At 51.9% G+C, this 216,335-nt stretch overlaps 9 protein-coding genes and 2 non-coding genes across 27 annotated transcripts; 6 read left to right on the top strand and 5 right to left on the bottom strand.

The window, feature by feature from the left end:
- The first annotated feature begins 9,950 nt into the window (after positions 1 to 9,950).
- STXBP1 (syntaxin binding protein 1) lies at positions 9,951 to 82,832 on the top strand. Of its 2 annotated transcripts, XM_066256132.1 has the most exons (20): positions 9,951 to 10,156; positions 44,057 to 44,106; positions 45,493 to 45,574; positions 51,309 to 51,385; positions 52,213 to 52,291; positions 53,577 to 53,680; positions 55,638 to 55,786; positions 57,472 to 57,556; positions 58,757 to 58,887; positions 60,286 to 60,393; positions 61,413 to 61,473; positions 63,335 to 63,400; positions 64,094 to 64,174; positions 66,207 to 66,345; positions 67,006 to 67,115; positions 68,374 to 68,475; positions 69,957 to 70,042; positions 74,103 to 74,257; positions 75,777 to 75,902; positions 80,958 to 81,043. In XM_066256132.1, the coding sequence occupies exons 1-19, from the start codon at positions 10,120 to 10,122 to the stop codon at positions 75,884 to 75,886; spliced, it is 1,812 nt and encodes a 603-aa protein (XP_066112229.1). In that variant the 5' UTR covers positions 9,951 to 10,119; the 3' UTR covers positions 75,887 to 75,902; positions 80,958 to 81,043. The 2 variants fall into 2 exon arrangements, with proteins under 2 accessions (XP_066112229.1, XP_066112230.1); XM_066256133.1 differs by lacking the exon at positions 75,777 to 75,902 and having other exon boundaries at positions 9,952 to 10,156; positions 80,958 to 82,832.
- TRNAG-ACC (transfer RNA glycine (anticodon ACC)) lies at positions 62,669 to 62,744 on the bottom strand. The gene has a single exon. It is a non-coding gene; the product is annotated as a tRNA-Gly (tRNA).
- Positions 82,833 to 82,967: 135 nt separating the features above from the next.
- On the top strand, positions 82,968 to 90,629 carry CFAP157 (cilia and flagella associated protein 157). 5 transcript variants are annotated; one of them, XM_066256138.1, is made up of 9 exons: positions 82,968 to 84,082; positions 85,516 to 85,787; positions 87,379 to 87,532; positions 87,934 to 88,201; positions 88,549 to 88,679; positions 88,893 to 89,043; positions 89,747 to 89,907; positions 90,026 to 90,208; positions 90,494 to 90,568. In XM_066256138.1, exons 1-8 carry the CDS (start codon positions 83,922 to 83,924, stop codon positions 90,177 to 90,179), a joined length of 1,452 nt encoding a protein of 483 aa, XP_066112235.1. In that variant the 5' UTR covers positions 82,968 to 83,921; the 3' UTR covers positions 90,180 to 90,208; positions 90,494 to 90,568. The 5 variants fall into 5 exon arrangements, with proteins under 5 accessions (XP_066112235.1, XP_066112232.1, XP_066112236.1 ...); XM_066256135.1 differs by having other exon boundaries at positions 90,022 to 90,208; positions 90,494 to 90,565; XM_066256139.1 differs by lacking the exon at positions 90,026 to 90,208 and having other exon boundaries at positions 90,494 to 90,629.
- Positions 90,586 to 92,610, bottom strand: PTRH1 (peptidyl-tRNA hydrolase 1 homolog). 4 transcript variants are annotated; one of them, XM_066256142.1, is made up of 5 exons: positions 92,226 to 92,599; positions 91,640 to 91,859; positions 91,285 to 91,474; positions 91,042 to 91,087; positions 90,586 to 90,944 (listed from the first exon to the last, which is right to left on the bottom strand). In XM_066256142.1, the coding sequence occupies exons 1-5, from the start codon at positions 92,319 to 92,321 to the stop codon at positions 90,762 to 90,764; spliced, it is 735 nt and encodes a 244-aa protein (XP_066112239.1). In that variant the 5' UTR covers positions 92,322 to 92,599; the 3' UTR covers positions 90,586 to 90,761. The 4 variants fall into 4 exon arrangements, with proteins under 4 accessions (XP_066112239.1, XP_066112240.1, XP_066112242.1 ...); XM_066256143.1 differs by having other exon boundaries at positions 91,285 to 91,384; positions 92,226 to 92,584; XM_066256145.1 differs by lacking the exon at positions 91,285 to 91,474 and having other exon boundaries at positions 92,226 to 92,610.
- A 159-nt stretch (positions 92,611 to 92,769) lies between these two features.
- On the top strand, positions 92,770 to 109,157 carry TTC16 (tetratricopeptide repeat domain 16). Its single transcript, XM_066256131.1, has 14 exons — positions 92,770 to 92,820; positions 93,500 to 93,672; positions 93,953 to 94,043; positions 94,225 to 94,368; positions 98,082 to 98,182; positions 98,277 to 98,406; positions 100,346 to 100,560; positions 101,532 to 101,776; positions 102,117 to 102,258; positions 104,698 to 104,863; positions 105,736 to 105,878; positions 106,035 to 106,176; positions 107,550 to 107,634; positions 108,590 to 109,157. Exons 1-14 carry the CDS (start codon positions 92,803 to 92,805, stop codon positions 109,144 to 109,146), a joined length of 2,352 nt encoding a protein of 783 aa, XP_066112228.1. The 5' UTR covers positions 92,770 to 92,802; the 3' UTR covers positions 109,147 to 109,157.
- A 116-nt stretch (positions 109,158 to 109,273) lies between these two features.
- Positions 109,274 to 112,965, bottom strand: TOR2A (torsin family 2 member A). Of its 2 annotated transcripts, XM_066256140.1 has the most exons (5): positions 112,730 to 112,959; positions 111,866 to 112,131; positions 111,036 to 111,211; positions 110,242 to 110,369; positions 109,281 to 110,018 (listed from the first exon to the last, which is right to left on the bottom strand). In XM_066256140.1, the coding sequence occupies exons 1-5, from the start codon at positions 112,881 to 112,883 to the stop codon at positions 109,774 to 109,776; spliced, it is 969 nt and encodes a 322-aa protein (XP_066112237.1). In that variant the 5' UTR covers positions 112,884 to 112,959; the 3' UTR covers positions 109,281 to 109,773. The 2 variants fall into 2 exon arrangements, with proteins under 2 accessions (XP_066112238.1, XP_066112237.1); XM_066256141.1 differs by lacking the exon at positions 110,242 to 110,369 and having other exon boundaries at positions 109,274 to 110,018; positions 112,730 to 112,965.
- Positions 112,966 to 114,674: 1,709 nt separating this feature from the next.
- Positions 114,675 to 155,352, bottom strand: SH2D3C (SH2 domain containing 3C). 5 transcript variants are annotated; one of them, XM_066256126.1, is made up of 12 exons: positions 154,733 to 155,352; positions 146,685 to 147,162; positions 135,985 to 136,024; positions 127,249 to 127,377; positions 125,342 to 125,796; positions 123,908 to 124,032; positions 121,362 to 121,897; positions 119,902 to 120,017; positions 119,372 to 119,543; positions 118,458 to 118,569; positions 117,880 to 118,086; positions 114,675 to 115,314 (listed from the first exon to the last, which is right to left on the bottom strand). In XM_066256126.1, the coding sequence occupies exons 2-12, from the start codon at positions 147,029 to 147,031 to the stop codon at positions 115,139 to 115,141; spliced, it is 2,415 nt and encodes an 804-aa protein (XP_066112223.1). In that variant the 5' UTR covers positions 147,032 to 147,162; positions 154,733 to 155,352; the 3' UTR covers positions 114,675 to 115,138. The 5 variants fall into 5 exon arrangements, with proteins under 5 accessions (XP_066112223.1, XP_066112222.1, XP_066112225.1 ...); XM_066256125.1 differs by lacking the exon at positions 154,733 to 155,352 and adding an exon at positions 149,159 to 149,314; XM_066256128.1 differs by lacking the exons at positions 146,685 to 147,162; positions 154,733 to 155,352 and adding exons at positions 136,373 to 136,484; positions 144,944 to 145,054 and having other exon boundaries at positions 114,676 to 115,314.
- A 70-nt stretch (positions 155,353 to 155,422) lies between these two features.
- CDK9 (cyclin dependent kinase 9) lies at positions 155,423 to 159,844 on the top strand. The gene is made up of 7 exons (XM_066256124.1): positions 155,423 to 156,128; positions 156,586 to 156,667; positions 157,412 to 157,502; positions 157,838 to 158,004; positions 158,117 to 158,288; positions 158,446 to 158,594; positions 159,067 to 159,844. The coding sequence occupies exons 1-7, from the start codon at positions 155,680 to 155,682 to the stop codon at positions 159,430 to 159,432; spliced, it is 1,476 nt and encodes a 491-aa protein (XP_066112221.1). The 5' UTR covers positions 155,423 to 155,679; the 3' UTR covers positions 159,433 to 159,844.
- Positions 159,845 to 160,472: 628 nt separating this feature from the next.
- On the top strand, positions 160,473 to 160,548 carry TRNAT-AGU (transfer RNA threonine (anticodon AGU)). Its single transcript has one exon. It is a non-coding gene; the product is annotated as a tRNA-Thr (tRNA).
- Positions 160,549 to 162,180: 1,632 nt separating this feature from the next.
- FPGS (folylpolyglutamate synthase) lies at positions 162,181 to 178,805 on the top strand. 3 transcript variants are annotated; one of them, XM_066256123.1, is made up of 15 exons: positions 162,181 to 162,252; positions 171,014 to 171,142; positions 171,232 to 171,285; positions 171,370 to 171,434; positions 173,325 to 173,439; positions 173,586 to 173,666; positions 173,797 to 173,858; positions 173,947 to 174,049; positions 174,370 to 174,447; positions 174,664 to 174,811; positions 174,907 to 174,996; positions 175,696 to 175,846; positions 176,009 to 176,084; positions 176,513 to 176,579; positions 177,699 to 178,805. In XM_066256123.1, the coding sequence occupies exons 2-15, from the start codon at positions 171,026 to 171,028 to the stop codon at positions 178,106 to 178,108; spliced, it is 1,617 nt and encodes a 538-aa protein (XP_066112220.1). In that variant the 5' UTR covers positions 162,181 to 162,252; positions 171,014 to 171,025; the 3' UTR covers positions 178,109 to 178,805. The 3 variants fall into 3 exon arrangements, with proteins under 3 accessions (XP_066112220.1, XP_066112218.1, XP_066112217.1); XM_066256121.1 differs by lacking the exon at positions 162,181 to 162,252 and adding an exon at positions 162,284 to 162,563; XM_066256120.1 differs by lacking the exon at positions 162,181 to 162,252 and adding an exon at positions 169,764 to 169,956.
- Positions 178,806 to 178,933: 128 nt separating this feature from the next.
- On the bottom strand, positions 178,934 to 214,324 carry ENG (endoglin). Of its 2 annotated transcripts, none has more exons than XM_066256118.1 (15): positions 213,919 to 214,324; positions 203,610 to 203,752; positions 195,150 to 195,290; positions 191,491 to 191,653; positions 190,670 to 190,835; positions 190,261 to 190,387; positions 189,632 to 189,806; positions 189,250 to 189,389; positions 183,678 to 183,815; positions 183,393 to 183,431; positions 182,777 to 182,893; positions 182,194 to 182,445; positions 180,929 to 180,983; positions 179,846 to 179,947; positions 178,934 to 179,719 (listed from the first exon to the last, which is right to left on the bottom strand). In XM_066256118.1, exons 1-15 carry the CDS (start codon positions 213,983 to 213,985, stop codon positions 179,595 to 179,597), a joined length of 1,950 nt encoding a protein of 649 aa, XP_066112215.1. In that variant the 5' UTR covers positions 213,986 to 214,324; the 3' UTR covers positions 178,934 to 179,594. The 2 variants fall into 2 exon arrangements, with proteins under 2 accessions (XP_066112215.1, XP_066112216.1); XM_066256119.1 differs by having other exon boundaries at positions 180,938 to 180,983.
- Between the last annotated feature and the right edge of the window lie 2,011 nt (positions 214,325 to 216,335).

The following is a 216,335-nucleotide window of genomic DNA, read 5'->3' as shown; positions in this document are numbered from 1 at the left end:
CACATTTCATTTCTAGCTTGAATGTCTCAGCCCTGAGTTCTCATTCATCCTTATTTTTCATGCCATACCATTTGGAATGTAATCGTTTTCAACTTAGCACCCAGTCTCTGTTTCTCTTACACCATTATCTGATTGACCACTCAATGACAAGAAACCCCTGAGTTTCTGAAGGGCAGGAGCTCCATTGTACAAACTAGTAGCCTTTCTGATACGTATAGCATGTTACGGTCACTCACTCAATGCTTAACTATTTCTCCTGGCCAAAAAAGTTATTCATGTTTTATTTTCTTTATTTATGTAATGACTTAAGTTGACTGCGTTCCTAGTGATAAAGTCTCTTATTAATGGGGTGAGGGAGGGGACCCCCAAAAAGCCCAAAATAAAGCAAAACACAAAGCAACAGGCCTGACCAGGTGGTGGCGCAGTGAATAGAGTGTCAGACTGGGATGCAGAGGACCCAGGTTCGAAACCCCGAGGTTGCTAGCTTGAGCGCAGGCTCACCCAGTTTGAGCAAGGCTCACCAGCTTGAGCCCAAGGTCGCTGGCTTGAGCAAGGGGTCACTTGCTCTGCTATACCCCCTGGTCAAGACACATATGAGAAAGCAATCAATGAACAATTAAGGTGCCGCAATAAAGAACTGATGCTTCTCATCTCTCTCCCTTCCTGTCTGTCTGTCCCTATCTGTCCCTCTCTCTGTCTCTCTCACAAAAAAACAAACAAACAAACACAAAAAACACAAATGTGTATGTGTGTATGTGTGTGTGTGTGTGTATGCTTTGGAACTAAAGTAGTCTTAGTAAAATGGATCAGGAACTTTTTATATTTTTCTGTAATTTAGCATAGTCTGATCTTTAAATACTAGATAAAACTCAACAGTAAAACCATCTAGGCCTGGTGCCTTTTTCCTTCTCCAACTTTTTATTAAAAATTTCAAATCTACAGAAAAGTTGAACCTCTTCAGCTAGATTCACCAATTAACATTTTGTCACATTTGTGCTTTCTCTCTCTCTCTCTCTCTCTCAAATACACACCACTTCATACTGTATCAACTTAACTGAACCAAGTTTTCTAGAATTCTCTTCCTTGTGTGGTTACAAGCGAGGTTGGCCACAAAATAAATTTGCTCAGGATTTGGAAGGAGCAGTTAGTTTTTATGCTCTGTACTTTGGTGGAAGGCCTCAGGCACTCCTGTAGCTGGCACATGGTTGTCACTGAGCTGCTAACTTGCCTTATTCTTGGTTTTGGGTGACACTTGGGCATATGTCTTCTCTGGCCACTGCTACATCTCCTCCTTTGGATTCTCTGAGTCCTGGACCAGGTATGTGTACAGATTTGTGGTAAAGGATTCCAGTTCTCCTGCAAGTCACCTGTGTTATTGGGGTTGGACATGGTGAGAGACAGATGTGTCCTTGCTCTCCCCAACATGTCCATCTCCCCTTTCCAACTACTGGCAGGTGTAGAGAACTTACACGGTCTGTTCCACCAGCACCCACAATTGTATGAGGTCAAGTCCCTGTTACCAATCCCTTATTTTATATCACTCATAGTGGCCTTTCTTCTCTGAATCAAACACATGCACACACATACACACCACATTTAAATTTCTTTGCTCAGCTACTTGAAAGGTGAAATGCCAACATCAAATACTTCATTCCTAACTACATTTTTAAAAATGTTACCTCCTGAGATTTAGGACTTTGTTTTACATAAACAAAATCCCATTATCCCAACCAAGAAAATTGTATTATCCCAACCAGAAGGAACTAGATATACTGTAATAATATTATTTTAGCACACAGTCTATATTCAGATTTCTTTGGTTGTCCCAATAATGTCCTTTCACTGTTTTTTTTTAACCTTCGGAATCTAATCAATATCCTCTAGTGCAGGGGTCGGGAAACTTTTTGGCTGAGAGAGCCATGAACGCCACATATTTTAAAATGTAATTCCATGAGAGCCATACAACCACCCATGTACGTTACACATTATCCAATAAAAACTTAGTATTGTCCTGGAGGACAGCTGTGATTGGCTCCAGCCACCCGCAACCATGAACATGAGCGGTAGGAAATGAATGGATTGTAATACATGAGAATGTTTTATATTTTTAACATTATTATTTTTATTAAAGATTTGTCTGCAAGCCAGATGCAGCCATCAAAAGAGCCACATCTGGCCCACGAGCCATAGGTTCCCAACCCCTGCTCTAGTGCATCTTTGTTGTTATCTCTCTTTAATCTTTTAATCTAGAACAGCTCTACCTTTTTTTCCTCCCTTTTCATGACTTTGATTTTTTTTTGAGTCAATTTTTTTAAGGTCCATTGTCTTATATAATGTCCCACTATTTTTTGTTTCTTTAGTTTGTTCTTGTATTTCATTAATTTGTTTTGATCTGTCTGTTTGCTACCTTCGTAATTAGATTCAGGTTGGCCATTTCTGGCTACAATACTACATAGGTGATGTTGTATGTTCTTATTGCATCATCTTAGGGGCACTTCATGTTAGATTGTTCCTTTATTGACCTGAGTCTTTTGGAATGTACTATCTAATTTTCTACTTCTTGGGTCAATTTTGATAGTTTATATTTTACTAGAAGAGCATGTGCTTCCTTTTGTTATTCTAATTTATTACCATAATAGTTGTTAATAGTTACTTTAATAACATTCACATGTGTGTTTCCATTGCCATTCTCATTCCTAATGTTGCATAGTTTTGCTTTTCCCCTTTGCTTTCTTTTCTCAGACTTGCCTTTAGTTAAGATTTACTCATTGCCTGACCTGTGGTGGCACAGTGGATAAAGCATTGACCTGGAAATGCTGAGGTCGCCGGTTCAAAACCCTGGGCTTGCCTGGTCAAGGCACATATGGGAGTTGATGCTTCCAGCTCCTCCCCCTTGTCTCTCTTTCCTCTCTCTCTCTCTCTCTCCCTCTCTCTCTGTGCGTCTCTCTCTCCTCTCTAAAGTGAATAAATAAAATTAAAAAATATTAAAAAAAAAGATTTACTCATTTTATCTTTTTAAACATTTTTTTACCCTTCTAGTGTTTTTATTTCATTAATGACAACTTTCATCTTCTTTTTCCTGCCTTTTTCTTTTAGTGTATTGCTAATTTTCTAATTTCTTAGGTTGGATACTTATTTCACTTATTTTTGGTCTTTTATTAATAACAAAAGGATTTATGGCCTTCGTCGGTGGCTCAGTGGATAGAGCCACCTACCAGGTGGCCCAGCATATAAATGTCCCAGGTTAGATTCCTGGTCAGGGCATACAGAAGTGACCATCTCCTTCTCTCCTCCTCCCTCTCCCCTTCCCTTCCTCTTCCTTTTGCATAGCCAGTGGCTTGATTGGTTCGAGTGTGTCCCTGAGCACTAAGAATAGCTCCCTTGGAGCACAACAGCCTCAGGTTCTAAACATAGTTTGACAGGAGAGCATTGGCCCTAGATGGGTTTTCCTGGTGGGTCCTAGTCAGGGCACATGTGGGAGTCTGCCTCGCTATCTCCCCTCCTCTCACTTACAAAAAAAAGTATTTAAGGCTGTCGATGCTCATCTGAGTACAATTTTAATGGTGTCCCATAGGGTTTTGGTGGAAAGGGGGGATCCCATAGGGTTTTAGTATGAAGAATTTTTTTTCATTTCCTTTTTGAGATGCTTTTAACAATAAAGGTATATTGTATCTCTTAGGTAATGAAAAGTGAAGGAAAAATACACAAAACTCAACCCCATTATAGTCCAATTACATCATCCAGGATTTCCCTGCTGTCAGAGGAAAAAACGGGAATTAGGAATGGTGATGGCGTAGCAACAGCAGAGGATTTGACATTTCTCAAACAAGGAGAAAGGCATTCTTTTAGCATAAGGCTCATTTAAAATTTGAACCAGCAGTAGGGGTAGTGAGGTGGTGAGATATGGATCTCATAGAAGTGTGCAAATAACAGAAGATTTCATTTTCAGAGTAAAAGAGGACTTTTTTCCTAAGCAATCGAAGAAAACACCAAGGTGATAAAAGCAAGCTGTAACCCGAATGCAGAATGCAAAGCTCTGTCTCCTCTCTTTCTCTAAGAGGCCTCAACAGTGAGAAGGCTGGGGGTGTGGGGTGTGTGTGCTTGTAGCTTTCAGTGAAACCAAGCCAAGAACTACTTATAAATATGCTTGGATCACTCTTGGGTGGCCATACTTTTGCCACAGAAGGCAGCAGGCATTTTCAGTCCCCGGGCTGGAACATTTCAAAAGGTGTCTTCAGATTGTTGGCGATCCATTAAAGAAAATACCTACTATTGTTGTTTTGTATATTAGACATCTGCTCAAACAGCTCCTCTGTTTGCACGGGGTGTGGCTCTGATGTATTTGGCAGGGACTTATCAACAGCTGGAGGAAGGATCACACCTTGAAAGGCAGGGAGGGATAGTGCTTGGGGGTTAAGAGGGCCCCCTGCATCAGAGGGGGATCAGGAGTTCCAGTGTAGAGAGGGCAGTAAGCCCCAAGCTTGTGGACATTCAGACCCCACCCAAATCCTGCCTCCTCTGCTTGCCAAATGGCAGGAACCTCAGATACCTCCAGGGTGGGCAGGTGGTGAGAAGGGGAGTCAGGTCTCCAAGATGGATCCCCTTGCCTGTTTCCTGACACTAGTGTGATTGAAGACAAGGAGCCCGCCCTGGCTGGTTGGCTCAGCGGTAGAGCGTCAGCCTGGCGTGTGGGGGACCCGGGTTCGATTCCCGGCCAGGGCATAGGAGAAGCGCCCATTTGCTTCTCCACCCCCCCCCTCCTTCCTCTCCGTCTCTCTCTTCCCCTCCCGCAACAAGGGCTCCATTGGAGCAAAGGTGGCCCCGGGCGCTGGGGATGGCTCCTTGGCCTCTGCCCCAGGCGCTGGAGTGGCTCTGGTCTCGCAGAACGAGGCCCTGGAGGGGCAGAGCATCGCCCCCTGGTGGGCAGAGCGTTGTCCCTGGTGGGCGTGCCGGGTGGATCCCGGTGGGGCGCATGCGGGAGTCTGTCTGTCTCTCCCCATTTCCAGCTTCAGAAAAAAAAAAAAAAAAAAAGACAAGGAGCCCCTGACCAGGATATGCATAAATGGGAAATGGGAAAACTGATGTCCACAGGGGAGAAGTGACTGGCTGTGGTCACCAAACAAGGCAGGACTAGAGCCTGAGCATGGATTCTTGGTTCCCCCAAAGCTAAGAGTCACACTTGGTTTGCAATGGGGAATACTCTGGGTCCTGACTGTGTGTAAGGTAGGTGGGAGAGAGGGTGCTATCAGGGAGGGGTGAGTGGAGAAAAGCAGAGGTGTAAAGACAGTAGACAAAGGAAGAAGGAGGGAGGAGGGCATGGAGGGGAGGCAGAAAACTGGAGGGACCAGAGAGACAGCCAGGGTTTAATCTGAGTTTGGAGGGGCTGGCATCCCTGCTTTTCCCAGGCTATAGAGCTTTCCTGCATCTGCTTTTCATGACAATGGTGGTGGCTGCGTCTGTGATGAGGAACCCTGAATGCCCTGCCCCATGAGCTGGGATGGGGGCTAAGGCACTGCTAAGTATCACTCTACCTTAGATCTAATGATGGAACAAACCTCCTCCCAGCCACCTCCGAGTCTCAGGTTCTGTAGGGCCTGAAGCTTCCACAACATGGGATGCTCTCTTTAAAAAGAAAGAAGAAAGGAAGGAAGGAAGGACAGAAGGAAGGAAGAGAGAGAGAGAGAGAGAGAGAGAAAGAAAACAATTACAAAACCAAACTTAGGTGCAGGGCTTTGGAAAGGGTCATGCTCCACAGTACCCCCACCTCCCTCATCCTCTGTCACCTAAGTCCCATCACTCCCAAGGGGGATGGGAATTTTTACATAATGATGCATCTATGTTACCACCACCCAGATCAAGACAGAACATTTCCAGAGTCTCAGGGCACTCCCTCCCTCCTCTCTCTTCTCAGTAACTCTGCTTCCCCTCTACCCTCATGAGATAATCATTGTCCTGATTTCTATAGTTATAGATTAGTTTAGTGTTCTTGAAATTTCATATACATGGAATCATGGTGCATACCTTCACATCTGGCTCAAAAAGGCTCCGAAATCTGGAGTTGCTACAGAGGTCTGTGACAAGAGCTGGCTTTGGGCGCAGACATACTCAGTTCAAACCCTGGTTTGGCCAGGAATTTGCTATGTGTCCTCACTAGGTTCCCAGTATTAGAGACCTTTATAAATGTTATCTTGTGAAATTCTTTAGAGACTGATCCTAAAAGAATAAAGGAGACTCTCCAAGGCTCGACGGCCAAGAGGAGGGGGTGAAGGTGAACACGAAAAAATACAGCTGATGCTGATGCTTTTTCAAAAAAAGTGTAATTGAATGTATTGGGGGTGACACTGGTTAATAAAACTATACAGGTTTCAGGCGCACAATTCTACATCATCCATATATTGCATTGTGTGTTCACCAGCCCAAGTCAAGTCTCCCTCCATCACCACCTATTCCTCCTCTACCTTCCTCCACCTCCTGCTACCCCCTTTCCCTCCTGCAATCCCCACACGGTGATCTGTGTCTATATGATGCTGATGCTTAAGAATAGAAGGGAGGCAGGTGCAAGCCCGAGACTGTCAGAGAGGAGGCCTAGACTCTGGACCCAGGGCTGTCCAACAGGCCCTGGGTGTGTGGGGGACCAAAGCCAGTGAGACCGCTGTATCAGTAGGTCTGGTGGAGGCAACTGCACCCGGTTACTTCTGTCTCACCCTGGTCTACCCCATTTCCTATTCTGGTTAGCTTGTTCCTCTGTTCTGTGTCTTCAGGCTGCTCCCTGAGTCTTTGGCCAGTCTCTGCTCCTCTCTGCACTCATCTTCCCACCTGCGTGGCTCCTGGCGCAGTGTCCAAGTCCTCACGTGACTCGTGAGAGACTCACAGGACTACGTCTACCTCCAGCAACTGGCCCGCGCCCGAGCTCTGCAGGGGCTGCAGGCCGCGCATGCGCAGCAGCAGACGCACCTGCGCGCCGGGCGGGCGGGGCAGTGGACCAGCCCAGAGCATCTCTGGTACATAGTCCGGTCTTGTCTTCAGACTGTTTAAGGCTCTGGGATGGTAGACTCCGCGTGAGTCTGGACTCCCGAGGGATTCTGGCTCTTGTTGCTGATGCGTTCCCAGCAAGCTGTTCACAGAGCCAAACCTCTCCACTAGGGAGGGCACTGGGGCAGCGCCTGGGTTCTGGGCGTTCACCCCTGAGCATCGGAGGTCAGATCGTGAAACCCGGTTCTGCACTTAGAGCCTTAGGCAAGTGACTTAACTTTCCTGCGCCTCAGGAAGAGAGAATAATAATAGCACCGACCTCATGGGGCCATAGTGAGAATTCAATGAAAATCAATGAGTATGTGGCATCTCAACTGCATCTTAAGTTCCCTCACATTTGCAAACTATTTCTTCCTTCTGTAACTGCACTGAGACTATCAATATCTTTGTTGGGTAAAAGGCTGAGCCCAGACATAAAGAGATAACAGATGAATACTTTCTCACTCTGAGAAGTCATATGAAGGTTCTGTTTGGATATATTGGGGTGGAGATAAGAAGATGGTCAAACCTTCATACCCTAGGGTTGGTGGCTGAACTAGGACATGTAGCCTGGTGTCCTCATTGTTTACTGCCTGACCTTAGGCAAGTCGTCCTTCAGGTTTCAGATTCTTTATTTGTGGCCTAAAATAAGTGTTTAGAATTCAGAGTCTTTCCTTTCCTTTATCATTTACTAGCAAAGTAGTTATCTTCCCTAAATTTCAACTTCCTCATCTATATTATTATACTTTTTTTAAAAATTTTTTTATTATTATTATTATTTTTTTTATTTATTCATTTTAGAGAGGAGAGGGAGAGACAGACAGAGAGAGAGAGAGAGGAGAGACAGAGAGAAGGGGGGAGGAGCTGGAAGCATCAACTCCCATATGTGCCTTGACCAGGCAAGCCCAGGGTTTCGAACCGGCAACCTCAGCGTTTCCAGGTCGACACTTTATCCACTGCGCCACCACAGGTCAGGCTATTATTATACTTCTTAACATTCTTAAGAAAAAGACCGCCTGACCAGGCGGTGGCGCAGTGGATAGAGCGTCGGACTGGGATGCTGAAGACCCAGGTTCGAGACCCTGAGGTCGCCAGCTTGAGTGCGGCTCATGTGGTCTGAGCAAAAGCTCACCAGCTAGAGCTCAAGGTCGCTGGCTCAAGCAAGAGGTTACTCGGTCTGCTGAAGGCCCGCGGTCAAGGCACATATGAGAAAGCAATCAATGAACAACTAAGTTGTTGCAATGCGCAACGAAAAACTAATGATTGATGCTTCTCATCTCTCCGTTCCTGTCTGTCTGTCCCTGTCTATCCCTCTCGCTGTCTCTGTAAAGAAAAAAAAAACAACAACAACAACAAGAAAAAGACCTAGCTCACAGAGATGTTTCAAAAACCTAAGAAGCATTTATTGGCTTTACAACTATTAGCTCTCCTGTCCCTTTTTATTTTTAAAATACTTTATTTGTTTATTTTAGAGCCGTGGTCAGCAAACTCATTAGTCAACAGAGCCAAATATCAACAATACAACGATTGACATTTTTTTTGAGAGTCAAATTTTTAAAATTTAAACTATATAGGTAGGTACATTTCTTATCGAGGTAGTGCCCGCACGTGGTATTTTGTAGAAGAGCCACACTCAAGGGGCCAAAGAGCCACATGTGGCTCATGAGCCACAGTGTGCCAACCAGAGTTTTAGAAAGAAGAGAGAAAGAAGTAGGAAACATCAACTCGTAGTAGTTGCTTTTCACATGTGCCTTGACTAGGCAAGCCCAGGGTTTTGAAATGGCGACTTCAGCATTCCAGGTTGATGCTTTATTCACTGTGCCACCACAAGTCAGGTGCATTTTGATTTTTAATGGACTCTAGTAATTTCTTTTTTTGAAGCCAGAGGTGAGCCCTGTCCCATATTTTAAAAGTAAACTCCCCCTTCAACAAATAAATTCAAGCAAAATCTAGGACCACTTTGATAAATGTGAGCTCCAGGAAGGAGATACTGAAATCAAGAGTAGTCCCATAGCATATATATTTTTAAGATTTTATTTATTCATTTTAGAGAGGGTAGGAGAGAAAGAGAGAGAAGGGGGGAGGAGCAGGAAACATCAACCCCCATATGTGTCTTGATCAGGCAAGCCCTCCTGGGTTTTCAACCAGCGACCTCAGCATTCTAGGTCGACACTTTATCCATTGCACCACCACAGGTCAGGCACTTAGCGATTCTTACCAGATTTGGGACTTAAACATTTCTAGACTTTGAGTGCTCTAGAATAGCGTTCTACATACAGTGGTGAGATAACAATAAATATTTGCTAATGAATGATACACAGTTTGAGGTCTAGTCTAGTGCTCAGTTCTTTGAGCCTGTTCTTTTCATCTGAAAAATGGGGATTAAAAACAACGCCCAATTATTGTGAGAATTTAATGAGATGATGTATGTAAGGGGTTTAGCATGGAGCTTGACATCTACCAGTTCAGTGAATGGTGGATCTATGAATAGGTGCCCAGAGAGATAGAGATGGTGTCGGTAAGCTAACCGCACGTTATGTTGTGGTTGGGAGTGGATACTACTAATAAGAGATCTAGCCTCCGAATTCCTTTTATGGGAAGAGGGTAATGAAAGGCTACCAAAAAGAGGAAAGACAGGAACACAGATGGATTTCAGCAAGATGGAGAGTGTTACTAGCCTGTGCCCAGGGACTCAGGTGCGCAGGGGACTTTAGGACCTCGCTATCCCGGAGCGCGCGGTTGCCGGGGGCGCGCAGCGCGTGAGGTGAGGGGGGAAGGCGCGGCTCTGGCTCCAGCCAGAGGCCGCCTCGCGCCTAGCCGCATCTCAGGGGGCGGGGCCGAGGCCTCGGGCCGCAGTGCGATTGGCGTAGGCGCGCGGGTGACGCTAACGGCTAGCGCGAGGCCCCGCCCCCGCGCGCGCTCGCCTGCGGGTCGGCAGCCTGGCTGTGGCTCGCGCGGCGCCCCCGCGCGGAGTCCGCGCGTCAGTCGGTCCCTGGAGCGGCTTTGGGGCGGCGGGCTGCAGCCAGCAGAGCGCGCCCATCCGGGGAGGCGGCGGTGTCCCCGGGCGTCGCGTGAGGAGGCTCGGATCCCGAAGACTCGCACGGCGCGATGGCACCCATTGGCCTCAAAGCCGTGGTCGGAGAGAGTAAGTGGAGTCGCGGTCCGCTCCGCAGGCCGGGGCTGCGGCTGCCCGGGAGGAGCTTGGCGCTGTACCTGCCCGCAGCGCCCGGGCCTCCGGGCTGGCCGCTCGCCCCGCCCGGCCGGGGGCTTATGGCTGGGAGGGCTCCGTTATTCCGGCGCCGCCCTCCGAGGGAAGTCCCTCCGGCCTCCTGCGGCCCGCGTCCGCTTCCCTTCTTCCCCAGCAATTCCCTTCCCGAATTCCACACCCTTCCCCCTCCTTCTCCCATCCCTCCTCCTTCTCCCATCTCTCCTCCTTCTCCCGTCCTCCCCTTTACATCCATCCCCTCGCCTTATCCCCCGTCCCTTCCCTTCATCCCCATCCCTCTCTTGCCTGCACCCCCCTCTCCCCCTCTTCACAAACCCATTTCTCTCTTCACTCCATTCATTTTTCCTCCCCCTTCACCCCCGGCACCCCATCCTTTTCCCTTCTCTTCGCCTTGACCCTCTGCTGTTTATTACCCTTGCCTTCTGCACCCTATCACCGTCCCGTGCACTCCGTTCTTCTTCACTCCATCACCTTCCCACCATTTCCCTTGTCCCCCCCTTCCTTGCTTTCTTTATTCCCTAAGCCCCTTGATCCCACTGCTTTTTCTTTCTTCAGTCCCTCCCTCTTTCCCACCCTCCTTCGTGAATCGTGACGAGCGAAATCCCGGCCTGCGTCCTCCTCCCCCTTCCTCCTCCCTCCCGGGAAGCCGGAGCCGCGGTCCCCGGCTGCAGAGAGACCCACCTGGGAGCGGCTTCGCGCGCCCAGCCTGGGCCACTCCTGGCAGCTGGAGAGAAGCCAGTCTTCCCTCGGCTCGGCTCGGCTCGGCTCTGCTGTGCTGAGGCTGCCTCTCTCCTCCTCCGGTTACCGGGTCTTGGTTTCAAGGGCGGGATCTTATCAGGGTCCTGAACCCTCCTAAATCACACCGGGGATGAGCAAAACTGTAGCGTGCGGCGCGAGGAGTGGCCCTGCCCAGCACCGCAGTCTGCAGTCTCTCTGTTTGCACGACTCAGCCCTTGCTTGGCTGAACGTTCTGGGCTTTTCAGACCACTGTTGCAGGGAGGAAATGGTTGTTTATGGGTTTGGATGAAACGCTCGACGTAAATGGATTTTTAAAAATGGACGGCGGTGAGTGCCAGCCGCAGGGGAGGGTTGATGTGGGTGGGTAATATTTGGAAAACGGCGTCCTCGGTGCTAAGATTAGGGATGTGTAAACAAACGATGCCTCTTCAGTATTTTGGCTATTTCTTTAACAAAAATGTGTCAGGATTGGCTGTGGTTTTTGTTACCTCTTTTGGAATTAGAAGACAATTAAGACTGGCCTTTTCTCTGGAGGAGAGGATAAGAGGAAATAAAATAAAAACGATGGAAATTCGTTTCCTTTCCGATGATTCTCTCCTGTTATAGTACACACTCTCCTCTCTCCTTTTGCTACCAAATGTTTTTGGCTTTGTAGTGTTCTTTTTGAACATCATTACTGTTTTCCCCCCAGTCTTTTTGATGATGTACAGAAAATATCCCAATACAGGAGAAGAAAATTGTTACAAAAATTGAACCCTAAATGAGCAGGTTTTTTTTTTTTTTAAGTGCCCGCTATAGCACTTGCCCTCCCCATGAAGGTATGTGAATCACATACCTTCTCTTTTCTAAGGAGAATCAAGGGTGTTTAGGGCTGGAAGGACCCGTGGAGATCCTGTAATGTTGGCCCTGGCCAGTTGGCTCAGCGGTAGAGCGTCGGCCTGGCTTGCGGGGGACCTGGGTTCGATTACCGGCCAGGGCACATAGGAGAGGCGCCCATTTGCTTCTCCACACCCCCCCCCCCCTTCCTCTCTGTCTCTCTCTTCCCCTCCCGCAGCCAAGGCTCCATTGGAGCAAAGATGGCCCGGGCGCTGGGGATGGCTCCTTGGCCTCTGCCCCAGGCGCTAGAGTGGCTCTGGTCGCAGCGACGCCCCGGAGGGGCAGAGAATTGCCCCTGGTGGGCAGAGCTTCGCCCCTGGTGGGCGTGCCGGGTGGATCCCGGTCGGGCGCATGTGGGAGTCTGTCTGACTGTCTCTCCCCGTTTCCAGCTTCAGAAAAAAAAAAAAAAGTAAATGAACGAATGAAGGATAAAAAGCAAAATAAAGGTAGTTCTGGCTTGTCACATCTTTCTGAGTTGAATTTTAGAATGGCAGTCGGTACAGAAACAATAAAAGTAGAGGAGATGGGTCAACTTTAGTTGTTCATTCAACAAATGTTTGTTAAGGAGCCTGTTAGGAGTTATAGAATACAGAGTGACTAAAATACAGGACACTTTTTTTTTTTTTTTTTTTTTTTTTTTACAGAGACCGAGAAAGAGTCAGAGAGAGGGATAGATTGGGACAGACAGACAGGAACAGAGAGATGAGAAGCATCAATCATCAGTTTGGTTTTTTTGTTGCGACACCTTAGTTCATTGATTTGCTTTCTCATATGTGACTTGATCATGGGCCTTCAGCAGACCGAGTGACCCCTTGCTCGAGCCAGCGACCTTGGGTCCAAGCTGGTGAGTTTTGCTTAAGCCAGGTGAGCCTGTGCTCAAGCTGGCGACCTTGGGGTCTCGAACCTGGGTCCTCCGCATCCTAGTTCGACGCTCTATCCACGGCGCCACTGTCTAGTCAGGCCAGGACACTTTCATATTGTGTGACAGACGTAGACAATCCTGTATTCTGAGATACCATCTGTGTCCCAAGTTTTCCCTGTCACTTCCTAGCACACTTCAGGTATACTCAGAGTATTGTACTTCTTTGTGTTGGCCTTGTACAGTTAGAGCAGAAGTTCCTTCAGGGGAGAGTAGGACCTTGTTTTGTTCTTATGTCTATCTTTAGTGTTGTGAATTAGTGCTTGGTACTCAGGAAATACTGAATAAATGACTAATCTTATATATAGCGGTTCAGAGAATGGGCTTTGGAAATGGACTACCTGGGATAAAATTCTTATCTATCACGTAATAATTGTATGACTTTTGCAAACAATGGGACATTTTTGTGCCTCAATTTCTTCATCTGTAAAGTGGGTAGTAATTGCACCTACATTTTTGGGTTCTATATTACTAAATGATGTAATGCAGGTATAGCATTTAGCATAGTTATTAGCATACTGTAAACTCAGTAAATGTTGTTATGCAAAGATCCACCAAGTGGGTCAATGAAAGTGTTAGAAGATTTTGAGAAGAAACAAACTACTATCCTGTGGGGCCAGAGTTTTGAGGGAGAAAGCAGAGTCTCAGATAAACTTTTTTTTTTTAAATTTAGACAATTAAATTTAACTGAGTGGCATTGGCCAACAAGAGTACATAGATTTAGAGAAAACATCTCCATATCACTTGGACAGTCTACTATGTTGTATACCCATCACCCTCAGATAAACTTTTTGAAGGAGGTGCAAATGAACTGGAAAATGGAGAATGGACCTGAAACATATGAACAATTTGTAATCTGACCCAATTTCTGTTCCCAGTCCTAATTTATTTACCTTTCCCCCCCATAACTGTTGTTTTTTGCTCTCTACAAAGAGATTGTAAGAGAAGGACAATTTCATTTTTATGGCATATTAGTATCTATTTTATGTTAATAGATGATGTTTCAATTATGTAAATCCATGTTGTATAATCCAGAGTTTATTCCTGTTCCCTGAAATTTTGTCAGTGTGTTACAAAGATGCAAGGACTACAAAAGGGAGGGTGTGTTTTTCTAATTTCCTAGCTGTTAGTTTCTCCTCGTGATCTCTTATAAGAATCACATTCTTTTGGAAAAGAATGTACTTTCTGTTTGTGTGTTAAATACGTACCTTTTTCAGATGGGGCCATGATTCATGGGATGTGTCACAAATTGAGAGGACATCATGATAGAAGCAGTCTTTATTCATTTCTTACACTTTTTTTTTTTCTTACACTTTTTTAAAAAAAGAAACAAGTATATCTTGAAATATTAAATACATATTCCGTTTTTAAATTAAGATAGAATTTGTGCACAGTAAAATTCACCCCTTTTAGTGAACAGTTTTTCAGATTTCACCCATCACATACAGTCACGCCACCAGCAGTGTAATGAGAATACAGAGTGGTGCCATCACCCCCTCAAAATTCTGTGTGCTGCCCCTTTCTAGTGAGCCTCTCCCACCCTCATCCCCAGCCCCTGGCAAGTGCTGAACTGTTTACAGTCCCTATAATTTTGCTTTTGCCAGAATGTCATATTAATAGACTCGTATAGCTTCTTAAATGTGACCTCTTATCATAGTGCATGTGAGAATCATCCATGTTGCCTGTATCTGTAGTGGGTCCCTTCTTGTTACTGACTGTTATTCTGTTGTATGGATGTACTTTCGTTTGTTTATCTATTTCCCAGCTGAAGGACATTTGAGTTATTTACACTTTGGGGCAATTGCTGATGCTTCTATAATGTTTATATGAGTATTCAGTCACACATAGGTTTTGGTGGGAACATATCACTTGGTTATGTAAATACAGAGGGTCCTTGGGTTACCACACGGTTCTGTTCCTACAACAGTGACATAGCCTGACTTTTGGTGTTAAGTCGAAACACTCCCTAGCCTAAGTCACTTACCTATCCTAACCCAGTTGTAAAATCATGATCTAGAACATAAAAGCACAACTAAACCACAGAAAAAGAATACTGCATATTCTTCCCCCACGCGCAGCCAAACTAGTTCGCCCACATAGTTTGTAAGTATGACGCTAACGGCGTAAGCCTAAACACTATGTCTCAGTTTTTAAAAGTTTTTATGGGAGTGTCGTAAACTCAAAACGTCATATGTTGAGACTGTCGCAACCTGAGGACCCCGAGGACCCCCTGTACCTAGGAGTGGGATGAATGGGTCATATGACAAGTGTATTTAACTTTATAAGAAACTGTCAAATTGTTTTCCAAAGTAGCTCTGCCATTTTACATTCCTACCAGCATCGTTGTTATTTCAGCCGAGACTTGAACAATGCAGGGGTTAGGGGTGCCCAACCTGCATAGTGAAAATCCGTATGGAACTTTTGACTCCCTAGAAACTTCAGTCATCCATGGATATCCACTGGAGATTGGTTCCAGGACCTCCACGATGCCAAAAACCACAATGCTTAAGTCTCTTACATAAAATGGTTTAGGACAATGCATACAGTTGGCCTTCTGCATCTGGGGATTCCCAACTGCAGGTGGAAAATACATTTTTAAAACCTTAAATATGGAGGTCTTTATATATTCTAGGAACAAGGCTTTCATCAGATAATATGACTTACAAATATAATATTTTCTGTTTGTGACTTGTCTTTTTATTCTATTGAAAGTTTTTCTTTTGAATCAGTGATGTGGTGTTCTTGGGATATATTCCTAAAAGTGGGATAGCTGGGTTAAAAGGCAGTTCTATTTTTAATTTTTTGAGGAATCTCCATACTGTTTTCCACAGTGGCTGCACCAGTCTTCATTCCCACCAGCAGTGCAGGAGGGTTCCCTTTTCTCCACATCCTCGCCAGCACTTATGCTGTGTTGTTTTGTTAATGAGCCCCATTCTGGCTGGTGTGAGGTGGTATCTCATTGTGGTTTTAATTTGCATTTCTCTAATTAGTGATGTTGAATATTTTTTCATCTCCCTATGGCAGCATTGTTAACAATAGCCAGGATCTGGAAACAGCCCAAGTGTCCGTCAGTGGACGAGTGGATTAAAAAGCCATGGTACATATACACAATGGAATACTATGGGGCCATGAAAAAGAAGGAAATCTTACCTTTTGCGACAACATGGATGAACCTGGAAACTATTATGTTGAGTGAAATAAGCCAGGTAGAGAAAGAAAAATATCATATGACCTCACTCATTTGAAGAATCCAATGAACAATGTGAACTGAGGAACGGAATAGAGGCAGAGGCAGGATCAAAGGGACCAGAGGGAAAGTGGACAGAGGGAAAGGGATGAGAGGATGGGATCTGAGAAGGGAAAGAAATTGGTGAAATTACACACAATACAGCGTTATAGAGAGCAGAAAAGGAAATCCTGCTCTCTATAACAGGAATGGGGGAGGACATTGGGGGAAGGGGGCAAGGGGGACATTGAGGGGAACACCGGGGAGGGGGGATGCATTTGGGGGGACAGTAGAATCTATGTAAACACAATAAATTTAAATCAATTAAAAAAGTATTTTCAAGGCCCTGGCTGGTTGGCTCAGTGGTAGAGCGTCGGCCTGGTGTGCAGGAGTCCGGGGTTTGATTCCTGGCTAGGGGACACAGGAGAAGCGCCCATCTGCTTCTCCATTCCTCCCCCTCTCTTTCCTCTCTGTCTCTCTCTTCCCCTCCCACAGCCAAGGCTCCATTGGAGCAAAGATGGCCCGGGCGCTGAGGATGGCTCCATGGCCTCTTCCTCAGGCGCTAGAATGGCTCTGGTTGCAACAGAGCGACACCCCCTGATGGGCGTGCCCGGTGGGTCCCCGTGGGGCGCATGCGGGAGTTATCTGACTGCCTCCCCGTTTCCAACTTCAGAAAAATAAATTAAAAAAAAAAGTATTTTTCAAAAAAAGCAAAAGTTCTATATTTTGATGAAGTTCATTTTATCAATTTTTTTTTCTTTTATAGATTGTGCTTTTGGTATTCTATTTAAGAAATCTGCCTGCCCTGGCTGGGTAGCTCAGTTGATTAGAGCAGTGTTTTTTAACTACTAGTCCTCTGACTGGTCCGCCAGAAATTTCATGCTGGCCTGTGAAAGAGTTAACCACCCTGATGTTGTATGAAGATTATAGACCCAGTGGTCTTGATAGAATTTGCTTATGTTTAGGATGATTTCTGTCTTAGTGGTCCCCCAAATAATTCTACTATTTTCATAGGTAGGTCCTGAAGTGTAAACAGGTTGAAAATCACTGGGTTAGAAGATTATCCTGAGATATACCAAGTTTGTGGGTTCAATCCCCTGTTGGGGATAAAAGAATCAACCAATGAATGTATAAGTGGAACAACAAATCAGTGTTTCTCTCTTTCTCTCCCATCCTTTCTCTCTAAAATCAATAATAAATTTTTTTTGTCTAGCCCAAGTTCACGAAGATTTTCTATGTTTTACATTATTTTTTTTGTGTTTTTTTTTTTTTCAGAGACAGAGAGAGAGGTATAGACAGGGACAGACAAGAACGGAGAGAGAGATGAGAAGTATCATCAATCATTAGTTTTTTGTTGTGACACCTTAGTTTATTGATTGCTTTCTCAATATGTGCCTTGATTGTGGGCCTACAGCAAACCAAGTAACTCCTTGCTCGAGCCAGCAACCTTGGGTCCAAGTTGATGAGCTTTTGCTCCAACCAGATGAGCCCGCACTCAAGCTGGCGACCTCGAGGTCCTGAACCTGGATCCTCAGCATCCCAGTCTGACGCTCTATCCACTGCGCCACCGCCTGGTCAGGCGTGTTTTTTTTTTAAAAAAAGATTTTATTTATTGATTTTAGAGAGAGGAGAGTAAGAGAGAGAATGGGGGGCAGGAAGAAGTGGAAAACATCAACTCATAATAGTTGCTTCTCATATGTGCCTTGATCAGGCAAGCCTAGGATTCCAACCCACAATCTCAGCAGTCCCAGCTGACATTATCCACACAGGTCAGGCTATATTTTCTGTGTTTTCTTCTTGAAGTTTTATAGTTTTAGGCCTTACATAGTCTTTGATCCATTTAATTTCTTTGTATTGTGTGAGTTAGGGTCAAGATTCAAGTTTGTGTGAATATGACTTTTTTTTCTTTCCGGTATGTGAATGCCCAGTAGTTCCAGCACCATTTGTTGAAAAGACTATTATTTATTCCATTGAACTATCTTTGTTTTTTGTTGAAAACCAGTTGACCATATATGAGCAGGTCTATTTCTAGACTCCCTATTCTGTTTTGTTGACCTGTATGTATGCTTTCACCAATATCCAGTCTGTCTCAATTACTATAGCTGTCAAGTAAGACTGAAAACCAGGTACTGTGAGTTCTTTAACTTTATTTCCTTTTCAAAATTGTTTTGGTTGTTTGGGTTCATTTGCTTTTCCATATAAATTATAGAATCAGCTCACCAGTTTCTATTTCTGAATCTTTCTGGGATTTTGATTTGAATTGTGTTGAATCTGTAGATCAATTTGGGGAAAATTGGCATTTTAACAAATTCACTTTTAATATTTTAGTTTCTTTGTTGTTTTGCTATGTGAAAATAGTGATTCTTAGCTTCACAAAGAAGGGAGCAAGCTGTGAAAACAAGAATTGTATGAGTTTAGCAAAGTCACAAGGTACAAAGACATTTTACAGAAATTGTATTTTTATATAGAAGCAATGAACAATTAGAAATTGAAATTTAGCCTGATCTGTGGTGGCGCAGTGGATAAAGCGTCGACCTGGAAATGCTGAGGTCGCCGGTTCGAAACCCTGGGCTTGCCTGGTCAAGGCACATATGGGAGTTGATGCTTCCAGCTCCTCCCCACCTTCTCTTCTCTGTCTCTCTCTCTTCTCTTTCTCCCTCTTTGTCTCTCTCTCTCTCCCTTTCTCTCTCTTCTCTAAAATGAATAAATAAGTAAATAAATAAAAAAGAAATTGAAATTTAGAAGTGCCATTTACAATAGAATAAAAAACCATGAAATACTGTATGTTCCAGATCTGTATGCTGAAAGCTACAGAACACTGATGAAAGAAATCAAAGAAGGCTGAAATGAATGGAGAGATGTACCATATTCATGTATTAAAAGAATTTATGTTATATTTCTTTATATTTTATTTTTTTAAAATTTTTTTCTGAGAGAGAGACAGGAAGGGAGGTAGAGGATAAGAAGCATCAACTTGTTGCTTTTACTTCACTGTTTCATTTAATTGTATACTTATTGATTGCTTCTCATTTGTGCCCTGACTGGGGATTGAACCCAAGACCTTGGCACACGGGGATGATGATGCTTTATCCACTTAGCCGTCTGGCCAGGGCGCAATGAATACTTTTTAAATAAACTTTACTTGATAGTTATGTTTGTTCTTTTTTCTGTATTATTAAATTTTGCTCATTATCTTTGCATCTATATTCATTAATATTAGAGCCTTCTTGCTCTTCTTTGATCATTCCAAGGATGACCCCATATCAGGGCTTTCTCTTTGCTATTCCCTGTGTCTGAAATGTTCTTTCTTCAGATATCCGCATTCATGTTCCCTTAATTCCTTTAGGTCTCATATCAAATGCCACCTCACCAATGGCATCTTCTTTGAGTACTTTATATAAGATGGACACTATCCTGATTTCCCTACAATTTCCTCTCCCCCTTATCATGCTGAATTGTCAAACCTGACATTTTGTTCTTACTAGTTTGTCCTTGCCTCCACCAACCTAATGTAAGCTCCATGAGTGCTTAGACTGTTTTGTTCACTGCTGTATCCCCTGCACCTTGAAGAACAATGCTGGTGTATAGTGGGCATTCACTAAATGTTTGGAATGAACAGTTGAACTCTATATTATATATATTTCTTTCTCTCTTTTAAATTAGTTTTAGATCTTAAGCATCAGAATTTCTCTTTAAATGGATTGGAAAGTGTCCGATCTTTTTATATGTTCCAGAATACATCAGATAACATGGAGATTCCTTTTGAATGTTAGAAATAATTTATCCAGCCTGACCTGTGGTGGCGCAGTGGATAAAGCGTCGACCTGGAAATGCTGAGGTCGCCGGTTTGAAACCCTGGGCTTGCCTGGTCAAGGCACATATGGGAGTTGATGCTTCCAGGTCCTCTCTCTCCTCTCTAAAATGAATAAATAGCCCTGGCCGGTTGGCTCAGCGGTAGAGCGTCGGCCTAGCGTGCGGAGGACCCGGGTTCGATTCCCGGCCAGGGCACACAGGAGAAGCGCCCATTTGCTTCTCCACCCCTCCGCCGCGCTTTCCTCTTTGTCTCTCTCTTCCCCTCCCGCAGCCAAGGCTCCATTGGAGCAAAGATGGCCCCGGGCGCTGGGGATGGCTCTGTGGCCTCTGCCTCAGGCGCTAGAGTGGCTCTGGTCGCAACATGGCGACGCCCAGGATGGGCAGAGCATCGCCCCCTGGTGGGCAGAGCGTTGCCCCTGGTGGGCGTGCCGGGTGGATCCCGGTCGGGCGCATGCGGGAGTCTGTCTGACTGTCTCTCCCTGTTTCCAGCTTCAGAAAAATGAAAAAATAAATAAATAAATAAATAAAATAAAATGAATAAATAAAATTAAAGATTAAAAAAAATGATTTATCCATAAAACTCTGAATTTGTTGCTTTTGGGTCGGGGGGAAGAAGATAAATATTTGACAGCCTTTTAGATTTATTTGATTACTGTTTGTTTACTTAGGAGTTCTACTTCTTTAGTCAGTTTTGGCAATTTATATTTCCTTATAAAGCAAGCCTTTTAACTTAAAAATTAAATTATATTAACTAAATTAAATTTGTAGAATTTTTGTTTATATTTTTTTAAAGATTTTATTTATTGATTTTAGAGACAGGAGATGGAGAGAGAGAAAGGGGGATAGGAGCGAGAAGCAGTAGTTGTTTCTTGTGTGTGCCTTGGCCAGGCAAGCCTGGGATTTCAAACCTGCAACCTCAGCATTACAGGTTGACCACTGCGCCACCACAGGTCAGGCTAAATTCATAGAGCTTTTAAAAGATATTCTGCATCCTTTCTTATTCTACTCTGTTTGTGTTGTTTTTATGAAAATACTTGCTAGAGACTTGTCTATTTTAACTATCTTTTTCCCCCTTTTTTTTTTACAGAGAGTCAGAGAGAGGGATATTTAGGGACAGACAGACAGGAATGGAGAGAGATGAGAAGCATCAATCTTCAGTTTTTCGTTGCAACACCTTAGTTGTTCATTGATTGCTTTCTCACATGTGCCTTGACTGCGGGCCTTCAGCAGACCGAGTAACCCCTTGCTCAAGCCAGTGATCTTGGGTCCAAGCTGGTGAGCTTTGCTCAAACCAGATTAGCCCACGCTCAAGCTGGCGACCTCGGGGTCTTGAACCTGGGTCCTCTGCATCCCAGTCCGACGCTCTATCCACTGCGCCACCGCCTGGTCAGGCTTTAACTGTCTTAAAAAAAAAATCAGTTTCTTCCGTCTATGTTGTGATGTGTGTCCTTAATTTCGAGTGCTTAATTAATTTTTTTTTTTTTTTTTTTTTTTTTTACAGAGGCAGAGATAGACAGGGACAGACAGACAGGAACGGAGAGAGATGAGAAGCATCAATCATCAGTTTCTCGTTGCGCGTTGCGACTTCTTAGTTGTTCATTGATTGCTTTCTCACATGTGCCTTGACCGTGGGCCTTCAGCAGACCGAGTAACCCCTTGCTTGAGCCAGCGACCTTGGGTCCAAGCTGGTGAGCTCTTTGCTCAAGCCAGATGAGCCCGCGCTCAAGCTGGCGACCTCGGGGTCTCGAACCTGGGTCCTTCCGCATCCCAGTCCGACGCTCTATCCACTGCGCCACCACCTGGTCAGGCAATTTTTTTTTTTCTAATAAAAGTATCTAAGGGCCCTGGCCAGTTGGCTCAGCGGTAGAGCGTCGGCCTGGCGTGCGGGGGACCCAGGTTCGATTCCCGGCCAGGGCACATAGGAGAAGCACCCATTTGCTTCTCCACCCCCCCTTCCTTCCTCTGTCTCTCTCTTCCCCTCCCACAGCCAAGGCTCCATTGGAGCAAAGATGGCCGGGCGCTGGGGATGGCTCCTTGGCCTCTGACCCAGGCGCTAGAGTGGCTCTGATTGCGGCAGAGTGACGCCCTGGAGGGGCAGAGCATCGCCCCCTGGTGGGCAGAGCATCGCCCCTGGTGGGCGTCCCGGGTGGATCCTGGTCGGGCGCATGTGGGAGTCTGTCTGACTGTCTCTCCCCATTTCCAGCTTCAGAAAAATACAAAAAAAAATTAAAAAAAAAAAGTATCTAAGACTGAGTCCAGCCTTGGTTGAATCCCATAGTTTCCCCCTGCCCCCCAGATTTAATATGCAGTATTCTTGCCATTTATTTCTGAATGTAGTCTTCCTTTTTTAAAATTTTAATTTTTCCACTGATTTGAGAGACAGAGAGAGAAGCATCAACTGATTTTACTTAGTTGTTCCATTTTTAGTTGTGCACTCATTGATTACTTCTGGCACATGCCTGACTAGGGATCAAACCCACAACCTCAGGATAATGGGATGATGTTTTATCCACTGAGCCACCCGGTCAGGGCCTCTTCCTTTGTTTGAACTAGATGTTACTCTTATGGAGTGATAAGTAGTTTAAATTGGGGCAAAGTTTCTATGAGTGGTTTGGGACTCAGGTATTATTTACGTGTTAACTGTTAAATGCAAGAAAGCATATATTCAACACGGGCTCCAAAAATGGCTTATTGAATGTACCCTGAAAGATTTCCCCTCTGGCTTCTTTCTTTCTTTTCTTTTTTTTTTTTTTTTGCCACACAGCACCTCTTAGACAAACAGGTATTTGGCAACTAATGAAGTATCTTTTCTTCAGTGGAGTAGGCAGGCCAAATTTTATAGTTACCACTAGGAACTCAGCAGCCATAAATTTTGGACCCTAGTCCTATGGCTGCCTATAAGGGAAGGGCTTGGAGAGCTCCCAGCTGAATCCTCTTACTTGATTGCCTCAGTCAGTTACTTCCGTGCAGGGCTGCTGCTGGAGCTGGAGTTAGAGTGAGGTATCTAAGACTTCACTGTATTTTACTTACTTATTCTTATTTTTAACCTTTCTGTAATCTAAAAAATGTTCAGTTGCAGTTTACATTAAAGATTTTGTATTAGTTTCAGGTGTACTTTACAAAGTGTCCCCCCTGATATTTCCAGTACCCACCTGCACCATATATAGTTATTACGGTATTACTGACGCCAGGGGTTCCTCAGGTTATGACAGTCTTGACATACGACGTTTCGAGTTGACGATGCTCACTCCCATAAAACTTGAAGAAATTGAGTGTTTTGGCTTATGCCATTAGCGTCAGTCATACCTAGAGACTACGTGGGCAAACTAGTTTGGTTGTGCGGCAGAAGAATACACAGTACAGTGCATTTATGTCCTTTTTCTGTGGCTTAGTTATGTTTTTATATTCTAGGTTATGATTTTACAACTGTGTTAGGATAGGTAAGTGACTTAGGCTAAGATATGTTTCAACTTACACCGAAATTCGGGTTATGTCACTGTCATAGGAATGAAACTGTGTTGTAACCCAAGGACCCCCTATCTATTTCCTATGCTATACTTTACTTGCCCATGACTATTCGTAACTAGCAATCTGTACTTCTCAACCCCTTCTTCTTTTTCACCCAGTTCCCAACACCCCCCCACCAATCATCTGTTCCCTGTATCTATGAGTCTGTTTGTTTTGTTTGTTTATATTGTTCTTTAGATTCCACATATAAGTGAAAACATATGGTATTTGTCTTCTCTGATTGACTTGTTTCACTTAGCATGATACTCTCCAGGTACATCCATTGCTGTTGCAAAGGGTAAGATTTCTTTCTTTTTTCTTTTCTTTTTTTTTGACAGAGAGAATCAGAGAGAGGGACAGATAGGGGCAGACAGACAGGAAGGGAGAGAGATGAGAAGCATCAATTCTTCATTGCGGCATCTTAGTTGTTCGTTGATCGCTTGTTCATTGATTACTTTCTCATATGTGCCTTGACCCAGGGCTACAGCAGAGAGAGTGACCCCTTGCTCAAGTCAGTGACCTTTGGGCTCATGCCAGCAACCATGGGGGTCATGTCTAGAATCCCACACTCAAGCCAGCGACCCTGTGCTCGAGCTGGTGAGCCTGCGCTCAAGCCGGCGACCTTGGGGTTTTGACCCTGGGTCCTCTGCATCCCAGTCCAACGCTCTATCCACTGCACCACCACCTGGTCAGGCTTTTTTTTTTTAATGGCTGTTTATTTTTCATATTTTTTTAATAATTTTTTTTCTTCTTCTTAAAGAAGACCCGTTAACATTTCTTGTAATACTGGTTTGATGGTGATGAACAATTCCTTTAGCTTTTTCTTGTCTGAGAAGTTCTTTATCTGTCCTTCAGTTCTAAATGATAGCTTTGCTGGGTAGAGTAATCTTGGTTGTAGGTCCTTGCTTTTCATCACTTTGAATATTTCTTGTCAGTCCCTTCTGGCCTGCAAAGTTTCTGTTCACAAATCAGCTGAAAGTTTTATGGTAGTTCCCTTGCGGGTAACTAACAGCTTTTTTCTTGCTGTTTTTAAGATTCTCTTTTTGTCTTTAACATTTGACATTTTAATTATGATGTATTTTGGTGTGGACCTCTTTGGGTTCATCTTATTTGGGACATTCTGCACTTTGTGGACTTAATGTTTATTTCCTTCACCAGTTTAGGGAAGTTTTCCATCATTATTTTTTCAAATCAGTTTTCAATTTCTTGCTCTCTCTCTCCTTCCAGCACTCCATGATGCAAATGTTGGTACACTTGAAGTTGTCCCAGAGGCTCCTTACACTATCCTCGTTTCTTTTGGAGTCTTTTCTTTTTGCTGTTCCGATTGGGTGTTTTCTGCTTCCTTATATTTCAAATTGCTGATTTGATTCTCTGCTTCCTCTACTCTACTGGTGATTCCCTGTAATGTATTCTTCATTTCAGTTAGTGTATCCTTCATTTCTGACTCGTTGTTTTTTATGGTTTCTATGTCCTTTTTCATGCTGTTGGAGTTCTAACTAAATGGCTTCTAAAGGGCTTTTTTATATCCCTAGTTATAGGACTGCTGTGCAGCCAGATCTCAGGCAGTTCTGAATGACAGTTGTTGTATAGTTTAGTTGTAATTTTGATTTAGTAGTGGGAGGTTCTGAGTACCACATTTGCCTATCATGTCATCTTGATTGGAACTCCCTATGACTTCATTTTCATTCAAGCAAGTATGAGTTTTACTTGCATTTTCCCCATCATGCTTATTTAAAAAAAATTTTTTTTTAATCAGCAAGAATCAGTGTTGGGTATTGGAAAAAATTCTGGACTAGATGTCAGACATACAACTGACAGTTCCAGTTTTAATGCTTAGTGGCTGGGTGACCTGGATGTGTTATTTAGCTGCTTTTTAAATTGGGGAATCTAATCCCAGCATCACAGAATTCTTTTAAGGCTCACATTAAATAATATACAAAAACATTGCTTGGAAAACAAGAAAGACTACCACAAGGTGTTAATATTATCTCAAAGATACAATTACAGAGATTAGTGTACCTGCTTAAGGTCACCGAACTAATCGTTGGAAGAATCAAGGAAATGAACCACTCATACTTTTGGTAGACACATAATCTAATAATCGCTAGCTAACAGCCAGCGATTGTCTACTCTGATGCCCTTTGGGAAGGTTTGCATTGGTTAAAACAAAATAATTTATTCTGATGTACACTGATCTGATCTTAATGGACATTTCTGGGGCTCTGAAGCAAGAAGAACTACTGATAGCTCAAATTGCAAGCTCTCAGGGCAGACTTCCAGTATGCCTTCCTTTCTTTCTTTCTTTTTTGTAAGCCACTGTTGTTTCACTTTAATGTATACTAATTATTCGGTCTAAGAGCTGACCTTGTAGGAAGTGAGTGAGATATTAAGAAAGCCTATTTTATTCTTAGAGGAGAAAAAACAGATGGAGAAAAGTAGAGAGAACAAACAAAAGGACTTCTGAGATGTCAGAGAAACCCGGGCTCCTGCATCATGACTTGTTTCCATTTAGCATGCTTCAGAGGCCTCTGGGGCCAGGTTTTCATTCATTTGACCAGTATGTATGCAGTCTCTCCCGGGTGCCAGATGCTGTGCTAAGGGCAGCAGATACAATGGTACATAAGTAGACCTGGTCCCAGGGGGATTTCGACAAGCAGTGGTCATACATTGGGGTAACTGCCCTGAGAGGGGTCAATGGTGTGATGATGCTGGAGGATGTGGGGGACCCTCAGCAGGGCCTGGAGGATGAGGGGGTCTGGGGGAGACCTAGAGGATAAGGAGGTAGCCAGGAGGAGGCTCGTGTTGGTGGGGCGTGGGGGAGAGAACGTCATGTAGACCCATGTCCAGGTTTGGCAAGAAAAAGAAAGCTTCAGTATGGCTGGGCTGGGGGGCAAGGGAATGTGGAAAGGGAAGTTGGGGAGGTCCTTGGGGCTCTCCGCTCCTTGTGGGGGACGTTTCTCTTTATTCTAGGAGCAGTGGGACATGACTGAAGTTTTAAGTCAGGGAGACCGCGGTTAGAATCTAGCTTAGAAAGTTCGCTGCTTGCTGTGTGGAGAATGGGTGGGAGGGGTTGAGACCGATGGCAGAGGGTTTAATTAGGAAGCTTGTGCTGATCCAGGCTGGAGAGAGGGGTGGCAAGGATGTGGGTCTCTGCCAGTGAGGAGAAATCACGGCTGCTGGACAGAAGATTGACGTGAAGAAGTCTTGAGAGGGAGAAATGTCACGTCATGGAGTTTTTTTTTTCTTTTTTTTTTTTTTTAGAGATAGAGAGTCAGAAGGATAGATAGGGACAGACAGACAGGAACAGGGAGAGATGAGAAGCATCAATCATCAGTTTTTCATTGCGACACCTTAGTTGTTCATTGATTGCTTTCTCATATGTGCCTTGACTGTGGGCCTTCAGCAGACTAACCCTTGCTCAAGCCAGCGACCTTGGGTTCAAGCTAGTGGACTTTTTGCTCAAACCAGATGAGTCCGCGCTCAAGCTGGCGACCTCAGGGCCTTGAACCTGGGTTCTCTGCATCCCAGTCCTATGCTGTATCCACTGCGCCACTGCCTGGTCAGGCTCACGGAGATTGATTGGATGTGAGGGAGAAGAAGGAGTTGGGAAAGACCCCCAGTGTTTCGGCTTGAGCAGCCTCATGGAAGGTCCTACCACTCACAGAGATATGAACAGGTTTGCCAGGGAAGATTCGTTTTTGTCGGCAGCGTATTTCAGGTGCTGTGAACTCTCTAGGGGGAGCTAGGAAGTGCAGCCAGCAGCCTTGAAGAAGGCAAATCTGTCAGAACAGTGTCTATGATTTTATGACTTCCTTGGCCCACCGACAAATCGTCCATAGCAAGTTTGAGCCGGCCACCAGGAGTCTTCGTGTAGGAACAAGCCACCACTCTCCAGGTTGGGAGGCTTGGCAAGTGGAAACTTTTCAGGAGTCTTTCTCTCTATGCTGTTTCTCCTATGTCTTAACATCAACCCTGGTCTGTGTGAACTTCATTTTTCAGGGTTGTTCTGAGGAGAAAACAGCTGTAGTCAGTCAGAGTGCCGAGGTGCCATCACACGGGCTCCTGGCTCTGGGAAGGATCTTAGAAGCATCTAGTGCAGACTCTCTCCCACAGCAAAAAGTCAGATCATACTAGTCCGTTGGGTGAACCGTGTTGGCAGATTTTTCTTCTTCTCTGTGGCTATTGGGGCCAGAGTGCTGTTTTCAGCTCCCTGTCAATGTAGACTCACAGTGACAAGTGTAAGCTGGGAGGGGTGTTACAACTGTGAGGGCGGAGAGGCTGCTTACACTTGGCTTAGATGTAATTCGGGACTTTCCAGTGGACGATTCTCATGAACTTTCCTAATGGCAGCAGGAACAAAGCTACTTCTGTGTGGCAGCTGAGGGGGAGGAAAGAAGGACTTCTAGGTGTAGATGGTTTCAGAGCCCCCACGTTAGGGGTCGGGGGGGGCAGCAGCCCAGGGATCTGCTCTCATAGTTTCTCTCCACCCATCTTCCTGAGCATTGGTGTGGCTGGGGAGGGCGTGGGGGCCTTTCCTGGTCTCTGGACACACCGATACTGTTGCTGCTGGTTGCTAGGGATTGGAGGGAAATAGACTGTTGGAACTGAGCAAGAGTCTCCTTCCACTCTATGTTCATTTCACACTGTAGGCTTTCTTTTTCCTCTTAATTTTATTTTATTTATATTTTATTGATTGATTTTAGTAAGGGAGAAAGGGAGGGGGAGAGAGAGAAGGGGGAGGGGTGGAGAAGCAGATGGACCTTCTCCTGTGTGCCCTGACCGGGAATCGAACTCAGGACTTCCACACGCTGGGCTGACGCTCTACCACTGAGCCAGCTGGCCAGGGCTTGTAGGCTTTCAATGATAGATTACTGTGAGGCAGACCCCTTAAAACTTACTCAGTCTACAGACTTCATATGTTTTGGGTAAAAGTGCCTCTCTGGAAATTTTTTTTTTTTTCATTTTTCATTTTTCTGAAGCTGGAAACAGGGAGAGACAGTCAGACAGACTCCGCATGCGCCCGACCGGGATCCACCCGGCACGCCCACCAGGGGCAACGCTCTGCCCACCAGGGGGCGATGCTCTGCCCATCCTGGGCGTCGCCATGTTGCGACCAGAGCCACTCTAGCACCTGAGGCAGAGGCCACAGAGCCATCCCCAGCGCCCGGGCCATCTTTGCTCCAATGGAGCCTTGGCTGCGGGAGGGGAAAAGAGAGACAGAGAGGAAAGCGCGGCGGAGGGGTGGAGAAGCAAATGGGCGCTTCTCCTGTGTGCCCTGGCCGGGAATTGAACCCGGGTCCTCCGCACGCTAGGCCGACGCTCTACCGCTGAGCCATCCGGCCAGGGCCTGGAAAATTTTTTTTTAATTTGTTAATTTATTTTAGAGAGAGGAAGATGGAGAGCGAGCTACAGAAACAACAGTCTGTTCGAGCATGTGCCCTGCCCAGGGGTCGAACCTATAACCTTCTGTGTGTTGGGATGATTCTGTAACCAACTGAAATATCTGGCCAGGGCTGCTTCTCTGGGCTTTTAAGATGAGGCAGTCTGTGGCCACTGAGAGTCTTCTAGTTCACGTCCCCTCAGATAGTCTGCGGCTGGTTCCCTTGGCCTTGACTGTTTCAGTTGCATGGTGCGCTAGTCTCTCTCCTCCTCCCTCTTTCTTCTTCTTCCTCTTCCTTCCTTCCTCCTCTTCTTTCTCCTCTTCCTCCTTGTTTTCTTTTTCTTTTCATTTTTTTTTTAGATTTTTAAATTAATTGATTTACAGAGGGAGTAGAGAGAGGCGGAGGGAGTGAGAAGTATCAACTCATAGTTGCTTCATTTCAGTTCATTGCTTGCTTGTCGTATGTGCCTTGACCCGGTAAGCCCAGGGTTTTGAACCTACGACCTCCCCTCAGTGTTCCAGGTCCGCGCTCTAACCACTGCAGCACCACAGGCTAGGCCCTCCTTGTTTTCTTTCTCTCCTTCTCCCCGCTCCTATTTATCCTTTAAGGGACTTTAAAATTAGAGTAGTAAGCTTTTCTAGGCTTTACCTGAGGCTGAGTGATCTGGTCAGTCTCTAGAATGGCAGTACTCATTCTTTCCCCACCTCCAATCTCTTATTACGAAAAGTTTCCAATATACTGAAAAGTCGAAAGCGTAGTGTAATGATCACCGATCTACCTTCTGCCTAGATTTAACAATTTTCAACCTCTTATCACATCTGTTCTTATCTCTTTATATAAATACCTTTTATTAAAGGATTAGGGGTTAGACAGCACAGAAGAACAAATGAGTGAATTTGAAGACATAGCAATAGGAACTGTCCAAAGTGAAACATAGAATAGAGGCTGGGGAAAAAGCAGGAGAGCAGCAGTGAGCTGTGGGACAACCTCAAGGAGCCCAATATATATGATTGGAGTCAGTCTGTTCTCCGTCTGTTTCCATTTTGTTTGTTAGTTTATTGTTTTCATTAGCTTCCTCATGTAAGTGAAATCATATGGTACTTGTCTTTCTCTGACTGGCTTTCACTCAGCATAATACTCCAGGTTCATCCATGCTGTCGCAAAAGGTAAGATTTCTTTCTTTTTTATGTCTCTCTCTTTAAAAAAACATTTTGCCCTGGCCAGGTAGCATCATCCCAAAGTTGTGAGTTTGATTCCCAGTCAGGGGATGTATGGGAATTAACCAATGAATGCATGGATGGGAGGAACAGCAGGTTGATGTTTCTCTCCCTCTCTCTCCCTCCCTTCCTCTCTCTAAAATCAGTAAAAACAAAATTTTTTTAAACATTTAAAGTAAATCTCTGCATAGTCTGTTTCCTCCAAGTTTTTTTTTTTAATTTTAATTTTATCAACGTAGTAAATACCTAGTTCATAATGAATCCTTTTTTTTTTTTCAGGGACAGAGAGAGAGTCAGAGAGAGGGATAGATAGGGACAGACAGACAGGAACAGAAAGAGATGAGAAGCATCAATCATCAGTTTTTTGTTGCGACACCTTAGTTGTTCATTGACCGCTTTCTCATATGTGCCTTGACTGCGGGCCTTCAGCAGACTGAGTAACCTCTTGCTCAAGCCAGTGACCTTGGGTCCAAACTGGTGAGCTTTTTACTCAGGCCAGATGAGCCCGCACTCAAGCTGGCGACCTCAGGGTCTCGAACCTGGGTCCTCCACATCCCAGTCCGATGCTCTATCCACTGCGCCACCACCTGGTCAAGCTGTTTCCTCCAAGTTTTTTTGTTGTTTTTTTTTAGAGACAGAGAGAGAGTCAGAAAGAGGGATAGACAGGGACAGACAGACAAGAACGGAGAGAGATGAGAAGCATCAATCATTAGTTTTTTGTTGTGCATTGCAACACCTTAGTTGTTCATTGATTGCTTTCTCATATATGCCTTGACCGTGGGCCTTCAGCAGACCGAGTAACCCCTTGCTTGAGGCAGCGACCCTGGGTCCATGCTGGTGAGCTTTTTACTCAAACCAGATGAGCCCACGCTCAAGCTGGCGACCTCGGGGTCTCGAACCTGGGTCCTCGGCATCCCAGTTAGACGCTCTATTCACTGCGCCACTGCCGGGTCAGACTGTTTCCTCCAAGTTTTATTGTTGTTGTTGCTTTGTTTGCTTTGATCTCTACCTTCCCCGTAGGAACTTCCTCAGATGTAAGGCACACCGTGCTGGCTGCTGCTGATTAAGAATGAGGGGTGATGACGCTGATTGGAGCGCTGACCTTGTGGATGGCTCTGATCTGGTTGGACTGCTCGTTGGGGAAACCCCAATGTTAGTACCTTTAGGTTTTTCCTGGGCGTGATTCCCCAGAGAAGCATCTTTCTGTCCCCCGCCTGGGAGGTAAAGGCTCGGCTGCCAGAATTCTGAGAGCGGAAGGGTGTAGAGGGCTGGTATGGAGGATAGTTCTCAGCTATGCCTCGGTCCTCCAGTCCAGAGACCCTCTACACTCTGTGAGGAGGGACATTTCAGAGTTCTGCTACGTCGGGAGGAACATCACTCAGTGAAGGCAAGTGGCAGAGTGAATGGATCTAGTCTGTAACTGCTTCTCGAATACCTCTCTCCCGGCATGCCTGTGCCCTCTACCATTCTGTTAAGTTCCAGAGGTGCCAGCTGAAGCTGGTGAGGACTTTTGTTTTTTATGTACATTTGGTTGGTTTCAATGTTCCCTGCTTCTGGCTTAGGACTCCATCCACTTCAGCTGGATTCTGCTTTCCTAGGGCTGCTAAGTCAGTTACCGGATCTGTTAGAGGAGAGAAGACCACAGACTCAGAATTTACAGTAAGGCTTTATCTTTTAGGAGAACTGTGTTTCAGGAAGGAAGGAGGGGAGTGGCTGCCAGCCAGAGGCTGGGGACCACCACACCCTCCTATCTTAACGAAGCGAAATGACTGGCTCTTTTGGCCACATTTTCCCTTTCCTGCTGAGAGGAGAATAGAAACAGTCTGCTGGAGTTCTAGGGCTAATTGTCTGGCAGCAAACAAAAGTCTGACTAAACAGAGACAGGTTAAAAAAATATTGGGGATACCCCAAATCCAGCAATTTCATTTAGATGGGCTCATTAGCTCACTGCGAAGCCGGAAATCGAATGAAGCGTAAGGTCATTTCTTCTGCTGCTGAGTACCCCTCCTGGACCCCAATATACATCCTCAGTGGAGTGGTCTTTGGCATGGAACTTTTTACTAAACTATGTATTTGGAGAGATGGACTTCACCAGTCAGTTCTACTCTGCATCCCCTATAGCTGAAGTCTAAGCAAAAATCATTATCCTGCCTGGCCAGTGGTGGTGCAGTAGATAGAACATTGACCTGGGAGGTCCCAGGTTCAAAACCCCGAGGCCTCTGGCTTGAGCACAAAGATTGCTGGCTTAAAGCCCAAGGTCGCTGGCTTGAGCAAGGGGTCACTGGTAATCAATGAACGACTAAAGTGATGCAACTATGAGTTGATACTTCTCATCTGTCTTCCTTCCTATCTCTCTATCACAAAAAAGAAAAAAGAAAGGAGCCTGACCACGTGGTGGTGCAGTGGATAGAGCATTGGACTGTGATGCGGAGGACCCAGGTTTGAGACCACGAGGTCGCCAGCTTGAGCGCGGGCTCATCTGGTTTGAGCAAAGCTCACCAGCTTGAACCCAAGGTCACTGGCTCCAGCAAGGGGTCACTCGGTCTGCTGTAGCCCCACGATCAAGGCACATATGAGAAAGCAATCAATGAACAACTAAGGTGTCGCAATGAAAAACTGATGATTGATGCTTCTCATCTCTCCGTTCCTGTCTGTCCCTATCTATCCCTCTCTCTGACTCTCTCTCTGTCTCTGTAAAAAAAGAAAGAAAGAAAGAAAGAAAGAAATCATCCCAACATGTGTTCTGAGGACAATGTACAAATAAATAATGCCCAGGTCTAGATGATTTAAGCAGAAAAGAAAAAGAAACGCACACGATCACATTGTAAAAGTTTGGTGAGGAAAAATGACAGAAATATGGCAGAAAGGCTCAGGTAAAGAATTTACTTTTTTAAGTCACTCTCAAACCAAACTGACAAACCAAGAGCTGCAGTGTGAGGGGGTGTGGCGTCAGAATGAGGCAGACGTGAGCCCGCCAGGCCGAGGACACAGGGAACGACCGGTGGCGGCGTGGCAGGACGACCGAGCCCACTGGACAGTTTCTGTGGAGTGTGGAGGGCTGAGGAGGAGGACCCCCCGTCCGCACACTCAGCGAAGGTTCCTGCAAGCTCAGCTTTTCTTTCGGATTTTCAGCGTTTCGCCTCTTGTCAGAGCACCACCTTCTTCCCTTCCTGTGCTTGGTCCTGAGGCCAGCCCCCAAACAGAAAACAGGATGTTTTCTTTTCCTGGTATCTCATTGTAACCAGTGACATGGACTTGGGGAAAGGAAGCCCCTCCTGAAGTTGTATCTGTGTGTGTATGCTGGGATATGTGGGTGAGGGGAACATGTCTGCTCTGTGGAAGTTGCCCTGAGGCTCTGTCGTGTCAGTTTGACACGTCTAGAATGGCTGCATTGAAGGTTCCAGAGGGCTTGTCATGCTGTGTGAGACTGGACGCTATTTATTTATTTATTTATTTTATTGTGAGAGAAAGAGAGGAAGGGAGAGAGATGAGAAGCATCAACTCATAGTTGTGTCAGTTTAGTTGTTCACTGATGGCTTCTCATATGTGCCCTGATGGAGGAGTGGGGCTCCATCTGAGCCAGTGACCCTTTGCTCAAGCCATCAACCTTGGACTTAAGCCAGTGACCCCGGGATTATGTTATGATCCCACTGTCAAGCCAGCAACCCCACACTCACGCCGGCTTTCTCGGAGTTTTGAACCTGGGTCCTCAGTATCCCAGGTGGATACTCTATCCACTGAACCACCACCTGTCAGACCAGACTACACATTTTTTAATATCTCAGACCTGAATCAGGTGAAATCTTAGAACAGACCAGATTGAGCTGATCAGAATCTTGGATTCTATGCCTGACCTGTAGTCCTTGCTCTGCTCCTGTCTAACTGCCTACCATAGGTCAGACCTGTAGTCCTTGCTCTGCTCCTGTCTAACTGCCTACCATAGGTCAGGGTTTCTCAACCTCGGCACTATTGACAGTCTGAACCTGTGCGTTGTAGGATGTGTAGCATCATCCCTGGTCTCTGCCCAGTGCATGCCCATAGTACACCTTCCAGTTGTGACAATCAAAAATTCCAGACATTGCTGAATGTGCTCTGGGCCCCGGGGGGGTTGTTTAAAATCACTCCCTATTGAGAGCCACTGGACTAGATGGTCTCATGTCCCAGGTCTGTACTTCGTTTCTGGGATTGTATAAAACATGACATTCCTTTCCTCTCTTTCCAAGGTGTAGTTTTCCTAATGCTTTCGTCCTTAGGGAAACTCACACTTAACTCAAGAAATGTGATTTGGAGCCATAAAATGCCACATCTGCCAATTTAAGATATTGGCCACATCTTGGGTTCCTGCCAAGATCAAGATAGATACTGATTTTTGTTTGCTCCAGTTCAAGGCGGAATTACTGTAGTCATCACAGTCTGTATTAGGATGATGGCCAGCTTTTTGCTGAGAAACAGGTCCAGGCTGACTGACCAAATGGGCCGTTAAGACATAGGCTCTGCTGCTGAGGGGAACGTGTAAGGGCAGTGTGTCTTGTTTTGGTTTGTTTCTTTAGTAAATGTAAAATGCTTCCCAGATGCTTGCATGATAATATCACTATTTTGTATAAAAGTGAGTCCATTTAAAAAAAAAGAAGTCTTATTTGCAATAGTAGTGCTTTCTGTCCTAAGATTAAGGCCCTGGCCGGTTGGCTCAGCGGTAGAGCGTCGGCCTGGCGTGCGGGGGACCCAGGTTCGATTCCCGGCCAGGGCACACAGGAGAAGCGCCCATTTACTTCTCCACCCCCCCCTTCCTCTCTGTCTCTCTCTTCCCCTCCCGCAGCCAAGGCTCCATTGGAGCAAGGATGACCCGGGCGCTGGGGATGGCTCCTTGGCCTCTGCCCCAGGCGCTACAGTGGCTCTGGTCTAGGCAGAGCGATGCCCCGGAGGGGCAGAGCATCGCCCCCTGGTGGGCAGAGCGTCGCCCCTGGTGGGCGTGCCGGGTGGATCCCTGTCGGGCGCATGCGGGAGTCTGTCTGACTGTCTCTCCCCGTTTCCAGCTTCAGAAAAATACAAAAAAAAACAAAAAAGAAAAAAAAAAAAAAGAAAAAAAAAAAGATTAATTGCCATTTCAGCATTGTTTGTCTTTGGTTTCTTTGTTTTAAACTATTAATATAACTCAACACTATTTATTACTATGAGCTGTTGATTTATTTATATATTTATTTATTTATTTTTATTTTTGTATTTTTCCAAAGTTGGAAACGGGGAGGCAGTCAGACAGACTCCCGCATGCGCCCGACCGGGATCCACCTGGCATGCCCACCAGGGGGCAATGCTCTGCCCATCCGGGGCATTGCTCTGTTGCAACCAGAGCCATTCTAGCACCCGGGCCAACTTTGCTCCAATGGAGCCTTGGCTGTGGGAGGGGAAGAGAGAGACAGAGAGGAAGGAGAAGGGGAGGGGTGGAAAAGCAGATGGGCACCACTCCTGTGTGCCCTGGCCAGGAATTGAACCTGGGACTTTTGCACGCCAGGCCGACACTACCACTGAGCCAACCGGCCAGGGCCTATGAGCTGTTGATTTTAAGAAGATATAAATTGTTTTAGTTTTTTGATTGATGTTTTTATTTGCATCTATCTAGTAACTTCAATAGCTCCTTTTCTCCAAGGAACATTTTGTTGTAGGCAGTGTTAGAAGAAAAGCACTCTTTTGGAGCTATTGCATCTAAAGTGAGACTGGGAACTCCTGTGTCTAATATCTTTTTGTCCCCAGTTTGAGATTTCCTTTCTAATCAAACTTCCAAGGCCTTGCTTCAGACTTTCTAGCTCCTTAACCTCTGGCTCTGAACCTTCTGAAGTAGAATGGGGAAAATGAGATAGGAAATGAGGATTTCCTGTGAAAGAGAAAGTGAACAGTCATTTCTGTAACTCCGTCGGCACCGTTACGGGTCTGAGGTTAGGATTTGGTTTCTGGGATATCAGGCATTTCTCGTCACACACTCCTCTCAGCCTGGCAGCAGCCCAAGCTTGGGTGTCATAACATTGGACACTTGAGTCTTATGCCATCTCTGGGAGTGCTTGCAAGGGCAGTGGAATCAAGTCCTCGCTCACCGCCTCTGCACAGCCTGACGCTGGTGACCTCTCCGAGCAGTGGGCCTCCTCGCTTCCCCCCACTCCCCACCACCCGACAGGTACACTAAATAAGGACGTTCTCAGGTCTGCCGAGTGTCCTGCAGCAGTTACAGGGAGTAGTACCCTGTTCTTGCCCGGTGGCTGACCATTGGTAGTTTCTATTTTGGTTTCTTTTCACTTCCACAAAATATAATTTATTTATTATTTTTAAAAAATTTATCCACTTTAGAGAGAGGACACACACACACACACACACACACACGAACATCCATCTGTTCCTTCTGTGCCCTAACTGGGGATCAAACTGGCAACCTCTGTGTGCTTTAGGACGATGCTCCAGCCAACCAAGCTGTCCAGCCAGGGCCACAAAGTACTATTTAGATATAAGAAGTGATGATTTTTGATAACTGATACTTTATAGGGCTAAGTGAGGGTACCTATCTCCAGATGAAGGCACTATAGAACAGTTCCATATTAAGCAAAACAGTATTTGTTTTCTGAGTTTGAAGTTTTCGTCTGAAATTCTCTGATGACTTTAAAAAGAAATGGCTTTCTTGAGATGTGGATCACACACCATACTATTTACCCATTAAAGTATAATATATAGTTTGATGGTGTTTAGTATATTCACAGAATTGTGCATCCATTGTTATAATTTTAGAATACTTTTACTGTCCCCAGAAGAAGCTCTGTACTCTAGACATCACCCTCAACTCCCCTATCCCTCAGGCCATCCAATGACTAATCTACTCTCTTCTAAAAATTTGCCTGTTCTTGATATTTCATATGAATAGAATCACAGGACGTGCATAATATGTGGTGCTTTGTGATTGGCTTCTTCGGTTTAGCATGTTTTAAAGGCTCATTCACATTGTAGCATGTCTAAGTATAGCATGTCTAAGTACTTCGTTCCTTCTTCTGGCTGAATAATGTTTCATTTTATGGATATACTTCGTTTATTTATTCGTTCATCAGTTGATGGCCATTTGGGGTTTCCACTTTCTGGCTATTATGAATAGTGCTGCTATGAACATGCATGTGTACATTTTTGTGTGGATAGGTGTTTTTTTCTCCTAGGTATACACTTAGGAGTGGAGTTTCTGAATCTTACAGGAACTCTCCGTTTAGCCATTTGAGAACTGGCAGGTTGTCTTCCAGAGCGGCTGTGCATTTTACATTCCCACCAGCAGTGCGTGTGGGCCTCACTTTCCGCCTTTTGCTGCCGCTATCATGTCTTGTTTCCTCACTGGACTTACAAGTTCCTTGAGGTCAAGAAAATTGCTTTATACTTTTTTCTTGTATTCTCCATATGTTTCATGTATTTATGTGCATTTTATTTTGCAATTGCTAGATACTTCACTTCTTAGGGCCTCAGTTTCCTCCTTTGTAAAAGAGGGTGATTATAATACTTAATTTTGGCCCTGGCTGGTTGGCTCAGTGGTAGAGCGTCAGCCCAGCGTGTGGATGTCCCAGGTTTGATTCCTGGTCAGGACACGCAGAAGTACCCATCTGCTTCTCCACCCTTCCCCCTCTCATTTCTCTCTCTCTCTCTCTCTCTCCCTATCTCTCTCTCTCTCTCTCTCTCCCCCTCCTGCAGCCATGGTTCAATTGGAGCAGGTTGGCCACAGGCACTGAGGGTGGCTCCATGGCCTCAACCTGTGGAGCTAAAAAGAGTTTGGTTGCTGAGCAACGGAGCAACACCCCAGATGGGCAGAGCACTGGCCCGTAGTGGGCTTTCTGGGTGGATCCTGGTTGGGGTACATGCAGGAGTCTGTCTCTTTGCCTCCCCTTCTCTCACTGAATTAAATAATAATAATAATCTCAGAGGGTTGCTGTGAGCTTTAAGTGATATGATAACATGTAAAAAAATATCAATATATAACAATGTTTTCCATTTGGCAAGTCTTCAGAAAATGTTAGATACTACTGTTGTTAGCAATTTTTTCCTATTGCAACTGAACTATTGACTGTTGGTAACCTAAGGATTTTTTTCATATGAACTTTAAAAAGAATTTTGGCTAAGGTGGTTATATCTCAATTAGACGCTAGTTAAACAATCAGTATGTAGAAAACTGCTCAGATGGCAGAAACTTTGGACCTGAACATTTATATCTATACAGTCACATAATACCACACTTGTCACTCAGTTTGAATGAGGAGAGTTAAAGAAAAAACATTTCTAGGTCCTTCTGGCTTGCAAACATGTAGTGGCTAGGATAGTCATTGTTTGCCTGTCATGTTCCTCAGTAAAGAGATCTCTCGCAGCGTGACCTGTGGTGGTACAGTAGATAAAGTGTCGACCTGGAATGCTGAGGTCTTCGGTTCAAAACCCTGGGCTTGCCTGGTCAAGGCACATATGAGAAGCAACTACTACCAGTTGATGCTTCCCACTCCTCCCTTTCTCTCTATCCTCTCTCTAAAATCAATAAATAAAATCTTTGAAAAATGAATAAATAAAATAAAATGTTTATTAAAAAAAAAAGAGCTCTCTCTCTCCACAGTGGTCCCTGTGAAAGTCACTGCAGCTTTTTCCAAGCAGTGATCTTTGAACAGTGAGCTCTGAATCCAGGGGTGTTGGGGGAAAGGCAGCCAGAAGGGGGTGTGGAGGTGGTTGCCGAGAGCCACTGGGTGGAATCACCTTACTCGGCCGGCCGTGAGGTGCACCGTGAACAGAACTGCTCGTTGCACTCCCAGCAAGCCCTACTCAGTTACGTCACTCACAGGATTCATTCATTCTGCAGGCACTTGCTAAGTCATTATTTTATGCCAGATGCCAAAGATGGGAGGAGTGAGGGTGCGGGAGGAGGGGGAGCTGTCATGTTTGGAGGGGAATGAATGGAGCTTCCTGTGCAAGGGGCAGAGACAGTGAGTGACGCATGGAGTCCTTTCTCAGCAAGCAGTTACTGCTTTAAAGTCCAAGTGAAACTCCTGGTGACTGCTCCGTGCAGTCCTGAGCCATTCTCTCCCTCACTGAGCTGTGTCCTAGCCTGTCCCATGGTTGACCCCAACCCGGGCACTCTGCAGCTGCTCTTGTACCTGGAAAACGTCCCCCAGGTCCTCGTAGGGTTGTTTCCTCCTCGCCACCCCCTCAGCCATTCACCTTTCCAATTTCCTTTGAGCACGTGCTCTCTAGAGCGACCTTGTTCGTTTCCTTGTGTTTGCTGGCTCCCTCCCTTCCACATTAGGTGTCAGCACTGCGAGCAGGAGTCTTGTTCAGCTTGTTCAGTGTGGACTTTCCAGTGCCTGGAATCCTGTCTGGCCCAAAGCAGGTGTTCGATAAGTCATCATTGTTGAACGGATGGATGAATTTGTATGCAGAGAAACACACTGGAAAACAGGAGACATCTCGTAAACTCCATGGAGGGGCAGTAGGAAACCAACTGTAAACCACTGGATTCTTCCTTTTTAGGAAAGTCAAATACCATTTTAAATAGATGATGATGGTGCTAGCGATAGCCCACTGGGTAGCACCATGCCAGGCATGCGTGTTGTGGGTCAGAGAAGCTTTTCTGTGTCTGTGAGAGTTTTAACCCTCTTGACGTTGCATTTAATTGAATTAATTGTATTTATTGGGGTGACGCTAGTTAACATAACTATACAGTTTCAGGTGCCCCGTTCTACAACACATCTCTGTGCACCATATGGTGTGTTCACCCCCCCATCCCCCTCCAAATGGGTCAAAGAAGTTTTAAAGTTTGCGGTGAAAGACCCAGAGTTAGTTGTCTAAATATTTTTGTCATTATTTTAAAGCTGTATTATTAATATGTATTTTCTTTTAATAGGGTTTTTACATTATATAAAAAATTTTGATTGGTAGAAGTGATATATCATAATTTTCTTGTCCGTCTGAATAACATTTTTATAGTGATATTTCAATCAGTGCCTTTCACTGAATGCCTCACGTGTGTCAGGCACTGTGCTAGGCATCTTATCTCATTAATCTTTACAACAGTTTGTTAAGAGTATTATAATTTTAATGAGATGAGAAAACAGGTTGAAAACACTTTAAACTTGCCTAAGGTCACTTAGCCAGCCAGTGCCTGGACTTTCCCTAGTCTGTCTAACTGGAGTGCCTCCCTTGGCATTTTTTCTTAAGCATGAGGGGTGGGGGTGACCTCTGCCTGAAGAACTAGCGTGTGCCCTCACACCACGGGGGTTTATTTAGGAGGGCGCCTTGTAGAAGAACTGCCACTGGCGAGCTATAGTAGCTTTGGGAATGCTCTGGGCTTTAGGTTGGTAAGAGGAAAGCCGTTGTGACCTGAGTTCAGCAGAACAGAGGCAGTGCTCCCTCCAGCCGGGACACCAGAGTCCTCGTGCACCTGTTCAGGCAGCGTGGAGCTCGGGCTGCAGAGCAAGCACAGAATACTTGAGTCCCCCTTGGTTCAAGACTGTGATGGTACTCACATTTCTCCCAAGCTTCCGGTTCATCTGATATTAGTTGTGCCACTTCAGATGTTTCAGCATGCCCTGGCCTCAAGTGTCCTGATACAGGTCACTGCAGAGGGCAGTCATGGGGGGGGCCGAGGCTGCCAGAAAGGGCTTCATGAGGTGAGGGGTGGGTTTGCAGCTATCCCTCGAGTCCATGCTTCAGGGCTCCAGCTGGTATATCGGGTGCCCCTGAAGGTGTCCCAGGTCATCTTAGATCACCTGCAGTTTCTCTCAGGACTTGGGAGGGATTAGTTGAGTTTGGGAGTCACCTTGGGGACTTAGAGGGTGTGTTAGAGAAGGAACCTACTTTCTTACTCCTTTGGCCATGAGAGAAGCAGAATCCACCAGGGCCATGGCCCTCACAATTACAGAGAAGTTCCTTGTTCTTTTCTGTCCCATCTACCTAGACAAGGTGGGTGGGGGAGTGATGTTTGGCTGTCGTTACATATGATTTGGCCCGCAGAAATAAGACCAGCGACCTGGACCAGCGTCAGAAGCTTGCTTTCCACACGAAGAGAACTGACAAGGGAGATGGGATGTGACGGCCAGGGGATTATTTGTGAGGAAATAGCTCAAGCGACTTGACTCTCAATGCTCAAATGGGCTCTAATCCTTGTTTCCTTTTTGGTATTGGATTAGAAAAATGTAGGGCAGGATTAGAATTGGCTGTTAACAATACGACAAATATACACCCCAAGAAGTTCAGAACCGGCATAGCAAGGTAGGAAGGGTTGAAGTTGCAGCCATTATTCCCATTCTTTACTAGTTGTGATACTTGTTTTGATTTTTTTAATTCTACTTCTGTCTTCCCCTATCAAAAGCTGACTTGAGCCTGACCAGGCGGTGGCACAGTGGATAGAGCGTTGGACTGGGATGTCAAGGACCCAGGTTTGAGACCCCGAGGTCGCCAGCTTGAGTGCGGGCTCATCTGGTTTGAGCAAAAATTCACCAGCTTGGACCCAAGGTCGCTGGCTTGAGCAAGGGGTTACTTGATCTGCTGAAGGCCCATGTTCAAGGCATGTATGAGAACGCAATCAATGAACAACTAAGGTGTCTCAACGAAAAACTAATGATTGATGCTTCTCATCATCTCTCTCTCTCTATCTCTGTAAAAACAACAACAACAAAAAAAACTGACTTGAATTTTTTTAAGACTTTATTCATTTTAGAGAGGAGAAAGAAAGAGAAGGGGGAGGAGCAAGAAACATCAACTCCCATATGTGCCTTGACTGGTCAAGTTCAGGTTTTCGAACCAGCGACCTCAGCAATCCAGATTGATGCTTTATCCACTGTGCCACCATAGGTCAGGCCGTGACTTGAAATTAAAGTATGTGAATTTGCCCTGGCTGGACAGCTCAGCTGGTTAGAGCATCGTCCCGAAGTGCAGAGGTTGTCAGTTCGAGTCTCGTTAGAGCACATACAGGAACAGATCTGTGCTCCTCTCTCCCTCTCTGTCTTCTCTCTCTCTCTCCCCCTTCCTTCCTCTCTCACTAAAATCAATAAATAAAAATTAAAGTCAGTGAATTTAAATTAATTTTGTGTAGTAGTAAGAAAGAAAATATTAATCCCCAGTAATAAAATAAACTCAAAGACAATGAAATATACCATTTTCTGCTGGCATATTACCAAAAATTAAAAAAACACAGCTTGCCTGGCCTGTGATGGTGCAGTGGATAAAATGTCAACCTGGAACACTGAGGTCACTGGTTCAAAACCCTGAGCTTGCCTGGTCAAGGCACTTACAACAAGCAATCAACAAACAACAAAGTGAAGCAACTATGAGTTGATATTTTTCCCTCCCCACCTCTCTCTTTTGTCCCTCTGTAAAATCAATAAATAAAATCAGAAGAAAGGGAGGGAGGGAGGGAAGGAAAGGAAAGGGAGGGAGGGTGGCACCTGTAATGACAACTGTTAGCCTTTGAGGCCTTGCAGGCTTGTTTACTACCAGGACTTAGAAAGGTGGCAAGGGTGGCGTTTCCTCTGAAGCCAGCATGGCTGGTACCCTTGCATGTAGAGGGGCATGGTGGAGACTGGGGTTTACCTAATGGTGATTTGGGGTGAGAGCATCTCACAGATGTGCTTTGGGTTGGAAGGTTTTCACAACTGCTCTTCACGTCTGCTTCTTAAGCTTGAGAGGAACTCATGTGGTACTGTCACACAGCCTTTTACTCAATTTAAGGCTGTAGTTCTCAAACCCAAGACCCTTTTGGGAGCCCATGAGGTCAAAACTATATATATATATTTACCTTTTTGTGAGAGAGACAGAGACAGGAAGCTAGAGAGATGAGAAGCATCAACTCGTAGTTGTGTCACTTTAGTGGTTCACTGATTGCTTCTCATACGTGCCTTGACCAGGGGATTCCAGCTGAGCCAGTGACCCCCTTGCTCAAGCTAGCAACCTTGGGCTCAACCTAGACTTTGGGCTCAAGCCAGTGACCATAGGATCATGTTGGTTATCCCACGCTCAAGCCAGCAAGCCTGCACCCAAGCCGGCAACCTCAGGGTTTCTAATCTAGGACCTCAGCGTCCCACGTTGATGCTCTATCCACTGCACCACTACCAGTCAGGCGAACTATCTTCTTAACAAGACTCATAAGGTCTTACTTGCCTCTTTCACTCTTAGCCTTTTACAAGTGCACAGTGGAGTTTTGCAGGTGCTGTCTGGTTTACAAGTTGTAGAAGCAGATAGGAGAGTCCAGCTGTCTCCTGTGGAGCCAGATAGGAAAGAGATGTAAAGGAAATGCCAGTATTCTCACTAAAATCTTTTTCTTGCAGAAAATATAGTTACATTTCATCAAAACACTACTTATGTTAATGTAAAGGGTTTATTGTTGTTGTTGTTGTTATTATTATTATTTTGTATTTTTCTGAAGCTGGAAACGGGGAGAGACAGTCAGACAGACTCCCGCATGCGCCCGACCAGGATCCACCCGGCATGCCCACCAGGGGGCGACGCTCTGCCCACCAGGGGGCGATGCTCTGCCCCTCCGGGGCGTCGCTCTGTTGCGACCAGAGCCACTCTAGCGCCTGGGGCAGAGGCCAAGGAGCCATCCCCAGCGCCCAGGCCATCTTTGCTCCAATGGAGCCTTGGCTGCGGGAGGGGAAGAGAGAGACAGAGAGGAAGGAGAGGGGAGAGGGGGAGGGGTGGAGAAGCAGATGGGCACCTCTCCTGTGTGCCCTGGCCGGGAATTGAACCCGGGACTCCTGCACGCCAGGCCGATGCTCTACCACTGAGCCAACCGGCCAGGGCTGGTTTATTGTTATTTTAATGGATTCTTAAAAATTTCTCGGGTTTACTGTTTCTAATATGGTAAACATCAATAGATATTTACTCACATAAGCAAACCCTCTTTGAGAACCTCTATTTTTAAAAGTGTAAGTAGGCCTGCGACCAGCAAGTTTGGGAACCACTGAATTAAGGAAGCAGGAAGAGGATGCACTCCATGGTGGATTGATTTTGGCTCCGTGAACGGACGGGTTGCACAAAGAGAGCAAAGCCTGTGGGAAGAAAAAGGACCTAGTCTAGCAGGGGTTGGAAGTCCTTGGAATTACATTAACTTTTCCATTTTCTCTTCTCTTCTTCCTTCCCTGTCTGCTCCTTTCCCAGAGATCATGCATGACGTAATCAAGAAGGTGAAGAAGAAGGGGGAATGGAAGGTAAGTCAGACTGTGGAGGGACCAGTCTAAGGGGTGAGTTCACATGGGGCGGAGTCGAGGGACAGGTGCAGAGGCAGAGCAGGGCCTTTGTTGTGTCCAGAGAACTAAAAAAAAAAAGTTATCTGCTTATGCCTGTCATTTTATACGATCCTGGTTATGCAATTTCTCGGTCACAAAGCCTGATCTGAAAGATCCCCTGTGGGGGGCGTTTAGCAGTAGAACTCTTTCATCCAAGCAAAATCGTACCTGGAACCCACGTATAAACAGAGGAAGGTGGAGTTCTGCCGGCTGTGGAGGGAAAGATGAGGCCCTCTGCCCCTCTGGCAGCAGCCCTGAAGCATCTGCAGTGGAGCCCGCACAACCGGGAGCCCTCTTCTGGTCTGTCCCTGTCTGTCAGTGACTACGGGTTCCTCGTGTAACTCTGAGAGCAGTGCTGGGTGTTTCAGGTAGAATGTACATGAAGCAGATATTTAAGCCGATCAGATTGATTATGGCCTCAGGTCCTGGAGTGGGTGATGTAAGGAGAGGGACACCGTGCCATTCTGCCTTCAGGAAGTCGGCGTTTGCAGGGTCACACTGGTTGTCTGGGGCCAGACCTTACAATGGCCAGGGGAGCATGCAGTTTCACCTGAACTTCCTTGTGTGTCACTAAAGAGTTGATTCCAATTGTTCTTGCTCCCAAGTTTTCCTGCCGTCAAGAGCCGACGTGTTTTCAAGTCCATTGGGCTGGACCGGCAGAGGCGATTAGCACAGGGGGGTTCGAAAGCCTGGCCCCTGCCCTGTGAGACTGTCCTGCCAGCACATCCTCCTCACAGCCCGGGTGGGAGGCCAGCGGTGGGAACTCTCTATGCCCGTCTTTGTGGACGTAAGAATTTTAGAAGGACCTTGAGGAAGCTGCCTCATAAAGTGAAAACTGGCCCTTCTGTGCAGCAGAACGCTTCTGGGCCACATCACGTCTAGCCGCTGTTGCCTCGGCTTATACATTAAAGAAGGGGGATAGAACGAGCATTCCTCTCTCCACTGTGAGCTGAATGGAGTTAGGAAAGGTTTGCTGAAGAATGGCAGGCATGAAACAATTAGAGCTGACAGCACGTTCTTGTTCCTCTCAGTGTGGGCGCTATAGATTATTTTTGTCCTTTTTTTTTTTTTTTTTTTTTGCATTTTAATCAAGTCAGTGAGAGTCAACTCTTAACTCTCAAGTTAGGTTTGCATGCAGGAGTAAAAGCTAACATGCGTTTCAGCAAACTTCTGGCCCAAAGTAAGTATCGAAACAGTGTTCTGCACTTCTGGGGCTCCTGTTGAAGTCTGACGCGGTAAGCCGCCGAGCACCGAGCATCGGGGAGGGAGGGCGCCGCACAGGCCGTCAGCTGGTCTCTCTGCTTCCAGGTGCTGGTGGTCGATCAGCTGAGCATGCGGATGCTCTCCTCCTGCTGTAAGATGACGGACATCATGACCGAGGGGATAACAAGTGAGCACACCACGCTCTCTGCCCTTCTGTGACGTGCAGCCCTCCCCTTGGTGCTGGCTCTCCTCCTCTCTAGTCAGCATATCTCACTTGACTATATTCTTCCAATGCCCTGGGTGGGACCCAGGCTTCTTGTTCATCACTGAGTCCCTAATCCACTGCTAGAAGCTCCTTAAATATCTGTAAAAGGATGCCAAATGGAAGGTTAAATAAAGAAAAAAGGTGTGCCATCCAGTAGAAAAAAAAAAAGGGCAGAACACCTGAACAGGCACTTAAAAAAAGAAGAAATCCAAAATGGCCAATAACTACATGAAAAATTGCTCACTCGTGTTAGTGGTCAGGGAAATAGGATGAAAACCACAATGAGATAGGGCTGTACACTCACCAGACTGGAATATTTAAACTCTGATCATGCAAGTGGCAGAGAGGATGTAAGAAAATGGGAGCTCCTGTATGACGGGGTGTCAGTTGGTACAGCTCCTTTAAGGAACACTTGGCAGTGTCTGGAAGAGTTGAAGGTATGTGTGTCCTGTGAGCTCACAGGTCTATGGTTAGGTGTTGTCCTAGACAACCTCAGGCACGTGTGCCCAAGATGCACGTGCCGGAATGCTCACGGAGCGTTGTTCTTAGTAGCCCCAAATTGGAAACAACCAAAACGTCCATCAAGAGTAGAATGGTAAGGCCCTGGCCAGTTGGCTCATGGTAGAGCGTCGGCCTGGCGTGCAGGAGTCCCAGGTTCGATCCCCAGCCAGGGCACACAGGAGAAGCGCCCATCTGCTTCTCCACCCCTCCCCCTCTCCTTCCTCTCTGTCTCTCTCTTCCCCTCCCGCAGCCAAGGCTCCATTGGAGCAAAGATGGCCCGGGTGCTGAGGATGGCTCTGTGGCCTCTGCCTCAGGCGCTAGAATGGCTCTGGTTGCAACAGAGTGACACCCCAGATGGGCAGAGCATCGCCCCCTGGTGGGCGTGCTGGCACATGCGGAAGTCTGTCTGTCTCTCCCCGTTTCCAACTTCAGAAAAATACAAAAAAAAAAAAAAAAGAAAGAAAGAGTAGAATGGTAAACCAAATTTAGCAGAAATATAGCAATGAAAATGAGTGACCTCTGACTACTCACAATAAACATGAATGAATCTGATAAATGTGTTGGTGCGCAAAAGAAGCAAGACACAAAAACATACTTACTGTATGCTTTAGTTTGTATAAAGTTCAAATCCAGGAAAAAGAGCTATACTGTTTTGAAATGCAGGCCTAAGTGGTAAAACTATAAGGAGAAGTGATTACCCTTCATGTCAGGATGGTGGTTCTCTTTGGAGGGAAGGGAGGAAATTGATGAGGGAGGAGGATGGGGGCACTTCTGCTGTGCTGGTGGGTTCTGCTTTCTAACCTGGGTGGTGCTTCTACCGACTACTGCTTTATAATTATTTGTATGTTTATGTTTATACATTATTTCTTTATACAATTATTTGTATGTCTATGTTTTATTCACTCTTTACAATGTGTGTTATAATTTCATAATAAGTAGACTCCCCCCCACCCCCCAAAGTTAAAAGCGGGGAGACAGTCAGACAGACTCCCGCATGCACCTGACCAGGATCCACTCGGCATGCCCACCAGGGGGCGATGCTCTGCCCGACTGGGGCGTTGCTCTGTTGTGGCCGGAGCCATTCTAGCGCCTGAGGTGGAAGCCATGGAGCCATCCTCAGTGCCCCAGCCAACTTTGCTCCAATGGAGCATCGGCTGCGGGAGGAGAAGAGAGAGACAGAGAGAAAGGAGAAGGGGGAAGGGTGGAGAAGCAGATGGGCACTTCTCCTGTGTGCCCTGGCCGGGAATCGAACCTGGGACTTCCACACTCCAGGCCAATGCTCTACTGCTAAGCCAACCTACCAGGGCTAAGTAGACATTTAAAAAAAGTTAAATCACCTGCGCAAGGTCCCTAGCCAGTGCCACACCCAACTAGGACTCAGCTGGCTAGGTCCCAGAGCTCTTATTCAGTTTGTGTGCAGCTCTCCCGTCTTACTCAGGGGCTCCTTTAAGAGGGATCATGTATGTTCACCTTTGAAACAGCATTGATTGAAAACCAATCTCTTTTGAGGTGTTATTGCAAACAAGGAAGTTAACCTTTGTTTTTTCTCTAAAAAATGTCGGGTGGGATGCAGTTCCCAATGTTTTCCTCTAGAGACAACTTGATAGGATAAGTGGCTCACAGGCTGTGGCTGGTCTTGTCCAGATCACTACTGTACCGCAGTTACAGGCGGAAAGCCATGGAGGGTGGAAGTTCTCAGTAAGCTAGATGAACTTAAAGGTTTGTTCTCTATTCCAAGATTATGTCTTTCCCATTATTTGAGGTTAAAAATGTGTTTAAATTATAAAATTTTGGTAACTTTGAATGTCTGTTGATTAAATTCTGTGTGAAATATATATAATTTGGAAGGTACAATCACAGCTCAATTCCCCAATTTTTAAAAGCACATTTCCAAATTCAGTTTATCTATCACCAGAAACTTAGTCCTGTAAATAGGAGTGCATACTTTTTTTTTTTTTTCTGTATTTTTCTGAAGCCGGAAACGGGGAGAGACAGTCAGACAGACTCCCGCATGCGCCCAACTGGGATCCACCCGGCACGCCCACCAGGGGGCGATGCTCTGCCCCTCGGGGGGGGGGTCACTCTGTTGCAACCAGAGCTACACTAGCGCCCGGGGCAGAGGCCAAGGAGCCATCCCCAGCGCCCGGGCCATCTTTGCTCCAGTGGAGCCTCGGCTGCGGGAGGGGAAGAGATAGACAGAGAGGAAGGAGAGGGGGAGGGGTAGAGAAGCAGATGGGCGCTTCTCCTGTGTGCCCTGGCCGGGAATCGAACCTGGGACTTCTGCACGCCAGGCCGACACTCTACCACTGAGCCAACCGGCCGGGGCTTTTTTTTTTTTTTTTTTACAGGGACAGAGAGTCAGAGAGAGAGAGAGAGATAGGGACAGACAGACAGGAACGGAGAGAGATGAGAAGCATCAATCATCAGTTTTTTATTGTGACACCTTAGTTGTTCATTGATTGCTTTCTCATATGTGCCTTGACCGTGGCCCTTCAGCATACCGAGCAACCCCTTGTTGGAGCCAGCGACCTTGGGTCCAAGCTGGTGAGCTTTTTGCTCAAACCAGATGAGCCCACGCTCAAGCTGGCAACCTCAGGGTCTCGAACCTGGGTCCTCTGCATCCCAGTCCGACACTCTATCCACTGCACCATCGCCTGGTCAGGCCGGAGTGCATACTTTTTGGTGTGGCTTTTTGTTATGCAGCTATCCAAGACCAGGCTTGCCTCTGTTTAAGCTTACATTAATTTTGTTTTTTTGAATTTGACTTTTTTTTTTTAACAGAGACAGAGTCAGAGAGAGGGATAGACAGAGACAGACAGACAGGAACGGAGAGATGAGAAGCATCAATCATTAGTTTCTTGTTGCACGTTGCGACACCTTAGTTCATTGATTGCTTTCTCATATGTGCCTTGACTGTGGGCCTTCAGCAAACCAAGTAACCCCTTGCTCGAGCCATCAACCTTGGGTCCAAGCTGGTGAGCTTTTGCTCAAACCAGATGAACCCGCGCTCAAGCTGGCGACCTTGGGGTCTCAAACCTGGGTCCTTCTGCATCCCAGTTCGACGCTCTATCCACTGTGCCACCACCTGATCAGGCGCTTACATTAATTTTTAAAAACTATATATTTCTTCTATCAAAGCAAAAACTATACAAAGTTAAGGTGAGGGAGCCAAATGGAAGAGCTAACAAGTTTCTAAAGAAATTAGCAGCAGTGCCCTGCCCTCCCTGTCCCCTGTCCCCCGTCCTCCAGGGACATTGGTTCATCGGTGTAGAGGGTATCTGTTGACTTGAGGGTTCGCTCTCCCCTACTGCACACAGACTCCTCCCTACCCCAAAGGTGGCTTTTTTAAAATGTCCTTATTTGGCAGAATTTAAAAGTTAGCAACCCTAAAAAAAAGAAAAAGTTAGCAACCCTATGTCGAATCTCAAAACATTTTGAAGGGAGGTATTACTGGCTTATGAAATTTAAAAATGTACAAACACTGGTGAAGTAGATCGTTGAGGGATTTCAATATCTATTTGGACATTATTTGGGGTGAGAAGTCTATAAATGTTACCAGGGATACTTCTAAAGCGGCGGGTGCTTTTGTTTCCCTCCATCACCTGCGTAGGAAGAGGCGCCCTAGTACCACTGTCCGTACCAGAGGCTGGTAAGGCAGGGGCAGCTAGCCCAAGCTCTGTCGGGACACTGGCCAGGTGGTAACTCTCCCAAAGCTCCTCTTTCCAGATGCAGTAGCTAACATAATCACAAAAGAACAAGTCAATCAAAAATCCCTGGTTTGCTTTAACAAAGTACACTGCTCACAAAAATTAGGGGATCAGGGGACGTGCAGATACTCCAGTACTTACAGCTTTTTGTACAGTGCACTTTCACCAATGAAATAAAAGTTGGTTTTGCATCTCATTTGCATAATCAAACAACTTTCTTTGACTTGTTTGCTTTTCTGATGTTCTTGTTTAATTAAAAAAAATCAAATACTTTTTTTATTGCTTCATATTCATTTTGAAATATCCCCTAATTTTTGTGAGCAGTATATAATGTTTAGTCTTAGAGCTATTGATTGAGTGGGATAATATTAGTTAGAGGATATATTAGGAATGTCTAGATTTGATATATAGATGAAGATGATAAAAGTATCCAATGGTTGCCTGACCTGTGGCGGTGCAGTGGATAAAGCGTCGACCTGGAAATGCTGGGGTCGCCGGTTCGAAACACTGGGCTTGCCTGGTCAAGGCAAATATGGGAGTTGATGCTTCCAGCTCCTCCCCCCTGTCTCTGTCTCTGTCTCTGTCTCTCTCTCCCTCTCTCTCTCCTCTCTAAAATGAATAAATAGCCCTGGCCGGTTGGCTCAGCGGTTGAGCGTCGGCCTAGCGTGCGGAGGACCCGGGTTCGATTCCCGGCCAGGGCACACAGGAGAAGCGCCCATTTGCTTCTCCACCCCTCTGCCGCGCCTTCCTCTCTGTCTCTCTCTTCCCCTCCCGCAGCCAAGGCTCCATTGGAGCAAAGATGGCCCGGGCGCTGGGGATGGCTCTGTGGCCTCTGCCCCAGGCGCTAGAGTGGCTCTGGTCGCAACATGGCGACGCCCAGGATGGGCAGAGCATCGCCCCCTGGTGGGCAGAGCCTCGCCCCTGGTGGGCGTGCCGGGTGAATCCCGGTTGGGCGCATGCGGGAGTCTGTCTGACTGTCTCTCCCTGTTTCCAGCTTCAGAAAAATGAAAAAAATAAAAAATAAAAAAATAAAATAAAATGAATAAATAAAATTAAAAAAAAAGTATCCAATGGTTAATAAATAAATCCAATATGGAAATTCTAAAGGAATTGGGATTACTTATGATAAGTGAAAAAAAAAACTGAAGGAAGAGTCAAAAGCCTGTTCTTGACAGAATGAGGCAGCATTTTCCATTTTCAGTCAACGCAGATCAAGGAATTAAACTGAAATGGGGAATAGTATTTAGTGTGATAAATTTTCAGGTTATCTAAAATCTTGAGCTCTGTGGGACAGTGGAAAGTGGTAACTCTAAGGAAGGGACAGAGACGCCCCCACCCCTAAACTTTTTTCTGTGCCAGTCTGAAGGTGGCCTGTGTCTGTTGCTTCCAGTCTTGTGATGACCAGTTGTGTTTTCTTATTCACGGTGTGCTGCTGGTCTGTTGTCTAGTTGTGGAAGATATCAACAAGTGCCGGGAGCCACTGCCCAGCCTGGAGGCTGTGTACCTCATCACTCCATCTGAAAAGGTAAACCGTCCCCGCAGAGGAGCGCTGGCTAGGGTCACACGTGCTCGCTTGGTGTCTGCGCAGCACAGAGTGTCTGAGTTTCTAGGTTAAGCACGCATTTAACACACTGCTCTGTTTAAACCGCTGTCCACAGACAGGGAGGGAGGGGTGGAGACAGCATTAGGCTTTCTGAAACAGGACCGCTGTCCAGAAAGACAGTGCCGGCCCGTTCTAGTCTCCCTCTCTGGGTAGGAAACCCACTTCATCTGGTTAGGGTTCTGCCTTCCAAACTTAGGTGTTTTGTGCTTTCCGGTTGATTTCATCAGTGTCCTATTAGTGTTCAGATTTACAGGTCTTGTCATTTGTGGGGGAGGGGGTTGGTTCAAATCAGCACCCAGACGAGGTTCACATCCTTGCCTTTGGCTGGTAGTTGTCGTAGGTCTGTCTGTCAGTCCATACATTCCCTCCACTTCTCACGCCCTCTGGCTTACATACGGGTCCTGAAAATGTGACCAGATGGCCCAAACTTCCTCAGCCTGAGTCTCCTGGGAGGTGTCCGGCCAGTGTCTTCTTTCGTGGGTCTCTTCTTAGAGGCCTATGTTAGAGTGGCTCCGAGAACCAACACTGTCACTCATGAATGATCTAAGAAGGCTTTTGTTCAACTAAACTCACAAGTAATCCTCGTTTTAAGTCCCCAGAACTCCATTATGATCAAACATAGTTAGAATGATACAGTAAAAATCCCCTGTGAGTGGCTTGAAAGCCCTCTTGGATTGAACTTAGTCCAGAGATAGATTCCATTTGCTTCTAGAATTGGATTCAGTTCCCTCTCTTTTCCTTCCCCACAGTCCGTCCGCTCTCTCATCAATGACTTTAAGGACCCGCCGACCGCCAAGTACCGGGCTGCCCACGTCTTCTTCACTGACTGTGAGTGCAGCTGTCAGACGCTGCCCCGTGCCCCCGGCTAGCCTTTCTGCACAGCGAGGCTGAGCCACAGCCAGACCAGGGCCACGGGGAAGAGATGGGTTGCTGTGGCCGTGATTGTCCTGATCTTTTATTTTCTTTTCAGAAGAAAATTGCATAGGAAACAAAAATAAGCACACACAAATACAAACTTACTAGCTTGCGCAGTCCTTCCTGATGAAAAATGGCGCCTCTCCTTAGGATGGAGGGCTCAATGCTGAGCAGATTTCCCAGTGCCAGACGTGGTGTTTCCCTGTGTGGACTACCACATGCCACTGTCAACTACAGTGTGTTTCCATCCGTTTTTCAACCTCAAAGATATTTCATCTGGCTTTCCTTTGTAGCAGTGAGAACTGCATCATTGTCCTGGAATCCTTCTGTTATTTTGTGGAGGTTGTGTGCATGGAGTCTTGAGCACTAATGTCTTGGGGTCAGTCTTCGTTAATAGCAAAGAGGGACGAGTAGGGCTGGATAGCAAACGAGTGTGCAACAGTAACAGTCTCCCTTGAATGAGTGTGCAACAGTAACAGTCTCCCTTGAATGAGTGTGCAACAGAACAGTCCCCCTTGAATGAGTGTGCAACAGTAACAGTCTCCCTTGAATGAGAGTGCAACAGAACAGTCCCCCTCATGTTCTCTCTGGGAAAAACCCTCAAAACTCACCCCTGGCAGAGAATAATTTTATACTATTTGAATGAGGGTGACAAAGAAAGCAGGTAGGTGGCATTAGTAACAATAAGCCACTCCTGGGACCCTGCAGTCATGTTCGGCCCAGGAGAGTCGTGTGAAATCATGGCTCCCCGCCAAGCAGGTCTCTGAGCAGCTGGGTCCTCAGAGGGCCAGGGCAGTGCCTGCGTCACGTTGCCCAATGACTTGATTTTTTTCCCTTTATTTTATTTTTCACAGGTATGTCAGATGCATGGTGTTTGTTTATACCACAGGGTTTTCCCTTACCCCTTTTTAATCTCTTCTGGTTTTCCCCTTCCGCTCCTGGATATGAGGACATATTTTTATTAGCTCTCACTGTCTCAGTCTTTATTGCCCATTGTTTCTCTGTTCTATATATGTTGAGGGCCTTGTAGGTGTTTTTATATTCCTGTTATAGCTTAGAGGGATATTTTAGGATGGGGTGAGCTTTTTATTTGCCTTTAAAACATCTTAATAAGTAAAGAATCCACCAGACACATGCGACCATCGAGACAGACCAGCAGATGGACAGGAAAACATGGTGTCTTTGGTCATTCTTGCAGCCTGTCCAGATGCCCTGTTTAACGAGCTGGTAAAATCTCGAGCAGCCAAAGTCATCAAAACTCTGACGGAAATCAACATTGCATTTCTCCCGTACGAATCCCAGGTGAGGCCGGGCAAGGAGTGCTGGAACTTGGCACCCTAGTTACTCCATCAGGAGCTCTGAGAGGGTGGGCTCCGGGTGCGAGAAGCGTGGGGGAGGGAGGGTACTGTCCCCTGGATAACCGAGGGGTGTTGTAAGTGGATGCCTGTGTAATGGAAAGAAGTGCTACTCCTCAGGGGCCTGCCCGCCCTCACCTCACTCTGCGGTTATTTCTGTCCTTTTAAGCCAGGGTGCCTTTCTTTGTGTGCATTTCTCCTTGCTCACGGTGTCCACTCCAGCTGGCTGGCTCCTGCGTAACCAAAAGGGAGCCAATCCAGAAAGAGCAGGGAAGGAGAGATGGGGAGGGATCAGAGGACACCGTCTGCTGGGAAGGAGACTGTTTTTATGTAGAGATAACCTCAGCCTGTCATGTGCTCAGAGAACAGATGGTGGCCTTCGTCATTAGCCCTTAACTCTTCCCTTGCCAAGAGCCGTGGCAGCAAACCACACCGCCCCCTTGGAAAACACAAAGTTGTTAAACCAGTAAAGGTGAAGCTGATTGTGAGAATGTACAAAATCTATCTTAATATATATTTTAAGATTCATTAAAATGTCTTCCCCTAGCAAACAGAAAATAACAGGACTTTAATGCATTTTGTAGGGATTAAAAACGATTGTAGCATATTGAATCTTTGTAGATCAGCTTCTAGGCACCAGAGTGACCTATTGACAGCTAAGGAGGGGCGGGGAAACTGCAGCAGGGACATTTGAAGTCATCTCTTTGCTGTCTCCCTTGGCCCAGGGCCTGTCCCCAGCCTGAGGGCAGGCCATGTCTTTTCTGTGTGAGAAATCCAACTTTAGCATGTTCAAATATAACATAGTTCAGAGATTTTTTTTTAAATTATTTTTACAGAAACAGAGAGGAAGTCAGAGAGAGGGATAGACGGACAGACAGGAATGGAGAGAGATGAGAAGCATCAATCATTAGTTTCTCGTTGTGACACCTTAGTTGTTCATTGATTGCTTTCTCATAAGTGCCTTGACTGAGGGGCTACAGCAGACCGAGTAACCTCTTGCTCAAGCCAGCGACCCTGAACACAAACTGGCGAGCTTTTTGCTCAAGCCAGATGAGCCCGCGCTCAAGCTGGAGACCTCGGGGTCTCGAACCTGGGTCCTTCTGCATCCTAGTCCAATGCTCCATCCACTGTGCCACCGCCTGGTCAGGCAGTTCAGAGATTTTTAAAAAGTAATAAACTTTAAAAAAAAAACCCTCAGGTTTTCTAGGATGGTTTACACGAGATTCTGAGAGAATACTGAGAGCTGGAAGGCTAGGCAGTTTAAGAGAAAACTTCAAACTTCTGGAACTCTCCAAAGAAAAAGAAAAGAAAAAAGAAAAACAGAACAGACTCCTGATGGTACAAAATTATTAAATCAAAAAGCTCCATCATTTGCACTGTGACAGCACAATGACTAGCTTATCCCTTATTTACTCAACCCTCTAATGGCCTGAGTCTGTCACTGGCCCCCTGTCCAGCCCTCCTGGTCTCACTGCTCTCAGACACGCTGCCTCGGGCTGGGCACCCATGACCCGTGCATGGGGAGGTCGCTCTGCTGGGGAGAAGCCTCCCCCTCCCTCCAGCCCTCGCTCACACCTAGCCTTCTCCAGGGCCCTTGTCTCCCTGCCCAGCCCTCCCAGACATCCTTTTCCTGCTGTATTATTTTCTCATACCACAGAACTTGCTTTTCGTGGTGTTGTTTCTCTACTGTCTGCCTTCTCTGCACCCACTCCCCGAGGCTGTTGTGTTTTGGTCACGGATAGTTCCCAGGTGTTGAGCACCATGCCTGGCACGCAGGCACCAGCACACATTTGAAGGACAAATGGAAACCTGTTCTGTGGACTCCCTGCCAAGGTTGGGGAAATTTCTGACAGTCCACCGTGCTGGATGCGAACACTATAAACGTGTCTACCCACCCCCCTCAGGTGTATTCCCTGGACTCTGCGGACTCCTTCCAGAGCTTCTACAGTCCCCACAAGGCTCAGATGAAGAATCCCATCCTGGAGCGCCTGGCGGAGCAGATCGCGACCCTGTGTGCCACCCTGAAGGAGTACCCCGCTGTGCGGTACCGGGGGTGAGGCCAAGCGCATGCGCAGCGGGACCCCCCCCCCCTCGCCTTACGATTCCTGTGCTGGCTGTCTCAACAGGGTCAAGATTTGAATGTCTTGGGTTTATAACTATTCTTGCAATGGTTTTGTTATATTCTAAATTTTACTGTGAAATATAATGCTTACAGAAAAGAGCATGAAATATATATATATTCAGTTATGAGTAACCCCTATTCAATGGCAACCCAGGCTTTCTGTAGTTGTTTTTAAATCTCTTTCTTTAAAAACAAACATCTTTGACAAATGTTTCAGAGTGAGGTAAAATACGAAGAGAATAATTCCCTAAAGGACACATTGCTCCGATTTTATAAAGTCATTCACACTGCTGTGTGCTACGTGCTGGGGACACTGAGCCTGAGGACACAGCCCCTGGTCCAGGCAGGCAGGGAAGACCCCAGCGCCTGTGTCATAAGCTGAGCACACCTACAGTGCAGGCCTTGCGGGAGCACTGCCTCAGGGCCGACGAGCCAAGGCCCTGGGTGCCCGGGAGGGGAACGGGCCTTTCAAGCTGAGAGGATCGAGAACAGCTTCAGACCAGAGGTGACATTTGAGCTAGGTCTTGAAGGACCACGGAGGAGCAGAGGACCTTTCCTGGGGACGGTCGGCTCCTGCCACTGCTATGAGCAGGAGCTGGGCAAACCAAGGGCAGGTTTGGGAGGCCGGGCAGTCCAGCCCAGTGTGCACACAGGGCAGCGGGCAAGACGGGGCCATTTCTGAAGGCCTTGAGCGCCCACTTCGGGATTATGTCCCTCAGTGGCTGTGGCTGGGGGACCTTGGCGGGGCTGACGGTGGGGCAAACGCAGTGCTGTGGGTGTGAAGATAGGATTGTGAGCAGGGGTCAGGTGAGGAGAGAGCGGGGGGGGTCCATTGAGGAGCTGAGGCCTGACCTTGGAGTGCAGGGGTCAGTGTGCCAGCCGTCCTGTCGCCTCACTGTCTGCGGACGTGCAGCTAAGGGAACCCTCCCCTTGGTCTGCCCCAGCATCCGGCCCCCTGTGGCCTGGTGTGCACGGACGAAAGCCTGGTGGAAGTTAAGACGCAGCCGAGGCTGTCTCCTGATGGAGTATGGGAGATTGGACTTCATTCATGGGAGGGCTGGGCTGGGCCGGGGCCAGGACAGCTTTGGCCCTGAGCTGCCAGGTGGCCGCAGCGACAACGCACACTGTATACGGTTGGGTGGGGCCCCAGGAAGTGCTGTCAGGCTTAGCCGAGGGTAGGGTCACAGGTTCACACTGCCATCTGGCTCTGCCCACAGAAAGTGCCACTTGCCATCCAAACAAGACCCAAGGGGATTTGAATTGAGGGAAGTGAGAATGAGGTGGGTAGGGCTCAGACGGCCTGATCATGGGAGCAGGATGGATGTTCAGGACCTTTGGCTGACGTGGGGTTGTTTATCTGAAACTGCTTAGAAGGACTGCCTCTGTTTTCATTTCAATAGTTTTAAAAAAAAGAACCAGAAAATCACTTATGTTCCAGGCACTCAGCTAAATACTTTATCTTGTTTGTCCTTTTGAATTATACACGTAATATGTGACTATATTCTCACTGTGAAAGAGCAGCGCAGACGGAGCGCACGTCCCCCTTGCCGCGCGCGCGCCCGCACTGTCCTGCCCTCCTCCCGAGGGCCGCTCACCTGCGTCCCCTCCTTTGTCAGGGAGTACAAGGACAACGCTCTGCTGGCTCAGCTGATCCAGGACAAGCTCGACGCCTACAAAGCTGATGACCCAACCATGGGGGAGGTGAGTCCAGATGTGGGCCACGTCATTCTTCCACCAAGTGACCACTGTGTGGCTGGCAGTCCTGGGGACAGCTTGGTGGCTCACAGAGCATACGTGAGTGCCGCCATTCCTGCTCACCAGCCTCTGGTGAAATGCTCGGGCCCTTGGGCAGGCTGATTGAGGTTCTGTCCAGTGTAACCAGGGTGACCGCCTTGCTTCTGTTCTCTGGGACATCCCCAGATTTTGCACTGAAAGCTCAGCATCCTGGGAACCCCCTCAGAAGGACAATATCAACCCCAGAAAATGGACATTGGTACGGTCTCCAGACCACGTTCAGATTTCACTGGTTTGTGCGTGTACTCGTGTGTGAGTACTCGTGTGTGAGTTCTATTAATTGTGTCATATGTATAGATTCATGCAACCCCCACTGCAGTCAAAACAGAGTTCCTATTCTCGGTTTTAAAACCGAAAGCCCCAGGTCCCGGGAACCCCGTGGTCCCAGGCAGATGGGCTGGTGGGCCCCGTTTGCAGCAACACCCAGGCTCTGGGTACTCTCTGAGAGCTCACTTGGCGGCCCAGCCACAGTTTTGGCTGTGCTCCCGAGGACTCTCATGAAGAGGGCACATTGGATTCTCTCACTTGGTGTTTACTGGTGTTCTTGTCAACCAGTAAGTGGACTATATTCAGTGCTATTTTTTTTTCTTTTTTTTTTCTTTCTTTTTTTTTTTTTCATTTTTCTGAAGCTGGAAACAAGGAGGCAGTCAGACAGACTCCCGCATGCGCCCGACCGGGATCCACCTGGCATGCCCACCAGGGTGCGATGCTTTGCCCCTCTGGGGCATCGCTCTGTTGCGTCCAGAGCCATTCTAGTGCCTGAGGCAGAGGCCACAGAGCCATCCCCAGCGCCCGGGCCATCTCCGCTCCAATGGAGCCTCGCTGTGGGAGGGGAAGAGAGAGACAGAGAGGAAGGAGAGGGGGAGGGGTGGAGAAGCAGATGGGCGCCTCTCCTGTGTGCCCTGGCCGGGAATCGAACCCGGGACTCCTGCACGCCAGGCCGACGCTCTACTGCTGAGCCAACTGGCCAGGGCTCAGTGCTATTTTAGTAGGTTGTCCCTTGAGTTTTCTTCTTGCTGCCCCCTTTTATGTGAGGGTCTGCACTAGCTGCAGAAGCTGGCATTGTGGGGAGTGGCTTATGAGAGTTTACTGTGTCCTTCCTCCCAGGGCCCAGACAAGGCTCGCTCCCAGCTCCTGATCCTGGACCGCGGGTTCGACCCGAGTTCCCCCGTACTTCATGAGCTGACCTTTCAGGCCATGAGTTACGACCTGCTGCCCATTGAGAATGATGTGTACAAGTAAGTAGACACGCTCTGGAGGGACTGCCGCTGCTCAGACGGACCAGAAACACCTCAGATTAAGGAAAAGGGCATCGTTAATCCCAGGAAAAGTGGGTGCATTGATATTCTTGCCCGATAGCTTGCAAGCTTTTCTCTGAGTTCCCAAAATCCGCACGGCGTTTTTAGCCAGGAATTCGGAGAGAATAAGAACTTTAGTTCACAGCTTATACCACCTCAGTTCGTAGCCTGCTTGGACGTGTTGGTTGTCGATTGCGGCATGTGTGCATATCTTATTCAGGGTTGAATCTTCTTATAGGTCATCAAATATGATGACAAAATATATCAACAGTACTTTCTTACTAAACTTGATTTGCCAAGGAGATGTTTTCTTTATTATAAACATCTTTCTTGATAGCAATCATTATGAACTCAGTTTCTAAAAACTCACTTTTATTTTTATGGAAACAGACTGCATTGTTCTCATCATTTATTTTATAACTGGATCATAAAGTTACTGGTTTCAAAATGAAGATTCTAAAAATATGAGTGAATCTCTGCTCTCTCCCTTTGGTACCTATAATTCTTGCCTTCCTGTAGATCAGGGGTCCCCAAACTTTTTACACAGGGGGCCAGTTCACTGTCCCTCAGACTGTTGGAGGGCCGGACTATAAAAAAAACTATGAACAAATCCCTATGCACACTGCACATATCTTATTTTAAAGTAAAAAAACAAAACGGGAACAAATACAATATTTAAAATAAAAAACAAGTAAATTTAAATCAAGAAACTGACCAGTATTTCAATGGGAACTATGGGCCTGCTTTTGGCTAATGAGATGGTCAATGTGCTCCTTTCATTGACCACCAATGAAAGAGGTGCCCCTTCTGGAAGTGCAGCGGGGGCTGGATAAATGGCCTCAGGGGGCCGCATGTGGCCCGTGGGCCGTAGTTTGGGGACCCCTGCTGTAGATGTTCATGATTTCACATGTCTTCAGCTGAGGGCCTGTGGCGGGGACCTGCTGAAAGGTAGTTAGGCCCCTCACATTTGAGGATGGTGCCCAGTCCTTTCTGAGAGAGGGACAAAACAGTATCTTTGTCCCTTAGGAGTAACTCTGGACCCACCTGTAACCCGACTTCATACCCTGAACCATGTGGCTCAGGTGGCACTTACTTCAGCTGGTCCTGAGGAATCTAAGATCAAACTTTAAGTCAGCTGACCTTGCTTAGAGCTTTGGGCCTCCCTGCCCAGTGAGTCGTAGCCATTGGTGCCCAGACTGTCGACATCAGATGGTTGTGGGCTGTGTGAAATCATTCATGATCATTCATGTGGACACCTGTCTGCTGAGGACTGTGAGGTCTTGTCTGTTATAAACCAGCGCGACTTGGATGACATTTTTGGGGACCTCCCCTCTCTAGGTATGAGACAAGTGGCATTGGAGAGGCACGGGTGAAGGAAGTGCTTCTGGACGAGGACGATGACCTCTGGATCACGCTGCGCCACAAGCACATCGCGGAGGTGTCCCAGTAAGAGCCCTTTCCCCCTCCCCACTCCAGGGCAAAACGTTCTTCCCCTTGCGCAGTTTCTGGTGCGGCCTTTCTGGGCCGCTGGGGTGGAGCTCATCAGTAGATGAAATCGCTGCCGTGGCCAAGTCACCAGTGTGCTCACCTGTGATGATAAATCCCTTCTGCTCTCCGAGCTGGGGCTCCACCAACTTCAGGAAATTTGAAATCCATTCTGTGTTGGGGGCAAGGGCTTTATGATTTTTGGAAAGCATTTGTAGCTCTTATAGCAAATGCTTTATAAACAATAAACCTGTCAAGTGAGTTCGTTCCATTGAAGATCAGATGCCACTAGGTGCAATTTTCTTATGTAGCTGGTATGCAGTCTTCCTCTCCTATTGTCCTACCTAAAATTTCCGAGCAAGAACTGCTGCTTTCTCTATCCTCCGACCTACTTTGCTCTGAAAATGTTTCAAAATGTTTCTAATATCTAAACATTGTTGTCAGGCCTTTAAGCAGTTCTGTTTTTGTAAAAAGACACATTCTGCTACATAGATTAAGTGATAGCCTCAGGAGGTTCACAAGGAAGAGTGAGAAAGTAATAGTCTTAGATAGCTCTGCTGTTTAGAAGTGTTCTCCACACTTTTGGGATCACACAACTTTAGAAAATGATTTCACATTTCCAGTATTTAAATGTATCTGTGAAGGAAATATATGCTTTGTTGCACTAATGTATATATTTTATAGCATATACAAAAACACAAATTTGAAAAGGATGAAGAAAAATAAACACAAATAGGTGTCCTAGTATTTTCTTCTCTCTTCTCGAATCATCTTGTACCCCCCACTCTGGAGAAACCTGGCTTAGAATGTTAGTTAGGAAAATAACATTTCTCTCACTCTTAGAAAATCACTATGATTGCATACCTTACTGGTAGGCAACGTCACCATTTTCCTGAAGGAAGACTCGTGCGTTATTCCTGTAGCATCTGTACGGGGTGCTGGGTGTTGCTTTGAAACAGCCGCCTCCTTCTGTCTTCCAGGGAAGTCACCCGATCTCTGAAAGATTTTTCTTCTAGCAAGAGAATGAACACTGGCGAGAAGGTAAACCCGCGCTAGCGCTGCAGCGCCCAGTAAGTTGCTCCCTGCTGTTTCTCTGGGAGCAGGGAGGACGCCCCTCAGCATCAGACCAGTGAGTTGCTCCCTGCTGTTTCTCTGGGAGCAGGGAGGACGCCCCCCAGCGTCAGACCAGTGAGGTGCTCCCTGCTGTTTCTCTAGGAGCAGGGAGGACGCCCCTCAGCGTCAGACCAGTAAGTTGCTCCCTGCTGTTTCTCTGGGAGCAGGGAGGACGCCCCTCAGCATCAGACCAGTGAGTTGAGGCGTCAGAGTCCTCCCTTCTTCTACGATCATTTTGTCTTATTTTTGCATTCAAGATTGAGATCCAAGTTCCATCTTTTGATATTTATAGAGAGCTTCTTTTTGTTACTCTGAGGATTCCTGTTTGCTCTTTGGGATTATGATTCATTTTAAGCCGGAAGAACTGCAAAACCTTTTTTAGCTTGTGGAGGAATTGGAATTCATGACCTAACGTCCGTGGGCCTCTCCGTGTCCTGGCTGTTTATTAGAGGCGGCGTGCCCCCGTAGTCCAGGGAGATGCCCTCGTAGTCCAGGGAGGTGCAGCTCTGACGGGCACTCCCTTGCTTAAACCACATAGTGATTTCCTGTCCCCAGTAGAATCAAGCCCCACCTGCCGACACATCTCACAGCACCTGGGTCTTTAGGCTTCAGGTACTCTCTCTAGTCTCATCACTGTGTCCTTCCTTCTTGTCCCCGCCGCCTGGCTCCAGCCACACCTGAGTTCCTTGCCTGGGCCTTTGCTTGGATGCCATTTTGGGGCAGGCGTGGGAATCTCTCCTGCCCCTCTCGGGACTGGAGGAGTGCCTCGCTCCGTGCACCCACACTCTGACACCCTCGGGAGTGCCAGTCCACTCAATTGGACAGTTCCTCTGCTAGATGGGAGCTCCTTCAAGGCAGAAATCCTTGATTTTATTTTTTTTAATCAAGTGAGAGGCAGGGAGGCAGACAGACAGGCTCCCACATGCGCCCTGTCTGGGATCCACCCGGCAACCCCTGTCTGGGGCTGATGTTCTGCTGCTTGGCAACCAAGCTATTTTAGCATCTGAGGCGAGGCCATGAAGTCATCCTCAGCGCCCAGGGCCAACTTGCTCATTCGAGCTGTGACTGCAGGAGGGGAAGAGGAGGTGGGAGGCAGGAGAATCAGATAGTTGCTAATCCTATGTGCCCTGACTGGGGATCGAACCCAGGACTTCAACATGGTAGGCTGACACTCTACTACTGAGCCAACCACCCAGGACCTTTTTTTTTTTTTGGTCCGTATGTTTCGGGCACCAAGAAGTGCCTGGCATGTAGTAGTAATTCAATAAACTTTTGTTGGATTAAACAAAATATATTTGTTAAGTGAGTAGGTCACACAGAAAGGAAGACCCCTTTCACCTGTCGGGGTGCAGGGTCCAGCCCTTTGTCACCTTCCTGCTGTCCCCCTGTCGGCACAACTGCAGCCTTTCCTCCAGGGTGCAGTGTGAACTTGATCCGAGAGTGCCTGGGCTGAGGGTGCAGAGAAGCTGTGTACAGAAGCCAGTGTGTCCTCTCCTGGCAGGAGGGATGCCGGGAACTTTCTAGTCCAGTGTCAGACTATAGTGGTGGACTTCAGAGTTCAGTTTTCCATCCAGAAGAGAGTCATGGTGTTTGATCACTAACTTTCTGAACCTGAGGTCTGGCAGTCTTACACACATGACCTTGTGTTTAATGATTCATTCTGAGAGTTGCAGAGCCCATGTGGGGATTCCAGTGCTGGCTGCTGCCCTGTCCTGCGCCCTCCACGCCGGCACAGCCTCGGAGGCCAGGGCCGTTGGCATGAGACCGGATGCTCTCCTTTCCCTCACAGACTACCATGCGGGACCTGTCCCAGATGCTGAAGAAGATGCCCCAGTACCAGAAGGAGCTCAGCAAGGTACGGCGGTCCAGAGGAATCGGGCGGAATCGCACACGGAAACAGCTTCACAAAGACGTCTCCGGGCCCCACTACAGCGACCGGCTCGCTGACAGCCACAGACTTTGAGTCGTCTTCAGTTTTTACTAGACACAAAGGGAAGGCTGGGACAGACAGCCCATGTCCTATGGCTTTCTTTTCTCCTCTTCATCTTTTCCTCTTTATTCTTCCTACTCCTCTTCTCATGGGCCTTGCCTCAGGGCTGCTTGGTCATCACGATCTGCAGCTGGCTTCGCCAGAGTGAGTGGCCCGCGTGAGAGAGCTCGAAGGGAGTCACAGTGCCCTTTTTGTCCCCATCTGGGATGTCACACAAGCGAGTCACTGAATCCGGCCTACACTCGAGGAGAGAGGAGCTAAGCTCCTCCTCCTGAGGGAACAATATCAAAGAACATGTGAAGCTGTCATACCACCCTGCCCCACGAAGGGTCCCTCCCTCCTCCTGACTCTGTTGGAGCGTGGTCTTTCCCTGTCTGCTGGCACACAGAATTCCCTACCTCCTGGGGTTTGGGGGCCGGCCTGCCCGCATGTTTCCTCTCCTTCATGAAGCTGGAGGCTCCTCGGGGCACAGCCCAGCGTTCGCACATTGTAGGTGCTTGATAGATGTTGCACAAATCAGTGAGTAATTCCTTGGTCATGAACTCTGCTCTTTCCTAGTATTCGACCCACCTGCACCTTGCCGAGGACTGCATGAAGCATTACCAAGGCACCGTGGATAAGCTCTGCCGAGTGGAGCAGGTAGGCCCTTGCCCTCTCTTCCTGTCGTGCCCATGGACCCGGCTGAGTTTCCACCTGTCACCTTGAGCATCCCGCAGAGGCAGAGGCAGTAGAGAGGGGCGGCCTGCCTGACGGCATTGTCTCGCCTCTCCAGGGCAGTGCGTGCCACTCCCTCCCGATGGCAGGGGCTGGGCTGGGCTGGGATACTGTGCCCTCTGGGTTTTGCATGCCTGGCTTTCTGAAGGCTCTGAGCCAGGCGTCCCCAAACTACGGGCCCCGCGGGCGGCATGCGGCCCTCTGAGGCCATTTATCCGGCCTCCCTCCGCACTTCCGGAAGGGGCACCTCTTTCATTGGTGCTCAGTGAGAGGAGCACTGTATGTGGCGGCCCTCCAACGGTCTGAAAGTTTCGGGACCCCTGCGAGCCCTGGGTGGCCAGCACGGGCTGAATTCTGTATTCTGGATGAATCTTCTCCTGCTGTGGCCACGCCAGCCTTGGAGACCTAGGGGCTGACAGAGGATTGTGAGCAGCAGGTCAGAAATTTGCCTGCAGCTTCACTGATCACAGTTAGGACTGTAAGTGAGAGTTTGGGATCTGAATTCTGTCTCCATGGTAGATTGTTTCCTGTGCCCATTTCTCCCTTTTTTTTCCTCACCTGCAACGGGGAGTAACAATGGTGGCACGACTTCTAGGAGTGCTGTGTGGAGTCGCTAAGCTGGCACTCCGTTCTTCCCTCTGCAGGGCCAGCTGCTAAGGGAAGGGAGGACGTTAAATGATCCTGAAGCCTCAGCAGAAGGGCCCTTTTCACAGAAAAAACAGCTCACCTTCTCAGTGTAAGGCTGAGATTTAACCTTCCGGCTTGATGTGATGGGCTCCCCTTAGATCTGTAAGATCCGTCCCGACTCATTGCCTGTCTGTTCATGGAAGCAGCCCACTGAGAGCCCTCAGTTTCCCAGGTGCTCCTGGCAAACAGGGTGTCCTCTCCGCCAGAACGTCGCCATCCCCAGTTCAGCTTGTCTCTAGATCGTAAAAATGCAGCTGGGGTTAACCCTTGAAAGTTAAGTTGTTGCTGAAGTGCTCAATGGTATTTGTTGAACTAGTTACATTTCATTGACTTTTAGAGAGCATTAGAATTGGGTCCTGCTGAGCAAGCATCAGCGAGGCTGGCGGTGGGACCACCAGGTGGAAGGGCCGAGGAAGGTTGCCTGCCCTCCTCCGACCCAGACTGGGAAGAGGTCACAAACTCGAGATCACAATTGTTGTAAGCTCCTGGGATGTCAAGAGAGAAACGGGGAACCTTCAGGCAACCCCTGTACGAGCCGTGGAGGAGGTTGCAGAGGGCGAGCGCTGAGAACAAGACCTCGCGGTCTGGGTGGACGAGAGCGCGGGCTGCTTCTCTGGCCTGTTGAGAGTGGGTCTGAGTCCTGCCCCGTCGTGCAGTGGGGTCAGCAGACTGCTCACATCACCCCCGGCCTCTTAGTTCTGTTGTCGGCCCTCTGTCTCCCTTCATCTCCCTGGGTTGAACTTGTAGGTTTGGGAGCCTATTTTTTCCCCCTCACAAGAAGGGGTTGGAAGATTAAAAACAGAGACTGAAAACCTAAGTAATTAAAACTCAAAAAGCGTGTTTTTCCTTCAGTGCCAGGGAAGCAGCCCGCGCCATGCCAATGCCTTTCCTGTGTGGGAAGTGCGTCCCTGAGCCGCGGGCCCTTGGCAGGGCTTTGCGCCTCTCTAAGGGACCCGCCAGGGTCGAAGCTTTTCCTGGGGAGCTGGCATGGGTGTGCTGGTTCTCAGCTGAAGGGAACAGCCTACCTTTAAGCAAGACGGCAAATCACAGTGGTTCCTGGGTTCGGAAATGAAAACCTGGGGCTGTTTTCTCACTGATGCTCTAGAAAGCAGAACTGGCTGCACCGGCGCTAGTTCCTGGGCGCTGTGAGAGTGGAAGTACCTGCGTAAGACCTTCCCCGACCCAGCCACCAGGACCAGCGATTGTCTAATAGCCACCACCCATCCGGGCTGTCACCAGAAATGGGGCCAATGTGGCATGTTCTCTGCAGGACTTGGCCATGGGCACGGATGCTGAAGGCGAGAAGATCAAGGACCCCATGAGAGCCATCGTCCCAATTCTGCTGGATGCAAACGTCAGCACCTATGACAAAATCCGCATCATCCTTCTCTACATCTTCCTGAAGAACGGTAGGGGTGCTGGCGTGAGGAGGGCCAGCGGGGAGATGCAGCGAGGTGGGGAGGTGCTTGAAAGACACGACGAGGGTATTGAACAAGAAAATCCAGGGGAACTGCAACATAGGCAAATCAGCTCCCACTGGAGGCTGAGCATCCCCGATAGTTCTAGGGTTAGCCAGTGGGCAGGACAGATGGCCGAGGACAGGGCGGGGGGAGTGGGGGGAGCACCACGGCCCCTTTGTTAGAGCGTGTCTTCCAGTTCATTTCAGCTTGCATCCCACCTGTAATCTGTGCCTGCACATAACTGATTTCTACCCGCGTCATAGTTGCCCGTGAGTGTCCACCACACAAAGTGGTGGGCGCAGAGACTCTTGTCTACGTTCATTCCGACGAGGGCCCAGGGCGGCAGGGATGGCTGAGAAGCCAGGGACGGGAAACAGACCGTGAGGGTTAGTTGTTGGCAGCCTCGGCCTGGGATGGAGAGGTGAGAGCGAGATGGGAGTCCCAATCTTGTCCTCCTCTTATGGTAAAGTTGATGCAGCGAACAGATTAGTTTGCACTAACCCTGAGGAAGAGACGGGGCCTGCTCCTGCACCCCCACTGCAGACGGTCAGCTCTGCCTGTGCGTGCGCCCTGCACCGTTAGGGTGCTGACCGGGGATTGTCCTCTCAGGCATCACCGAGGAAAACCTGAACAAGCTGATCCAGCACGCCCAGATCCCCCCGGAGGACAGCGAGATCATCACCAACATGGCGCACCTGGGCGTGCCCATCATCACCGACGTAAGAGGCTCGGCTTGGGGGGGGCGAGGGAACCTGGAGGTCCTTTCTGGTCTCCCCAGCCTACTTAAGGCAGCTGATGCTGCACCCAGTCAGTACCAGGAAGGAGGACAGGTAGAGTCAGAGGAGTAACAACAGGGATGTGGATGAAATAGAGGAGGAGGCCAGGAGCGTGGGCGTGCATGTCCGGAGCAGAGCAGTCACAGAGCTGAGTGTGTCTGTGAACCAACCCACAGTGGGGGTCACACCAGCTCCCTCCAGTCAGTATGGCTCTGCCCTGGGACCCCAAGATGCGCTTCTCCTGTGAGAGTCAACTCGGGGCGTCAAGCAGCTTTGGCACTGAGTCTCCTGCTCTGGTGATGACTCAGGACCATGTCAGCGCCAGCACAGCTTATCTGGGAGGCGCGACCACCCAGCTGACCAGCCAGCCGGCTCTAGCAGAGGCTGGGGGGGGGGAGAGGAGGAGGAGGCCCAGGCACTCAGAGCGCTCTCTGGGAGCCCTGCTGCTCGGGACCTGTGCGCAGTCTGCCTGTGGGCCGGCGGCTCAGCCACCGCGCTTCTCCTTGTGGAATCAGAGCCCCGGTCTTGGTTCCGGCGCCACCGGGCCAGAGACCTGCAACTCGCGTTTTCACACCCTCGTTCACAAGAGGAACCAAAATGACGATGCAGGTCATTCCTTCAGTATATCCTGTGTGGTTGAAACAAAACCAAAGACTAAGTCATATCCAAAGTAGTATTCTCTCCTGTAATAAATTGACAGCAAACTGTTTTTTGTTTTTTAAAATGTTTCTATTGATTTGAGAGAACAAAGGGTGGGGAGAGAGAAAGACAGAGAAGGATCAACTCACTGTCTCAGTTGTTCCATTTAGTTGTGCACTCACTGGTTGCTTCTCATACGTGCCCTGATCAGGGGTCGACCCTGTGAACTCTGGCATGCCAGGTGGATGCTTTATCCACTGAGCCAACCAGCCAGGGCCAGCAAACTATTTTTTTAATTACTTGGCTTTTTTTTTTTTTAACAGCACGCTTATATTTGACCCACATTTGCCATTTTGCATGACTTTAAAGAACCAGGTTTGCTCCACGTTCTTTAAAGGGGCATATGTTTGCCTCTTCCAGGGAAAACATTCCCACTCATTAGTCTTTGCCCAGGCTGCCTCTCTGAAGGGAGCCCTTGAGAGAGAATTCTCAGAGGCTGGCAAGGTCACCGAGAGCCCACGTGGCCCCAACTCAGTCTAAACTTGCGTGTGTTTGCATTTAGTCCACGTTGCGCCGCAGGAGCAAGCCAGAGCGGAAGGAGCGCATCAGCGAGCAGACCTACCAGCTCTCACGATGGACTCCGATTATTAAAGACATCATGGAGGTCAGTGACCGTGGGGCTGGAGGGGTGGAGAGGGACAGCCAGGCCCGGCGCTCTTCACTTGAGGGCCCAGCTGTTCGTGGCGGGGACACCCAGAGGACTTGCCCCAGGCCCGGGGGGGTCTTGCCAGCCTCATGGTCCGATGAGTACCAGGTTCCACACTGAGGTGTCGGTGTTCCCCGCAGACACCTCTGTAGGTGCAAAGGGGCCTCTGCAAAGGGACCCCAGCCTGGCCCCCTTTTCTCACCGCTCCCCTCCCTCAGCCTCCATGCCAACCAGAGACCCTGACAAGCGTTTTTCTGTTCAAACCCATCCCTTGTCTGGTCTGGAATGTTCCTGCTTTCCTTTCCACTTCCCGGGTCCTGCCTTGCGTCAGGTTCTGTCAGGCCCCACCGTCCCATGCGCCACCCCAGTCGTCAGACGCCGGCCCCACAGAGGCCTTCCCAGGACTCCTGTCGTGTGTGTCAGGGAGGCTCTTCGTGTGTACTTATGCGCTTGGTGTTCTGGATCATCTTTTATACCTTGGTCCCGTGCCCTCAGCTGATGTGTGCTCTGGCCCCATGCTTTGGGCGTGGTAGGCATTTTCATCTTTGTCAGGTACCAGTCTCTCCATCACTCCTCGTGGGTGCAGAGAGCCTGCACAGAGTCCTGTCCTGCTGGGGCGGCAGTGGAGATAGTCTGTCCAGCTCCTGCACAGGACGGGCGGACGGGACAGCCTTCCCGAGAGGGAAGGGACCTGCCCGGCATCCCCGTGTCCATTTACAGCAGACCAGGCGTTTGTACCAAATAGGACGTTAAAATAAGATATATATAGTGAGTCAGCTTCCTATTTTTAAAACTCACAAACCAGAAGGATGGGTGATCATGAGACATCTAGAGACAATGACCTTTCTTTGCTTGGTGCAGTTGCTACAGCCAACCCCTATCATTTCCTCTTTGTTCTCTGCGCCCTGCCAGTCCCCCAAAGAGACGTGTGTAGGCTTCACGTGGTAGCTGTTAGGGCGGGTGTGGATTTCTAAGCAGCTGGAGGTGGGTAGCCAAAATCCACCCCCCAGACAGTGAGCCCCTTGCAAAGCTGAGGGCAGAAGGCTCTCTGCATGAGAGACTGCCGCTGCCTCGTTTTTACGAGACTGACGGTGTCAGGAATTTATAAGACAATATACAGCATAATCTCACATAGAATGTAAAAGAGGGAGAAAAAAAGAATTACAGTAATTGGGAGGGAAGAAGAAAACGCAATGCAATTTTTTGAACTTCTCCTAAAGAGCAGACTTACCTCAGCATCTTGGCTGATCATGGAGCACCTTGTCCACACTGAGCGCTGGCCTGGCCTGGCAGCAGGCCCCAGGGAAGCGGGCCCTGGGTGCTGCACACCTGGCCCTGGTGTTTGCTTAGTGACTTGTTCTTCCACTTGTCTTACCTGGGTTCCCATCGGCCCTTTTCCAACAGGTGGCAGGCCTAACATCGGTCTCTTTTCTCTGCAGGACACTATTGAGGACAAACTTGACACCAAACACTACCCTTACATCTCGACCCGCTCCTCTGCCTCCTTCAGCACCACCGCTGTCAGGTGGGTGAGACTGCCTGAGCAGGCAGAGCGCGGGAGTGGGGCCAGCCCTGCTGGGTGTCCGCTGCACAGTCCTGTTGTGATGCAGTGTACCTGTGAGAACCTCTGACCGTGCTCAGCACAGCAGGGCGCAGGCCGGGGCTCAGCACAGCCAGGGCGCAGGCCGGGGCTCAGCACATGAGGCCCTTCCTCTTCCTGCTTCTCTCCCTCTGTGACTCAGTCCTTATTCCTACCTCTGTCATTCCACTTCAGCTACACCAGCCTCCTTGCCCTTCTCCGAACATGCCAGGCTGCCTCAGGACCTTTGCACTTGCTTTCCTCTGCCTGAAAATGATCTGTCCCCTGGTCCATCTGCATGGCTCGCCTCTCTTAAAGGTCTTAAAAATTAAGACCTTTAGGTCTTTAATTATTGTCCTTTGTGATCTGCCTTAACCATCCTGTTTAAAATGACAGTACATCAGCGTGCCTAGCAGCATTATTCATAATAGTTCAAAAGTAGAAATGACCCACATGTCCTTCAGTTGATGAATGATAAACAAAATGTGGTTGATTCATACAATGGAATCTTATTTACCCGTCTACACACACACACACACACACACACACACACACACACACACACACACAATGGAATGAAGTACTGATCCGTGCTCCAACATGGATGATGAGCCTGGAAACTTTCTGCTCAGGGAAAGAAGGAATTACTAAAGGCCACACATTATATGGCCCATTTATAGGAAAATGTCCTGAATGAGCAAATCTATAAAGACAGAGCAGGTTAGTGTTTGCCAGGGACTGGAGATGGGAGTGGGGTGGGCTGATAGGTACGGGCTGTTTTGGGGGTAATGACAATGATCTAAAATTGGGTGTGTTGCTCATTCACCGCTCTGTGACTATACTGAAAAGCCATCGTGTTGTGCACTTTAATGAGTGAATTGCGTGATACAGGAATTACCACAAACTTTGGGATTATAAAAATTGCAGCCTGCCCCAGCTCTTGCCATCTCTTTCCCTGCTGTATTTTCCCCTCGGACGACAGCACCGCCCAGGGCACTATTTGTGTCCGTCCTGTCTGTGGCCGTCTCCCGCCTGGAGTGGCCGCCTCGGACGACACACCACCCAGGGCACTATTTGTGTCCGTCCTGTCTGTGGCCGTCTCCCGCCTGGAGTGGCCGCCTCGGACGACACACCACCCAGGGCACTATTTGTGTCCGTCCTGTCTGTGGCCGTCTCCCGCCTGGAGTGGCCGCCTCGGACGACACACCACCCAGGGCACTATTTGTGTCCGTCCTGTCTGTGGCCGTCTCCCGCCTGGAGTGGCAGCCTTGGACGACACACCACCCAGGGCACTATTTGTGTCCGTCCTGTCTGTACCCGTCTCCCGCCTGGAGTGGCAGCCTTGGACGCCACACCACCCAGGGCACTATTTGTGTCCGTCCTGTCTGTACCCGTCTCCCGCCTGGAGTGGCAGCCTCAGGAGGGCAGGGGTTTGTGTCTGTTTGTCCTCAGTGCCCAGAACAGTCTAGCGCAGACCAGGAGCTCAGTCATCCTGTCTTCACTTTTTTTGTAAGTTTCTTTTTAAAAATTTTTACTTATTGATTTTAATGAGAGAGGAGGGGAAAGAGAGAGAGACAGACAGACAGACAGACAGGAACATCGATCTGTTTTTTTATGTGTCTTGACTGGGGATCAAACCGGCAACCTCCATGCTCCAGGAAAATGCTCCAACCAACCGAGCTATCCGGCCAGGGCATTATGTCTTCACTTTTTTTTTGTATTTTTTTGAAGCTGGAAACAGGGAGAGACAGTCAGACAGACTCCCACATGCGCCCGACCGGGATCCACCCGGCATGCCCACCAGGGGCGACGCTCTGCCCACCAGGGGGTGATGCTCTGCCCCTCTGGGGTGTCGCTCTGCTGCGACCAGAGCCACTCTAGCGCCTGGGGCAGAGGCAAAGGAGCCATCCCCAGCGCCCGGGCCATCTTTGCTCCAATGGAGCCTTGGCTGCGGGAGGGGAAGAGAGAGACAGAGAGGAAGGAGAGGAGGAGGGGTGGAGAAGCAAATGGGCGCTTCTCCTGTGTGCCCTGGCCGGGAATTGAACCCGGGACCTCTGCACACCAGGCCGACGCTCCACCACTGAGCCAACCGGCCAGGGCCTATGTCTTCATTTTTGATTAATGGGTTCACTTGAGTTATTAAGAAGACATTGTCTGCACAGAGCCACGTTTCTCAGCTACGTCCTCTGTGGCGCTGAGGGTTCTGCCATGTGCCTGGTGATGCTCAGACATTCTCGGCTTCGGGATGAGAGTAGACAGCAGTCTGTCCCCCGCTCTGCACTCGGTGTGCTCTGTCACCCGTGGTGCCTGCAAGGTCTGTTTTTGAAACTTCTTCCTCTCATCCTTCTCCCCATGATCACTGGGGAAGCTTCCCCGTTGTGCTCTCAGATGACATGGCCATGCGCCCGTCCCTGGGACTCTGGGACATGTATAAGTGCGTTTCGTTTCCTCTTTTCCTTCCTCCCTTGTCTGTGTGGTGTAGGTTTCTCCCTGACCTGTGGTTGGTACCTTCCCTGGGATGGCAGGCTACTCAGCGCTACTCTGTTTTGTTTTGTTTGGGGGGAGGGGTTTAGCAAGAGAGAGAGAGAGAGACAGGAAGGGAGAGAGATGAGAAGCATCAGTAGTAAGTAGTTGAGGCTTTTTAGTTGTTCATCGATTGCTTCTCATATGTGCCTTGACCTAGGGGCTCCAACTGAGCCAGTGACCCCTTGTTCAAGCCAGTGACCCAGCACTCAAGCTGGCGAGCCTATGCTCAAGCCGGCGACCTTGGGGTACTGAACCTGGGACCTCAGAATCCTAAGTCGACACCTCTGGTCAGGCACTTCTGTGTTTTTCTGACAGTGAGAATTTTTGCGTGGCTCCTGAGGACAGGACTGAACACAGGAGCTTGAATGGAGAGTCACGGGCTCTGGAGGGCGCACCGGTGCTGCTGCTGTGTGCAGTCCCCAGGGCTAGCTTTAGGGTGTCCGCCCTTGCCTCTTGGCCCGCCCCTCTTCTCTCGGGTCCCTCCTCCTGCTGTTCACACTCTCAGGCCTTCTCCTGGGGGCGTACATCGCACTGTGCGCCCCCTGACGTAGTGGAGGCCCAATATTTATTGCAAGTTGGAGTAAAATACAAAACCCAGTAGTGCCCAGGCACTCTGGCTGACGTTTGCTCAGGCAGAGAGTGACTGCGACGTTCTCTGTTGGTCCACATGGTCCCCAGTGGCTTTGAGATTTGGAAAGTGACTTGAATAAGTCAGGAAGAGGGGCAAAGGTTTCACTGCCCTGAGGAGACTTGCTCTCCTTGTTCTGTTTTGATTTTGGGGTTGTGTTCCTCATTTTCTTATCCTAGAAACAACGCATCTTTCGTTATTTCTGAGGTTACGGTGACGCTCTAGTGAGGAAGCCGAATGTCGGAGGGGGAAGCGCTGGGGAAAGTCCTGCCACTGAATGCGTGTCTCTCAGGAGGCAGCTCAGCATCCTCTCCTGGGTGACACCTAGACAGCGGGGTGGCCCTGCCCTGTGTTTGTCACTGAGCACAACCACCACCTCGTTTCCCCACCGTCTGTGCCCCTCACCCCGGTTAAGCCGTGAGCCGTGGTGGGTGAGGCCATGTCTGCCCAGGCTGGCTCCTCGGTGGGACAGCCGAGGCCCCATCGTCCCTGCTCACGCCCTGCCGGCAGGGCTCCCAGACAAGCCTAGAGCATGTGCAACGGGGTCACTCCTGGCCAGACATCACTGTGGATGGAGCTGTTGAACTTAGCGTGTCAAACTGTAAAGCCGACCTGCACCTGGATGCTGCCTTCATGTTCCTAAAAGAGTGACAAGGCCACAGCACGGTGCTCATAGAGTTTTCTCCGGGCAGCCAGGGCACCTGACATATTGCCCTGCAGTCATGCACAACACCCACTAAGCTCCTGCTGTGTGGTCGCCACGTGCAGAATGAGTGTGAGAAGAGTTGTGGAGGTGTGAAGTGGTAAGAACTGTATGTGCAGATAAACGTTCATCTCCCCCCACCCCCGCAGCGCCCGCTACGGTCACTGGCACAAGAACAAGGCCCCGGGGGAGTACCGCAGTGGTCCCCGCCTCATCATTTTCATCCTTGGAGGCGTGAGCCTAAATGAGATGCGTTGCGCTTACGAAGTGACCCAGGCCAACGGCAAGTGGGAAGTGCTGATAGGTGAGTGGCACACTTCCTGGAGGGCGGGGGCTGCTTCACCGCACTGTGACTCCATTCCCCGCTTTGCTGTTTCATTCTGTCTTCCACTCGCCATTGCCCTGCCAAACGTGGTCTCGAGACCCGTTTGTGGACGGCAGAGCGCAGGGGCAATGGGCTCCTTCCCCGTGTCTGCACTGTCTCTGACGAGAGGCGGCTGCATGCGGCGGGAAGTTCCGAGCAGACCCCAACAGCCCAGGCTCTCCTGCTCCGCCGTCCTGCGCGTCACCCAGAGCATGTGCCCGCCTCTCCAGGCTGCCATCTTCCTATCCAACTAGTGGCGTTGGGAACACCCACTGATAGCCCCGGACCAGGCTTGAGGTGGGACTTGTCAGCGTCCCGGCACTGGGCCTGACACCCAGAGGTGCTCAGTGAAGGGAAGGGAAATTCTGACCCCTTCTTTACCTCTCGGTTGGGGACGGACAGACATGGTGTGTGAGCAGAGACCGCCTGAAACATCAGCCCGACTGTTGGGCTCTGCTGAGGGTTCCCCAGCCTGGTCCTGCTGCTCTCGGGGTCTGTCACACCCTTTCCGGCATTTCCCGACGGCTGGCTTTTCAGAAGCAAGCAGGCAGCTCATGGGAGCTGACTCCACGCAGTTTCTCCTCCGTGCTCCTGGGCGCTGCTGGTCTCCAGGGCTGGGAGAGAGAGTGAGCTGGGGGGAGACCTTGCTTTCTCCAGATGTTTTCCTCTGTCCTGTCTTTCCCTTAACACAGTGGAGTCGCACTTGCCCGGGTGCCTCTTGACAGTAATTGGCAAGAGGCTGTCAGCACATTCTACCCTGGCCGGGTCCTGGCCTTTCCCCTGATCTCAGTAAGACATGTCCATTTCATACCTCGACTTCGGAGTGACCAAGTCACAGTGCCCCAGGCTCTCGGAGGGAGCAGCTTCTACAGACCAATCTGTCTGACCATTCCTGGGTGTCTCAAGATGGACCCGGCTCTGTAGCCGCCTTCCAGATACCACCCTTCGGTGGGGAGACTGGACCTCCTCCCTCCCCTCTCCCACTCCCGAAGCTGCCCCTGTCTAGTCGCTGTTTCTTCCTCTCTGTTACATAGGTCCCCGTGGTGAAGCTCTCTGTGATCCCTGCTTGCATACGTGTTGCATGTGTGTGTCGGATAATTCTCAGCTCAGTTCAAACACAGCTTTCCTGGGCGGACGCTGTCATAGCCGGCCCGGGGGAAACCTCCGTCTTCAGCCTTGGCAGCCTTGGCCCTGACCAAGCTCCCCGCTGGGAGGGAGGGACCTGGGGAGACAAGGTGGCCCAGAGAGTCGTGGAGGGCCGCACTCAGACAGCCAACGTCCGCTGTGTGCATGCCCGCCGCCCTCGCAGTGCGTGTGCACGTGTGTGCGCGTGTGTGCACGTGCATGTGTGCGCCCTGCTTCCTCACCCCTCGCTGGCTGCGTAGAAGTAGGCCTAAGTGGGCATGTTCCTGTGACGTACCTTTGTTCAAGCAGTCAGCTGGCCTCTGTTCTCCCGCAGGTTCTACTCACATTCTCACTCCCACCAAATTTCTCATGGACCTGAGACACCCCGACTTCAGGGAGTCCTCTAGGGTATCTTTTGAGGATCAGGCTCCAACAATGGAGTGAGAGCCAAAGAAACAAAGTAAAAGCAGCTATTACACAAAAGAAACTCTTCCACTTGGAAGGGTTTTCTTTGATTATTTTGTCACTCTTTATTTTTCCCTTTTTAGTTTTATTATTTGATTTTCCTTTAACAAGAAAATGCTTGCAGTTTTAACACCGATTGAAAATGTGTCCGACGCCGCCCTCACACACACGGCCGTGGGAGCCCCTGCTTCCCCTCACCCCACCCCCACACACAGCTCACTCCCACCTGGGGTTACCTGTGCTCAGTCCACGGCTGCAGCTCCTCCCACGGGGGCTTAAACTGAAAATAACTGCTGTGCACAGACCTCCAGTGGGGGCTGGGAGTTGAGGGATGTTCTAGGTGTGGTGCCCAAGCCTGCCGGCTCAGGGGCGGGTTTGTGGGCACCAGGAAGAGGACGCATTATGTCCTGGTTGGGACGTGGTGTGTGGGAACTTGAGAGTGAGGCCAGCAGATGTTTAAGGGACAGTCCTGTCCAAGGAGGCAGAACTCGAGACAGCCACAGGCACCTGGTCAGGGGAAGGCTCAGCGCAGAGCGTCAGAATAGACTCCAGGTCAGCAGCAGCTAGACATGGAAATAAATGCCTCCTTCCTAGGATGGGCACTTATCCGGAGGAACAGTTGCTCAGGGGTGAACTCCAGCCACCCATGGAAAGAGCTCATGTCCCTCGGGGGGAAATGGCACTTAACAGTCATTTGCTCTTTTAGTAATCGCTTTTACTCATCTCCTGGAATCCTCTCAAGAGTTGAGTAGTCACGCCCCCTCTCCCACCGAAGCCTCAGCCTCGTGGTAAGATCCGAGAGCCTTTGATAGGAATCTGCTCCTTCAGAGAGCATCTTTCTCCTGGCACGTGGTACCTGATCTCAGTTACCCAGGAACTCGCTGTCTGTTGGTAGATTATCCAGATTTCATTCTGGTCCTCGCTCCCTCCTCTCTCCTTCCATCCTTCCTGTGTGCTGGGAACCTCCCCTGATGAGTTGAATGGCAGACCGACACAGACTCCACTGTAGTGTTAGCAAGCATTAGCTTTGTTACCCATTCCAGGATGAGCCCACATCTTGTGTACCTGACTTCATATACTCCATCGACAGTGGACCCTGAAAATGCCACCTCTCTCTGGGCCGAGATGTGGCCTGATGACTCTCAGTGTATGCGTCACCTGTGAGCAGCAGGGAGCCCTGGACTCTGACCCCAGCTCTGCCACGAGTGCCTGTGTGACCGTGTTATCCGCACTCACTGGGCCATGGTGCGCGCCACACAGGATGGTAGAGTCACAGGGTCCCGAGGCGCCTTCAGGCTCTGTCTGTAGTTCAGTAGTTGAGATTGGTGACTCAAAGCCATGCAGTCCCACCCACTCTCTCATACTCGCTGGTGACCTGGGGAATGGTCCATCAGAACCTTGGCCAGGAAACCTCAGAAAGTGCTTGTTATGTGAATGGAGCGTGCTCCTCCCCAAAGGGCTTGCTCTAAAGGACCCTTTTCCTCCTTCTCTTTCCTTCCCTGGGCAGACGGCGCCCCAGGGCAGTAATAGGTGAGAAATAGCAAGTGGCTGTGAACCAGGACGCTGGGCTGGCTACAGCTCTGGGCACCCCCCATCCTGCCCAGGCTCCTTCCCAAAGAAAGCCAAGCCAGTGGCTGGTGAACAAGAACAGCCCCTGTTGAGAAGCACCTTGGTAGGTTGGTAACATCTAGTCTGCGTGCAGGTGGCAGGTGGATGAATGGCATTTATAGCAAGATGTATTTTAAAACTCAGAGCAGGATGGATGTTGAACCAAAGCTGCAGCAACGGCAGACCACTTGCAGGAGCTGGAAGAACCACAAGCCGAGATCCCAGAGCCTCCTGCGAGGACTCGCCTGGGTCCCCTGCTTCAGAGGAAGCCCGGCCTTCACAGTCAGCTTTCCTTTGCTTTAGGTTCGGGCCGCAAAGGGCGCACAGCAGACTCTGGCTGGACAGTTGTGGCTTCTGAAATGCTTTGTCGGCTTTAGAGAGTTCAGTTAAGGAGGAATGAGGCCCAGAGCCCTAATACCAGGAAGGTCAGAAAGCAGATTAATCTGACCTGCCTCTCTATTGAGACTGTCCAGGTGACCAAAGGCTAGGACCGTGTGGAACATTAGAGAACCGGCTTGTCTCTTCCCAAATGTTGGTATTTGCAGTAATGTAGCTTTCAAGAAAAAATGAGATTTCTCTCAGCAGTGAACAAGCGTGTCCCCAAGAGTCCCGGTGCTTGGGTGCCAGTGTGTGGCGTTTCTCCTGGAGCAGAGCAGCCCCAGGCGTGGTCAAGGAGACCGAGGGCGGCCACCACCAGGCCCATCTCATCCCCGTTAATCACTCATCTTTTCAGACGCCTCAGAAATGCAGTCTGCTGAGTAATCACTCTACACTCTGGGTGACTTTGTACAAGTTCTGATCAGAGGGATTTCCAGGGGCTGTCGGAAGCAATGAAGGAGGGTAGAAAGGCTGGAGGGGTCCTATCTTACACTTGGGAGTTTTTGGGGTTTTGTACCGAATATTTTGCTTTATTCCAGACTGGGGTCAGACTATTTTCATTTTTCAGTGGGACTGTGATTTGAATCTGGATTCAGGGCCTCCCCATTGCCCAGGTGCTATTTAAGCACTCACATGCCCATCCACTGCCAGGGCCAGGAGGTCACGGGGTGCCTCCTATGGGGCACAGCACTGAGGCCAGTGGCACGGCTTCTGGGCCTGGCTGCGCCACCAGCTCGCTGCGAAGCAAGCACGCCCCCACTCTGGGCTCCATTCCCTGTCTGGGGGTGCAGGCCAGGCCGGAGCACTGCTTTCTAAATCTGTTGTTTAAGAAAGAAGGGTTGTCCTAGCAGACTCGCTGTGTCTGGCCCACAGCTTTGAGTCTTTTGGGTCACTTTGTTCTTAGAGACCACCACTCACATTTCACAAGTTACATAGAATAAGAGGGACCCCCGAGCAGCGGAACCCACTTGCTGGTCTAGAGGGCCTACGTGGTCAGCCGCCCATGAGCTCAAAATGAGAATGTTTGTAAAATGTGGTTTAAACTCATTAGCCGTATGTACGGTGGTGAAAACCTTGACCAAGGTATTAAAACAATACAGATGACTAGGTGGCAGGAATGGACTCTGAGGTGATTCGGATTAACAAGAGCTGCTCTGAGCTCTTTTCAGAGCCGGTGAGATGGGGCCCAGGAGTGGGCCTGGCGCAGAGTCCTGGAGGCCTCGCTGGCTGCCCGGCGCTCCTGGTCCGAAGTTTTCTTCTTTCAGTCAGACTGGGAACGCCAGAGGGTCAATGACCAGATAGCATCAGAAAATTCTAGAGCATGGTTTCCTTAACCTCTTTTTGAAATGCTTTGTTGGGTTTCCCCGAAATCCTGAATTTGCAAGTAAGCAAGGGCACGGAGCACTTTGGGATGGGCATCTTATCCGAGGGCCCTTCTGATTTTGTCTTTAAATCGAGTCTGCCTTCTTGTTTCCTGAAACTTGGTGGGTGACCAGGAAGGAGGGTGTTAGGGACGGTTTCTCTGGCACGTGCTGGACAGAAGCCCCTGAGCTAACCCCTGCCCCCAGGCCCCAGAGCTGCCTTTCAGGGTATAGACGCAGACCGTGCCAGTTGAGATTGGAAGGCCCTCGTTCTTGCAGTGGTCACTGTTAAGGATTTAATAACACATAAGCCCTACCTCTCCATTTGTAGACAGCCTTTGACTTTCTTAGGACTAGGAGGAAGATTGGTAAGGTCACAGAAGTGAGTGTACTTCAGGGGAAAGGAGCGCTGTAATAACACCCAGGGACACACTGCTGAAACCTGTGGCCGTCCCTCAGCGGTGCAGGACCCTCCGCAGTGCAGAAGAATGAGTCAGCTTTAGAGCTCAGGGCCTGGTGCCTGCTGCGGGGCCATCACCCTCGCTCGGCACGATGGGAAATAGCCACTCAGAGAAGGGCGGGGGCCTGGGGCTTGAACTGCAAAGAACGGGGTGTTGGAAGAAACCCCTCACGCTAGGGAAGGCTTTATAAATTTTCTGCTGGTTTGGACCCACCGGGAAGGTCCAAGACCTGCACTTCCAATAGTCACGGGTCAGCTGAGCAAGCAGCGGCCAAAGGCATAGGGACCCTGCTATGTGGAATCACACCCAAGCCGGGCAGAGCCTTCTTTGCCTGCCCTCGGATGGCAGTCGGTGTCCTGAGCTTTCTGTGCTCCTCGTCCTGTGGAGGCCACTCCCTTGCCCACATTTCCAGGGAGGCACATTTTCAAGTACGGACCTATTTTGTTCAGTTTTTCTCCCACCAGGAGCTTTCTTTGAGCCTACTGCTGCATGCCTGCAGGCCTCATGCTCACACTCCAGTCACTTCTGTTCTGTTTGAGTCAGTCCATGTCCAAACCACTCGATCCATGCCTCTTTTTTTCCTGCACTTACTAGATCTTTCTCTCTTATGAAAAAGGACTTCATTTATTTTTATTTATTTTTTATTTTTGCAGTAGAAGTATATCTAATTCCATTAGCTTAAATTTTTGCAAGCATTTCTAATCTCTTACAATGCATGGTCTCTGCAAGGTAAGGCCTCAGGTACCCTGCCCCTGTCCCTTTCACACCTGAGGTCCCCGCCACCACAGCAGTGCCAACCAGCTGGCTCCCAGAGGTCAGTGGCTTCCCCCAGGGCATTCTGCCTGTCAACCTCCTCTCTACCTGGCACCATTCTTCCCACACACAGGCCCTCATAGCCCCGGCCCCATTCCCAGCCTCTTCCCCTGCCATGTGGTTTGGAATTCCTCTCCCTGCTCCACCCCGAGTTCAAAATGCAGCTGCCCTGTCCCTGGGTAGAGGCACATTCTTTCCTCGGTTCAGCCTGGGACCCTGCCTGAGCCAGAGGATGTGCCTTGTTTACCCTCAGTCCCCAAATGTCTCCCAGGCCTATGGTGACGTGGCCTCACCCCCACCTCCCTCCCTGCTTCCACTAACCGAGACCAGGGTGGGGGCGGGGCGGGGTGCAGACCTGGGAATCTAGGGAGCAGGGAAGAGAGTGTTCACACCGCAGCGGCAAGCTCACTGTCTTCTCTGCCTCCCCAGGGTCCACGCACATCCTCACCCCACAGAAACTGCTCGACACACTGAAGAAACTGAATAAAACAGACGAAGAAATAAGCAGTTAAAAGAATAAGCCGTCCTCCTCTCCCCTGCTCCGCCGCCCTGCTGCCACCGCCGTGGTTACTTTGCCGACTCTCTCCCTCCCGCCCAGCTCTGCACGCCATGGCCGGCCCTGTCACCACTGCATTCTCGTGTTTAATGATGCCCTCTTCTCGTTTGATACACAAAATAATGCTTTTTTTAAAAAAAAGTATCTTCTGTATGTACCCTAAGAGGAGAAGTTCGTGTGTAAGTGGCACCCTGGTGAAGATTTGGAACTGTTTGGAATGCATGGACACCTCTCCCCATTAGTTATGATTCTGTGACCTTGTACGTAACCCAGTGTGACATGTGCAGATTGCTTGAGTGGGAAGGGAGATGCTCGGGTGATTGTAAAAACCTGTCCTGGGTTGTTTCTGTTCTTGCTGGGACACAGGTGTCTGTTCTGGGAGTATTTCAAACTGAGGATGTGTTTTCGTCGGTCCCTGCCCACCGTGCTGGTTCTCATCCAAGTAAGCTGGGCAGTGAAGATCAGGTGGCATCTTGGGGGGTTGAGCTGGAACTTCTGCTGTGGCTCGTACCCCCGGTGCGGCGGCTGTGACTGTGGCTAGGGGCCGGGATGTCCACGTGAAGGCGGGTTGGGTGCCAGCTGGTGTTTAGCTTGTCACTGCACCCACCCTGGCCCATGTGCATGGCGCTGTGATCCTGAAGGAAGTCATTCTGCAGTCTGGGTCACCGTGCCCGAACAAGTGAGGGGTCAGCTCCCACTGAGGACTTGCAGCTCTTGCAGAAGTGGGTAGGACCAATCCTTTGATCAGAGATTCTCTTTCTTGAGGCAGGCTGCGTAGGAGTCAAGGGTCAGGAATGGACTAGAAAAGAACAGGTTCTGCAGGCTGCTGGTCAGCGGGCCCTTTCCTGTAGGAGGGTCCACACCCTAAGACATCAGACAGCTGGAAGAACAGGCCACGGGCTTTATGGACCTTTTCCGCTCACATCATCCTCAGTTTAAGATACGTCCTAATATTTTATTTTTTTGTAGTACAACGTCATATGTCACATGCTTGTAAGAGAAAATATAAAAACTTAGCTGTATAAAACTCTAATGCAAAACTTAAAGAAGCAAATGCAGGCAGGATGTCTCGCCGTCCTCAAGACTCAGCAGTTCTCGTACTGCGGGAGTGAGCACACCGTTTGTACTGCTGCTGTTGTCATGAAACATAATGACAGTGGAAGTCACAAAAATGTCCCGTGTCTAGCCCCCGCCACCCTTTAACTTCTGCACACCGTGTGTATATTGCCGTCTCGTGATGTTGTTGCAAATGTGCTGTGTGCTAGTTCCATAGTCCGCGCGCCGCTCTCCTTTCAGAACGCGTGCCGCCCGCCCAGTAGACGCAGTGTGGTGTTCCCTTCTCAAGGCTTTGAAATCTCTCTCCCCTCGGCACTCGGATCAGTTTCCAGGTCTGTCTCCGCCGCCCCCGAGATACTTATTTCCTTAGGACAGAACTGTGGTCCTTGCTCTGGTTGGTTTCTTACCGTTCCTGCTTGTTTTGCCCCCTCCCCTTGACCGATAATGCTCATGCTTCAGGACCTTGTTTGTCCAACATGTTGGTTTTCCTTTCTGTTATTTATAAAAAAAGTTAATAATTTATCAAAAGGATATTTTAAAAAAGCTAGTCTGTCTTGAAACTTGTTTACCTTGAAATTATCAGAATCCAAGTGTTTGAAAGTATTGAAGCACAAACATGTATCATCTCTGTACTGTTCTGCACTAAAGCACTCGAGTCCGATAAATAAATAAATCAGCGCCCATCCACGGTGTCCAAGGGGACTCGGCTGGTCTGACTGCGGGAAGTGGAAGGAGAAAGGTCTCTGCCGTGGGCTGCGGCCGAGGAGTCTAGTCACCCCTGACCATGACTTGGTCTTCTCGGTCCAGGTCACCATTACTTCCATTAAGATTTATAGCTGTCTCACCTTTGGGGACAATCCATGGAGATTGTCTCAGCCGCCAGCGGCAACAGGGCACTGCCTGTAATGAGGTCATTCTTCCATTGCTGTATTTCTCCGTCTAGAATGTCTCTGCAAGCCTGGGCCACAAGCACTGGGGGAGCACAGTGGGTATACAGGCATGGTGGCTGGAGAGGACAGGCGACGGCGGGGCCATCCAGGACATCATCTGACAGCTAGACACCCATCGCTCCCCTCCCCCAGGACCTGCCACCCCAAGCCAAAGCTACAGAACAGGCCTTTTGTTGGCCAGGGTCAGCATGGGGCAAACGGAGCACTTCCACTGAGCCCTGTGGAAAACCGAGCCAGTCTCTGGACAGTGACATCTGGGACTCCCGTATGGGAGCCTCCTATATAAAATGTCCATTTCTTACCCAACTTACTCTACCTGCCTCCTCACCCTGCTCTGGGTGAGCCGAGAGAACGATTCTGCTGTGCAAGTGCATCACCAAAGAATTAAGTTGTTCTTCGGGGTCTCGGGAGAGGGGTTCCCTGGCCTGGGGGCCAGGTGACCAGCTTCTGGTCCTGGGGAGTTCTGGAGAAGATGCCCTTTCCGGTCAGCACAGAGGTGCAAGGTGGTGATTCCTAGGGTTGTGACCCCTGTAATATTCCCACATGACTTACTACCATTTGGAGGAAGAAGGGGTCTCTGAGAGCACCTGGAGAGCCTGGCATCCTGGTCTCTGAGCCCCACGGCCTGGGACACCCCAGCCGACAGGCTCTATGGAGGTGCTGTTGGCCTTGGACGTAGAGCTCATCTGCCAGTGCCAGCCTTGCCAGGAAGAGGACAGGCCCCTTTAAGCCTTGCCTCACTCCCTCAGTTTGTTGCTATGTATAAAACCAACTTCCTTAGCGACCATCTGGCCTTTTAAAGGAGCCCTGCAGTAGTGGTGGCCACCAACCATGGCTCCCAAGAAGAAGGCAAACAAGGGGGCCAAGGAGCCCGAGACCAAGAAGAAAGGTGGCAAGAAGGATTCCGGCCCCGTCACAGACACGGTTTTAACCGAAGGGATGCGAGAGTTCTACCACATCCAGATCCGAGACCTGGAGGACAGGCTGGCCCGGTGGGTGGGTGGGCGGGCGGGCAGGGCGGCTGCTCCTGCTAGGCCAAAGCTCCTCCTGGAGCCGCTGTGCAGGCTGTCAGGGGTCGAGGCGGGGTGGGGGGTTAACTTCTCCAAGGCATGTTCCCTTACCCATTTATGTTCACACACTGTCCCCTCCCAGTTACGCACTAGCTCAGTCTCAGGGTGACTCTTAGAAGACAGATCTCTTGGGTGATGAGTACACAGTGGTACTTGCCCAAATGTTGCAGATACAGTTAATGTTGAGTCCTTCGTGTGCACCAGGTAGGTCCTGCGCTGGTGCTCTCTGTGTCCTTGAAACAGAGCCACGACAGAGGTCTTACATCATCCGGATCGCACAGGTGGAGGGACTGAGGTTCAGGGAAAGGAAGCCACCTGCAGGAGGAAGAGGTGCAGAATGGGAGCCCTAGCCCCCGACTTCCTTGCTCCACAGAGAGGCCACTCGGCTCACACCCTGCAGGGCCCTGCATGCGGCGGCCACTCAGAAGATGTTGGCTGGGCAAATTATGAAAGAAAACATCTTTCCAGAGAGCTTCCACCAATTATTCCATTGGAAACGAATAAATCAGTTATATGATACTCTTAAAAATTCACAAGTTTCCTTCAAGCTGAGATACCAGATTGAACGTATTTGGAGAAATTGCATTTGAGTGACAGTTACTGGGTGATTACTATTTGCCAAGCCCCTCTGCCAGGCTCCAAGAATACAGTGTGAGGGAGGTCAGGGCTCTGCCAGGTGGAGAAGACAAATAACATCAGGTCTTCACTGCTGAGTAGGACAGCCAGCCTACTGTAGAGCAGCAAAGAAAGGCTCATAAATATGGCTCAGGGTCAGAAAGGTTCTCCTGAGGAGATAACACGATGGATGAGGGTAAGGAAGATGGCAAAGGCTTGGGACTGAAAGAGCAGAAGTGTGAGGGAGGACACAGCCAGTCAACTACGGCAGTAAGCATTGTGGTTGGGCCTTGATTTGGCGGTCAGATCTACTGGAGTTCAAGTTCTTATTTTGCCACTAACTAGGAGTTCCTTCATCCCTCTGATCCTCCACTTCCTCATCTGTAAAATGGGTGTAGTCATCTTAGTACCCACTTCTTTATGGGTTGCTGTGAGAATTCAAATCCACACTGAGTGCCTACTATGTACCAGACACTGTCCTAGGTGTTGGGGACACAGCTGTGAACACAAGAGACAAAGGTTCTGCCCTCATGGAGCTTACATGCTAATGACGTGATGAACGTAAAGCACTGAGCAGACGCTGGCTATGGTAATGAGCACAGATCAGGGGGAGATGAGGCTGGCTACTGACCAGGAGGAACCTCACATGCCCCTCTGTGGGAGGGCCCTGAGGAGGATGGCCCAGGTGCAGAGGCCTGTCTTGCCCAGAGCCCTGGAGCTCGGTCCCACCCTCACCTCAGGTACCAGCGGAAGTGGGACGAGCTGGCCGCACGGGAGGAGCTGTTCCACCAGGAATTCGAGCAGCTGGCCATCGACAAAAAGGAGATCGTGACCTTCCTCAAGCGCACCCTCAACCAGCGGGTGGATGACATCGCTGACCTCAATGAGCAGCTCCAAAGCCTGCAGCTGGCCAAGGAGATGGAGAAGGACGCCTTCGAGGCCCAGCTGGCCCAGGTGCGCCACGAGTTCCAGGAGACCAAGGACCAGCTCACCACAGAGAACATCATCCTTGGTGAGGGCCTGGGGCACACGCCACACAGGCAGGGAACCCTAAGAACATCATCCTTGGTGAGGGCCTGGGGCACGTGCCACACAGGCAGGGAACCCTGAGAACATCATCCTTGGTGAGGGCCTGGGGCACGTGCCACACAGGCAGGGAATCCTGAGAACATCATCCTTGGTGAGGGCCTGGGGCACGTGCCACACAGGCAGGGAATCCTGAGAACATCATCCTTGGTGAGGGCCTGGGGCACGTGCCACACAGGCAGGGAATCCTAAGAACATCATCCTTGGTGAGGGCCTGGGGCACGTGCCACACAGGCAGGGAATCCTGAGAACATCATCCTTGGTGAGGGCCTGGGGCACGTGCCACACAGGCAGGGAACCCTAAGAACATCATCCTTGGTGAGGGCCTGGGGCACGTGCCTCACAGGCAGGGAACCCTAAGAACATCATCCTTGGTGAGGGCCTGGGGCACGTGCCACACAGGCAGGGAACCCTGAGAACATCATCCTTGGTGAGGGCCTGGGGCACGTGCCACACAGGCAGGGAACCCTGAGAACATCATCCTTGGTGAGGGCCTGGGGCACGTGCCACACAGGCAGGGAACCCTGAGAACATCATCCTTGGTGAGGGCCTGGGGCACGTGCCACACAGGCAGGGAACCCTGAGAACATCATCCTTGGTGAGGGCCTGGGGCACGTGCCACACAGGCAGGGAACCCTGAGAACATCATCCTTGGTGAGGGCCTGGGGCACGTGCCACACAGGCAGGGAACCCTGAGAACATCATCCTTGGTGAGGGCCTGGGGCACACGCCACACAGGCAGGGAACCCTGAGAACATCATCCTTGGTGAGGGCCTGGGGCACGTGCCACACAGGCAGGGAACCCTGAGAACATCATCCTTGGTGAGGGCCTGGGGCACGTGCCACACAGGCAGGGAACCCTGAGAACATCATCCTTGGTGAGGGCCTGGGGCACGTGCCACACAGGCAGGGAACCCTAAGGCTGGCTCTCTGGGCTCAGGTCCTAGCTCTACCACCGTCTCTGACGCTGTTTCCCCACCTGGGAAACGGGGCTAATACGTCTGCCTAGAATAGCAGCAGCTACGCACTGCTTCCCACACATTATCTTCCATAGTTGTCCCAGCAACCCTACAAAGCAGGAAATCCTATCTCCCCCTTTGTAGGTAAGGAGCACCTCAAAACGGTAAAGTGTCTTAACCAAGGTCCCCCGGATGGTAAGGGCTGTTTTGAGGCTTAATGACAGCATGAGTGCCCGGCCCAGAGAAGGGGTTCAAACTGAGTAGCTGTTGTCACTGTCTCTTTCATGAGAGAGGAGTGGAGGAAGACTTCTCAGAGGAGGTGGAGCCTGAATGGGTCTTGATTGAGATTAGTGAGGGGGAGGGAGAGAGCTTTCCAGACTGAGGCAATAGGTGTGGAGAGCTGGGACAGGACCAGTGGTCCAGTCCTATTGGAGCAAGAACCATAGAGCAAGCAAGAGGAAGTGGGGATGGGCAGGCATGGCTCCAGGCCCTCGGCGCCCCCTGGGACCTGCCCTCCCAGGCGGCCCTTCACCAGGTCTGTGCCCTGCGATGGGGCAGGAGGGAAGCTGGCAGCCCTGGAAGAGTTCCGGTTGCAGAAAGAGGAACTCACGGACAAGTTCTTATCACTGGAGGACCAGCTGCAGAAGCAGGAGAAAGAATACAAGGACTACGTGTACAACCTGGAGAAGAAGTCGGTGCTGGACAAGGACAGGTGGGCAGGCCAGGTGTTGGGAGCCTTCATTGGGGGCCAGGCATAGCCCAGTCCCCAGATCTCTGTCTGCCTCAGCTTCTAATTGGGGGACTGCACTAGCCCGTCCACTCCCCACCCTGCACTTTGCAGGGTCCTGGCTGGCTTAGGGGGATGGGAGAAAATAGCTAAGCTCCCCACTCCAGTCCTCACGCTGTATTGCAGTCCCCGACCTTCCTTGGGCACATTTTGTGACTTAAGTCATATTTATTTCATGGATAACCAACTGATTTGGTTCATAATTCCAAGGGTACAGGAGAAGCCTCCTGGCCACAGCTCACCCAGCCTGGGGGGCAGAGCAGAGGGGTGCCTGAGGTCCGTGCCCACTCTGCCCACCCCTCTTCACTCCCACCCATCCTGACCAGAGTGAAGAAGGAGATCATTCAGCGTGTGAACCTGGTGGCCACTGAGTTCCGCAAGGTGGCCACTAGCCAGATGTGGGACACAACAAAGCGGGCCATCCAGGAAAACAACACCATGACCCTGCAGTTGTCCAGGGTCTCCAAGTACGGCATGCAGCTGCTGCAGGAGAACGACCAGCTCAAGGGCGCCCAGGACCAGCTGTGCAAACAGCTGCAGCTGCTGGAGGACACCAAGGAGATCATGGCCATGAAGAGCAGAGGCCACCACAAGGTGCGCCCGCCAGGCCCTCGTCACAGGGTGTCCAAGCACCTAAAGCAGGAGGGAACCCTAGGGACCCTGCCGTGAGGGCCAGCACAGCCTGGAGCCAGGTCATGAGGGAGGCAGCTGTGAGGGGACAGAGCCCGCTGTGTAGGGGCTCCGGGCTGCTGGCCGCAGCTCCAGCTTTTCTTTACTTGGTTTAAAGCCCCCATACCTTGTTGAAGTTGCCCAGCTGCTGTTGCCAGCTGTGGCCTCTCTGTACAGTGGGGTAAGCCCTAGCGGAGTCTGGAGCTGGGGGAATGGGGCTGATGGAGGGCCCCAGGCTAGCCCGGGACATGGCCACCTGCCTGCACCCACAGATCATCCTCATGCTGACCAAGAAGTGCCATGAGCAGCAGCAGAGCAGAGCAGAGGCTGAGGGGCTGCACATCCTGCTGAGCGAAACAGTGCAGAACTTCCTGCAGCTGCAGGAGGACACCAAGGCACTGAGGTGTGGCCCACAGAGCGGTGGGCACTGGGAGTAGGCGGGGGCTCGTCACTTTATGGCCACATGACATAGGCCAGCGATTCCCACCTTGAGGCTTCCTCTGTCAATCAAGCTGAGGCCTGGGGCTGGATGAGGGTCCCTGTGGACTAAAGAGCAATGGCAGGGCCCACTGCCTTGGAGCAGGGAGGTGGCTGATCCATCTGGTCCCGGGGCCAGGAGCCAGCAAAACCGGCTGAACCAGCGGCTGCAGCAGCAGCAGGCCAAGGCACAGCAGCTACAGCAGGAGCTGGCCCAAGAGCAGAAGGTTCGGGCAAGCCTAGAGAGGGCCCTGGTCCAGGCTACCACCTTTCTACAGGACGTTCTGCAGGTGATGAGAAGTGGGTGGAAGTGGGCTGGAGGAGTGGGCCAAGGACAGAAACTGCTTGGAGATAACGGCCACCCAACTTCCCCTGAGAGACTCCTGGCATGCCTGTCCTTTTCTGATTTTGCAATTCAGAGATCCCTTCCAGCCTGTCCAGGCGGTGGCGCAGTGAATAGAGTGTTGAGACCCCAAGGTCGCCAGCTTGAGCGCGGGCTCATCCGGTTTGAGCAAGGCTCACCAGCTTGAGCCCAAGGTCGCTGGCTTGAGCAAGGGGTTACTGGCTCAGCTGGAGCCCCCCCCCCCCCAGTGTCAAGGCACATATGAGAAAGCAATCACTGAGAAACTAAGATGTCGCAACAAAGAATTGATGCTTCTCATCTCTCTCCCTTCCTGTTGTCTGTCCCTATCTGTCCCTCTCTCTCTCTCTCTGTCACACAAAAAATAAAAATAAAACAAACACACACACACACACACACACACACACAAAAAAACAAAGATCCCTTCAAGGTCTTAAAGGAACTGGATCGAGTCCTTCTCCGAGGTCCTGGAAGGCCTTGGGCCTCAGTCTTCCCGTTTGGAGAATGGGTATCCCACTACAACCAGGGAACACTTTACAAAAACAGGGACTGGGATTGGAGTTTCCCAGAGGTGGGTGTTGGGGCCACTATGTGCCCAATCCCCACGGGCTCACTCCCACCCCTACTGGCAGATGCAACCGGAAGAAGAGGACAGCGACTTTGGTGTCGTGTTCCAGCTGCAGCGCAAGCTGCTGCAGCAGCTGCTGGCCATGCTCAACTCAGCCATGGTCCAAGGCCCCCAAATAGCTGTGTGTCCCCCACAGAAGAGCCAGCCCTGTGGCCCCAAGGAGAGGTGAGTGACCTTGTGTGACCTCTGAAGCAGCAACCTGTCTGAAGGCTGTCTTCAGCCCTGGGCCAGAATCTGGGCTTCCTAAAGCCTTTCTGAACTTCAGCCTCCTCCCTGCAGCCAGTCCAGCACCCAGCCACCCGAGACTGGGTCTCTGCTGCAGCAGCTATCCGACATCACTCCCTACCAGCCGGGGGACCTGGGCCTGGTGCCTCGGAGGGCCCACATCCCCCCCAACCCTGAGGACCTCAGGCTGCTCTCACATGCCACCCGTATGAGATTATTCCACACACATAGCAGCTCTGCGGTGAGAACACCCGAGGCCCCAGTGCCAGCCCTGCGTGCAGGTCACAGCTCAGGCACATGGCAGTGGTGTGACCTTGGGGGTGTGGCTGGACCTCCCTAAGCTCCCATTTTCCTAACTGTGAAGAGGGCCAAATAAAGGTGTAGCAAGGCCTCAGTGGGCTAAGGAATGCCCACATAGCCCCTGGGAGGGGGGCTTGCTGGGCCCCTCCTACCTCCCCACTCAGGGACAGAGTAGAAACCCCCCAAGGAGGCCTCAGCTACCAAGCAGATATCTTTAATCTTACAGATCCACACCTCTGGTTCTCCGAAAAAGTTCAAAAAGTTTAGTCTTCCTGAAGTTTCCCTACTTTCCAAGTGAGACACAGAGAGACAACCAACCTCTATCCCAGAAATGGACCGATCTGGCCCCAGTCCCCCTTTAATCTGTAGAAGACCTGGAACTGCCCAGAGAAGAGTTCTATAAAAAGTCGATCCCACAGGTTGGCGTGGCACCTCTGTGGATGAGGCTGGGTGTGTGGGCATGGCAGTCCGGCAAGCAGCCATGTCCACTGGTGTCAGGTGCCTGACAAGGGCCTCTGGCTTCGCTCACGGATGTGGTCCAGGAGCAGGTCCGTGGCACGCTCCAGCAATGGCGGCAGCAGCTCTTGCTCGCAGGGGGAGAAGCAGCCCAGCACGTGTGTCTGCACCGCGTCGGGGTGTGTGGGGCGCCCAATGCCCACCCGCAGCCGTGGCATTGCCTGTTGAGGAGCAGAGAGGCCAGGCAGCTTTGGTGAGGAGTGTTGGGGCCCCATGCCAAACAATCCAACCCAGAGCGGGACAAAGGGGTGGACTCACATTGGAGTTGAGGCAGCTAATGCAGGAACGGACTCCATTGTGGCCCCTTCAAAGGATATGGGAGGAGCAGTCAGTGCTTCCCTGGGTCAGCACCCTTCACCCCTGCCAAGCCAGGCTGGGGGCAAAGCTCCGCATCTCCTGCCCAGGCTGCTCCTGCCCAGGCTGTGGTCCACACCCCTGCCCCACCCACTCCATCTGGGAGGCCAATTTCCTTCTCCCATGCAGACTGGCTCAGGGCCTCACCTGGCGCTTCCTCCCAGCTTCAGAGCCAGTTTCCCCAGGGGCTTGTCCAGCTCGTCATGCACCAGGTAGACCTCCTCAGCTGTCAGCCCGAACAGCTCCGCTTGGCGCAGGGAAACGGTGGCCCTGGTTACTGCTGATCCCAGAGGGCCTTTTCCCAACTCACAGCTCCCATAAGGAGGGTCCGCAGTTACTCCATTTCACATTTAAAGAAACTGAGTATCCCACGATACCCGAGGTCACACGGCAACCGGAGCTCAATCAACAGCACCGGGAGGTGAACCCATCTGCCGCATCCCAAATCCCCTCTGGCCCCTACGCCCTCCAGGCCGGTCCATTCCTGGTGCCCTCAACTCACCGGCCCGGGCCACACTTCGCCCGTTGGCATTCATGAGCCGCCGGGGCCGAAGCAGGACCAGCTGGGCATCCCCGAGGGAGGCCAGGGCAAGGTCGGCGGCGCAGCGACGGTCGCGGGCCCAGCTCTCCGCCACACCCAGCCGCCGGGCCAGCTGCCCTAGCACCGCCATACCCACGCTGTGCCGCGTGCCGGGCAGTCCAGGGTTCCCCAGGCCGGCCACCTGCGGGCGGCACGAGGGAAACTGAGGCCCGACACCTCTCGCCACCCTCTATCTCACAATGCCCCCTGGGACCCAAAGCAGAAGAAGGGTAACGGAAAGTAGGGACGGAGCGGGGAAGGGGCGCGAAGAGGAGGCCCAGACACCCTGGAGACTCCTGAAGGCTGCGAGGAGACTGGTGCCCCGCGGGCTGGGCAGGCAGGGCGCCATGACGCAGGAGCAGCAAAGTTCCTGGAAGTTTGGAGTATCGGACCCATTTCTAGATAAGAAAACTGAGAAAAGGAATTTGGGGGCTTTGCCCAAGAGACAATGGCAAAAGTGGAGTTAGGCCCCGAGAGTCCCTACGTCACCACCCCTCACTCCACTCACCAGCCACCGTTTTCCCGGGGGCCGCGGTTCCAGAACGCACCGGCTCATAGCCCGACTCAGCCAGAGCCCAGCTCGCCAGAGGCCGGGGGGCGGCATGCTGCTTCTATTCACCGCCTCGCCCCCACCCCTGACGTCATCCACCCTCTGGCCAATCGTGGCCGCCACCTGCCTCCGCTCCAATCTGGGGCGGGCCACGTGGCCGCCATGCTTCTGAGGGGCGGAAGTGGCAGGGCGGGGGCCGTGTCTGTGTGCCCCCTTGTCTTCCGTGGCGTGGCGTCACAATGCCCCGCTGGGGGTTGCTGTGGCGCTCGCAGAGCCCTGGCTCTGGGAGGAGCGAGCCTTATTCTGGCCCGCGCTGTGGCCGTCCTGCGAGTCCTTCTCATGCTGTAGCCCAGCCTCTCTAATAAAAGTTTGCTACCTTGCTACCCTTTTTGCGGCTCCAACAGCCCTCGGATACCGGAGGAGTGGCTAGAGGGGCGGAGCCTGTGGTCGTCTTGGAAATGGTGCCTAGCAACATCATGAGTTAGGGCCGCGAGGGAGCCAACTCAGTCCCAAAGGTCTTCCCGGAAGAGGCCTCATGACAGACTCCAGAAAGGTGCGGAAGAAGGCTAAAACGAAGAGAGAGGGTCAGGCGAGAAGAGACCAAGGCTGAGTTTGCAGGAAAGGTTTTAAGTACGGGAAAGGCAGGATCAGTTGTGCAATTCAGGGAAGTCCCAGGCCGCTGTGCAGAGAAGACAGGATGTGCGGCTGTTGGGGAGGTCGGAGGGGTGGCCAACGCAGGCGTCCTGGCAGAAATGGCACTGGCCCAGACGAGAGGAGGGCTTGAAGACTGATGGGACCCAGGTCTCTGGCTGGCAGAGAAGGTGGACTTACCTAGGTGTGAAAGCGAGAGCAGAAGTCAGATGAGCTGTTTGGCGTGTTGGACTTGAGGGTCACACAGGATATGCTAGGAGCTGCAGGCCCTGAGCTGGAGACCTTAGTTTTGGGTTTCAGTAGCTGAGGTGGATGCTGAGGGGAACCAAGAGGAGAGCACAGGGCCATGTGAGCATGACCCCTAACTTTGACCATAGAAGAGAAACAGAGGCAGGACTGGAGTGAGAGAAGCTGGAACACTCCTATGGGGAATGGGCCTGGGACCGCCACCAGGCCCCAGAGTGTGCTTCCTCCAGGCCTCATTTCCACCCCTCCTCCATCCTGTAAAACACCTAACCAGTGCGAAAGCAGAGGGGGGTCATCTCTGAGGCCGGCTCCAGCTCGCTGTCTGTTGATTCCAGGATGCTCTGGGGCTTGGCCAGGCCCTCACACAGCCCAGCCTAGAGCCACGGGTCACCCCATTCACGAAGGAGATCCTACAGCGCATCTTTGGGACCAGCCAGGCGTTCCGGAGCTTTGATGATAAAAGGCCAACAGGCGCTGGGTCAACAGTGCCCTTAAAAGTCAGGGATTAGTGAGTGGCCACCTTGTCCCAGGGTCCCTGGTTTCTGTTCTTCACAGCCTTGCCATGCTATGCAGCTTTGGGCCAGTTACTCTCCCTCCCTGGGCTTCAGTGAACGCCGCTGTGTAATAGGGCTCTTCTGCTGGCCTGGATGAGCTCCAAGAATCTCTGTCCACCCCTCCTGTCTCTCTGCCCAAATGCCTCTTACCCCCTCTCATAACCCATGCTGTATGCCCTGGGCCATAGTCAGAGCCAGGGCCAGCCCCTCTGCCTGTGCCCCCTGTCCCCACAGCTACAACCGAGGCCACCAGTGCTTGGAGCAAGGAAACTGGGAGTTGGCCGTGCTGTTCTTTTCCCGTGCCCTCCACCTGGACTCCCAGCTGGTGAGGGGGAGGGCTTGGGTGGGCACAGGCCATCTCTGGCTCACACTTCCCCCTCACTGTCCCACCTACCAGGACACTCTTCTCAGGGCCACCAAGACCCTGCTGGTAACTGAGTCTCAAGCTGCAGCCTGGACTGTGGGGGGGGGGGGGGGGACAACAGCCTGGGTCCCCTCTCCTTCAGGTAGACTTCTATATCTTAAAAGCCGAAGCCTATATCCAGCTCTGTGACTTCTCCTCGGCCACTCAGAATCTGCGAAGGGCCTACTCCATCCAACCAGAGAACACCAACTACCTGGAGCGGCTCACCTTGGTGCTTTACCTGCAGGTGCCTGGGGCTGCCCCAGGCCCACACAAGGCGCCCACCTCTCACCCAGGCCTGCTGGCTCTCCCTCCAGCTATGGGGGCTTCCTTGCTCCTGGGACTAGTTCTGACTACCTGGATACCTCCTTGTCCCTGTGTCTGTGCCCCACCTGCTGTCCCTCCCATGATCTCTCCCACCTCCTGAGTAGGCTTAGCACCAGGGCTGGGCAAAGTTTTATAACATTGTCTGATAGAACTTTCTACAAGAATGACTGATCTACTTGGCACTGTCCAACCTGGTAGCCATTAGCCACATGGGACCGTTGAGCCTTGAAATGTGGCAAGGGTAACTGAGGAACTAATTTTTAAATTGTATTTTATTTTAAATTAAAATTATATAGCCTTTTATTGATGTCACCCCATTTAAATAAAAATTTATTTATAAAAAAAAATTATATAGCCATATGAAGCTGATGGCTATTGCATTGGGCAGTACTGACCTAGATCTAGAGCAGGGGTAGTCAACCTTTTTATACCTACCGCCCACTTCTCTATCTCTGTTAGTAGTAAAATTTTCTAACCGCCCACTGTTCCACAGTAATGGTGATTTATAAAGTAGGGAAGTAACTTTACTTTATAAAATTTATAAAGCAGAGTTACATCAAGTTAAAGCATATAATAATAATTACTTTATTATTCGCTATATGTCAGATTTTCGCTAAGTTTGGCAGAATAAATCTTTATAAAACAACTTACTATAGTTAAATCTATCTTTTTATTTATACTTTGGTTGCTCCGTTACTGCCCACCATGAAAGCTGGAACACCCACTAGTGGGCGATAGGGACCGGGTTGACTACCACTGATCTAGAGGCTCTAAGCACTAAAAAGATAATACTGGCCCCATTTGCAATAAAAAACAAACAAACACATAAATACCAACAAAGTCCTGAATATTTTCCATTGGACAACTTTGATATCTTTGGGGGTTTTTTGTTGTTGTTGTTTGTTTGTTTGTTTTAAATACCTTTGATTATTTATTTATTTATTTTTTACAGAGACGGAGTGAGTCAGAGAGAGGGATAGACAGGGACAGACTGACAGGAACGGAGAGAGATGAGAAGCATCAATCATTAGTTTTTCATTACGTGTTGCAACACCTTAGTTATTCATTGATTGCTTTCTCATATGTGCCTTGACCGCAGGCCTTCAGCAGACCGAGTAACCCCTTGCTGGAGCCAGCAACCTTGGGTTCAAGCTGGTGAGCTTTTGCTCAAACCAGATGAGCCTGCGCTCAAGCTGGCGACCTTGGGGTCTCGAACCTGGGTCCTCTGCATCCCAGTCCAACGCTCTATCCACTGTGCCACCGCCTGGTCAGGCTGATATCTTTGTTTTTAATATCAATAATTATTCAATTCTTGAAATGAAACGGCCCTGGCCAATTAGCTCAGTGGGTTAAGAGTGTCATCTCAAAACAAAAAGGTTGCCTGTTCAATCCCTGGTCAGGGCACACACGGGAAGCAGCCAATGAGTGCATGATTGAGTGGAACAACAGATGAACGCTTCCCTCCCCCATCCCCTCTCTCTCCCTCTCTCAAAATAGAAAAGAAATTAAGCTCTGGCCAGATAGGTTGGAGTGTTGTCCTGGAGCACAGAGGTTGCTAGTTTGATTCCCCTGTCAGGGCACATACAGGAGCAGCTCCATGTTCCTGTCTCTCTCTGCCTTATTTTTTCTTAAAAAAAAAGAAAAGAAAGAAAAGAAAAAAACATCTGGGCCACCTGACCAGGCGGTCGCGCAGTGGATAGAGTGTCGGACTGGGATGCGGAAGACCCAAGTTCGAGACCCCGAGGTCGCCAGCTTGAGCGTGGGCTCATCTCCTTTGAGCAAAGCTCATCAGCTTGGACCCAAGGTCGCTGGCTCAAGCAAGGGGTTACTCGGTCTGCTGTAGCCCCATAGTCAAGGCACATATGAGAAAGCAATCAATGAACAACTACAGTGTCACAACGAAAAACTGATGATTGATGCATCTCATCTCTCTCTGTTCCTGTCTGTCCCTATATCTCCCTCTCTCTGACTCTCTCTCTCTGTCCCTATAAAAAATAAAATAAAAATTAAAAAATTTTTTAAAAAAAATCTGGGCCACCCAAACCACATGCTTAATCTATCTGTTGGGGTCCTGAGTCCAGTACTGACACTTCCTGTGTAACCTTAGCGAAGTTACTTCACCTCTTTGAGCCTCAGTTCTCTCATCTAAAAGAGGGATGCTAGCCTGACCAAGCAGTGGTGTAGTGGATAGAGCGTCAACCTGGGACACTGAGAACCCAGGTTCAAAGCCCTAAGGTTGCCAGCTTGAGCATGGGTTCACCAGGTTGAGTGCAGGGTCACCAGCTTGAGCATGGGATCACAGACATAGCCCCATGGTCATTGGCTTGAGCCCAAGGTTGCTGCCTTGAGCAAAGGGTCCCTGGCTCAGCTTAAGCCCCTCCCCCCTACCATCAAGGCACATATGAGACAGCAATTAATGAACAACTAAGGTGCCACAATATGAGTTGATGCTTATCTCCCTTTCTGTCCCTGACAGTCGCTCTCTCTTTCTCTTGCTTAAAAAAAAAAAAAAAAAATTAAATTAAATAAATAAATAAAAGAGGAATGCCAGGCCTGACCTGTGGTGGCACAATAGATAAAGCGTCTACCTGGAATGCTGACGTCGTTGGTTTGAAACTTGTCAAGGCACCTAGGAAGCAACTTCTAATTGATGCTTCCCACTCCTTCCCCCTCCCCCCTCCTTTCTCTCTCTCTTCTCTAAAAATGAATAAATAAAATATTTTTTTAAATAACTAAATATGGCCTGACCAGGTGGTGGCGCAGTGGATAGAGTGTCGGACTGGGATGCGGAAGGACCCAGGTTCGAGACCCCGAGGTGGCCAGCTTGAGCGCGGGCTCATATGGCTTGAGCAAAGAGCTCACCAGCTTGGACCCAAGGTCGCTGGCTCCAGCAGGGGGTTACTCGGTCTGCTGAAGGCCCGCGGTCAAGGCACATGTGAGAAAGCAATCAATGAGCAACTAAGAAGTCGCAACGCGCAACGAGAAACTGATGATTGATGCTTCTCATCTCTCTCCATTCCTGTCTGTCTGTCCCTGTCTATCTCTGCCTCTGTAAAAATAAATAAATAAATAAATAAATAAATAAATAAATAAATATGTAAAATAAAAGATGCCAGTTAGTACCAGTGAGATAGCAATTTCAGGGTTTTAAAAAATTTTTATTTACTTATTGATTTTAGAGAGAAGAGGAAGAGAGAGAGAGAGAGAGAGAGAAGTCAATCTGTTGTTCCACTCAGTTATGCATTCATTGGTTGATTCTTGTATGTTCCCTGATTAGGGATTGAACTTGCAACTCGTGTGTATGGGATGATACTCCAACCAACAAAGTTACCCAGCCAGGGCCAATTTCAGCCTGTTACTGTTGGCTTGCCGTTCTTGTCCACCTCCCAGATTGTCTCTATCTCTCTTTGTTCCTGTCTCTGTACTGCTGTCTGTCTCGCCAACTGTATTTCCCACTGTCTCATGCTGTCTCTCCCTAGCTCTGTATTTGTCTCCAACTCTGTCTCTGACTCTTAAAGTCTCTCCAAATCTAAAGAGCTCTGTCACTCTCTTGTCTCTGTCCCCTTCCACCCCCTCTCATGAGTGCTGCTTGTCCCAGGATGCAAGCAGAAGTGACTGCCCCTTGTGTCCCAGGGCCAGTGCCTGTTTGAGCAGCGTGCCTTCCTGGATGCCCTGAACGTCTTCTCGCAAGCCTCTGAGCTCCAGCCCGAGAAAGCTTGCTTCCGTTACCGATGGTGAGTGTTCCGTTTGCTTTCTTGCTGGGCCTGGTTCTCCAGCAGTCCCTTTCTGCCCCCCTAGCAGACAAGCACCTTTGCCCTTTGCCCTCAGCATGGCCTGTCTCTTGGCCCTGAAACGACATCACGATTGCCTCTCACTTGTCACCGAGGAAGTGAATCATGGCACGACCAATGCTGACGTCTACATTCTCCGTGCCAGGCTCTATAACTTCCTCCAGAAGGTAGACCAGGGAGGGTGGGCAGGGGGTAGCCCTTCTCCCAGGCCGGATGCCCCTAGCCACCCCAAGATTATAGGGGGCTGCTAGGCCATCCGCCAGCCCAGAAGCCGCATCCCCACAGGTAAGGGCACTGTCCTCTCTGGGCAGAGGCCCTGACTGGCACTGACCACTGAGCAACCCAATTAGGAAACTGTTCCTTTGTCACTCAGCCCTGGCTCTGTGCCAGGCCTGCATGGCCCCTGAAACCACAAGGTAAGAGACCTATGGCATCGCTGCCTCACAAAACTCACAGCCCAGATAACTATGTAAAGAATGACTTCGTGAGTGTATGAAGCACCATCAGAGAACCATTAGATAAGGTGGCCCTTTCCCCTTCCTTCTTCTCTTTCCTCCTTTGCCTCAGTGAACGCTCACTAAGCAACCCCAGCTGGCGCGCTCCCTGGGCTGGGCATGGGGACAGACACTACAGAGAACAGCTTAGGGGTAAGGGAGACTTGGGATCACAAGGGAGGAGAGGACTTGAGGTTTATGAGGGCAACAGGCAGGGCATTGTGAACCCAGGATGACCCTGACTTCTTCCTGGGGCCAGTAGGAGCCTCAGAAGAATATTCCATTAGGCATTGTGCTTTAGAAAGATCCTTCTGGCTGCCAGAGGGAAGCTGGCTGGCAGGGGCACGTCTGATGGCTAGGAGCCTGGGCAGGAGGCTAGGTGCCATCCAGCAGAAAAAGAGGGGCCGGGAGAGAATGGGCAAGAAGGGGCCAGGGCCACTGTCCTTGGAAGTCAGGACCAGAGGCTGACTGGGGATGCGCACGAGGGAAGGGGGGGATCCAGAAAAATGGCCAGGGTTCCGGCCTGGCCTGGTGCTGGGCACTGGGACACTCAGGAGCAGACACTCAGGAGCAGAGCAGGGGGTGGGTGGGGTCAGGCGAGGTTCACCTCCACTCACCAGGTGGGACATTCTGGAGGTGGCTGGAAACGTGAGCCTCCTTATGTGGAAGCTGGGCTTCTTTGTTGAGTGAGTCAGTGGGAGAGTCTCCTTCAAAGGTAGGAGACTAGTAATTATTGATAATTATTGTTGACAGTTGGGATTTCAGCTGCTCTGCTTCAGTCCTTGTAATGCACATGCTAAGCGCTTGACTCATGCCTATCTTAAAGGTTCACAATAACCATTTCAGTCGATACAACCCCTTGTCCTCTTTTCACAGATGAGGATACAGGTCCAGAGGGGCTGGGTGATTTGCTCAAGGTCACACAGCCAGTAATCAGTGATGCTGCCCTTGAACTCAAGTCTGCCTACTCCATAGTCCTGCCCCTAGCCTCTCCCATCTGTCTCTTCTTGAATTCCTGGTGTCCATACTGTTTGCTCTGCTCACCCTTCAGCCGATCACCCTATAGGACATGGAGTGCTTGCTTAAACTGTTTGTTGACTGACTGACAGACCTGCTTATCCAGTGGAAGGTGTTTGCCGGCAGATGTTTTCTGTTCCTGTCTAGTCCTGAATCTGCCCTTGGTCAGAGTTATCTTGGGCTTATAGGTCAAGGGAGTTCAGGAGGAAAGGAGAGGACGGACACGACAGTACTGATCAGGAGGCCACACCTTCCCCCCACCTCTAGTGAGCCTCACAGAAGTCCCCCAAAGAGGCAGTTCTCCAAATCCCCTTCCACAGCAGAAACCGCGGAGGCTGACCTGGCTGACCTGAGGTCACATTGGGAAAGGAGCCAGCAGGGATGGGGTCTGGGATGGAATTTACCCACAGTGTTGCCTGCCTCCTTCAAGAGGGCGGAACAGGCAAAACAGCAAAGTAGGGGCACTGAGGAGGGGTGGCGTGGTAGCAGCCTGCCCAGAGACAGACCCCTACAAGCCTGGAGGGCGGCCTCCCCTCACTGGACAGGGAAGGGCTCAGGTGGCCTGTGCCCCTGGTGCCACGCCCTCTCCCTGCAGCCCAGCCTCTGCTATCAAGACCTGCACAGCACCTTATTATTGGATCCTAAGCACCCAGAGGCCAAGGCACTGCTCAGGATGATGGTGGACCAGGCCCAGAAGTCACACCAAGATGCCAAGATCCTAGCCGTGCAGGGCAAGCTGCAACATGCACTGCATTGCATCAACTCTGCCATCATCAACAACCCTCTGGACCCTAGCCTCTTCCTCTTCAGGTACTGGGCGGGGAGGTGCCAGTCTTGGGTCCAGCTGTGTGGTCTCAGGAGAGCTCTTGAATCTGTGTAGGCCTCAGTTTCCCTACCCACCTCCAACGGGCATCAAGGCATCAGCGAGGTGGTCTCTGCAGGCAGCAGCCTCAGCTCACTGAGGAATCCGGACCCCAGGCCTGCTAAGCATTCACACTGGGAGGATCAGCCCAGCTCAGTGCACAAGTCTTGGGTGTGAACCTGACTCCGACAAGGACTCACCACATGATTCTGGGCCATTTAACTTCCTTGAGCCTGGGTTTTCCCATATGAACAATGGGGGTAAAACATCTGTCCCATGTACAGAAAGGCCTTAGTAGAGAGACTGGCATGCCCCTAGCTCCCAAAAAGAAAGAGGGGAGCTATTTATTTTTCTTTCCTTTTTTTTTTTTTTTTTGTATTTTTCTGAAGTTAGAAGTGGGGAGTCAGAGAGACTCCTCTTGCATGCGCCCAACCGGGATCCACCCAGCATGCCCACCAGGGGACAATGCTCGGCCCCTCTGGGGTGTTGCTCCACTGCAACCGGAGCCATTCTAGCACCTGAGGTGGAGGCCATGGAGCCATCTTCAGCGCCCGGGCAAACTCTGCTCCAATGGAGCCTTGGCTTCTGGAGGGGAAGAGAAAGATAGAAAGGAGAGGGGAAAGGGTGGAGAAGCAGATGGGCGCTTCTCCTGTGTGCCATGACCAGGAATCCAACCCGGGACTTCCACACGCTAGGCCATGCTTTACGGCTAAGCCAACTGGCCAGGGCGGAAGTTATTTCTAAGAAACATAAAATTACTAGTGATGAGCAGGTTATCTGAGCAGCATCCAGGCTCCACAGGCCAAACCTACCGAGGGGCAGAGGAGCCCCAACCACCACCTCCAGAGTCAGAAGGCCCAGAGTGGCAGTGGCTTTGCCCAGCCACCAGTGCTTTGGCGTTCATGTCCCTTCCCCATAGGGGCACCATGTACCGACGGCTCCGGGAGTTTGATGCCGCCATGGAGGACTTCCTGAAGGCACTAGCCATGATGACAGAGCTCCAGGAGGACATGGTGCAGCTGGCGCAGCGTCAGCTTCTGCTGACCTACAACGACTTCGCTGTGCACTGCTACACACAGGGCGCCTACCAGGAGAGCGTGCTGCTGCTCAACAAGGCCCTCAAGGATGAGCAGGGGGAGAAAGGGCTCTACATCAACCGCGGCGGTGAGAGGGGGCTGGGCACAGGCGGCCCCGAGGGAGGCGCGGAGGGAGGGAGGAGGGGAAAGGGAAACAGTTAAGAGTCTCAGTGTCCCACCCACACACTTGCGGAAACGCTGCCTTCAACAAACTGGCTACAGTCCAAAGACTGCTCAGAAATCAAGCAGCGGGGAGTAAAAGGTGAGCAGAGGCACCGAAAGCCTCCGCGGGCTCCCGCGACCGCCCACTGGTGTTACCAGCCACCAATTTCAGGCCCCGCCCCCCGGGGAGGTGGAGTAGGCTAAGGTGGGCTCCTGGACACGGGTTGGGGGCCCACTAAGCCCCCGCCGCCGGTCCCGGGCCCCAGATTGCTTCTTCCAGCTGGGCCACCTGACCTTTGCTGAGGCGGACTACCAGCAGGCGCTGGCGCTGAGCCCTCAGGACAAGGACGCCAACCTGCGCTTGGGGCTGCTGCACGAGAAGATGGGCTTTTGCGAGCAGAGGGGCAGGTGCGCACGGGCTGGGGGCGGGGCCAGAGGTGGGGGGCGGGGTCGGGCGGACGGCAAGGAGACTGGCATGGAGCCGCCTTGCTGGGATCCTTGGGTCAACATGCTTCTTTCTATTCCTTCTCCCAAGTATGTCTCCTATAGATTTTATTTTCCAAGTTTTTGGTAAAAATCCTTAACTTTTTTTCTGAATGGTATGGTAATTGTACTTTTTATAAAGAAAACTTAAGCCCTGACGGGGTAGTTCAGTTGGTTAGTGTTGTCCCCATACACTTAGGTTACATTGTTCGATTCCTGGTCAGGGCACAAACAAGAGTCAACCAATGAATGCATAAATCAATGGAACAACAAATCGATGCTTCTCTCTCTCCCTTCCTCTCTTTCTCGAATAAAAATTAACGTAAAAAACAAACAAACAACAAAAAACTTAAGCCGTGGCCAGATGGCTCAATTGGTTAGAGCAGGGGTCCCCAAACTTTTTACACAGGGGGCCAGTTCACTGTCCCTCAGACCGTTGGAGGGCCGGACTATAAAAAAAACTATGAACAAATCCCTATACACACTGCACATATCTTATTTTAAAGTAAAAAAACAAAACAAAACGGGAACAAATACAATATTTAAAATAAATAACAAGTAAATTTAAATCAACAAACTGACCAGTATTTCAATGGGAACTATGCTCCTCTCACTGACCACCAATGAAAGAGGTGCCCCTTCCGGAAGTGTGGTGGGCCCGGATAAATGGCCTCAGGGGGCTACATGTGGCCCACGGGCAGTAGTTTGGGAACCCCTGGGTTAGAGCATCGTCCGGAAGCACAGAGGTTGCTGGTTCAATCCCGTGTCAGGGCACATACAGGAACAGATAGATGGTCCTGTCTCTCTCTCTCTCTCTCTCTCTCTCTATTCCACTCTCACTAAAAATCAATAAAAAACCATTTTAATTAAAAAAAATTAAGTGTTCAGTAAATTATAACTGAATATATCAGCGTTCCTTCTAATAGCTACCTCCCAATGCGTCCCCACCCCTATAAGTTTAGTAAAGATTCCTACAGATTGTTTTCTATGTATGTATTAACAATTATTATCATTTTACAAAAGTGATATCATGCTAAATTGTGTTTTGAACTGTTTTTTTACTTCCCAGCGTTACATATGGGACTACCTCATTCTCTTTTTACTGCTTGCATAGCATTCCATTCTATGGAAGAAGCATTGTCTTTATCCACTTTACTGCTGATGAATATTTGGGCTGCTTTCAGTTTTTTACTGTAAATAATGCAGTAATGAGCACCCAGGACATATGTTTTCATGCACTCAAACGAATAACACTATAGTTAGATTGCTGATAGTTAAATTGTTGAGTTAAAGAGTGTAAAAATTTGGCTGGTTGGCTCAGTGGTAGAGTGTCGGCCTGGTGTGCAAGAGTCCCAGGTTCGATTCCCAGCCAGGGCACACAGGAGAAGCACCCATCTGCTTCTCCACCCTTCCCCTTCTCTTTCCTCTCTGTCTCTCTCTTCCTCTCCCGCAGCCAAGGCTCCATTGGAGCAAAGTTGGTCTGGGCGCTGAGGACGGCTCCATGGCCTCTGCCTCAGGCGCTTCCCACCCCGGGCTCCAGTTGCAATGGAGCAACGGCCCAGATGGGCAGAGCATCGCCCCCTAGTGGGCTTGCCGGATGGATCCCGGTCGGGTGCATGCGAGATTCTGTCTCTCTGCCTCCTCGCTTCTCATTTCAGAGAAGAAGAAAAAAGTGTAAAAATTTAACATTTTAAATAACATCCAAATGTTCTCCGGAAACAATGAACCAATATAAACTTCTTCCAGGAAAAGAGTCATGGTTTCCCCAAATGTTTCTGGGGGAGGGGTGAAAGTATTAAGACTATTTCCCAACCCTGCTAATCTAGTAGACAAAAAAAACCAAACCTCTCACACTTGACTTTGCACGTTTAAATTGCTAGCATAGTACAGCATCTTTTATGTGTTTATTGGCCATTTTAGTCTGCCCAAATCTTTTGCCCATTTTGCTGTTAAATTGCTCATTAAAAAAGAAATATTTTGGGGGGCTTGTAAGAGTTCTTTGTAGGTTAGGAAAATTAGCTTATCATCTGCCTATGTAGTAAAATAGATCTCTCCTATTTATTGCTTTTCTTTGAGGTGTTTTCGTGGTAACCTAAGTTACTGAGTAGCTGCTAGGTGTACGACATTCTCAGAAAGGCCTTCCCTAATCCAGCATCATAAAAATGCCCACTTATGTTGGGGTTTTATACCAACATTTGAGTGTTAGGTCCATCACGAGTGTAGCTAGTAGAAAGAGCAGAGGGGCAGGGTGGTGGGGAGCAGAGACCCGCCCGGGTTTCTCCGGACTCCCCAGTGGGGCCCAGAAGCTGCCATTTTCCTGCAGGCGGCCTAGCTCACTGCAGACTGCGGCACACTCTCTTGCAGACAACTCCGGAAGGCAGAGAGCCACTTCTCAATGGCCATCCAGCACAGCCCTCAGCAGGCTCAGTACTACCTGCACCGCGCCAGGGTCCGGTACCTCATGCAGGATATTTTTGGGGCCCGCCAGGATGTTGCCACTGCCCTGCTCCTTAACCCTAAGCAACCAAAGGTGGGTTCCTGCTGGGATCCAGGCAGGAATACCCCTGCAGAGGCAATACCCCTGGCCACCTAACCATACTCCCTGTCCCTAGAGAAATTTGATTTCTGAGCAACTAATAAGAGCTGCTAATGCCAGAGCATTTACCATGTGCTAAGCACCGTTCCAACCGCTTCACCTGGTTTCACTCTAACCCTCTCTGCACCCTACGAGACAGGTAACATTATCACCCCCCAACTTACAGACAGAGAGGGTAAGGCTCAGAGCTAGTTCCCTTTCCCCGAGTTACACGGCTTAGAGGTTAGATCAGGGGTCGGGAACCTATGGCTTGTGAGCCAGATGTGGCTCTTTTGATGGCTGCATCTGGCTCGCAGACAAATCTTTAATAAAAATAATAATAATGGCCTGACCTGTGGTGGTGCAGTGGATAAAGTGTCGACCTGGAAATGCTGAGGTCGCCGGTTCGAAACCCTGGGCTTGCCTGGTCAAGGCACATATGGGAGTTGATGCTTTCTGCTCCTCCCCCCTTCTCTCTCTCTGTCTCTCTCTCTTCTTTCTGAAAAAAAAAAAAATAATAACGTTAAAAATATAAACATTCTCATGTATTACAATCCATTCATTTCCTACCGCTCATGTTCATGGTTGCGGGTGGCTGGAGCCAATCACAGACACCACCAAATTTTTATTGGATAATGTGTAACGTACACAGGTCATTGTATGGCTCTCACGGAATTACATTTTAAAATATGTGGCGTTCATGGATCTCTCAGCCAAAAAGGTTCCCGACCCCTGGGTTAGACCCTGCTCTGTCTGCTCCAGAACTCATAGCTAGACGCCCCATCACGGGTGTTCCCACCGGCTCTGGTCGCCCTCTCTCCTGGCAGCTGCTCCCGCTGATGGCCAACCTCTTCTCGGGCATGTCGGAGGAGGAGGTGCTTCACAGCCAGGTGGCCCAGCTGGCCAGGCTGCTGCTGAGCCGTGAGCTGGAGAGCAGGCAGCAGGATGGCATCTCTCAAGGCATCGTGGGGTAAGCTCCGCGAGCAGGGCCGCCGGCCAGGGGTGGAAGTGGTTGCGGCTCAAGACTCCCGGGCCCCGCCTGCCTCCTCAGGCCACTGTCCAGTCCTGGGGAGCGTGGGGTGGACCAGGGTGACTTACCTAGTGCTCTGGGGCCGTGGCGTGGCAGGCAGCTCAGAAAGCGGGAACTGGAACGCCAGAAGGCCCGGGCCCTGCAGCTCTCGTGGAAGCAGGAACAGCCCATGCCTGAGACCTCGGAGGAGCTGGACTCCACTCCCGAGACCCTGGAGGCCAAGGGCCCTAAGGAGGAGGTGAGTGGGTCACATGCTGCAACCGTAGCCCATGAGGTCTGAGTGGCACGCCCCCCACCCTGGGCTAGAAGCTGGCTTCTGGGTCTGGTTCCACCACCGCTCAGCTGTGTGACTTGGGCTGGGAGCCTCTTGCTGCAATGACGGTAGAAGGGACCCATGAGGGAGCACATGTGAGGGGTGTGGGCGGCAGAGGTCTTCTCCAACCTTGTCCACACTCGGCTTCATAGATGCTGCTGTGTGCACTGTGCCAGACTTCTCTTAATTCTTACATTCATTTCTAAAAACTTTTTATTGAGTGTAACATATAAAAAAGGTATACAAGTCATAAATGAACTGCTGGGTGAATTTTCACAAACATAATACACCTATGACGTCATTACCCATATCAAGAAAGGACGCTCCCAGCTCCCCAGGAGCCCCCTGGTGCCCCTTTCTGGGCCCCTCTCCCAGCCCAGCCCACGCCCCAGGGCTGTCTGATCCCTTACACCAGACCCCTGTGCCCTCTTGTCTCTGCTCCCTTCATTAAGCGTCTGTGAAATTCTCCCTACCCCCACCGTTCATTGACCCACTCTACTGCTGTTGGACAGCATGTAAATGAGTGTTGCAAGGCAACTTGACACAAGGGAAGTAAATGGCCTACCAGAACCCCTTGCCATAAATGAAAAAGGCTAGCTCAACATTTTTCTAGCTCACATTAGAATACAAAAGTATAAAACTGGGTTCTGTGTGCCCCCTGAAGTCACCGTGGGCTCCCTCCCTTGATGATGTTGGGCTGGCTCCTGCGCATTACTGCTATTGGTGCTCTGCACCTTGACCCGTTCCCCCCTCCAGCTGCAGAAGTGAGCCAGCCAGAGGGGACTGGCAGCCAAGAGCCCGGAGTCCCGCAGACCTGGGTTCAAGCCCAGCCTCTCTCCTTAGCTGAGTGCCATGGGACAGCGGCTCTGGCGCCCAGAGCCTTGGTTTCCTGGCCCACAAAATGGTAATAGCGGCAGCTTCCTCCCAGATATGGGGAGAATGAAATGGGATAAGACATGTAGAGCATGGAGAAACTCCTCAATTCCTCACTAGCCATTGCCCTGGGTACAGCACTTTATAGTTTACAGAAGCCTGTCCCATACTTGAATTAATTGAGATTTTGCAGATGAGGAAAATGAGGCCCGTGCAGCCTCCTGAACACGGCCTTGCTCACAGCAGCATGCCTGTCTAGGCTGGCCGCTCTCCCTCTGGTGCAGTCCCTAATCTGGGACCCCTGAGAAGCTCTAAGCTCAAGGGAACAGTCACTGAAGGGCCCGCGGCCTGCTGGCCTTGCAGAGCCGCAGCCAATGGCCCGGGGACTCCTGCAGCCTGACTTTCCAGCCTGTCTCTTGCCCCAGGAGCAGCCGGAGCCAGCTCCTCGCAAGGCGAGGTCCCTGTCCGACAGCTACCTAGACCAGACCTCTTCAGGCTCCATCTTGGACTGTAAGTCGCCAGTGTCCCCGCCAGGCCTGAGGGAGCCAGAGCAGAGTGGGCCGAGGTCCGGCGTCGGAGCCTCCCGGGCCTGGGTGTGAATGCGGGCTCTGCTTCCTAGAGTTGCGGGACATTCAAGCGGGAGTATGATCCCAACTTTGCAGGGCATGTGCCAAGCCCGCAGGGAAGCCATGCCCAGCACAGGCCCGGGACTGGCTTTCGCTGTGGGCACTGCCCAGCTGCTGCCTGCTGCAACCTCACTCCCGCCTCAGGCCCTTTTGCTTTAGCCAGCCTGGCCTCCCCCTGAAATAAGCCCACAAACGCATGCATGTCCAAGGGGCACTTACCCCCAGTTCTGCTGGGCACCAGCATGGAAGGGGAAAAGTCAAACACCCAGGAGTGCTGCTCCCGACAGTGTCCCGGGGGCAGGTGTGAGCATCCAGGGGAGGGATAATAGGGGCGGCCAGCGCTGTCCTTACATTCTGTGTGGTTCAGCCCGCCGCCGAGTCCCGGGGCTGGCTCTGCCACGCGCTGGTCACGGGCACGAAGGGTCCAGTCCCTGCCTTGGAGAGCTCTTGGTAAAAAAGTCCAGGACAGGGTGGACATACACTGGGGGCTGTGGGAGCATTTAGCCCTCTTTGGGGGGTCAGAGAGGGCTTCTAGAACCTGGAGGAGGAGCAAGGGTTAGTCAAGTGTGGGAAGGGTGGAGCAGGGCCAACTGGCAGCTGTGCATGTGGCTGGGACACAAAGGGTGAGGGGCAGCGAGGCCAGGGCTAGGCGAGTGGGGCGCTCGGCACCTCCCCGTATCTTACAGCCCTGGCTGCGCTGGCATCTCGGGCAGGCCTTCCCCTGGCCTTGGCCATGCAGGGCTTCTGGGATATGGGCAAGGGTGAGGCCTAGCAGCCTCTTTTCCAGGAGCTGCCTAGGGAAGGTGGCCTGATGGGTGCTCTTGGCATCCCCTTCCCAGTCAGGACCCGGTCTGCCTCAGAGACAGGGACATCCACCACCTGTCAGGAGTACCCGAACTCTTCGGCCACCACTGTGACACTCTCTGATTCCTCACTGCTGACGACGCAGTCCTCGGACTTGGAAAACAACAGGGAAGACCTAAGCCAGAGCCTCAGCCTCAGAGAAATTAAGGCTGCTTGGGGCCAGAGGCAGAGGCCCAGCAAGACGGAGGCCGTCCGGGGCCAGAGCCGGAGCTCCCCCAAGCCAGAGGCTGTGGAGCACCAAAGCCAGAGTGAACGGCCAAGTGAGCCTGAGGCCACCCAAGGCCCAAAGCAAAAGCCCAAGACCACCAAGGCCGCCCAGGGCTCAAGGCAGAGGCTCAGAAAGACCAGGGTTGCTCACAGCCAGAGCTGGAAAGCCAGCAAGGCCAAGGCCGCCCAGGGCCGGAGGTGGGGACTGACCCAAAGTTCCAGCAAGACCAAGACTTCCTATGACCCCAGCAACACTGAGGCCACCCAGAGCCAGGGCCAGAGCACAAGCCCAGATTCCAGCAAAGCCGAGGCCACCCAGCCGTGAGGCAGAGCCCTCGCCCTGGGAGTTACACTGTTCTCTGAGGGGGCCTCGGGCCCTCACTTCCTGCTGGAGATGGGAAATATTCTACCATGTTCATACTCAGCAATTAGAAACCACAGCCAACATTCCTCTGGTCGTATAAGTTTATTGTATTTGTTCTCTTTGACAAAATTAAAAACTTTAAAAACGAGGCCCAAGTGGCAGCTTGAGCCCCTCCATTTGTAGAGATAGAAAAGTCTCAACCTGGCTTTACAGCACTGGGACACAGGGTGTGGGACATGGAGGCAGCACAAGGGCCACGGGTAAGAGACTGGGGAGGGAGGGATGGGGCAGCCAGGAGCCACAGTCCCTGAGTTACAACTCACAGTTTAAGGAGGCTCGTTGAGGTTCTGGGGTGACCAACAGTTTGCCCTGGGGAAGGAAGCAAAGCCAAGATGCCTTCAGACCAGTTAGGAGGCCAGGGCCCACCCTGGCCCTCTGTCCCGTGACCTAGCCAACGCTTCTCATCTTCAATCCACACTCTGGGTCCCACTCTGCAGGAGGCTCAGGACAAGGGTGCCTCTGGCAGAAGCCCCAGGGCTTTTCTGCACAGCGGGCCAGGTAGAGGAGGGCAAGGATGCCCCCGTAGAGTCAGAGGAAGAAGGCAATTCGGGAAGTCACAGTCTTGCAGCCATTGGAGGAAAAGAGCTGCTCATCCTCAGGGAAGAAGACGGTGTTGTCCAACACAGCCTGGATGACCTCCTCCCGGGGCTCCAGGCCCAGCTGGGCCAGCTCGTTGAGCACGCAGTGTCGCACGTGGTGCCTCTGGAGCGGTAGAAAGGGCACCAGGGCGTCCAGGAGATGCTCCTCCATGATGCCTGAGCGCCAGAAGCCATCTGCAGGAAGGGACGATGGGAAAAGAAGCTGGACTTCGCCCTCAGAGGCCAGTGTGGGCATGTTGGTCTCAGCCACCTTTGGGCGAATGGCAAAGGGAGGTTGTGTGATGGCCAGGAAGTACTGGGTCAGTGGGCAGAGCATCAGATCCTGGCCCGCTGGACCTGGGTGAGAAGCCCCAGCTTGCTGAAGCCACCCGGGCCGGGGCTCCTGAGCCAAACTCACGGTGGGGGTTGTCTAGCACAGCTTGGGAGATGACCGGCTCGAGCTCCTGCAGGCTGATGTCCTCACGGTCCCGGCGGCTGCGCCACGCCTCCAGCACCACCTGGTTGATCTGTTCGCCACCAGTGTTGCTAAAACCATGGAGACCCAGGCCACGGCTCAGGCAGTGGGGGCAGGATTTAGCTCTGCTTCCCGTGGGCTACCTAACACAACCTTAGCGGGACCCAGCTCAGTGCCTGCAGCAAACCCACTGGAAACACTCCAAAGGGCCCACTTCCCCTCCAGAGACTGTGTCCACAACTAGAACCCCTGGAAATTCACCTCTAGGTGCCGTGCACTTTAGTTTACAAAACACTTTCGAGTCCCTTAACTGCCTGCCCCTCACCCAGCCTCCAGGACAGTGGGGCACCCCTTTGGCCCTGCTGTTCAGAGGGGATGGGAGCTCAGTGAGAAGTAACTTGCTGAGGAAGCAGCGAGAACTTCTGGAGGTGGTACTAGACCCCTAGCTTTGCTTCTCCCAGGCCTGTGTCCTGGCCACGAAAGGGAAAATTCTCCACCCAGCAGGGCTTCCACAAAGAAATGGCGAAGACCAAAGAGACTGAGCCCGGAATGGGCTTTGAAATTATCAAAGGGGAAGTCAACCATCTTGAGAGACAGTGTTACCATCGAGAGGTTGAGGGGCTTTGGGAAAGCCTGAATGGGCCCAGGTACTCTGCTGTGGGACCACAGGCCAAGACGGGGTAGCCGAGACCTCCGAGTGTCCCCGTCACTATGCCCACTGCACAGCTGCACCCCACCTGATGAAGATGAAGATGGCTTTGCGATAGTTGGTCCCGTACACAACCCAGGAGGAGCCCAGGAAAGGCTGCAGGACCTCCATCAGGCCTGGGGCCAGCTTGTCCATCTCATCAAAGAGGAAGAGGGAGCGGCTGCAAACAGTGAGGTTTCCCTGGACCCAGCTCTTAAGATCCTTCTGCAGGAGAGAGGCAGGAGCTTGAGAGCCTGGGGTACTCTCCCAGCCCGATTTCTTCGCAAGACAAGAATGAACCCCCTTCCCAGTTAGATATGGTCCACAGAAATCACCAATCCTTTAGTGGGGCTGAGAGCAAAACTGTGGCCCGGAGAGGGGCAGAGACTTATCTAGGCTCAAACAGCAAGTGAGCAGGAGTCCAGGGACTCAAACCCAGGCCTGATACCTGCTACTTCCTATAAAAGGGGAAGGTTCCTTCCTGCCCCATGAACTTTCTCGCAGTTTTGACAGTTAAAACAGATCAGCCTGGAAAGTACTTACTCCGAGCCTCAAATTATGGCTAAGAGTTTCACAGAGAAAAGTGCTGAATAATTAATACCTGTAATATATAATCTCATGTCCTTCACAACAATCTTGGCAGAAAGGTACCATTAATTCCCGCCCTCCTAACCCAGTGAATTAAAGCAAGAACTCCCTGCAAGGTAGAATGACACCATCCCCCCAAGCTCTGTTCAGGATGGGTCCTGAGGGCTGGCTCCAACCGCAGTGTGGCCTGTAGCAAGTGAATTCCCCTCTCTGGGTTCAGGACTCACTCACTCCCTAGTCTGTGGCCCCTATGATGAAGGGGAATGATGGTCCAGGATGCAACCAGCCTACCTTGTAGTGTTCCACGTGGCTGGGATGGGGGAAGTGGATGACTGGGGAAAAGTGGTGCACATGAGGGCTGTGGAGGCCGCCCCGAAAGAGGTAGTGCGCCAACAGGGAGCTGACATAGGACTTCCCAGTGCCCGTCCAGCCATGCAGGGAGAGGACCAGCGGCTTAGTGGGGGCGGGGTCCTGCACAAAGGCCTTCAGTGCCTTCACCACCAGTGCCCTGGCCAAGTGCTGGCCTGCCAGGTGCTGAGCCAGGTCACACTCCAGTCCTAGAGCCACAAGAAGGAAAGTGTCAGAGCTGAGGCACGCCCCCGCCACGGAAGAGGACCGAGGGGGAAGTGATGTCTGGAACTTGGTCGAAGGGATCCCTGTGGTCTGGGATGTTTTCACAAAACGTCTGCGAAAAGCAAAGCGAGTGGGGCCCTCGGCGTCTCCGGCTGCAGGAGTCACCCTCGGGTCTGATTCCGCTCGGCAGCGGCCCCACCAGGCCTCCCTCTGAATTGCGTTCAGTCCTAACTGGGTGCGAGTCACCAGGGTCTAGCCCAGAACCCTCAGCCATTCCCCCAGGTAGGCTTCTCCGTCGACAGCCATTCCACGGTGCAGACCCAAACCTTCCCCAAGGCTCCACTATCAAAGGCCTCTCTCCGTCCTCGCCGGGCTCTGCCTAGAACCCAAGCAAGCATCCCCAAACTCCCGCCCCAAGTCCCGTGCCCCAGGCTCTCAGGGTCCCTCGCTCCAGGCCCACTTCCGGCCCTGGTCGTCCAGAAGTCCGGGGGTTCCACCCCTCGGTTCTACCCTCCAGGTCCGGTGCCGGCGCAACGCTGGAGTCCGTGGGCTCTCGGATCTGCCCCCCACTTCGTTCCTCACCTTGGAAGTCGGGCTGGAAATCACATTCGCAGAAGGTGCCGAAGTTGCAGCGCAGCGAAGTCAGGTCCCAGACAGCGGCCGCGGCGGAGACCAGCCCGAGCAGCCCGAAGAGAAGCGAGCCCCAGGGCCGGCAGCCACGCGTCTCAGTCGCCATGCAGGTGAGGCCCGAGCTGGGTCTGGGGCGACCAACCGCCTCTCCCTAGAACTACAGCTCCCGGCGTGCATCGCTCCGCGGCAGCCACCGCCCATTGCCTACAACTCCCGACTCCCCTCGCGCCCCTTTCAAAGGTCCGCCCCGTCGTCCAGCAGCAGAACCGGAATATGGCCTCCAGGGGGAGCCCGCGAACTGTCAAATCCGGGACGGCGGACCGCGTTTCCTTGGCCACGGTAACTAGGGGACCATCATAATAGCTCCAAAAGAATAATAAAGGATTATGACCACAAGGGTGATGTAACAATTATAGCGAAAACTTGCGCGGCACCTTACACCTTGCAAAACACCTTTCGAAAGCTTTTTTTCTTTTAGAGCACTCAATAATAAGTTTCGGTGAGCACCGACTGTGTTTTAGGTGCCTTATATATCTTATAATACGATAACTACCTATCGTAAAAGAAATGGTGGTATTCCAATGAGGCACAGGCGCATACAGTATTTGGACTAAAAGTAATGATTGTTGACAATCCATTATGTATAAAACATAGTGGTTCCAGGCCTGGCCGGTTGGCTCAGTGGTAGAGCATCGGCCTGGCGTGCAGAAGTCCCGGGTTCGATTCCCGGCCAGGGCACACAGGAGAAGCGCCCATCTGCTTCTCCACCCCTCCCTCTCTCCTTCTTCTCTGTCTCTCTCTTCCCCTCACGCAGCTAAGGCTCCATTGGAGCAAAGTTTGCCGGGGCGCTGAGGATGGCTCTGTGACCTCTGCCTCAGGCGCTAGAATGGCTCTGATTGCGGCAGAGCGACCCCGCAAGATGGGCAAAGCATCGCCCCCTGGTGGGCATGCCGGTGGATCCCAGTAGGGCGCATGCGGGAGTCTGTCTGACTGCCTCCTTGTTTCCAGCTTCGGAAAAATACAAAAAAAAAAACACATAATAGTAGTTCCTCATCTATGCACTAAATGCTTCAACAGAGATCTTAAGAGATTGATTCTGTCATTGCCCCATTTACTGAGGTGAAAATTGGAACCTGAAAAGTTAAACCTTATATCCAAGGTTACTCAACTGGTAAATAGTAGAAACAAACCCAAGTCTGGCTGCCACCAAAAGACCTAACGCACTGGGTTTACCCAGTGCCTCTCAGTCAAAGGATTCAGAAGGGAAAGGACCCCAGACATTTCAAATTCAGTGAATAGGCTCCCCAGACTGCTGGCCTGGCCTGGAATTGTGTTGGGCCACACTGCCTGCCTCCCCCACCTATAGAATCAAGACAACTGTGTTCATGTCCCTTTTCAGATTCCCTGCTCCACAGTACACACACACACACACACACACACACACACACACACACACGACTTTTGGGGTCAAAAAGAAGTTAGCAGTTCCCACTATTGAGGAGAGACAGGAACTCCAGGTTGGGACACCCAGGTTCCAGCCTTCCTCATTCTGCTGCTGTGACCCAGGTGGCAGTTCCTGGTTTTCCAAAGGGGAGGTAGAATCCTGTATTTCAAAAAGTCCTTCCACCCCAAGTATCTGGGATCCTTGGTGGTACATTTGTGGGAACCCTTGCTGTGGCTTCCCAGGCGCAGGGGATGGGGTAGGAGGTGGGCAGGTCAGTATTTCTGCCACTGGTTGGAGTTGGCTGATTATCTCGCCCCCTGGCTATGAGCTCCTCTAGGACAGGGACTGGGTTTCAGTACTGGCAGTAACTCTGGCTCCTGGTACAATCTGATGTCCCAGGTGCTAAATAAATATTTGTTCAATGATTTTCCCCCTTTCACGTGAGAAAAGATACTTCCTTCTACCCCAGGGCCCCCTGAGAGACAGAAGAGTCATAAAAGTTTATTATATGAAAGAAAGAACATGGCTTCTGTACATCTATTTACAGAACAGAAAGACTATTTACAGCCAGTGGAGGCCTCGGTGTTAGTGGGAGCAGGTGCCTGGAGCAGCGTGCGGAGGCGCGAGGAGCCTCCCAGGGCTCAAACACAGGGCACCTCAGCAGGAAGGCAAGAGGCCGAAGCTGGAGGGCAGATCCGGGATTCCGGTTCCTCTTAAAGGGGGACCTGGTGAGCATGTAGCCTGTGGGACAGAGCCCAGAGTCCACGCAGTACCCTGGAGGTGCGAGGGGGATCCTGGCGTTGAGCCCAGAACATTCTTGGGCTGATCACAGTGTCCCTGGGGTGCTCTGGGGAAAGGTCTGTGCCCCTCTGTCCCTGATGCTGCCTGCAGCTGCAGAGGGGAAGGGTCCACGGGGGTCACAGCTCGCTGGAGCGGATGGCAGGCTCCAGTTTGTGGGACAGGGCGGTGAGAACCTTGTCAAACTTCTCATAGCGCTGGGCCTGGCTGCTGCTGGCGCCCTGGCTGCCCCAGAGGAGGCGCATCTGGAACTCAGTGCTGAATACCTCCAGGAGCTCGGGCCGGGCCTGGAGCCCTGCAGGACGAAGCACAGGGGTTAGGGCCCCCTTGTCCAGCTGGGAGGCTGCAGCTCTCGCGGAGCCACAACATCCCTCAGGGCCCCACTCCGAGGGACACCTCCCCTCACCGCTGTCTGAGATTCAACAATGTTTACTGATGGACATGGCCACACAGTTTAATACCTAGTGTTTGCCCTCCCATTTGTAACATTTAATTTTAAAATGACTAGAAGATAAAATATTAATGCTAAATGGGGGGAGGGGGAAGGGCTTGGGTTATTTTTCTTTTCTTTCTTGTATTTTTCTATAAATACCAACATTTTCCTTAAGAAAAGTATATATATATTTGTAAGTCAATTAAAAAATATTCTTTTTTCTCGTCTGACCTGTGGTGGCACAGTGGATAAAGCATTAGACCAGGAATGCTGAGGCCACCTGTTTGAAACCCTGGGCTTGCCCTGGTCCAGGCACATGTGAGAAGCAACTACAAGCTGATGTTTCCTACTCCTCCCCCTGCCTTTCTCTCTTTCTCTCTCTCTCTAAAATCAATAAATAAAATCTTAAATATTTTTTCTTTCTGAAGAAGAAGTCAGGAAAAATATACACCAGAATGCTAACAGCATTTACTTCTGGGTAACTAGGAGTGATTTTTTTTACCTTGCTTTTGCTCAGCTTTAATTTCCAACTTCTCTACAGTAAACTTTTATGGCTTAAATCAGGGGTTGGGAAACTTTTTGGCTGAGAGAGCCATGAACGCCACATATTTTAAAATGTAATTCCATGAGAGCCATACAACGACTCGTGCACATTACGCATTATCCAATAAAAATTTGGTGTTGTCCTGGAGGACAGCTGTGATTGGCTCCAGCCACCCGCAACCATGAACATGAGTGGTAGGAAATGAATGGATTGTAATACATGAGAATGTTTTATTTATTTATTTATTTATTTATTTTGTATTTTTCTGAAGTTGGAAACGAGGAGGCAGTCAGACAGACTCCCACATGTGCCCGACAGGGATCCACCCGGCATGCCCACCAGGGGGCGATGCTCTGCTGGAATCAGAGCCATTCTAGCGCCTGAGGCAGAGGTCATGGAGCCATCCTCAACACCCGGGCCAACTTTGCTCCAATGGAGCCTTGGCTGCGGGAGGGGAAAAGAGAGACAGAGAGGAAGGAGAGGGGAAGAGGTGGAGAAGAAGGTGGTCGCTTCTCCTGTGTGCCCTGGCCGGGAATCAAACCCAGGACTCCTACGCTCTACCACTGAGCCAACTGGCCAGGGCAAGGAGGCAGTATATTTTTAACATTTTTTTTTTTTTTTTTTTTTTACAGAGACAGAGAGAGAGTCAGAGTGAGGGATAGACAGGGACAGACAGGAACGGAGAGATGAGAAGCATCAATCATTAGTTTTTCATTAGGCATTGCAACACCTTAGTTGTTCATTGATTGCTTTCTCATATGTGCCTTGACCATGGGCCTTCAGCAGACCGAGCAACCCCTTGCTTGAGCCAGCGACCTTGGGTCCAAGCTGGTGAATTTTTGCTCAAACCAGATGAGCCCGCACTCAAGCTGGCGACCTCAGGGTCTCGAACCTGGGTCTTCCGCATCCCAGTCTGACGCTCTATCCACTGCGCCACCGCCTGATCAGGCAACATTTTTTTTTTTTTTTTTTTTTTTTCTTCTGAAGCTGGAAACGGGGAGAGACAGTCAGACAGACTCCCGCATGCGCCCGACCGGGATCCACCCGGCACGCCCACCAGGGGCGACGCTCTGCCCACCAGGGGGCGATGCTCTGCCCCTCCGGGGCGTCGCTCTGCGGCGACCAGAGCCACTCTAGCGCCTGGGGCAGAGGCCAAGGAGCCACCCCAGCACCCGGGCCATCTTTGCTCCAACGGAGCCTTGGCTGCGGGAGGGGAAGAGAGAGACAGAGAGGAAGGAGGGGGTGGGGGGTGGAGAAGCAAATGGGCGCTTCTCCTGTGTGCCCTGGCCGGGAATCGAACCCGGGTCCCCCGCACACCAGGCCGACGCTCTACCGCTGAGCCAACCGGCCAGGGCCTAACATTATTTTTTTTATTAAAGATTTGTCTGCAAGCCAGATGCAGCCATCAAAAGAGCCACATCTGGCTCGCGAGCCATAGGTTCCCAACCCCTGGCTTAAATAATGCGGAGAGCAGTAAAAGATGGATTGTCTAAAGCCACTTTCTCTCTGTGCCTTTCACGAGAGAGTTCTACCTTTTGACCAGACTAAAAGCTCCTGATAAGCAGGGCAGGTCCGTTTCAAACCCCAGGCTGAGTACTTTGTAAAGCAGGTCTATTAGGATACCCACTTCACAGAAGAGAACACTGAGGCTCACAGAAGCTAAGACATACAACGATGACACTCTTTGAATCATTTGTGTCCACCTGGCACCGGCCACTAACCATTGCTTACTGAACTGAGGAGTGAGGAAGGAAAAGGATGAGAATATGAGTCAGGGAGACAGCGCAGGAAAGAGGGGTGGAGACATGGGAATGGATGTTCAGAGAGAAGAGGAGAGCAAGGGGAGTGGAGAGAGGCCCAGGCCCGAAAGACCAGTGACTCACCCTGCAGCTTGACCTCGGCGTTGGTGTGATACAGGCCTCCATGATGTGCCACTGTGCGGGCAGCCTCCAGGTGGGCCAGCACCACCTCCATGCCATGCTCCGTGCTGCCCCAGGGCTCGGGGCCTTCAGCCGGGGCTGTGTCACACTCCAGCAGAGTGATGAGTGGCAGTATGTGAGGAAACGTGGTGTTGCTCAGCGGCGGGCCTTCTGCAGGGAGGGAGACAGCAGGCTCTTAGAGAACCTGGAGGACCCCACTGCCCACTGTGGTCCCAGAAACTGAGATGCAGAAGGGGAAGAGGTGAGGCCTGTCTGAGGTGCCAGAAAGCCCCCAGGGCTGCTGACTCTGGGACTGACCTTTCCTTTCAGATTCCTTCAGCTAGACCCACCGCACCCTTGGCATGGCCCCAAGGGCCGAGCCTGGACGTGTCTTACAAAGTTGTCAGGTGCAGAGTGAGTGCAAGAGTACTTGCACAGAGCTGTGAAGTTCTCATTGTCATCCACAATGACTGGGAAAGCTTCTGCTGGCCCAGAGAGGGCTGAAGCCTGTGCAAGGTCACACAGCAACATCAGGGAGGTACCTTTGCCCTCATTGAGGCTCTTGAGAAATGGCTTGAGCTTCTTCTCATAGAGTATGGCACCCTCCGTGTGTCGCTGCCGCAGGGTCATCCAAGTCTGCTCCAGCCGGGCAATCTGGGGGAACCAGACTGTGAGCAACCAACCAGGAAAGGGGCCTGCGAGGGCTGCATGCCCCTCTGCTGAGTGGACACCCAGACGTGGGATAATAATTATTAATGACCATTCATGTATCAGGGGCAGTGCTAACTGACTTCTTTTCACACTTCCTCCTGAAGCCCTTGCAAAAACCCATTTAACAGATGAGAGAACTAAGGCTCAGAGAGGGGAATGACTTGCCCAAGGTCATTTCAAAAATAAGTGGCAGAGCTGGGAGTTGAACCACGGCCTTTAGGGTCCTGTGATTACTATTTCCTAGACACAGGAGAGGAAGTGTAGTGTGGATGAGGTCTGGCCTCTGAAATTAGAGCCCAACACTTGTTGAATCCCAACTTTTTTCAGCCTCTGACTGTGTGACCTTAGGCAATCACTACTCTGGTTCAATTTCTCCATAAGTAAAATGGGGACAGTAAAAACATCTACTTCACGAGTCTTGAGAAATCAGTGCTTGTAAAATATTAATACTTAGTGTAGCACTAGCACCTCGTGTACAAACGACACCCATTTATTCTTTATACTCCTATAATGCACCTCATTCATTTTACAGATGGGGAAACTAAGGCCTACAGAAGGGGAAGGACCTGGTGTCAGAGCAGGTCAGCACTTAAGAGAACTCAGCTCTTCCCGTTGCCCTTTCACCAGTGCTGCTGAGAAAGTCACAAAGTTCTTCCTGAAACAATACACAGCCATCCCAAAGAAACGCATCCCGGGCTCTTCGAGACAGCCTGCGCAAACCCATTCTGCGTGGGCCACTCAGTACCTGGGCCATATCCAGCGCACCCATGACCGCAGCGAAGCTGAACATGTTGCCCATGGTCCCCCGGAGCTCGGCCGCCAGCTGGATGGTCTTATGCAGAAGTGCTGCCCGCTCCTCAGCAGAGCCTGTGCAGCCCAGGATGTCCACAGCCAGCATGATGGACATGGTATGGAACCTATCAGAGAGGCCAGGTCAGAGGGGCAGGACCAAGAAACCAGGGTGGCGCCGAGGGTTCCTGTCCCCACTTGTGGTTTGGCACCAGGGGGTGGAGAGCCCTAACTGGGAGGTTGTAAAGGGTCAGTTAGATTAAGGTGCACGGCCAGAGTGAGAGAGCTGATGGGCGGGGCCGAAATTCATGGACTGTGATTGGTCAAGAGGATGCAAAGGTGAGTCCCTAAAAGACTCGGTGTTTGGGAAACCAGAATTGCTTGGGACCTGATAACAACAAGTTGCAATCAGTCAGTGGGGTGGAGGGCGTGGCCAGAACCCAGGCTAGGGGAGAGACTGTGGTGCGAGGGGTGGGTTTGCCTTACCTTTCCAGCAGGTCTAGTCGTAGCTGCCGGCCATGGGGGAGGGTGAGCAGCTCCATGCCCCAGCGGACTCCCATTAGGGTCTGCATCTCCTTGGTAACGCCCAGTATCCTAGCAACCTGCAAGGATGTCCAGAGGGCTGATTAATTTCCCGTCTTGGCTGGCCCAAGCCATCTGGGAGTCAGAAAGCTTTATCTAGGAGGGCAGCCTGGCTGGGGGGCCCAATATGAATTCCAGTTCTACTGTTAACCCTCTTACACGGAGCCAGTGAGCCTCATTTTCCTCATCTGTGAAATGGGGAATACATGGAAAAATGCTCAGAGATGTCTGACATGTTAAATATTTAGTTAAGGTTAAGGACCAAGACTATCTTACTCCAGAAGGCAAACATGAGTCCCAAGGAGAGAAAGGGTTGTCCAATGTCACACGCTGTACCTAGAACTCAGGGATGCTTCCTTCACACCTTAGTGTTCTTCAAAGATCAACATCCTGTACTCTCTTTTCTTGCTTCCTGAGCTTGGATACCAATGCGACCAAGTAACCAGTACCCTCCAAACTTCAGAGGGAGAAACTGAGGTGCAGAATTGGGGTCCTTAGATGGACAAAGATTCATTCAAAGCAAACACCCCAGGACTTGGACAACTTATGAGCTCAGGTACAGTAATGAGTTTTTCTTATTTTGTCCACTAGGGGGTGCAGGGAGGTGGGGAATTGCATCGTGTGTGTGTGTGTGTGTGTGTGTGTGTGTGTGTGTGTGTGTGTCAGAGACAGAGAGAAGGACAGATAAGGACAGACAGAGAGAGAGATGAGAAGCATCAATTCTTCATTGCAGCAGCTTAGTTGTTCGTTGATTGCTTTCTCATATGTGCCTTTACAGGGGTGGGAGGCTCCAGCTGAGCCAGTGACCCCTTGCTTAAGCCAGCGAACTTGGGCTCAAGCCAGTAACCTTGGGCTTCAAGCCAGAGACCTTTGAGCTCAAGCCAGCGACCATGGGATCATGTCTATGATCCCACGCTCAAGCCAGAGACCATGTGCGCTCAAGCCGGCAACCTTGGAGTTTAGAATCTGGGTCCTCTGCGTCCCAGTCTAATGCTCTATTCGCTGTGCCACTGCCTGGTCAGGCAAGGAATTGCATCTTTTATATTCCCTGGACCAGCCGGTGACTATCACTAGACTCAAAAAAGTGCCCCAGAAGTCAGACACCATTGAGTTCCATTGCTAAACTGACACCTGGAGGAAGCAAGAATATATTGTGTTTTGCTTTTAAAGGAGAAAATGGAGGCCCAGAGAGGCAAAGCAATCAACCCAGAGTCACACAGCAAGTCAAGGATAGTCATGAAGCCAGAATCCAGGCCCACTGGCTATATTTGGGGAAATTAGGGGCCAGCTCTTCAGCACCCTGACCCCTACCCTAAAGCCAGAGGACGGGTGCTGCCCTGTCCCAGTGTGCACCCCGCACCTACCAGGCAGTCAACCTTGGTGACATGCTGAGCCAACGTCCGGGCATCCACCTCTGCCAGCAGCTCCTTGACTTTGCGCAAGAGACCCACCTCCAGTGGCCGGTTATCCTTGGGGATCAGTAGTGACTGGAAGGTGGCCAAGTTGAAGGAAGAGGTGGCTTCCACAATGGGGACTGTGAAAGCCCTGCCCCAGTCCCCCTCAGGGGCCCCATTTTCTGACAGTTCTTTCCGTCTCTCCCCATGGCTCTTGGCCTGCCGGCTGAAGGCCTCAGCCGCTGCCCACTCCCGGCTGCCACGAATGGGAGGCTGGAGCTGGCAGTAATGGCCAGAGTCCGGGTCGCTGTAGCTGCTGAGCGACGGCGATGGGGAGGCCTTGCAGAGAGTATGGGAGGGGCTGGCGTAAGGGCCCTTGTCTGACTCCCCAGGCGGCTTTGGGGCACTTCCAGGACACAGCTGGGGTTCACTGGAGCGGCGAGTGGCAGGGGAAGCCGGCAGCGCTGTGGCTGAGGGGGCTGCAGGGGCGGCCTGAACACGGGTCACTGCAGGGGGACAGACAGAGAGAACTAGTTACCATGGCTCCCACCCAGTGAGGTCCCCCATCCCCTTCCCAAAGGACAGACTCCATCCACCCTCGAGATGCTGCCCCTGCTTCCCGGGCACCCTGGCCAGGCCCAGCGGCCTCCGGTAAACCGAACGGCCCTCAGTGACACTCTGGACACTCTGCAGTCACTGGCCCCAGGCATCCGCACACTCCCACCCGAGGCTGCCACCATGGGAACCATGGAACTAGTTGGCGGAGCTTCCAGTGATTCAGGAAAGCTACACACTTGCTGGAGTTCCTTGTGCCACGTGGAATAATTTCTCAATGAATTAGTAATAATGATTTAATGAGCTCACACTTGTCAGGAGCTGGCAACATGCTGAAGATACACTAATCAAAAACAGAAAACCATCATCCAAAATTAGAGGTGATATTAATTGAGCTCGTACTGCCTGTGAGATCCATCTTTGTGCATTAGTCCATTTAACCTTCTCAACATCCTGTGAAGTAAGTTCTTTTGTGATCCTCATTTGCAGGTGAGACCACTGAGGCTGGGAGAGGGGAACTGACCTGCCCAAGGTCACCCGGCCGGCAAATGAAGGAGCTGAGATCTAAAACCTGGCTCCTGGGCACTTGAATACGCCACATGGCTTAGAAGTTGTCCAGTTGATCATTTCTGGCAATGCATTTTAACTTTTAAACTCAGGGATTTTGTTTTGAAGGCAACTGTGTTGTTATGACAAAGATGTTTTGAAGGCAACTGTGTAGTTATGACAAAGATGGAGGCCTGTGTTTAGGGAGGGATTTATGACAACCCATAAGATGACAACCTTCCCAGCAAAGCTTCCTCCCAGGCTGCTCCTCTGCCTGCACACTCTGCCCATCACATGGACAACATGCACTATGGCCTGTTGGAAACATTCTTTTTATTTTCTTTTAGAAATAAAATAGTGGCATCTTCCTTCCTTCCTTCCTTCCTTCCTTCCTTCCTTCCTTCCTTCCTTCCTTCCTTTCTTAGTGAGAGAGAGACAGAGACAGACAGACAGCAAGGGAGAGAGATGAGAAGCATCAACTTGTGGTTGTGGCACCTTAGTTGTTCATTGGTTGCTTTTTCATATGTGCCTTGACAGGGGGCGGGGCTCCAGCTGAGCCAGTGACCCCTTGCTCAAGCCAGTGACCTTGGACTCAAGCCAGTGTGACCATGGGGTCACGTCTATGAGCCCATGCTCAAGCCGGCGACCCCAAACTTAAGCTGTTGAGCCTGCACTCAAGCCAGCTGTTGAGCCTGTGCTCAAGCTGGCGACCTCAGGGATTTGAACCTGGGTCCTCAGCGCCCCAGGTCAATGCTCTATCCACCGCGCCACCGCCTGGTCAGGCAGCATGTTTCTACAACAGAAATTTTTTTTGTATTTAAAAAATAAATAAAGCACGGTATTCGGTACTCTACTTAATTTCTCTGTGAACCTAAAACTGCTATACAAAGTAAAGTCCACTTTATAAAAAAAATTTAAAAGTACGATATGGCTAGCTTGGTTTGAATAGGCCATTTGGACTCAGAGCTTCGTTCAGTCCTAGTCAACGCAGGGCCTGGCAGAGCACCGAACACTCAGCCTACACGCGGTGGGAGGGCCACCAGTGGGACTGTGTGGCCATGTTGTGTCCTGCACGGCCTCGGAGCCCAGGTTCAGTGGCACTGCGAGCCTTGGGCAGTCTCCACTGCGTTCGGAAAAATACTGGGAACTACCTTATGCACAGTGCCTGGTGCCCAATAGGGACTGAATAAATTGTTACAATGAGCAAGCCATGGATCTGTTTGTATGTCAATGTCAATAGGTAACGGTAGCAGGTTTTTAATGTAAATTCCTGCAGGGCCTTGCTCTCAGAAAAGAGATAGGAACACACACAATCACAAGCTGTAACAGAATTCATCAAAAGCACACGCACACACAAGATCACTGCCACCAGACCCCCCCATCTGTCCCTGCCCCCTCCGCGGGCCATGCCATACCGGTACTGTAGGCAGGGGAGCTGGGGCTCTCGGAGATGGGGGACATGGGCGAGTGCAGGTCTGGGATCTGGTCCATGCTGAGGGCACAGTTGCGGATGGATTCCCGGGGGTGGGGCAATGATGTGCTGTGGAACAGACACCCGTGTGAGCGGAGAGCCCAGAGGTACAGGTCCCTGGCCAGCCTTAGGACCCCCACCTCTGCTTCCATCCTAGAACTGCTGAACTTCAAAGGGAGAAAAAGCTTGGAGGTTATCAAGTCCAACCTCCCAATGAACAGCTACAGAATTGAAGCCCAGAGAAGAAAGGGCTCGTGCAGTGCACAAACTGCACAGCTGCTCCCTGCTCGGGGAGCCTTGTCCCCGCCTTGGAGAACTGCCTGGTGAGGGCGGCTAGCAGGAGAGGGAGGAGACCGAGGGAGTCGGGCCAGCCCCCGGCCCCCGGCCCCGCCTTGCTGCTCCCACACTACGCCCAGGATGCCTGGGCACACACGGCCTGTGCAGCCTGGCACCATTACCACCACCGGTTCCAAACCACAGGCCAAGTGGCCGCTGTCTGCAGGGGATCCAACCATCAACTCCTTGGCGGACATCACCCAGCCCAGGCCCAGCGCGATGAAACCTATCCAAGTGTTTGTGGCACAGAAAAGCTGATTTCTTTGCCAACAGCCAGGGAATCCACAGAAATTAGGGACACAGACGGGTTCACAGACCTGGGTTTGAATCTGTCTTACCCTCTCGCAAACGCTGCCCCTTTCTAAGCCCTATTCTCTCATCTGCAAAGCGGGGGTGTGGACAGAGTTCACCACGCAAGGGGACCTGGGAGTTGGTTATGTTGGGCACAGAAAGCACTGAGGGCAGGGCTCGGTGCACAGGAGGCCTCAGGAATGATTTGCTGCTGTGGCATGTGCTGGAGACAGGGCCTGGCCTCACCCAGCCCCAGAGAAAACTGCGTCTCATCAAAACATCACTGCGAGCACTCCATTCCCTGTGTGGTGTGCACACAGCAAAGCCCTCCACTCTGATGTTTGCCTTGGCCAAGCTAGGTGGGGGGGAGGGGCACAGCGGCGGCAGGAACCAGGGCCTCTGCCTAGAACAGGACAGTCCCCAGGGCTCCCCCTGGGCCAGAAGGGACTACCCGAGTGAGAGCCCTTGCAGGTAGGAGCGTGGAGATGACCGGAGCAGTGGCGGGGCCAAGGACACACAACTGGTTGTAGCAGAGCTGGGACTACAACCTGGGTCCAACTGCCTGCGAACTCTGTGCGGCCTCACAGTACAGCCTGCCCTTCCTCCTGTTTCCTGCACACTGAGGCTCTGGGGCACTCATTTCTCCCCCATTCAGGGCCACTGGGCCTCCCCTTTCTCACCACTACTCTCATTACTGACACCCCTGCTTGACCAATGAGGACAGTGAGGCAGAATTGGGGTCCTAGCTTACCTGGTGGAGCAGCCATCGCTGCGGGTGACCTTGTCAGCCGTGAGTCCATCAGTCATGGTGACGCTGCGCCGCTTCATATGGCTGCCCTTGGGGCCCGAGGGGCTGGCAGGGCTGGCAGCCTTGCCACTGCCCTGGCCTAGGCCATAGCAGGCCTCCAGGTAGCGCAGCGGGAAGGTGCGGTTGACGGGGCAGTAGATGATGGCGCCGCTCTGCTCTGACACAGCTTTGCGGCTGCCCACGTGGTACCGCACGAGGGCAGGCACGTGGTCGAAGCTCTCCTGCTCGAACAAGTACTGGATGTGAGTGTAGCTCTCGCCTGCCTTCACCACCACCTTGTTGATCTTGAAGTGCAAGGCCTGGTTGCGCCAGCGGCAGGTGAGCACATAGTCCCCCAGGCTCGTGAGCGAGTCCCGGATGAGGAAGTCGCCATTGCGCTGTACCAGGGTCTCCGAGACCTGCAGGATGAATGGCCGGGCAGGGTACAGTCAGGCACGGTAGGGCAGGGGCAGGAAAGGGCCAGGCCTGGGATCGTGGGGACAGAGTGAACAGAGATATCTGAAGCTTGGGGTGGGGGACACAGTGACCCAGGTGCAGAGTGGGCAGCCAGGGCCCAGAAGTTCAGGATGGAAGTCACAGGGACATAGCATCTGGGGAACGGGGGTCATCATGATCTAAAGCTCAGGTCTCAGACCTCTTCCTTCTCAGGGCTCACATTGGGCAAAGTGAATGCCAGCCCCCACTCCTCTAAACAGCCAGTGCCCTGGCGCATCTCTGGGACCCACCCAAGCTGCTTTGTCTGCCTGGAACATCCTGACCACCTGCTGAACTCCTGCCCCTCTCACAATGGCTCCTCCCCTCAGTGGCCTCTCCTGAAGGCTCCCCCACATTTCCTGCTGGCCACTACATTCTTGCACTTCTCCCACTGGGCTCTGCCCATCTGCCTGCCTGTCAACCCCTACCCTCAAAGGAAGCCACCACCCACTTTATTCCTGCATCCTCGGTGCCCACACAGGGCCTGGCAGAGTTGATACTTTTTTTTTCTTTACAGGGACAGAGAGAGAGAGAGAGAGAGAGTCAGAGAGAGGGATAGATAGGGACAGACAGACAGGAACGGAGAGAGATGAGAAGTATCAATCATCAGTTTTTCGTCGCGACACCTTAGTTGTTCATTGATTGCTTTCTCATATGTGCCTTGACTGTGGGCCTTCAGCAGACCGAGTAACTCCTTGCTTGAGCCAGCGACCTTGGGTCTAAGCTGGTGAGCATTTTTTTATTTTGCTCAAGCCAGATGAGCCCGCACTCAAGCTGGCAACCTCGGGGTCTCGAACCTGGGTCCTTGGCATCCCAGTCCAATGCTCTATCCACTGCGCCACCGCCTGGTCAGGCCAGAATTGATACTTGACAAAGATTTACAGCAGATATGAAAGAGGACACAGGTGACTGTCAGGCCAAGTCCAAGTCTTAGCTGGAAGTTCAGCTTTGCTGAGCCTTAGAACTGATACTCACTAACCAAACACACAGGAGGTTGAGGTACAGACCCACTGAACAAAACGTTTAAAAAACAAGTAACAATAATAACAACCACAAAAGACAATGTTCACCGAACTCACTGTATGTTAGACATCATGTTAAGCACTTTACCTGCATTACTGCATTTAATTCTCACAACAGCCCTCTGAAGGAGGTACTATTATTAGCCTCCATTTTATAGATGAAGAAACTGAGGCTCAGAGAGGTGATGTGACTTTTTCAAGGCTGCAGTCAGTAAATGATATAGGTAGACCTCATCCCTGTAGTCCACTGTGATTAAATCCACCAAGCAATAAGTCAGAGCCTCTCTGGCTGAAGCCAGCTAAGCAGTGAGTGGAAGAGTGTAGGGCTGAGGTCCCAGCTCAGGGCCCACTCACCTCACGGGGGATGCGGCCATGGTACCACGCATGGCTGCGGAGATCTGTACTGCTGAGCTTAAGTTCTTCCTCCAACTCTTTGTGCAGCTTCTCAGGCGATGAGTCCAGGATGTACTTCTCCTTGGAAAACTGGGTGGGAGACAGCAAAAATTGGCATCCAGCTCAAAGCCCCACTTCTCCTTCCTTCCCAGTCCAGCATCGGGTGAACTCCTTCCATCCTGGATCCCTGGGAACACTTAGGCTCAGATGCCAGCAAGGTTCTTACCCAGGAGTCCCTATCCTGGAAGAAGTAGAAGAATCTCAATGAATTCCACCAAGCCGTGCCTACCGTGTTGCAGGCCCTGTGCTATGTACCAGGCATAAGTGAGTGAGGCAATAAATAAACCAGGCCCTGTCCTCAAGGAAGCTCCTATTCTAAGAGGGGAGGAAAAGCCACACGAGCATTTGAGTAGACTGCGGTCAGCACCACAGTGCTGGACAGCGTCAATGAGCAGGCGGGCTTTCAGAACGGAGAAGATGAAGAAGTCTAGGCGAGGTGGAGTGCTGGAGGCAGGCTTCCTGGACGAGACGGCAAAAACAAAACACTCTTGATGCACCAAGGACACCAAACTGATCTTAAAGTGGTGAGAGGGGGTAGTTCTACGGGCAGCTCTGGGAGGTAAGGCAGCGGGTACCCTGGCAAAAGCATGGACCAAAATCAGGGCTGGATGGGTGAGGAAACATTCTGGGACGGTTAATTATACAGCAGAATGACAAACGATGCAGCGGTGAACAGGGAAACAAAGGCCCCCACGCAGGCATCCTTTTTGTATTCCCCATACAGACATCTATGTTGTCTTTTAGGCCTTTTCCCCCTTGCCATCTCAAGCAATCCTTGCCAGGTGGGGAAACCGCAGCCAGCAGGGGAGCCCAGTCCCACTTACTGGAGATAACACCCAGGACCCCTCCCTTCCACCTGCCCAAAGGGGGAGGTTCCTGGGTTCCTGGTTACTGTGGCCTGTGGTGGGAAACCTGAGGAGAATGGGAGGGGAGCCCCTGCTGTCAGGTGTACCCCAATCATAGAGTCCAGCCCAATCCTGGCTGTGTCATGTGAATTCTCTGGGCATTGTTTTTTTCCTCTGAAAAATGGGTATGATGGTAGAACCTCTCTCACTGATTTGCAAAGATGAAAGGAGATAATACTCCAGAGTGCTGTGACTAGCCCATAGATGCCATCATCACTGTAAGGACATGTGACACTTCCTCCTCTCCCTTCCCCCAACTCCAGGCCCCAAGATGACTACACAAGGACACAGAGATCAGGCCCAGATGCAGCCAGACGACAGGTCAGATGAGGGTGGCAAAAAGGGCCTGGCTTCAACTCAAGTGACAATGTCTCCTCAGAAACCCCCACCCACTAGGGTTTAAGGGTCCTGCAGGCCACTCCCTGCCTCTTCAGACTTCCCACAGATCTCAGAGCCTAATTCTGCAGCTCCATGGTCTGTCCCTCTGCTCCCATACTGCCTCAGTTTACATTAATCTACAGTGCTCCCAAGACCTTCTGATTCCCAGCTTCAGAGAGACCTAGAATCTCTGACTCCATTATTTCAACATTGATTAAGCCCCTCACTCTGGAACAGATCCTTATGCCAGGGGCTGAGACCCCAAGGTCATCATGTCAGGTGACTTCTGGCCTGGAAGCACCATGTAGACCTTGACAAGCAATTCCAGGTTTTCTGAACATTCAGAGCTGCACAGAGAGCACTGGGAGCAGATGAAAGTGTCCCTCCTCATCTGCTCAGGGAGTGGAGTCCCTGAAGAGGTCATGTTTACAGTGAGGTCTGAAGAGGGACAGGATGAACCAACCAAAACCATCGGGTGGGGACAGAGGTGGGCAGATGGGCAGGAAAGAGCTTCTGGAACGAGAGTGACAAGTCAAGGCCCTGTGGGTAAAGCCAAGGTCCTGGGGGGTGGGAGGCAGGGGGAGAAGCACCAGAGGGGCAGGGGAGCCGCAGGGGCAGGTGTGCCAGGGCTGGGAGGCTGCCTGGGGGAGCTGGGGTTTACCCAGAGGCCACAGCAGAGCCACAGAACATTTCTAAAGTGTTGGAGTGGGTTCAATCTGCTGAGTGGAGTGGTCTAGCGTTTTCCAGGTAATGGCGGGGTGGGGTGGGGCGTGGGGTGGGAATTGGGGGAAGGACATTTAGGGAACCATTGACCAGGTGTGGAGGTAGAGAGCAGAGGGGTCAGAGAGGACTCCAGGCAGAGACCCCAGGAGGACAATGGAGTCTCTGAGGTGGGCAGGGCTGGGGGAAGAGCAGTTGGTGATGGACCCATGAAAATTTGGGCTTTGAGGAGCCTGTAAGGCTCTGCGGAGAGATGGTTAGGTGGGTGATGCGTACAGGGGCTCAGTGCAGAGTATGGGGGTGAAGAATGAAGATTCTGCACATGCTCTGCCCAGGGTAGAAAGTGATAACTGGGAAGGGCAGGGAGGTCCAGGGCCACACAGAGATGTGAGCTTTCTCAAAGCCTGAACTTCTCCACAGGGTTGGCTATTATTCTTCAGGGCCCCTGGCCTCCCTCCGTGCACCACACCACACCCCGAGGAGAGGAGAGAATACAGGCCTTCTGGGGTCCTTCTCCTTGACAAAGAGCATGCAGTTGAGTATTTGCCCCAGTACCAGAGCTGGAGCAAGAGTAACATGGGGCAAAGAAGGAGAGGGGACTGTGTGGTAAAGAACCTGGCCCCAAGACTCTGTCTGACACTGTGTGACCTTGAGTCAATCACTTTTCTTCTCTGGGCTTGGGTAGCCTCATCTGTAAATGAGGGGTTGGGAGTGGGAGACTGGGTTCCACTTTCCTAGCCATAATCAAAGGTCTGGGAGAATCTAGGGGGACCCCCTTGGTCCTACCACACACCAGAAGGTGGGGAACCCTAGGGTCCTTTTGCCCTCCTCTTTACCCTCGACCTGGGGGTCCCCAGCTCCCAGGAGGGGGAGGGCTGGGGCGCGAATGCAGCATCCCGCGCTCAGCGCACAGCTATTGGCCAGAGATGATCTCACCGCCTCGGTCTGCGCGCGCCTGATTGGCGGGTGCAGGGATGCTGCGCTCCTCCGCGGCCGTCATTCAGGCGGGCTAAGAGCGTGTGTGAGCCTAGGGGACCGCAAAGGTGATGCTCCTGGCATCCTCCAGGGACACGGGAGGCAAAAGCATGGAGACCCCGTGAGGGTCTTAAACCCTTCCCACCAGCCGGCGCCCAGCAAGGACTCTCTAGTTTCTCTAGTCCTGTAACTACAAGCAAAGCCATCCCCAGATGATGCTCCGCAGAGAGGCGGGGTCGGGCCCTCCCCTCCACCCCCTTCCGTTTAACCCTTTCACCACCACGCCGCCGCCCGGCACTGCCCGGCAGCCGAGTTTAGAGACCCGCGCCGGGAGCACGCCCCAGCACACCTCGAGCTCAGGAGGACGGCAGGAGCTCTGGCCCCGAGCCCGGGTGCCGCAGCATCCTCTCGGCTTCCCGCCCCTCGCGGCGCCTCCTGACCCTCGCCCTGCGCCCCGGTACAATGGGGCGCCAGGCTGCGGAGGTCAACCGCAGGGACCCGAATGCTCGCTGGAGGATCAGCAGGACGCCGGGGACCCCATCTCCTGCTCCCCAACGCCCCAGCTCAGCTCCCTCCTGCGAGGAAGGCAGGACCCCAACGGCAGCCCCTGCGGTCTTGAGTCCCGGGAGCGGCAGCGGGACCCTCACCCCCAGGAGGAGCGTCAGGCTCCTAGAGGTGAGGCTGGGGCGACCCCGCCCCCTCCCGCAGCCCGCAGCCCCTGCTCCGCCAGACCCTGCGCGGCCGCGCGGGGCTGAGGCTCCCGGGCCAGAACAGAGTGGCCGGGGGTCCCAGCCCCGAGCGCCTGGCAGGGGCCAAGCCGCCCCCTCACCTGCACCTGCACGAAGGAGCCACGGTAGAAGCAGCAGGCAGCGGCAGACAGGGCGCTCCACAGGCTGCAGCGCTCCGTCATGGTGGAGCCGGGCAGCCGGAACCGGGACAGTGCGGGGGGCGGCGGCCGGCGGGGCAGGGGCACGGGCACCGACCGGGCTGGGCACCGGCTGAGCGTGCCTCTCGGCGGCGCGATTACCTCATCGCCTTGGCGGGGGAGGAGCAGGGAGGCGGGGCGGGGAGACCCCACCCTCCAGCCAGCCAGGGGAGGGGAGGGGGCCATTGTTCCTCCCTCCGCCCGCCCCTCGCCCCTCGCCCCCCGCCTCCCCACGCTCCGCGCTCCAGCCCCGGGCGCTCCTGCTGCCTGGAGCAGGGGGATGCGAAGCAGAGGACCTGCCAAAGGGGCCATCACGGGAGACAGCCGGGATGAAGTGGGGACCCCTGGTCCTGCCTCCCCCACCCGTGGCACCCCTCGCTGACCCGGAGCTGGCAGAGACTTTGAATTAAATCCTATCTAAAACTGGAAAAGTCCTTGTATGCAATTGACCAAATCCTTTGTGGCCTCAAGCCATCTCCCAGAGCCCAGGATTTCTCATCTCTGATTTGGAATCAGGGACTATGCTGAGAATCGCGGGATGTTTGACTACCAGACTCTGGGGGTGCAGAGAGCCAGTAAGCACAATGGTTAGGGCACCAACCTGGGTTCAACTAATGGGGTCCCCACCTTCACCCCACGCGCCCTTTCTCTTGGAGCCCAGATGTAGTCATCGGCAAAACATACCTGTGCTGACCTCATAGAACTCGGCGAGCACTGGCAGAGCTGATGCATGTTAAGTTGCAGGACGTAAGGTAAGTGCTCAATAGAAGCATGCCATTGTTTCCAAGCTTACTGTCAGAATCTGGACTTTTGTCATAGGCTCATCAAAGCAAAGGGAGTCTTGCTGACTGCATCGGTCAGGCCTGGAGTTCAAATCCTTTTCACAGGCTTTGTGACCTCAGGCCCACTTTGCTGGGCCTCGGGTTTTTGTTTTGTTTTGTTTTTTACAGAGACAGAGAGAGAGAGTCAGAGAGAGGGAATAGATAGAGACAGACAGACAGGAATGGAGATGAGAAGCATCAATCAATCAATCATCAGTTTTTCCTTGCAACACCTTGGTTGTTCATTGATTGTTTTCTCACATATGCCATGACCATGGGCCTTCAGCAGACTGAGTAACCCCTTGCTCGAGCCAGCGACCTTGAGTCCAAGCTGGTGAGCTTTGCTCAAACCAGATGAGCCCACACTCAAACTGTCGACCTTGGGGTCTCGAACCTGGGTCCTGGGCATCCCAGTCTGACGCTCTATCCACTGCGCCACTGCCTGGTCAGGCTGGACCTCAGTTTTTATCTGATGGTTTTCTGTAAATACATCTGATGCTCTGAGAATGGAGTTTAGAATTTTATGGTCTTGGAACTTTAGAATCCTTGCCTTAAAATGAACATATTCTTCATGGTCTGAGAATCCTGGAGGTCTGGAAGCTGAGAACCTCAGGACAAGAATGGACTTTTGGAAACTGAGTATTGCTTCCACTCTTGTCTGAGGCTTGAACCTAAAACTCACATTCCTTTGACTTCATCCTTTAAAGCAGGGGTCGGGAACTTTTTTGGCTGAGAGAGCCATAAACGCCACATATTTTAAAATGTAATTCCGTGAGAGCCATACAACGACCGTGTACGTTAGGCATTATCCAATAAAAATTTGGTGTTGTCTGGGAGGTCAGCTGTGATTGGCTCCAGCCACCCGCAACCATGAACATGAGCGGTAGGAAATGAATGGATTGTAATACATGAGAATGTTTTATATTTTTAACATTATTATTATTTTTTAATTAATTAATTAATTAATTTTTACAGAGACAGAGAGTGAGTCAGAGAGAGGGATAGACAGGGACAGACAGACAGGAACGGAGAGAGATGAGAAGCATCAATCATCAGTTTTTCATTGCGCGTTGCGACATCTTAGTTGTTCATTGATTGCTTTCTCATATGTGCCTTGACCATGGGCCTCCAGCAGACCAAGCAACCCCTTGCTGGAGCCAACAAACTTGAGTTCAAGCTCGTGGGCTCTTGCTCAAACCAGATGAGCCCGCGCTCAAGCTGGCGACCTTGGGGTCTCGAACCTGGGTCCTCGGCATCCCAGTCCGATGCTCTATCCACTGCGCCACCGCCTGGTCAGGCATTATTTTTTTTATTAAAGATTTGTCTGTGAGCCAGATGCAGCCATCAAAAGAGCCACATCTGGCTCGCAAGCCATAGGTTCCCGACCCCTGCTTTAAAGGGATTGATTAATCAGTTTTCATGAGCAGGTATCATTTCTGTTATAATATATATATATATATATATATATATATATATATATATATATATATATTTTTTTTTTTTTTTTTTTTTTTTTTTTTTTTTTTTTGCATTTTTCTGAAGCTGGAAATGGGGAGGCAGTCAGACAGACTCCCGCATGTGCCCGACCGGGATCCACCTGGCACGCCCACCAGGGGGCGATGCTCTGCCCATCCAGGGCGTCGCTCTGTCGCGACCAGAGCCACTCTAGCACCTGGGGCAGAGGCCAAGGAGCCATCCCCAGCGCCCGGGCCATCTTTTGCTCCAATGGAGACTTGGCTGCGGGAGGGGAAGAGAGAGACAGAGAGGAAGGAGAGGAGGAGGGGTGGAGAAGCAGATGGGCGCCTCTCCTGTGTGCCCTGGCCGGGAATCGAACCCGGGATTTCCGCACGCCAGGCCGACGCTCTACCACTGAGCCAACCAGCCAGAGCCTGTTATAATATTTTTAACTACGTTTTTAGCACTATAAACTAAAGGAAAAATACAAAGCTAATCATCCTCACAGGGACCTTAGGACCATCAGTGATGGGGACCTCACCATCTTGCCAGGCAGCTGGGACTTGTGGGGCACTGCAATGTGCTCCCCATGGTGTACCAGCTGGCGTTGGTGTCGGCTCTCCCCAAGGCCTCTGGCCCCCAGTGGTGCAAAGCTCTGGATGAGGAACCAGGGCGCAGGCTCCACGAGCAGCTCTACCTCAACTTGCCACAGCCCCGAGCTGCACTTCCTCTGCTCACCCAGCTTGATTTCTGACCTTGACTGCACTCTCGCCTCTGCCTGGACCACTTTAGTGCCCATCTCTGCTTATCTTTCTCTCCCTTCCAGCTTTTCATCTAGGGAGATGTTGGTGAACGTTCCTGGTCAACTGCAGTAGCTTGGACTCATGCCTTCCTTCTCCTCCACAAAGCCTTCCTTGATCTCCTCCTCCCAGCTCCTGAGCCGAAAGCCATCCCCTACTTCTGGTGCTCCAGTGGTTCTCTCCATGAGCCTCCTGGTGATGGTGGGGGGCAGCAATCGGAGCGCTTCCCATACCGCCTCAGTACCAGTCACTCACACAAAACTTTATAGACAGCATCTCAGGTAATGGAATGCCCCTTGGGTCAAGAGCCAGGCCCGCCTGCTCTGTTCCAGGCCCAGCTCCCCTTAGACTCTAAGCATGGACTCATTGAGCCCATATCCACCCTGGGTGGCGGTGCCATAGTTATCACATTTCACATAGTGAAACACTGAAGCTCAGAGGAGTCACACACACACACACACACACACACACACACACACACACACACAGTCATGTGACAACTAAGTGGCAAATCTGGGACTAAAACTAGGATCTGCTGAATTACAGAGTACAAGCCTGAAGCATTGGGTGCTTCTGCGCTGGTCCTCACATGAACCAGGAGCCCTTTTTATTTTCTTTTATTTTTTTTATTTATTCCTTTTAGAGAGGGGAGAGAATGAGAGAGAGAGAGAGAGAGAGAGAAAGGGGGGAGGAGCAGGAAGCATCAACTCCCACATGTGCCTTGACTGGGCAAGCCCAGGGTTTTGAACCAGTGACCTCAGTGTTCCAGGTCGACACTTTATCTACTGCACCACCACAGGTCAGGTGAACCAGGAGCCTTTTGAACCCAAGGGCCCGGTGCTCCTTGCCCTCTGCTATATGTCCTGCACTCAGCAAGGGGCCTGGCTCAGGGTGGTGCTCCTGGAGGTAGGCCTGAGGGCTTTGTCCATAGTCTTAGTATCAGGTAAACTTGGATTGAAATCCCAGCTTCCCCCATGGTAGCTGTGTGGCTGTGAGTGAGTCACTGCACTTCTCTGGGCCTCAAGTTTCCCATCCATAAGTGGACAGAGGAAGGCCTTCGCTGCCCAATGATGAGAGAAGAAGTCAAAGGCCTCATTCATGCAAAGAGATCAAAACTGTCTGCCTTCCAGTGCCAGCAGCCAGCACAGGGCTCTGCACACAGTAGGTACTCAAAACATTATGTCGTATTATTGTTGTTATCATTATTTCAAAACTGCACTTTTAACATCCCCAGCACAAATTAAGCTCGTGCTAAATGTGAGCTATGCCCATTATCTGTGATAAGGAATTGAGTCATCCTCCCCTGCTTCCACCTCCCAGCACCAGCACATGCTCAGAAACTGGGTGGGATTACAGCATCGTGGTCTTTGCGTAGAGAAACCCTTGGGATGCCGTTCAGCTGGCGGGTGGGGGTGGGCCAGTCTGCTGGTAAACAAGCATTGGGATGTCCTGAGTGTGGGGCCAGGAGAGGAGGATGGCAGCCCTGGGAAGAAGATACTGGGGGTAAAGCCAGCCCCCAAGTGCTGCCCCGGCCCCTAGAGCCTCTCCTCCTGGGGACAGACAGTGAGATCTGGCACCTAACAGGGTTCAGAAAATAATCTTAGCCTTCAAGGAACAAGCTCTGAGCCCTCTAGGGTCCCCTGCCCAGCCCTTCTTACCTTCACGTAGTCCCCGCCAGCCTCTGGCTCTCCACCAGCCCTGGAAAAAAAGAAGAGAGGTGAATGCACCCAGCCCTGCCTGGGACCCCAGCTGCCAGTCTCTGCTCCCCAGCCTGGTGCCAGCACCTGGCCCTCAGGGCTCCAGGGGGCTCATCCCGAAGGCAGAGGGGGCACTCCCAGCAAAAGCTCTCAGCTGCTGGTCTGGCTGCTCCTTCACTCTCCAGCTGTGGAACCCAGGCAAGTCCCTTCACCTCTCTGAGCCTGGGTTTCCTATCTGTTAATAGGAGACAATGACAGTCTCTGCCTTGTCAGGCTATTGTGAGGACGCAGGAAGCTGATGAATATTCCATGCTTGCCATGGGGCCTGCTTCCTAGGTCACTGGCTTACCCCACCGCAGGACACTGGGCCATCCTGGTGCTCTTCGTCCACGCCTCCCTGACTCGAGTGGTCGAAGGCCCCAGACTAGGACTCAGCCTCTTCTCCAGTCCTGCATTCATTCCTAGAGCGGAGTGACCTGTCACACTGTGGTGCCACTGCCGGTGACAGGTGGCTGTGGAATTGATCCCCTCTGCCTTCAGGATGGTCAGGATGGGGCTGAAAGGGGCCAGGGGCCAGGGTGGCTGTTCTTCCCAGGTGCCAACAAATATCCTCCTTCCTCATGAGGGTCACTGTGAGTCACTTCCCCCAGTCCTTGGCCTCCAGTGCCATGCCTTCTCTGATGCAGCCTGGGCCTGTCTCTTCAACGCCAGACTCATTAGCCCAACTGCCTCCTTGGCATCTCCTCTTGGCTGTTTGATGTCATCCTGAACTTGTCGTATCCAGAGCAGGACTGTTGGGTCCTCTTGCACCACGCCCCTGCTCCCCACACCCACTTCCCATTTCAGCTAATGTCGTTTAGTTCTTCCTGTTGCCTTGTTTGACCAAGAACTACAGTCATCTGTGCCTCCTCTCTGCTCACACTCCACACCCAATCCATCAGGAAATCCTGCAGGTCTACTTGCAAAATAGATCCTGACCATTTCTCTCCATATGTCAGCTCTGCCCCTCCTGGGCCACCCTCTGAGTCCTTCCGAGCACACAGCAGCCTCCTCACTGGCTCGCTCTCACTCCCCGCGGCCAGCTTCTACTCCACCACCAGACGGCACTAAGGTGAAAACGTAAGCAGAAGGCCCACACATCACCCTGCACCCTTCCAACTCTGAAGCACAAAATCTAAACCCTTCTCCCTGGCCTGCAGAGATGGCTGGCCTTGTCATCTATCAACCAAACCAGAAAGCTTCTTCCCTTGTAAGAGTTGAGTGACATTACTATGCCAGAGAAACAGACATGCATCAAGTAATATGTTCCCCAACATATAGAGCCCTGTGTGGCCTGGTGGTGCCCAACCACCCACCCTGCCAACATCCTCACACATTCTGATCCTCCCTCACTCATTCTGACCCTCTTTCTGCCCCAGGCACATTGGCCTCCTTACCAAGCTCATTCTTGCCACAGGGCCTTTGCACTTGCTGTTCCTTCTGCCCTGCTTTATTTTTCTCACAGCATCAATCAACCCCTACCCAAAATAATCACTTGACACATATCTGTTGAATGTCAATTACCTGACATCTCCACTCTGTCTTATTCCTTGTTGAGACCCCAGACCTCAGCACAGTGCCTGGCGCCTAGTAGGAGCTCAAGAAATATTTATTCCTTAAAGGAATATATGAATACTAAACACTGAACCAATGTTAGTCACTACCATTATTACTAATTCTGTCAGGCTGGGCCCTGGTTCTTGGGCTAACGCAGGCCTCAGTATTCCCATCTGCAAAATGGGGAATAAGGTAAACACTGGGTAAAACCTGCTTCCGCACATACATAAGTGCAATATTTGAATTTAAATGTAACAAATTTAATAAAATAAAAAATTTAAAAAGCAAAGCTAAAAAAAGTTGAGGTCAAGGTATATGTTCCTACAGCAGTATTTCATACTGGGCGTCCCCAGCCCCTGAGGGCAGGGGCTCCGCATTGAACCGCAAACAGCCCTCTCTGTCTACCATTTTAGAGTTCCTGTTGCTAACTTTTCCTCCTGTGAAGTCCTCCCTCTAACTACAGTCCCTCAGGCTGCAGGCCAGCCACAGCGCACTTCTAAAGCCTCTTGCATGCTCTCTCACCAATGATGGGGGACACCAGCCCTGCTCACCCCCACAGGTCTTCCCGGGTGACGCATCCCGTTCCAGCGTTTCCGGCCATTCAAGCCCGGAAATCCTTCCACTGCTGGGAACAGACTGGCCAGGACACTGGGATCACCCCAGCGTTGCCTCCTGCTTCCTGTCCACTTCCCCTTGGGCTGTGAGCAGGAGCAGAGCCTTGGGGAGGGGCTGGCTGCACCAGGAATCAGGTGGGATGGGGTGGCCAGAGGCCCAGGAAGTGGAGGGCCTGGGCGCACTCAGCCCATGACCTGCCCCTGCCCCTCTACAGCACCCCAAGATTTCAAAGGCATAATGTGACCATGTCTGCTTACACCCACTGTCATCACTTATCCAGACCATGGCCACTACCTAGTCACTGGCCTCCATCTGTGCCCTCTGTGACTGTTCTCACCTCAGCAGCCCAAGCAGTCACGTTAATAAAGGTCAGTTCATGAGTTCATGGCTCTTCTCTGCTCCAACCCACTGGAGCAGCCCCCTAATCTCACTCGGAGTAGGAGCCAAAGTTCTCGTAACAGCGTTCACAGCCTCGCCACCACCCTCACCATGAGGCTGGCTACACTGCGCCAGCCACGTTGGGCTTCTTGCTGACTTCTGTCCCCACCTCAGGGCCTTGGCACTTTCTGTTCCCTCAGCTGGAATACTTTCCCTCCAGTTACCCACTGAGCTCCCCCTTCCATCCTTAGGGTCTCTGCTAAAGTATCTCCTTCTCAGAGAGGCCTTCCCTGCCACGGCCGAAGTGTGACCTCCTCCCCTCCTCCCTGTGCTGCTCATTCCCTCCTCACAGCACTTATCTGACTTACCACGTGGCCTGTGACCACCCCTCCTCACTACACCCTCAGCTCCACGGGGCAGAGATTGAGGGCGGCCTACAACAGTGCCAGGCATCCCCTAAAGGCGTTTTTGAATGAATGAATGTCACAGCAGCCCTTGCAAGCCTAAGGATAAAGTCTAGTTCCACAGCGGCTCAGCCCTCTGTGACCAGGCCTCGGCCGGCCATGCCTCCTCTCCTCTAACTTTCTTGCACTCTGGCTACCTCACTCTTCCTCCAAAGAGTGCAGCTCCGTAGAGCCTTAGGGCCTTTGCACATGATGTTTCCTCTGTCCAGAACCTCCTCTTTTCCTTAGGGCTAGAGTAATTCCTACTTAAACTTCAGATCTCAGTTTGCTTGGAGATTTCTAAAACATTCTCCGTTCTATTATAATAAACAAACCAGGAATCAAAGCTTTCATTTCTAAACACTCAGCGCCATTAATTAATTAACTTATTCCTTATTTTACGGACTTAAAAGGCACATCCTCTCTAATATTAGTGGTGAAATCAATTAATAAATAATAGTGACAATTGAGCTAAATCAGTCCGATTAATCAGACACATTAATTATTTAAATAACCAACCCCTTTAATTGCCTGTATTAACTGATTTGTTCTGATAACCGACACCACTCGTTGCCTATATTAGCTTAGTTAACTGGATTAATGAGCAGTATTTAAAGCCTGTTATCTTTTATTTCCCCAATGCAGGTTTAAGTTTAAATCTGAGCTCACCTCAGGTGCCTCTACCCTGGCCCAGCAGAAAGGATGCGGCCTCCCGGGGACCCTGAAGGAGAGGCGGTGGGGAGACATGGCCGTTCTGCTCTGCCCTGGTCCTGCCGACGGGCAGCTCTATTCTCCGCAGAGGCCTGCTGCCCTCTCTCTGTCCCCCCAGTCTGTTCCTTAGGCCTTGAGGCCTGGTCATACGGCCTGAGTGGAGACATCTCCAACCTCTGCTTCTGCTTCTTGGCCTTCCCTTTGCCTTTCTTCTCGGAGGTCCAGCTCCCTCATCTGGGAAATGGACACATTACAGCTGTCTTCCCAGAGGGGCCAGGAGGATCCTACCAGAAGGAGGGTACAAGGTTCCCTAGCCCATGTGGCTCCTCTCTCTGTCCGGGCGCCCCCACTGCCCACCCGCCGGAGATCTCCCATTCTGCCCCTCTGGGATGCTGAAGACTCTTTTCTTCCTTCACTCTGACCTTCACCTTCACTCAGCCCTGCCGGAGGAGCGACACTGCGTTGTGCTCCTAGTCCCGAAAGGCCCTGGGCACAGAGCGGTCTGGGGCAGAGGCCCCATCTCTCCAGGACACCCTGACGTGGGGCCTTTGGGATTTCCTGCCAGGAAGGCTCTTGGCTTTAGCCCCTGCCCTGCCCACCACCTCTGAGGTGGGCCACCACTGTCCTGGAGACAACACTGCACCCCCAGCACTGCGCCCTCAGTCTTTTTGACAGGGTGAGCTCTTCAGCAGGGGCTCAGGAAGGGTGTTAGCCCCATGAGCAGAGGGCAATGGCCGCTCTTCCCCTGGCAGAGCTCAGGACTCCGAGGCTGAGAGCTGCTAAATGCCTCTCAAAATCCTCTGGCAAAGGAGCCAAAGGGAAAGCGTGCATCGAATGCTGACTGAACGCCCGGGACCTGGGAGCCCCACGTCACAGTGGGAAACTGAAGCCTGTGGTTGACCCAGGACACACAGCTGCACAGGTTAGGTCTGGGTGGCCCTGCTTGGTTCTTTGCGCAAGGTGGCCTCCCCCGCGAAACAGAGACTGCTCCTGGGTGGGGAGGGGGAGAAGCTGGGGAGAAGACGACAAGGAAAGAGATATTTCACCCAGACCAGGAGCCCAGAACCGGCATCAGGAAGAGGAAACGGAGATGGGCGGACAGAGAGGAGACCCTCTGGGGCTCTGGGGAGGGCCCTCGGCTGGGAGGGAGGAAGCTGTGTGACCCTGGGCAAGTCCTCTCCCTGGGCCTCAGTTTCCTCTTCCGTGACATGGGCATGGTGGTATCCTGAGTGGCTCTGCTGAACTGCCATTTCCTTGGGTCAAGCCCAGGATAAATGGTCTAACTGCCACACGTCACCCAATCCTCACAGTGACCTTGTGAAGCAGATATGGTTTTTGTCCCCGATTTATAGGTGAGAAAACTGAGGCTCAGAGAGAAGAGAGCTCAAGGAAGTTCCATCAGTGAGTCTCTGAGCTCTGATATATCCAACCCCTGTCCTCTCCAGCCCTCACCCCACATGGGCCCAGCATTCTGCAAGCAGGGTCCCCTGAGGGTTTGGGGGGATGGAGCTCCAGCTGGGGGCAGGGGGAGTCCATCTCTCCTGAACCAGAATAGTTCCCACAGCCGGAGGCGTCCGGGGGTCTCGGGGGCTGTGAGAAAGTCTCCACAGGAAATGAGAGCCAGGAGCAGCTGGGCCCCTTCCGAAGACAAGGACCAGCCGCCCGCAGCCTGAGGAGGCTGAAAGGCTGGGCCCACCACGGCCTCCTCCCCCAGTGGGTAATCACTACCAGATGCCCGGCCGCTGACGTCACCCTGCAGGGCCGAGAGGGTCGTGGGACTCTGGGGAACACTAGGGATTCTTGGATTAGAATCAACATTCCAGAAGGAAAAGGGGGGCGTGTTTTGACCTGTTCTCAATGTGTGGCATCACGGGTTACCCCATGATGCCAATTACGTTTCCTTCCTTCTGAACAGCCCTGGGAATGGGGGTGTAGGGACCTGGGTCTCTGGGTCCGAGAAATGGACACTTGGGTGAGACACTTTACAGTGAGCAGCACTGCATTCAAATCCCCCTCAGAGGAGAGGTCCTTGTAAAACCCAAGTCCAAGTGGGACCCTCCTCCGCTCAAGGCCAGCAATAACCATTCAGAGCCACAGCCAGGTCCTAACCTGGCCTTCCAGGCCTTCCATTGTCTGAACCCACTTCCTCTCTGGCCTGTCTCCTACCACGGTCCTCCCCAGCCCCCATATTGTTCTAATGCAGCCACTCAGATCTCCGCTGCTCCTTGAATAGGCCGAGGACGGTCCCACCTGGAGGCCTCTTACATGGCTATTCCCTGGGCTTGAAACAATTCCAGACAGCAAGAGGAATTGTTACCTCGTCTTCTTCATTCAAACATCACTTTCTCGGAGACCTTTTTCCTGGCTGACCTTCCTAAATCGCCACCACCAGCCACTCCTCAAGACCAGTTCCCCCCACTTGATTGAAACCTTTCCCGCTTTTTTCTTCTGCCTGACTGTCATGTGAACCGTCTGTCTTCCCACACGGAAATGGGCGTTCCAGGAGGACTGGGTTTTGTCTGCTGTACTCACTGCTGTCTCCTAGGACCTAGAATAGTGTCTAGGGCAATGACAAGTCAACCTTTTCCATTCCATGGCACACATAAACTAATTACTAAAATTCTGCAGCATAGCAAAAAAATAAAATAAAATAATTTTCTCAATCTGACAAAAACCAATTCATTCACAGTGGACGGGTATTGTTGAGTTGACTGTTGTCATTGTTTTTTTGTTGACCAGCTAGGGGAGCAGAGGTCACGTATTGCATATTTTAAAAATTCTTGTGCTACACCAGTGTGCTGTGGCGCAAGGGTTGAAATCATTAGTCTAGGGCATAGTTATATCTCAGCAAATATTAAAGTGACTAAAATTCCAATTCAACTAACTGTGTGATCTCATACAAGTTATTAACTTTACAAAACTTCAATATCTTTATCTGGCAACTGAGCTCCTAATACCTCTCTTCAGGGGGTTATGAGAAGTCATTTGAAATAATGGCAGAAACAGCTTTGAACTTTATACTTGCAGGAAGCAAAATATGGCCTTCTGGTTAAGAATTTGGGCTTGGGCCTGGCCTGACCTGTAGTGGAGCAGTAGATAAAGTGTTGACCTGGAAATGCTGAGGTCGCTGGTTCAAAACCCTGGGCTTGCCTGGTCAAGGCACATATAGGAATTGATGTTTCCAGTTCCTCCCCTTTCTCTTTCTCTCTCTCTCTCTCTCTCTCTCCTTTTTTTTTTTTTTTTTTTCTTTTCATTTTTCTGAAGCTGGAAATAGGGAGAGACAGTCAGACAGACTCCCGCATGCGCCCGACCGGGATCCATCCGGCACGCCCAGCTCTGCCCACCAGGGGGCGATGCTCTGCCCATCCTGGGCGTCGCCATGTTGCGACCAGAGCCACTCTAGCGCCTGGGGCAGAGGCCACAGAGCCATCCCCAGCGCCCGGGCCATCTTTGCTCCTATGGAGCCTTGGCTGCGGGAGGGGACGAGAGAGACAGAGAGGAAAGCGCGGCGGAGGGGTGGAGAAGCAAATGGGCGCTTCTCCTGTGTGCCCTGGCCGGGAATCGAACCCGGGTCCTCCGCACGCTAGGCCGACGCTCTACTGCTGAGCCAACCGGCCAGGGCCTCTCTCTCCTTTTTAAAATGAATAAATTTTTTAAAATCTTAAAAAAATGTAAATTAAAAAAAAAAGGAATTTGGGCTTGGGAGTCGGCAGGTCTGGGATCAAATCTAGGCTCTGACAGTCTCTCTGTGACCTCAGGACAGTCCCTGCCCCTCTCTGAACCTCAGTCTCCTCACCGTAAAATACAACCACCCACCACCCACCCACCCTGTCCCTCACGGGGTCTCTGTGGCAGACAGTGCCCATCGGCAGCTGGATGGTTGTGAGCAGGATCTTGCTCGCCTCTGGCAGGACCCTGGCCTGACAGCTCCTGTGTGGATATGGGTGGGGGTTGTTGGAAGCCTCGCTTCTCTCTCTGGGCCTCCACTTTGCCACCTCCTCTGTAACACAGACTGAGAAAGTAGGTGTCGGGGGTTCTTGGATGGACTATTTCCCAGCAGAAGGCTGAGGGTGCTGGGGGGTGGCGGCGGGCTAGGCTGGCGCTCTCCTTTCTGGAAGCTAAGGGCCCTTCATTCCCGGTGTTTTGGGCCCCTCCTCCCTCCTTCCTCCTCGTCCCCATGATCTCAGCAGGGAACAGGGCACCAGGAAACTTCTGCAGCCTCACCTCTTCCCCTTCCTTCCTTCTGCTCCAGGTGCACGCTGCCTCCCAAGGGGTAGGGGAGGGAGGGACAGCTAAGGCTGCTTGCTCACCGAGCAGCCACTGGAACCACCCCCTTGGGACCCCGGTGGGAAAGAGGCCGCAGTCTTGCTCAGCGGTTGTTCTTAAATGCCTTCCTCCTCAAGCTAGACAGATTCTCAGAGACCATCTCAAGCACAGCCAGGCTGCTGGGGAGAGTGAGACTCAGACTGAGGCAGGGCAAGCCTGAGATCACACAAGCGAAGCGGCTCTCCTGGCTCCGGGGTGCGGCGCTGGGCTTTAGGGGCCCCTGGAAGTGTTCAACAATTCCTGGCCTCCCACTGTGCTGAAAAGCAGCGTTGGACACTGGGTCCCAGGACAACGGGAGGAGACTCAATCTGACCTGCTACCTCAGCCCCCTAAGGACCCCTGGACACTCCAGATAGAAGATGGAGGGAGAGGGTCTCTTTCTCCGACAGCTCTAGGCCATGCTTGATGTCAGGGGCACTGCCAGAACCACCAGCACTCGGCGCACAGAGGAGGAAGTCTGGGTCCCAGACTTGGCAGTGCCAAGGTTTTTAAAAAACACCCTTTTCAGAGGCCCTAGCCCTGCTGGAGGGGAATGAGTTGCCCAGACTTTAAGGGCACGGACCAGGAAGGTGGAGTTAAACCCTGGTTCTGATCTGTGCTACTGTGTCAAACTGGGCAGGCAAACCTCTCTTTCCTTATTTGTAAGATGGAAATGATAATAGTGTCTCTTTCCTGGGACTGTTACAAGGAATAATTGCCCAACTCGTGTCGGGACAGAACAGGACAAGGTTACACCAAAAGTCCTTGATGCTAAACTCGCACCTGTTTGTCAGTTGCCCCAGGGGCAGGGCTTTCCCCCTCAGATCACTACGTCCCCGTCGGCCCTCCCTGAACCCAGCACCGTCACTCACCCTCTGGGTCTCAATGCGGGGCATCTTCGGCCCACTGCAGTCATGGTTCCCCGCGGTCAGCGCCTGCAGCCTGAGGACCTCCGCAGCCCGAGGGCTCTCGCCTTTCTCAGGCCACAGAGCGGCGGAGCACAGAGCAGGACTCCGGGGGAGGAGCCTGAGGTGTAGACCACGCCTAGCTACGCCCATCCACCTCCATCTCGCCCCGCCCTCTCCCCCGTCTGTCAATGTCCTGGGCCGGGGAAACCACGCCCCCTGGCACACACACCCTCCGCCTCGCCCCACCCCGCTCCAATCCCCGCGCAGCCTGGAAAGACCACGCCCCTCCTCCCGGCCCGGCCCGTTCCCTCAAACTCCCAGGGTACATCTTAGAACGCCCCTCCCTTACATACAATCAAGCCTGCTCCTCCCATATGAGGCCGAATCTCGGATGGTGGGGCAGTCAAGGATGGTGGAAAGCATTATTTTTATTTTTATTTATTTATTTATTTAGCATGAGTTTTATTCATCATAAATGTAAGCATTCCTACTTATTGTTTGTGATGTGCCAGGCACTGTGCTAAGATTTTACAAGTATATTATTCTTGAATCCTCACTGCAACGCTACAAGGTCAATGTTATTGATGTGCCTATTTATCAGAACCTCAGAGAAAACTGAGGTTCAGAGAAGGGAACAGACTTGTCCAAGAGCACGCAGTGAGTAGCAGGCAGAGTCTGCACTGGATTCACCCAGCAGCTTACATTGAAGGGGGAGGATCTAGGATCAGTTATCCTAGCCTACAGAGCTGTGCCATTGCGTCTCAGGGCAAAGCCTCTCAAGAAAGGTTCCAGAACCAGCCCTAGAGTTATCTGGTTCAGGTGTTTTTTTTTCCTCTTTATTTCAGTAAACACATCTGATCAGTGTGATTTACAGAAAGGCTCTTAGGGTTGCAAAGGCTCCTTTGGTTGGGGTTGAAGTGTCTCCGAAGGACAGGAAGTATAATATACATGTCTGTAGGGTTTAGAAGGTGATGGATACCATGGGGTGGATGAGTGTGCAGCCCCTGGAGGCAAGCAGTTCCCTGTTCAAATCCCAGCTCTGCAACCTTGGCTGAGTCTCAGTTTCCCCATATATAAAAGAGGTTTAATCATAGATTATTTTACAGTTTTCAGTGAGTAACATTTGTTTGACACCCAATAAAATGGGTGCTTACTAAATAGGAGCTATGACCATTTGTATTTTTGCATGAATTCAACTCACACTAAAACTAAGTTAAGAGACAAATAGTTTTCTAGACCAGGTGAAGTTGTGTTGTCCAAAAGAACTAAGGGTGGTGATTCGGTTGTGGGGGCCCCAGGCAGGGATCCAGTGACTGGGCTTGGAGCCCAGCCAGCAGCTGAGTCCATGCTGGAGGTTGCCTAGGGCTTTGGAGTCAGGTGAGTCCTAGTTCCTACCCTAACTTTGTCATTGCTGGATGTGCAGCCTGACTGGGGCAGGTGTCTTTCCCTCTCAGAACCTGTTTCCTCACATGGACATAGCAGTATGTCCCACCCAGATTTTGTTTTTGTTTTTGTTTTCTTGAAAAGGACTCACAAGTGAAGGGCTAAGCATAGGGCCTGGTTAACAGGAAGCACTTGGTTAAGGAGTGAGTGTTTGTTTTCCTAGATGTGTGTGTTGGGGGGTCCTCTCCAGACTCTACTGACAGGAGGGTGGACACCCCACCCCTGCAGGACTCAGCCTCACCTTCCCCTGGTGGGCACCTACCTTTCTGGGGGCACATTCCTGGGGACTCTCTCTTCTTCTGTGTCTTCCCTGGAGTCCTCAGTATTTCTCGTGAGGCCCAGCTCCACTGCTGAAGGGTTGGTTTCCACTGCTGGGGTGTCCTCCGGGGGCGGCTCGGACCCCACCACCTCCTCCTTGGCTGCCTCCATGGCTGGGGGATCAGGCAGACCTCGGGGCACCAGGTGAGGCTTAGGGCCCACTCCTTGTTTCTCCTGCACAGCCTTTTGGTCCCGAGACTTTTTGATGCTGGGACGAGGCATGGTGCCCATGTGGCTGTACATGTCGCTGGAACGGGCATAAGCCGAAGGACTCTTGGGAACTGTCACCATATCATCTTGTGTGGCCTCAAAGGTTTCAGGCTTTAGAGTAGATCGGTTAGAGGTGGGGGCTGAGGACCGTCTCAGAGTGAAGGACCGAGGGAGGTTGGAGAGACTCCCAAAGCCCTTGAACTTGAAGAATTCTGGCAGGGAGAAGAGGAAAAAAAGGAGTCAATGACAATGCCAGCAGCAGCAATAACAATAGTAATAATATGTACATGCTATTGGACTTATTGAGGGTTCAAAAAGAGTAGGACTCAATGACCCTTCCTCTAATTATCATGATCTAACTTGGCAGCTTTGGAGCCACAGAGCCCTGAGCTTGAATCTCTGCTCTTCTGCATCTTAGCTGTGCAACATTAGGCAAGTCACTTGACCTCTCTAAGCCCCAATCTCCACATTAGTAAAATAGATTCTAGTATCCACCTCCTACTGTCAGTGGGAGGACGGAAGGAAAGCATGGAATGACATGCTTTACATGGTACCTGGCACGGAGAGTATCCTCAGGAAGTAATGAAGATGGTGGTCACAATGTGCCTCTGCATTTGTCAGACTTGCTGAAAGCATTACGTTCCTGAATTTTCAGCACAACACAGTGACACAAGTTTAATCCCCCATTTTCCAGATGAAGAAATTGAGGTTCCAAGATGTGAAGCAAACCCTGAACAGAGGTCACACAGGCTGCAGGGGAAGCTGCCTGCGTGTGTGTGTGTGTGTGTGTGTGTGTGTGAGTGTGTGAGTGTGTGAGTGTGTGTGTGTGTGTGTGTGTGTGTTCAGTAGCAGGGAGGAGGTGTTTGAGCACCTGGGGCGGCGGGGGGCAGGAGGTGAAATGAGAAAGGGGTCGTTCAGCGCCTGAAGGTCCTAGTCTCTGCGGTTCTCTCCTTCCTGTCAGCTGAGCCCTAGGTCCTAGCCGAGGTGGCAGTGCTCGGGTGATACCATCTCCTCATTTCTGCGGGGGTGCGTGTGAATTTCCTCCTTCCTGTCCCCAGCTGTGGGACTGCCCCTCTTCGCAGCCACCATCATCTGACTTCCTCATGCCTCCAGATAAGCAAAGAGGAAAAAACTCTGGCATTTTCCCGTACCTCAACATCCTCTGCCTCCTCGGGTCCTCACAACCATGTTGGAATATAGGTAAGATGCCCCCATTTGACGAGAGAGGAAACTGAGACCAAGAGAGGGGAAGGGACCTGCCCAAGGTCACACAGCAAGCTGAGCCTGGATGAAAGGCCAGACTCTGGACTGCTGGGTCAGTGCTCTGGGGCTTTCCTCCCACCCCTGCCCACCCCTCACTGGGTCTCAGCCCCTGCCTCCTGACAAACATCAGAAAACACGGAAGCTCTGCTCTCAGAAAGGTATGCCATGGGGCAGAATTGTGCCAGCAGCCAGAGGGAGGCCTCCTTTCTCAGCACCATTTGTTTTGTCTCCTGGGCACCAGGGGTCTGGAGGAAACAGTAGTGGGGCAGGGAGGGAAACTGAGGCTCAGAGTCCAGGAACATGAGATTAGTGCTGGTCTTTAGCCCCATATGATCTCATGCAATTCTCTGAGCCTCAGTCTTTTCATTTGTGAAATGCAGTCATAATCCTTGTCCTGTATATGCACAGACAGACAGACACAAAAACACACAAAAATACAGTTATCAAATCGAAGAAACCGGGGCCCAGGGAAAGCAGAAGTTTGCTGGGACCAGTAGGGGACTGACCTGGCGAAACAGCAATGGTGGGTGTGGCCCTTCTCTCAGTTGCTTTGTGTCCCCAACCTCACTATAGGTGGGGACATGGGGCAGTACCCCATGGCATACACACTCACCTGCCCTATCCCACTCACTCCCAACCTGAGACCCCATGAGAACGACGTGGAGTGCATGGCGGTCTCCCTGGTTCCATGAGGTCAGAGGGAGCCAGAGGTGGGGACACGCACATGAATAAAAGGGCTGAGATAGAGACAGGCGGAGAGCCAAACCAGCTGGAGAGAGAGAGAGAGAGAAGGTGACTGGGCAGCATGATGGAGAGATGGTGGCATGGAATCCCAGAAGCAGAGACCTCTGGAGAGAGACAGACATGGACAGAAACGGGAGTTATCAAGAAGCAGATGCAGAGAGAGGCTGAGATGGACAGAGGGATGAAGGACAGTGCACTCACTGAACTTTTTGCTGGTCTTCCTGGGCCCCTCTGTCATCTTGGCGAGTCAAGCAAAGCCGCTGGCCTGCGGGCAAGTGGCCACTCAAGGCTCCGGACATGGACGTTGAGGTGCAGCCCTCACCTCCCGTTCCCCTTTCTCGCACCCTCTCGCTCGCTTCCTCTGTGTATGTGTATTTTTAAACCAGCGAAACTCCCACAGCCCCACCCTCCCCATCCTCTTCGCAGGGTGGTGGCTGGGGCCTCCCCCAGTCCAGGCCCCTGTGGGCCTCCTCCTTGTCCTCAGCAGCGGGGGGGGGGGGGGGGTAGAGGGGCAGACCACAGGCCCGTGGGACTGGGAGGTCTGGGGAACAAACCACAGGTTCTGGGAATGGAGCCCAGTGGGCTGGGGGCTGCTGGGGACCTGCCAACAGCTGTCAGGGGTCTGGCCATTGGGCTGCGAGAGCGCAGTCAGGCCTGGGCAGAGGGCAGTCTGTTCTGAGCCTGCCTGGGGACGGACTGGCAGCAGTGGATAGAAGAGTGCGGTGGTTAGGCCTGTGGGCTCTGGGACGACCCAGAGCCAAGTTCAAGTCCTGGCTGGCCACTTTGTCACTGTGTGATCCTGAGTGAGAGCACTCACCCCCCTGAGCCTGTTTCCCCTTTGTGAGCAGGATATGTGCCATGCCCACCTCACAGTGTCCGGTGCTTGGTGCAAAGCCTGGCACAGAATCAGTGTCCACCAAGGTATAGTTGTTCTTTTTCTTCTTTCTTTTTTTTTTTTTTTTATTGATTTTACAGAGAGAGAAGAGGGGGAGATGTATCAACTCATGGTTGTTTCACTTTAGTTCATTGATTGTCATATGTGCCTTGACCAGGCAAGCCCAGGGTTTCGAACCGATGACCTCAGTGTTCCAGGTCAATGCTTTATCCACTGTGCCACCACAAGCCAGATATGGTCAGACATGGTGACTCTTTTTCAAGCTACCAGGGACATGGTGATAATTTGGTCCACCACACTGATTGTATAGAGATGGGGAAACTGAGGCACATGCAGGCAGAGGGATTGCCCCAGGTCATACAGTGGGTTGGTGCCACAGACTGGGTTACAGGTTGCCTTTTCAAGTCCCTTAATCCACAGCTTGCTTTTCCACCATACAACATGTGTGTGTGTATACTCACATAGGTGGGACAGAGATGGGGAAATGAAACCTCTCCTACACAGCTTGTCCCATGCACCTGAGGAGGTTGTCACCAGCTGCTGAGGTTGGGGGCAGGGGCCACAAGACGATGGACTTCCAGTCCCACCTCTGTATGCTACAGACAAGTTATTGGATCTTCTGAAGCTTTAGTCACCTAATCTCTAGAAGTACAAGTGTAAGGTAAGCACTCAACCCACAGAGGCTCCAGCGTGGTTTGGCATCATTATCCTGGCCTCTTGGACTGGCAGCTGTTAGAGAGGGAGTCCAAGGTCAAGTGGGGCCACCCATAAAATAATGACAACTAACATCTGATCACTCAGTGTGTTTCAACCACAGGGCTCAGTCATTCTGTCCTAAGAGATAAACATCATTACTCTTGACCCCCTTCTATAGACGTGGGAAAGTCAAGCTGCCAGGAATTGGAATCTGATTGTTCGCTATGGTCCTAGCTTCCATGCTGATGGCTCCTGCAACCTCCTGGCAGCTGCATGCTGGCCTGGGGTAGGGGGTGGGTCTGGCTGATGAAATGAGGGGGCAACTGAAGCCTTAAGAGAGAAAGGAACCCTGGCCGGATAGCCCGGTTGGTTAGTGTTGCACCAGCACACAGAGGTTGTGGGTTTGATCGGCAGTCAGGACACATGTAGGGGCAGATCGATGTTTCTCTCTGCCTCCCTTCCTTTCTCTCAAAAATCAATTTTAAAAAGTGTTTTTAGGAAAGGAACACGGTCTATGAGACCAAGGCACCAGGCTCTTGTTCACAGACAGATTGAATGGGACCAGTATTCAAAGTTCAAATGAAAGTTAGGGTTTCTGGGCCATTGACTTGGGAGAAAAGTGGGGATGCAATTCTAGCTCCTCCTACTGAACACTGACTATGAGCCAGACATAGAGCTGGAAGCCTCCACAGAGGCAAATCCTGGTACTGCCCCATTTCACAGATGAGGAGAGTGAGGTTAAAGCCCAGAGACTAGACAGACAGGCAGCTGCCTTAGCTCCCAGGCTGGTGCCCCTCCCATTTCTGGGTTGTTGTTAGAAGAGGAGAGAGGGGCCAGTGGCCTGGTAGTAGTTAGGGGTCTTCCTAGTGGGCCCCTGGCTTCTCTCCTAGGAGGCAGTCCCAGTGACTCAGGCTAACTGCTGAGGCTGTGTCAGGCCCACTCTTGACTTACTGTGTGACTCTTCGTAAGAGACTTCACCACTTGATCTCAGTTTCCGTATCTGTGAAACAGGTCCCCGTAGCCCCCACTTCCTGGAGTTGCTGTATGAAAGGAGCAAATGCCAGCCCAAGCCAGCCAGCTTCAGCTAACCCTGGCGGTTGGTGCTGAGGGGTCGTGGGGTCGGCCATATGGCATGAGAGCCCGGAGTCCTAGCCACCGCGCGGCTGTGCTGTGCGGTGGAGTTGCCTGGTCAGTGCTGGGGGCCCTGTTGTTGGGCCTGGCGCCAGGGCAGTTGCAAAGTCTCCGGGAGAATGAATGGGCTCAGTGTGGCGGCTCTGCCGAGCTCAGAGCCCCCTTTGTGCTGCCTCGAGTGGCCGTTGGGAGTGTGGCTGGGGACCTGCCGGTGGGTGGCTGTCCCACAGGCCCTCCTCAGCTCGTGCTGGAGGCCAGCCACGCTCTGCTCCGCAGCCCTGAACACACAATACTTTCCTTCCCTTGGGCGTTCGCTTGGGCTGGACCCTCACCTGGGATGCGGCCGCCTTTGAGTCCCTCAGGTCTAGGTCGAGCCATAAGGCCCCTAGAAACCCTGCTCTGATTTCTGTCCCCTCCTTCCTTGCTTTCTTCCTCAGTCTATGACTCAGTTGCTTACAGTTTCACCAGCCAGGTACTGTCATAGTCAAAAGCCTTTGACTGAGGCAAACCTGAGTTCAGACCCATCTGCATGACCTTGGACAAGCCACCTCTTTGAACGTCATTTTCCTATCACTAAAGTGGGAACATTTTACATCCTTCACATGACCCTGTGGCAATGAAATAAAACATTTATACGGAGAGTATCATCCATGTTTCAGTCCCTTGTGTTTATTTGCATATTCCAAACAGACCTGGTGCTCCCGAGAGGAACTAGCCTACCGCATCCACACTGGCCCCACGCCTGCTACACTGTCGGTCTCAGTAATTCCTGTCCCTGGCCTGCCCCAGTTGTCTAGGGGGCAGCGTAGGAGGATGTGAATGACCCTGCACTTTGAGAGAAGAGACCTGGCTTTGAGTCCCAGCTCCACAGCTTCCGGCCCTGCGGCCTCTGGCAGGCCACCTCTCCGCTCTGAGCCTGGGGTTCCTCTTCTGCCACTCGGGCCCAATAACAGCAACCTCCAAAGAAGAGCGCTGTAAGTCCCCGGGTGACGACCCATATCAACACAGAGCCAGGGACCGAGGCAGTGCCCGGCTAGTGGGGGCAGGCTGTCCAGGTGGTAAAGGGATATGGGTGTCACACAGCCATTCTCTGTCCTTGCCTCCTTTATCCAGGGGACCCTCATCTCCCCAGATACACCAGCAGCCAAGAGCAGCCCACCCTGTGAGCCTCCCTTCCCCTTCCCTCCATCCATGCCCTACCTGTCTCAGCTCGGGGGAGGAAAACAGAGGGTCTAGGCCAGAGTCAAACAGCTGGCCGGCAGCCCCCTGTCCTAGTCTGTGCCTGTCTCCCCCACTGTAAATGGCAGCAGGACCAGAGGCTCTCTTGGAGCCTGGTCAGTCAGCAAACATTTACTGAGTACTGGCCACATGCCCGGCCTGGCTGGCTTAGCCAATCCATGCAAGCAGGAAGCATTTCCCTCAAAGCAGCAAATCAGATGTCAAGGTAAGTGAGAAACTGTTCCAGCTAGAACCTGATTTTTCTCCCTTTACCTGGTGATCTGGAGCCCCAAGCCTAGGCAGCCTGTGTAGCCCTCTGAAGGGGGGCCACCTACCTTCCCCCCAAAACCTGGGGGGAACAAGACCCCAAAGGGAAATGGCGGGCAGTGTTGGGGTTCAGGCCAGGAATAATAGTGGGGTGGGGGTGATGACACCACCGGAACTTATGTTGAGGCTTCTGCCCACAGGATGTGACTTAGGGAGGGTTTGTGGGAAGTAGGCAGGGGCCCCAGCCTGAAGGTCTGACAGTGACAGCCACCCAAACCCATGGCAGACCTCCGGTGCTACTGTCCCTTCCACACCTCCTGTCAGCATCCAGGGCCCCTCCAGCAGCGCTGGGCCATGACTGCCCTAGCTCCGCCCCTCCCCTCCCAGCCCAGATGGGCAGGGGGTCCTACAGGGATAAGTGCTTGACGTTTGTGCCAGACTGACCTGGTTCAAATACCAGTATGGCCACTGGCCAGCTGCTTGATCCTGGCCGGGTGAGGCCAGCTGCTTGATCCTGGCCAGGTGAGGTCACCTCTGAGTTTCAGTGTCCTTATGTGTACAATGGAGGTGATAAAAGTACCCACCTCTTAAGGCTGAGTGAGAACTGAGATAGTTTCCATAAAGTGCTAAGTGTATGCCTCGGACCACTTATTTTTCCTCAATAAGTTGTAATTACTACAATTATTATTTTCTCCCTCCTTGCCCTCGCCTCCCTCAATTAGGCAATGGCCTCCCTGCTTCTAATAGTGTACCCACGAAGCTGACCTCAGATCGCTCCCCCTGATATGTCACTGACTGCCTGAAACCCTCCCTGGCCCCACACTGCCCCCAGGAGGGCTCTCTGCTCCTCACCTGGCCCTCCCCTACAACAGGGACCTTGGGACACCATTCCTGCCTCCTCCTGCGAGGACGCTTCAAGGCCAAGTGTGTGGCGGAAGAGCTGGGTGGTTTTCTGCAGGTAGAGAGGGTTCTGGGGTGCAGCCAGGGAGCACAGCCCTAAAGACAGGAGGCCTGGAGAGTTAGGAAACAGGAGATTCGTGTGACCACAGCCCAGACGGGGAGCTGGAAAGCGCCTCAAATGGCACAATTCGGTTTCTCCTGCAAACAGTAGAGGGAAATACAGACTAGACTTCAGAATGATCTGGTGGGTGCTGGGAGGGGGACAGAGAGACCAGACTGGAGAGGCCGGACTCGGGATCCAGGGGCAGAGGCCTGGAGAGGGGCAGACTGAAGGGGCAGAGGAGGCAGAGGACAGCTTTGCAGGGGGTGGTTGACGAGTAAGGAGAGCTGGACGAAGTCAGGAGGCCCCTGGGCCAGGAAGATGTCAGAAAGAGGTGGAGGGGAGGTGGGGGCAGGGGAAGGGAGCATAGGGTCAAGGAGGGAGACAGCCGGTGAATGAAGGGCTTGGCGTCTAGCAGAGGAGAGCAGGCCTCAAACAGCACACAGCACCGCTGCTGTACTCCTGGCCCCGCTGTGAGTCGCCTGAGTCAGAAGACTCCTCTTCAGACACACCAGGTTCAAGTCCCGGCTTTGTCACTACATTATGTTGGTTGGGCAAATGACCTCACCTCTCTGAGCCTCAATGTCCTCTTTAGGAAAATAGGCTAGGGATCCTGACTAGGAGGCTGTGGATTCAGGATTCAGCGGGAACGCCTAGCGCCTCCCGAGCACACAGCGCGGCTGAGTGCACGCCGGCTGTTTCTGTGATGGCTGACCCAGGGCTGGATCTCCTCCGGCGCCGCCCGGCGGGGACCGGGGTCCTGTGGGTTTCATTCTTGCCTCCCAGAGAACCGGGGGTCCAAGGCTGGAAGGCTCGGGCGTTGCTCGCTCGCAGCTTCCAGTATCGCCGCGCCCTCTGGCGGCCATCGGTTGCCATGTCAACGGCGGGTGGCAGAGATCCGGGAAGGCGGCAGTGGGGGCCGTTTTCTCTTCCCAGGACCTGAGGCAGATCCCTGGCTGCCTCCTGCCTTCACCAGTGGGGAGGGGAAGGTCACTCCGAACCGGGGAGGAAGCGGCTCCCCGCGGCAGCTGGCCTGTGTTGGTAAACTGAGGCACGCGGCGTGGCGCCACACAGCCAGGTGTCGGGTGCGGGCCCCACCTCCGAAGGCGGAGGAGGGGCCGCGGTCGGTGACGCGCTGAGGGCCGCCGGCGGCCAGCGGGCGGGCGGCGGCGGCAGGTGCGGCCGCGGAGGGCGGGAGAGAAGAGGGAGGGGGAGGGCGGAGGGGGAGGGGAGGGCGAGGCCTGGGCACCTCCCCCTTTATAACGCGCCCCCTCCCGGGCTCTGGGGCCGCCTCCTCGTCGGCTCTTCCCGTCTCGCCCCCTCGCTCAGCCGCCCCGGGCCCGGGCCCGGCCAGGGAGCCCCCAAGCCGCGGCTTGGGGGCCGCCCCCCCGTCCGCCACCCCGCGCAGCCCGGCGGAGGCGGCGCCGTCGGAGGAGGAGGAGCAGGGCACTGCGGCTGGCCCGGGATCGGGCGCCAGAGCGGCAGCAGCTTCGGCAGCAGCGGCGGCCCGAGCCAATGCAGCGGGACGCACCGCCCCGAGCCCCCGCCCCGGCGCCCCGGCTCTCTGCGCCCCCGATCGGGGTCGCCGCTAGCACCGGCGGCGGCGGAGGCGGGGGCAGCGGTGGCGGCGGAGGCGCCTCTGCAGCTCCGGTTCCTCCTGGCCTCCCGGGAACTACAAGTCCCAGGGGGCCTGGCGGCGGGCGGCGAACGGAAGAGGCGGGGTCGGCGCCGCGAGGCCGGAAGTGGCCGTGGAGGCGGAAGTGGCGCGGCCGCGGAGGGGTCTGGAGCGCGGCAGCGGGACCCGGAGCGGGAGCGGCGGCGGCGGCGGCAGCTGGGGGCGGCGGCTGCGGCGGCGGCGCGCTGGAGGCGGCCATGGCAAAGCAGTACGACTCAGTGGAGTGTCCTTTTTGTGATGAGGTGACCAAATATGAGAAGCTCGCTAAGATCGGCCAAGGCACCTTTGGGTAAGGCTGGGCCCAGAGGGACCCGGTGCCCTGGCCTGCATCCCTCGCGGTCGGCGTCCGGACGCGCGGGGCTGGCCCGGAGGTGGTCGGGGGGCCACTTAGCCCTAGACTTGTCTCCCAGTCTCGCCAGGCTGCGTTGCCTCCCGCCCAGGCCGGACGGAGCTGGCTGGCGGGGAGGAGCCTGAGGCCCGTGATGGGGGACGGGGAGGGGTTGCAAGAGGAGCTTGTGAGGGCACCAGGATCTCTCCAGGAGACGCCTGGATGAGAAGAGACTGAGGGGAGGAAGTAGAGACTCGGAGAGGGGCTGCAGATAGCGGGTGCTGGGGTAGCCGGGTACCCTAGGTAGCAGGCCCAACCCCGCCCGGTAGGCTCTTCTTTCCTGCTCTCTTCTGGTGGGGGAGGGGCAGGCCCTGCGAAAACGAGCTGATGAGCTTTGGGTCTCCCTCTCCGCCTGCAGGGAGGTGTTTAAGGCAAAGCATCGCTTGACTGGCCAAAAGGTGGCTCTGAAGAAGGTATTGATGGAGAACGAGAAGGAGGGGGTGAGTACAGGTCAGGTGGCACTACGTTGGGCACGTGGGTTTCCACGCTGCTGCTTCTAGGATTCTCACGCTGAGATTTAATTTGTCTTAGCAGTTCGGTAATTCCCATAGTACAGAGAATTTGACTTCTAAATTAAATCTTTTAGTTCAGATGTTTTAAAGTACTTTTATTCTTAAACAGATATGATTGGAGCCAGGAGGGGGAGCTCACGCTTGCAGTGAGTGCACAGCAGCTTATGAAGTTAGGAAGCTTTTAAAACCCTTTTTCTTAGTTGTTTAGTATAAAAGAAAAATAAATGCAGTGGCTTTTAAAGGGTGCCTAGTACTCAAGTGAAAAGGAGCAGTCTCCTCTCCCCACCGTGCCTTAGTTGTAGGTCAGCTTCCAGAGACCTACTTCTTAGCAAGGAAATTTCTTAATAGATATTTATGTTGTTTTTCTTACCATCCAAGTTAAACAGGCATAGAGCTAAAATTTAGAGATTGAAGATGCTAAGAAGAAGTTATTAACTAATAGTGAAGGGTTAAGTGTTGCTGTTTTGATTCACTGTCCCCAACCAGCTCCTTGAGAGGTGCAATACTACATTACACTCATTTCCTAGAGAAGGCATCTGAGATAGCTGACTTCAGAGCCCGTGACTGTACTGTCTCCCAGCCTGTACCGCGCAGTGCACATCCCACGGGTAGTTTCTTGGTCTGTCATGCACTGTTCAGTTCTGACCCCCCTTTCTGTCTTTCTCCACACAGTTCCCCATTACAGCCTTGCGGGAAATCAAGATTCTCCAGCTTTTAAAACATGAGAATGTGGTCAACTTAATTGAGATCTGTCGAACCAAAGGTAAGTTGTTTGGATCTTATCCCCATTTTCAGGTAAAGAAAGTAAGGCTTACAGCTTAAGCTTTGTTGGCAAAGTTGGAACTGGACACACTTAAATTGCCTCTTTTTAACCCAGACTACTGTGTCTATGGTCTTTTCACCACAGTTGGTGCTTCCCCAGGGCCCGCCCCAGCATCCGGCCCAGAGGAAGCACTTGGGAAGTATTTTACCAGTGAAGGAACGCGCAGATGGGTGCTGGGTGTCCATGTTGGAGGGACATAGGAGCTGGTTGTGGGGAAATGAGTAGCATATGGGGATTTTTGACTTTCTTCTTCTCCTTAACGCCCCCCGCCCCAGCTTCCCCCTACAACCGCTGCAAAGGCAGTATATACCTGGTGTTCGACTTCTGCGAGCATGACCTTGCTGGGCTGCTGAGCAACGTGTTAGTCAAGTTCACGCTGTCAGAGATCAAGAGGGTCATGCAGATGTTGCTCAATGGCCTCTACTACATCCACAGGAACAAGGTATGAGAGGGGAGGGCAAGGCTTGGTCTGGCCTCTGTGCTCACTGCTGGCTGCATGTGGCTAAAGGACCCTGGAGAACTTGACTGAGCTCTCCCTCTCGCCCTTCCTGTAGATCCTGCACAGGGACATGAAGGCGGCTAATGTGCTCATCACCCGAGATGGAGTCCTGAAACTGGCAGATTTTGGGCTGGCCCGGGCCTTCAGTCTGGCCAAGAATAGCCAGCCCAACCGCTACACCAACCGTGTGGTGACGCTGTGGTACCGGCCCCCAGAGCTGTTACTCGGTGAGGACCCGCGAGCAGGCAGAGGGGGCAGAGGCTAGGCGCTTAACCTGGCCTCAACTCCCCACTGCCAGGGCTTCTTGAGCCGCTGGCCCTGAGGCATTGCATCTCAGGAGGCCCTTGGGCTCAAGGGGCCCTCCTGGTGCCCTCTTCTTACCAGGGGAGCGGGACTACGGCCCCCCCATCGACCTGTGGGGTGCCGGGTGCATCATGGCGGAGATGTGGACCCGCAGCCCCATCATGCAGGGCAACACGGAGCAACACCAGCTCGCCCTCATCAGTCAGCTGTGTGGCTCCATCACCCCCGAGGTGCGTGGCCTGCTACTGGGCACCTGGTCTCTGCAGAGGGCAGAGATCCAGAAGTCACCCTGGCAGGGGAGGCGTGGGGAGTGGAGCAGAAGCTCTCTGGAGAGGTGGCTGGTGGAGGGACAGGGCCTGCTCTTCAGAGCCCCACAGGCTGTCTCTGCTCTGACACCAGCTCTGTGGCCTTCCACAAAGCATTAGAATTTTTCGCCTCAGAGCTGCGTTTCCCTGTGACATGACTGCGTGTCACAGCTGGGGTGCACGTATGCCAGCTGATTTGTGTGAAAGGGTTTGGCACTCGAGGTGCCAGATACATGTCGCTGCTGCTTTCGCCTTGGAGGAGTTGTGCTCTCCTCCAGGTGTGGTCTGGGAGCATCTGGACCGAGAAGGATTAGTCTCATCAGGTGCTTGACCAATGGACGAGCCGCTCATCTCCTGAGCTAACTTCATCCTCTCTCCATGCCCACCCCGCACCCAGGTGTGGCCGAATGTGGACAAGTACGAGCTGTTTGAGAAACTGGAGCTGGTCAAGGGCCAGAAGCGGAAGGTGAAGGACAGGCTGAAGGCCTACGTGCGCGACCCCTACGCGCTGGACCTCATCGACAAGCTGCTTGTTCTGGACCCTGCCCAGCGCATCGACAGTGACGACGCCCTCAACCATGACTTCTTCTGGTCCGACCCCATGCCCTCAGACCTCAAGGGCATGCTCTCCACCCACCTGACCTCCATGTTCGAGTACCTGGCCCCGCCCCGCCGGAAGGGCAGCCAGATCACCCAGCCTTCCACCAACCAGAGCCGCAACCCCACCACCACCAACCAGACGGAGTTCGAGCGTGTCTTCTGAGGAGCCACTGATGCTTTTCCTGAGGGCACGTTTTCCTTTTTTCTGCTGTGACTCGCACTGTGGAAATGATAGGCCATTTGAGATTTTTTTCTCTAGTGCACATTTTACGTAGTCCCCATGTGGGCACTGGGAATGCCAGTTGAACGGACGGGAGTGAAGCTTTGGCTGGAAGTCAACAGGGCGCTGGGCTGCCTCCCCCGGTTCCCGGGCTCTCTGGGTGATATTCGGAAGATCCTCATTTACCTGAGGACAGGAATGGGGGGGTGCACCCCACCAGTGACTGAGTCCCCAGCATGATGGGAGGAAGGGACAGGGCCCTCGCCTGTCCCCAGTCTTACTCCTGGGGCGAGAAACTTGCGGGGGGGACAACTAGCCTTGAAGGTGGGCTGTTCTTGGCCTGGCCCTTGGAAGTCCCTGGGCTGCCAAAAACATGGTTTCTTCGGGAGGAGGATTTTATCATGTTTCTTTTATTCGGTTGTTTAGACATTCCTGGACGCAGCTTGGCCAGTTATAATTAAAGTTGACTGTTCCTTTTTTCCCCCCACAAAGTGGCTGTGTGCTTTGTTCTGTATTCTGATCCCAGGGCTTCCGCTGCAGTCAGCACATGGGCCTCACGGTTGCAGTTTGATTTGTCAGATCTGGACTCTGTCTCAGTTCATGTCCCCTGATGTTTGTACAGGAATTTTGTTTTTTTTTCCCCCTATTTGGTACTTTGGTATCTTCCGGAACACTTGTCATCTTGCTGCCCGGAGGGCAGGTACCAGATGCCTCTCCACTCTGTAAGGGGAACGGGTTCCAGCTCCTTGGTGGGGGACTGGAGAGGTTCTGCATGAATTTTGGGAGGACACTATTTAACTCGGTACAATTAGTAATCAAAGAACTCCAAAAGCAGCAAGGTGTCCTATGACAGTAAAGTCGCCATGTTTTAATTTTAAATGACATAACTGTTGGGGAGAAACTCAAGGCTGATCTAATTATTCAAGGTACAAGGTTTTTTTTCTCTGAAGGATAAAAAGTTTCTATAAAAGATTCATATTCTTGCCCTGGCCGGTTGGCTCAGTGGTAGAGCGTCGGCCTAGTGTGCGGAGGACCCGGGTTCGATTCCCGGCCAGGGCACACAGGAGAAGCGCCCATTTACTTCTCCACCCCTCCGCCGCGCTTTCCTCTCTGTCTCTCTCTTCCCCTCCTGCAGCCAAGGCTCCATTGGAGCAAAGATGGCCCGGGCGCTGGGGATGGCTCCTTGACCTCTGCCCCAGGCGCTAGAGTGACTCTGGTCACAACATGGCGACGCCCAGGATGGGCAGAGCATCGCCTCCTGGTGGGCAGAGCATTGCCCCTGGTGGGCGTGCCGGGTGGATCCCGGTCGGGCGCATGCGGGAGTCTGTCTGACTGTCTCTCCCTGTTTCCAGCTTCAGAAAAATGAAAAAAAAAAAAAAGATTCGTATTCTTGGACCCAGTGATTCCACTTACCGAAATTTCTCATGAGCAGTTGTGCAGTCTGTTACCTGCTTGAGGCCTCTCTGGGAGAAGGGAGACATGGCCCGCTGGGCACTCCAGTATTTAGGGGTCCTGGAATTGAGAGCAACAGATGAAGAAAGAAGTGACCAGAGGGAGAGTTGAGAAACTAAGGGACAGAGTATTGGAGGAGAAGGGAGTGATCATTTATACGAATTTTGCTGATGGGTCCAAAAGACAGGAGCGAGCGCTGACCATTGGGCTACCCATGTCGAGGTCAGTGGTGACCTTGGCGAGAGCCATTGGGTGGAGTGCCTCCTTTGAAACCTTGCTGGGGGAGCAGAAGCGTTGGAAGACACGAGGAGGAAAACAGGACAGTAAGGAGTTTCTGGGAAGCAGGGTTAGAGAACAAACTAGTTGTATAATCTAAGACGAGAGCCATGACTTCATGGAATGGCCCAGTAGAGAAAGCACGTATTGATTCCTGTTCCCTGGACAGAAGGACCATGTAGCCAAGTGTATAGTGGCTGTGCCAGGAAGTATATGCACTGCTGGAAAGACGTTCCAAAGGCAAGAGGTGGAAATACACTGAGTTCATTTTATAAGAAAGCCAGAAGGAATTGCTAAAATCCACCCATGGTTATTTGGAGTGGTTCTGTCCTTTATGCTTCTCTGTTTTCTCACTTCTTGAATTAATATTTTTATTCATGCAATTAAACCATATTTTAAAACAACCACATCAGATCCTAGACTTTGGAGCTCTGGCTCCAAGTCCCCCCCCCCCACACACACACCTCCCCAGAGAACACTCCAGAGAGGAGGTTAGGACTAGTGGCAGCTGTGGGTCCATCTGCTTCAGCCTCCAAACCTGGTGTGACAGATGTCATCCCAGTCTTTGGGGTCATTACCCTGAGGCACTTAGTGAATCTCAAATAGCAGGTCAGCCAGCAAGAGGTGTGTAAACAGGAAAGGTCTTTACGAGCTGGTTTGGGTGGGCCCGAGGGTCACCTGCAGCCAGAGGAATGGGTCTGTGTCCTGGCTCCTTTGGTGAAGCACAGCCTCTCCCCTCAGCAGGCTCGGACTCCTTAGGTCAAGGGCACCTCTGAATCCTGCTCCCTGCTCCTCAGGGATCCCAGCTGGGCAGGGCCAGGGCAAACAGGCCCTAATGGTGGGTAGATGGGCTGATAAAGCCAGCCCTGAAGGCGGGAAGTCTCCCACGTGCCTCTCCCGCCAGCACCCCCACCTGCCTGCTCACCTTTAACCTCTGCCCAGTTATGTAACTATGGAAATTCTGCACTCTGGAAACCTCCAGAGAGGACAAGAGGTCCCTGGGCGGATGCTAGGATGTAAGCGCGAACCTATCAGGTAAGAGCTTTCCTGCACACTGGGGAGGCCCTGGGCTTCTGGTGGGGAGAAGGCAAGGTCTTGTGGGTAGCCTCTCAACTCCCCGTCCCACCTCTGGCCCGGCAGAGGCCTGCACAGAGCAAGCCTGTCTTGGCAGAGGTGGTCTGTGATCACTCTGCCCGTCTGGTTGGGGAGCATGAAGTCCTGGGATGAAAGGTGCCCGGTCCCTGGTTACCTCCTGGCCAGTAGTTGAGAAGCTCTGGTGGGAAGCAGCCATGGAGCCGCCAAGCCCGTCCAGGGGGCCTTTCTCAGCTAAACCTGCCTCCTTCCAGGTAGGAGAATGGTCACCTTGGGTGGGTGGCCTGCCTCTCCAAGCCTCAATTCTTTATTTTGTTCAAATGGGTGTAAATATCCCTCGGGGGTCCGAGACCATCAGCAATGATAATAACCCCACCTTTCGCGGAACCCAAAGGGAAAGTTTGTCACTGATGAACCTGTTGTAAAGGTCTGGGATAGTCAGCACCCTCCACGGCTTTACAGCTCACAGTCGCCCCCACCCAGTTGGTGTGAGGAGGATCTTGAGTGAGGGTCTCTAGAGCAGAGCCCTTAAGGTAGCAGGTGTGGCTGGTGGCAAAGGCTACCTCTGGGGTCCTCTTGTATGTTTACATGATCTGTAGACAGGATTTCATCTGCTTGGACTCTCAGGAATGTTCTGTGGAGAAAGACTTAGTCTCATTTTATTTTATATTTTATTTAAGATATTATTTATTCATGCTAGAGAGAGGAGAGGGAGAGAGAACATGGGGGGGGGGAGTGGGAAGCAACTTGAATTTGCTTCCCCTATGTGCCATGACCTGGCAAGCCAGGGCTTCAAACCTGCAACCTCAGCATTCCAGGTCCATGCTTTATTCATTGCGCCACTGCAGGTCAGGCTGTTAGTTCAATTTTAATAATAACAATTAACAATGATCAGGGCAACATTGATCAAGTTCTTACTACCTATTGGGTAGGGCCCACTGTTATCTGTGCTCACAGATCTGAAACCGTTATTGCCTGCATTTTATAGACCTGGTAGGTGTAGTTAAGAGCTATTAAGGACTTAGCTCCTTAAAGATTTCTAACCTTGCCCTGGTTGGATAGCTTAGTAGTTAGAGCATTGTCCTGATACGCAAAGGTTGTAGGGAATGGATTGTTGTTTCTGTCTGTCTCTCTAAAATCAACAAATAATTTTTTTTTATTTACAAGGAGAGACAGACAGGAAGGGAGAGAGATGAGAAGAAGCAACTCGTTGTGGCACCTTAATTGTTCATTGCTTGCTTTCTCATATGTGCCTTGACAGGGGGGCTCCAGCTGACCTTTGGGCTCAAGCCAGCCACCTTGGGAGCATGTCTGATTTCACACCTAAGCCGGCGACCCCACACTCAAGCTGGATGAGCCTGTGCTCAAGCCTGTGACCTCTGGGTTTCAAACCTGGGTTCTCAGCATCCCAGGCCAACACTCTATCCACTGCACCACCGCCTGGTCAGGCTCTTAACACTTTTAAGAAAGTTTTTATTCTGAAATGCTAATATAATCATGTGGTTCAAACTTCAAAAACTATACAAGGGTGGCTGGTGAAAAGAAGGCAGCAGGAAGGTGACATTTAAGCAGAGACCTGGAATGAGTAGGAGTCAGTCATGTAAGCTTTTGGGGAGAGAAAGTTCAGGGCAGAGGGAACCACCAGTGCAAAGGCCCTGAGGCTTTGTTATGCATTCACTCTGCATGACCTTCGGCAGGCTGAGGAAATCCTCTGTGCCTGTTTCCCATGCAGACCAAATGCGTATCTTTAATGCTGAGTGCTCACTAATTGTGGACTTTCTTTTTTTCTTTACAGAGACAGAGAGAGAGTCAAAGATAGGGACAGACAGGCAAGAACAGAGAGAGATGAGAAGCATCAATCATTAGTTTTCCTTTTTTTTTTTTTTTTGTAATTTTCCGAAGCTGGAAATGGGGAGAGACAGTCAGACAGACTCCCGCATGCGCCCGACCGGGATCCACCCAGCACGCCCACCAGGGGACGACGCTCTGCCCACCAGGGGGGCGATGCTCTGCCCCTCCGGGGCATCACTCTGTTGCGACCAGAGTCACTCTAGCGCCTGGGGCAGAGGCCAAGGAGCCATCCCCAGCGCCCGGGCCATCTTTGCTCCAATGGAGCCTCGGCTGCAGGAGGGGAAGAGAGAGACAGAGAGGAAGGAGACGGGGAGGGGTGGAGAAGCAGATGGGCGCTTCTCCTGTGTGCCCTGGCCGGGAATCGAACCCTGGACTTCTGCACTCCAGGCCGACGCTCTACCACTGAGCCAGCCGGCCAGGGCAATCATTAGTTTTTCATTGCGACATATTAGTTGTTCATTGATTGCTTTCTCATATGTGCCTTGACCGCAGGCCTTCAGCAGACTGAGTAACCCTTTGCTTGAGCCAGCGACCTTGGGTCCAAGCTGGTGAGCTTTTGCTCAAACCAGATGAGCCCGCGCTCAAGCTGGCGACCTCAGGGTCTCGGACCTGGGTCCTCGGCATCCCAGTCCGACACTCTATCCACTGTGCCACCGCCTGGTCAGGCTATGTGGACTTTCAGAAAGGTGGGCATGCAGTTGGCCTTTTTGAGGATCTGAGAAGGCCAGCTGGGCTGGTGAGGGAAGAGATGATAAGATGGAAAGTTTGGATTTCATCCTAAGTACAATGGGAACCCACTGGAAGGTTCGAAGTAGAAGAGAGATAAAGCCTGATTTTTTTAAAAAACGGTGGAGAATGATTGTAGGGTCAAGAGGACTAGCAGCCCTGGCCGGGTAGTTCAGTTGGTTAAAGTATCATCCCAATATGCCAAAGTTGAGGATTCGACCCCTGCTCAGGGCACATCCTAGAATCAACCAATGAATGCACAAGTAGAACAACAAATCAATGTTTCTCTTTCTCTCTCCTTCCTCCTTCTCTAAAATCAATATTTTTTTTAAAGGGAGCAATAGCAAAGAAACTATAAGGTAGAGCAGCACTGGCAGCCTGGAGCACGGGGTGACCACGTGGACAGGCCTGTGGATGGTGGGGTCTGGGGCGAGGGAGGGGGAAACCTCAGGGGAGGCCGAGGGTTAGACCTGGACAGCGGGGTGGACGGTGCAGCCGTTTTCCAAGCTGGCAAGGCCGGGGGAGGAGCAGGTTTTGGGGCAGAGGGACAGGGAACATGTTATAGAGCTGACCGGGTTAGATGCCATCAGATGATCACAGGCCAAGGTTCACTTGGGAGTCAGATGTTATCACAGACCCGGATTAGCAGAACCTTGAAGAGAGGTGTGAACCTCGGACCGTCCAATGGGAAGAGAGTGCAGAAGGTATGGCTTGGGAGGAAAAGGGAGAAGCAGGAGGGAGGGGTCCAGGAAGCCCAGAGGACAAAGGCGATCAGGAAGAGGGGCATCATCAGTGTGTCACCTGCCACCCGAGATGGAGCCTATGGGTCTCTGATCACAGCTCTAGTTGTTTTCAGGGTCATGTTTAGAAGTAGAATTTCAGGGTCAAAGGGAATCTCATTTGTCCTCCTAATTAAATTCGTTAACACTTTAGCAACCAGTATCAGGGTGAGGATTAGGAGAGGCTGCCCCTTGAGGATACGGAACTCCGTCTAATGCAAGTTTTCTCCCCCCCCCCCCCAAGTTACCGAAAAGTGTTTCCATATAGGTCACTGGATGTAAGTAGATATTCGGAACTGAAGGAGTCTTTATGTATATCACAGGGGCAAAACCCTGTGTGGCCATAAATCTTTCCGTTCTGAATGCTAAGCTTCTGCACAGAGCTGTCAGTGAGCTTGAACCTGCCATGGTCTCCACAGAACGGGGGCTGGAGGAAAGGTGTAGCTGGACCTCTCTAGTCCAGGCTCTCTGGAGTGTGGTGGCCTTTGGAGACTTGTCCTCATTGAGACACTCCATCCTTTGTCCCAAAATATCCCCAGAAATTATGGGCTCATAAAGAGCTGATTTCAGGCCTCCCCCTAATACGGAGGAGACTGAGAGTCAGACAGGATCAGAGAGGGGAATTGCCCAGAGTTACACAGTACATCAACAGTGGAGAGCCAGGATGACCAGCTGTGTGGTGGTGAATGAGGGCAGGCTTTAGTGTCAGCAAATCGGATTTGAATCTTGTCTCTGCCATATACTGTCTGCATCACCCTGGGTGAGTTGCTTAACCTCTGGGAGCTTCCATTTCTTCACTTATAAAATGGGGGTAATCTCTAAGTCGCACAATTCTCAAGAGGATGAAAACAAAGTGCAGTGCCCAGTACAGGGAGAACTGCTTAATAAATCTTAGCTAAAAGCAACTCACCCAAAGGTGTTTCAAGGCAAAGGCAAATGTGAGCAAAGACTTGGAGGTGGAAGAGGCCAAGACCAATTCTGGAAGTCCCTGCCAGCTGGCGGTGATGAGGCCCTGCGGTGGTGGATGAGGCAGGAGGCGGGCAGGGGCTGGGCCTTGGCAGGCTTGCTGGCTTTATTAATCCTAAGGGAATGATGGGGCGGGAGAGGGGCAGTGGCCTAGGCAGATCTGAATTTAGAAAGTCCCCCCTAGAGCCCAGTCCCTTGACTTTGCTGGCCCGCTGTGTGACTCCAACCTGCCTCAGACCCTTCCTTCTCTGCACCTCAGCCTCCTGTCCCTGGAGCAATGAGAGTGCTTCTGATCAGAGTTTGCAAGTATGTATACTCCTTTGTAAATTTCCTCCTTTACTGTCCTCTCACCCCCTGGACAGGGCACTCTGTGAGCAGAATTTGTCATCTGTCCCCAGAAGCCAGTGTCCCCAGGGCCTAGCCCAGGGTCTGGCACAGAGACAATTTCTTGTCAAATGAATGAGTGAATGAACGAGTGCACTGATGACATCCTTCCCTCCGGGAGGGTGAGGATTAAAGCAGAATCCCTGCGCCCCTCACTCGCCCTCCACACTCCTGCAGTTCAGCCTCCCGTTGGTAGACACTGGCTTGCTTGCCAGTTTCTCCACACCCTTGTTTCCTTTTCTTTTTTCTCCAGACAATGACTTAGTTTCTATTGTTCTTTCCGGAGAGTGAAAATAGCATCATGGTGGTAATAGTGGTTCTCCAGGTGTGTGATGAAGGTGCCTTTGATTTTCTCTTTTACACATTTCCTTCGAGGAACATCTCTGGCTTTTCAAATAAAAAACAATGGTGGCCCTGGCTGGTTGGCTCAGTGGTAGAGCGTCGGCCTGGCGTGCGGAAGTCCCGGGTTCGATTCCCGGCCAGGGCAACAGGAGAGGCACCCATCTGCTTCTCCACCCCTCCCCCTCTCCTTCCTCTCTGTCTTTCTCTTCCCCTCCCGCAGCTGAGGCTCCATTGGAGCAAAAGATGGCCCGGGCGCTGGGGATGGCTCCTTGGCCTCTGCCCCAGGCGCTAGAGTGGCTCTGGTCGCAAAAGAGTGATGCCCCGGATGGGCAGAGCATCGCCCCCTGGTGGGTGTGCCGGGTGGATCCCGGTCGGGCGCATGCGGGAGTCTGTCTGACTGCCTCCCCGTTTACAGCTTCAGAAAAAAAAAAAAAAAAAAAAAGGTAATTGCCTGGCCTGTGGTGGCACAGTGGATAAAGCGTCGACCTGGAACTCAGAGGTTGCCGGTTCGAAACCCCGGGCTTGCCTGGTCAAGGCACATATGGGAGTTGATGTTTTTTGCTCCTCTCCCTTCTCTTTCTTGCTCGCTCTCTCTCCTCTCTAAAATTAATAAATAAAACCTTAAAAAACAAAACAATGATAAAAGACCCGGCCCACCTCCTGCCTTTGGAAATTCTTGACAACCTTGTGTCCCACACATGCAGTTGCTAAACTATTCACACATATATGTATAGAAAAAGTTTTGATGATTGAAAAAAGAAAGGAAAGACAGGCTCTCTTTATCTCCCATGGGGCCAGGTGGGGGCACCTAGCAGGCTGAAAACTTTTATTTTTTTAATTTTAAGATCTAATTGGTTTTATTGAATGATTCAGGAGTCAGGCAGCATCCCAGCTAATAAATAAAAAGTTGCTTCTCCACACAGCAAATCTTCAAGTGAAAATCTGATCTTATTTCTTTTAAAACCATTTTACTGTTACATAACCAGGCAGTGGTGCAGTGGATAGAGCAGGGGTCCCCAAACTTTTTACACAGGGGGTCAGTTCACTGTCCCTCAGACCGTTGGAGGGCCAGACTATAAAAAAAACTATGAACAAATCCCTATGCACACTGCACATACCTTATTTTAAAGTAAAAAAACAAAACGGGAACAAATACAATATTTAAAATAAAGAACAAGTAAATTTAAATCAACAAACTGACCAGTATTTCAATGGGAACTATGCTCCTCTCACTGACCACCAATGAAAGAGGTGCCTCTTTTGGAAGTGCGGTGGGGGCTGGATAAATGGCCTTAGGGGGCTGCATGCGGCCCGCGGACCGTAGTTTGGGGACCCCTGGGATAGAGCATCAGCCTGGGATCCTGAGGACCCAGGTTTGAAACCCCGAGGTTGCAGGCTCAAGCATGGCCTCACCAGCTTGAGCGCAGGGTTGCTGGCTTGAGCGTGGGATCATAGACATGACCCCATGGTCTCTGGCTTGAGCCCAAACGCTGCTGACTTGAAGCCCAAGGCTGCTGGCTTGAGCAAGGGGCTACTGGCTCGGCTGGAGCAGCCACCACCGCTACCCCACCACCCCCATCAAGGCATATATGAGAAAGTAATCAATGAATAACTAAGGTGATGCAACTATGAGTTGATGCTTCTCATCTCTTTCCCTTCCTGTCTGTCTCTCTCTCTTGCAAAAAAACAACAACCAAAAAACAAAAACAAAAAAACCCCTAAAACTAAACAAAAAAAAAACCATTTTATTGTCACCTAAACTGCCGTATCTAGCATGTTGGCAGTATGCCACAAAGCGGCCCAACCAGGTGGAAGTCCAGTTCCCTAATTTTCTCTCTTCAATCCTTGGCTTTTCCCACATCGTTCCTTTCTTTCCTTTGCTTGGAAACCTCTCTCCCATCCCTACATCTCCCCAATTCCTCCTTATCCCCAGGCCTCCTCCAAGATGTTGCTTTCTTCCAAGAGGATCGCCCAGGCTGCAGGGGTTGGCAAGAAACCCCAGTAGCGTAGATGCCTGGTTTTCAGCCTACTGGCCCCCGCAACGGGGCTGTCAGACTCGTGAGGGCAGAGACCGCAACCCGCAGCCTGTGGTCTCTGCGTGGAGCTAGGACATTTGGGGCCAGGGTTTAGTGACCTTCGCAAGGTCATTTCATCCAGCTCGGAGCTGGTTCTTGCCTGGAGCAAAGGCTGAGGGCTGGCTGGGACTGGCTATTTTGGGGGTTGCGGTCTTGGGAGGGGGATGACAAAAGGTGTTCAAGTTTATATTAGGAAGACGCGGATCTGCGAGCTTGCCCCTCATAAATATGGGCAAGGCTCACAGCCCGAGAGACTGCCCCTCACAAGGATGGCATCCGCGGATTCTTATTGGTGCTGACGGGTTCCTTGGGCGGCGCTGATTGGCGGAGGGCGGGGCGGGGCGTCTCCCTCCCGGGTCCAGCGTGAAGTCGCCCGCGTCGCTACCATGTCGCCTGCACGCAGCCACCTGCGCGCGGCTCTTTACCTGGCAGCGGTTTCTCCGAATTGTGTAACCACTAGGGTGGCGGCAAGGCGAGAGTTAAGCGTGAGGCCGGCGCCGCAGGAACCCGGCATGGAGTATCAGGTATCCCGCAGGCAGGCCGGCGGTCGTGCTATATGACACGTGGGCCAGGCCTGAGCCACACAGCAACCTGGGCTGTCAGCTGAAGAGGAAACCAGGAAACCTGAGATTGGGGAGCTCGCGGGGGGCGGGGGGCGGCGACCTCTTGGAGTCGGGGGGTGGGGACAGGGACCAGGAAGTTGGTCCTGGGCTGCCGGATCTGGGAATTCTGAGGCCGAAGTGTCCCATGTTAGAGTTGGGGGGGGGCACCCTGTGGTGTCCAGTGGCTCAGCTGGGGTTCTGGTGCCCCAAAGTCTCCGGAGACAGGAATCAGGAGTAATGGGGTGGAAAACGGAAAACTTCCACCTGGCTGTATGCCAGGGGCCAGTTGTCAGAGACCAGAACCTGATGCCAGCCAGGCAAGTGGCACCATTTTGAAGGGGTGGGGCTTCCAACCAACCACTGAGGTCCTAGGGGGAATAAATAGCACCCCCACTCTTACCTCCAATGTGGACCCTCCCGAGGCTGATGTACCTGCCTTCCTGGCTGGGTGACCCTGGACACACCTTTTCACCCTCCCAACCTCCTCCTCTTCTCCATCTGGTGGCTTGAAGCCATTCTGCTCTTGGTCAGAATGCGGAATCCCAATCATCAGAGTTAAGCATGGAAGACTTGAAGGATTCCGTGTGCTGATTTCTCCAGTTCTAAGACCCCAACCTTCTGTGGTTCTGGCCCCACCCCAGTAGGAGCCCAATTTAGTGGTGGACCCCTTTGGAAGATCTGAGGCAACGGCCCCAGGGGTGCACCCGGGCGAGCCTGATCCAGAAGGAAAGGATTACCGTTATTCATGCTACCTGCTTAACCTGTCACTCCCTAGGTGAAGCCGAGTTGCCCCAGTTTTCATCTGTGCCAGAGCTGGAGCAATGCCATGTTTTTCTCACCAGTGCCTAATCTCTAGGCTGGGGCAACAGGGTTGGCACAGCAGGCTGGTGCCCTGGTCTGGGCGCTGGTGCTCTGGGTGTGTCTGTCCCTATGGACCCCTAGTAAGCCTTACCTGCTACCTGTAAACTGTGGTTGCCAGGAAGCTGTACGCATGCTCAACACCCTGCAGACCAATGCCAGCTACCTGGAACAGGTGAAGCACCAGCGGGGTGACCCCCAGACACAGCTGGAAGTCATGAAGCTGTACTTGGCACAGACTGGTCTGCAGGTAAAGTAGGCAGGGTCTGTGAACATCCCTCACTCCTATTTGTCTGTGAGTCCTGTTGTTGAGTTTGGGACCTTGTCTGTCTGTCCCAGGTGGAGGACTTGGACCGGCTAAACATCATCCATATCACTGGGACCAAGGGGAAGGTATAGACAAGATCCAGGGGGAGCGTATCCCCTTGGTGGGGTGGGGGTTGAGGGGACTGTCCAGACAAGAACTTTTCTTTCTAGGGCTCCACCTGTGCCTTCACTGAATGTATCCTCCGAAGCTATGGCCTGAAGACGGGATTCTTTAGGTACTGAGGTGTGGAGGGATGTGGTGTCTCCTAGCTCCCTGGGGGGCTGTGGAACCAGCCAACACCTCTGGGCCAGGGTCACTCCCTGCAGCTCAGCTGCTTCTCTCTCTGCCCGACTTTTATTCATTCAACAAGCATTCGGTCAGCACTCATCACAATGGCTCAGGGCTATGGCAGGCTTTAATTTTCATAATAAAAAAAATTAGCCTGACCTGTGGTGGCGCAGTGGATAATGCATAGACCTGGAAATGCTGAGGTCGCCGGTTCAAAACCCTGGGCTTGCCTGGTCAAGGCACATATGGGAGTTGATGCTTCCAGCTCCTCCCGCCTTCTCTCTCTCTCTCCTCTTTAAAAATGAATAAAGAAAAAAAAATTAGGCAAGGGTGGCAGTAACTTGAATGTATAAACTAAATATAGCTAGAATAGCCACATGGCATGACTGTTTATCCAAGGGCACTGATCTCTTTTCCCTTAGATTATCAAATTAAATAACAACAGCCAATACAACAATAGCCGTCCAGTGTGAATGAATCAAAATTTTACCTATTTTGGCCCTGGCCAGGTAGCTAGCTCAGTTAGTTAGAGCGTCATCCTGATACACCAAGGTTGCAGGTTTGTTCCCTGGTCAGGGCACACACTAGAATCAACCAATGAATGTATAAGTAGGTGGAACAACAAATCAATGTTTCTCTCTCTCTAAAAAAACAAAACAAAACAAAAAACAGAAAAAAATTGTATCTATTTTTAATCAGCAAAAAATCTGTTTTTTGGTGTGTCACAGAATTTTAGTAATTAGTTTACATGTGCAAAGGGATGAAAAAGGTTGAAAACCACTGATCTAGGCTCACACCAGAAGATGGGCCTGGGTGGGTTAGGGAGTGGGGGGTAGATACAGGTCCCTCATCTTTCGGCTGCACGTCTCCTAATCTCAGTAGCAGGATTGACCTGATGGTTAATCGCTAGGGATTCAGTCCTTGGGGTTGGGGCATTTAAGATTTTTGCCTCTTTTTCTATAACTAGTTCCTTCAAGTGACCTCTAACCCACTGAAGTCATTTCAGACCATTGTGTTTTCCCTAACCAGTTGTTTTTTCAAAATAAAGAAGTGGAGAGAAGGACTCATAATACAAAAGGGTTTTTCTTTGAGGATTCCAATATAAGCCAATAATCTCCCTTCTAAAATAGTTTTTGGGTTAAAACCCAGCCTTCGATTTGAGCCTATGTAGCCTTGTGGGCCACCCCAGGGATGCTGGAGAAGGGCTGGGCCGAGGGAACTATGAGAGACTCAGGAGAGGTGAGACACAGGCCAGTGGCCTCGGCCCCACCCGGGCCTGGGAGTTCCGAAATGAAGAGCCAGCACTTTTTTTTTTTTTTTTCTGTATTTTTCTGAAGTTGGAAACGACAGGGAGGCAGTCAGACAGACTTCCGCATGCGACGGACCGGGATCCACCCGGCACACCCACCAGGGGGTGATGCTCTGCCCATTGCTCTGTTGCAACCCGAGCCATTCTAGCGCCTGAGGCAGAGGCCATAGAGCCATCCTCAGCGCCTGGGCCAACTTTGCTCCAATGGAGCCTCGGCTGTGGGAGGGGAAGAGAGACAGAGAGGAAGGAGAGGGGGAGGGGTGGAGAAGCAGATGGGCGCTTCTCCTGTGTGCCCTGGCCGGGAATTGAACCTGGGACTCCTGCATGCCAGGCCGACACTCTACCACTGAGCCAACCGGCCAGGGCTAAGAGCCAGCACTTCCTTGAGGGCAGGGGGAGCCAGGGAAGGGTTTTCAGGACAGTGACATCATTATATTTGTGTTTCCGGAAAAGGAGTGGGGCGGGGAGGTAGGGGAAGGCCTGGGGGCTCGGCCAGGGAGTCCTGATGACCTCAGGTCTCCCCGCCAGCTCTCCCCACCTGGTGCAGGTACGCGAGCGGATCCGCATCAATGGGCAGCCCATCAGCCCTGAGCTCTTCACCAAGCACTTCTGGTGCCTCTATCACCGGCTGGAGGAGACCAAGGTTTCCATGCAGGAGGGCTGGTGGGGGCAGGGAAGGGGGCACTGGAGTGGGTGGATGGACCCAGGAGGCGCTGCACATCCCAGGACTCCATCTGCCCGGAGCAGAGGCTGCAGGGCCTCCGGGCTCTGACATGTTCCTGTCCACAGGACAGCAGCAGCTCCGTCTTCATGCCCGGATACTTCCGCTTTCTCACGCTCATGGCCTTCCATGTCTTCCTCCAAGAGAAGGTGTGTGCCTACTCCCTAGTACCCTGTGTCTAACTAAGGCCTTGGGGAGGGGAATCTTAAGCAGGTTGGGGGCTCCCATGTGGCATCTGGTGCCCCCGTACCCCTTGCCAGGCCTTCTGATCCTTTACAGGTGGACCTGGCGGTGGTGGAAGTGGGTATTGGTGGGGCTTATGACTGCACGAATATCATCAGGTGAGGATGGCTGCCTGGGGAGAGGGATGGTGGCCATGAGCCCAGGTGGCCCAGGGGAGGAGCATCGTGGCTCTTTTGTCTTTCACAGGAAACCTATTGTATGTGGGGTCTCCTCTCTTGGCATTGACCACACCAGCCTCCTGGGGGACACAATGGAGAAGATCGCATGGCAGAAAGGGGGCATCTTCAAGGTGACCAGGCAGCTCCAGGGAGGGGAGGTCCATGGACAGCGTGGGGCTGGCCCTTAGGGCTCAGGGAGGTGAGGCTGGGGCAGGGTCCTTTGTACCCTAACTCAGGACAAGGTCTCAGACATCAGTTGGGTCTGAGTTCTTGTCTCAGCTCTGCTTGTGACTGGAGTAAGTTGAGGCTCATCTCCAGCCCCAGTCTCCCCATTGAGGGGTTCCCATAGGTCCAATGGGAGGAGGCTGAATGGGCTGCCCCGAGCCAGGGGTGTGGGTGCCAAAGATGGAGATGGACACCAGCAGCCTCTGTCTTACTCTGACCTCCACAGCGTGGCGTCCCCGCCTTCACTGTGCCCCAGCCTGATGGCCCCCTGGCGGTCCTGAAGGAGTGTGCTGAGAAGATCTCGGTGAGTCTGATTGGAAGTGCTGGGAGCCGCTTTACCCTTCCGGGCTTCAGTGTGCTCGTTTGTGCAGTGAGGACCAGTTGTTCATCCAGCTGGAGCACATGTTGGGCTAGGAGCAGGGCTTGGTGGGTTCTGGTTGGTGGGAAAGATGGAAGGGCTGACGACATCAGGAAAGGCCTCCTGGCCAGGGTGGCAGAAGCTCCCCTGACTCCTCTGCAGTGTCCCCTCTACCTGTGCCCACCCCTGGAAGCCCTGGAGGAAGGGGGACCACGGCTGGCCCTGGGCCTGGAGGGAGAGCACCAGCGGTCCAATGCCTCATTGGCCTTGCAGCTGGCCCGCTCCTGGCTGCAGCAAAAGGACCACCAAGGTAAGTAGGCTGGCTGGTGGTCGGGGGACATGTGGAGCCTGCCTCTGAGGCTTCTGAGAACACCCAGTCCCACACAGCCCTCCCTTGTCCCCCAGGCATTGGGGAGCTGAAAGTGTCCAGGCCAAGCCTCCTATGTCAGCTGCCCCTGGCACCCGTGTTCCTGCCCACGTCCCGCATGCGGCACGGTAAGAGACCTTTCTGCCCAGCGAGGTCCCTTCAGATGTTTCTTTCTATGTCCTATTTGAGAGGTGGGGGCAATTCAATATGGTATGCAAGAGAAAGGACTCTGAAGTCATTAAGCTTTCCTGGACTTGAGTTCATTCACCAACTGCCAAATGAGATGATTATAGGATCCACTGTGAGGTGACATCACCAAGGGACTGAGCCCAGAGCCTGGCCAGTATGGGATAAAGTGCCCAGCCCGGCCAGTAGTAGCTGCGTGACTGCCATCCTGGTCACCATCATCAGAAGACCGTGGGAATGGTGATCCTTTCAGGCTCTTGCTTCCCCCAAAACCTTCAGCACACAGTAGGTGCTCATGGCTGCTAAACCCCATCAGCAAATGGTTCCAGTGTGCCCACTGTGTGCCAGGCCCTGTGTCAGGGCCGTGACGAAGCCCTGGAGCCAGGTAGATCTTGAGTCACATACCATCCCAAAGACTCACTTGCTCTGTGATAAGGGCTAATATATGATAGTCCCCCCGCCCCAGGGCTGCGGTAGAAGAGCTGATATAATCCCACTGACTGCCACCCAGTCAGTCATAGGCTCCGGGGCTGATCAGCTCCTCACAGAGTTCAGATGGGGGCGTTGAGGGCGGGTTGTGTGTGCGAGTTGAGGACTGGGGTGGGAGAGGTGTGGGAAAGCTGCTTTCCCTTCTACTCCAGGGCTTCGGGACACGGAGTGGCTCGGCCGGTCGCAGGTGCTGCGGCGCGGACCCCTCACCTGGTACCTGGACGGCGCGCACACCTCCAGCAGCGTGCAGGCCTGCGTGCGCTGGTTCCGCCAGGCGCTGCAGCGTCTCGGGAGGCCGGGCAGGTGAGCGTCCGGCAGAGGGGCTGTCGGGGCGGGGCCCCGGGGGAGGGGCGGGGCGGGGCCTCGGGGAAGGGTGAGGCGGGGCCAGGCCAGCAGGGAGGAGGGAAGTTTCTGGAGGAATGGCGGGAGGAGCGGTTCTTACGTCCATCCTCGCCCCTCCCGCAGCGGTCCCGAGGTGCGTGTCTTGCTCTTCAATACCACCGGGGCCCGGGATTCCGCGGCCCTGCTGAAGCTGCTGCAGGTGAGAGAGAGGCTGGCGGGTGGATGGGCGCCAGGCAGCCCAGCCGAGTTCTGGCTGTGACCCCACCCCCCAGCGGTGCCTTCATCCCTGAGCCTCCGTTCTTCAGTTGTTAAATGAGGCTAGTTCCTGGATGGGGAGCCTACTCAGTAGCTGGGTAACCTTAGGCTGTACCCCTGCCCCCAAACCTGTTTCTCCATTTGTACAGTGGGCTGTGCTTGCCCAGGCCACAGGCCAGGCAGGGTATACTGCAGTGAGGGGGAAGCAGCGAGATGCTGTGGCGGGGTTATGCCGCGCCACTCCAGCGACAGGCATCTCCCGAGATGGGGACGTGTGCGCGGGCTCCCGCGGCCGCGCTGTGTGGAGGTCGGGGTAGGGGCAGGGTATCCTCGCAGGGTTCTGACACCAAGCTTTACCCCTTCGCCTCATAGCCCTGCCAGTTTGACTATGCTGTTTTCTGCCCTAACCTGACAGAGGTGTCATCCCTGAGCAATGCAGGTGAGAGGTGACAGGCACGGCCCCTTGAGGTGGGCAGGGTGTGGAGGGCCTTGAAATGGACTGCTTTGATGGTGACAGTGGGGGCCACTGAACTTGAGGTCTAGGGTATGAGCTAGATTTTATTGTATTAATATCCTTTGGTACATTTTGAATTTTGCCTGACTGCAATATCAAAAAATCATTGGGGAAAACATTTTTCAAAATGCAGGTTAAAGCCTGACCAGGCGGTGGCGCAGTGGATAGAGCGTTGGACTGGGATGCAAAAGGACCCAGGTTCGAGACCCCGAGGTCGCCAGCTTGCTTGCAGGCTCATCTGGTTTGAGCAAAGCTCACCAGCTTGGACCCAAGGTTGCTGGCTTGAGCAAGGGGTTACTCGGTCTGCTGAAGGCCCGCAGTCAAGGCACTTATGAGAAAGCAATCAATGAACAACTAAAGTGCCACAACAAAAAACTGATGATTGATGCTTCTCATCTCTCTCCGTTCCTGTCTGTCCCTATTTGTCCCTCTGACTCTCTGTCTCTGTAAAAAAAAAAAAAAAATGCAGGTTAAAACCTACTAATGGTTCTTAGTGGGTCTTAACCAACATTTTTTTATTTTAAATAGGAAATATTTGTGTGTTTTGTATGTAAGGGCAGGCACTATTTTATGAAGATTCTGTTCAGACATTTATATATGCATAAGTGAGTTGTGGTTTGCCATTGTAAAATGTTTTTTTTCTACTGCGGGTCCCATTCAGAAAAATTTGAATATTATAAAAAAATAATACAGCTCCCCAGGCCCCACATCAGACTGTCTGGGGAGAGTCCAGGAATCAGCATTTCTAGAGATGCTTATACTTACCTCCCCAGTGATAGACCCTGTCCATTTTGCAGTAGAAGGCTAGTATGGGAAGGTGTGCTCAGTGGGGAATGTCTCAGCTTTGAAGCTGAACTGCCTGGCTTTCCTTCCCCTGGCTCTGAGACACTGTGCAAGTCACTGAACCTCTCTGAGCCCGTTTCCTCATAGCGTCCACTATGAGGACTGAAATGCATGTAAGGGGCCTGGATTAAGCAGGTGTCCACAGCATGCCTACCCTTCCCCCATGCCCCTCACTGATGCACCTGTCCCTGTGTCGTGTAGATCAGCAGAACTTCATGGTGACACTGGACCAGGTGTTGCTCCGCTGCTTGGAACACCAGGAGCACTGGAGCCTCCTGGACAAGGAGCTGGCCAGCCCAGACCTTGGGAACACCCCCAGCCTGGAGCCTGCCGGGCCCGCATCCCTGCTGCCAACACCCCGCCTGCCCCACACCCACAGCACCAGTTCCCTCGTCTTCAGCTGCATCTCCCATGCCTTGCAGTGGATCAGCCAGGGCCGGGACCCTGTCTTTCAGACACCAGGTCCCCCACAGGACCTCCTCGCCCACCCTGTGGCAGACAGTGGGGCCAGCGTACTCCGTGAGGCCGCTGCCGTCCATGTCTTGGTCACAGGGAGCCTGCACCTGGTGGGCGGTGTCCTGAGGCTGCTGGAGCCATCCCTGTCTCAGTAGCCAAGGCAGTGGGGCTTGGAGGTGGAGCTGCCCACACCGCCCTGCGTCTCCTCATGAACTCCTGTACTAGGTGCCTTTCGTCTTGTGCTTTCCTGATTCTGTCTAGACTGGCCCAGGGGCCTGCGCTCTGGGCAGTGACATAGATGGCTGGTGGGTGGGAAGCTGAGACCAGACATCCTGTCTCTGAGCCCGTGGTGCCCGTGGACCTCCGTTCCCCCTGAAGACAGCTGGGGGCTTTCCAGTTCTGCTGTGGCAGTAGGCCTGGCAATCCAGCCTGTCTCCCTCCCACCTAGACTGCCTCCTGGCCAGGCCGAGGGTCCTCCCAGGTACAATTTCCTCCTCTCAGTGGCCTTCTGGAAAAGGGGAGGGTCCCTGCCTGAGGGCTCCTGGGGACAGAGGGTGGCTGGATTAAATTAAAGTCTTTTACCTTTTTAAAAAGGAAATAGCAAAATGTTTGGTTTAACCCTCCTCTGGTGTACAAAGGGGGCTGGGGGCTGGGGTAGTCAGGAACCGGATTGTGCAGGAGCCTGCGCTGTGTCCCGGGGCAGGTCCCTTCCTCCCTGTGAGCCTCAGGTGTCTGTCTGAGAAATGGGAAGACTGGTCTGGGGTTTGTTGACTACATGCCAGGCACCACCTTGCAGACCTCCCCACAGACCTTGTGATTGAGAATTCTCATAACCCATTTTACAGAAAAGGGAGCTTGGCTGTCTTAGGAAGCTATGGGTCCTGCCCAGTCACACAGACAATAAGTGCCAGGTCCAGGATTTGAACCCAGAGTTGTCACCCTGCCCCCAGCCCTTCCCTTCTCCCAGCCCAGCCTAGCACTGGTTTCAGGGCAGGTTTATTGGTGGTGAGTATATAGGGGCGGGCCCAGGTCAAGCAGCCTGGCCACTCCTATCTGCTGCTTTCCCAATAGGCCGGGAGGGAGGGGCTCTCCATGTGACAGTTGTAGGAAGGAGCTGGGCTCCCCCGTGCCCAGGTTGGGCGTTCCTGGGCTTCAGTGTTGTTCCCCCATCCCAGAGTTGTGCTGAGAGCAAGTCCTGATGGTTCTGGGCGGGTCGTGGAGGAGGCACTTTGGGCCTGGGTGGGCTGGGCAGGATTTGTTTTGAGTCCTCACCTCCTGCCCAGCCCAGGTCATCGAGGGCTGGATCCGGGTTAAAATAACAGGGACGCGGGTTTCTACAACAACGTGGACATACAGGGCAATGCTCTGTCTCTCTGTGGTCTTGGGCAGACATACTCCAGGTCCACTGAATTAGAAGGTTCTGCAGGGTGGGGTGGGGTGACCCCAAGGTGTTCCAAGCTGGTGCCCCCGCTGGCAGCCGGCCTCTGAGAAAGAGGCAGAGGGCACGATGCATCCTTGGTCGAGTGGAAGGGCTGGGGTCCTGGGGTGAGTTCATGACCAGTGGTTCCCAGCTGGCGGCTGCTCAGTCTCTCCTGCTGGGCACTGGCCGGCTGGGCGGCCCCCAGGGCTCCGGGCCAGGCACTACGCCATGCTGCTGGTGGAGCAGGGGGTGCTCTGGGTGCTCCCGATGCTGTGGTTGGTGCTACTGCTCTCTGAGGAGGCCGGGGCAGCCACCGCCACCACGGGCTCCCGCTTTCTGGGGGGACCTGGGAGCAGGGGCGGAGGTCAGGGCCCCGGCCAGGGCTCCCCACTCCCCCAGAGGCTTCGCAGGGCTCCCCCAGGCGGTGATAGAGGGGTCCTGAGCACTCATGGTGGGGGCCTGGGATACTCACGTGTGTGCGAGTAGATGCCCCAGAGCGCGGCGGTGAGCAGGGCCCCGATGAGGAAGGCGCCGAAGGTGATGCCCAGCACAGCGGGCAGGACAAGAGTTTTGCCTGTGCAACCAAGGAGGGGACAGCTGCGGTCAGCGCTGCTGCCTCCTCCCTGGCCCCTGCCCTGGCTCCCTCCTTCTGCGCTGGCAAGGAGCACAGGTTTTGGTGTGAGGTTCTGACATCTGACCTCGTCTCATCCAGTAAATGGGTTCATCACACCCATGTGATTGCTACAATCATCTCCTGAGAGGGCTGAGCCAGGCCTTTTGGGCCATGCCTCTGCCTCCCAAGGCCGACGGAGAGTAGGGCCTGGGGGTCCAGAGCCTGTCCCTCACTGTGTGACCCCCCCTGAGCCCTCTACCACGGTAGGGACAGGCAGAGCACCTCTGAGGGCCCTTTAGCTCTGCTCTTGGGTTTTCTAACCCTAACCCTTCCACACTCCTGACTCGTGTATGACTGTGAGCCAGGTAGCCCTTTGGGCCTAGTTCCTCTCCATGCACTGGGGTTATTAGCCCTTGTCTCCTGGTCGTAAGCTGGGAGTGGGAGCTCCATCCTGGTCTGGATTGGGGACAAGGAGGGGGGAGACCCCCTACCTCTGCCTCCAGTGTCAGTGATGCTTCTGCCTGCTGGGGGTCTGGACCCAGAGAGAACTAAGAGGTTGGAGGGTGTTGGGCTGAAGGAGCACCCTCTACACTGGGGGCCTTAAGGGGAGGCCAGCACCCTTCCCAGGTGCCTTCCCTCCCATCCAGACCTGGTTCTGGAGGTCCCATCCCCCCACTGGGGTCAGTGTCAGTGAGCAACCATGGGGATCGAGACGCGCCGGAGGCCTGGAACCTGTCCCACAGGGTGGTCACGAGCGAAGGCTCCCCGTCTGAAAGACGCCACTGTGGGTGCTGTTCCAGGCCGCTGGGGAGCTCCTGTCCTGCTCGCCTCCCGGGGCTGCTCTCTCTCCGGCCCTACCTGCTGCAAGCCTAGCCCCCACCCCTCTGGGCCATCTGTCATGCCCGCCTCTTCTCTCAGCCACTGGGACCCTGCAGAGCTCACCAGTCATACCAGGGCTGACGATGTTCAGGCTCATGGAGACAGTCCTGTGGACATCCTGGGGGAGGAAGAGGGAGTGGTGTGGGCACCGCCCTGGAGAGGAAGCTTTCAGCTTTGCTCCCTGGCTCTGTGACCCAGACATAGTCACCCTAGGGCTTTGGCTTTGATCCTGCCCCGCTCTTTTCCAGCGGGGAGCCCTCGAGCAAGTCCTGGGGAGCCATGCTCTGAGGAGGTGTTGAGGGGGTAATCCTTGGCCGCCACTGGAATGTTTCCTGGGAGTCCCTGGAGGCCTCCGGCTCCCATGAGGATTGTGGGAGTGCTCACCCTGATCCGTTACCCTTGTGAATGACTTGGAAAGATGAGCCAGGTTGGCCCAGAGGCTTGGGCTCACTGTGGCTGGAGGGAGAGGGCCTGCCCTGCACTAGCCCCAGAGGCTTCTCTGGGTTCATACAACCAGAGACCCTTCTGTGTGCAAGTGCCTGGAGGTGACAGGTGCGCCCGGGGTCGAGTGCCTGAGAGTGGAGAGCCACTGGATGGTGAAGCGCTATGACCAGTAAAGCAGAAAATCAGAAAGCTGTCCCTCTGGCTGAACCCTCTTCCCTGAGAGTACACGGTGATCATACTTCATGGGCAGATGGATGGACGACTGGGATGGTAGAAGGACAATGGATGAATGATTAAGTTGGATGGTGAATAGGTGGTGGGTGGGTGGGTAGGTGGATGGATGGATGGATGGATAGATGGATGGATGGATGGATGGATGGATGGACGGGTGGAAGGATGGATGGATGGATGGATGGATGGATGGATGGATGGATGGATGGACGGGTGGAAGGATGGATGGATGGATGGATGGATGGATGGATGGATGGATGGATGGACGGGTGGAAGGATGGATGGATGGATGGATGGATGGATGGATGGATGGATGGATGGACGGGTGGAAGGACGGGTGGATGGACGGATGGATGGATGGATGGATGGGTGGATGGATGGAAGGATGGGTGGATGGATGGATGGAAGGATGGGTGGATGGATGGATGGATGGATGGACGGACAGATGGTTGCAGCTACATATCCTACCAATGTCCAAGACACAGCAAAGCCATCAGAGGCTGTAGGGTGGCAGAAAGAGTACCCCTGGTACCCAGAAGCCACGCACTTGACTGTGGCTCTGCCCCTCACCAGCTGATCTCGTTTCCTGGGTCCTTCCTGAAACCCCAGAGCCAAAAGCCCTTGACATTAGGCCTGGCCCAGGCCACACTCACCGTGAATGAAGTCCTGAGACGCAGGGCTACAGTGCAGCTAAGGGTGCCAGCCTTGGGTGTGGGCACCATGTAGCCACGGAGGAGGAAGCTGAAGCGCATGTCACCATGAGGGCTTGGGGACAGCAGGCTCACACAGCTTCCCTTGGCTGCCTGGCTCTGGATGAGTTCCACAGTGTCTGCTTCGGGCCCCAAATCCAGCTGGCAGCTGTCCAGTTTGAGCATGAGCTCGGGGACCGATGGGGACACGCTCACCTGCATGAGTAGGCAAGGGGGACGAGGCGTAGGCAGTTACTCTAACCCCCCACCCCGCCTGCTCTTGTGAAAGAAGCTAGATTCATTCCAGAGTTCCTGCCCCTGGGCCCTGATGGGAGGACAGTCGTGGGCCTCCTCCCCTGGAGGAGGAAGTGACATTCCAATGAGGCTCTCTGAGCTCTGCTTTCCCTGTATCTCCCCTCCACCATGCACCATGCTGGCTTACTCCTTCATTTGAAGAGTTAAATTCTCCTCTTTTCTGTGCTAATGGTGGGAAGAACGGTTCTGAGAAATCTCAGGAGCTGGCAGTCCTCGGAGGTCAAGTCCATACCTGCACAAAGCCCTGTTGGCCCAGCTCAATGGTGTTGGAGGCCTGGAGGAACTGCGGGGTGAGGTAGAGTTCCAGCAGGAAGGAGAGGCTCTCCACGTTGATGCACTGCACTTTTTTCTGTGGGAGATGGGGGAAGACCCAGTCAGTCTGGGAGGCGCCCGGCCAGGTAGGTGAGGGGTGGGAGTACGAGCAGGCTTATTGGTCCAGAGGAGTTGCCTGACCCTCATCCTCACCTTTAAAAAAAATACCAAACTAATACTTATCAAGAGCTCTGCGCCAGGCCTGTGGGAAGGCTTTCCCCATGGCATCTCAGTGACTGCTCATAAGCAGCCCCATGGGGGATCCTTTCTTATGCCACTGCTCACAGACGTGACCTTGGGGCCCAGGAAGCATAAGTGGTTTGCTCAAGGCCACACAGCCCATGTTTGCTAGAACCTGCTGACCTGAGAGGCTGGGGACATAACCCTAAACAGTACAGAGGGGGAGGCTGAGCGACTAGAGACACATGGCAGGCCAGGATCAGGGCCCGAGGTTTCTAAGGCTGCTCCCTCCCAGGCCAGCAAGGGGCCCCAGGACCCTGGACCAGATGCACTACAACGGTGTCCATTCATCTCACCCTCTGCGGTGATGGGCTGGACAGGAGGCTGACGACCACCTACAGGAACAGAGCCAAGGAGCTGGTAAGAGCCAGAAACAGCCCCAGAGGGTATCCCACCCAATACATCCTTTTTTTATAGATGAAGAGACAGAGCCAACCATGGCTATCCTAATCTTGCCATCCTGCTGAGCACCACTCCCCACCCTCCCCAAAGTCCCGGAGCCTGCAAGATGGAGGAGGCACCTCGATCTGAAGGGACACTAGCCAGGCCGGCTCTGTCACCTCTGCTGCCCCAGCTCTTACCTCATTACTGACCACACTTCCTGTCATTTCCATGCCACAGCTGGAGTAAGTGCTGCGTAAGACAAACTGGTCATCTCTGTCCTCGGCCTGGCAGGTGGCATCCCGGAAGGTCAGGCTCGTGACGGTGCACCTCAGAGGCTAGGCCAGGGTTGGGGGGACGCCGTCAGAAGGCACCAGGCTTCCTGGGCCTGTGCATCACACCCCAGCACCAACCACTGATCATAACCCAGGGCTCACAGCCATTCTGCTCCCTTCTCCATTTTTGTTCGATTTCGTCTACACCTTTTAAGACAATACTTTTCCTGAACTTGAGTCACTTTTGTACTTAACCTTGTCTTAAGCAATAAAACGTGTGACATAATGAGTTCGATTTACTGCTTACTGTTTTTCTTCTAATATATATTCAAATAAACACGATACTATTAAAATTTAAAAATTCATTGGAGTGCTACATATAGCTACCGCTCCCAGCCCCGGGGGCATGTAGACCCCACCAGCATAATCCAGTCTCAGAACCAGAGACTCCTAAACCTGTGGCCAGCAAACTTTCTTTAAAGGGCCAGACAGTAAATGCTATGTTAGGCTTTGCAGATCATGTGGTCTCTGTTGTAATTCCCTAACTTTGCCTTCATAGCCTGAAAGCAGACATAGACAATATGTAAATGTGAGTGTGGCCGTGTGTCAATAAAACTTTATTAACAAAAAGACGCAGTGGGTCCTAGTTTGTAATCTCCTGTTTTAGAAAAATCAAATCTTGGAATTTCTCAGTCACACTCTTACGATCAAAGCATCTTAGAGTCTTAGAGGTGAGTGGGCTGTTGGAGGTCCCACCTGAGTTCAGCTAACTCACACCCACTCCTCCAAAATGCCGTCCCTGACAGCTGCTGCTCCCAGCTGCCCAGGGCCACCTTAGAAGACAGCAGCCCACCTCATAAAAATGGCTCTACACTGGGGGAAGCCCCAGTAACAGTGGGCCTAGAATTCAAGCACACTGACCACACTTCATAAATCGATGAGAGGCTGCATGCCCTGTGTTTGGGGGGAAGGGGGAACCTGTTCAGACCCTTTTCTGTATGGTTTTTTTTTCTCCTGAAGTTGGAAACGAGGTGGTAGACAGACTCCCGCATGCGCCCAACCGGGATCCACCCAGCATGCCCACCAGGGGGCGATGCTCTGCCCATCTGGGGCGTGGCTCTGCCACAATCAGAGCCATTCCAGCTCCTGAGGCAGAGGCCACAGAGCCATACTCAGTGCCCGGGGCCAACTTTGCTCCAATGGAGCCTTGGCTGTGGGAGGGGAAGAGAGAGACAGAGAGGAAGGAGAGGGGGAGGGGTGGAGAAGCAGATGGGCGCTTCTCCTGTGTGCCCTGGCCAGGAATCGAACCTGGGACTCCTGCACACCAGGTCGATGCTCTACCACTGAGCCAACCGGCCAGGGCCCTTTTCTGTATGTTTTTAATTCTATACAGCCATATATACTCAGAAAATGTGTAGATTTTTTTTATCAAATAGTATTATACTGTCCATGTTGTATCTTAGTTTTCTTACTAAACAATAAATCATATATATCTTTCTGTGTCTGTATTTATAGATCTAGCACATTCTTTTCAGTGCAATGTAATGTGTTCCAAAGATTGATGGATGGCAGTGTACTCATCCAGGCCCCTTGGGACGGGTCAACAGTAATGCCAGCATTGCTGGACACTGCACCGCCGCCCCCAGACATCTGCTGGGCCAGCTGCAGGCTGTGGGGGAGGGGGAGACAGGCAGCAGAGAGATGGAGCTTCACACGGGCCCCTATACCCCACTCCCACACAGACTTAACAACAGAGTTAAATGTTCTAATAACCCCGAGAGCCTGGATGATTTGTTACGGTTCTAGCAGCAGACTCCTTGCTTCAGAAAGGCCAGAAGAGATCGTAAAAGGAAAGGTGGGAAGCTAGAATGGCCCAATGTGTTCCAATATCCAAAAAGTTAAAAACCACTGTAGCCAAAATTTAAAGAACTATAACAAACTGGGAGAAATTATTTCAATAAGAATGAAGGACAAAGTTTTTTTTTTAATCTATATGAAAAGCTTTAAAAAATCATGAAAAATACCAAGCCACAATAATAAAGGTAATTATCAGTCATAGGGAGCCATGCCCACACTCACTACTGGGCAAAGAAGTATAAATAAAACAAGAATGGAATGCCATGTTCCGCCTCTCACATTGGCAAAGGGTTTTTTTAAAACAAAAATAACAGAACTGGGGTGGAGGTAACAGCATTCTCATAAATCAGCAGTAAAAATTGGAATCATCTTTTAGAAAGTGAGTTGCCAACATGTATCAAAACTTCCAGCAAGTTTAACTCATTTTTTTTTTTTTTTTTTACAGAGACAGAGCGAGAGACAAAGTGAGGATAGACAGGCAGGAACGGAGAGATGAGAAGCATCAATCATTAGTTTTTTGTTGCGCATTGCGACACCTTAGTTGTTCATTGATTGCTTTCTCATATGTGCCTTGACTGGGGGCTACAGCAGACCAAGTAACCCCTTGCTCGAGCCAGCGACCCTGGATCCAAGCTGGTGGGCTTTGCTCAAACCAGATGAGCCCACGCTCAGGCTGGCAACCTCTGGGTCTTGAACCTAGGTCCTTCCGCATCCCAGTCCGACACTCTATCCACTGCACCACCGCCTGGTCAGGCTGAAAATCTATTCTAAGGAAATAACATCATATTTTAAAAAGTTTCTGGCCTGACCAGGCGGTGGTGCAGTGGATAGAGCGTCGGACTGGGATGTGGAAGGACCCAGGTTCGAGACACCAAGGTCTCAGGCTTGAGCAAGGGGTTACTCGGTCTGCTGAAGGTCCACAGTCAAGGCACATATAAGAGGGCAATCAATGAACAACTAAGGTGTCACAACAAAAAACTGATGATTGATGCTTCTCATCTCTCTCCGTTCCTGTCTGTCTGTCCCTATCTGTCCCTCTCTCTGACTCTGAAATAAATAAATAAGTAAGTAAGTAAGTAAGTAAATAAAACTGAGTAATTCTGACAGAGGTCAAACAAAATTGTAGTAATGTTCTTTTTTTTTTTTTTTTGTATTTTTCTGAAACTAGAAACGGGGAGAGACAGTCAGACAGATTCCCGCATGCGCCCGACCGGGATCCACCCGGCACGCCCACCAGGGGCGGCGCTCCGCCCACCAGGGGGCGCTCTGCCCCTCCGGGGCGACGCTCTGCCCCGACCAGAGCCACTCCAGCACCTGGGGCAGCGGCCAAGGAGCCATCCCCAGCGCCCGGGCCATCTTTGCTCCAATGGAGCCTTGGCTGCGGCTGCGGGAGGGGAAGAGAGAGACAGAGAGGAAGGAGAGGGGGAGGGGTGGAGAAGCAGATGGGTGCTTCTCCTGTGTGCCCTGGCTGGGAATCGAACCCGGGACTTCTGCACGCCAGGCCGATGCTCTACCACTGAGCCAACTGGCCAGGGCCTGTAGTAATATTCTTTAAAAATAAAAGTTTCTGCCTGACCACTGGTACAGTAGATAGAGTGTTGACCAGGGATGCTGAAGTCCCAGGTTCAAAACCCTGAAGTTGCCGGCTTGATTTTGGGGTCACCAGCTTGAGCTTGGGATCATAAACATGACCCCATGGTCACTGGCTTGAGCTCAAAGGTCTCTGGCTTGAAGCCCAAGGTTGCTGGCTTGAGCAAGGGCTCACTGGCTCAGCTTGAACCCGTGGGTCAAGGCACATATGAGAGGCAATCAATGAACAACTAAGGTGCTGCAACTATGAGCTGAAACCTCTTATCTCTTTCCCTTCCTATCTGTCTCTGTCACACACACACACAAAAAAAGTGTCATGCACAATGACATTTTCTGCATGTTTATTATATTACAGAATTAGAAACAAGCTAAATGTCTAAGAAGGGAGGGAGAGATAATTATGGCCTGTCAGTATGATGGAGTAATATGTGCTCATTAAACATATTAAGTACCTATGTCAAAGTTCTAAAAATACACTAAGTGAATATAGCTGGAGACAAACAAATACATCCTATATGACTCCCCATATAAGAAACACACAGAGGAAATATTCTAGAAGGAAACAAAACAAAATATTGGTAGCCATTGTCTTTAGATGGAGAGATTGAGATTTTCTTCTTTTCTAATTTTTCTACAGTTTTTTGGGTTTTGTTTTAGTTTTTTGTTTTTTTTTTTTTTTTTTTTTTTTTTTGCTAGAGGGAGTGAGAGAGAGCAAGAGGGAGAGACAGAGAAAGAGAGAGAGGCAGGAAGGGATAGAGCCAAGAAGCATCAACTTGTAGTTGCGTCACTTTAGTTGTTCACTGATTGCTTCTCATTTGTGCCTTGATGGGGGTGGGGGAGAGAAAGGGGCCTCAAGCAGAGCCAGTGACCCCTTGCTCAAGCCAGTGACCTTTGTGGTCAATCCAGCAACCTTTGGGCTCAAGCCAGCAACCATGGGGTCATATCTATGATCCCACGCTGAAGCCGGTGACCCTGTGCTCAAGTTGGCAAGCCTGCGTTCCAGCTAGATGAGCCTGGGCTCCAGCCGGCAACCTTGGGGTTTTGATCCTGGGACCTCAGGGTTGATGCTCTATCCACTGCGCCACCACCGGTTAGGCTAATTTTTCCACGGTTTTATAAAAGCATGAATTTTTATAATAAATACCCTTGTTCTTCAAGCAGAAATCATATTGTGTAGGTAATTCTAAGTGACTACCCAACTCAGCCTGCATTTAGGATTAATAATGACAACTAGCCCTGGCCGGTTGGCTCAGTGGTAGAGCATCGGCCTGGCGTGCAGGGGTCCCGGGTTCGATTCCCGGCCAAGGCACACAGGAGAAGCGCCCATCTGCTTCTCCACCCCTCCCCCTCTCCTTCCTCTCTGTCTCTCTCTTCCCCTCCCGCAGCCAGGGCTCCATTGGAGCCAAGTTTGCCCGGGTGCTGAGGATGGCTCTGTGGCCTCTGCCTCAGGCACTAGAATGGCTCTGGTTTCAGCAGAGCAGCGCCCCCTGGTGGGCGTGCCGAGTGGATCCTGGTCCGGTGCATGCGGGAGTCTGTCTGACTGCCTCCCCGTTTCCAGCTTCAGAAAAATACAAAAAAAAAAAAAAAAAGCCTGACCTGTGGTGGCTCAGTGGATAAAGCGTCGACCTGGAACGCTGAGGTCGCCGGTTCGAAACCCTGGGCTTGCCCAGTCAAGGCATATATGGGAGTTGATGCTTCCTGCTCCTCCCCCCTCTCTCCCCCCTTCTCTAAAATGAATAAATAAAATCTTAAAAAAAAAAAAGAAAAATACAAAAATAAAAAATAAAAAAAAATAATAATAATGACAACTACCTAGTTGCTATTTATTGAGCACTTATTGTGGAACACATCTGGCTCAACGTGTCAGACCTCATTTAATTCTCACCACATGGTAGTTGTCATTTTCAGCCCCATTTTACAAGTGGGAAAACCAAAGCTTGCAGAAGGATGTGATTTGTTCCCCTGCCAGGGTTAGGACCCCAAGATTCTTAGGCTAGAGGAGGGACTAGTTGCCCATGGTGCCAGCCCGGAGGGGCAGGGGTTCCTTTACCGAGATGAGATTTTTCTTGAGTACCAGAGTCATGTCATTGAAGCACTTCGGCTGGATCAGGGACATGAGCAGCTCCTCATTGCAGATCTCCTTGGGAGGGGTGGTCTGGACGGGCATGGGTGAGGTCTGCAGCCCACTGCCTGTGGGGTAGCAGAGGAGGGCCAGGTCACTGAGAGCTCGCTGTGCACCAGGCACTAAGAGCATCAACAGCTAGCTGCTCTCACTGCCCCCATGTTGCAGAGGAGGAAAATGGGGCTCCCACAGGCTGATGCAACCTGCCACACTCACACGGCCATGCAGGGATGTCACCACACTGTGGCAACTGATCCACGGAGAGGGCAAAGGAAGGCAGGAGGGCAAGGAAAGGGAGACGGGTGCTCACCACAGCCGCTCGTCCGAAGAGAGATGGCACTGGCCAGAGGGAGCTCCACGAAGGATGCTACCACGCTGGCATTGAGCCTTCGGGCCTCCTCCAGCAGGCCTTGGGGTGTATCTGGGAGCCTGAAGCCAGACACATAGTTCTTCGGAAAGATCTTGAAGGAGTAGTTACCAGTGGTCTAATGACAGGGAAAGAGGAAGAGCGGGAGCCACAGTCAGGGGCACACAGCCTGGCTGGGGTGCTGCAGCCCAGCCAGGGTTCTGCCAGGCCTCGGTGCCACTTTCTCCCTTGCTTCTGCTGTTTCCTCTGCCTGGGTCACCTCCCCTCATCTCCTGGCTCCTAACTGTCCTTCAGTTCAGTGTGGGGTTTACGTTTCTAGGAACTTTCCCTGACCATGTGGGCTGGGTTAAGGGTATCCTTACTGGAAGATGGAAAGCTTCCTGGAGGAGATGGCATCTCAGTGCCAGTTTGAAAGAAGAATAGGTAGTAAAGAGAGGAATAGGGTGGGGCCAGAAGTATCGTCATCACGTGTACTCAGGGCTGGGGTGCTGGTGCAGGGCATCTAGGTTCTCTGTTTCTGGAGCTTTGGTGAGGCCTGTGTGGGGCTGTATGGGTCGGGGAGCAGGACTCACCCAGATCTGCATGCTGTGGATGGCGTCGATGAGCCAGGACACGTAGGGTGGACCCTGCAGGATGAGCAAGGAGTCGGGATTCCCTGATGGGCAGCCCAGCTCCACCTTCACAGTCACTGTCCGGGGCCTGCAGGGAGATAGACCCCAGTGTCAGTACCAGCTGGAAGGCAAGGCTGGGTGGGACCTGACAGGGACGGGCCAGGCCCGCACGTGGCCTGAGGTCCGATGGTCGCAGCTGAGTTATTACCGTACTGAGTGGGATATGGGTGCGGAGCTACAGTTCGTAGGGGCGGGGCACAGAATATACTCTTAGTTAGCCAGGGGTGGGGCTGAGGCTTAGACAGGGCGGGGCTTAATAGGGAAAGTATGCCAACAGGGCGGGGCCTGGGGCGGAGGCGGGCACTCTTACCTGGCCTCCGGGCCCGGCAGGACCCTCAGGATGTGCGCCTCCTTGTGTCCAGGCACACCATTCAAGCGGCAGCCTCTGACCGAGGCCTCTGCGTGTGGCCGCCATTCAAGGGTGTGGCCCATGTCCATGTTGGGTTGGGGGCTGCAGGAGGACGGTGACCTCGGGGCTGCGGAGACAAACACACCTGAGTCCCCTCCCAGAGTAACCTGGCACCTAACACAGAGGCCCACCCTTATCCACTGTAAAGGTGGGGGAGGCAGGATCGGGTAGCCAAAAGTGGAAAACATGGGAGGACCAGGGTTCAAAGCCCCTACCACAACCACCACTTACTGCTAAATGACTCATAGAAAGTACCTGCTCCCCACCCCCTCTGTTTCCTCATCTGTCAACACAAGGTTCGTATGAGGTATGAACCGTGGCATCTGTTAGGGATGAAGCCTTGTGACCACCAGCACCTTACCCCGTTTGAATCTTTCTTATAGCACTTACCATAACCTAAAATTATGTAATTTATGTATCTGGGTACATGTTTATTGTCATCTCCCCACCATATGTCAGCTCCCGGAGGACAGAGTCTGGGTCTGTCTCCAGTCCCTAAATGCCTCGCATGGGACTTGGAACAAAGCAAGTGTAAAATAAATGATATGAATGTACGTTTTTCCGGATCAAAAACTGACAAGTAGCAATTTCACATGGTTCAATCTAATATTTGGTGAAGAGATAATTACTGTCGCAATAAAGCACTGATTTGCTATATCTGACGTGGGACAAATCATGTCCCTTCTTGGAGCCTTAGCCCAGTGGCTGCAGGGGAAGCTGACCTTGGTCCAGATGGAGGAGGATGCTTTTGGGGTCGTTCAGCTCAGCGACAGAGGCGATGGCACCCTTTGTACCTGCCCAGTTGAGGAGCTGGCTCTGGGTGGTGAAGGCTGGCAGCTGTGTGGTGTTGACTCCTGGGGGCTCTTGGAAGACACGGTTGGGGCTCTGGGGAGACATGGGGCAACTCAGGGTGCTGTTCCCCGAGTCCCTGGTCCCATGCAGGAGGTAAGGAGGTAATTTGGGGAGGCAGCTGGTTGGCTGAGCAGTGGTACCCAGTGCTGGGAATGCTGAGGCCTGATGGATCTGAAGTCAGCCCATTGCCCCCTAACTACTCCCCACCCCATCCCAGAGCCAGATCTAGCCCCCTCTCCCTTCCATACCTGGGGGGCTGGATGGTTACACATCCATGTTCATCCACCTGCCTAAAATTACCCGCCTCAACCCTCCGTAGCCACACTCATTCAACCCACACTTAAGACAGGTGGCTACTGTCTGTTTTCCCCGCACTCTAAGGGCTGTGAGGGACGTTTTCCCGCACTCTAAGGGCTGTGAGGGACAATGTCTGCCTTGCCCATCCCCGCATGGTGCTCAGCATAAGTGGGCACTGAGGAATGTTTGTCTAATTTTGCACCGGTCCTAGGCCCAGCACTCAGGATCCTGACAGGTCAGCTTCACCCTAATGCCTGGAGCATGGTAAGGGAGGAACAGAAAAAGGGAGGGAAGAAGAAATGGATGGATAAATGAACGAATGAAAGACAAATAGAAGTCCCTGCCCTGGGGGAGCTTACCTTTCAGAAACTAGCGATGCATCGAGTCATTTGAAACCACAGAAGACAGAGGATAGTATTTAATAAGAAATGAAGGAGCAAGCAGGACAGGTCCTCTGGGTGGACAGGGATGGAGATCTGGGTGACTCCAGCACCTCACTGCACCCACTGCCCATGCCTCAGAGGAGGCCCTGGTGGGCTGGGGAAAAGGAAAGAGGGAAGGCTTCCTGGTGGAGGTACTCTGTTGAAGCCAAAGGATTCAGAGGAATCTGTTGGAGCCTTGGAGTTGAGAGTTCCTTTGCGGCCTGACCTGTGGTGGCGCAGTGGATCAAGCGTCGACCTGGAATGCTGAGGTTGCTGGTTCAAAACCCTGGGCCTGCCCAGTCAAGGCACATATGGGAGTTGATGCTTCCTGCTCCTCCCCCCCTTCTCTCTCTCTCCCTCTCTCTCTCTCCCTCTCTCTCTCTCTTCTCTAAAATTAATACATTTAAAAAATTAAAAAAAAAAAGAGTTCCTTTGCATTCCATTTTCAAAGCCAGGACCGCAGTGCAGAAGCAGCATCAGGGCTTCAGGCTCGATACTCAGGGGAACTCCCTGACAGTGGAAGTAAGCAAGACACCACAGAACGGGCCACCTCAAATGGAGCAGGACTTTAACAAGGGGGCAAAGTGATGAGCACTTAGGTGGGGAAGCACACCCCATGGTGAAAGGGCTGGGGCAGTGGTTTAGAGCTGGAGGCAGTAGAAAGAACTTGACCCAGTCTGACCCTCACAGTCATGGTCTGTAAAACGGGGATGTAACAGGGATTAAAAGGCAAGGTGTTTGCCATTCGACTGACACTGGGTCTGCCCCAGGGGCCTGGGCCCCCAGCCAGGCTGTGGCCCCTCCAGTGGCATCCAGGAAGCTTCAGGCCCAGGCTAGAGAGGCTTCGATGGTGCACCCCCACCCTGTGCATTCTTAACCCCAGGAGGAAGGCAGAAGAAGGTGCGGCCAAAGCCTCAGCCTTAGGCTGCAGTGACTATCCGGCCAGAGGGCACATTTTGGGTTCCCTGGGACACCTAGGGCCCCCACTGGGCTCAGATGCCCTGCCTGGGCACCCCTGGAGAACCCGGGATGGGAAAGGAGGAGGAAGAATCCTAGCAAGGGCTAGCCCTCCACAGGGCCTCGATTTCCTCCACTGGGAGCGGAGGGATGTACCAAATGGGTCAGTCTAGCTCCACGTTCCTAGTTGGCCACCCTAGGGGGCCCGCATGCTGGCCATCTCTGTCTGTCCGTGTGGTGTCCCTAGTACCAGTCTGGATTCTTCCTTCAACCCCTGCCCCCATCCCCCATCCCCAACTTCTCTTTGTCTCTGGGCCTGTCTCTCAGGCAGCCTGGACCTGGCTCTGTCTTTGGGTCTCTAGCTCCTCCCCCCAGCTCTGCCTCCAGTCTCTCAGTGTCTGTCTGTCCCACATGGGCCCTCCTTTTTCTGTTTCTATTTTTCTTTCTATGGCTCTCTCCTCCTTGATATCTTTGCTGTCACCACTCTGTTCCTCTACCCCCTCTGCTCTCTCTGGCTGTAAACAACAGCTGCTCACAACTGGAGGTCACTTCCCAGGGCCTCCCATGTGGAGGAGGCAGCCCTGAGTCCTCTTGCTATGTGTCCATGCCAGTTACCTCCTCTAGAGCAACTCATGCAAATTCAACAGTGCAAAGGACAAAATGAAAGTCTCTCTTGCCTGACCAGAAGGTAGCGCAGGGGATAGAGTGTCATCTGGTTTGAGCACGGGCTCACCAGCTTGAGCATGGGGTCTCTGGCTTGAGCGTGGGATCATAGACATGACCCCATGGTCACTGGCTTGAGCCTAATGGTTGCTGTCTTAAAGCCCAAGGTCGCTGGCTTGAGCAAGCGGTCACTGGCTCTACTGGAGCCCCCCAGTCAAGGCACATATGAGAATGCAATCAATGAACAACCAAGGAGATGCAACTGATGCTTCTCATCTCTGTCCCTTCCTGTCTGTCTGTCCCTATCTGTCCCTCTCTCTGACTCTCTATCTGTCTCTGTCAAAAAAAAAAGCGTCTCTTAATCTCACTTCCCAGTCATAAATACTGTTAATATATTGTTAGATTTTCTCCTAACCCTTTTTTTCTGTACTTAAATATTTTTAAGTTTTATTTTTAATGAATTTATTGGGATGACACTGGTTAACATAATTATAGAGGTGTCAGGTGCCCAATTCTACAACACATCTCTGTACACTGTATTGTGTGTTCATTCTCCGTATTACATATTTAAATATTTTCAGATGCATTTGGAGCTTTTTCAATGACAGTGACACGATTATTTTGTGGGATGTCATTGAGTTCAATTCTCCCACTGGACAGGTGGGAAAATGAAGGATGTGTGAGAAGTTGGAGTTGGCCAGGGTTGCCCACCCACCCGAACCCCATCCCCGTGTTTGAATTTTTTTCCTTTTTTTTTGTGACAGACAGAGATAGGGACAGATAGGGACAGACAGACAGAAAGGGAGAGAGATGAGAAGCATCAATTCCTCGTCACGGCACCTTAGTTGTTCATTGATTCCTTTCCCATACGTGCCTTGACCTGGGGGGCTACAGCAGACCGAGTGACCCCTTGCTCGAGCCAGCGACCTTGGGCTCAAGCTGGTGAGCCTTGCTCAAACCAGATGAGCCCGTGCTCAAGCTGGCGACTTTGGGGTTTCAAACCTGGGTCTTCTGCATCCCAGTCTGACACTTGATCCACTGTGCCACCACCTGGTCAGGCCTCGGTTTGAACTCTGTACCCCAGCCCCTGCTGCCTTTTGGGTTCTCTCTGTCAGGGCCCCAGAGAATGCACTAGTCAGGTCCTTCCCATGGCCAGTGCCTCCCCCTGGGGTTGGAGGTAATACACTCACGAAAGCTAGGTGGACTGGGATTCCGGGGTGCTGCAGCCGCAGGAAGACAGTCTTGTCCACGCTGAGGACCAGGAGCACCTCACGGGACCGGGTGCCATTTTGCTTGGACATCTGGACAGTCAGCTCCAGCGATGATATTTCCTGGGGCAGGGGAGAGGAAAAGACACACACAGACCAGTCAGACTTAGATCAGAGTGGTGACCCACGTCCCATCGGCTTTCACTCGGCTCCCTGCCGGGCCTGTCCACTCCGGCCTCCAGGGTTCCGCGCAGTGCCTGGCCCTCAAGAGGTGCCCAGAAAATATCTGCTGCATGATTGAAGGAGATTAGTCTTAGCAAATCCGGAGAGATAAAGAAATACATGGGATGAACCTGAACTTGATCCAACGGTCAATCAAGGTTTTTATTACTATTGAGCGCCTCCTGTGTACCTTCGCCTGCAGTGTCTGTGTGACTCAGAGAGTACTCTGTGTCTTTTCTCTGTTCCTGTGTGGCGATACCAAGGCCCCCACCCCTCCCCAGTTTGCAGTATTCCTGTTGGCCTGATTATTTTAAAGTACTAATCCAAGAAGGGAAAAGAATCCAGCAACCCAGAAAGGCTGAGCTCCCATGGAGAGAATGTCTGTCCTGCTCGAAGACTTTCTGAACCAGACGAATGGAAACACCTTCCCCAAAGCGCTAACTCCAGCTGCTGCCAAGCTGACCCTAAGCAAAGCATCTCCTCTGACTTATCAACAACCAGATTTCAAGATGAAGAGAGCAGTGGAAAATTTTTTGATTGGACTTTTAATTATCTCCTGGCTGTTTCCCCAACTGATGTCACAGAGTCAGACAGTGTTTCAGCCGCTGGAAAAATCTACCCAGAAATATTTCCGTTACTCAGTAAAGATACCATAATCACTCTTTGTTTGTGAGTTTGCTCTTTGAAACAAAAGAGCAAATAATATTCTGCTTCCAGTGTTTCACAACGAACTTTTTCTTTTTTATTTTAATGAGTTATTTAGGTAGCTTATTTTTTGAAGAATTGCTTTGATGCTAATTTCTAGTAGAATGATTATTTGAAATTTATGTTTGTATAAGTTCACATTTCTTTTTTTTTAATTTTTTCTTTATTTTTTATTTATTCATTTTAGACAGGAGAGGGAGAGACAGAGAGAGAGGAGAGACAGAGAGAGAGAGAGAGAGAGGAGAAGCAGAGAGAGAGAAGTGGGGAGGAGCTGGAAGCATCAACTCCCATATGTGCCTTGACCAGGCAAGCCCAGGGTTTCGAACCGGCAACCTCAGCATTTCCAGGTCGACGCTTTATCCACTGCGCCACCACAGGTCAGGCCTAAGTTCACATTTCTTGCTAATTCATGTTATCTGATGGGTTGATAACTTTTGGTTTTTGAAACCTCTCGTTTCATCAATTTTAAAAATACTTTGTATTCTAAACACTTTACAAGTTAAATACTGGATTTAATATCATATTTTGGTAAAATACGACATACAAATCTAAATATTAGAACTGACATTTTGTTCCAGGATTGTGATCACTACTTGAAACTAACAGCAGTGAAGGGAGCCCCACCGTGGTGGGGTAGAGAACGTCCCCGGGCACAGCCCACCTGCCGGCACCTTTGACAGGGGCCAGACCCCAGCTTCCCTACCTTGACTGCAGATGTACTGTGAGCTTGCCCAATCAAATATGATTGCACCACTCTGTATGTCTCCTGAAACCCACTCAACTATACATTTTAAATAGGCAAATTTTATCTCAGTAAAGCTGAGCTGTTGAATACACAACAGTTGAATATCGGTAATTTCCCATGGTTCAACCTGGTCCACGCCCGGCCCCATGCATGTAGCTCATACTCTCCCCGAAGCCAGGTCAGTGGCTCTTCCATTTTACAGATGTAGCAGGTGAGGCCCAGGGAGGGAAACTGGCAAGGGACCTGCCGATAAGTGGCGAAGTCAGTCACCCAGTGCGTCTCAGTCTGGTGCCAGAGTGTCACCCACAGCCCTCGGACCTTTGGGCAGCTGGCCTAGACTGTGTCCTCCCTCTCAAAGCTGCCCTATCGGCCTGCTCTCACCCAGAGGAGCCAACATGGAGACCCCACACCTGGCAGACAGATGGGCCTTGTGGTTTGGAGACCCACCTTTGGCCCCTAGGCTGAGAGCGCTGCAGTGACAGAGAGGGCAGCTGGGAGCCCGGCGCTGACGCTGGGAGGGAAGGCCCTGTGGACCTGCATTCTTGCTGCTGTTCTGTGAACGTCCCTGTTCCTCTGAGTCCCGGTTTCCCCATCTGTGTGACACAGGGGGTAGGGCAGGGCTGGGAATCAATACCATGTGGGGCTCTGGATAAGGGAAGTCAGAAAAGAGAAATAGAGGTCAGGGTCGGGTCACGCCGAAAGCGAGGGGACTAGGAGACAGGAACCTCGGGACCTTGGTCATCACAACCAGCTCTTCTACTGGAGCTCATGCACCAAACCCTCTACTCTGTTGCCACCAAGTCCCTCCCTGTCGATTTGGGGGCTAGAGGGCACAAGGACTAAGGACCTAAGAGAGGCAGTCATGGGCCAGGGCCACGCAGCAAGCGGGCAGTGTGAACCGGGAGGCTAGAAAGCGGGCTCTCTAGCCTCTGAGCTCCCGGGTCCAGCAAGGCCAGCTGGTTACCAGAAAAACCCAGCCTGGGTTTCCACAGCAAACATTTCCACCCCGTGGCTCTGACTCATCGGTGTGGTCACTCACACGCACACTGACTTCCCCTCTGCCCTCCCAGCCTACAGCCTGAAGGCAGAGAGAGGGGCCGGCTTTGCCCCCAACCCCGAGCTCCCAGTCTTCTGAGGGCAGCCTGGGAATTCCGGGAGCCAGGCTGAGGCTGGCAGGGCAGCCACCCCTGACCCCCGCTCCTGACCTGGCCAGCCTGGGTCTGCCCCGGCCCCTTCCCTGAATGGGTGGGCGGGAGGCCGTGTTTCTATTTTCGTGCCAGCATCCCACAGATGCCATTGTTGGCCCAGCGGTCGGTGGCGGGAAGGGGGGATTTCGGTGAGGAGGCCCTGAGCACTAGTAGCTACTTATAGAAAGTTGTTTCCAGCAATTCTTCTAGGAGTGGAGCCTCGGGGCTGCCTGCAGCTCCCACCCTCTTAGGGCCAGACTGGAGCCGGCCAGATTGTAGCCAGACGTCCCTCTGTCTACCCCAGCAGACTTGGAGGGTACACACACAGGCAGGGTGGCAGGGAAGGGGTCAAAGCCAGACTGACCTGACTTCAAATACGGCCTCAGTCATTAGCCTGTGGGTGACCCTGGGCAGTCACGTCTTTCTGGGCCTCAGTTTCCTGATCTGGAAAATGGGCTGAATGATATGCCCATTTCAATGACTTTTGAGGATTCAGTGAGATCTTGCCTGCAAACTGAGTTGTCCAGGGCCCAGTTAAACACAGAGTAGTAGTAGACTGCTTTCACTATCCCTGCTTCCCTTCCTGCCCACTTATCCAGAGAGGCCATGGTTTGAGACCTGGGAAAGTCGGCGTTAGAGGTGGGCAGCGGGCAGCTGGCACTGGGACATGCCTCAGTCACACCTCACTGCGGCATCCCCTCTCTGAGCCTCAGTGTCCCCATTCGTGTAGGGAGGAGTTAAAATCAGTGTGGGCCCTGGATTCTAACCAGCCTTCTGGGGTTCCAGTGTTTGATACCTGGGAGTCATGCTCTCCAGGCAAGGGGCCGGAAGAGTGGGCTCCCAGAACCCCCAGGAGGAATATGCTACTTTCCCCGGCTGAGGATGCCTGGTTATCCCCTCCTCATCTCCTCACTTCACCACCCATCCAGGAGGCCAAAACTGGGCCCAGCTAGGGCTTCTGTCTCTCAAAGGGGGACAGGAAGAAGGCACAACTCTGGCTTTCAGGAACTTGGCAGAGAACAAGACTAACACTTCCAAACTCTTAATGATGAACAACAAGTGACACCAGTAACCCCTTGGGGATGGCCAACCAGCAAATGTTTTTAATTGTGTACATTCTTCCTTCCTTCCTTCCTTCCTTCCTTCCTTCCTTCCTTCCTTCCTTCCTTCCTTCCTTCCTTCCTCCTTTCCTTCCTTCCTTCCTTCCATTATTTATCCATCCATCCATCCATCCATCCATTCAATATTTCTTCCCAGACTGACCCTAGCTGGACACGGGGGACACACAGGGAGAGAGCAGATGCAATCCCTACCTAGCCTGTCTAACCACCAAACCATGCCCTTCCACCAGGCCTGCCTCTGATATCTGCCAGGCCTGGGACAGGAGTACAAAAGGCAGCCCCTGGCCCCCAGCCTGCCCCCTTTCTCTTCACATATATGCTTGTGGACAACCCAGCCCAGATGCCCAAGCTCGACCATGCCCAACCCCTGCAGATAGTCACCTTGACCCCCTTCAGGTCGAGGGGAGCTCATACCAGCCATGCAGTATCCCCTGTAGGGGATGGGATAAGAAAGAGCCTCATGCCACTCTGGGAGTAGGTTTGTTGCATTTGGGAAGGGATCTCTGGAGTGCTGGGTACCCAGAGCTGGAAGGAGGCCGGAGAGGGCCACTACTGTGGGGCCTGGGCGGGATCCCTCTTTGCCCAGGACTGAGGACACCACTGACTTTCACAACCCTTCACAGCCTCCCAGGACATTCTGGGAGAATCAGAGGCCCCTCTTGCTCTCCCTCCGCCTGGGCAGCCTTGCCTGCCCATGTGGCCAGGAGTAAGTCCATGCAAGAGCCCAGGGTTTCATCGGCTTGTGGGGATATGGTCTGATCCCTGAGTTTGCTCAGAAGTGGGGTGAGTCAGTGGCTGCCCCAGCTCGGCCCTGGCTGCCTGGGGTTTGTTAGGAGGACAGCAAATCAGTACCGTTGGCCTGACGGGAACCGCTGAGACACCAGGCCAGGTTTCCTGTCTCCACGGATCAGGATGTGACCCTGGGCCCCCTCCCGGAATCCAGACTCCGGCCTGCCCTTCAGGGACCCAGCAAGATACAGCCCCAGCCTAGTGGCCCCCTTGCCTGTCTGTAAACTTCACACACACACACACACACACACCCTGAACCTCTCTTCCCTGAGGCTCTTGGCTGCCACAGCTCATCTGCCGCCCACGCACAGGAAATCTGAGGACTCAGAGGCCACACAGGGATGGATGGGAAAGCGGGTCTCTGTGCCAGGGCTTGAAGAAGGCGACCGTCGGTTGGGAAGGACTGGATTACTTGCTGAGACCGCCACCACCCATGCTCCTGCTGCCAGTCGTGTCTCTTGCTTTAGGTTTTTGCTCACGCAGTGTCCTCTGCCTGTAATGCCCTTGACCTCCCTCTCTACCCGGCTGGACACTGGGAGCCATTTCCCGAAAGCCTCCTTCTCTCTATGTTCAGGGCTTGTCTTCCCGAGGGCCACAGCCCCCTCCCCCTGTTGCCCCCATTGCCAATTCCACCACTTAATACCAGGGCTGTTCATGCACACCTCGGCCTCTCCCGGCCGGGGACTGGCTCAAGGGCAAAGGCTGGGTCTGCTTTCTCTGGGCACCATCAGTGCAGGCGCCTGGTGAGGACTGGCTCGGTGGGCCTGTGGGGCCGTGGACTCCATTCTTGGACGTTCTTCCTCACCTGCCTGGTGAGGAAGGTGCTGCCCAAGAAAACCACAGGTCCTTCCATAGGACCTGGTGGGAACGTGGGCTTGACTCTAGGGCCAGGGGGGCCAGGAGCACCAGAGAGAGTGGGGGCCTCCATCAGTTGTCCCCTCTGAAAATGGATTTACAACTTCTGCCTCAGCTGCCTGATAGCAATAACCTTTATGGGATCAAATTAATTCACGGATGTGAGGGTATTCTGCGAAGTGCAGTGTGCCAGGCAAAATGAGGGTATTTATAGGAGAGACTGAAGCCCAGAGAGGAACTGTTATAATAATAACCAGCTTGGCTGCTCGATGCCAAGCAGTCGCCTGGGGCTGCCTGCACTCAGTATTTTGCTGCTGTCCCATTGGATTCTCCATCTCCCTGAAAGATGGGGACTATCGTCTCCAGGTTGCCCTTGGGGAAACTGAGGCTTGGAGAGGTGGCCCAAGGTTGTGCTTCCATAAATGGGGGAGCGAAGGTTCAATTTGAAGGCTGTCTGGCTCCAGAACCCATGTTCTTGACACCTGCATCAAGGCCACATAGCAGGGCATTCATTCATTCATTCATTCATTCAAGCAGTCACTACCCCACTCATTCACTCACACATCCAATAGTTGTTTGGCATATGCCAAGCCCCGGCCCAGCTTCTGACACTGTAATTCTTTGCTGAGTCCCTGAGCACAAGAAATGTGTGTCTGTTGGAGAGTGGGGTGAAGGAGTCCCCGCCCCCCTCCCCCACCCCTGCAGCACATCCAGCACTATACAGACCCGGGACTGGAGAGCCCAGGTTCAGACCCCAGCCCTCTCCTCCACCCCTGCAAACAAACGTGCCGGGCAGTCCTAGAGCTTTCAGCTTGGCTCCTGGATTCTGTTGTCATGGGCTCTAGGGTGACCTGAGCTACAGTGGCACCCTGACACTCCCCTGAAAACCCTCATCTCCCCAGCCCTGCCTCGAGGTGAACGGGAAGCTACTGCCACAGAGAACCACATGCCGACCCCAGCCAGCACCCCCTCCCCTGCATGTGCACCCACTTTATCCTCCGTTCGCCCCTCCACCTCCTTCACACAGGGAGCTCCCGGCTGTCTTTACTGTTGTTGCTTCCTCCAGGAAGCCCTGCCTAATCCCACAGCAGCTGGGGTACGCTTGCCCTGCACTGACCAAGGAGGCATTGACCGCCTGGACCCTGGCTGTGTGTCCATACACCTGCCTCTTGCAGACCTGGGCGCATGGCAGGGGGCCTTCCTCTGACTCTGGTTCATGAGGAAGGGGGGGTCCCAGTCACCCAGAGGAGGCACAGCGACCTGAACATCAGAACAAACAAAATGAATTTACAGAAGGCAATCTTATTTTCCAGATCATCACCAAACTTGAAAAAATTTACAATGGCTATGAAAACCACATAACGTGTGTTTGGCACTATCTGTGGTTTGGGGATTATCGAGGCCCACAGTCCTCGTGGCAGGCAGGGCGGTGGGGAGCAGGCCCCCCGATATTGGGGGTCTGGGCACTGTCTTATCACTGCACAAACACAGAGCAACTGAACAGTTTTGGGGGCAAGTTGGCCACAAGTTTACCCTGAGTTGACACCATTAAATCGCTATCAGGACCTGAGGCCACATCAACCAGGTGTGGTCACCGTCCCAGGCGGGCTAGACACCGCCCGAACACTGAGATCCTCTGGGGAAGCAGGTGACAGCCTTGCTTGGAATCCCTAGGGATCTAGTGTGAACTCTGGCCTGGACACATTGCTTAACCATTTAGGCTTGCCTCAGTTTCCTCGTCTGAAAAATGGGAGTAATAACAGACCTTACCAGATGGGCCCTTGGAAGACTTAATCTATGCTAAGATTTTTTTTTTTTTCTCATTTTTCTGAAGTTGGAAACAGGGAGAGACAGACAGACTCCCGCATGTGCCCGACCGGGATCCACCCGGCACGCCCACCATGGGGCAACGCTCTGCCCACCAGGGGGCGATGCTCTGCCCATCCTGGGCGCTGCCATATTGCGACCAGAGCCACTCTAGCGCCTGAGGCAGAGGCCACAGAGCCATCCCCAGCGCCCGGGCCATCTTTGCTCCAATGGAGCCTTGGCTGTGGGAGGGGAAGAGAGAGACAGAGAGGAAAGCGCGGCAGAGGGGTGGAGAAGCAAATGGGCGCTTCTCCTGTGTGTCCTGGCCGGGAATCGAACCCGGGTCCTCCGCACGCTAGGCCGACGCTCTACCGCTGAGCCAACCGGCCAGGGCTATGCTAAGATTTTTAAACTCACTTCCTGGTACATACAGGCCTAGCACAGTAGCTAGCACTGCTTAGTAAATGCCCAATAAATGTGTCACTAAGAGGGACTTAGAAAATCTAAGAGGCGGACCTCCGGAGGGTCCTCAGGAGGGAGGACAGTCTCCAACACTGGCATTGCTGGCTCTCAGCCTCCGAGTGGCCGCTTGCCAGGTGAGGTACATTCCAGGGAGGGAGACTGCGCTCCACTGAGGGAAGCACCTTCTCAAAGTCAGAGCTGCCGAGAGCGGAGCTGTGTCTGCTGAGAAGCTCCCTATTATTGGAAGTACACGAACAACAGCTCACCTGGCCCACTCCACTGCTCACCTGGTTCTTTTCTACCTGGTCACTGGCCAGACCCAGCCCTTCCTACCTGGGTCTTCTGGTGACAATCAAAGGATTACCCCAACGCTGGCCCCAGAAATGCCATTTTTTACAGGCCTTGTGAGATGACCATGTCACCTTGCTGGCAGGGGCCCTGCTGAAGACTCTGTCCACTGCTCCATGGACAGCCACCAAGAAGACCCCTCATCCCACTGGCCCTGGGCCTACCTCTAAGTCCCCACCCGGCGCTGCCACCAGGCACTCACCCTCGGGAACTCCAAGAAGAGGACGTGAACTTCAACAGTAGCATTGGGGACCTGAGCCACGCAGCCCTTAGGAACCTGGCTTGTGGTGTATGTCACCTGGGGGTCCACAGGCTGTAGATCACAATGGACTGTCTCTGCAAGACCTGTGAGGGAAGCACAGCCAGAGAGAGGGCCAGATAAGAGTGAGGTGGTGACAATGATCCCCACTTTCTGAATGCCTGCTCGGTGCTCGGCACTGGCTCAGGCTTTACTGCACCTTCTCCGCTACCCTACGAGGTGAGTATCACTCCATGCGTCCACAGATGAGGAAACTGGGCTCAGAAAGGAAACGTCTCTTGCCCGAAGTCACAGTACCACTAGGTGTAGGGTTGAGAGGTAAAAATTAGGAATCCCAGTTGAATTTGAATCAGTAAAAAATAAATAATTTTTAAACTATATCCCCAATATTGCATGGGACATAACTATATAAAAGAGTTTTCATTGTTTATATGGAATTCAAATTTAATTGGGTATCCCATATTTTTAAATTTAAAAACATTTTTAATATGTTTTTTTAAAAAATTTATTCATTTTTTAGAGAGGAGAGAGAGAGAGAAGTGGGGGGAGGAGCAGGAAGCAGCAATTCCCATATGTGCCTTGACCAGGCAAACTCAGGGTTTTGAACCAGCGATCTCAGCATTCCAGGTCAACGCTTCTATCCACTGCGCCACCACAGGTCAGGCTAATTTTGAAATTTTATCTTATTGATTTTAGAGAGAGAGCAGAAGGGAGAGAGAGGGGGAGAGACAAACACTGATACATTGTTCCTCCCACTCATGCACTTATTGGTTGACTCCCACATGCACCCAGACCAGGGATCGAACTCACAACCTCAGCACTTCAGGATGATGCTTCAACCAACCGAGCTACCCAGCCAGGGCTGGGCATCCTACGTTTTACTTGCTACAACCGGCAACCCTAATTGTGTAGCAGGGCCCACACGTTCATGCACCCAAACCTACAGGCTGGGTCAGTCCAAAGGAAGGTGAGAGCTGAGATCAGGAGACAAAACTGCCCATCGCAGACCTCAAGGAGGCCAGGCAAAATGGGCCAAGGGGAGATGAGAGTCTCCCGGTTCCAAAGGACAGAGTGAGCCAGAGGGCGGCGCAGGTCTGCAGGGCGGCTGTCGTAGGCTGCAGAGCCACAGGGCTGCCGGAAGCGCGGTCCTGAGGGAAGGGAATGGAATTTCACCCTGACCCAGCAGATGAGGAAGAGGAAATGAGGCCCCTACACCTCGTCCCAAGGAATGTGCCGGGGGGGCAGGGGGGGGTCTGGAGGAGGGAAGGAGGACAGAGAAGGGGAGACTGTTTGGAAGTTTGTGTCTCCATCTTGTCGCGCTCACTTCCTGTTTTCTTGGAGATCAAAGTTGGGCGCGGAGGAACTGGGCTCCCGACGCCAGCTCAGAGCTGGGGGGTAGGGAGGCTTCTGAATCCTAGGCCGTGAGGCCGTCCCCTTGCCTAACCTGACCTTCTTCCCCACCTTTCCGCCGCCTCGTTGGGCTCAGGACCTCCAGAGATCAGCGAGGGACATAAGATGGCCGACCCAGCTGCACAGCAAGGTCTACCAGCAACATCTTGGGAAGGATAAGTGCAGGACAAGGACATTTGGCCACCACGGCAATCCAGGCCTTACGCGTCCTTGGCCCCAGATCTGTCCTGTGCGTCAGAGACACGAGAGTGCCTGGGTAATACGGCGTTTTGGTGAAAAGCAAGGTCCCTGAAGCCAGGCTGACCTGGGTTTGAATCGCAGGCCCAACACTTACTAGCTATGTAAAGTTGGTGAATGATTTTGCCACTTCGGGCTTCGGTTTCCTTGTCTGTCTAAGGACAGTAAGAATAGAATGCACAAGATCCACAGAGGTTGTTGGGAGAACTCCATGAGAAAGAGCCTCTGGTAGTTCTCTCTGCCACATTTGCTTGACTCTCCGATTGGGAGGCAGGGAAGGGGTGTGATGGGGCAGTCTACAAGGGAGGGGCCTCCGAGAGGGTCTGCGTCTCAGGTCAGCCAGCGCCTTCTGCTTGGTAGACTCAAGGGCTGCCACCATCTTCTCCTTCCCTACCCGCTGTGACCCACCAAGCCCCCCAGAGCTCCCACCCTCTCCCTGTCCCCAGCAGTGAACACACACTTTGAGGCTGTTACCTAGTCCAAGCGCCTCCTATACAGATGGGGAGACTGAGGCCCAGTGAGGCTAAAAGTGCCAGAGACGCACTGCACGCAGCTGACCAGGCTGGGCCTCGGACCACCTCTCCCAATATGACCCGGGGTCTGGGTCGCAGATTAGCACAGCGCCTTCCTCCTTCCCTTCGGACTTTCCCTGCCCTCTCCCCAGACTTCCAGGAACCCCCAGTTCCTCCCAGATCGCCCGATTGCCTTGGGCCGCCTGGACCACCCTCCTCCATGCCGTCAGCAGCACAGCCATTATGTAATGATCAGATAACAGGCCAGGCTGGGAGATCAGATAAGAGGCCCATTTATTTTGGGGCCTTTTCGAATCCTGGCCGCCCCCACCCCGCAGACGAGAATGGGGAGACAGGAGGGAGTGTGACGCCCGGGGCCTGTCTCCTGGAGCCGGAGGCGGGCCCAGACAGAGCCGAAAACAATCCCTTGGCACCAAGGGAAACACGAGGGCCTCTCGGGACCTGAGCTGGAGGAGGTGCCACTGGGGGCCTGGGTGAGCAGCTGGCCTAGTGACAGACGCTGGGAGCCACCTTCACACCCCTGGCCCCTTCCGCCGACTCCCCGACTCCCAAGCACAGAGCCACTTTGGGGCTTTCCAAATGGCCACCCCTAGAACCTTGGGAGTCCACAGATGATAATGGTCAAGAAAAGCATCTCTGGAGTCAGATATCCTGGGTCAAATCCCAGTTCTGCCTCTTAAAAAGCTGGCCGCCCTGAGCAAAAGCCTAACTCCTCTGAGCTTCAGTTTCCTCACTTGCAAAACAGCTTCCATCATGCTGACTGGGACCAGGCACAGTTTCGAGGCTTTACACGAGCTCATTCCTGGGATCCTCCCTGCAGCCCATGAAGTGGGAGATGTTATTATAACCCTTTGACACACGAGGAAACTGAAGTTCAAGGAGGTACAAGAATTAGCTCGAGGTTACCCAGCTACTGAGTGACAGGGCCTGCATCTGAAGCCAGACAGCCCAGCTGCAGACCCCATACCCACTTAGCAGACCGCGTGTTGGCTTGGTGAGGTAACCCATGTGAAGAGCCTGGGCCCCAGCAGGTGACCTCTGATTATTTTGTAATACCAGGGCAGATCCTTTATGACAGGGTCTTTTCTGCTTCTTTCTTTTAAATGTTTATTTTATTAATGTTGGAGAGAAGAAGGGAGATGGGGGGAGAGACAGGAACATTGATCTGTTCCTGTATGTGCCCTGACCGAGAATCGAACTGGAAGTCTCTGAGCTTCAGGCTGATGCTCTAACCAACTGAGCTGTCCGGCCAGGGCTCAGGGTCCAATTATATCCTCACAGATTTCCTAGCTCCTACTCCAACCACTCCCCCTGGGCCTGGTTGCCAGCAAGGCCTTAACACTCCTTTCTCCAGTCTTTCTCATAATTCCCCAACACCCTCAGGGTCAAGTCCATACTCTACAACCTGGAGTGGAGTTTAAAAGTACAGGATTCTGCCCTGGCCAGGTACCTCAGTTGGTTAGAGCATCGTTCTGATACACCAACATTGCAGGTTCAATCCCTGTTCAGAGCACATACAAGAATCAACCAATGGGCCCTGGCTGGTTGACTCAGTGGTAAAGCGTCAGCCTGGCATGTAGATGTCTAATTCCAGGTCAGGGCACACAGGAGAAGCACCCATTTGCTTCTCCATCCCTCCCTTTTCTCTCACTCTCTCTTCGCCTCCCACAGCCATGGCTCGATTCAAGCCAGCTGGCCTCAGGCTTTGAGGATGGCTCTATGGCCTTGCCTCAGGCACTGAAAGTTTAGTTGTTGAGCAATGGACCTGCAGCCCCAGATGGGCCAAGCATTGCCCTGTAGGGGGCTTGCTGGGTAGATCCTGGTGGGGGCATATGCGGGAGTCTGTCTCTCTGCCTCCCTACCTCTAAGTAAAAAAAAAAAAAAAAGAATCAACCAATGAATGCATAAATAAGTGGAACAACAACAAATCGATGTGTGTGTGTGTGTGTGTCTCTCTCTCTCCCCCCTTCCTTTCTCTCTCAAATCAATAAATAAAAATTAAAAAACAAAATAAAACAAAAATAAACTACAGGGATCTGATAGATGCCAAAGGTTTAAATCCTGATTCTGCCATCTCCAGCTTCCTTTCCATGGGTCAGTGTTCTTATCTGTAAAATGAGATGATTCTCATTGAGTTGGTGAAAATGTTGGTAAGATTACTCATACGGGGTGCTAAGCAGGACCCTGACGCGTGAGCATTGCGCAGGAACTGGCCACTGCTGCCATGGTTATTTCTGCCCAGTCAGTGGGGAGATGTGAGCTTTGCCTTCAGACAGACCTTGTCCATTGCCGTTGCCATGCCCTTTCCCGAACCAATGACCTTCCTTTATTGACTACTTGGTCAACTTCTGTTTATTCTTGAAAACCCTGTTGTGAAAATCCCATTAGAACTGATCCAGTTGCCCTCCAGGTGGGAGGGCCACGTGTGGCGCAGGAAAGGGACCGAATGCCCAGGGTGAGAAGCTCTGGCAACACAGAGCTCCTCATCATCTTCCCTGAGGCAGTCTGGTGCCGGAGTTAGGCTCAGGGCTCGCGCCCCAGATGCTCATATCTGGGCTGCGTTACTCCAGCAGATACCTTCCCTGGCCTGTGCCCCCTGTCACCCCAGCTGTCAATGGGGTGTCAGGAGTGTCTGCTTCATTGGGCTTTTGTGAGGTTGAGTCTGATCATACACGTGCCAGGTCTAGAACAGCGTTTGGCATACAGTGAGCGCTGAGTGAATGTTGGCCGTTATATGTGTCTCTTCCCCTCACTCCCATCACAGGTACTGGAGTCAGCGCAGCCCTGGAGGAGGGTCCTCTCCAGCCTCCAGGGCTGATGCTCCGAAGGTGAGGCTGGAGCTAGGTGGAGAGGGCACAGAGCCAGGGCAGTCAGCTCTCCACACCCCCATACCAGGACACCAAAGGCACAGGGAAAGCAGCTGGGCTTGGGAGCAGACAGCCTGGGCTTGAGATCTGGACCTGCCATTGCCCCCAGCCTGAGGTCCTCTTTCACAGACTGGGTCTAGAGACACAGAGCTGCCTGATGGCCTGTGGACACAGAAGTGGTTCCCTCCCTCTAGTCCAGATTCCCTCTCAGGCCCTTAAGCAGATAGACCAGGTCTTTCCTCAGAGGACCCAGCACTGACCACTTGTGACCTTGAGATATGGGTCTCTCTTTCCTCTGGGTCTTATTGTCACCATCGGTCTGGCTGAGGTGAGAGAGAATCTGAATGGTCACACCCCGCTGGCCCCAGGGACGCAGCCTCTCCTGGCTCCCACAGCTCTTGCTCCTACCTCTTTTCCTTCCTGGCACAACAGAAGCCGCCGTGGAATGCAGTGTCTAAAATGTAGATATTTGTGGTCTCTGTCCTGGGTCACTAGCCCCGTCTCCAGAGAATCTCAGACTGCCACTCAGGTGGCCAGCGGCACAGAGACTCCAAGTCACGCCTCTAACCATCCTCTACTGAACACTCATCCACTCTTTTTATTTTTCATTCATTTTAGAGAGGAGAGAGAAAGGGAGAGAGACAGAGAGGGAGAGAAAGAGGAGAGAGAGACAGAGAGAGAAGGTGGGGAGGAGCTGGAAGCATCAACTCCCATATGTGCCTTGACCAGGCAAGCCCAGGGTTTCGAACTGGCGACCTCAGCATTTCCAGGTCGACGCTTTATCCACTGCGCCACCACAGGTCAGGCAACACTCATCCACTCTTAAGAAATACTCTTTGATCCCAGCCACCCAACACAGGCCACGAATCCCAGCATCCCCACTTCTGGGACTCTATCCAACTGAAATACTACAAAACACAGGAAAAGGTGCATGTACCAAAAATGTGCACGGAGGTGGTATTTATAATTAGCCCCAAAGGGGAAACCACCTAAATATTCAACAATAGGGAATTTATTAGGCAAACCATAGAGGGCACATTTAAGGGAAAGAATATTCCAGAACTACAATGAGATGATTTGGAGTCTACATGACAGCATAGAAACCTCTGTGACATAAGAAAGGTACACAAAATGCCTGAATGTTAATCCACCTGCATTAAAATTACCTTAAAAAGCTAGAGAGCCTGACCAGGTGGTGGCGCAGTGGATAGAGTGCTGGACTGGGATGCAGAGGACCCAGGTTCAAGACCCCAAGGTCACCAGCTTGAGCACGGGCTCATCTGGTTTGAGCAAAATCTCACCAGCTTGAACCCAAGGTCGCTGGCTCCAGCAAGGGGTTACTTGGTCTGCTAAAGACCCGCGTTCAGGGCACATATGAGAAAGCAATCAATGAACAACTAAGGTGTCGCAACGCACAATGAAAAACTAATGATTGATGCTTCTCATCTCTCTCTGTTCCTGTCTGTCTATCCCTCTCTCTGACTCACTCTGTCTCTGTAAAAAATAAAAATAAAATAAAAATAAAAATAATAAAGCTAGAGAAAAACTAGTAAGCAATTCACCAGAATGCTAACAATTTTTTTCCTCATACCTATTTTCTTTAAGGAGCAGACTGAAGGAAATGTATAGTTACATTGCTTTTTAAAAATCTCTATCTGTTTGGTTTTTGTTTTGTTTTTTAAGTTTTTGATTTGAGAGAGAAGGGGGAGAGAGAGAGAGTAATAAACATCAATTTGCTGTTCTACTTATTTATACATTCATGGGTTGATTTTTGTATGTGCCCTGATGGGGGATCGAACCTGCAACCTTGGCATATCGAGATGATACTTTAACCAACTGAGCTACCTAGCCATTGACACATATTTGTTCTTTAAAAAAAAAAAATCCAACATGACAAAAAGGAGTATGTTAGAAAGGTGAAAATCCTGATGCTAGAAAACACAAAAGTGATTTCAGGATTTTCTCTGTGTATATTGCAGGGGTCGGGAACCTATGGTTTGCAAGCCAGTTGTGGCTCTTTCGATGGCTGCATCTGGCTCGCAGACAAATCTTTAATAAAAAAAAAAAATAACGTTAAAAATATAAAACATTTTCATGTATTACAATCCATTCGTTTCCTACTGCTCATGTTCATGGTTGTGGGTGGCTGGAGCCAATCACAGCTGTTCTCTGGGACAACACCAAATTTTTACTGGATAATACGTAACGTACATGGGTCGTTGTATGGCTCTCAAGGAATTACATTTTAAAATATGTGGCATTCATGGCTCTCTCTGCCAAAAAGTTTCCCGACCCCTGGTATATTGTATGTTATTACTATTTTGTTCTTTAAAAAATGAATCGCCGCCTGACCTGTGGTGGCGCAGTGGATAAAGCGTCGACCTGGAACGCTGAGGTTGCCGGTTCAAAATCCCGGGCTTGCCTGGTCAAGGCACATATGGGAGTTGATGCTTCCTACTCATTCCCCCTTCTCTCTCTCCTCTCTCTCTAAAAATGAATAAATAAAAAAATTAAAAAAAAAAAAGAATCGTTGCTGTTTGGGCACCTAACAGTGAATCTGAGATATCTGTCCACTTCAGTGTAGACATATATCTAGCTTTTTCTTTTCAATTTTTATTTATTAATTATAGCGAGAGAGGAAGGGGAAGAGAGAGAGAGAGAGAGAGAGAGAGAGAGAGGAACATCGATCTGTTCCCACATGTGCCCTGACCGGGATCAAACCTATAACCTCTATGCTTTGGGATGATGCTCTAACCAACTAAGCTATCTGGTCAGGGCAGATCTAGCTTTTTCTTGATAATGGCTGCATGATATTACGCTGCATAATAATTCATTTAATGGCGGCCAGGCTGGTGGACATTTGGGTAGTCTCCAGTTGTGGGTTTTTGTTACAGTTACCTAGGGACTCTATGTCTTTACAGAGCTGGGTAAGTACCGTATTTTTCACTCCATAAGACACATCTGACCATAAGACACACCTAGGGTTTTAAGGAGGAAAATAAGAAAAAAAATATTCTGAACCAAATAATGTGTTAAAATATTTCATAAAATACCATATATTTCACTCCATAAGACGCACGGGCATTTTCTCCTCCATTTTTGTGGGGGGGGGGAGTGCGTCTTATGGCGTGAAAAATACGGTAACTCTTCAGGCCTGACTTCGGAAGGTTGGGTTGTTACTACAAGTTCTAGTTTTTGAGAGATTCTGCCAAGCTCTTCTCAGAAGGCTGGACCTGGTTTAGGATCTGTTTTGAACCCATTTTCACCCCCTCCAGCCTGAATGAGAATGCTTGGGTCACCCTCCCCCCACCCCCAGCATAGAGGTCTGGGTTCCATGCCTTGGCCAGGCCCTTATCTGCCCTCCATGGGCCTCAGTTTCCCAGACTGTAAGTGAATGGGCTGGATGGTTTGGAATGTCCTGGGACCCTGCGATCACTGGGAGCTAGGACCTGCTCACAGGAGCAGATTGATAAATTGTCGGGAGCTTTTCCAACCAGCTGTTACACACAGCCATTATTAAAAATTAAATTTTATAAGCTTACAATGAAATAAAAGGTATATTTTTAAAGGTAATAAATATCAAGTTTCTTACTTCCTACTTCTTTTACTCCATTTCACTATTATCTGTGTTTCTGCGGTTATCTACGTTTGTCGTCTGTGTGTGACGGAAACCCTAGACAAGGGTGTCCTCCTGGGCACCTCGGACTAAGTCCAGGTTTAGTGAGTTAGCAGCTGGAAGTCAGCCACGTGGGAACAGTGACACCACGGAAACGAACAAGTACTACCCCCTACCCCTCACCCCTGTTATTAACTATTTGCCAGCATGTTGCTGTCTTTGATCCTATAAAACCAGACCCTAAAGGTCTGCATGGCTCTTTCTCTGACGACGGAGAGACAGTGTTGTTGGGCTAGAAATGTGGGAGTTGGCAGGAGAAAGGCAGGGCATCTGCTGTGGAGCTCAGAGCTCCTATCCAGCTGTGCGAACTTGGCAAGGGGGGGGTAGGGGGGGTGGGGGGGTGGCAGCCTCCACTTCCTGTCCTGTAAAATGGGGCGATGAGGGCAGCCATCTTGCAGGGTGATCAGGAGCTATATCAAGACGAGTTGCTGTATCACTGGTGGTTAGGAATGAGAGTACCCGGGAGCCACATTCCTGGAGTCAAATCCCTGCTAAGTCACTAAGTGTCTGAGACTCATTTCCTGTCTGTCAGTGAGGCAGCGGTCAGGACTTTAGAGACCAAGGATTAGGGGCTTTAAAATGCTGTGGCGCTGGCTACGGCAGGGAGGGAATGGCCATTGCTGCTGCTCTGCTTCTCGCTGCCTCCCAGGTCCTTCAGGGAGGGCCTGGGTGTGCCACGGCTGACGGGGTGCCCACAGGGTCATGTTGTGGCTTCAGGTGGATGTGTCCGCGAGCCGCAGCAAGGCCTCAGTAACTGGGACGAGGGACTGGGAGTCCCCAGCTCCTCAGGGCCCTTCATCTGGGCAGCTTTCAAAGGCAGCAGAGGTCATGACCCCCTGGAAATGCCCCCAGGCTGAGGAGCCCCCACAGAAGCCCTGGTGTGAGGCTGCACCCCCATCCTGCAGGCTTCTCGGGGAGCAGAGCAGGGGCAGCTGCCGTGGAGAGTGCTGCCTTCAGAAGGGGTCTGGGAGCCACTCACAGACCCAGGGAAAGTGAGGGTGGAGGCTTTAAGGCTAATCATAAAACAACACGGAAGCAACTGGCCGTCCTGAGAACTCGCGACACACAGTGCCTCAACACCCGCCTGCCCACCAGCCCGAGGTTAGTCCGTTCCCACCCCCACTTTCCTCAGAGCTCAGAAGGTCCTTCCCCAAGATCACACCGCAAGGGAGTAACCACAGTCCAGAGCCAGTGCTCCAAACGTGAGGCCTCACGCCCTCCTGTCCTTTCGGTCCTCAGATGGGAAACTTAAGGCCCAGAGAGGGCAGGAGACTCTTCCAGGGCTGCATAGCACTCTAGGACCTGGGCTTCCTGGGGGGGAAGTTGGGAGGCCAGAGTAAGATAAATAACTCACCTCTGTTTGCCTGAGACTCTTAGGGCTGAAAGTTTTTGGTCCTTCTGAACCAAGATGGTTGGTCAGCCTATGGCATCTGCCTTGGGCTGTCCAGACCCCCCAGGACAGCTCCCCTGTGCACGAGCTCAGGACACAAGGAGCCTAGTCTCCCCACCCCAGGTCCCTGGACACCTACCTGTGGGGCTGATGCTGCAGATGGCCAGCAGCAGGGCCATGACCGGGTAGAGCAGGTTGCAGTCCATGCTGTCCACCCAGGGCTCTGTTCGCCGGGCCTTATCCGGTGTCCAGGGGCAGGGCTGCGGGCAGGAGCGGGGGCTGGCGTGGGCTCGCGCAGGGACCCGAAGGGAGCAGGCGGCCGGAACGACGGCTTCCCTGCTCCAGCCTTCTAAGGTGGCGGCCAAGTTGGTCAGGAGAAGTGGGCACAGGGCGCAGGGCCAGGCCGGAGATCGCTGGCCCAGGGATGAGCAGGAAGGGGGTGTTGGGCTCCTGTGGACGGCAGAGGTCTGGGCTGCAGATGGAGGCTGAGGGACGACCGACAGCAGTGGGGAGCTCCTGGCTCATCCAGCCGGGCCAGGGAGGCAGGAAACGCGCTTCCTTAGAGAAGGGGCTGGGCCAGGCTGGCTGCCAGGCCAGAGAGGAAGTGCCCTGAGCTTTGTCGCTGGGTGGGGGGCCCTGGGGAGGGGGGCGGCAGTGGGGTGGGAGGCCCTAGGCTCCAGGATTGTCTCCCCATGCACCCCACCCTCCCATCCCACCCTCTCCAGGGCTGGCTGGCAGCCCCCGGGCAGGCAGATAAAAACAATCACTTTAACAGCAGATGAAAACAATCACCCTAACAGCCCACCAAGGGGAGCTTTCAGGAGTCGGGCCCTGGCCAAGGGGGGGTCCATGGTCCTTGAAGTCAGGGCTCCCATTTTGCAGATGAGGACACAGAGGCCTAATGAAATGAGATAATTGGCCCAAAAAGAGAGTGGAATTGGCATTTGAACAGATCTCATTGGGCACTAGAGCTGGCTTACATAGCATGACACTGGATGTTATTTTTTTGTTTTCCAGGCAGGGAAACTGAGGCCTGGCATGGCACATGGCATAGCATGGCAGCTGGGCTGAAGACTTAGGCCCAGAGAGAACAGGGGACCTGCTTAGAGCTACATACTTTGTGTCTGTCCCCTCCCTGGGCAGACCAAATTAAAAAAAAAAAAAAAAAGTACACACTTTAACAGCGCTTCTGATGTCAGATGGTTCTGGGTTCGAACTCTGCCCTGCTTACTCTGAGCTATAGGCCTTGACAAGTCCCCTCAACACTCAGTCACCCTATTTGTTAAGTGGGTAAGATGGCGCCTTCTTTACCAGGCTTATTGTGGCATTCCTAGAGTTCGGGGCAGTACAGTGCTGAGCCCTGGGCCTGCCACACAGGAAGTGCTCCCCCATCAGTGCTCCCTGAGCCTGGAAGATGATCCCAGAACCATCCCTTGTTCATTCTGCAAATAGTAAGTGCCAACTCTGTGTCCACCACGGTGCTAGTCATGGGGAGCACCTGTGATCGGTCCACGGGAGCTCAGAGGAAGAAGCCCGAGTTGCCCGGACGGTGGCATTTAGGTCTGGCCTCTGAAAGACTGGATGAGAGGGGGTGGGGTGGAAGAAAGGGGCGAGGAGGACAAGCAGGGGTGCTGTGGGGACGGGGAGCGTGGAGAGGCAGACTCTGGCCCTGCTTTGGGAGGAGGCCGTGAAGGCCAGGACCTCATCCTGACAGGCCACAGGGAGTCGTGGAGGGTAATGGAGCGGGGGGACCGCCAGAGCCGGGCTTTGAGAAGACAAATCTGCATGTGTGTCGGTGTGACCTGCCGAGGAGATGAAGCCAGGGGGGTCTTTCTTTCTCTTTATACTTGTCTTGAGTCACAGGTGGGGAGATTGAGGCCCGGGGAGAGGAAAGAAGGCGGGAGGAGGAATAGGAGTGTTTTGCTTCTGCAGGAGCTGACATGGGGCGGGAAGGGCAGGTGTGGCTCCTTGGATGGGAAGTGCGGAAGGCTGGCTTCCAGCCCTGCAGCTGCCCTGCTAATTCCTGGCCAGGCATAAGTGTGGGGTCACGGGAGACCCAAGCGTGCCTTGCAGGCCGGAAGGCTGGCATGGGGTGGAGAGAGTCACCTGAATGTGCCAGGTCCTCTGCCTTTTTCCATGGGTGCAGAGATGGGGAGGTGGGCACTCCAAAGCAAAGGGTGGCCTCAGGAGAGAACATCAAGGAAAGCTGTGAAGTCCCCCCACCACCACCAGAGACAGTTAATCCACCCCCAGGGGCTGAACAGTCCCTGCGTACCAGGCCCCGCCCTAGGCGGTCACCTTATCAGCCCTGAATCCTCACAGCCACCCCCGGGGCCAGTGCCATGAAACCATTTACAGAGGAGGAACCCCAGGCTCCCTGAAAAGCGAGAGACCCCTGGGGTGCTTTGCTCCAAACTCACCTCTTTCTCCGCTATCACTTACGCTGACCATGAGGATGGATGTCACTGGGCCTGTGTGTGTCACGGGATGAGGGGATTGTTGTCCAAAGTGGTGTCAGGGCACCTGGGGCCATCACAGGGATCCCAGAGGAAGCCT

This window comes from Saccopteryx bilineata, chromosome 2 (assembly GCF_036850765.1).
Source record: "Saccopteryx bilineata isolate mSacBil1 chromosome 2, mSacBil1_pri_phased_curated, whole genome shotgun sequence".
Taxonomy (NCBI): domain Eukaryota; kingdom Metazoa; phylum Chordata; class Mammalia; order Chiroptera; family Emballonuridae; genus Saccopteryx; species Saccopteryx bilineata.
Note: the sequence above shows the minus strand (reverse complement) of the source record. Positions and strands in the feature narration are given on the sequence as shown.

What these genes read in the sequence shown, in the direction of transcription:
- FPGS (XM_066256120.1), top strand. Translation starts at nt 169,819, where the DNA reads ATGTCGCCTGCACGCAGCCACCTGCGCGCGGCTCTTTACCTGGCAGCG. An exon ending in GCAGCAAAAGGACCACCAAG is followed by an intron (nt 174,812 to 174,906) that starts GTAAGTAGGCTG and finishes CTTGTCCCCCAG; the next exon opens with GCATTGGGGAGCTGAAAGTG. An exon ending in CGTCTCGGGAGGCCGGGCAG is followed by an intron (nt 175,847 to 176,008) that starts GTGAGCGTCCGG and finishes CCCCTCCCGCAG; the next exon opens with CGGTCCCGAGGTGCGTGTCT.
- TTC16 (XM_066256131.1), top strand. An exon ending in ATCTCTCAAGGCATCGTGGG is followed by an intron (nt 105,879 to 106,034) that starts GTAAGCTCCGCG and finishes GTGGCGTGGCAG; the next exon opens with GCAGCTCAGAAAGCGGGAAC. An exon ending in CCAAGGGCCCTAAGGAGGAG is followed by an intron (nt 106,177 to 107,549) that starts GTGAGTGGGTCA and finishes CTCTTGCCCCAG; the next exon opens with GAGCAGCCGGAGCCAGCTCC.
- SH2D3C (XM_066256125.1), bottom strand. Translation starts at nt 149,195, where the DNA reads ATGACAGAGGGGCCCAGGAAGACCAGCAAAAAGTTCA. An exon ending in AGGAATGTGCCCCCAGAAAG is followed by an intron (nt 136,025 to 146,684) that starts GTAGGTGCCCAC and finishes CTTTTTTTCCAG; the next exon opens with GGCTGGTGGAGAGCCAGAGG. An exon ending in GAGCCTCAATGAGGGCAAAG is followed by an intron (nt 118,087 to 118,457) that starts GTACCTCCCTGA and finishes CCCTCCCTGCAG; the next exon opens with AAGGCCCGCCGCTGAGCAAC.
- ENG (XM_066256118.1), bottom strand. Translation starts at nt 213,985, where the DNA reads ATGGACTGCAACCTGCTCTACCCGGTCATGGCCCTGCTGCTGGCCATC. An exon ending in GAAGTGTGGTCAGTAATGAG is followed by an intron (nt 183,432 to 183,677) that starts GTAAGAGCTGGG and finishes CTGTTCCTGTAG; the next exon opens with GTGGTCGTCAGCCTCCTGTC. An exon ending in GTCTCAGGACTTCATTCACG is followed by an intron (nt 180,984 to 182,193) that starts GTGAGTGTGGCC and finishes TTCCTCCCCCAG; the next exon opens with GATGTCCACAGGACTGTCTC.
- TOR2A (XM_066256140.1), bottom strand. Translation starts at nt 112,883, where the DNA reads ATGGCGACTGAGACGCGTGGCTGCCGGCCCTGGGGCTCGCTTCTCTTC. An exon ending in TTTCCAGCCCGACTTCCAAG is followed by an intron (nt 112,132 to 112,729) that starts GTGAGGAACGAA and finishes TTGTGGCTCTAG; the next exon opens with GACTGGAGTGTGACCTGGCT. An exon ending in GCCATCTTCATCTTCATCAG is followed by an intron (nt 110,370 to 111,035) that starts GTGGGGTGCAGC and finishes CCATGGTTTTAG; the next exon opens with CAACACTGGTGGCGAACAGA.
- STXBP1 (XM_066256132.1), top strand. Translation starts at nt 10,120, where the DNA reads ATGGCACCCATTGGCCTCAAAGCCGTGGTCGGAGAGA. An exon ending in CCACGTCTTCTTCACTGACT is followed by an intron (nt 52,292 to 53,576) that starts GTGAGTGCAGCT and finishes TCATTCTTGCAG; the next exon opens with CCTGTCCAGATGCCCTGTTT. An exon ending in TTCAGCACCACCGCTGTCAG is followed by an intron (nt 70,043 to 74,102) that starts GTGGGTGAGACT and finishes CCACCCCCGCAG; the next exon opens with CGCCCGCTACGGTCACTGGC.
- CFAP157 (XM_066256134.1), top strand. Translation starts at nt 83,922, where the DNA reads ATGGCTCCCAAGAAGAAGGCAAACAAGGGGGCCAAGGAGCCCGAGACC. An exon ending in TCGGTGCTGGACAAGGACAG is followed by an intron (nt 87,533 to 87,933) that starts GTGGGCAGGCCA and finishes CATCCTGACCAG; the next exon opens with AGTGAAGAAGGAGATCATTC. An exon ending in TTCTACAGGACGTTCTGCAG is followed by an intron (nt 89,044 to 89,746) that starts GTGATGAGAAGT and finishes CCCTACTGGCAG; the next exon opens with ATGCAACCGGAAGAAGAGGA.
- PTRH1 (XM_066256142.1), bottom strand. Translation starts at nt 92,321, where the DNA reads ATGCCGCCCCCCGGCCTCTGGCGAGCTGGGCTCTGGCTGAGTCGGGCT. An exon ending in AAGCTGGGAGGAAGCGCCAG is followed by an intron (nt 91,088 to 91,284) that starts GTGAGGCCCTGA and finishes TATCCTTTGAAG; the next exon opens with GGGCCACAATGGAGTCCGTT. An exon ending in TTAGCTGCCTCAACTCCAAT is followed by an intron (nt 90,945 to 91,041) that starts GTGAGTCCACCC and finishes GCTCCTCAACAG; the next exon opens with GCAATGCCACGGCTGCGGGT.
- CDK9 (XM_066256124.1), top strand. Translation starts at nt 155,680, where the DNA reads ATGCAGCGGGACGCACCGCCCCGAGCCCCCGCCCCGGCGCCCCGGCTC. An exon ending in TGGAGAACGAGAAGGAGGGG is followed by an intron (nt 156,668 to 157,411) that starts GTGAGTACAGGT and finishes TTCTCCACACAG; the next exon opens with TTCCCCATTACAGCCTTGCG. An exon ending in ACTACATCCACAGGAACAAG is followed by an intron (nt 158,005 to 158,116) that starts GTATGAGAGGGG and finishes CCCTTCCTGTAG; the next exon opens with ATCCTGCACAGGGACATGAA.